This window comes from Myotis nattereri, assembly GCF_964212035.1.
Source record: "Myotis nattereri genome assembly, chromosome: 5".
NCBI lineage: Eukaryota > Metazoa > Chordata > Mammalia > Chiroptera > Vespertilionidae > Myotis > Myotis nattereri.
Window position 1 is genome coordinate 1554353 of NC_138080.1, and position 286891 is coordinate 1841243.

The 286891-nt window shown below is 53.6% G+C and overlaps 1 protein-coding gene across 1 annotated transcript; it reads right to left on the bottom strand.

The window, feature by feature from the left end:
* Positions 1 to 16520: 16520 nt before the first annotated feature.
* Positions 16521 to 180746, bottom strand: NDST4 (N-deacetylase and N-sulfotransferase 4; the record flags this gene model as incomplete). Its single annotated transcript, XM_081090719.1, has 13 exons — positions 16521 to 18134; positions 20982 to 21084; positions 26965 to 27074; positions 29122 to 29292; positions 30184 to 30358; positions 32682 to 32805; positions 34968 to 35064; positions 46016 to 46198; positions 79135 to 79263; positions 81984 to 82169; positions 109021 to 109175; positions 114956 to 115043; positions 179769 to 180746. 13 exons carry the CDS (start codon positions 180744 to 180746, stop codon positions 18015 to 18017), a joined length of 2619 nt encoding a protein of 872 aa, XP_080946845.1. The 3' UTR covers positions 16521 to 18014.
* Between the last annotated feature and the right edge of the window lie 106145 nt (positions 180747 to 286891).

Below are 286891 nucleotides of genomic sequence, written 5' to 3' on the forward strand. Positions count from 1 at the left end.
AGGGTTTGGGTCTGGAAGGGGAGCCGCACAACAAATGAAAAAGAAAAGACAAGAGATAATTTGGGAATATTGGGGGACCAGGTGGCAAGTCCAACTCAAGAGGAAGGACTTCCACTGTGCTCAGGCCTCACCAAGCTTTTTGTAGTGAGGGGTAAACAAGGCAGTGGTTACCAAAGTTACACTTTTCTTGTGAGTTTCACTTGTTTACACCATGGTTATACTTCCTGCACTTCCTCAGCCCCTTAGCTTCCCAGATAAGATCTAGGGAGCGTCATAAGGTCAAGCCTAATTATGCTAAGAGGACTGTGCCCTCTAAGCTGGACTTGTTTGTGACTTTGCCAGCAGGTTAGTCCGAGGCTTAAACTTTATATCAGTTTCCCACAGATAGATGATAGATAGAGAGAGAGAGAGAGAGAGAGAGAGAGATAGAAACATCAATGATGAGAGAGAATCATTGATCAGCTGCCTCCTGCACGCCCCACTCTTGGTATGGAGCCCACAACTTGGACCTGTGCCCTGACGGGAATCAAACTTTGACCTCCTGGTTCCTAGGTCAACGCCCAACCACTGAGCCACGCCGGCTGAGCATACCAACTGGTCTTCCCAGCCTTCACCCTAGATTCATTCCGTCTGAAGCCACGCTGTTGCTTTAATATTGATCTGCGGTGCTGACAAGGCATTTGACTTCCGCAATAAAATCAAGCTGACCTCTACTCAAGCCTGCGTTCATTTCTGAGTAAAATGACTTATTATTTTTGATCAACAAGATGCCCCGGACCTGATGTCCCCGCACTTCCTGGAGAGTCCTCGGGGCTCGGGCTGCGGCGGACGCCCTGCAGCTGTCGCTCAGGGAGACTCAGCGCAGATAGGCACCGCCATCGACCCAACACCTGCCCGGGCTTTCCACGCACAGACACCGAGGCGCTGACAGCCTCCACAGCGCATGCGATGATGACAAGCCGAGCAAAGACCCTGGGACTGGCGACACTCGCCCCGCCCACCCCCGTACCCCCAACCCCCGGCGCCCCTCCTGTGCTGCCTCTGACTCCACATCGGGGTGCCTGTCCCCAGATCAGCCTGCTCTGCAGTCCGGCTGGAGACGCCGACAGGAGGGCTGCCCCGCCGTTTGCAGTGGAACCTGCTTTCCCAAAGGGCTGCCGTCAACTCGCTTTTAAAGGACCCGTGATGTTTGAAAGGGAGGGACAGGCAGAAAGTTACAAACAGCATGATTGTGAAGTGGAAACGTTGAAAGCAGCGGTTCTCAACCTGTGGGTCGCGACCCCTGTGGCGGTCGAATGACCCTTTCCCAGGGGTCGCCTAAGACCATCCTGCATCTCAGATATTTATATGACGATTCATCACAGCAGCAACATGACAGTTATGAAGCAGCAACGAAAATAATGTCATGGTTGGGTCACAACATGAGGAACTGTATTTAAAGGGCCGGAAGGTTGAGGACCACTGGTTTAAAGTCACTTGAAACATCATCTGATCACACTTGGCCAATTAGCCTGAAACACGCTGGAAACCCAGACCCATAAATGCCAAATCCAAGCACCTGGCAACAGGGGTTCGGCTGCAATCCATGCACACGCCTCTGATTGGATGCACAGGTCGGAGGCGCCTGGAGGCGCCGGTGCCCACGGGGCCTGGTTATAGCTGATCAATGTCGGGCCTCAGGCCCCTCATCTTCCCAGTTACCCCGGGTTCCGGCTGCAGATACAAGGGCGCAGGGACCCCCAGGGCAGGCCGACAGGAAACACGGCTTTGTTACCGCGCTGCCTTTCTGTTGGGAGAGAAGTCATTTGATAAATAACTATGTATTTAATTATTTTGATTAAAATATAGTTTTATTGATCTCAGAGAGGAAGGGAGAGGGAGAGAGAAACATCCATGATGAGAGAGAATCATGGATCGGCTGCCCCCTTGCAAGGAGAGTCTGGTTTCTCCTGTTCCCTCCGGTTCTAACCGCACACACAAGAGTTTCCTTCAGGCATTTCAGCTCCTTGAACCAGGTTCTGCCTTGTCTGTAAGCCCTTCGTCTCCACATTAACACTAAGTCTGTGTGTCTCACCGTCCAGGGCTCAGAAGAAATATGTCACGGGCATGTGTCTCGGGCCTTTACGTGTCTGCAGATGAGGTTCTGAGCACCCTGTTACCCCAGAGTTGCTCTACCCTCAGGCCATGACAGGTCCTCTCGTGGCGTTTGGTGCGTGGAAGACACTTTACTTTCCGCCAACCCCTCCCAGCGCCAGTCACTGCCTCCGAGACGGTGTCTCCTGCGTGTCCGCCTCCATCGCTGTCCTTTCTGAGAGTCTGATCAGCAACCTCCGCGGATCTGCTCACGCAGAGGGTCCCTATGGCTGTGGATTCCGTGCATCTCCACAGCCACAGGAGGGGAGGGACTTGGGGGGATGGTGTAGTCTGCGCTCCCAGCTGAGTGTGAAGGCCACGCCCACAGCCCTGGGTCCCGCCAGGAGGGCTCCGGGCAGGTGGCTGTGGGGCATGTGCTGCCCGTGGGCAGACGTGAGCGGCAGGCGGTGACTGGAAGGCTGGCACTGGGACAGGGACCAGCGGCTCCCCTCTCTCTCCTGCACCCGCTGGGCCACACGCAGACAGCATGGGAGGCGGAGAGCGAGTGGGACACTTCCAGGCGGAACCACAAAACACCTTTACGCACTTGCTCTGAGCACCCAGAGGAGGTTGAGTGGCAAGATGCAAGTTGCTCACATCCGTGTTTACGTCCGTAAACTGTCAGATGCAAGCCCCTCCGGGCAGCCGGCAGCCAAACCTCCCCGTGAGGCTGCTGTGAGGACAGGGATGCACCTGGGCACGTGGAGCCACGGGTGGCCTGGGAGTCCTGGTTCAGGAGCCTGCAGAGGAAAGTTCTGGAAGACATGCTCCATCATCCGGTCTGGGAAGAGCAGGATCCAGGCTGGAGGTGGCAGGCCCAGCAGGCAGGCCCCTCAGCTGCACCCAGCTCCGCTGCTTTAGCTGAGCTCCTGTGGCTCCCGTGGCTCCCGTGGCTCTGCATGGCTTTCCTCTGAACATCTGTTTCCTGCCAATTCTGACTTGAATGACTGAAAAATGCTCACCTGTCCGAATTCACATGATGAACCTGGAGACAGAAGCAGGCGGAAAGGTGACTTTTCATAACACGCCCTGGAGAACAGGTGTCCGTTGGTGCAGGTGCACCTGGGGCAGTGAGCACAGCCCACTTATCAGTCCATCCTCTGGCTCCTCATTGCCTGAGCGCCATGGAGTCCCCTGTGTCCACATACAGGTGTTGCGAGGTCTTGCTGTCTCCCACGGGCCATTTAAAAAACGGGGCTGAGGCCTTCCAGCTACCTCCACCTCCCCGTCTAGCTGAGGCGGGCGCCTGGGGGTTTGCACCATGACTCTGGCCCCACGCAGTTCCTTGTTCCTACATCCTCTCCCTCCTCCCCACGTTCTGCTTGCCCTGCGGACACTCAGCAAATCCCATCAGAAGCCAACCTGGGGAGAGGGAGCCCAGAGGCCACTTCCTACGAAGGCCCACTTAGCTGTGGGCAGGGGCAGGGTCCAGCAGGCAGAGGACACAGGAAGTCTCGGCAGCCAGGGCCCCACCCCTACCTCGTTCCATGGTTTCCCCCCTAAATTTTAATCATTCCTGTTCTTATTCCAAAGCGCTTCTGTCCAAGTCCCCCAAAGCCTATATGAAGTCAGTAGGACCCCAAACATCCTGTATCATAAAGAGCTAATATGATAATTAGACTGGACGCAGAGCAACCTTCCAGAATGACCAGTGGGTGGGGGGCAGGTCTGCAGCCAAGGCGGTCAGGGCTGCGAGGCGGCCGGGCCTGCGAGGGCCTACCCTTGCATGCATTTCGTGCATCCGGCCTCTAGTCAATGTGTAAGTCACAAGTAGATGAAGGATTCTATTTCCACCTCTTTCTAAATCAGCAGTGGCATTTACTTCTCCACGGGCCTTTGGCATCATTCATGTGCTTCAAACGCTTTGAAGTTTCCAGCCAGAGTCTGAGCTCATCTGCAGGCTCCCCCTCACCCCGAGATGTCATCACTCGCCCACCGTGAGCCTGGGACTCACTCACAGCAGCTGAGACTCTCCTGCGGGTCCCTCTTTATACGGGCTCTGTTTCCTCCTCCCTGAGCTGACATCACCCCCGACGAGGAGGAGAGAGACAGGGCGACAGAGAGAAGACCAGGCTCCTGCAGACAAGCCTGTGCGGATCCTCATCCTCCTTGATCCAGATTTAACCTGGAGAGAGGGCACTGCTGCTCGAAGCAATATTTCATAAGGCTCCATCTGTGAGGCGCTGTGGATGCAAGGACATTGGTCTTTTTAAAAAACTGCATATTTTTCTTGATTTCAGAGAGGGAGGGAGAGGGAGAGAGAGATAGAAACATCAATGTTGAGAGAGGATCATGGATCGGCTGCCTCCTGCACACCCCACACTGGGGATGGAGCCCACACCCCGGGCCTGTGCCCTGACGGGGCATCAAACTGTGACCTCCTGGTTCATAGGTCGACACTTAACCACTGAGCCACACTGGCCGGGCAGGACATGGATCTTATTGGTACATTATCTTCTGGCTGATTTCTAAAAAATCCTCACTTAAGGGTATAAGTATTGATTTTAGAGAGAGGAAGGGAGAGAGAGAGAGAGAAAACTTTGATATGAGAGAGAAACATTGATCGGTTGTCTCCTGTGTGCCCCTGACCAGGGCTCAAACCTGCTGCCTTTTGTGCAGGGGACTATGCTCCAACCACCTGCGCCCCGGCCAGGGCAGTGCGTCGCCTTCTCGTGATCTTTAAGTGCGTGTGTGAGCGCCCCGAGCCTATGGCACGCCTGCTGCCTGGCACCTTCAGGTCCTTCCCCGCGCTCCCAGGTGGGCCCTTTACGATCAAGGACATAAAACTTACTGCGAACCCTAAGCCCCTTGTGACAGAATCTCATGTCAGGAGATCGAGACCCCCTTTTCCCTCAGGACCTGGACTTCCAGGCTGCAGGTCTCCCTCCCCTCACTCCTAGCCGCCGTGGCCTCAGGGTGCCCGCCCAGGAAGGCTCTCCGGCCGCGGGGGTGACTGCTGACCCGCTGTCTGGGAGGTGTGGTTGCTACTGTGTGCAGCTCAGAGGCTAGGGCCACCGAAACGCCGTGCAAAGAGCAGGGTGACCGAGGGGTTCGCAGTCACGGACCAGCGGCTGGTGGGTCCCGGGGGCCCCCTCCTGCCCTGTGGAGTGGCATGAGAGGACCCTGCCTGGCGGGCGAGGCCCGGGCAGCACACAGCCCGAGGAGTTAGATCGGCCGCCTCCTGCACGCCCTGCACTGGGGATCGAGCCCGCAACCCGGGCCTGTGCCCCGACCGGGAATCAAACCCTGACCTCCTGGTTCACAGGTCGACGCTCAACCACTGAGCCACGCCGGCCGGGTGCGATGGTGATATTTTGAGCCATTCAATAAAGTAGATTCTTGAGATCACTGCCATCCAAATGGCGGTTCCTTACAAGAAAATAGCTAAAAATGAAGAATGGGCCAAATGGGACACATAGCAGACTTCCGATAATGTTGGGCAAGCCTTTCATTCTAAAGCAGTGGTTCTCAACCTTCCTCACGCCGCGACCCTTTAATGCAGCTCCTCATGTTGTGGTGACCCCCAATTTCATTGTTACAAATTGAACATCATGAAAGCAGAGTGATTCATCACAAAAACAATACGTAATTATAGATGTGTTTTCCGACGGTCTTAGGCGGCCCCTGTGAAAGGGTCGTTCGACCCCCAAAGGGGTTGCGACCCACAGGCTGAGAACCGCTGTAAAGGGTCCCCAGGGTTAGTGCTGCTTTAGCCTCCCGCGATGCTGGAGGTGGGCGTGCGACCACGTGCTTGTTTTGCTGGAGAAGGGGCTTGAGGTTCGTCAGCTGTTTCTGCCGATCTCCCCCTCAGGAGGCCGGATCGCAGGAGCTGTTCGCACCCGCACGTTTATCACTTGAACTGTGGGCCACTAGGACCTGAGGCTCAGGAGAGGGTGACGTCTGCCCCAGAAGCTGAGCGAGGCAGCATTGCCTCCTTCCTCCGTCTCCGCAGAAGCTGCACGTCCCAGCCCTGTGGCTGACGGCCTGGCCCCGCTCCCGTGCGGAGGGACCAGGGAGCAGGGCTGCTGAGCGAGTGGAGACCGTCACGGCCACGGAGAGGTCATGTGAGCATACGGCGTGGCGCTGCGGCCGGTGGGAACCTGGGGACCGACTGGCTGAGGCATTTTCACGCAAAAAGGCAGAGCTTTGCAGAAGCACGGGGACCGAGTGGCCTTGTTGTCAGGGAGACACAGACCACCATCCGGTGATGCTCGGTGTGTGTGTGTGGGGGAGGGCGGATAAGAGAGTTAACACCTGCGGAGTCCTCCTCTGAGGGGATGTATTGTCCATTGATTTTTTTAAAAGAGAGAATGGAAGGGAGGGAGGGAGAGAGAGAGAAACATTGATGCAAGAGAAACACCTCAATTGGTTGCATCCCACACGTGCCTTGCCCAGGGCCAGGAGCTCGAACCTACAACCCAGGTACGTGCCCTTGATCAGGATTCAAGCCCCCGACCCTTCAGTGTTTGGGCCGATGCTCTAACCACTGAGCATGCTGGCCGGGGCTGGAGCACTTATTCTTTTATTGAGATGTGCTGTCCTTTCACGTGGTTCACTGTTTCACCCCCAGAAAAATCTTCGAGTCGCTATTATTATTCCCATTTCACTGATGCAAAGACCGAGGGTCAGAACGTGTGAGTTACTTCAAAATAAGCATAAAAAACAATATGCGAGTTCTATAAAAATACATAATGTTTGGTAGTGAGGAAAGGGTTGAAAATTGAAATCTTAAGCCCTTGGCAAATATCATATACTAGAGGCCCGGTGCACAAAATTCATGCACGGGGGCGGGGGTGGGGGGCGGGCGGGGGGCGGGCGGGGACGTCCCTCAGCCCTGCTTGCACCCTCTCCAATCCGGGACATCCCTCTCACAATCCGGGACCACTGGCTCCTAACTACTCACCTGCCTGCCTGCCTGATCGCCCCTAATCACTCTGCCAGCCTGATCCCCCAACTGCCCTCCCCTGCCAGCTGATCCCCCCAACTGCCCTCCCCTGCCAGCTGACCCCCCTAACTACTCTCCCCTGCCGGCCTGATCACCCCTAACTGCCTCTGCTTTGGCCCCACCACTGTGGCTTTGTCTGGAAGGACATCCAGAAGGTTGTCTGGAAGATGTCCGGTCTAGTTAGCATATTACCCTTTTATTAGTATGGATGTTTGGGGTATTTATTTAAATCTAGTTTTGTACCACAAAAGAGACTTTTATTCATATTTAGGAAATATTTTAAAGGTTCAGTAGTAGTAATGCTTTGAATTTTCAAAACACAACATTTAGTATTCTTAACCCCAGTTTCATTTCTTTTTCCATCAAATCAGCTCCCTAGGGAACGCATTGCTCTCGCTGATTCATCCAGCCCAGCGTTTAGACGCAGGAACGGAAATCGCAGTCCACGCACCAGCGCCTACACTGCCTGTGCAGGAGCGAGGCTTTACCCTGGAGCCGTCTCCGCTGATGAGTCGTCTGCCACTGACTTTTATTTTTTTAGCGTTTTTCATGAGGAAGCCCACGTTTCCGCCGTCTGGGCACATTCCTTCGAAGCGTTCGCCTGGGGCTCAGTGAGCACCCCACATGGTGACCACCCCTCTCCTTACAACCTTCCCCCTCACCCCCCACCAGGAGCGGCTCATTCTTTTTGTTGTTGTTGTTGTTGTTCTTAATCCCCCCCTGAGGATATTTTCCCATTGATTTTAGAGAGAGTGGAAGAGAGAGGGAAAGACAGAGAGAAACATACATCCATGGGAGAGAAACACATCGATGGTTGCCTCCTGCAGGAGTCCTGACCAGGGCCAGGGCCGGGGAGGAGCCTGCAACCCAGGTATGTACCCTTGACCAGAATCAAACCTGGAACCCTTTGATCTGATCTGCAGGCTGACGCTCTATCCACTGAGCCAAACTGGCCAGGGCCTCATATACATTTTTAAAACTCTGCACTTTTGAGAAGATTTGGAGGTAAATATTTTAATAACTTATTATTCCTTAAAAGCACAGAGTCAAGGCCCAGCATTGTAACCAACTTCTAGGAGCCTCTTCCTCTCTAGTGTTGTATTACTATCATTGTTCTTTAAGAACGTTTATTTTTCATGCTCACTGGTGTTTGGGGTCTGTTGCTATGATATGATTAAATGAATGCTATATCAGCTTACGTTTGATTTCTTAAAATATCAAACATTGTGGTTTCCGAGTCTAAAACCCTTGATGTTCACGTGGGTAAGACGTATAGAATGTCTGGTTTCTGAAAGGAAGCTGTGCACACCCAGGTGGTTTCCTATGGCAGTGTATGGGGACCTTGTCCAGAGCATGCCAGGTGGTAAAGGCCCATGTACACATGCATGTGCAAGGACAATGACACAGCTGTCTTACTGCTCGTGCTGTGCGGTGGTGCCTTTATCTCACATGACACTGATGCCCCTGTTTGACAAGAAGCCTCTTTGGTCTGAGTTAGTATGAAACACGCTGCTGACCAGCCAGTGACTGGCTACTGTGTGTGCAATGGCTGCTGTGTGTGCAATGGCTGCTGTGTGTGCAATGGCTGTTGTGTGTGCAATGACTGCTGTGTGTGCAATGGCTGCTGTGTGTACAATGACTGGTGTGTGTGCAATGGCTGGTATGTGTGCAATGGCTGCTGTGTGTGCAATGACTGGTGTGTGTGCAATGGCTGCTGTGTGTGCAGTGATTGCTGTGTGTGCAATGACTGCTGTGTGTGCAATGGCTGCTGTGTGTGCAATGGCTGCTGTGTGTGCAATGGCTGGTATGTGTGCAATGGCTGTCGTGTGTGCAATGACTGGTGTGTGTGCAATGGCTGCTGTGTGTGCAATGGCTGCTGTGTGTGCAATGACTGGTGTGTGTGCAATGGCTGCTGTGTGTGCAGTGATTGCTGTGTGTGCAATGACTGCTGTGTGTGCAATGGCTGCTGTGTGTACAATAGTTGTCCCGTGTGCAATGGCTGCTTTGTTTGCAGTAAAGCAGGAGCCAGCTCCCTACGGCTGCTCGCATCCTTTTCCAATTCCAGAGGAACTGGGACCCGGCACAGCTGCACCTGGCGGTCGGCTCGGGGGCTTGTGGTTCTGGATGTGAGACGTGAGCGAGGCGGGCTCACAGATGCAGTGACGCTGACACACGCTCTCTGCCTCACTCTGGCCTGAAAATCAATGTTTTTGGACTGACACCTGCTCCATCAGGTCAGAGAAATTTGGGGACCTGAGGGGTATTCACAGTCAGTCTCCTCCCAGCGTGAGCTGTGGGGCGCATGCTCCTGTTGGAAAGGAAGCCTGAACGGCCTTCAGCACCGTGTCATCACAGTGAGTTTCCTGTGGGAACCCCCCTCCTCCTCTAATTCGCGGGCTCTTCCCCCTCCTCTGTCCACAGCTCAGAACCCCATCCCCACGGACCTTCCTCTGGGACGTGCTCTGAATGGACCCTCTGACCCGTCTCTCCTTTCTTCTCCCACGGAACCAGCGCGCTGTTTGTCAGATGCTCCAGCTCAGAACTGACTGGCCCCTGCCTCATGCCCTGCCTGACTCAAAATGTCCTTTTCTTTTAAAAAATATTTTTATTGATTCCAGAGAGGAAGGAAGAGAGAGAGAGAAACATCAGTGATGATCATGGATCAGCTGCCTCCTGCACGCCCTGCACTGGGGATCGAGCCGGCACCCTGGGCACCAGGCTCCTGCCTTTCTAAGCTCTCTCCCCATCACTGGGAGATCTGCAGGCAATACCCTGGCAACACTTTAATTTCTGTAGTTAAGATAAACGCTTGTGTGCAGACAGAGGACGCTAACGCTTGCAGTGGGACTGTGAACACGTGTCCCAGGGCCTGGTGGGCTGGGGAAGGCTGTGTGCTCAGCCCGGCCGGTGTGGCTCAGTGGTTGAGCATCAACCTATGAACCAGGAGGTCACGGTTCAATTCCCGGTCAGGGCACATGCCCGGGTTGGGTGCTCAATCTCCAGTGTAGAGCGTGCAGGAGGCAGCTGATCCATGATTCTCTCTCATCTTTGATGTTTCTATCACTTTCCCTCTCTCTCCCTCCTTTCCTCTCTGAAGTCAATAAAAATATATTAAAAAACAAACACTTTACCAATTGCCAAACTAACGTTGCTCTGTTCGAAAAAAGAGGTGAGCATATTAAAAAGGCAAACAGTGAATTTTTAGCAACTTTTCCTTTGTATTTTTCACTTGTTTCATTTACATTCAAACTCCCTTTACATTATCGGTTGCTAAGTTATGACTTGGTAAGTTATGTGTGGGAATAAATATCACCTACCCCAACCACAAGGAATGCCACTCCCTTAATCAGGCAAGTGCGAGGTTTAATTCTTGTTCTATTTTTTACTTTATTTTACCGATGAGCTCGGTGGTGTGAGTTCATTTTCCTTCCTTATCTGAATGGATACGAAGGCAGGTGTGGCAGAGCCGCACGGCTGCTGGGACAGGTAATCTGCGTCAGCCGCCCGATGGCAAGTGCAGGTCCCCTCTCACCTCTTCCCGCTCCTCAGCGAAAGCAGCCAAAGCAGCCAACCCCTTCTAGAGTCTCACACCACAGACGTGGCACCGCCTCTGCACCCCCCTTTCTTCTGAGGGTCTGCCTTGGGCTCCGAGGGGGGCGCTGCAGCCTGAGCCCCTGGGCGCACCTCTCCTGGGCCTCCTGAGCCAGGAACCTGCCCGGCCAGGGTGGCCACAGCCCTGCTGTGCTGTGGTCCAGGGAGTGGCTTATTCCTGTGGCCACGGGCCTTGCTGTGCCGTGGTCCAGGGAGTGGCTTATTCCTGTGGCCACGGGCCCTGCTGTGCTGTGGTCCAGGCAGTGGCTTATTCCTGTGGCCATCCTGTTTCCTGTGGTTTAGTCCCACACAGGCTTCCGGAGCCCAGCCCTGAGGCTGTCTCTGACCCACCTTGACTGCCGCTTCCCCAGGTGCTCACCTGGGATCCCGCGTGGCTTCCTTGCGTGGCCGCCCTGTGGGTCCCTGGTCTTTTGTGATGCTGGGGGTGGAGCTCTGCTGCCTGCCTCTGCCTTTATTTATTTACTTTTTAAGTGTATACTTTTTTATTGTGTCTCTGCCTTTAAAAGCAGTTGTAACCTGGCCTGTGTGGCTCAGTGGTTGAGCGTCGACCTATGAGCATCATGGTTCAATTCCGGGTCAGGGCACAGGCCCGGGTTGCGGGCTCGATCCCCAGTGTGGGGCGTGCAGGAGGCAGCCGATCCATGATTCTCTCTCATCATTGATGTTTCTCTCTCTCTCCCTTCCTCTCTGAAATCAATACAAATATATTAAAAATAAATAAAAATAAAAACAGTTGTAAACACCAGGAGGCGATGCGCTGAGCAGGGCTGGCTCGGCGAGGAACCCGGGAAACCGCGGCGGGGACTGCGCTTTGACACGGGCGCTTGGCTTTCCTCCCGGGAGGCCCGCGTCCCCGACTCCGGCCACGGAGTCTATTGCAGATGGCGAATCACAGTGGCGACCCGAAAGGAGGCATTTGGTGACGAGTGGTGTCATGGTGACGAGTAAAATGCTGCCGACAAATAAAGGCCTTGAGTCGCTGCTTCGAGGAGGGAACCAGCTGTGAAGAGCCACAGGCCTGTGTCCCCAGGGCCGCTGGGTTCCAGGTTTGCAGACTCTACAGGGCTCAGCAGTCCCCGGCTGGCTGTGCCTGTGCTGCTGTGTCACACATGCATGCACGTGTATATGGGGGTGTTTTCTACACGCAGAATACCGTGTGTGAGACATAACATACACCACACGTGTCCTGCTGAGGGCAGAGGGCCTGACCCAGAAAGGAACATAGGTGGCGGCTGTGCCTCCTGCTCACACGCGTCTCCTTGAATCCAGAGGCTAGACTGACGTGTTTGGCCGCGTCATTAAATAAAAGGACAAAATAAATACGGGAACAAATAGAAAACTTTCTACACAGCCAACCAGCCAACCAACCAACCTTCGCTGTCACCCCCATCACAGGGCGCAGCTCTCTCTGTTACTATCAACATCTCCTCTGATTTCTGCAGAATCAGAAGGAAGGCACGTGGGGTTCAGACTTAATTCATGACTTCCTTTGAAGTTTCAATTCAGTCTATTCTTCATACATATATTGATCGATCTCAGAGAGGAAGGGAATAGGAGAGAGAGAGAGAGAGAAACACCGATGATGAGAGAGAGTCATGGATCGGCTGCCTCCTGCACGCCCCGCACTGGGAATGGAGCCCGCAACCCGGGCCTGTGCCCTGACTGGGAATCGAACCCTGACCTCCTGACTCATAGGTTGACACTCAGCCCCTGAGCAACACAAGCCAGGCTTTAAACCAATCTGTTCTTCACCACTTACGCACGTGACAGCTCCTATTCTTCCAACAGCTCATGCCCATCACCCTGTTTATTAGAGAACATTTCCGAATGTTTCTCCTACCTAATGACTGAACATGTTGTTTATCTATTTAGTAATAGGAACTGTTCAAAGGAAGTCTCCTTTCGGTAGCTTCTGCCTTCTTTTGCGACAGGCGCCTGAGACAGCTAGGTTCCCGGGTCCTATTCTTGCTCCGGGCCCTCATCTTCCTGGTCTCTAACTGACCCCCCGTGAAAACACACTCAGTGTCCACACCCGCCCTTCCTGCTTAGGGTCTTACCTTTAATCACCGTCTTGGTTCCTCTGCGACCCATTCTGCACTAACGTTAGTGGAAGCGCTGCAGGCACAGAGGGGAGCACAGGAACCTTCTGTGGGGCTCACGCTGCCGTCAGGGGAGGCACCTGCTGGGGCTCAGGTGGGGCCCTGGGAGGCAGCGGGAGTGGAGGTGCTGGTGGGAGCCCAATGGCCCGGCAGAGGGCAGGAGGGGCCGGTGGGGACCCAGGGGGGTGAGCACATGTCCTATTGGGTTTGGGACATCCCAGCCATCAGTCAGACATCCCCCAAGGGCTCCCAGACTGTGAGAAGGTGCACCGGGCCTCTAGTAAAAACTATTTTTTAAAAAAGAAGGTTTGTGGGGAGAGAGCCAGGGTCATGGCTCCTGCAGGTTGCAGCCTGAGCACAGGCCTCACCCTGTGTGCAAACGGGGCCTTCCTTCCTCAGAAAGGGACGCATTCCCTGTGGCTATAAAGTGGCCCCGCGCTGCCTTCCATGTGGTGCTCATTGGAGACAGTCAGTCCTGGGCATGGTCTGCCCAGCACAGAACTGTGCAAAGCCACCCACTCTCCAACCCAGACCGCCATTCCCTAACAGTCAGCACGAGCTGCTCGTGATGGCACTAATCCTGCCCCGGCACCTGGGGGGGGGGGGGCGGCTTCATAGATACGTCACCAGGTGAGCACGTCTGTCACCTGTTGGGTCTGGGATGTGCAGAGGGTGAGTACATCCATCACCTATTGGGCCTGGGATGTGCAGAGGGTGAGCATGTCTGTCTCCTGTTGGGTCTGGGATGTCCAGAGGGTGAGCATGTCCGTCTCCTGTTGGGTCTGGGATGTCCAGAGGGTGAGCATGTCCGTCTCCTGTTGGGTCTGGGATGTCCAGAGGGTGAGCATGTCCATCTCCTTTTTGGTCTGGGATGTCCAGAGGGTGAGCATGTCCGTCTCCTGTTTGGTCTGGGATGTTCAGAGGGTGAGCACGTCTCCTATTGGGCCTGGGACGTCCAGAGGGTGGTGAGGTCCTGTTTGCAACGTGTACAGGCTGCTGGTCAGGCCAGGAGTGTGAAGTATGACTCAGCGAGACGTTGCCCCCCGGTTCAGAGCTGAGACAGAGTCCACGGAGACTGCGAGGCCGTGGGGGCAGGTGCGCTGCAAGGCTGGGAAGTGAGGTCTGATGTCTGTGCTGCTGTGACCTGTAGGATGGGGAGGCTGGGACCACCTCTCCCTCCACTCTGCTCTCCAGGAGAAGGGCCCCTATCCAGTGGACAGACAGTCCCCGCTGCTCTCCGGGCAGTGGCCCCGGGTCCTCCCACAAGCCCGTCACATGCTGAGGCGGACCTTGATCTCCAGCCCTGCACTCACCCTTCCTCGTGGCCTGTGTGGCCTGGCCGCTGTGCGGGGTCCAATGTGTCTGGGGGTGAGTGTCTAGCTGCCCCAGACCGTGGGCAGGACTCTCTCAGTTCGCGCGTGGGAGGCGGTGATGATGGGGTGTGCCAGGCTTGGGGGAGGGGCATTCTACGAGTGGTTAGAGTGAGACACACCCGCCTGAGCACGCATGTGAAGTCCCATCCGTGATCTTTATTGATAGCACAGGGAAATCATTTTGGAAGAGAGTGTATCCAATAGACATTAGATTTTCTGGTGCTTTCGTTATTTTAGAAGGAGTGTCCGTTTGACTCGCCAGCACGCTTCCTTCCTGCCAACTTAATTCTTTCTGGGCTGTTGTTTGAATACAAACAAAATGTGGTTCTGGGTGCGATTTGTAACATCATTTTTTGTTCTTGTTAATCCTCACCTGGGATATTTTTCCCATTGAATTTTTTAGAGAGAGTGGTAGGGAGAGAAAAAGAGAGAGAGAGGAGGAGGAGGAGGAGAGAGAGAGAGAGAGAGAGAGAGAGAGAGAGAGAGGAACATCAATGTCAAAAACATCAGAACACATTGATTGGTTGGTTGCCTTCCACACACACCCCAACTGGGGCCGGGGATCGAACCTGCAACCCAGGTATGTGCCCTTGACCAGGAATCAAACCCAAGTCCTTTCAGTGTGTGGGCTGACATTTCAACCACTGAGCAACACTGGCCAGTGCTGTAAGATCATTTTTAGAGACTGTGTTGGACAAACATCTACATATATATATAGTCAGGGGCCATCACATCCGAAACAACTGGACAGACAATCGAACAAGCTGAGTAGGGCGACCAGGCTGGCAGGGGGTTTAGTGAGGGACGACCAAACGACTGAGCAGCAGGCTGTGTGGGGTGACCAGGCTGGCAGGGGGGCCAGTTAGGGGTGATCAGACAGGCAGGAAGGTGAGCAGTTAGGAGCCAGCGGTCCTGGATTGTGAGAAGGATGTCTGACTGCCGGTTTAGGCCTGATCTTGGGGATCGGGCCTAAACTGGCAGTCAGACATCCCCTGAGGGGTCCTGGATTGGAGAGGATGCAGGCTGGACTGAGGATCCCCTCCCGTGCATGAATTTCGTGCACCAGGCCTCTAGTATATGTATTATAATGCAGGCTATTCATGAAACGCTGTCCCTGCCTTTATCAGTGTGAAGAAACCAGTGACTGTATCTGTGAATCAGACAAGTAGAACAAAGGAGGGAAAAGGAGAAGGCACCCGTTTGCTTAAAGGTTTTAGAAAGTTCTTCACAAGTTTAAAAAGCATGTCATTGCAGACCGAGAGATATAATTTATTTATTTATTTATATTTTTTAAATATATTTTTATTGATGTTAGAGAGGGAGAGGGAGAGAGAAATTGAAACATCAATGATGAGAGAGAAGCATGTGCCCTTGACCAGAATCGAACCCGGGACCCCTCAGTCTGCAGGCCGACGTTCTTTCCACCAAGCCAAACCAGCTAGGGCTAGAATTTATTTAAAATTTCAAAGAATTGCATATATTAAACATTGTGTCTGTAATTCTGAAGTAGCCAGTGAATAAAAATTAAAAAATCAAAACATTCCGAAAAATTTCCTGATTTATCAACATTTTCTCTGGCCCAGGGCTCCCCTAAGCAGTTTATTGAGATGAAGAGAATTACTCAGTTAGACTTTACTTTGTGGTTTCCGTCATCAACCTTAGTAAGAGGAATGTGCGTGCTGATTGACATGAACCGTGGAAATGGACCGGTTTGATTTGGGGGACTTTCGCTCTCAGATACCTGTATGTTGGTGAATGATACTGTTTACATCATTTAGAAAAAAAATGTGCAGAATGAGTTTTATTCTTAAGCAATCTGGTGATGAACTGTGCTTTGAGTTAGGTGAATGTTGCTTAATATGAAAAATATCTCCAGTCTTCTATAAATATATCTGATATCCCATTTGGAAAAACAAAAAACGAAAAAACAACCTTTAATTTCTAGCTCAGGAAAGAAAGGAATCTATATATATAAAAGCCTAAGCGACAGAATGACCTAACGACCCGTCGACCAGTGGCTCTGACGCGCACTGACCACCAGGGGGCAGACACTCAATGCAGGAGCTGCCCCCTGGTGGTCAGTGCGCTCCTACAGCCAACCTCCTGGGCTGGCCAACCTCCAGCGGTCCCTCCCCACAAGGGACCCCCAACCTGTGCACAAATTCGTGCACTGGGCCTCTAGTTAGAATATAAACTGGAGGAGCCAGTGAACCAACCAACACAGTATCGGCTCTCAGCCCACAATCCCCCTGGTCTGTGGGCACCCGGGCGCTGCTGGCACCCGCTCCCCCAGTGGCCAGGCTGAGAACTGGGGTCTCTTGGCAGACAAAGGAAAGTTGATGATTTCTGTTCATCGTGCCCAAGCGAAACCTTACATTTCTTTCCCTTTTTTTGCGGGGGTGGGAGTGGGGGAGAAAGATCAAGAGCCTCTGGCTGCTTTGGGAAGATCAGGAAGGAGCATCTGGGTGAATTCTGAAATAAAACAGGTAGGAATCCTTGATTCTCCCTTAGATCTGACTTGAATCGCCCGCTTAAAAAAAAGCACAAATAATCATAAACAAAGGACTTCCGTGCCCTCTGCAGACACTGAATCCTGTGGAGCAGTTTCTCAGGTTACAGGGGACGATCTACTATTTCAGCCCCCGGACAGCCCCGGGGGGCGGGGGGCAGGAGGACGGGCGGGCGGCCCCAGCGGAGCCGTGTGACGCGCGTCCTGCTGAAACGTCACCTTCATGTGTCACTGAGAGATGACGGGCTGCCACGTACCTTCAGCCACAAAACAGGACCAAGTCCCACGGCCCGAGCCCGCCCTCCGCACGGAGAGGCACCTGCCACGGCCTCAGGAAGGGCCCCTCCCCGGACACCCCGTGTGGGTGAGGCGGGAGAGCAGAGCGCTGGGGTTAGAGACGCCGATGGGAAAGAGGTCAGTCTCAGCTCACGGGTATATTTAAACAGGCGGGAAGGACGTGACCTCGTGCACAGCGCCTGCACGGCACACAGCTCGCCGCGCTTCCACGGCCAACGTGCGTGGCTGCGAAGGCGCGAGGGCCCCCTGGGCCCGTAAACATCCCTCCCCTTATCTGCGTGTCCTGTTCCCCGTGGTAGCGGGCCAGTCCATAGACCCACCACCCCTGTCCGGGCAGCCTGCCAGGCTGACAGCATGGACGGCTTGCATCGCGTGGAGACGCTCCCACAAAGCCGCTGAGAGCTCAGAGTCTGCAGTCTCGTCGTGTTTCCTGAATCTCGGATGGGCGCTGGGGACCCACGACGCCCGGGGATGCTATGCGCCGGGTCAGGGTCAGCTCGTCCTGCCAGTGAGGGCGCTGCAGCCCGTCCCTCCTCAGAGGACAGATGGACACGGAGGCTCCAGCTTCACGCGGTCAGCGAGCTGCGGGCGCTGATGGAGGAGGGACAGGGACAGGCCTGGGGGCTCACCCACCCAGTGACGGCCGCTCAGAGCGGGGCAGGGGCCGCCCGGCCTCCCTCACAACAAAGCACAGAGGGAAGCGGAGCCCTCCACTCGGCCCTTCACTCAGCCCCGCTCACACCAGCCTCGGCCCTGTCTCCCGCCCAGGACTCTAACCTGTCCCTCGCCCACGGTCAGGGCTCCGGGTCACCGAGTCCCTGAAGCCAGAGGCACGGGCTGTGCTGGGATCCCGCCCGGAAGCTCCCCGCAGCTCCCACAGGCTGGCGCCGGTGACTCCGCTGCCCGCAGATGCAGGTTTCACGCGTGGAAAGGACAGGAGGGGCTTGGCCACAGTCCCTCCCCGGGGCACGCGTGCGCCGAGGGCCGCGGCGGGGCTGGCGTCTGGCTCCGGGTGGCGGGCGGTGGCGCGGTCCTGCCCGCAGGGGCTACCTGGCCTTCTGCAGCTCTTGGCGCAGCCAGGCCGGCAGGGGCTGCCCGAGCCGGTGCAGCAGCCGGGACAGCTCCACGTTGTGGTCCCGGTAGTAGCCGGACAGGAAGGCTCTGGCCTGCGAGGCAAGCGGAGAGAGGGGGCTGAGTGTGTCCCGTGTCACGAGAAGAGACCGCACGCCTGCTCCTCGAGGGGCTTGTGACAACACAGGTGGCGGCAAAGATGCGTCTCTGTGCGTCCGCTCAGATGTCACTCATTTTTACCTTTTGAAACTGTTCGGGGCAGAACAGAATATGGGGGACCCGCTGCAGCGATCAGACTGTGGGTCCTGCTCCGTCACCGTGACGGCTCTGCTCTGGGTACAAGCACCGCCTCGCCCGGCTGGGAGCCGCCGCCTGGGCCCGGGGAGCCCCCCTGGGAACGCGGCCCATCCTCCTTCCGGAACCGCCCATCATGATGGAGGGACTCATCACCTCGTGGCCGAGACGACCTCGTCCCAGGGGCACCTGCTCTTTCCACCTCAGCCCCTCCTGCCTGTGATCTGGTCCCGGGCACCCGGAGGTCCCCCCCTCTGTGACCTCCCCCTCCCCTCAGGCCGCATGACCTGTAACCTGTACGATTATCCCTGTCTGCTTCCCATGCCGGTGACTCCTTCCCCCCATAGAAGCAGCTGGCGTGTGGGGGTGCAGAGCAGATGTCTGTGGGCGGCCTGCTGCTCCCTCTGCTGCCAGCAGGACTGGGTTAAACGCTCACAGAGGATCCAGCCCTCTCTCTGCTGAGTTGGCTCAGGTGGTGACAGGCGCCCGGACCCTTTGGTCGTCCAGTTACAAAAACATCTGGCGGACGTGTAGCTAAAAATGAGACCCGGTCCGGTGTGTCGGCTGTGGCTCGTTCATCACGCGCCCCGTTGAGGGTGGATGGTGACGTCCACGGAGAGAGACGGAGGGGGGGTCCTCTGATGCTACAGAGGAGCCAGGGAAGGGGCAGATCTGGTACCAACTCTACAGACCTCGCTGGACAAACTCAGATTCTTCCGCTGAATGTGGCCACCTTCTGCCACTTTGGGCCATGGCATGAAAACAAAACATCCCACAAACGGAAATTCACGTTTAAAGAAATCACTTATAATGTTACAGAAACATTTCCTATCTTTTTTGGGACCGAAATAGGTTTTCAAAAAATCATCAAGAACTTTCTGCTTCAAAACGGTCTCGTTGGAGACCATCCTGGGCCACGTCTCCGGTCCCTGTTCCTCGCCGGCTGCAGGGCTCGGGCCTTCGCAGACGGAGGGCTACACGCCAGGGTTACCCGACGGGCCATGACCCTCGCTTACGCTTTCTTTTCTTTCTGGAAAACAGCGAGTTCACCCTGGGGTTCCTGTCCGGGTGGCACCTGCCTCACCCTATCGCCCAGGGAGCTCTGCGCCCCTGATGGAAGGCGGGGAGGACAGGTCTCCGCCTAAGCTCAGCCGTGTTTTCCATCTGGTCAAAGCCACACCCTGCCTCGTCAGCCCGTCCAGTAATTTACCACGAATGGACCCCTTTCTTCCTACAAACTCCCCGCGCGCCTCCTGCGTCTGCTGGGTGAGGGGACTGGAACGGCCACACCCTTCGCGCACACCCACCTGGTGTTCCGTTATGTATCCTCTCGGGACCCCGACGCACACCCTCACGTCCCGATCAGCCGCTTGTAGAAGCGATGGGAACGTTACGCCCACGGACGTCTTGCAGGTTAAAGTGATTTTGGAAGCCCACTGACATTCTCAAGTCCAAGGTTCTAGTTTGAGGACCTCCCGGTCCCTCTGTTTCCATAGTAACGCCCACATCACTCCATCCCTCCCCTGCTCGCCTTGCCTGGGAGGGATGCTCGTGGTCTCTGCTCCGGAGGCTCGCTGCTTCCCAATCCCGAGCCTCCTCCGAGCAGCCCTCCGGCCACAGACCCCCCTGCCTCGTAGAGGGTCCCGCTCCCCGGATCTTATCAGACCAGGGGCCATAGCTAGCTCTCCCTCCCTCCCGTCAATCCAGGCCCATGACTGTCTTATCCTCGCTGACGTCCTGGCAGAAGAAGAGATAGACACTTGGTCTGTGTCGCGTCTCTGGCACAGCGCGCCTAAAACGGAACATGCCAGTGAGAGCGACCATGTCGTCTCTGTCAGGTGACGAGGTGGCCTTTGAACCTCACCCAGATGGGGCTGGCTGCTGGGAGAACCCAGCGGGCATAGAAGGTAGGAGCTCGAGCCCCACCCCTGACCCCTGGGAGGAGAGAGGGGTGGGGGTGGCATGATCCCCAAGGCCAGGGAGTGCCTCAGTCCTGCTGTAAGGGAGCAGCCACCCCGACACCTGATCGGAGGGACCACGATCTCCAGGTGGTGAAGCGGGGATATTGGGGAGAGGGGGTCCCCGAGGCATGGACGCCCTGCCCCTCCCCACCCGGCCCTGTGCTCCTCTCCCATTTGGCTGTTCCTGGGTGAGTCCCGTGTTTATCTGAGTTCTGGGAGCCACTCCCTCGAGTTAATGAAACCCAGGGAGGGGCGTGGGGCCCTGTGACTTCCAGCCGGTGGGTCACGGGGCACAGATGAGCCCGGGGGCTGGGAGGCCTCTGAGGGCGCGGGGAGGGCAGCCTTGCAGGCCTGAGCCCCGACCTGTGGCTTTGACGCTGATACGGTGGCATGAGCCGGACGGTAGAACCCCCGGCTGGGGCCCAGCACTGCCTGTCGGCGGGAGAAGCCCCTGGTCACGGTGCAGGGGCCTCCACGGCTTACTCAGCCTGTGCACAGAGCAGGCGCTGGGCGTGCACTTACAATGTAAACACGCTGCTCACACGTGATCCAGCCACGTGTCTGCTAACCCGTGTGGGCACCTCACACGCCTGGAGCGGGTTGCTGTCCAGTGAGCGTTTCCGCCCTCACTCCGGTGACGGTGTGCGCGTGGCTGCACCCCACGATCCTGAAACCAGGGAAACCCACCTGGGGGTCCATGGGCGGGTACTTCCGGCCTTTGCTTTTCCCCAGGCATTTGGTCTTCCCTCCTTCCAGCAGTTGGCACCAAAAGCCCTTCTGGGGGTCAAACCTGGAAGAGACCACACGTGGATGCGGTCAGAGAGATGATTACAAATGACGCGGAATCCGGTGGGGAGGCCTCCCCGGGGGACGGAGGGCCCTCAGGCATGTAATTCACCCCTACACGTAGTTGTTCAATTGGCCTGAGAGTTTAACCGAAATCAAATAAACACGATCTTATTACAGGGGAACCTCGTTCCGCTTCTGGAACCTCGTGCGTTTGAAAGGCTGATCGAGAAGCGATTGGTTCCAACACGGAATCATTTCCCCCTAGAAAGACTGTAAATGGAACGAATCCGTCCCAGACCCCCACCTGATCCCGTGTTAACCGTCCTCACACACAGCGCTTGTCTGATGGTCTGTTTACTGTATAAATTAACACTTCTTTTCTTTTCTTTTTAAAAAAATGTATTTTATTGATTTTTTACAGAGAGGAAGGAAGAGGGATAGAGAGTTAGAAACATCGATCAGCTGCCTCCTGGGCACCCCCTACTGGGGATGTGCCCGCAACCAAGGTACATGCCCTTGACCGGAATCGAACCCGGGACCCTTCAGTCTGCAGGCCGACGCTCCATCCACTGAGCCACACTGGTCAGGGCAACACTTCTTTTCTTAAACTTCTCGAACCACCCCTTCTGGCCTTACAGGGATTTTTCCTGAATCACTGCCCCGAAATGCAGTCACTGCCTAACTGCTCCCCCTTGATCCAAACCAACACCAGCTCTGCCACCTCGTCAAGCGCCTGGGACGGCTGTTGTGTGAGCACGTTCACACTTTACAACATCAGCACTCCCCAGGGCCTCTTCATGTTTTAAAACTGCTGATCGCCAGCAACAGAAGCCTTCTCTCCTGTGCTAGCCGGGGCCGGACGCGTCCTGTCTGCTGAGGTATCAGCCTGGAAGGGTTATCAGGTCAAACACGGATGATGTGGCTGACAACCGAGACATTTTTTTCTGTGAACAACTTGGTCGAGAACCGAATCGTTCGAGATGGGAGACGTCCGAGAAGCGAGGTTGGACTGTATCTTGGACTGTATCTGTTTTAGCATCTTCGTTCTGTCGTGGAAAGACACACCTTTAGTCCGAGCTTACGTTGAAGTGACTAAGTTCCATGTTTTCCTTGTTCACCCATAAGGATCAAGGCCTCGTCGTCAAGACGACAGCCCATGATGAAGGACCTTCAGCATATGAATCCACACCCTGATTCTCTGCCCGAGTGAGTCAGTGTCTCTGAAATCCTTCCATGGTCTACAGGGCAGGCAAACGTAGGGTGACAGCTGTGAGTACTGCAAACAGAGTTTATTCCTGTATTCTTACGTATTCATCACTGTATTCTTTCCCTTACAAGCAACTGTAAACCGACTTTTGCCCCACCCTGTACATACAATGACTTACTGTAATAAAAATAAAATTCCGTGGATACAATCATGAATGGAACACTCTAATTTGGAAAAATACTGTATGTTTTTACAGTTCAAAGGTTCATACCTTTCAAGGAGAGAATTAAAAGTGTAAAACACACCCAGCCCGTGTGGCTCAGTGGTTGAGCATCGACCTATGAACCAGGAGGTCATGGTTCGATTCCCGGTCAAGGGCACATGCCCGGGTTGGGGGCTCCATCCTCAGTGCAGGGCGTGCAGGAGGCAGCCAATCCATGATTCTCTCTCATCATCGATGTTTCTCTCTCTCTCTCCCCCTCTCCCTTCCCCTCTGAAATCAATAAAAATATATTTAAAAGGGTAAAATACAATGTGTTATGTTTGGGGACCGTGAGCCGGGCGAGGGCGGTTGGAGAACCTCACTTCTGTCGGAGCCGGTGACCCCAGCAGGCGGCTCAGGACCCTGGGACCCAGGTTTCTAACTCGCTTGGCTCCCAGGGCTGCGGGAAGTTACAGGAGAAACGAGGTGTGCCCTCATTCGCCTGTTTGAGCTCCACATGGGAGCAACTGAAAAGCAGAATTTCTGCTTAGGACTCACAAGGCAGGAACAGTGAAAGCCTGGGCCTGACGAGGAGAGGGGTGCTCGCAGCACCGCCTGGGACCCGTGGTGCATGGAACATGGGAGGTGCGCGGTCCTGCTGCTCAGCAGAGGTTCCGAGGGCGGAGCGTAATGGCCGGGGACGCAAAGTTCATTAGCGGCGGCACCTGTCGCCGCCCTGGGCCTTTGCCAGACACCGCGCCCTGGGGCTCACCGCTGCACACGGGAGCTTCAGAGTCCCCTGGCCGCCTGCGGTCAGAGCCGCGGCCCTGCGGCCCAGGCTGCCCGCGGCGCCCATGCTGTCCATGAGAATGAAACACATGGCGGGCGAACGGGCGCAGGGGCGGCGGGCCGTTTCCACCTGGGCTTCCTACCCGCTGCTCCCATCCCCGTCCTGCCTCCTGCTGAGCTTTCCTTCAGTCCCAATCGGAGCGGCGATGACAATTCAGCGGCTGCGCAGACGCGGCGGGACGTGGCCTCGTGGTGCCCGGTGGCCTTGCTGCCGGGAGGGTGGGTGACTGTCCCGGTGACACGCAGCGCTGGCCACGGAGCCCAGGTGTCTGCAGGCGCTGCTCTCAGGTGTGCGGGCCCCTTGCTCCCAGCCACCTGAGGGGGGAGAACCTTCCAGAAGCCCGCAGGGCCCCGCAGGTGGGCTGTCATCACCCGGAATCCACGCTGCTCTGCCGTCCTGGCTTCACTGATGGCCTTGCTGACGGCCGAGAGGGCGTTTCTCCTCCCTGGGGTACAGGGTGCATCTTCCTCCGTGCTCCCTGCGCACGGAACTGTGAGATGGAGACGCGCGGCCTCCTCGGACGAGGGCTGGACAGCTTTGAGGACGTGAGGCAGCTGCCATCCGCGTCCCTCCATGGCCCAGAGCGTCGCGCAGTTGTTAGTGTTCAGATGGCTGAGACGCATTAGAAACCAGCTGTTCAGTGTCGGCCATCTCCCTTCCCTGGGAGGCGTGGCAGCTATCGGACCGTCAGCAGCTGTTTGCAGTGAACAGGACGGACGCATTTCCTCAAGTGCCGCCGGGAGGCCGAGGTCGGCCTCCTCCAGAGCGAGGATGCACCGCGGGTCAGGGGTGCGGGGCCCTGGGGGTGCGCTGCCCGTGCTGGTGGCTCTGCGTGCAGGTAACACCTCCTCAGGGCTGCTCCCGAGACAGGGAGCCACCCAACCTCATACCTGCTTCTCCGTCCGCCCATGACCCTCTCGCTGTCTGATTGATAGCCACCTGCCAGGAGCCGGGGAAGGATGTGATCAGGCTCCTTAGGTGTCGGTCTGACATTGACTAGGCCTCCCCTCGGCCTGGGGAGGGAGGCCAGCGCACCCATTACTCTAGTAACGGCTCTGGCTTCAGCGGGTTTCGTTTGTGTTTGCCTTGTTTTCATTTTCCCACTTTAACTTACATGAAGACAGGGTTTTGTTTCCCAAGCTGCCTACAGTGATGCCTCTCCAACCACATCCCCATGGGCAGGAGACTCCCCTTCCCCCCGTGGACTTGAGTCCGCCTTCCCCCCATGGATTTGAGCTCCCCTCCCCCATGGACTTGAGCTCCCCTCCCCCATGGGTTTGAGCTCCCCCTCCCCCCATGGATTTGAGTCTCCCCTCCCCCATGGGTTTGAGCTCCCCCTCCCCCCGTGGACTTGGGCTGGCTGTGGTGACTTGGGTGTAATCAACAGAGCATGGCATCAATGGTGCTGTGTGACCTGTGGGCGAGGCCCAAGGAGGCCCTGGCTGTCTTGGACCACTGCCCCAACGTGCTGTCCACCCTCCGAGCCCAGCCAGCACGGAGAGCAAGCCCCATGAGGAGTGTCCTCCTGTTGAACCCAGCCTCTGATCCACCCCCATCCACCAGGCAGAGATGTGAGTGAGGACAGAAGGAAGAGTCAGGTTCAAGGTGGCGAAGGTCCTGAGTCATCTCCTCCTGGGGTCGCGGGATAACTCCGGCTGTGGTGGATCTGGGTGCGGGGTGAGCCTCCACCAGTGGGAGGACAGGCAGACACTCTGGCTGGGGACAGACAACACACCTGGACCACAGACCTGAAACCCACTGGAGGGCAGCCGCAGGCGGGGCAAGTAGAGGAATGTGTTGATGAGCTGGGAGACAAAGCCATGGAACTCCCAGAGCAGCAAATGAAAATAAACTTCAAGAGCATGAAGAGACCTGAAGGGACCTTGGGGACAGCAATTGCGATAACATTCACAATGTCAAGGTCCCGGAACCAGACAGCTTCCCTGGCGAATTCTACCGAAGAAGATCCCAATCCCTCAGACTCTGCCGCAACATCGAAGAGGAGAGAGAGCTTGCACATTTCCTAAGGCCCACGTTATCCCGACCGCAAACCAGGCAAGGACACAGAGAAGCAGAATTACAGGCTCATGTCCCTGGAGAATGTAGATGCAGAAATCCCCAACGAATCCAACAAGACGTGAACAGGCTCAGTCCCACACCGGCATCAAGTGGGACTCAGTCCTGGGAGACAAGAATGGTTCGACCCTTATAGTCCATGCAACTTTACCAAAACACTGAGAACCAACCGATGAACATAGGGGCACTGCAGGATTCAATGTTAATATTTGGAAATCTGTGGCATTTCTACACACAAATCATGAACCATTGGAAAGAGATCAAGAAAACAAACCCATGTACGATTGCATCTGAAAGAATAAAATACTTAGGACTACATTTAACCGAGGAGGTGAGTGACCCGCACACTGAAAAAGTAGCTTCCAGAAGATTCCAGGGCCCAGACATTCAAGTCACATCCAGACATCCACGTCTTCCCAGCGGTGGCCCCAGGTATGATGAGTAGAGACAAGCTGTCTCCATTCCCAGCCCACGGAATCCACGAGCCAATAACGTGGCAGTGGCTCCATGTTGGTGGGCTTGGAAATGGCCCCTCATGCAGCAACAGATCGTTGGACATGAGACATGATTCTCTCTGAGCAGGTTACCTCAAAATTCGCCTGGCAGGTGTGGCTCAGTGGTTGAGTGTCAACCTAAGAACCAGGAGGTCAGGTTCAATTCCCGGTCAGGGCACATGCCCAGGTTGTGGGCTCAATCCCCAGTGTGGGGCATGCAGGAGGCAGCCGATCAATGATTCTCTCTCATCACTGATGTTACTCTCTCTCTCTCCCTCTCCCCTCCTCTCTGAAATCAATCCTATATAATAAAAGGCTAATATGCAAATTGACCAAACAGCCAAATGACTGTTTGTTATGATGTGCACTGACCATCAGGGGGCAGATGCTCAATGCAGGAGCTGCCCCCTGGTGGTCAGTGCGCTCCCACAGGGGGAGTGCCGCTCAGCCAGAAGCCCTGAGCTGGGCTCATGGTTGGCGAGTACAGCGGTGGTTGCGGGAGCCTCTCACACAGGATGTCTGACTGCTGGCTTAGGCCCACTCCCTCTTGGGAGTGGGCCTAAGCCGTCAGTCGGACAACCCCCGAGGGCTCCCAGACTGTGAGATGGTGCAGGCAGGCCTGAGGAACCCCCCTGAGTGCACGAATTTCATGCACTGGGCCTCTAATAAAAATATAAAAAAAAGAAAAAAGAAATCTTCCCACTGTCATGGACCTCGTGATGCCATCGGGGCTTTGTTCCTGACCCATAGACTCCGCAGGAGAATGACTAACCTTTCACCTTTAAGCCTCCATTCCTGGAGATGGAAAAAGTGGACTTAACCAAACTTTTCCTGGGAAGAACTCACAAAAAAGGCAGACACTCCGTGGATAACTAGGATGTCCTGTCCCCCCCCACCCCCCCGCCCGCCGCCGAGGGCTCTTGAGTCACACAATGAGGTGTAAAAACGTGGCTCGTGCTAATGGTGCAGGCCCATCTGCACCCCCACCCCAACCCCGGGATCACTTATGACAGCAACTGAGGGGCGCTCGGGCGAGCATGAGGCAGACTCACGTCAGTGCTTCCGAGTAGTTGTAACGCGGCGTCACCCCCAGAAACTTCTGGACACCGTCCATCACAGTGGCCGGGTCGGACCTCAGCTGCTGCCCGTCAATAATCAGCAACTGCCAAGGCAGAAATAGTCACTGAGTGAGGAACAAAGCGAGATTAACTAGACTCAGCTGCCTCCCTGGACCTCAGATGACCTGAACCAGCGGGTTAACCTGCTCCACATGGAGTGCGTGTGCCATCGGTGTCTCCAGCGGGTTAACCTGCTCCACACGGAGTGCGTGTGCCATCGTGTCTCCAGCGGTTTAACCTGCACCACACGGAGTGCATGTACCATCGTGTCTCCAGTGAGTTAATCTGCACCACACGGAGTGCATGTACCACCGTGTCTCCAGTGGGTTAACCTGCACCACACGGAGTGCATGTACATCCGTGTCTCCAGTGGGTTAACCTGCACCACACGGAGTGCATGTACATCCGTGTCTCCAGTGGGTTAACCTGCACCACACGGAGTGCATGTACATCCGTGTCTCCAGTGGGTTAACCTGCACCACACGGAGTGCATGTACATCCGTGTCTCCAGCGGGTTAACCTGCACCGCACGGAGTGCATGTACATCCGTGTCTCCAGCGGGTTAACCTGCACCGCACGGAATGCATGTACATCCGTGTCTCCAGATGGAACGCATGGCAATGTCTACTACGCGGTGTCTTCACATGAACGATTAGTTTGCCGGAGGCACGATTTAGAGCCCTGAGGAGCCTGACTTTACGTCAGAAGTAACCGCAGACCCTCTCTTGGTTCAGTGGCTCCGTGGGAACAGGGTCCTCCATGGCCCGTGTGCTCAGGTAACCCCCAGCCCATGAAGCCCCCTGAGCACCCTGGAGCCCAGGGCAGAGAGCCTGGGGGTACCGAGGGGATCACCCCATTTCCTCGCAGACCCTGGTGAGGACGCAGCTTTCTGCCGCACCCAAGCGGGTTTGAGGGGGTAAGTGGGGCGGACGCTGTCCTGCCATCCTCACTCCTGGCTCCGCCCACCTTCCCGAGCACTTCCCACACGGGCGACAGTCTACTCCCCAGCGATGTCTTCCCTGTGAGCCCACGGGGACAGATGGCACGCGGGTAAGTGCATGCGTGGCGTTCCGTGGGCGTGTGGTCCCGGAGTCTCCAGTGTGAGGACCGACCACTTTGGGACCGGCCACTGTCCGCAGGGAGACCCGAGAACGGGGTCCATGCTGCTGACCCCATGTGACCACATTGACTGACATTAAACATGTCTGTGACTGTCAATCCTGCCTGTGGCCATGTTACCGCCTTCTCCCGTGTGTAAGACGCCCCCATTAGAAGACGCCCCCCACTTTTCCAACCCAAAATTAAGAAATCGATATTTTAAACATGTTGCTGGTTCTCCTCTCAAGGCTTCTTCTTTTTTGGCATCTTAAGAGCTGTTCTTCCTGTTTTCCCCACTGTCTGATCAGACACTCAGTGGGAGGGGGTCCACATGGTCTCTCTGCAGCTCTATTTCCATTCTCTTTTCAGAGCGGATGACATTCAGTTTGAGTTTTGCAGAGTAAGACAATCGCTTACCGGTATTTATCTTTTTATTTCTGACATCTGTATGGGCTCAGAAGGCTCTGGTCCCTGTTGCAACTGAGCACTCTCCACCTCCACCTCCAATTACAGCATCAGCTGACGTCAGTAACAATAAGGCTCGTGATTGGAGGTGGCCTGTTTGACCAGGTGGGGGCAGCAAGGCACCCACGCGGCTCCCTCCTCAGCTGACTTCCGTGTATAAGACGCCCTTCAATTTTCAGTCTCACGATTTTAGAAAAAAAATAGCGTCTTATACACGGAAAAATATGGTAATTCCCGTTTCCTTTTAAATATATGTTTATTGATTTCAGAGAGGAAGGTAGAGGGAGAGACAGATGGAAACATCAATGATGAGAGAGAATCATGGGTCAGCTGCCTCCTGCATGCCCCCACTGGGGATCGAGCCCATAACCCGGGCCTGTGCCCTGACCGGGAATCGAACCCTGGACCCTTCCGTCTGCAGGCCGGCGGTCTATCCACTGAGCCACACCAGCTGGGGCTCCCATGGTGTCTGTGAGATCGGCACCATCCTGGCCCAGTGCACAGAGGCGATCGGGGCCGGGACGCTACCTGCGAGGCCGCGAAGTGGGCCAGCCAGCGCTCGATGTGCACCGCGTACCAGCCGGGCACCAGGCAGCGCCGCTGCAGCGCCTTCCGGTCGGACGGGGCGCCCGGGCCGGTGGTGACCACCTCGTAGAAGCTAAACCGCAGGGCGGCTGGGTCTTCGTGCGACCGCTGGTGCTGCAACAGAGAAGCCGCTGTCAGGGGACGGCCTCCGTGCGCACCGGCGTCCACGCGCGTGAATGTGAGGTGAGTGCCTCCCCATGTCACGGAAGTCAGACGGACGATGGGTCGGTTCTAGAACGGCGGTTCTCAACCTGTGGGGTGCGACCCCTTTGGGGGTCGGACGACCCTTTCACAGGGGTCGCCTAAGACCACCGGAAAACACATACATAATTACATATTGTTTTTGTGATGAATCACTGTGCTTTAATGATGTTCAATGTGTAACCATGAAATTGGGGGTCACCACAACAGGAGGAACTGTATTAAAGGGTCGCGGCATTAGGAAGGTTGAGAACCACTGTTCTAGAATAAAAATGATGGTGAAACGTCTGGAAACGGACACCCAGCTCCCACCCCCTCCCAGCTTTTTGCCTCTGATTCCAGAATCTGCTCCGGGCAGACCTGTCCCAGCAGGGCCAGCGCCCTCTGCTGGTTCCACGGCCACAGGACAGCCTCCCTCACCCACACCCGGCTCTTCAGGGGACACAGAAGGTCCTCACTTATGTTCTCGGTAGGTTCCCGGGACTGTGGCCACACACGGGAGCATGAAGCCTGCTTTACCGGGGCTGACCCTCACACCTTAGGTCCCGGGCGTCGCACCCAGAGCCAACGAGAGGGTGATGGCAGAACGTTACCCCGGGAACTGCTACCTTTGGTCACCACCTGGGGGTCCGGGGGGAGTCTCGTTCCCCTTGACCCTGTTTCCACGAGTTCTGGTGACTTCAACCCTGGGCCCCTCCTGATCCTGCCCCCCCCCCCCGATCCTGTCCCACCCCCTTCCACCTGCTGTCCTCGCACCACGGCCCCGCTCCGTTCCCACGGCGACCGCTCCGGCGCCGCCCGCACCTGGTACCAGGAGTAGGCCCTGTCCGAGGGGTCGATGAGGATGGTGATGAGCTTGGCCTTGGGCACCAGGGAGGCTGCCCGCTTGGGAGCTTCTTCCGAGTGGAAGTAGTTGGCGCTCTTTTCAAACAGGAAGTCGCTGGTGACATTGGCCGGCGTTGGGAAGAAGTCCATGTACCTGCAGCGGGGAGATGCCGCGTGACGCTCCTGCCAGGGGGTGGCTGTCACTCACCGCGCGTCTTCACGTCCCCCCACAGGTTCCTAAGAGGCCGTGTGCTCACTGCCGGGCACTGGCTGTGCCGTGTGGCTGTGGGATGGCCGGTCGGGGAGGGAGCAGGGAGGCAGGGGGGCTGCGTGCGTGGAGGACCCGTCTCCCTGACGTGGCTGCGCTGCTTCCCCCCCTGAAGGCTGCAGGGGCCGAAGCTTCCTGCCCGGCCCTGCGGACACCGGTCCGCCCCTCACAAAGGCCCTCCCACGCTGCTGTGGCCGCTGCCTGTGATGCCAAACCCCACGCAGGGCCTGCAGGGGCCCCACAGCCCGATCCCAGGGCGAGGGGCGCGTCTCTACCGAGGGGAGGGGACCGGCTCCGGTGAGGCCCACTCAGCCGGGGGCTCCGACCGGCTGGGGGGGGGCTTGGTGGCAATTCCTCCTGGTTCCCCCTGCGGGACGGCCCTCAGGGACCGGTGCCTCTGCCTGGACCTGGACCGGGACCCAATCTCTAGACAACGGGGCGGAGCTGGGAGAGCCGGGAGCAGGTCACCGATGCCGGGTTCCTTCCATGTCAGTCCAGGAAGAAGACTGAGCGAACGTTTCTCAAATGCGTCTAAGGAACAACATGCACGGGTGGAGGAGGGGACCCAGAGCCATGGAGGCAGGGGCCCGAGGGCGGAGCCTGAGGGGAGGCGGAGGGGGAGGCGGGGGGGAGGGGGACGCGGTGGGGAGGGTGGGAGAGTAGGTGGGTGGGAGGTGGTCAACCAAAGCCCTTGTGTGCATCTGTGCACGGCCCCTGGACACGGACAAGGTGAGGGCCTGGGCCAGGGATGGGGGTGGGCTGGAGGGGGTCGATGGGGGAAAGAGGGGAAAATTGTAATACTTTCAACAATAAAGCTTAAAAAAAGGTAAAAAATGTTTTCAAATTCAAGGCAATATTCCTCTTATGCCCTGTGTGACTATCAGGGATGCGGTTTGTGTGACCGTCAGGGATACGGTTTGTGTGACCAGCAGGGATGCGGTTTGTGTGACCGTCAGGGATACGGTTTGTGTGACCAGCAGGGATGCGGTTTGTGTGACCGTCAGGGACGCGGTTTGTGTGACCATCAGGGATGCGGTTTGTGTGACCGTCAGGGACGCGGTTTGTGTGACCATCAGGGATGCGGTTTTGTGTGACCGTCAGGGATGCGGTTTGTGTGACCGTCAGGGACGCGGTTTGTGTGACCGTCAGGGACGCGGTTTTGTGTGACCGTCAGGGATGCGGTTTGTGTGACCGTCAGGGATGCGGTTTGTGTGACCGTCAGGGATGCGGTTTGTGTGACCGTCAGGGACGCGGTTTTGTGTGACCGTCAGGGATGCGGTTTGTGTGACCGTCAGGGATGCGGTTTGTGTGACCGTCAGGGACGCAGTTTTGTGTGACCGTCAGGGATGCGGTTTGTGTGACCGTCAGGGACGCGGTTTTGTGTGACCGTCAGGGATGTGGTTTGTGTGACCGTCAGGGATGCGGTTTGTGTGACCGTCAGGGACGCGGTTTTGTGTGACCGTCAGGGACGCGGTTTGTGTGACCGTCAGGGATGCAGTTTGTGTGACCGTCAGGGACGCGGTTTTGTGTGACCGTCAGGGATGCGGTTTGTGTGACCGTCAGGGATGCGGTTTGTGTGACCGTCAGGGACGCGGTTTTGTGTGACCGTCAGGGACGCGGTTTTGTGTGACCATCAGGGATGTGGTTTTGTGTGACCGGCAGGGACGCAGTTTGTGTGACCGTCAGGGACGCGGTTTTGGGAACCTGTGTTATTGCCACGACAAATCTCAGCTCACATCATCGCAACAGCCCTGTCTCTGCGGCTGATGAAGGCACACGTCGAGGGGTCTAGAATGAAACCCCCTCCCGATGCATCTGTCCCCGGGAAGACACCTTATACACCCGGTTCACACGCTCTAGGCCAAGCATGTCAGACTTCGTTTATCTGGCCCGTGTTAGCCTTTGAGCTTGACATGCATGCTCTGGGTGCAGTGACGGTGAAATAATAAAGGATCTTAAAGCTCCTTACGCATAATCCTTATGGAAAGTATCCCACAGTCCTCTACTCCCTCATCTTCACTGACCAGAAAAGCGTTACCATCACGGCACCGTCCACATCACATGACGGGCCACACCGACTGAGCGGGTTCATTTCTAATTCACGTGGTGGGTGACGCGGGTTCTGCGGTTCTGCGGGCGCCGTGGGCACCGCACCGCTGGGCTGCCCGTGGGCAGGTGGGGTGCATGCGCGTGACGGCGCTGTCCTCACCAGTCAATCCCCTTGTGGTAGTTGTTCCCGTTGAAGAACTGCACCTCCTCGAAGGTGCGGGGGCTGGGCAGGCTGCCGACGATGGACGGGTGCATCAGCAGGAACAGGTACAGGGCTGTGGTGCCTGGCGGGGGGCGGCGAGAGGAGAGGAGAGGAGAGGAGAGGAGAGGAGAGGAGAGGGGAGGGGAGGAGAGGAGAGGGGAGGGGAGGAGAGGGGAGGGGAGGAAAGGAGCGTTACTGCAGCAGCATCTTGGCTCAAAGAGCGCATCCAATGCTTTAAAATCTTATGATTTTTCAATATATTGTTACTGATGTCAGAGAGGCAGGGAGAGGGAAACATCAGTGAAGAGAGAGAACCATGGATCGGCTGCCTCCTGCACCCCCACTGGGGATTGAGCCTGGGTGTGTGCCCTTGACTGGAACTGAACTCGGGACCCTTCAGTCTGCAGGCGGACGCGCTAGCCACTGAGCAACACCAGCCAGGGCGCGCCATTCAATCCTTTAAAGAGTCACAGCGATCTCCCTAACGTCAGTGAGGGCGCTTCATGCGGCAGCCACCCAGGTGTGTTTTCATTCGTGTCCAGGGCTCTGTGGCCCTCAACACGCGATCGAAGGTCAGCGCCGAGTACGGGCCAAAGCCAGCAGGCTGGCGAACAGCCGGGGAGAACCTCAGAAATCGGGGTTCAGTTCCCTCCTGGCCGGGCGCGTGGCCGCAGCATCAGGGGCGTCCGGCCCAGCACCGGGCCCTGCTGGGTCCCCGATCAATGCCGTATCCAGGTCGGTTTAATAGAATCAAACTGTCCAGCAGATGCTGACTGGGCGAGTCTGTGCACATCCCCGCAGGGAAGGCCGGAAACACACCTCTGTGCCCCGCGCTGAAGGCGTGCATGGGGACGTGGGTCACGTGACAGGCCCTACCTCATGGGGAGACGGACGGGCCCCACCATGAGAGCAGAGCAGGGAGATTTCCCGCCCACAAGGAAGTGGGCGGTCAGGGAGGGCTCCCCGGAGGAGGCATGCTCTCAGGTTGGACCTTAGAAACACAGGTGTTCTCCGAAAGGTTAAAGCAAGGGGCAGACTTCTGGAAAGACGGCCTTGGTGAATTCAGACGGCGCTGGAGCCCCCGAGCCCCCGCCCCTGCACCCCACACTCCGAGCCCCCGCCAGGGCCGTCATGCACATTTAAGCAACGGCGACAAAGGTGCAGGTCTGAGGCCTGAGCTGCCCTGCCGCTTCCTGCTGTGGGACAGCCTACGTTCCTGGAGGAACAGCCTTCAGCGCCAACACCCAACAGGCTGGACTTTGCCGCGGCCTCAGTGCCTCTGCTCGTGCGGGTCGGCGCCTCCGCGCGGGCCTGCGTGTCCCCGTCTGTGCCGTGCGTGGTGCGCTCACCCATGAAAACGCTCTCCCCGAAGCAGTGGGTCCCCGATACAGCGACTCAATAAAAACTGTAATAACCAGGACATGAGAGCCGCGCATAAAGCTGCACCCTCCGGCCGCAGTGTAACATACTCTAACTGAAAGTGTCATCTGGCCGCTGAGTTACTCCCTGCGACGCCCCTGTCCTTCGGCACAGAGAGCGCGGAGGAGCCCAGGTGCCCGTGGGAGTCAGCCCAGGCCGCCTCACACCTGATGATGGACCCCCCCACCCCCACACACGTGCAACATTTTAAGGCAATAAAGACAGTGGCTCTAAAAAAAGCCATTCAAGGCAGACATCGGCGCCACGTGGTTTGCCCGGAGCTCTTTGTACAATAACTGAGGCAGGGTTACTCAGGCAAAGCCGCGGAAAGCAGAAATTAAACACCAGGTAGCAGGACAGACCTTCAACGTTGTCCAAAATGTGGTCTAGTTCTGGCCGGTCTGGCTCAGTGGGTAGAGTGTCGGCCTGCGGACTGAAGGGTCCCAGGTTCGATTCCAGCCAAGGACACATGCCCGGGTTGCGGGCTCGATCCCCAGTGGGGGGCGTGCAGGAGGCAGCCGATCCATGATTCTCTCTCATCATGGATGTTTCTATCTCTCTCTCCCTCTCCCTTCCTCTCTGACATCAATAAAAATCTACTTTAAAAAACGTGACATCTGTGCAACGATTTTAAAAGCTAAAACTTTAGTCCCTGAGCCCGGTTCCCGGGCAGCACCCGGACCGCGGCGTGAAGCCGGGCCCCAGCAGCGGGCCCTGTGCCTGGGTGTCTCCTCGTCCCATGTGCACCAGCCCAGCGACGCCACGGACGCCACTGACGCCACGTCCCAGGACACGGACGCGCGCCCGCCCGGCGGCGGCCCTCACCTGTCTTCTGCGGCCCGATGACGAGGAAGCGAGGTAAGTGCTCGCAGGTCTTCTCTCGGGACCAGATGTCCTTGTGCCGCTTGTCATCACAGGGGTTCTGCAAAGACGACACACCGTGAGCTCCGGGGCCATGCGCCCGGCCCGGCCGCAGCGCAGCACTGGGAGAGGACGGGGTCAGACGCGTGCCCGACCCCCGACCCCGGATCAGACCCTGTTCCGCTCTGGCCCTGTGATGTCCAGGGTCACCTGCTGCGGACGGCGTGGTCCCGCCCTCCATTCCTGTGTTCCGTCTGCGTACCTGCGTCACCGCCTGAACTTGGTTTGTAAAATAACTGGACCCAGGAGTTACTCAGGCAAAGCCACACAGCAGAAGTCAAGCACCGGGCAGCAGGACATAAACTCGACGTCGTCAAGAAGTTGACGTCTGTGCGTCTGTGTGGCGGTTTTCAAATCTCTCACTAAACCTCAGTCCCTGACTCCATTTCCCAGGTGGACCCGGACCATGGCGCTCAGCCCTGCTCTCCCCGGTCCCCCTGGAGGCTGGGAGGCCGGCCTTGAATGCCAGCCGAGGCCATGGCCTCCTTTCCTCTCCTCCCACTCTGTGTACCGGCCGTCGACCCTGCCAAACCCCAGTGTGGCCCTGCCGATGACTCGGTGGCAGGTAGGGTCATACCTGTGGCCACCTCCTGTCCCTCCTCTTCCCCCTGGGTCACTGCTGGACGGCAGAGGCGAGGGAACCCAGACCCAACCCATCGCCCAACTTTGCCTGATCCCAACCTTCCCCTCCTGTCCTGCCCATCCCACCCCTTTCCGCGGCCAGGACCAGGGTTCTCACCCAAACCAGGACGCTTCTGAGAATTCCGGGCCCTGAAATGGGAAGGATGCACCTCTGAAACATTCACTGGCTGGCAATTGGCTTTGTGATGCCACCAATTCAAAAGCAAAGACAGTCAAACATCGCGCTCATGATGTTCTTTCTGAACAGCACGTGGGGCAGCAAAACAATGATGTTTCTATCCGAGTATGGAAAGTGACACAGGCGACCAGTCACGGACGTCCACACTGACGCCCCCTCGGTCCTTGGCCACACGGCCCCCTTCCCAAGGCCCTTCCTGGTTCAGGACCCGTCATGCTCACTGCCAGCCCCTTCTCTACTGGCCACTGCGTCTTTGTCGTTTTCTGTTTCGATCCTCACCCGGGACATGCTGTTTTTGTGTTTCCTTTTTCTTTTCTTCCTTAAAAAATATGTTTTTATTTATTTCAGAGAGGAAGGGAGAGGAAGAGGGAGATGGACACATCAATGATGAGAGAGAATCATGGATCGGCTGCCTCCTGCACACCCCACATGGGGATCGAGCCTGCAACCTGGGCATGTGCCCTGACCGGGAATTGAACTGTGACCTCCTGGTTCAGAGGTCAACACTCAGCCACTTGAGCCACGCTGGCCAGACCAAGGATATGTTTTTATTGATTATATAGAGAGGGAGGGAGAGAGAGAAACATTAATCAGCTGCCTCCTGTACACACAGGAGTTGTGGGTTTGACAGTAATTGAGCCCACAACTTAGGCATAGGCACTGACTGGGATTTGAACAAGCCACTAATGATATATATAGGGCGACTCTCCAGCCAACGGAGCCACCGGCCAGGGCTCGGCCGCTATGCTTTTGATTGCGGAAGTGTTTTCTCTATCGGGTTGAGGTAAGCTCAGAGTAAATTCTGTTAAAGGGAAATCTTTTTGGTTCAATTTCTTTTATACTGAAATGTCTAAATATTAGAGACCAAATATTTTCACAGTGATTTTCATTTAGAGTTTCCTTTATGACAGATACTTTTTCAAGGTAAAACTTGTCAGATAAGTTGTCTGTAATTATGATTCTTTTGACCATGTTGTCCAACACAGCTTCTGCAAAACCAGACTTCTCAACCCCACTCCATTCCAGCTCCGAGTACAATTTCATTAATTAAAGTTAGGAGAGCCCGGCTGAGTGGTTGAGCATCGACCTCTGAACCAGGAGGTCACGGTTCGATTCCTGTTCAGGGCACAGGCCCGGGTTGCGGGCTCGATCCCCAGTGTAGGACGTGCAGGAGGCAGCCGATCAATGATTTTCTCTCATCACTAATGTTTCTCTCTCCCTCCCCCTTCCTCTCTGAAATCAATAAAAATATCTATAATAATAAAAGCATAATATGCTAATTAGACCAGATGTCCTTCTAGACCAGCGGTTCTCAACCTGTGGGTCGCGACCCCTTTGGCGGTCGAACGACCCTTTCACAGGGGTTGCCTAAGACCATCCTGAATATCAGATATTTACATTACGATCCATAACAGTAGCAACATGACAGTTATGAAGTAGCAACGACAATAATGTTATGGTTGGGTCACAACATGAGGAGCTGTATTTAAAGGTCCAGAAGGTTGAGAACCACTGTTCTAGACGAAGCTGGGGCTGCGAGGGAAGCCCAGGTCCCAGGTGCCAGAAGGAAGCCGGTGCCGGCAGCCGGGGTTAGGAAGACCTACTCTTGCACGAATTTCATGCATCGGGCCTCTAGTATTTTAATAAAAAGTAGGAGATATGTCAAGAAATGCTAACCACAGTTGAACTTCCAGAGTTTAATGAAAGAATGCCCTGTTAAACCCTCAACTTCACTCCAATTCTCATTATGTAATTTACCCAGTCCCTCTCCTTCTTGTTTTAAAGCTTTGTTTTGTTTTTAAAGAAGGTGAATAGCACCGAAGGCAAAAACGTTCAATATAGCTTTTCCTCAAAAGAATGGTTTTCTCAGAAATAAGTTCCAAAGCTCATTCTTGTCGGTGTCATTACAGAGCCTGGAGGCCCCGGATCACCGTTACATCCCTGGGGTCTTGCCAGCCTGCTGAGCTGGTGGCCGATGCTAGTCAGACCCGGCAGGTCCAGGTGGTCACTCTACCTGCGGAGGTGGATGCGCGCTCAGAGGGGAGGCCCCAGCAGGTTCCAGGGCCGGGGCCTCAGGGCTCAGAGGGGAGGCCCCCAGTAGGTTCCAGGGCCTGGATCTCAGGGCCCAGAGGGGAGACCCCCTGCAGGTTCCAGGGCCCGGACGTCAGGGTCTCTGAGGTCCAGTGTCCGGCGAGGCCAGGACACCCTCTCACAGCGAGGGGAGCGTCCTTGTGCTTTGCAGCTGAGAAAGTGCATTGGGCTGCTTGGCCTCTGGGTTTGGAGTGGCACCTCCTTGCTCCAGGGGATGCTGTTGTGTCGCTAGCCGGGCGTGCAGAGGGCCACTGGTTCTGAGTGGCCCCAGAACAAGGACCGGCCCACAGGAGGCAGGCAGAGGGGCCAGGCGGACCATGGACACCGGCCTCTGGTGCAAGAAGGTGTCTAGCAGAATTCTGGTCAATCCCCAGGCAGACACAGCAGGCGCCCGGGGTGCTGAGCCGGGTGCCCTCAGGCCACCTGGTGCGCTCCTGGCCCCGGAAGAGAGGTCGCCTGTGCGCTGGGCACCGGCCACCTGGGGCCCTGAGTGACCACGTGGAGCGGAGCTGACCTCCTGCCGGTCTGTACACAGTTGTGAGGAGGCAGACATTGTTTACTCGCCTCTGTATTTGCAGAGCGTCCTTGTCACGGCGACCGGGCCTGTGCTCTGACTCACTGCGCTTCACGGCGCTTCTCTGGAGAAGGCGAGGGTTGGGGTCAGGCTGAGAATCGCCACACCGCTCGCTGGGACATCCTGCCATGAGGGAAACGGAACTCCAGCCGGAGCAGGCAGCCTGCGCAGGGCGTGGCTGCTGGGCGTGTCCGGGCAGCTCAAGGTCACGGCTGGTCAGCGAGGAGCCCGTTCTGCCCCGTTAGCTGTGCCTATGGTCACACTGTGGCCACAATCACGCTGTGGCCACCATCACGCTGTGGTCACCACCACGCTGTGGCCACCATCACGCTGTGGCCACCATCACGCTGTGGCCACCATCACGCTGTGGCCACCATCACGCTGTGGCCACCATCACGCTGTGGCCACGATCACGCTGTGGCCACCATCACGCTGTGGCCACGATCACGCTGTGGCCACCATCACGCTGTGGCCACCATCACGCTGTGGCCACCATCACGCTGTGGCCACCATCACGCTGTGGCCACGATCACGCTGTGGCCACGATCACGCTGTGGCCACCATCACGCTGTGGCCACCATCACGCTGTGGCCACGATCACGCTGTGGCCACCATCACGCTGTGGCCACGATCACGCTGTGGCCACCATCACGCTGTGGCCACGATCACGCTGTGGCCACCATCACGCTGTGGCCACCATCACGCTGTGGCCACCACCATGCTGTGCCCACCGCTGCAGACACACGCACACCTGCTCTAAAGTCTGGAAATAACCTATTTTTCTGGGCAATGGCCTATGTTTTTACAATTTGATCAACATGTTGCCAATTCTTCTAGCATTAGCTAATAACTACCCTAAACCTGCCTTTTTAAATCAGTTGTTAAAGAGTCCAAGCTCAGGGGAGACTGCCCGAGTGTTCAGCAATTTTCCTAAATTCTCTGGGATCCAGTTTCCTTGTTCACAAAGGAAGGTTGGTGTATCTACCTCACGTGGGTATTGAGGGCATTCGATGCGTCTCTGTGTTTAAAATGAGGACACTGAGCTCTCGGAGAGCGAGTGCTCATTGTGAGACCCCACAAAGCCCAGCCCTTTCTCTATCCAGATGAGTTAGGCCATTGGTGGAGCAGAGACCTCATCTTCGCTGAGGATGGGTTTGTGGCCAATGTCTGTCCTGAGGGAGATATCCTGGTCCCGTCAGAAAGCATGCACGTTGGGTGGCTGCCCCACCACAAGGAATTTTTTGTCACCATCTGATGACTAGACGTGTGTGATGTGAGTTCCTGGAGGACTAGATGGTTGGGATTTGGGTTCCTGGACAGGGAGAGAGCTGGGCTTCTCCAGATGCCTCGAGGGTAAAGGATGCCCTAGGCCAGTGGTCGGCAAACTCATTAGTCAACAGAGCCAAATATCAACAGTACTTCTTCAAAATAGACTCGCCCAGGCCGAAAACCGACTTCTGCGCATGGGCCACGAAGTTTCAATCGCACTGTACGTGCGCCTGCACGTGATATTTTGTGGAAGAGCCACACTCTAGGGGCCAAGGAGTCGCATGTGGTTCGTGAGCTGTAGTTTGCCGACCAGGACCCTACGCTGACCCAAGACCCTATATGGACCCTGCTGGTCCATTCATTTATGGATGCACTTGCTGTCTGGCTCCTGCCACTCGCTCACTAACGGATGTAGCACTTATCCTCAGGTGTCAACTCCAATGTTCCCCGTGAGGGCCGTCCCGGCTCCTGTCTCTACAGCAGTTCCTGTCCCAGCCTCCTCCCTGCATTTCTGTGCTGGCACAATCTTACTCAGGACTGGTTGGTAGTGTTTTACATAATAGTGCCGGGATATTGGTCATACTTCTGTGTCCACTGGAGTGAGCTCTCAGACCAGCAGATCCTCGTTGCTGCAATGAAATCGGAAAAACACAGGACAGGGCCTGAGAGCGAGGGCGTGGATGGGTGTGGCTGCCAGGATGGGCGAGAGTAGTGCTGACGGGCAGGGGCGCTGCCACCTGCTCCAAAGCTGACCTCCCGGGGACTGTGTGGGCCTGTCCCCGTGTCTCCCGCAGGAAACAGGCTCCAGCGCGGCTCTCCAGTGGCCCCAGCGCTGGCTCCTGCAGCTCACTTTGGACTCACACCTGCTCCTCACACCTGCTCCTCACACTGCTCCTCACACTGCTCCTCACACCTGCTCCTCACACTGCTGCTCACACCTGCTCCTCACACTGCTCCTCACACTGCTGCTCACACTGCTCCTCACACCTGCTCCTCACACTGCTCCTCACACCTGCTCCTCACACTGCTCCTCACACTGCTGCTCACACTGCTCCTCACACCTGCTCCTCACACCTGCTCCTCACACTGCTCCTCACACTGCTGCTCACACTGCTCCTCACACTGCTCCTCACACCTGCTCCTCACACTGCTCCTCACACTGCTCCTCACACCTGCTCCTCACACTGCTCCTCACACTGCTGCTCACACTGCTCCTCACACTGCTGCTCACACCTGCTCCTCACACTGCTCCTCACACTGCTGCTCACACCTGCTCCTCACACTGCTGCTCACACTGCTCCTCACACTGCTCCTCACACCTGCTCCTCACACTGCTCCTCACACTGCTCCTCACACTGCTGCTCACACCTGCTCCTCACACTGCTCCTCACACTGCTGCTCACACTGCTGCTCACACTGCTCCTCACACCTGCTCCTCACACTGCTCCTCACACTGCTGCTCACACCTGCTGCTCACACTGCTCCTCACACTGCTGCTCACACCTGCTCCTCACACCTGCTCCTCACACCTTCTCCTCACACTGCTGCTCACACCTGCTGCTCACACTGCTCCTCACACTGCTGCTCACACTGCTCCTCACACTGCTGCTCACACCTGCTGCTCACACTGCTCCTCACACTGCTGCTCACACTGCTGCTCACACCTGCTCCTCACACTGCTCCTCACACTGCTCCTCACACTGCTGCTCACACCTGCTGCTCACACTGCTCCTTGTGAAGAGCTTTCTTCCTCGGTGGATGTTATTATTATTTTGTGACGGTGGGTCTATTTTTTCATCAATAATTCTGTATTGTTGAAAGCACTACATGTGATTCCTCGCTGTGTTTTGATGTCAGGCAATAGAAATGTAGCTGCCACGGCCTCCACTTGCTGAGTTTCTTCGCAGAGAACACGACGAAGATGGCGTCTTGGTGGCGGTGGTGCCAGGCGCTTGCTCAGGTAGCTCATTGCCCTTTGCCAAGGCAGGAGGGCAAAGCGTGGGGGTCGGGACCTGGGAAAGCCAGGCTTCTGTGGGCTCGCTCTTGGCTGCACACACACAGCAGGCCACACCCTCCTTTCCCACGGCCCACGTCTTCGCCACTCAAACCCATGCTTTTGGCTCTGGCTTGTTGGCTCAGCCTGCAGACTGAAGGGTCCCAGGTTTGATTCCCGGTCAGAGCACATGTCCGGGTTGCAGGCTCCATCCCCAGTATGGGGTGTGCAGAAGGCAGCCGATCAATGATTCTCTCTCATCATTGATGTTTTTTTCTCTCTCCCTCTCCCTTCCTCTCTGAAATCAATGAAAGTATATTTTTTAAAAAGAGGAACCCTCCTTCATGCTTCCTCAGGGTTATTCTATCAAAACAAAGAGCCGTGAATTTCCACGAACCCGGGAATGTAATTTTTAGGACCCCCCACCCCAGGGGTACGCGGGGAGGGCACACTTGGGGGCAGATTTCCGCGTGCCGTGGGCACACATCTCCATGCGACAGCTTTGAGAGACTCAGCCTCCCTCGAAGGAGCTCAGTGCACTGGTGGCCCTGCTGCTGTCCGTGGGCGGACACTCACGTGGCACTTTTTAATGAGGTGACAGTGCAGTTTCACAGACACGGCTGTCAGGCCACAGGCCCAGGTGCTAATGAAAATGGACATAAGGAGCCAGAGGAGATGAACTACATGCAAAGGCTGTCAAGGATAAGAATAAAGTTTAAAAAAAAATGCAAAGATTATCGCTGTGAACGTTTTCTTTTTATTTGTGGAAATAAAAAAAGTGTGAATTAAAAATCTAATGGAAAATGACGTTGACTGAGTTTTTAAGAGCGAACCATGCTACGTAGTAATGCACGCTTAGCAATACGAACACGTCCCCACACATGGAATCTGAGACTGACAGACACTGTAGCCCGATCTACCTGACTCTGTCGGGCTGTGGTGAATGGGCTAGAAAATGTTTAATTGATGTCAGTTATGCTTTTTAAAATATGATTTTATTGACTTTAGAGAGAGAGGAAGGGAGAGGGAGAGAAAGATAGAAACATCAATGAGAGAGACACATCTGTCAGCTGTCTCCTGCACACTCCCTACTGGGGATCGAGCCTGCACCCCGGGCACGTGCCCTGACCGGGAATTGAACCCCCAAACCTCTTGGTCCCTGGGATGACGCTCAACCCCTGAGCCACACCAGCTGGGCTGTGTTTATGTTTTTGACGAAACGGAACCCTGTATACAGGCCCGGCTGCTGAGGCCTGCAGCTGGGCGTGTTGCTACCGTAACTACGAGTAGGCGAGGAGAGACTCGCCGGGAGGGAGCTGGGCAGCGTTTGTGCTTTATCTTTCCGGAGCCTCCAGCAGCCTCGGACGCAGCTCGTGGCCCACAGAGTCTGTCAGGTTTTCTTCAACGCGGCAGCCGCTGCCAACGCCGTGGGCCAGAGTGATCCCCTGACCCTCACCGCCGTCCGCTCCCCTCCCTGTCCTTCTTCTGAGATCCATCCGAGAAGGCGTGGCTCTGGTTCATGCGACATGTTTGCAACGTCACCTCCCGTCTGAAGAAGCCACATTAACGATGCACCTCCCAGAATGCAATGGGAGTCTCTTACTCTCCTTTACTGAGATGCTCTGACAGTGAGCTCTGCTTCGATGACACATCTGAAGATTTCTAAACGGATATGAATGGCCCCAGCGGTCACAGAACCGCGCGAACTCTCTAGCCTTTTCTGGCGAATTCTGTCATTTCGGAAGAGTGTCCCAGAAACGGATCTCTGTGCTGCTTTTCAAACGAGAACCGTCAGGCCCTGCCGGCGTTCCCTGTGTCTGTAGATGTTCTGCCTCCTCCACAGCGACGTGGTCCCTGAAACACAGTTCTGCGTCCCGTTTCTAATGTTCATCGATCCCCCCAAACCAGCACCGTGTTTCACGCTGAACAAACACTCAATATTTAGAATCCTCATGGTGCCCCAATCACATGCCATTCACTCCTCAGCAAATAAATAGTGTCCCTGATGTAAAAACAAAACAAAACACAATTAGCTAGCCCAAAGAAAACCTCACAGCGTTAATGATACACATTCGTCATGAAAACAACACTTTTGTCTAAAGCAGAAGAAGGAGTAGCGCTTGGGAGCATTGCCTCGTTTTTCATGTCAGCTGTCGGCACCCTTCTTTACGTTGCTGCTTTTTCTGGTTATTGTGCCATGAATTATAGATATCGCATAAGCAAACGTGTGTGAGAACAGGAGCGGTTTACTCCCGATGATTTATCAACGTCGCAAGTGTGTGGGACACGCTGCTTTGCCTTTGTTCAGCACGGACGGGGTGTGACTGTAGGCACCTTATTAAGGACTAGAGGCCTGGTGCATGAAATTCCTGCACGGGTAGGGCCCCTAAGCCTGCCCGGGGATCAGTGCCAATCAGGGCCTTTGGGCTGCAGCTGGGACCTTCCTTTATTCTGTGCTGTCCCCTGGTGGTCGGCGCACATCATAGCGAGTGATTGAACTCCCGGTCTCCAGTTGAACTCCAAGGGGACAATTTGCATATTAGGCTTTTATATATATAGATGTCTGTACCTATTCATCGGCCTCTCGGGTTATCACCTCACACAGGTGGCCAAGCCGCTTACTGGGAGTGTGAGACTCCCACCTTATTAACCCGCTGAGAGCGGCTTCAGAACAGGCTGGGCGCACGGTCACGGTTGTCTCCAGGAGCCTGTGAAACACGTCCCCGCGAGCCAGACCCACAGGGACCCTCCATGGCTCTGGGAGGAAACCTTGTCCTCTGCTCCCTGCTTTCTCTCGAGCAGCAGCCTGGCCTCACCTCTGGGGATGCTCAGTGGACATGTGTTGGGTGGATCCCGCCACCCAGACTGCGACACGCAGCAGGGATCCTGGGGGAGAGCGCAGCACAGGCCGGAGGAGAGGGGAGAGGACGCTGAGTCTGTCCCGCAGGGATTTCTCCTGAGTGACGCTGTTGCTTCCTCCTGCTCGGCGGGCCCTCCCACCTGCTCTGCAGCCGGCTCACCAGCCCCGCGGTTGGTGCATCGGGAAGAGCCAGCGGGGGAGGCGACTTTCCCAGCTGAGGCTACAGAGCAGAGGGTCTGTATCCCAGGCATTGAGGGTACGAGGCTCCCACTGTCTGTGAAAGCAATCCTCGCGCTGGTGATTCCTTTATTATTATTATATTTTATTTTAAATATCTTTTTATTTATTTCAAAGAGGAAGGGAGAGGGAGAGAGAGAAACATCAATGATGAGAGAGAATCATGAATCGGCTGCCTCCTGCACGCCCCCCACTGGGGATCGAGCCCAAAACCCAACCGGGGCCTGTGCCCTGACCGGGAATTGAACTGGGCAGCAATTCTTTTATTAATAGATCAGATCCTAGCAAAGGGTTGGTTAGATCTAAAGCAGTGGTTCTCAACCTGTGGGTAGCCAACCTGTGGGTCAGGACCCCTTTGGGGGGCGAACGACCCTTTCATAGGGGTCGCCTAAGACCATCAGAAAACACATGTATAATTACATATTGTTTTTGTGATTAATCACTATGCTTTAAGTATGTTGGATTTGTAACAATGAAAATACATCCTGCATATCAGATACTTACATGACGATTCATAACAGTAGCAAAATTAAAGTTATGAAGTAGCAATGAAAATAATTTTATGGTTGGGGGTCACCTCAACATGAGGTACTGTATTAAAGGGTCGCGGCATTAGGAAGGTTGAGAACCACTGATCTAAAGGAACGTAGCGACATGTTAAAGACGGACAGTGTTAAGCACGTGGTGAAGAAAGGCTCTTCGCTTTTTATGTTCACCCCCGTCCCTGCCCTGGGTTGTACACACCCATGTCAGAGTCTAGTCGCGGGGCCTTAGATGATGGCGCTTGGCTGTCTATTCCCTCCCATTCCCAGGGCGAGACACCCTCACCCCGAGAAGACATGAACCCTCAAACCACATCCTCGATGCAGAAGTCCCCAACCAACTGGACCAACAACCGAAACCTCAGGAAAACAACACAACAGAAACATGCAAACACTTAGCCCATCAGACAAACAAAACGCATCACTGAAGAGGAGAAAACCATTATTTAAGGAAGTGTGTGCCAAACACCGGCTGTACTCTCTGCAGCTGAGCTCTTACCCCTGATGGGCACTCATAGTCTCCCTGCCCGCCCCCTGATTCCCCCCACCCCCCACGCCCGTGTTACCTGCCAGAGCGGGTCCCTCTGCTCCGGGAAGAGCTCGAAGTACTTGCGGGCCAGCTGCAGGGGCGGCAGTGTCTGCAGGCGCAGGTTGGTCCAGCTCTGCACGAAGTTGGCCAGGTTCACGAAGGTGTAGGACCCCAGGCGGTCGTTGCCGTAGTTGGACAGGTGGGTCATGAAGATGCTGATCTGGAAGAGGAAAGAGAATGAGCGGACAGAGCATGTACAAAAGCTCAAGTGGCAAAGGAGCCCCAGGCAGTGCCTCCCTCAAGGGGATTTCCTGAGAAGCAGAGCCATCATTTTAGCTGGTGCGATGGACTGAGCCCTATCCCCCCCAATTTGAATGTTGAAACTGTGAGCCCAATGTGACTGCATTGAGAGATAAGGCCGTGAGGGAGGGAACAAAGGTTAAAGGAGGTCATCAGGGCAGGGCCCTAACTGACAGGTGTGGTGGGCTCGCTCTCTGTCTCTCCGTCTGTCTCTCCTCCACTCAGAGCAGAGGGAGGAGCCTGTGAGGACACAGCCGGACGACAGCTGTCTGCGGCCAGGAGGAGAGGCCTCATGGGGCGGGGGGAGGGGAGAGGGCAAAGGGGGCGCAGGGACATATGTAATACTTTCAACAATAAAGATTTATTTTTAAAAAAAGGAAAGAGAAAGTGTACTGGGTGGGCAGGGCCTCCATCAGGGACTCCAGCCTCCAGAGCCGGGAGCTGGAAGACAACAGAGCCAGTGGTACCTGGTTGGGGCGGCTCCTGCAGACACATGCGGGTGGAAGGCCATACGGGGGATTTCTACTTCAAAGTCATGCTCACAGTCACTCTGAAAACTAAGATGGGCCCGGCTGGCGTGGCTCAGTGGTTGAGCGCCAACCTATGAACCAGGAGGTCACTGTTCGATTCCTGGTCAGGGCACAGGCCCGGGTTGCGGGCTCGATCCCCAGTGTGGGGTGTGCAAGAGGCAGCCGGTCCATGATTCTCTCTCATCATTGATGTTTCTCTCTCTCTCCCTCTCGCTTCCTCTCTGAAGTCAATACAAATGTATTAAAAAAATGAAGACTGCAGTTGGGCCAGCACCCTTACCGGTCACGGGATGTGTGGCACCACTTTCTACATCAGTGTTCCCTGTCGTGGAACCAGGGCCCAAACCCAAGGGTCTGAGACCCACCAGACGAGTGAGCAGGAAGCAGAGGCCCTGGGCCCTGAGATGGACGCTCGCCCAGCCCTCTCCTGCGGGAGGCACCACAAGGCCCAGGGAAACCGCTTCCTCTGGGCTAATGAGGGATTGTTATCGCCATAAAGACACTGAGTGTTTGCACAAAGCCGACTGCATTTAGCCCCAAACCCTTCCACACCCATTAGCCCTCTCCCATGGGTCCGACCTCACACCAACTCTAAAGGCACCGTCTTTGGTCCTGGGCTTCTGTGGGCCCAAGACGAGGGAGGAGAGGAGTCAAGGTCAGTACAGCCAAGAGGACATCAGACACTGGTGTGGACCCGGACATAATCCGGTCTACAACCCGCCGGGGCACAGAACGCTGACAAAGGCGTTTTCTGTGAGGCCAAAAAATAACAACAACCACACAAACACCAAAAACTCAAGCACGGAGGGACCTGGAGAGTATCGTGCTAAGTGACATAAGCCCTCCCGAGAAAGACAAGTATGACGGGATCTCACTCCTACGTGGAATCTAAGTAACAAAATAGACGGATGCATGAAGTGGATCCAGAGACATGGAGGCAGGGAACAGAGTGCGGAATCTCGGAGGGAAGGCGGGGGAGGGAGGGTGGGTGGGAGGTAGTCAACCAAGGACCTTGTGTGCATCTATGCATGGCCCATGGACACAGACAATAGGGTGGTTGAAGGCCTGGGACGGGAGGCGGGGGTGGGTTGGAGGGGGTCAATGGGGGGAAGGGGGACATCTGTAATACTCTCAACAATAAAGACAAAACAACAAAAAGAAAACAAAATAAAACCCCACAGAACCTGAATCCAGAGAACTGCGCAGTCCTGACCTACGTGGCCAGGTGACTGAGGCAACTCACAAACGGCAGCTCTTCTTCTACCGTCAGCAGCGCGGGCCCTCGCTCCGCTCCTCAGCCCGCGTTGCCTTTACCGCGTGCTGTGGAGACCCATCTGTTACTTATTATCTAGATCCACAAGTATTGCAGAGCAGCTCCCATTATAACTAGGTACTTTATCAACTTCATTAGAAAAGCAAAAGTAAGGTAATGTCACCAATAATAACCTTAGAGCAAATATAACCTGTGACTTTAACCGGGAAATAGCACCGCAGGCCGGTGCGGAGGTGGAGGTCGGGGTTGGGGGCCGGTTTCCGCAGGGACCCATCCTGCCTCTGGGTAAGGGCCCGTGTTCTTGGTGTGCGCATGTGGGTCACCATGGATGTGGGCTTTTTGGAAATACACATGGGTTTTTGGTCACCACTGCGATGGGCTGTCATTGCAGCCTGGCAGGCACGGCCAGCTGTCAGTCATGGTCATGCACGCGGGAGCATGGTCCCCAGGCCCAGCATGCCATGGGGCAATGCCGATGCCCAAAGGGGACTCCCTTTGCCTTACAAACATAAAGCACTGGCTCCTCCCACATGCCCCGGCGGGTTCTGCGAGGTACACGTTAAAGGCATCGGGTCCCCTAATGCCCTTTTATTTTATTTTATTTTTTTAAATATATTTTATTGATTTTTTTACAGAGAGGAAGGGAGAGGGATAGAGAATTAGAAACATCGATGGGAGAGAAACATCGATCAGCTGCCTCCTGCACACCTCCCACCGGGGATGTGCTCGCAACCCAGGTACATGCCCTTGACCGGAATCGAACCCGGGACCTTTCAGTCCGTAGGCTGACGCTCTATCCACTGAGCCAAACCGGTCAGGGCCGAATGCCCTTTTAACTGGGGAAACCCCCCACCCCATTACACAGGATGATGAAGGTCTTGGGGTGGGGGAGGCTGTTAAAATGGCTGCACATACTCCTCCCGGCGGGAGGTGGGGAGCAGAGGTTTAAAACAATAACTAGAATAGTAACTAAAAGGTACACTGCGCTGAGCACGTGGGGGCGTGAATCTAAGGGGTGAAATGATGAAACCCTCACAGCATCCAATAGGTAGCTATGTCCCCGGCCGCTCTCACGGGTGGGAAACTGAGGCACAGCTAGGTGACCTGTCCAGTCCCCCGTCTGGTCACGACAGGGCAGGACTTAAAACCGGGCAGCTGGAGTCCCAAATCCGACACGTGACATGCCTGACACCTCCCCCCAACCAGCTCAGAGTTTACAGCCGTCATTGTATTCCTTTCTCCTTTTTGAAAGTAAAAATCAAATAAAAATGAACGTATTTGTAGATCTCTGTCTACAGAAGAAAATGCACAATCCCTGTAAGGGTCATCTCGGGGACTAGAGGAGGGTTCACACCTTCCTCCTGAGTTGGGAGGACAGAGGAGACGTGACTGTCGGAGTCTCACGCGAGAGCTTCCGGGACAACGAGCCAGTGTTTGGGAGGAACATTGCGGAGAGACTGCAAATGCATCTCGGAGGCAGACTCACGCCATCGCCCCTTCAGCCCCTCTGTCCCCGGGGGCTGCACGCAAAGCTTTTTATCCTAAAGGTCAACAGAGAAAGGCCCTTTGAGAACACAGCCTTCCCATAGCGCCGTAGATGGAAATTTAAATTAAATGTCCCGATGCCGGTCGCCACGCTGTCCTTCCGTGAGATTCACGTGGAGCCTCTGAGCAGACTCGGGGCGCCTCTGTCTCCAAGCTGTGCATGGACCAATGTCTATCTGTCTGTCTGTCTGTCTGTCCGACTCTCTCAGGAAGAGCTCGCTCGGCAGGACTAAATTCCGCGTTTTCCAGAACATACCGTGGTGTCAGGAGTTGATGACCATGTAGTTGCTGTTGTCCTCATGAGAACTTTATGAATCAGCACAGAGAATACCCTCTTGATCCCAGCGCCTCTGCATGCACCTCACGTCACGGCTGTGATGAAGAAGTAAGGCCGTGCGAGCGGGGGCTCGGGTGATAGCTCCTCATGACTGGATGATCCTGAGAACCGGCTGCAGCGGACGCCCGAGTCACAGAGTGAAGTCCCAGGACGCCACCACCTGCCTCTGGGGCTGTGATTTCAAGGTGGAGATTTAAGGCACCGAGAATCTCCAAAATCTGACAAAAGTATGTATAAAACTACCACCTGGAGAGAATGTAAAATGTGTATCCCACGGGCAGATGTGCATTACGTTTCATCGGGGTCAACACAAGGCTTTTAAAGGCTTCCCGGCCACTCCTTCCAAGTCATTCACCCAGAGTCTCCTCAGGCAGGAGCCAGGCTCTGAGGGCCATGTAGGCCGAGGGTAGGCCCGGGAGCCCACCACGGCTGCCCCGTGGGTCTCAGCGGACCTGTGCGTCCCATTCTAATCTCCCTTGGCTGAGAATACACTCAAGCACTGTGGTTGTGACGGGGGCCATCCCTGCTGCACGGGCACCGTGACATGTATCTTTGTCTCTGCAATTTGCCTGCTTCCCTGTGTTTGTTTCCATGTCTTAGGTAGAGCTGTATGTCTCCTAGAATTGGTAGAGTGGCCTTGTGTAGTAAGTGTCCTGTAGGGCCCAGTGGCTCAGCCTCCCCAGTCACCTGAGCTGGGTACTCTAGGTGTGGCCCTGTGTGGGCTGTGTGCACAGTGTTGTTGTAGTTGAACCTTGATTGCTGTTGGTGTCACTGGGAGGAATTGACTTCCAGGCCAATTGGCTGTGAGGACCAGCTGTGACTACAATGAAAGAGCAGCTGTGCAGGAGACACCCCTATGGAGCAGGACTTGCTTCAGTAGGGCTTTGGTGCTCCCTGAGTCTTCCCCTTGAGTGTGCCACTGGTGGATGTGGTAGGGTTGTAATCTGGAGTGAGCTAAAGCTGTCCTCCAGGTGCACTGGCTCTGGGGCCTCCTGGGAGGCGCAAAGTCAGCCACTGCCCTGCCTGGGGACACCTGTCAGGAGCTACAGAGAGATCTGCAGATGGTTGCTATTTGTGTTGGGCTTGGAAGTCCCCAGGAAGGCCAAGCTGTGAAGGCAGGCTGCTGCTGGTGCTGGACCTGGGACCTCTTATTAAGAGGCATGAAGGGCAGTTTCTTCTTGTTTGAGAGATTTTAGCAAAGTCTGAAGCCTGAGCCAGGCCATTCATATGGAAAAGCTGCTGCAAACAGCTTGGGTGGGGCTGCAAATTGGGTTGGATGGGGCTGCAAATTGGATGGGGTGGGGTCTCAGAGAATCACCAAGGTGGAATGAACCAAGGTGTGAGCTAGGTTGATGGAGACTCAAATATGGCTGCCAGTCAGCTCTGTAGTGGGGGAGGTCTCAGCAGAGGAACAGTGACCTCTGCTAGCACTTTAGTCAGGGAGAAAGTGCCCTCAAGTTCTTGCCCCAATGCCAGACAACCCAGTTCCTCCTGGTATGTCCTTGGGTCTCTCCAAGCTTCTGTCCCAGAGCTGGAGTTCTGAGGGCATGAGTCTGAGTAAGTCCATGTGCTGGCCCTTTAAGAGGAACTGCCCGGGACTCCAGCAGCCTCTGTGTCACTCAGCCACAATCCCCACTGGGTTTTATAGCCTGAAGTTACAGGGGCTTTTCTTCTCAGCACTGGAACCCTGATCTGGGGGTCTGGTCTGAGGCTGGGACCTCTTGCTCCTCAGGGTTGGCCTCTGCAGCCGAGATATCTTTCCCGACTGAAAAAAAAAATGCCACATGTGGGTGTATGACCAACTTGTTCTGTGCCTCCACGCCTCCTACCAGTCTCCCTGTGTTTTCTTCTTTATTTCTCTGGTTGTCGGGCCTCCATCCATCCAGATTTCAGGCAGTTCTGATTGATGGCTGTTCTGCATTTTGCTTGTAATTTTGACGTGGTGGTGGGAGGTGGTGAGTACTGCCATCTTGGTTCTCTCTCCTATTTACTTTGAATCTTATCCTCCCAGAGCACCATCTAGAACAGGTGTCCCTGTGCGACATGGGTGCCACTGTTCACAGGTGCAGCTCACAGGGCCCGGAATTACTGCAGCCCAGAGAGACGGTTGTTCAGACATGAGCTTGTATCGCTCCTGCGACCAAAACTGGCAGGGGCATCGTGTCCAGTGGAGGAGTTCCGGAATGAGACGTCAGGGCTAATACCAGCAGGCCACTGCGGCGGCCACCCGAGGGTCCCCAAGCTCTCTGCCATCACACAGGCTGGGCTGCCCCATGTCCAAGCCTCTACCTCCGTCCCTCCCTCGACCCTTGGCCCTCAGCTCTATTATCACCAAACAGGAAACAAGTCTGAATCCTTCCTCCTTCTGTTGTAGAAACAGAAAACCAAACGCAAAGGCTCCAGAGTTCATTCTTCATGAGACACTCAGGGCGTTCTTTCTGAATGCCAGGTGCAAGACGCATGCCCCGGATGTGGGAAGATGGTTACCTGTGGAATAAGCTCATGTAATGCTGAGTCTACAGTCCCAGGAGAAAGAGGTTTTGAACACAGTAATGTGTAAATTGTGACAATAGGGAATTAAGCAAACATGACTGAACTCTATGGAGAATCCTGAAATGTGGGTAGAAGTAGTGTCATGGTGGGAAATGGGGCAGGGTTATATAAACACTGTTGGCCCGGTGCATGAAATTTGTGCAAGGAGGGGGGTTCCCTCAGCCCAGCCTGCACCCTCTCCAATCTGGGACCCTTCAGGGGATGTCTGACTGCCTGTTTAGGCCTAATCCCACAGGAATCGGGCCTAAACCGGCAGTTGGACATCCCTCTCATAATCTGGGACCACTGGCTCCCAACCACTCGCCTGCCTGCCTGCCTGATTGCTCCTAACCACTTCTGCCTGCCAGCTTGATCACCCCCTAACCACTCACCAGCCAGCCCGATCACCCCCAACTGCCCTCCCCTGCCAGCCTGATCTCACCCCAACTGCCCTCTCTGCCTCGGTCCCCCACCACCACGGCTTTGTCCAGAAGGAGGTCAGACATCCAGAAGATGGCCAGTTGACCTGGTCTAATTAGCATATTACCCTTTTAATAGTATAGATGGGTGGGCAGGCATCTTCCCCCATCTTGAGGTGCAAGCTGTACATTAACTGTTTTATACAGATGTTTCTTTGCCTCTCTGGTGACATTGCTAACATACAAAACAAGAGAAAAGAAAGAGGGGGAAATAAAGGTCTCATTTCGTGTGAAATGCAGCATCCGATGGGGTTAACGTAGCTCCAACTGCAGGTGCAGGGCAGCTTCCTCCTCCTGTGCCCTCAAGGTCATGGTCAAGGGCATGGTGTTAACAGCCAGAACCAGAAAGCCCAATGCAAGGCCTTACACTGCACTTTGAAATCACATTTTAGAGCCGACCTTTTTACTTAAAGTACACGGCAGTATTTGCACGTAATGCCTTTAAAAATCAAATCATTTACGGAGTAGTCAGATGCGTGGTTCATAGGAAACAGGCATCATTTTCACAAATTCCGACAGAAACACTAGCTCCGCAGAGCGAGCAGGGAGGTGCCCGTGGTCAGGCCGCTGGGCTGCCCCGGCCCCAGCATGTGTCATGATGAGCATGAAGTATGAGCAGCTGGTTTCCATTCTATCCTCTGTGGCCCTGCCCGCCTGCCCCCGTTCCAATGGAGGCTGCTGTGTTTAAAAACATGTCCATGAGCTTGTTAAATTATTGATTGGGCTTTTAGTTCTCATAAAATGTGGGGATAAATGGAATACAGTGAGGGCGCCCATGATGGCCCCCCGTGGCAACCATCCAGACGACCTTCCGGACAAAGGCAGGGCTGCCAGGGCTGGCCAAGGCTGCGAGGGCCAGCCGATGCTGCAAGGGGCTGTGAGAGCTGGCCAAGGCAGCTGGGCTGTGAGGGCTGGCTGGGGCTGCTAGGGCCGGCTGGAACTGTGAGGGCTGAGCCCCTTGCACAAATTTCGTGCATTGGGCCTCTAGTCAACAATACAAAATATATTAAAACATGAAAAAAATAGCCTTGGACTCACTGATGCCTGGAGATGCCACAGGCCTTTCCCACGTCCCCCACCACATTCTCCAAATTCCTTCACTTCCCCCAGGCACTGACTCATTCCTTCCTTTCTATCTGGCATTGGCTTTGACCTTTAAACCAAAACTCTCTTTCGAAAGCCACTAAGAACTTCTAGTTAGAAAATCTGAGGTCCTCACCCCGTGGTGGCCAGTCCTGTGTGACTAGGTTGACTTTTTTCTGACCTTGAAAGCCCAGTCCACCTGTTCCTTCTCTCTCGCCAACTCCTTCCCGCCTCCTCCCTAAGTCTTGGGCCTTTGCATGTCTCTATCTGCTCCATTGTGTGTGACTCTCTGGGCCATTGCGTGTCTCTTTCTGGGCCATTGTGTGTCTCTCTCTGGGCCATTGCGTGTATCTCTCTGGGCTGTTGCATGTGTCTCTCTGGGCCTTTGCATGTCTCTATCTGCTCCATTGCATGTGTTTCTCTGGGCTGTTGCGTGTCTCTCTCTGGGCCATTGCATGTCTCTCTGGGATGTTGTGTGTGTCTCTCTGGGCTGTTGCGTGTCTCTCTCTGGGCCATTGCATGTCTCTCTGGGATGTTGTGTGTGTCTCTCTAGGCTGTTGTGCGTTTCTATCTGCTCCATTGCATGTGTCTCTCTGGGCTGTTGGGTGTGTCTCTCTGGGCCGTTGCGTGTCTCTCTCTGGGCTATTGCATGTTTCTATCTGCTCCATTGCATGTGTCTCTCTGGGCTGTTGCATGTGTCTCTCTGGGCCTTTGCATGTTTCTACCTGCTCCATTGCATGTGTCTCTCTGGGCTGTTGGGTGTGTCTCTCTGGGCCTTTGCATGTCTCTACCTGCTCCATTACATGTGTCTCTCTGGGCTGTTGGGTGTGTCTCTCTGGGCCTTTGCATGTCTCTACCTGCTCCATTGCATGTGTCTCTCTGGGCTGTTGGGTGTGTCTCTCTGGGCTGTTGCGTGTGTTTCTCTGGGCCTTTGCATGTCTCTATCTGCTCCATTGCATGTGTCTCTCTGGGCTGTTGCATGTGTGTCTCTCTGGGCCGTTGCGTGTCTCTCTCTGGGCCGTTGCGTGTCTCTCTCTGGGCCGTTGCGTGTCTCTCTCTGGGCTGTTGCGTGTCTCTCTCTGGACTGTTGTGTGTCTCTCTCTGGGCCATTGCATGTCTCTCTGGGATGTTGTGTGTGTCTCTCTGGGCTGTTGTATGTTTCTATCTGCTCCATTGTGTGTGTTTCTCTGGGCCGTTGCGTGTCTCTCTCTGAGCCGTGTGCCCTCCCCTTTCTACCTCTGCCACGTTTGCCATCGGAGGTGCTGAGCTCCCCCCATGACTGTCTCTAGATCACTTCACAGGCTTCTCAACTCAGTTTTCTCTCCAAACCAGCGCCCCCTTACCATCCGCCTGGACACTATGTCTTGGACTCCCTGTCTCCCTGGTTCCCCCTGCCTGTCAGTCACAGGCCTGCTGTTCAGCCGTAGCACTTTTCCCACTACAATCCTGTCCTTCGTTCGCATGTCCATCGTTCTAATGTAGCCTTTCTATGTCTCCTTAGCTTTATGGTAGGAAGCTCCTGGCTGGTCTCACTTCCACGTTTTCTCCTGTGAAAAATAATGTACATGCAACTACTTCAAAATGGCGCTGACTGCCCGGCTGGTGTGGCTCAGTGGTTGGGTGTTGTCCTATGAACTAAGAGGTTGCTGGTTTGCTTCTGGTCAGAGCACATGCCAAGGTTGCGGGCTCGATCCCCAGTAGGGGGCATGCAAGAGGCAGCTGGTCGATGTCTTGCGAATGTTTCTCTCTCCTCTCTTTCTCTCTCTTTACAATCAATAAAAACATATTAAAAAATGGTGCTGGAGCTGCCAACACAGAGGAACTACCTTCTCCTCAAACTTCTGGAGGTTAAAACTGGGCAGGATAACCCGTGGACGGGGCCGAGGGCGGCCCTGCACCCCAACACGGGTTTGTTCGGACTCCCACTGCCTTCACAGCTTCAGCTTCATAGGCGTCCTTTCCTAGCGGGATTAACACCAACACAGCGCTGCCTCCCGGTGGGGCCATCGGTCCGTCCCTCTCTCCCAAACCCCCGCACCCCCTCCTACTGATCGGAGCCCTGGGCTTCTGCCCAAACCCGGGGTCCCCAGGGGCTAGTCTTCTGCATCAAAAAGAAACGCTTGCCGCCTCTCGCTTTGGGCTTTCGTTTTAGATGAAAAACAGCCCATCATTCACTCAGCACCAAGCACCACGTGATTCTCACACTGAGCATCCCTGCCTTCCTCCCTCGGAAATGCCGCTGCCGCCGGGACCTGCAGAGCAAGCGGACGCCCACCCTGCAGGCCAGGCGGGCGTTGACATCACCGCAGTCCTCAGCAGGCACCCCTCTCCGCTCCGTCCCACGCACCCCGCCTGTGCTCACCGGCTCGGTGCCACCACCCTTCCTCCAGCTCGCCTCCCAGCAGTCCCGCACTTTACCATCTCCACCTGCCGACACCACACAGACTGTCTGCAGTTTTCATCATTTTAAGAAGCCGCATGACATTGCCATGTTGCAGGCCCCACGTGGTTGGGTCCAGGCACCTCTACCCGGTGCCACCTAACAGGTCCCCTCTTAGATTAGAGCAGTGGTTCTCAACCTTCCTAATGCCGCGACCCTATAATACAGTTCCTCATGTTGTGGTGACCCCCAATTTCATTGTTACAAATTGAACATAATTAAAGCATAGTGATTAATCACAAAAACAATATGTAATTATATAGGTGTTTTCCGATGGTCTTAGGCAACCCCTGTGAAAGGGTCATTCGACCCCCAAAGGGGGCGCGACCCACAGGTTGAGAACCGCTGGACTAGAGGCTTCTTCAAGGTAGAATTGGATTTTATCTGTTCCTGCAAATTCTCCAGCATATTTATATTTATCACAAAATTACCATTAATTCACTACACTTAAGAGTTGGTAATTAACACACTGAGGACCAGTAGTTTTATTGCTAGCGTTACCCAGTGGCCAGATAAGTTTCTATTGAACGAGTGCAAAAAATGTTTTACATAAGTGTTAAAGGCACAACTTAAAATGAAATACCCCTTGCATTTTGAAGTTATTTATTACATGTTCTTACAAGCTAATATCTTTTTAAAGTATGAGACTCTGTCAAACACTGTGTCATCTGAAGCGAGAATTCTCGTGATCCGTCCGCAATGTGTTAAGTCACGCACGTCACCGATAGCTGGATGTACTGTGCATGATGGCAACTTGGCTCTGCCAGCCAGCTCATGACATTCTACCGTTTATTCCGGCATCCTGTGCTTTGAAATACAACACTGAGACAGCCAGGGGCATAGGGCCTGTTTATGCTGCGCCCTGGCATCTGGCTGGGGGGTTGCCCACTTGCTTCTTCTTCGAGAGCCGTGGAGTGCCGTCTGTCTTTGTATAAGAACTGTGCCCTCGTGACCGGTGCGTTCAATGGCCAGGCAAGCTCTACTTCATACCCACATCACATAAGACTTTGCCATGACACAGGCACATGCATTTCACATACATTATGCGTCTCACAACGAATTCTGTTATGATTAGAAGAGTGTGTGCATGTGTGTGTGAGTGTGTGTGTGCGCGCCCGTGTGCTGTGAATGGGAAAGGGATGCTAACAGATCTGCAAGTTCAGTGACGGAAGGTGACCTCACAGGGGGATCTGATAGGAAATTCCTACCTGGGCAGGTCATGGTGGGTGGTCACACCCCGAGCCTATAACTTCTTTGGTAAAAGTTTTTGTTGTTGTTGTTGTTGTTAATCCTCACCTGAGGATATTTTTCCATTGAAGTTTAGGGAGAGTGGGAGAGAGAGGGAAAGACAGAGAGAAACACATTGATTGGTTGCCTCCTGCACAAGCCTTGACCAGGGTCCAGGCTGGGGAGAAGCCTGCAACCGAGGTCCGTGCCCTTGATTGGAATCGAAACCGAACCAGGACCCTCTGGTCCACAGGCCGATGCGCTATCCACTGTGCAACACCGGCCGGGCGGTACAAGTTTTACCTTTGCCTTGAGCCAGCCCTGCCCACTGTTCTTGGCCTCTAGGTTACCCCACCTCTGAAAGCCTCTTTTCCAGACCCCCAGAGGCGTGACCACCCTCATGGGAGCGGGTGATCCATCGCCTTACCTACCTGCCCTCTGTCACGGACGTTCCTGCCTTGCGCTCTCCACCTCTGACTCTCCTTGGGTTCCCTCCTGAACCCAAAGGCACAGAAGGAGCTGCCAGCTGCCAGGCTCCAGCGCATCTGAGCTCTCGCTCCAGGCATGTTGTTGGTTTGGCTCCAATAAACTCTTCGGGAAATTCCGTTCCGGTTTGGATGTTCTTTCTCGGTCAGCAGTAGAGAGAGCGAGGGGTGCCCAGGAGAGACCCGAGCAGGCCGAGCCAGGAGTGCGGAGCTGGGTCAGGTGCAAACCTCCTCCCTCGTTTTTAAAGGGTCAAACCTCCTAACAGACATTCACGGAGAAGCCAGCCTCTGGCGTTTCATCCAACAAAGCCGTGAATGCAGGTCAGGCTGGTGCCCAAGAATGACTGAACGATATCGACACATTTCATTGCCATAGGAACGGCGTCTGAGCAACAGGACTCGTGACTATGAAGGGGGGTGGGGGCCTTTTCTCTGCCCAGGGCCATTGGATGTTTATGACCTCATTCGCGGGCCACACAAAATCATCCGCTTAAAAACGAGCCTGCTGTGTGTGGTCAGACGTTCAATTAACTCTTCCCCAACGCCTGGGCAGGGCCAGACCTGGTGGTTTTGTGGGCCGGACGTTCCCCACCCTGCAGCGTAAAGCAACCTCCATTTCCCCTCAAGTAACACGCTTTTACCCTAAAGCGTACCACCCATTTCTCGTCTATTTTTTCTCTCACAACTAACACATCATTAATTATCTACTAAAATATAAAGGAACCTGAAACACCAGGCTGGTAACCAAGGGGTAAGAACAGGAAACTTTGTAGAATTTTCTTGTTGATGTATCCTGCAACCACACAGGTTATTGCACGTAGTAATTATTGCTATTCCTTTCATCTAGCAAGATAATGTTGGTATCCACGATCCAAGTTTACTTTATGTGCTTATGATACCAAACTGCTAAAAAAATCATAAAAATATAAAGAAAATAGAAATGTATCTAAATATTGGCACTATTTATTCATCTGCTTTCTTGCATAGATGTTAGAAATGGATGAATGTTAAAATAAAAAGTTTTAGAATAACGATGTCAATAATTAGGAGATTTGTGACAAAGAGGATGCGTGTCATTTTGGTAATTTGTGGTGATTTTTTTTTAAGGAACCAAATATAAAAAAGGAATAGCAAAAATATGAACTATTATCCCAGGTAGCCTGGTGGGTCTTACTCAACATCCCCTTTACTCTGGCTGCAGGCCACACGTGTAGCTAGACATTTGCAGACACTCACGCAAGTTGGAGACTTTGCCACCCTTGCCCATCTGTATAATTAACAGCTAATTAAAGGCTAACTGAAGACAGGTCTGAAAAGGAGCATTTTCCCTCTTTGGTCATCAACTGTAGAGCTGGAAACGTCCACGTGCTGCCCTGGCTGGTGTGGCTCAGTGGATGGGGCGCCATCCGTGCACTGAAAGGCTGCTGGTTCCATTCCCGGTCGGGGGCACATGCCGGTAGAGGGTGGTGGGCTTGATCCCAGGTAGGAGGCGTGTGGTGAAGCGGAGTAACCTCCATCTTGTATACATTCTCTGCTATTGTGAGATAGTCCCTTGTTCTGTAAACTCTGTCACTTTTAGACCGTCTCTTATTCTGCAAAATGACTTTGTTTTTGTTTGAATAATAGAAAAAGATAAACTTAACTGTCTGACCTTGCAAGCTCGCCATCTAACGTAATGGACTAATACTGATAATAATTCCCATATTCTTATGCCAAATGTTTGTTCTTTATGTTTCCAAGATTACAAACTGTCTGTAACAATAACTCACACAGAGCTCTTTGTAATATCTGCAAAGAAGCTCGAAAGGTATAAATAAGGGAAACTTCCTGTGTGTCTTCGCTCAGAGATTTGGAAGAGACACCTCCCTCTGGGCCGCGTGCAATGAACGGCTCCTAATTAACGGGCTCACGAAGGCGTCTTGTGTCTCACGCGCTGATTTACGACACAACAGCGGGAGGCAGCCGATCAATGTTTGGTTCTCCAGTGGATGTTTCTCTCTCTCTCCTCCCTCTCCCTCTAAAAAGCAATTTAATTTCTTTAAAAAAATCCCCACCTACTCTCCACGCTGCTCTACCTGCACCATCACAGCTGGGACGCCGAGGGACCAGCCAGACAAACGTACGGGCGGCCAGGTTTCGCCGGAGGCCCCGAGCTTTCTCCGCGGCGCTGCCCAGCTGCAGGGCACGGTGCCCGTGGCGACGGCTCGTGTTCTCCTCTCTGCCATGTGCCTGTGGTTCACGCACAGCCTCCGCTGCCCCTGTGCCGCACCGGATGCTGACTCGCGGGAAAGAAGCCCGTTCAGGGGGCCTGCACATCCCGGAAAAACGACAGGAACAGCCCTGCCCTTCGCAAAGCTGCCGCCGCGTGGTCACACAAGCAGAATCTATTGTGTGTTAGGATGGATTTCCGATCAGCTTCTCAGAGGCGCCCGGAGGACATGAGAGCTGACTTTTTAATCAGAAATGTCCGTATAAATGGAGATAAAGGGTCCCGCTGGGCTCTGCCTTCCACGAGGGCGGCTTTCAGAGCAATCACGAAGCCCTGCGAAGGACGAGTGAAACTGAGGCATAAAGATGAGTTGTTTGTCCGCAGGGCTTCCTCTTGGTTTTATTGCCTCGCTGATTTCATGCAGTTTTTGTTTGTTTGTTTGTTTTTAAAGATAACATGACTCACTTTGCTTGGAAATGACCATCACCCCTCATTTCTGGAGCCCCACTATGTGCAACAAACCATGGAACGACTCCTGTTCCCTCTCCGGTCAGTTCGTTAGAGGATATCGGATTTTCAAACCGACCGTTTCCCAATTAACTGGAACGGTGAGCAGCCTGCTCCCCCGTCTGTGCTTCCTCGCTGACGGACATGAAAGGTTCATTCGGGCGATCATGGAAGTCCCTGTCAGCTCTTTTTCACCTGAAAGGGTTGCTCCTGACACGCTCATGCGTTTCCCTGTCGTCTGCGCTCGCAGGGACTGAGTTGGGCTCAGCAGCCCCCTCCCCACACGCGCTCATTCATTACGGAGTCCCCAGCGGCCCTGCTCGCTCGGGCGGATGCTGACGGAGTGCTTGCCAGCACGGAGCCCATCCGTTCACATGAAGGAGGAAATGGGGGAAGGCGGCTCGCGGACAGAGAAATTAGAAAGAGAAAAATGGTGAAGTCTGGGGTCAATCTTTCTGGGAGTCATAACATAATAAACTATAAAACATGGAGCTGAAGAGCACCCTGATGTGTTGCCTCATTTAGAAACTCGGGATTAAGAAGGAAGAGGAGGGAGGACTGAGCGGGAAGATGGCAGATCACACCCGGGAAGAGAGATTGTGCAGGAGGCTCGGGTTGGGGAGAAGCACAGAATTGTGGGTCTGCATTTGGGTGAGGAACGTCGCTTCCATGTCCCTGTCTGGACTGTAATATTTCTATCCTATTATCGCCTCCAGCAGCAGTTCCTGTTGTAAAGGAGATATTTGGCCTCAGCTGGCGTGTCTCAGTGGCTGAGCATCGACCTATGAACTAGGAGGTCAGGGTTCGATTCCTGGTCAGGGCACATGCCTGGGTTGTGGGCTTGATCCCCAGTAGGGGGCGTGCAGAAGGCAGCCAGTCCATGATTCTCTCTTATCAGTGATGTTTCTCTCCCTCCTTTCTTCTCTGAAATCAATAAAAATATGTATGTTTTACAAAGGAGATATTTGGGGGAGCATTCTTTAGTAACACAGGTGTCATGGAAAACGTGCTCCTTGAGCCTCCCACCGCAAACACGCCTGTGAATAACCCACTCCACGCGCCCACACGGACGTGAGACATGGAAAATGGCTTCATTGGTAGGCCGTCCCATCCGTACTGAAGCCCAGAGAAGTCCCCTTGTCCATCTTGCTTGAGGCCTTGTGACTGAAGCGTGGAGGAGACAGACACATCCCTCCAGCGCCTGCGCAGCGACCGCCGTGCATTCATTCTTCACAATTAGGCCTGTGTGTCAGGACTGGAGCCTCTGCATATTTTATGAAAACTGGGCTTTCGATAAATGAAAGGAATGACTCCTTATGCTCCTGGGAGAGTCATGGTTCCATTTTCTTTGCTATCGTGTCTTAATTTCACAGGAAGAAGCACTTGGGGCCACTTAGTCGAAGGGAGAGCGTTAGGATGAGGAGCAGGGAAGCCAGTGCCCCCCACCGCAGAGCTCGACTCGGAAAGATTGTGCTTAACGTACGATCTCTCTTGGCAGGTGCATAGTGGGTGAAAGAAGGGAGAAGCGCTGGTAAGAGACATACAGCGATGGGACAATGGTCATGGGAAGAGCGAATGCCCAAGTCATACTCGGGGCACAATACAAACACTCACAGTGCTCCCAACATGTCTGGCACTAGCGGGAGAGCCTCATGCTGAAATACGAAGTAAAAAGACATGTGGACGAAAGGGGCCACACGCTGACCTGACAAGCTCAGGGAAGGCCTCCGTGGCAGCCTGGCAGACTCAGAGACCTAAAATAACCACAAAGGATGGTCTGAAATTAAACTTTGACTAAAAGCAGTTATGGTGGGCAGTTATGTCCTAGGCTGGTATCTTCACTGACAAGATCAACTTTGATCCTTACTGAGCCATTTGCCTTTTTGCCTCTAAGATAACATTGCCTTGAAGTGTCTGGGTAGCTTGTAACTTCCCTTTTTCTGGAACCCCTGGGGCATAACCAAATGTTCTGGGCGCCAGGACAGATGCTACAAATTCCTTCATTATCATGTTGATTGATCCTGCACCCACCTAAGTATGTGTCCATCATTTTACTTTTTATCCTATCACAGAGGTTTCCCCGCTTCGCTTACTCCCACCTCCTTAAATCTGTCACCAATGAATTTCATGTATAAATACGGATGTAACCCTGCCATTCTCCGGAGCACTATCTCAATTCATTGAGGTTCTGCTTCCCAGCATATGTCGACAGTTTGGCTCAAATAAACTCACAAAAATTCTTTACAGGTTTCAATGGTTTTTTACGTTAACAGACAGGATTGAAACTCTGTTCTATGGTGATACATATTTTTCAAACTTCTAAAAAAATAATAAAATTTTATACCGTGTTCATGGATTGGTAGAATCAACATCAGTAAAATGGCCATATTACCCAAAGCAATCTATAGATTCAATGCAATCCCTATTAAAATACCAACAGCATATTTCACGGATCTAGAACAAACACTCCAAAAATTTATATAGAACCAAAAAGACCCCAAATAGCCACAGCAATCTTGAGAAAAAAGAACAATGTTGTAGGAATCACAATACCAGATTTCAAGCTATGCTACAAAGCCATTGTTCTCAAAACAGCCTGGTACTGGCACAAGACCAGACGTATAAACCAATGGAACAGAACAGAGAACCCAGAAATCAACCCAAATCACGATGCTCAATTAATAGTTGACAAAGGAGGCAAGCACATGCAATGGAGTAAGGACAGTCTCTTCAATAAATGGTGTTGGGAAAATTGGACAGATATATGCAAAAAAAAAAAAAATAGTCCACCAACTTACCACACACAAGCATAAACTCAAAATGGATAAAAGACGTAAATGTAAGTCGTGAAACCATAAAAATCCTAGAAGAAACCATAGGCAGCAAAATCTCAGACATCTCTCATAGCAATATGTTTACCGATACAGCCCCTAGGGCAAAGGAAACTAAGGAGAAAATAAACAAATGGGACCATATCAAAATAAAAAGCTTCTGCCTGCAAAAGAAACCATCAACAAAACAACAAGGGAGCCCACTGTAGGGGAGAACATATTCGCCAATGATACATCCAATAAGGGTTTAATTTCCAACATTTACAGGGAACTCATACAACTTAACCAAAGGAACAATCCAATTAAAAAATGGGCAAAGGCCGAAACCGGTTTGGCTCAGTGGATGGAGCGTCGGCCTGCGGACTGAGGGGTCCCGGGTTTGATTCCGGTCGGGGGCATGTGTCTGGGTTGCGGGCACATCCCCAGTGGGGGATGTGCAGGAGGCAGCTGATCGATGTTTCTCTCTCATCGATGTTTCTAGCTCTCTATCTCTCTCCCTTCCTCTCTGTGAAAAATCAATAAAATATATTTAAAAAAAAATGGGCAAAGGACCTAAATAGACACTTTTCAAAAGAGGACATTCAGAAAGCCAAGAGACATATGAAAACATGTGCAAAGTCACTAATCACCAGAGAGATGCAAATAAAAACAACAATAAGGTACCATCTCACACCTGTCAGAACGGCTATCATCAACAAATCAACAAATGACAAGTGCTGGCGAGGATGCAGAGAAAAGGGAGCCCTTGTGCACTGCTGGTGGGAATGCAGACTGGTGCAGCCACTGTGGAGAACAGTATGGGGTTTTCTAAAAATATTAAATATGGAACTCGCATTTGACCCTGTGATCCCACTTCTAGGAATATATCCCAGGAAACCAGAAACACCAATCAGAAAGGATATATGCACCCCTATGTTCATAGCAGCACAATTACAATAGCTAAGATTTGGAAACAGCCTAAGTGTCCATCAGCAGATGAGAGGATTAGAAAACTGTGGTACATCTACACCATGGAATACTATGCTGCTGTAAAAAGAAGGAACTCTTACCATTTGCAACAGCATGGAGAGACCTGGAGAGTGTTATGCTAAGAGAAATAAGCCAGTCAGAGAAAGACAAGTGTCACATGATCTCACTCATATGTGGAATCTAATGAACAAAATAAACTGATGAACAAAATAGATCCAGAGACGTAGAAGCCTGGAACAGACTGTGGAATCTCAGAGGGAAGGCGGGGGTGAGAGGGGAGGAGGAGAGTGACTAACCAGGGAGCTCATATGCGTATATGCATAACCCATGGACACAGACAACAGAGTGGCGAAGCCCTGGGAGGGGCGGGTGCAGGGTGGATGGGGTCGTGGGGGGGGGGGGGAACCCCAAGCAAACATTGGGGACAACTGTAATACTTTCAACAATAAAGGTAAATAAATAAGTAAGTAAATCCTATATAATAAAGAGCTAATATGCAAATGGTTGTCACTCCCTCGCACCCTCGCACCCTTGCACTCTCGCACCCTCATGCCAGGGCCGGGGAACCTGAGGCCGGGCTGTGGGACCTGAGGCCGCGCCCCTGCCCTGCGGGGCTTGACAGGGGTGGGGTTAGCCGGGTCTGGGTCTCGTGCAATTTTGAGGCGTGTGCAGGTGGGCGGGGACTTGACTCTGGGCCCTGCGGCACACCCCAAACTCTGACAGGAGGGAGATTTTCATATACTTTTACTAATTTTCTTTCATCTCTGACACTTCTATTATAGAGGAAGGGCAAATAGCAATATTAAAATATTTCCTCTAATTAATTCCCTTTTAATGTGCACGGATTTTGTGCACCAGGCCACTAGTAAATAAATAAAAAGCAATATTAGAAACCAGAAGAGAAAATGCGAGGATGTTCCTGGCAACCACTAACGAGGAAGGCAGCGTCTGGGTAATGTCTGCACATTTTGTGGAAATGGAATGTGTCTCTGTACTGCGTCTCTTCTGTTCTGTTGGCAGGTCTGTCAGACCCATGACTTTGTTTGCCATCTCGATGCCACCACGTCCCTGCTTGGGGCTGATCCGTGGAATCACACAGCCCACGATGAATGCTGTGGGTGTCGGAAATGCACCTAAAATCAAGTCACCGGTAAGTGCACTCGGGGTGGCGCCTTCCCCAGCCTGCTTCTCCCAGCACTCTGCATCTTTTTTTTTTTTAATTTAAAATATTTTATTTTTTGTTAATCCTCACTTGAGGATATATTCTCTTTTCTTCATTGATTTTTAAAGAGAGTGGATGTGAGGGAGGGAGGGAGGGAAGGGGAAAGAGACAGCGAAACATTGATGTGAGAGAGACATATCGATTGGTTGCCTCCTGCATGCTACCCAACTGGTGCCAGGGATCGAGCCTGCACCCCTTGGCCAGGATTTGAACCTGCGACCCTTTGGTGCTAAGGCAAAATGCTCTAACCACTGAGCCACCAACCATGGCCACACTCCACATCTTAGTCAATGCTGCCATCCATCCGCCTCTTCAAGCTAAACCTCTGGGGACATCACCGGCCCCTCCTCCTCCCACACGTCACATGCGAATCCCTCACTAAATAAATGCGTACACAGCGCGGGGTCTCGCCATGGCTGCCACTGCCGGTCCTGCTCACCCAGAGCCCTAGCTCCGCCTCCGCGGCTCCTGACGCGTCTCCATCCTGCAGTCAGACTGGTTCCTCAAAAACCGAACCTTCCTGCCCCGGCTCCCAGTCAAACCTCCCAGGGCTCCCATCTAGGTGTATAAATACAGAGTCTTTATAAAAACGTAAACACACACTCATGAAAATACACATGGCCTGGCCGGCGTGGCTCAGTGGTTGAGCATCGACCTAGGAACCAGGAGGTCAGGGTTCGATTCCCGGTCAGGGCACAGGCCCGGGTGCGGGCTCAATCCCCAGTGGGGGGCGTGCAGGAGGCAGCCGAGCCATGATTCCCTCTCATCACTAATGTATCTATCTCCCTCTCCCTTCCTCTCTGAAATCAATAAAAACAGAATTTTAAAAATATGCAGAACACAATGCAAAGTCCGCCCGTGGCCTCCGAGGCATGGCCCGCTCTGGTCCGGCGACTCCGCCGGTGGCCCCTCACCCCCTCCTCTGCTCGCGGCGCCTCAGGGACCCAGGACTCCGAACCGTCCTGACAGCTGCCCAGCCAGCTCTGCCCGGGCCTCTCCGCCGGCGCCCTCTTCCCTGGGGGTCCACGTCACTGACCATCAGGCCCCCCTGGCCAGCCCCCCCCTCCCACTCTATCTCTGAGTGCCACGTGCCGTGCTGTCTCCCCGTCTCCCCAGGGGACATCCCCGCATCCAGCGGGACGCGGCCAGAACGGTGCCACCGCACAGGAAGCGTGTGGGGTGAGCGGACAGCGTGCGGGAGGGAAGGATCGAGCGCCCCGTTCCTCTTGCACAGGAAATGGGGACATTTATAAAATACGGTCCGTATTGGACTCTTTCCCCTTTGCAGCCTCAGCACTGCTTCCCCTCAGAGGCCGGTTAGTGAAGATTTTAAATAATGTGACTATTATTTCACCGCCCCGTGGTCTCCTGGCCTCTTTTCATCATCAAAGTCATTACAATCGGGAGGGAATTGCTCTCGTACTTAAGAACCTGCACTGAAGTCATGGCGGGCCCCCCGGCCCCTTTCATCATCGTAACCAACTCCTCCCGGGAGGGACGGGGAGGGGCGAGGCGCACTGGAGCAGGCACTGGGGGGGGGGGGCAGGTCCTGTCCAGTGGCCGCGTGGGCAGGGAGTGACGCCCGGTGGTGAGCCAGCTGCGGTCAACGGCGTGGACCGGTTCTGAGCTGATGACGGGGAGCCGGTCAGCGGTGCGGGTCCCATGGGTGAGGGTCACGGAGCCTCTGCTCAGGGCGGCAGACTTATTTCTGATACTGAACTTTTTCCAGGAATTTCTTCCAAGATCTTCAAAGACATGGCTCTCCCCTCTGATGGGCCTGACACGGGATGAGACCCATGGAGCCGCGTCTGAGCAAGTCCACGGTGACACGCAAACAGCTGTGGAGAGGATGGGCCGGGGGAGGTGTCCCTGGGACCAGTGGCTGCAGGGGGAGGTCTCACTGGGGACCAGCGGCCGCAGGGGGAGGTGTCCCTGGGACCAGCGGCCGCAGGGGGAGGTGTCACTGGGGACCAGCGGCCGCAGGGGGAGGTGTCCCTGGGACCAGCGGCCGCAGGGGGAGGTGTCACTGGGGACCAGTGGCCGCAGGGGGAGGTGTCCCTGGGACCAGTGGCCGCAGGGGGAGGTGTCGCCGGGACCAGTGGCTGGCACAGGGCTCTCATCGCACCTCCTGGACCCCGGGCAGATGTTACTGCACCTGGGGACACAGGGAGACGTCCCAGGACGGAGCCCCAGAAGCCGGTGGCCGCCCTGGGGGCCAGTGAGCCGCGTGCGTGTGGATTTGGTTTTATTTCTCATGGTTCTGTCTTCTCCCCACGGACAGCAGGTCGGATGCTCTGAGGTGACTGCCTCTCATTAGAAGCGCAGATAAACACACGGGGCAGTAAATTAATTCCTCCTCCGTAACTTCTCTCTGTTTCCAGGGAGAATGGGCAGAGCATCGGCGCCCCGTGTCGCGGCTGGGAGATCAGGTGAACAGCGGCTTTCCTCGGGTGGGAGAGCCCCTGGGGAAGGGGTTTCTGTTTTTCTCTGATGCAGAAAACACTTCATTAAACACACGACACGGAGTGGGACAAAGCCGCTGTGTTTCCCCAAAAGTTCATTTAAAAAGCTTCATCGGTTGTCATTAAAAGTCTGTGATTACTATTTTTAACAATATTTTTATTGACTTCAGAGAGGAAGGGAGAGTGAGAGAGAGATAGAAGCATCTATGATGGGAGGGAATCATGGATCGACTGCCTCCTCCACGCCCCGCACTGGGGATCGAGCCCGAAACCCAGGCCTGTGCCAGCAACGCCTGGGCACTTCGTGTGGCAGCACGAGCACGTTGACAAGGCGGCCCACGTCCATGGCTCCATTTGCCCCCAGAGGAAACGATTTTAAATGATGGAGATGCCGTCAGTTAACAACAGCTCAGACAGCAGAGCACGGGCCCGGCCGAGAACGTTCCCAGAAGCAAACAGGATGCGTGGAAACCTGTGAGGGACCGTGTGTCCCCCGAGAGGCTCCTGTTGGGAGGCAGGAACCGTCCCGCAAACCCAAGCTCACCCCGCGGGGCAGGGGCAGGGGCTGCGAACTCGCCCCAAATCCTAAAAACGGCGCGTGATTCTTCTCTTTGCAAACGAGAGTTACGTGCAAGTTACCTCGTCTCATCTCTCGCTCTTCCCCCATCACAGGCGGGTCCTGAGCGGGGAAATGGCCTGATTGCTGGTCCAGCCCCTGCTCGGGCAGGAGCCCTGCGGGGAAGGGTGATTCTGAGTCTGGTTCCCCGATAATCATCCCCTCCTCCTGCCCGCCTGGCTGCGGAGGGGGGACCGACCGGCTCCCCTGCCCTCCTCCTGCCTCCCCTCTGGCCCCTGTCCCTTCCTCTTCCCTTTCCCGCCTTCCTTTCCCCACAGTTTGATGACTCGCATGGCACAGCGTGTGAGGCACCGGCCGCCCTGAAGCCAGAGTTTTCGTGAACCCGCTGAGCCACCCGGGCAGCCGAGGTGCGCGTGGCTGGGCGAGCTAGACCTGCTCCCCCAAATCAAAGATGCCCCCGGGACAGTGCCGGGGGGAGCGGAGCAACCTGTGGGCCCAGGCGTGGGAGGAGGTGGAGAGGTGGAGGTGACACGTAGGGACCGCGGGGAGGAGGAGGGGCGTTAGGAAAGGAGGGGCCTGGTGAGCCGGGGGCACAGAGGGGCCCCGAGGTGTCAGTGGGGAGGACAGTAAAGGGGAGGTGGATGTGCGCACCTGCTGGGACTCCTCCCTGCGAAGGCAGGTAACAGCTGTCAGCCCGCCCTGCGGACTCGCCCTGAGCCTCCCCACCTGCTCCCACAGCTTCCTTCTCACCGGACTCTGCCAAAGCCAGGCCTCCCAGCGCCCAGGCCTGCGGGGCCACCTGCCCTGGGTGCCCGGACACCTCTCCTCAGGCCAGGCCTCCCCCTCCACCAGCTCCCACCCCCCCACCTGGCCTGCCCCCCCCATCGGCTGCCCCATTTGCCTGTGACCCCCACTGTGGCTCAGGCCCCCTGGGCAGTGTCCCCTGCAACCGGCCCAGCCAGGCCCACATCACGAAGAGCTCCCTGATGACAAACAAAACCCGCGAAGAAATAAAAGGACTGAGATGCAAGCAGGAGTGAGCGCTGCACTCCAAGCAGCAGGCGGCATTGCAACAATTCATCACACATTAAGCACCAGATTCCAATTCTTTTTTAAATTTTTTAAAATACATTTTTATTGATATCAGAGAGGAAGGGAGAGGGAGAAAGAGATAGAAACGTCAATGATGAGAGGGAATCAATGATTGGCTGTCTCCTGCATGCTCCCTACTGGGGCTGAGCCAGCAATCTGGGCCTGTGCCCTGACCAGGAATTGAACCTGGGACCCTTGAGTTCGCATGCCAACGCTCTATGCACTGAGCCAAACAGGCTAGGGCACAATTCTTTTTATCAATTATTTTTACACTTAAGATTAGAGAGTCTGGCTGGTATGCTCAATGGTAAGAGCGCTGGCCAGTGCACTGAAAGGTCAGGGGGTCCATTCAAGGTCAAGGGCACTTACCTGGATTGCAGGCTCGATCCCCAGTCCAGTCAGAGAGTGTGCAGAAGACAACCAATCAATGTGTCTCTCTCACATCAATGTCTCTCTTTCTTATCTCTCTCTCCTCTTCCTCCCTCCCTTTTACTCTACCTCTAAAAAATATCAATGGGAAAATATATCCTTAGGTGAGGATTAACAACAACAACAACAACAAAAAAACAGATTAGATAAATCTCAGAAAAAAATCTATAATAATAAAAGTGTAATATGCTAATTAGACCAGACAGCCAAATGACCTTCTGGATGACATTCCAGATGAAGCCACGGTGGTGGGGGCCAAGGAAGAGGTGGTTAGGGGCGATCAGGCAGGCAGGTGAGTGGTTAGGGGCGATCAGGCAGGCAGGTGAGTGGTTAGGGGCGGCCAGGCAGGCAGGTGAGTGGTTAGGGTCGATCACGCAGGCAGGCCAGCAGTTAGGAGCCAGTGGTCCCAGATTGTGAGAGGATGCAGGCTGGACTGAGGGAATCCCCCACCCCCCCTCCCTGTGCATGAATTTCATGCACCAGGCCTCTAGTGTAATATATAAACATCAACGCAAGCTAACTTCAGGGACAGGACCCTGTGACAGCTCCTGATGAGACTGTGTGGGTGGAAATGGTAAGACTTAAAAACAAGCAAACTCCTCAGTGTGCCCTGAGCCGTGTGGCTCGGGGTTGGAGCGTCGTCCAGACCCCCTAAAAGTTATGAATTCGAGTCCTGATCAGGGCACATGCCTGGGGAGTGGGTTCGATCCCTGGCCTGGGTGAGTACGGGAGGCAACCAATCGATGTTTCTCTCTCACATTGATGTTTCTCTCTCTTTCCCCCCCTCTCCCTTCCTCTCTCTAAAACCAATAAAAACATATCCCCAGGTTAGGATTAATAGCAATTCCTCAATGAATGCCAGCAATTTAGCAGTTAGATGAATACACCTGATCCTATCAGTACACAAGCCACTCAGGGAAAAACAGACAAGTAATTCGATTTCCTGAAATGCAAAAATACAAATCTGTCGACGTGTTTTAGAAAAACGTTCAGCCCGGCCGGCGTGGCTCAGTGGTTGAGCGTTGACCTGTGAACCAGGAGGTCACGGTTCGATTCCTGGTCAGGGCACATGCCCGGGCTGCGGGCTCGATCCCCAGTGGGGCGTGCAGGAGGCAGCGGACCCATGATTCTCTTCCTCATTGATGTTCCTATATCTCTCTCCCTCTCCCTTCCTCTCTGAAATCAATAAAAATACATTAAAATAGAAGAGCGTTCATATTTTTATCTTTGAAATATCTGACTCCGAGGAGAGGCAGGGAAAGAGAAGCAGTAAAAACCCAAGTGGGACCCACAGAAGTGGCTCAAACAGCCTCGCCCGGGACCGCACCTCAGAATGGAAACGAGACGCGGGCCCTCGGGCAGGAAGCCGGGCGCAGGGGACGCTCCGATGCTGCATGGTCAGCAGAAGGGAGAATACAGTCGGGAATTTTACTCTGTGGGGGGCCGGGGGCGGGGCACTCACAGACAAAGCACACACCTTCCACTGCCACCTCCTGACCTCAGCCCCTGCCTCGCTGCTGCCCCACCCACCGTCCAGGTCACGCTGACAGAGGGATTATTCCCATTGCCACGAATTCACTGTTTCACTTCCAAACGACCCCCGAGGCCCAGAGCACTGTGCCCCTAACATCTGTACATCCCATCCCATCCCATCCCCATCCCATCCCATCACATCCCATCCCCATCCCATCCCCATCCCATCCCATCCCATCCCCATCCCCATCACATCCCATCCCATCCCATCCCATCCCATCCCATCCCATCCCATCACATCCCATCCCATCACGTCACTCAAAGCAGCGAAAAGCCTTATCTAGCGACGAACATGAACACAAGCAGGAGGCCGCGTCCTGCTGTTGAAAGTGCACTCGCGCTGGGCACCGCGCCCGCCCGCCCCTCACGCGCTCCGGGAAGAGAAATGACGCGGCCACGCTCCATGAAACAGACTCCCCCGTGCAGTGCTGCTGCTCTCACTTATTTTCCCAGGGAAATGAAGTGGAAAAAACAATGCAATTTCACGACTTGCTCTGGGTTTGGGCGTGTAGGGTGCAGGTGCCGCCTGCAGCACCTGGGAGAGCGGGCGCGAGGAGGGCGTCCACGCGTCTGTGGGACAGGGCGTCTCCTTCCTCCCGCGGGACAGGGGGACAGGGCGGGTTTGCAGACAAGCATGTCCTGCTCTGAGGCGTTGGCGCCCTTTCCCCTCCGAAGTCCTCATTGCCAGGATCCGTGGTGGGAATCCCACGGAACCCACGCTGGTCCCACTGGGAGGCAGCATGGCTTCCCCACCCCCCCACCCCGGAGCTGCTAGTCCTGCCTTTCAAGGTCCTGGGATCCCAGAGGGTGCAGGCCCAGTTGGGACTGTGAGTCAGGAGACTGGTGACAGTGTGCTTTTGTAGAGGCGAGGCCAGCAAATCTCAAAGAGAAGTTTAAAAAGCAGGTCAAGAAAAAGAAGGGGTGTGTACGCTCTTCCTGCAAACGGAAATAGGATTTCCCTCAGTCTCCACCCTCAGCAGGGCCGTGCTGGCCCCGCGGGAGGCGGTTCTCCAGTGCTGAGCCTCCGGCTCCCAGAAGGCTCACTGCCTCCATGACCCTGACCAGGCCCAGAGCTTGGCTGGGAGAGCAGCTGGACCTGAATTTATCCTATATAATAAAAGGGTAATATGCAAATAGACCAAATGGCAGAACAACCAAACAAACAAACAAACAAGGAATCAAAGCATAATGTGCTAATGATATGCTAAGACTGCTCAACTGCTCGCTATGACGTGCACTGGCCACCAGGGGGCAGATGCTCCCACCAGCAGGTTAGCTTGCCGCTGGGGTCTGGCCGATTGGGACTGAGCAAGATGAGCCAGACATGCCCTGGAGCCCTCCCACAGTCCCTCCCCAGCCCCATTGTGCAAAGGTGGGGTCCCTTGGCCTGGCCTGCGCCCTCTCACAATCCGGGACCCCTCGGGGGATGTCGGAGAGCCGATTTCAGCCCGATCCCGCAGGCTACTCCCCTTGGGAGCTCCCAGATGGACAGACATGGAACAGGGAGCTCGTTGTGCCACCCAGGTGTGTGTATCCAGGTGTGTGCATCTTAGGTGTATACGTCCCAGGTGTGTGCAGCCTGGTGTGTGCAGTCAGGTGTGTGCAGTCAGGTGTGTGCAGCCTGGTGTGTGCAGTCAGGTGTGTGCAGTCAGGTGTGTGTAGTCAGGTGTGTGCAGTCAGGTGTGTGCAGCCTGTTGTGTGCAGTCAGGTGTGTGCATCCCTGGTGTGTGCAGTCAGGCGTGTGCAGTCAGGTGTGTGCAGCCTGGTGTGTGCAGTCAGGTGTGTGCAGCCTGGTATGTGCAGTCAGGTGTGTGCAGTCAGGTGTGTGCAGCCTGGTGTGTGCAGTCAGGAGTGTGCGGCCCAGGAGTGTGCGGCCCAGCAGCAGCACGTGGAGAAGCATGTCACTGCTGCCCACTGTGCTCCAGGGTCAGATTCAAGTTCACCAGAATCTGCAGTTGGCCCCCACACAGGCCAGCGACGGGGAGTGTAGGGACCGCTTTGCTCTTGGGAACACATAGTCGCAGGTTTTCTGCTCCAGCGTCGCCACTGGAGAGAATTCTACAGTCTGAGCCTCTTTAAACATATTCATTCAGAAAACTTGGAAAGTTCCATGTTCACATTGTTCTTGTGCAGCAGGAAAATAAAATGAGGCGGGAGGGAAGCTGCACCCGGGAGGGCACATTCACCTCCCGCCCGCCAGCCGCGGGGACACCTCGGCTGAGCTGCCCCCTCCTTCGCGCTGTCCGCCTGCGCATTTCACGGGGACGTGTCTGGGCCTGAGCGATGCGGCTCACCTGGCATAAGCCGCTTCAGCTCACCCCTGATTAAAGTATATTTCTTCCTGTCGGAACAAAGATTGCATTGAAAATCCAGGGAGGATTTGGCACCAGGGAAATACAGGCGAGCATTTGACAGTGCGGAGTGGGCAGGGAAATGCCAATATGTGAGGAGGCCGTGCGGGCACCTGAGAAGAGGAGGGAGCCGTCTGAATGTGAAGGGACGGCTGCCCGGCTGCTCTTGGAAATCCAGTCAGAGGGGCCTCCTCGCAGTTAATTTTCAATCGCCCGATGCGTTTGGGCAGAGCGAGTTGGCACCGAGGAACGCAGGCAGCCCCGCGAGCCAGGATGCGGGCCGAGCCCCAGTGTGCGTCGCCCGTCTCAGGGTCTATTAGGAACGGAGGGCATCTCAGCACGCGTGAGGAAACAGGATGCAGCAAGAGGCAACATTAAAAATGTGGAAGATCACACGCACAAAAAACGTATCCCATACTTTCGGGCACAGAAAGGGTGCGGGTCTGGTTTAGGGGCGACGCCCAGAAACGTGGACCCAGCGTTGGGAGCGGGAGGGACGCGCTGGTGTTGGCACCGCCCGCGTGGGCCCCAGACGGCAGGGCGGCCGCTGGACATCGCAGGTTACAGAGTCCAGCCCCTTCTCAGGCGGCGAGCTCCCGCCACGGGAAAGAAGTGCGCGGCTGCTGATTCTACTGTCACGCACCCTGGAGAGAGACAGGGGACATCCCCGCACAGACTGTCCCAGCTGTAATTGGCCTCCGAGGGTGTGTCCCTACGAATGACTCCGGAAAGTACCCGGACTCACATGGCCCGTGCAGTCTGGCGGCCACAGCGCGGCCAGCATCCCCAGACGGGCTTGCGTCCCCCTCCCCTGGGGGCCTCACCCCTGCCTCTCTCCCTCTCACTCATCCCATCCTCTCACTGTCTGCATGCTAACTGCACCCTCTCCTACCACCTTACACTGACAGAGCAAAACCAAATGTATGCTGTTGGCCTGTGGTATTTAAAATCGAACCCACTTTGGCCCTAGCCGGTTCGGCTCAGTGGATAGAGCGCCAGCCTGCAGACCCAAGGGGATCAGATTCGATTCCGGTTAAGGGCACGTATTTTAGTCACAGGCTCCTCCCCGGCCCTGGCCCTGGTCGGGCCTCGTGCAGGAGGCAACCAATCGATGTGTCTCTCTCTCACGGATGTTTCTCTCTGTCTTTCCCTCTCTCTTCCACTCTCTCTGAAAAGCAATGGGAAGCCCTAACCGGTGTGGCTCAGTGGATAGAGCATCGGCCTGCGGACTCAAGGGTCCCAGGTTCGATTCTGGTCAAGGGTATGTACCTTGGTTGCGGGCACATCCCCAGTGGGGGGTGTGCAGGAGGCAGCTGATCGATGTTTCTCTTTCATCGATGTTTCTAACTCTCTATCCCTCTCCCTTCCTCTCTGTAAAAAATCAATAAAATATATTTTTTTAAAAAAGCAATGGGAAAATATCCTCGGGTGAGGATTAAAAAAATAAAAAAGGAAAGAAAAATAAAACTGAATCCCCTTTGCATTTTGTAAGTTTTACAATGAAAGGATGTATGTACCAGGTCTCACTGGATCGGAATAGAATCACAGACTCTTCGCGTCTGAGGAGACGCTAAAAGCGACAGGTTCCACATCACCGCAAAATAGACACTCTTAAAAAAAACAAAACAAAACAAACCAAACAAAACAAACAAAACAACAACAAAAACCCCAGACGCTCTTCAGTTGTCTCGACCAGCGGTCGCCAACCTTTCAGACCTCAAGGACCACCAGTGGTTGGCGACCGCTGGTCCGGACAACTTCAGTTCAACAGGACACACGCATTGCGACACAGCCTGTACGATTCCCTGGCCGATGTCATCTGTCCTTACATGATGTTCATCCCTATTTAAAGCTGAAATGATACCACTGTTTTTTATTTATTTATTTTTTTATATTTTATTGATTTATTACAGAGAGGAGGGGACAGGGATAGAGAGTTAGAAACATCGATGAGAGAGAAACATCGATCAGCTGCCTCCTGCACACTCCCTACTGGGGATGTGCCCGCAACCAAGGTACATGCCCTTGACCAGAATCGAACCTGGGACCTTCCAGTCTGCAGGCCGACACTCTATCCACTGAGCCAAACCGGTTACGGCGATACCACTGTTTTTTAAGAAAGCCACTTGCGGGCCTTCCCATCACTCCCGGTCACCTCCTATCTCGCTGGCTTCCGCCTGTCATCGCAAGGTGCCCGGCGAAGCTGCATGTTAACATTACCGTCTGTGCAGGTGCTATCGCCGCCCCCTTCATCCTTTCACCCACATCGCAAAGCCAGCCTTAGGGACAGACATGTGTAGACGAGAGGAGCCCACAGAGAAAACCGCCGTACAGAGAGGCGCCAGCTTTCCGAGGGCCTACAGTATTGCCAGGGCATGGGGATGCCGACCACCAACGAAAGGAAGAAGGGAAGTTCGAACAGTCGCTCGTCCTCGGAATTCGCACCAACACGAGTATCACGCATCCTACGCGCAAGGCCCAGACCTCACTGACCCACGCGCGGTCGGTCCGGACAGTGGGTGGAGAACATGCTCATCTGTCTGGGACCTCGAGTGCTTCCCGCTACAAACACACGTCCCCCCGAAAAGCCGACGGGCGCCTCCCCTAATGCACCCAGGCCTCTCCTCTGGGAGTGGGCTCAGTTAGAACACAAATGCTCTCTTTTGAAAAATCTTTCTTCTTGAAAGTATTACATATGTCCCCTTTCCCCCTATTGCAGCGGTTTTCAACCTGTGGGTCACCAACCTGTGGGTCGCGACCCCTTTGGGGGTCGAACGACCCTTTCACAGGGATTGGTTGCCTACGACCATCAGAAAACACATCTATAATTACATATTGTTTTTGTGATTAATCACTGTGCTTTAATTATGTTCAATTTGTAACAATGAAAATACATCCTGCATATCAGATATTTACATGACGATTCATAACAGTAGCAACATGACAGTTATGACGTAGCAATGAAAATAATGTTATGGTTGGGGGTCACCACAACATGAGGAACTGTATTAAAGGGTCGCGGCGTTAGGAGGGTTGAGAACCGCTGCCCTATTGACTTCTTATTACAACCCCCCCACCCCCCGGCCCCAGCCCAGGCCTTCACCACCCTATTGTCCGTGTCCAGTGGAGTCAGTCTCTTCAGGAAATGGTGCTGGAAAATGGGGCAGGTGCAGGCAGAACGATGAAACCAGGCCACCAACGTGCACCACGCGCAAGAATAAACTCGCGAAATGGATGAAGGGCTTAAGCGTAAGACAGGAAGCCATGAAAACGCTAGGAGAAGCCACAGGCAGAACAGAAACGCTCCTCAGGGCTTGCACATGACCTCACGGAGGCGGATGCCACACCTTCACACCCGCGGGCTCCCAGGTGGTTCCCTGTGTCGTTGGGAGAGACACTAAGGAGATGCCGTTCACTCTGACAAAGCTGTAAGCGACGCTGGGCCGAACGACTAGGCCCAGGTGAAGGCTGGGTCCTGTGATTATTCCTCCTCCCCTCCCCTCCCCCGTCCCCTCCCCTCTATTCCCCCCTCCCCTTCCTCTCCTCCTCTCCCTCCCCTTCCTCCCCTCCGCTCCTCCCCTGCAGCCCATTCCCTGCAGACTTGCTGGAACCATCCAGCAGCCTCAACGCTCACTTCTCCCCGTCCGTCTGTCCGTGGGCTGAGTTCCCTCCCAGCCATCACCTCGGGGGCTCAAGTCCTGCCTGGCCCACAGACCAAAGCGCCAGGTTCCCGTGGTCATTCCTGCCTTCAAACTTGACCTGGAACACCAACTCCCCTGGGTCTCCGCCCGCTGGCCCTCAGACCACACCTCCCGCATCACCCGCGAGTGCCCCGCGGGCGGCCTGCAGGTCCCGGGACTGTCCGCCTCCGTCACTCCTGACCCCTCTGCCCATCCGGGCCCCTGCGTCCCTGCGGAGCGCTGACCTGGGCTGGCGTGACCTCCCACGCGGCTGGACGGGCCGTGCTGACGTCACACCAGCAGGTGCTGTCCGCACCCCTCACCTGGAGACCGAGTCCCCAAATAAAATGGGCGGAGCTTTTTAAAGAGGCCTCAGCAGACCTTCATTCACAGGACCACACGCGGCCACATGTGTGCAGCCGGTTTGCACTGAGAGCACTTCCCGGGCAGGAAGGAAGGTAGGGTGTCTCCTGGGCCACCGGCCAGGAGCAAACTCAGCTTACTAGCGCCTGGCGACAGGGTGAGGATGGGTCCTGGCTGCAGAGCGCGCTAATGTGTCTCCACTGCAGCTGGACCAGGAGCCACCCGAGGGGCTGCGGGACACCGGGGTGCTCTGCTCAGCGCTGCCTTTTATTTACTGTATTATTATTTTTTTAATTATTTGTATTGATTTCAGAGAGGGAGATAGAAACATCAATGATGAGAGAGAATCATGGATCGGCCGCCTCCTGCACACTCCCTACTGGGGACCGAGCCCACAACCCAGGCATGTGCCCTGATGGGGAATCGAACCCGGGACCCTTCAGTCTGCAGGCCGACGCTCTATCCACTGAGGCACACCAGCTTGGGCCAACACTGTCTTTGGAACAAATCTGAGCTTGCCTGGATCTAAGACAACCAGAGAGGTGCCAACTCGGAGGTGTGGTCTGATTTCTCTCTGGCCAGGCTGGCCTCATCCAGTGATGGCTGAGGAAGGGCTGAGGACAGACACAAAATGAGGAGCACGTTCGCGAATCCCGATGTTACGGGGGGTGGGGGTGGGGGGGCGTCAGGGGGTACGTACTGGGTTCAGCAGGACCGTGAGGAAGAGCTCGCCTCCCTGGATGCTCTTGTCCAGCTCCTGGGGTCCTCCGGGGTACTCCTTGTAGAAGATGGTGTGGGTGAACAGCCCGCAGGTCTGCCGGGGGAGGACCTGAGGAGGGAACGGGGACAGGGAGTTACCCAGCGCCACTGACAGGCCCCGTCCCCACACCACGTGCCCATGGCGCTGCCCTGGTGCTGACGCCCAGGTCTACAGGAATCGAGAGCTGACGATGGCGTGATCGCGTAAATATGGAGGGAGTTGTCACTTCAAAGCTAACGGTGTGTGTTACGTGCCATCGAGTCGGCTCCGACTCTGGGGGACCCGTGAATGGTGCAGCCCAGTGACCATCCTCACCGCCCTGCGCAGCCTGCGGCTCTTCCGTGAGCCCCTCCACCTCCTGTTTGGGCTCCTCTTCTCCTGCTGCCTCTGTTCCCAGCATCGTTGTCTTTTCCAAAGCCCCCGCCTCCTCATGAGGTGTCTGGAGTAGGACAGCGTCCGTGTGTCCGCGTGTCACCTGCCCCAGCCGTGTTTCGGCCTGAATTTGCTGAGACTCACGTGTCCGTCTTTCTGGCGTCCATGTGCAGGCGTCCTTTGCACTCAGGCCTACGAATCGCCCCCACCGCCCTCCTGAGCTCACTAGGTGAGAGGGTTGGCCAAATTCAGGCCCTCTTAGGGTTAAGTTAACTCAAAGGAGGGGTTCCCCCAGGTTCCACTTCCGGGGCATTGGGCATCCTCTCCTTGCCTCTGAGTTGCGGCCGGACACGGCTCTGGGCTCCGGGACTCGGTGGGTTCTCATCACGCCCCCACCTCACCTGGTGCTGTTCTCACTGTCCTCGGAATGGAAATGTCAACCACAGAAGTGGCCACGTGACCTGATGACGGCCCCGGGCATATTCTGTGGTGAATTCTGTTGTAAATCTGAACATGCCACAGAGAAGGCAAGGAAATGATTTTATTCTGAGAACTTATTTGGAATAATAAGCTACTCCTAATCTAACGGGAAAATGCATCCAGTTGTACGGAGTAGCTGTGATTTTATTTATTCTTTGCTTAATTTCCATAATAGCTTGTAAGAAAAGTCAAGGTCAACAGATGCCTGTAATATTGGTTAAAAGGAATGTTTTTATTTCAGAACTAGAGGCCCGGTGCATGAGATTTGTGCACTGTTGTTGGGGGTGGGGGGGTGGGGGTGTCCCTCAGCCCGGCCTGGGCCCTCCTGCTGTCCAGGACCCCTCAGGGCTATCTGCCTAAGCTGGCAGCCAGACATCCCTCTTGCAGTCCAGGGCTTTCACAGTGTGGGACCCTCACGCCTTACCGCCTGCCTGCAGTGGAGGTGGAAGAGGCTCCCTCCTCCGCTTCTGCGCTCGCCACCTGTGAGCCCGGCTTCTGGCTGAGCGGTGCACCCCCTGCAGGGACTCGCCGCCATGGGAAACCCTTTCCAAGATGTGGAGCTTGTCTTGCACTTGCCAAGCCCCCACCCCCCCACCCCCCACCCCCAGCTTCAGGGGCCAGCGTGCGGCCAGCGCATCCTGTGTGGCCTGTCACCACCATGTACGGCAGGAGCTGGGCTGCTGTGTGAGGGAGCTGGGGTGCTGTGAGGGAGTTGGGGTGCTGTGAGGGAGCTGGGGTGCTGTGAGGGAGCTGGGTGCTGTGAGGGAGTTGGGGTGCTGTGAGGGAGATGGGGTGCTGTGAGGAAGTGGGGTGCTGTGAGGGAGCTGGGGTGCTGTGAGGGAGTTGGGGTGCTGTGAGGGAGCTGGGGTGCTGTGAGGGAGCTGGGTGCTGTGAGGGAGCTGGGGTGCTGTGAGGGAGCTGGGTGCTGTGAGGGAGTTGGGGTGCTGTGAGGGAGATGGGGTGCTGTGAGGGAGATGGGGTGCTGTGAGGGAGCTGGGGTGCTGTGAGGGAGTTGGGGTGCTGTGAGGGAGCTGGGGTGCTGTGAGGGAGTTGGGGTGCTGTGAGGGAGCTGGGTGCTGTGAGGGAGCGGGGTGCTGTGAGAGAGCTGGGTGCTGTGAGGGAGTTGGGGTGCTGTGAGGGAGCTGGGGTGCTGTGAGGGAGCGGGGTGCTGTGAGGGACCGGGGTGCTGTGAGGGAGTTGGGGTGCTGTGAGGGACCGGGGTACTGTGAGGGAGCGGGGTGCTGTGAGGGAGCTGGGTGCTGTGAGGGAGTTGGGGTACTGTGAGGGAGTTGGGGTGCTGTGAGGGAGCTGGGGTGCTGTGAGGGAGCGGGGTGCTGTGAGGGACCGGGGTGCTGTGAGGGAGTTGGGGTGCTGTGAGGGACCGGGGTACTGTGAGGGAGCGGGGTGCTGTGAGGGAGCTGGGTGCTGTGAGGGAGTTGGGGTGCTGTGAGGGAGCTGGGTGCTGTGAGGGAGCTGGGTGCTGTGAGGGAGCTGGGTGCTGTGAGGGACCGGGGTGCTGTGAGGGAGCTGGGTGCTGTGAGGGAGCTGGGGTGCTGTGAGGGAGTTGGGTGCTGTGAGGGAGTTGGGGTGCTGTGAGGGAGCTGGGGTGCTGTGAGGGAGCTGGGTGCTGTGAGGGAGTTGGGTGCTGTGAGGGAGCTGGGGTGCTGTGAGGGAGCTGGGGTGCTGTGAGGGACTGGGGTGCTGTGAGGGAGTTGGGGTGCTGTGAGGGACCGGGGTGCTGTGAGGGAGCTGGGTGCTGTGAGGGAGCTGGGTGCTGTGAGGGACCGGGGTGCTGTGAGGGAGATGGGGTGCTGTGAGGGAGCTGGGTGCTGTGAGGGAGCTGGGTGCTGTGAGGGAGCTGGGTGCTGAGAGGGACCGGGGTGCTGTGAGGGAGCTGGGTGCTGTGAGGGACCGGGGTGCCCGCTCACGGAGCTCACCATGATGCCGTCGTGGACAAAGCCCCTGCGGTGGCGCGCGGGCTTCAGGTGCGGGTACTCCTCCGTGCTGGTCACCTGGACGCCCCACACCTGCTTCCAGGCCGCGTACAGCTGCCCGTGCACCGGGTAGACGCCCGAGTGGTGCGGGGCCACGGCGTAGCCCATGTCGACGGGGATGCCGTGCTCCTGAAAGAGATGGACGTCAGTGTGGGGCCACTCAGTGCGTGTGTGAGTGTGTGTGAGTGTATGAGAGTGTGAGTGTGAGTGTGAGTGAGTGTGTTTGAGTGAGAGTGTGAGGTTGAGTGTATGAGAGTGTGTGTGAGTGTGTGAGAGTGTGTGAGTGTGTGTGAGTGAGAGTGTGAGGTTGAGTGTATGAGAGTGTGTGAGAGTGTGTGAGAGTGTGTGAGTGTGTGTGAGTGTGTGTGTGTGTGAGTGTGTGTGTTTGAGTGTGTATGTGTATGAGTGAGTGTGTGAGTGCGTGAGTGTGTGTGTGTGTGTGAGTGTGTGTGAGTGTGTATGTGTATGACTGAGTGTGTGAGTGCATGAGTGTGTGTGAGTGTGAGTGTGTGTATGTGCAGTGTGTGAGTGTGTATGCTGAGTGTGCATCAGTGTGTGTGTGCCTGAGCCAGCACAGCCCAGTGCTGCCTCCACAGTCACGCCCCTGGTTCCTGGCGCCTGGCGGATCCGGCACAATGAGCGGTGGCGTGTGGATCCAAGGCTGTGGTGCCCCAGTCACGTCCCCACTCAGCCCCTAGGATGATGGGCCTCCCCTCCTGCCGCCTGGTCCTTCCTGCCACGACCTCACTGCCCCGCTCCCGCCTCTCCTCGCCGAGCTGCGTTTCCTGACACCTGTGACGATCAGTGATGATCAGTGGCCCCGGAGAGACTGGGTATGAAATCAATGCTATGAAATGAGCCAGTCTCCCTCCAGGCACCTGGGACAATTCTGTTCCTGGCAGGAGCCAAGGAATCACGGGTTTCCCAGGAGCTGAGTTTTCAGGCCGAGGAAGGTTGGGAAGTCCAGTCACACAGCTGTGGTCGCTGTGGGGTGAGGGGTGGGGGCGGCCCTGCCCGTCCTGACACCTCCCTGGGGCAGAGATGCCCAGTGAATGGTCACAAAGGGGATGCGTGGCAGGGGGAGCTGCCAGGTGCTGCCCTGGGTGAGGCAGGTGCGCTTCCCCGGGAGGGAGTGGAGGTGAGGGGCTGCGCCCGCTGCCTGGGGGTGGCCCCAAGCATGGGCTGCTCAGAGGCCATGATCGGCAGGAAAGGGCAAAGCAGGGTATTCCAGGCTCGGGCCCTTCCAAGTGGCTCACGCGGAGGTTTGAGCAGCCGTGTCCCAGAAGGAGAAACAGCAGCGGCAGCACGTGGCCCTGACCGCCTTCGCTCACTGCCGTGGCCCTCCTTTCTGCCCCAGGAGGGACTGAGGCCACATCTGGGGCCGGGGACACTCCGTGAGCAGGTGACGAACCAGACACAAAGGGATGAGAACCAACACCAGGGAGAGAATTGAAATACCAAGCAGCCCGGATGGCGGGAAGCGCTAGGTGGGCGAGGAGGAGGCAGGGCAGCCAGGGGACTTTATTGTTCGTATTGATTTCGGGCTCAGAGTTATTTGGCTCACAGGGTCGCCTTCCCCCTCTGACCACCTGAGCGAGCCGGGTATCAATCACCCCAGGTAATTAGGAGTTCATGCTTTTCCCACCTAAACAGTAACCCACAATGAAAAGTAACTCCCCAGTCACCCCTTTCCTGCGACCGGCTGACGGGCCTGCTGGCCGGGAGCCTTCATTCCTTACTGTCCAGAGCTGAAGGCCGGCTCTACACAGACCCGTAACCAAGAGCGAACTGGACATCAGACTCACACAAGATCCCCAAATGACAAAGTGTGAGAGGCTCTCCAATGCAAATATAGGAGGCATTTGAGACTGTAGCAACGGAGCCTAAATGACAGCATAAACATTCAGGTGTGGTGTGAGTAGTTGTTAACACAACCTCTCTTACAAGATCGAGGAAACTCTATGACAAGCCGGCGTGGCCCCACAAATGTTTGCTGGGAGTTTAACCGTGACCTCAAGTTTCCAGGCGATTGGAAAATGAGGTAATGTGCTAACTCACAGGCTACATAAAAATAGGGTCACCATTTTTCAAAAACTAGAACAGCGTAAACTGTAATTAGCACCCAATCCCTAATGTAACTGACATGGTCCCATACAATTTTCCTTCTATCGCATCAGCTTACAGGTGTTTCGTACCCGATCCGCGGGAAGTGTTTCACATTCATGTGGAATGTGGTCCTCAAGGTGGCCTGTGGGGTGGCCTGGATGTCACTGTCTATGTGGAAACTGAGGCTCAGAGAGGGGGCATGAGTGGCCACGCTCACAGATGTCAGAGCGAGAATCCTACTCCAAGTCTCTGCTGGACTCACACACTCAGCTTCTGTAACAACTCACTACTACTGTGTCCAAGTCAACGACCAAATCATGACCAAGTCTGTGTCCAAGTCAACGACCAAATCATGACCAAGTTCATGTCCAAGCCAATGACCAAGTCCATGACCAAATCCATGACCAAGTCCATGACCAAATCCATGACCAAGTCCGTGACCAAGCCCGTGACTAAGCCATGACCAAGCCCGTGACCAAGTCCGTGACCAAGTCCTTGACCCAAGGGACTTGATTTCAGTATGTATTTCTGACGAAAAACAGAGCATACTCCTGCCCTCTCTGATTGTACTGGAGAGGTTATAAAGCAGAATTCTGCATTTCCCACACTGCTCTGCTCTATCATTTTTGGTGCAAACAAGGGCTGGCCAATGAGAGGATGGGGACCGATTTCAGAGGCAAGAGAAGGGTTTCCGATTACATTTCGTTTTGTCTTCCTGACAAAGCCACAGTTGCCATGGGAGCGTCCGAAGCTCTTTCCTAATTGATGGCAGTTTTCTCAGAAGACCAACCCTGGGCTGTGAGGAGGGGGCAGGTGTGTGGGGATGGAGCAGGTGTGTGGGGAGGGGGCAGGTGTGTGGGGAGGGTCAGGTGTGTGAGGAGGGGCAGGTGTGTGAGGAGGGAGCAGGTGTGTGGGGAGGGGGCAGGTGTGTGGGGAGGGGCAGGTGTGTGAGGAGGAGGCAGGTGTGTGGGGAGGGGGCAGGTGTGTGGGGAGGGGCAGGTGTGTGGGGAGGGGCAGGTGTGTGAGGAGGGGGCAGGTGTGTGAGGAGGGGCAGGTGTGTGAGGAGGGGCAGGTGTGTGAGGAGGGGGCAGGTGTGTGGGGAGGGGGCAGGTGTGTGGGGAGGGGGCAGGTATGTGGGGAGGGGCAGGTGTGTGGGGAGGGGGCAGGTGTGTGAGGAGGGGGCAGGTGTGTGGGGAGGGGCAGGTGTGTGGGGAGGGGCAGGTGTGTGGGGAGGGGCAGGTGTGTGAGGAGGGGCAGGTGTGTGGGGAGGGGCAGGTGTGTGAGGAGGGGCAGGTGTGTGAGGAGGGGCAGGTGTGTGAGGAGGGGGCAGGTGTGTGGGGAGGGGGCAGGTGTGTGGGGAGGGGGCAGGTATGTGGGGAGGGGCAGGTGTGTGGGGAGGGGGCAGGTGTGTGAGGAGGGGGCAGGTGTGTGGGGAGGGGCAGGTGTGTGGGGAGGGGGCAGGTGTGTGGGGAGGGGCAGGTGTGTGGGGAGGGGCAGGTGTGTGAGGAGGGGGCAGGTGTGTGGGGAGGGGCAGGTGTGTGAGGAGGGGCAGGTGTGTGGGGAGGGGCAGGTGTGTGAGGAGGGGCAGGTGTGTGAGGAGGGGCAGGTGTGTGGGGAGGGGGCAGGTGTGTGGGGAGGGGCAGGTGTGTGAGGAGGGGCAGGTGTGTGAGGAGGGGCAGGTGTGTGAGGAGGGGCAGGTGTGTGAGGAGGGGCAGGTGTGTGAGGAGGGGGCAGGTGTGTGGGGAGGGGCAGGTGTGTGAGGAGGGGCAGGTGTGTGGGGAGGGGCAGGTGTGTGAGGAGGGGCAGGTGTGTGAGGAGGGGCAGGTGTGTGGGGAGGGGGCAGGTGTGTGGGGAGGGGGCAGGTGTGTGGGGAGGGGGCAGGTGTGTGAGGAGGGGGCAGGTGTGTGGGGAGGGGCAGATGTGTGAGGAGGGGCAGGTGTGTGAGGAGGGGGCAGGTGTGTGAGGAGGGGCAGATGTGTGAGGAGGGGCAGGTGTGTGAGGAGGGGGCAGGTGTGTGGGGAGGGGCAGGTGTGTGAGGAGGGGGCAGGTGTGTGAGGAGGGGGCAGGTGTGTGGGGAGGGGCAGGTGTGTGAGGAGGGGCAGGTATGTGGGGAGGGGCAGGTGTGTGAGGAGGGGGCAGGTGTGTGGGGAGGGGCAGGTGTGTGAGGAGGGGCAGGTGTGTGAGGAGGGGGCAGGTGTGTGAGGAGGAGCAGGTGTGTGAGGAGGGGCAGGTGTGTGAGGAGGGGCAGGTGTGTGGGGAGGGGCAGGTGTGTGAGGAGGGGCAGGTATGTGGGGAGGGGCAGGTGTGTGAGGAGGGGCAGGTGTGTGAGGAGGGGCAGGTGTGTGGGGAGGGGCAGGTGTGTGAGGAGGGGCAGGTATGTGGGGAGGGGCAGGTGTGTGAGGAGGGGCAGGTGTGTGAGGAGGGGCAGGTATGTGGGGAGGGGCAGATGTGTGAGGAGGGGCAGGTGTGTGAGGAGGGGCAGGTGTGTGGGGAGGGGCAGGTGTGTGAGGAGGGGCAGGTATGTGGGGAGGGGCAGATGTGTGAGGAGGGGCAGGTGTGTGAGGAGGGGCAGGTGTGTGGGGAGGGGCAGGTGTGTGAGGAGGGGCAGGTATGTGGGGAGGGGCAGATGTGTGAGGAGGGGCAGGTGTGTGAGGAGGGGCAGGTGTGTGGGGAGGGGCAGATGTGTGAGGAGGGGGCAGGTATGTGGGGAGGGGGCAGGTGTGTGGGGAGGGGCAGGTGTGTGAGGAGGGGCAGGTATGTGGGGAGGGGCAGATGTGTGAGGAGGGGCAGGTGTGTGAGGAGGGGCAGGTATGTGGGGAGGGGCAGGTGTGTGAGGAGGGGGCAGGTATGTGGGGAGGGGGCAGGTGTGTGAGGAGGGGGCAGGTATGTGGGGAGGGGGCAGGTGTGTGGGGAGGGGCAGATGTGTGAGGAGGGGCAGGTGTGTGAGGAGGGGGCAGGTATGTGGGGAGGGGGCAGGTGTGTGAGGAGGGGCAGGTGTGTGGGGAGGGGCAGATGTGTGAGGAGGGGCAGGTGTGTGAGGAGGGGCAGGTGTGTGGGGAGGGGCAGGTGTGTGAGGAGGGGCAGGTATGTGGGGAGGGGCAGATGTGTGAGGAGGGGCAGGTGTGTGAGGAGGGGCAGGTGTGTGGGGAGGGGCAGGTGTGTGAGGAGGGGCAGGTATGTGGGGAGGGGCAGATGTGTGAGGAGGGGCAGGTGTGTGAGGAGGGGCAGGTGTGTGGGGAGGGGCAGGTGTGTGAGGAGGGGCAGGTGTGTGAGGAGGGGGCAGATGTGTGAGGAGGGGCAGGTGTGTGAGGAGGGGCAGGTGTGTGGGGAGGGGCAGGTGTGTGAGGAGGGGCAGGTGTGTGGGGAGGGGGCAGGTGTGTGGGGAGGGGCAGGTGTGTGGGGAGGGGCAGGTGTGTGAGGAGGGGCAGATGTGTGAGGAGGGGACAGGTGTGTGAGGAGGGGGCAGGTGTGTGAGGAGGGGGCAGGTGTGTGAAAAGGGGGCAGGTGTGTGGGGAGGGGCAGATGTGTGAGGAGGGGCAGGTGTGTGAGGAGGGGCAGGTGTGTGAGGAGGGGGCAGGTGTGTGAGGAGGGGCAGGTGTGTGAGGAGGGGCAGGTGTGTGAGGAGGGGCAGGTGTGCGAGGAGGGGCAGGTGTGTGAGGAGGGGGCAGGTGTGTGAGGAGGGGCAGGTGTGTGGGGAGGGGCAGGTGTGTGGGGAGGGGCAGGTGTGTGGGGAGGGGGCAGGTGTGTGAGGAGGGGGCAGGTGTGTGGGGAGGGGCAGGTGTGTGGGGAGGGGCAGGTGTGTGAGGAGGGGCAGGTGTGTGAGGAGGGGCAGGTGTGTGAGGAGGGGGCAGGTGTGTGAGGAGGGGCAGGTGTGTGGGGAGGGGGCAGGTGTGTGGGGAGGGGCAGGTGTGTGAGGAGGGGGCAGGTGTGTGAGGAGGGGCAGGTGTGTGAGGAGGGGCAGGTGTGTGAGGAGGGGCAGGTGTGTGAGGAGGGGGCAGGTGTGTGAGGAGGGGCAGGTGTGTGAGGAGGGGCAGGTGTGTGAGGAGGGGGCAGATGTGTGGGGAGGGGCAGGTGTGTGAGGAGGGGCAGGTGTGTGAGGAGGGGGCAGGTGTGTGAGGAGGGGCAGGTGTGTGAGGAGGGGCAGGTGTGTGAGGAGGGGCAGGTGTGTGAGGAGGGGGCAGGTGTGTGAGGAGGGGCAGGTGTGTGAGGAGGGGCAGGTGTGTGAGGAGGGGCAGGTGTGTGAGGAGGGGGCAGGTGTGTGGGGAGGGGGCAGGTGTGTGAGGAGGGGCAGGTGTGTGAGGAGGGGCAGGTGTGTGAGGAGGGGCAGGTGTGTGGGGAGGGGGCAGGTGTGTGGGGAGGGGGCAGGTGTGTGGGGAGGGGGCAGGTGTGTGAGGAGGGGGCAGGTGTGTGGGGAGGGGCAGATGTGTGAGGAGGGGCAGGTGTGTGAGGAGGGGCAGGTGTGTGGGGAGGGGGCAGGTGTGTGGGGAGGGGGCAGGTGTGTGAGGAGGGGGCAGGTGTGTGGGGAGGGGCAGATGTGTGAGGAGGGGCACGTGTGTGAGGAGGGGGCAGGTGTGTGAGGAGGGGCAGATGTGTGAGGAGGGGCAGGTGTGTGAGGAGGGGGCAGGTGTGTGGGGAGGGGCAGGTGTGTGAGGAGGGGGCAGGTGTGTGAGGAGGGGGCAGGTGTGTGGGGAGGGGCAGGTGTGTGAGGAGGGGCAGGTATGTGGGGAGGGGCAGGTGTGTGAGGAGGGGGCAGGTGTGTGGGGAGGGGCAGGTGTGTGAGGAGGGGCAGGTGTGTGAGGAGGGGGCAGGTGTGTGAGGAGGAGCAGGTGTGTGAGGAGGGGCAGGTGTGTGAGGAGGGGCAGGTGTGTGGGGAGGGGCAGGTGTGTGAGGAGGGGCAGGTATGTGGGGAGGGGCAGGTGTGTGAGGAGGGGCAGGTGTGTGAGGAGGGGCAGGTGTGTGGGGAGGGGCAGGTGTGTGAGGAGGGGCAGGTATGTGGGGAGGGGCAGGTGTGTGAGGAGGGGCAGGTGTGTGAGGAGGGGCAGGTATGTGGGGAGGGGCAGATGTGTGAGGAGGGGCAGGTGTGTGGGGAGGGGCAGGTGTGTGAGGAGGGGCAGGTATGTGGGGAGGGGCAGATGTGTGAGGAGGGGCAGGTGTGTGAGGAGGGGCAGGTGTGTGGGGAGGGGCAGGTGTGTGAGGAGGGGCAGGTATGTGGGGAGGGGCAGATGTGTGAGGAGGGGCAGGTGTGTGAGGAGGGGCAGGTGTGTGGGGAGGGGCAGATGTGTGAGGAGGGGCAGGTGTGTGAGGAGGGGGCAGGTATGTGGGGAGGGGGCAGGTGTGTGAGGAGGGGGCAGGTATGTGGGGAGGGGGCAGGTGTGTGGGGAGGGGCAGATGTGTGAGGAGGGGCAGGTGTGTGAGGAGGGGGCAGGTATGTGGGGAGGGGGCAGGTGTGTGAGGAGGGGCAGGTGTGTGGGGAGGGGCAGATGTGTGAGGAGGGGCAGGTGTGTGAGGAGGGGCAGGTGTGTGGGGAGGGGCAGGTGTGTGAGGAGGGGCAGGTATGTGGGGAGGGGCAGATGTGTGAGGAGGGGCAGGTGTGTGAGGAGGGGCAGGTGTGTGGGGAGGGGCAGGTGTGTGAGGAGGGGCAGGTATGTGGGGAGGGGCAGATGTGTGAGGAGGGGCAGGTGTGTGAGGAGGGGCAGGTGTGTGGGGAGGGGCAGGTGTGTGAGGAGGGGCAGGTGTGTGAGGAGGGGGCAGATGTGTGAGGAGGGGCAGGTGTGTGAGGAGGGGCAGGTGTGTGAGGAGGGGGCAGATGTGTGAGGAGGGGCAGGTGTGTGAGGAGGGGCAGGTGTGTGGGGAGGGGCAGGTGTGTGAGGAGGGGCAGGTGTGTGGGGAGGGGGCAGGTGTGTGGGGAGGGGCAGGTGTGTGGGGAGGGGCAGGTGTGTGAGGAGGGGCAGATGTGTGAGGAGGGGACAGGTGTGTGAGGAGGGGGCAGGTGTGTGAGGAGGGGGCAGGTGTGTGAAAAGGGGGCAGGTGTGTGGGGAGGGGCAGATGTGTGAGGAGGGGCAGGTGTGTGAGGAGGGGCAGGTGTGTGAGGAGGGGGCAGGTGTGTGGGGAGGGGGCAGGTGTGTGGGGAGGGGCAGGTGTGTGGGGAGGGGCAGGTGTGTGGGGAGGGGCAGGTGTGTGAGGAGGGGGCAGGTGTGTGAGGAGGGGCAGGTGTGTGAGGAGGGGCAGGTGTGTGAGGAGGGGCAGGTGTGTGAGGAGGGGGCAGGTGTGTGAGGAGGGGCAGGTGTGTGAGGAGGGGCAGGTGTGTGAGGAGGGGCAGGTGTGTGAGGAGGGGGCAGGTGTGTGAGGAGGGGCAGGTGTGTGGGGAGGGGCAGGTGTGTGGGGAGGGGCAGGTGTGTGGGGAGGGGGCAGGTGTGTGAGGAGGGGGCAGGTGTGTGGGGAGGGGCAGGTGTGTGGGGAGGGGCAGGTGTGTGAGGAGGGGCAGGTGTGTGAGGAGGGGCAGGTGTGTGAGGAGGGGGCAGGTGTGTGAGGAGGGGCAGGTGTGTGGGGAGGGGGCAGGTGTGTGGGGAGGGGCAGGTGTGTGAGGAGGGGGCAGGTGTGTGAGGAGGGGCAGGTGTGTGAGGAGGGGCAGGTGTGTGAGGAGGGGCAGGTGTGTGAGGAGGGGGCAGGTGTGTGGGGAGGGGCAGGTGTGTGAGGAGGGGCAGGTGTGTGGGGAGGGGCAGGTATGTGAGGAGGGGCAGGTGTGTGAGGAGGGGGCAGGTGTGTGAGGAGGGGCAGGTGTGTGAGGAGGGGCAGGTGTGTGAGGAGGGGGCAGGTGTGTGAGGAGGGGCAGGTGTGTGAGGAGGGGCAGGTGTGTGAGGAGGGGGCAGGTGTGTGGGGAGGGGCAGGTGTGTGAGGAGGGGCAGGTGTGTGGGGAGGGGCAGGTATGTGAGGAGGGGCAGGTGTGTGAGGAGGGGGCAGGTGTGTGAGGAGGGGCAGGTGTGTGAGGAGGGGCAGGTGTGTGAGGAGGGGGCAGGTGTGTGGGGAGGGGCAGATGTGTGAGGAGGGGCAGGTGTGTGAGGAGGGGGCAGGTGTGTGGGGAGGGGCAGATGTGTGAGGAGGGGCAGGTGTGTGAAAAGGGGGCAGGTGTGTGGGGAGGGGCAGATGTGTGAGGAGGGGCAGGTGTGTGAGGAGGGGGCAGGTGTGTGGGGAGGGGGCAGGTGTGTGGGGAGGGGCAGGTGTGTGGGTAGGGGCAGGTGTGTGGGGAGGGGCAGGTGTGTGGGGAGGGGCAGGTGTGTGAGGAGGGGGCAGGTGTGTGGGGAGGGGCAGGTGTGTGAGGAGGGGCAGGTGTGTGAGGAGGGGGCAGGTGTGTGGGGAGGGGCAGATGTGTGAGGAGGGGCAGGTGTGTGAAAAGGGGGCAGGTGTGTGGGGAGGGGCAGATGTGTGAGGAGGGGCAGGTGTGTGAGGAGGGGGCAGGTGTGTGGGGAGGGGGCAGGTGTGTGGGGAGGGGCAGGTGTGTGGGTAGGGGCAGGTGTGTGGGGAGGGGCAGGTGTGTGGGGAGGGGCAGGTGTGTGAGGAGGGGGCAGGTGTGTGGGGAGGGGCAGGTGTGTGAGGAGGGGCAGGTGTGTGGGGAGGGGGCAGGTGTGTGAGGAGGGGGCAGATGTGTGAGGAGGGGCAGGTGTGTGAGGAGGGGCAGGTGTGTGAGGAGGGGGCAGGTGTGTGAGGAGGGACAGGTGTGTGAGGAGGGGGCAGATGTGTGAGGAGGGGGCAGGTATGTGGGGAGGGGCAGGTGTGTGAGGAGGGGCAGGTGTGTGAGGAGGGGCAGGTGTGTGAGGAGGGGCAGGTATGTGGGGAGGGGCAGGTGTGTGAGGAGGGGCAGGTGTGTGAGGAGGGGCAGGTGTGTGAGGAGGGACAGGTGTGTGAGGAGGGGCAGGTGTGTGAGGAGGGGCAGGTGTGTGAGGAGGGGCAGGTGTGTGAGGAGGGGCAGGTATGTGGGGAGGGGCAGGTGTGTGAGGAGGGGCAGGTGTGTGAGGAGGGGCAGGTGTGTGAGGAGGGGGCAGGTGTGTGAGGAGGGGCAGGTGTGTGAGGAGGGGCAGGTGTGTGAGGAGGGGGCAGGTGTGTGAGGAGGGGCAGGTGTGTGAGGAGGGGCAGGTGTGTGAGGAGGGGGCAGGTGTGTGGGGAGGGGCAGGTGTGTGAGGAGGGGCAGGTGTGTGGGGAGGGGCAGGTATGTGAGGAGGGGCAGGTGTGTGAGGAGGGGGCAGGTGTGTGAGGAGGGGCAGGTGTGTGAGGAGGGGCAGGTGTGTGAGGAGGGGGCAGGTGTGTGGGGAGGGGCAGATGTGTGAGGAGGGGCAGGTGTGTGAGGAGGGGGCAGGTGTGTGGGGAGGGGCAGATGTGTGAGGAGGGGCAGGTGTGTGAAAAGGGGGCAGGTGTGTGGGGAGGGGCAGATGTGTGAGGAGGGGCAGGTGTGTGAGGAGGGGGCAGGTGTGTGGGGAGGGGGCAGGTGTGTGGGGAGGGGCAGGTGTGTGGGTAGGGGCAGGTGTGTGGGGAGGGGCAGGTGTGTGGGGAGGGGCAGGTGTGTGAGGAGGGGGCAGGTGTGTGGGGAGGGGCAGATGTGTGAGGAGGGGCAGGTGTGTGGGGAGGGGGCAGGTGTGTGAGGAGGGGGCAGATGTGTGAGGAGGGGCAGGTGTGTGAGGAGGGGCAGGTGTGTGAGGAGGGGGCAGGTGTGTGAGGAGGGACAGGTGTGTGAGGAGGGGGCAGATGTGTGAGGAGGGGGCAGGTATGTGGGGAGGGGCAGGTGTGTGAGGAGGGGCAGGTGTGTGAGGAGGGGCAGGTGTGTGAGGAGGGGCAGGTATGTGGGGAGGGGCAGGTGTGTGAAAAGGGGGCAGGTGTGTGAAAAGGGGGCAGGTGTGTGGGGAGGGGCAGATGTGTGAGGAGGGGCAGATGTGTGAGGAGGGGACAGGTGTGTGAGGAGGGGGCAGGTGTGTGAGGAGGGGGCAGGTGTGTGAGGAGGGGCAGGTGTGTGAGGAGGGGCAGGTGTGTGGGGAGGGGGTACGTGTGTGAGGAGGGGCAGGTGTGTGAGGAGGGGCAGGTGTGTGAGGAGGGGCAGGTGTGTGAGGAGGGGCAGGTGTGTGGGGAGGGGGTACGTGTGTGAGGAGGGGCAGGTGTGTGAGGAGGGGCAGGTGTGTGAGGAGGGGGCAGGTGTGTGAGGAGGGGCAGGTGTGTGAGGAGGGGGTACGTGTGTGAGGAGGGGGCAGGTGTGTGAGGAGGGGCAGGTGTGTGAGGAGGGGGCAGGTGTGTGGGGAGGGGCAGGTGTGTGAGGAGGGGCAGGTGTGTGAGGAGGGGCAGGTGTGTGAGGAGGGGCAGGTGTGTGAGGAGGGGCAGGTGTGTGAGGAGGGGCAGGTGTGTGAGGAGGGGCAGGTGTGTGGGGAGGGGCAGGTGTGTGAGGAGGGGGCACGTGTGTGAGGAGGGGCAGGTGTGTGAGGAGGGGCAGGTGTGTGAGGAGGGGCAGGTGTGTGGGGAGGGGCAGGTGTGTGAGGAGGGGCAGGTGTGTGAGGAGGGGCAGGTGTGTGGGGAGGGGGCAGGTGTGTGAGGAGGGGCAGGTGTGTGGGGAGGGGGCAGGTGTGTGAGGAGGGGGCAGGTGTGTGAGGAGGGGCAGGTGTGTGGGGAGGGGCAGGTGTGTGAGGAGGGGGCAGGTGTGTGAGGAGGGGGCAGGTGTGTGGGGAGGGGGCACGTGTGTGAGGAGGGGCAGGTGTGTGAGGAGGGGCAGGTGTGTGAGGAGGGGCAGGTGTGTGAGGAGGGGCAGGTGTGTGGGGAGGGGCAGGTGTGTGGGGAGGGGCAGGTGTGTGGGGAGGGGCAGGTGTGTGAGGAGGGGCAGGTGTGTGAGGAGGGGCAGGTGTGTGAGGAGGGGCAGGTGTGTGAGGAGGGGCAGGTGTGTGGGGAGGGGCAGGTGTGTGGGGAGGGGCAGGTGTGTGGGGAGGGGCAGGTGTGTGAGGAGGGGCAGGTGTGTGAGGAGGGGCAGGTGTGTGAGGAGGGGCAGGTGTGTGGGGAGGGGCAGGTGTGTGGGGAGGGGCAGGTGTGTGAGGAGGGGCAGGTGTGTGAGGAGGGGCAGGTGTGTGAGGAGGGGCAGGTGTGTGGGGAGGGGCAGGTGTGTGAGGAGGGGCAGGTGTGTGAGGAGGGGCAGGTGTGTGAGGAGGGGGCAGGTGTGTGAGGAGGGGGCAGGTGTGTGAGGAGGGGCAGGTGTGTGAGGAGGGGCAGGTGTGTGAGGAGGGGCAGGTGTGTGAGGAGGGGGCAGGTGTGTGAGGAGGGGCAGGTGTGTGAGGAGGGGCAGGTGTGTGAGGAGGGGGCAGGTGTGTGGGGAGGGGGCAGGTGTGTGGGGAGGGGGCAGGTGTGTGGGGAGGGGCAGGTGTGTGAGGAGGGGCAGGTGTGTGAGGAGGGGGCAGGTGTGTGGGGAGGGGGCAGGTGTGTGGGGAGGGGGCAGGTGTGTGGGGAGGGGGCAGGTGTGTGGGGAGGGGCAGGTGTGTGAGGAGGGGCAGGTGTGTGAGGAGGGGCAGGTGTGTGGGGAGGGGGCAGGTGTGTGGGGAGGGGCAGGTGTGTGGGGAGGGGCAGGTGTGTGAGGAGGGGCAGATGTGTGAGGATGGGGCAGGTGTGTGGGCAGGGGCAGGTGTGTGAGGAGGGGCAGGTGTGTGAGGAGGGGCAGGTGTGTGGGGAGGGGCAGGTGTGTGAGGAGGGGCAGGTGTGTGAGGAGGGGCAGGTGTGTGGGGAGGGGCAGGTGTGTGAGGAGGGGCAGGTGTGTGAGGAGGGGCAGGTGTGTGAGGAGGGGCAGGTGTGTGGGGAGGGGCAGGTGTGTGAGGAGGGGGCAGGTGTGTGGGGAGGGGCAGGTGTGTGGGGAGGGGCAGTTGTGTGAGGAGGGGGCAGGTGTGTGGGGAGGGGCAGGTGTGTGGGGAGGGGCAGGTGTGTGAGGAGGGGCAGGTGTGTGAGGAGGGGGCAGGTGTGTGGGGAGGGGCAGGTGTGTGGGGAGGGGCAGTTGTGTGGGGAGGGGCAGGTGTGTGGGGAGGGGGCAGGTGTGTGAGGAGGGGGCAGGTGTGTGGGGAGGGGCAGGTGTGTGGGGAGGGGGCAGGTGTGTGGGGAGGGGCAGGTGTGTGGGGAGGGGGCAGGTGTGTGAGGAGGGGGCAGGTGTGTGGGGAGGGGCAGGTGTGTGGGGAGGGGGCAGGTGTGTGGGGAGGGGGCAGGTGTGTGGGGAGGGGGCAGGTGTGTGGGGAGGGGCAGGTGTGTGAGGAGGGGCAGGTGTGTGGGGAGGGGCAGGTGTGTGAGGAGGGGCAGGTGTGTGAGGAGGGGCAGGTGTGTGGGGAGGGGGCAGGTGTGTGGGGAGGGGCAGGTGTGTGGGGAGGGGCAGGTGTGTGAGGAGGGGCAGGTGTGTGAGGAGGGGCAGGTGTGTGAGGAGGGGGCAGGTGTGTGGGGAGGGGCAGGTGTGTGGGGAGGGGCAGGTGTGTGAGGAGGGGCAGGTATGTGGGGAGGGGCAGGTGTGTGAGGAGGGGCAGGTGTGTGAGGAGGGGGCAGATGTGTGAGGAGGGGCAGGTGTGTGAGGAGGGGGCAGGTGTGTGAGGAGGGGGCAGGTGTGTGAGGAGGGGGCAGGTGTGTGAGGAGGGGCAGGTGTGTGAGGAGGGGGCAGGTGTGTGAGGAGGGGGCAGGTGTGTGAGGAGGGGCAGGTGTGTGAGGAGGGGGCAGGTGTGTGGGGAGGGGCAGGTGTGTGAGGAGGGGCAGGTGTGTGAGGAGGGGCAGGTGTGTGAGGAGGGACAGGTGTGTGGGCAGGGGGCAGGTGTGTGAGGAGGGGTACGTGTGTGAGGAGGGGCAGGTGTGTGGGGAGGGGGCAGGTGTGTGAGGAGGGTGCAGGTGTGTGAGGAGGGGCAGGTGTGTGAGGAGGGGCAGGTGTGTGAGGAGGGGGCAGGTGTGTGGGGAGGGGCAGGTGTGTGAGGAGGGGTAGGTGTGTGGGGAGGGGCAGGTGTGTGAGGAGGGGCAGGTGTGTGAGGAGGGGCAGGTGTGTGGGGAGGGGCAGGTGTGTGGGGAGGGGCAGGTGTGTGAGGAGGGGTAGGTGTGTGGGGAGGGGCAGGTGTGTGAGGAGGGGCAGGTGTGTGAGGAGGGGCAGGTGTGTGGGGAGGGGTAGGTGTGTGGGGAGGGGCAGGTGTGTGAGGAGGGGCAGGTGTGTGGGGAGGGGCAGGTGTGTGGGGAGGGGCAGGTGTGTGAGGAGGGGCAGGTGTGTGAGGAGGGGGCAGGTGTGTGAGGAGGGGGCAGGTGTGTGAGGAGGGGCAGGTGTGTGAGGAGGGGCAGGTATGTGGGGAGGGGCAGGTGTGTGAGGAGGGGCAGGTGTGTGAGGAAGGGCAGGTGTGTGAGGAGGGGGCAGGTGTGTGGGGAGGGGCAGGTGTGTGAGGAGGGGCAGGTGTGTGGGGAGGGGCAGGTGTGTGGGGAGGGGAAGGTGTGTGAGGAGGGGCAGGTGTGTGGGGAGGGGCAGGTGTGTGGGGAGGGGCAGGTGTGTGAGGAGGGGCAGGTGTGTGAGGAGGGGCAGATGTGTGAGGAGGGGCAGGTGTGTGAGGAGGGGCAGGTGTGTGGGGAGGGGGCAGATGTGTGTGAGGAGGGGCAGGTGTTTGAGGAGGGGGCTGGTGTGTGGGGAGGGGCAGGTGTGTGAGGAGGGGCAGGTGTGTGGGGAGGGGCAGGTGTGTGGGGAGGGGCAGGTGTGTGGGGAGGGGCAGGTGTGTGAGGAGGGGGCAGGTGTGTGAGGAGGGGGCAGGTATTTAAAGAGGGGGCAGGTGTGTGGGGAGGGGCAGGTGTGTGAGGAGGGGGCAGGTATTTAAAGAGGGGGCAGGTGTGTGGGGAGGGGCAGGTGTGTGAGGAGGGGGCAGGTATTTAAAGAGGGGGCAGGTGTGTGGGGAGGGGGCAGGTGTGTGAGGAGGGGGCAGGTATTTAAAGAGGGGGCAGGTGTGTGGGGAGGGGCAGGTGTGTGAGGAGGGGGCAGGTATTTAAAGAGGGGGCAGGTGTGTGGGGAGGGGGCAGGTGTGTGAGGAGGGGGCAGGTATTTAAAAAGGGGGCAGGTGTGTGGGGAGGGGCAGGTGTGTGAGGAGGGGGCAGGTATTTAAAAAGGGGGCAGGTGTGTGGGGAGGGGGCAGGTGTGTGAGGAGGGCGCAGGTATTTAAAGAGGGGGCAGGTGTGTGGGGAGGGGGCAGGTATTTAAAGAGGGGGCAGGTGTGTGGGGAGGGGCAGGTGTGTGAGGAGGGGGCAGGTATTTAAAGAGGGGGCAGGTGTGTGGGGAGGGGCAGGTGTGTGAGCTCTGTGCATTTGAGGCCCTTGGAGGTCAGCATCACCACTTCAAAGTGAAGACGCTGAGAGCGGGTCTGGCCATGTTCAGATCAAGAGGTGATGGCTGGACAAGGAGAGACTTGGGTGCCAGTGGGGTTGCGGCTTCTCGGGGACCAGGATGAACCAGGAAGTGCCCAGACGGCAGGTGTATCCCAGGAAGGCTCTGGCGAGGGGCCCGTGCAGAGCTGACTAGCAGGGAAGCAGGACTGAGGAGGGGACACGTCCACACCTGCCCCCTCGTCGCCTCAGCTGCATGGAAAGGTCCACTTTAGCAACAAGGGGAACGGCACCAGGTAGTAAGTGTTCAGAGCTTCTCACAATGTCTGACCCGGGAGAGGTGATGACATTCAAGATTCTTAAGTGGCTGAAGAATTGAGTGGAAAGAGGAATAGCATCACCCACCCCACTGCGTCCTCGTTTCCATAGTTACTATCAGCACAAACAAGCAAGAAGAAGGTACTCAGAATAACTTCCCTTCACACACATCACACCATTTTCACAACAGATTCACGTGGAGTTTTGTTTCAGGCAAACACAACACCTGCTTTATCTTATCTCCATCCTCAGTGCCTGAGCATTTACACACAACACGCATCGAATGGTTTGTTTTTTAAAAATCTTCAATCTGATGGCCTAAGTTCATGGAGTAAAGCACTGACGTGGGTACAAGGCAAGGTGTGTGCATGTGTGCGCGCCTGTTGCTCCCAAAGTAGAGAGATGGAAGAGGGAGACTTGTCCTTTGTGATGCTGGCTGAAATGCTCTTCATTCTCTACTTTAGAGAAATCCCAAACGTTTGGGATGTTCCCATGATTACACAGACGATGGTTCAGAATCACTTATTTAAACACATCCCTCTGCAGACATAGATTTGCATGAACTATGACTCTCTCTGAGTGATGGAACCTCTTTCCAATATTATTTTTGCGCCAAGATGAGATTCCCCTTCAGAGTCAGTTTCCCCCTTTAATGTCAGCTCAATGCATTTATGGAAAAGTGCCTTAAGCATTTGGGGTGGGTAGGAGCCATCCTTCTGGTTGGCTGTCCCTCCCCATCTCCCATATTCAGCTACATTCAGGGTATTATTACATCTGACTCCCAGGATGGCCGAGGCCTCTCTAAGACCTAAATTAATTCAGGTCTGTGGTTGTTTTCAATTTTATGGAACCTTGACTACCATGTCAAATAGGTCACATTTCATCAAACGAAAGGTAATTTTATGTTAATAAATGGTACCTACATGTTTAAAAACCCAAATAAATGATGGTCACTTAACTAACTCCCTATAAATATGACTCAATTACTATACTTCTCTGTAGACATGTTGACATGTATCAAGCAAAAATCAGACCAAAATAGTACATTTCCATTTTATCACCATCATGTGAAAGTGACATCATATTTGGATATCAAAGTGTAGGTACTGTTCTCATCTCAAAATAACATCACGTCCAGCAACACCCCACCTCCCACATCATTAACCAGCTCTTCCCCCCTCCACTGGCACGTGCCTGAAAACAATTTCTCACACTTCATAGTGCTCAGGTTACCATGGGAACGGCTGTGGGGACTGAGGTGTCCACTGGAAAGAGGTACAGTGGAACGATGGAAATGTCCACCCAAGATAGACGAGCATAAGACAAACAGTCAGGCTGAAAGACTTTTCCAAACTGAAAAATGCAAAAGTGAAAAAAAAGGAAAATAAAAGTAGAACATGGTAGCTAATGTGTTTGATGGATTCTCTAATTTGAATGTGTATGCTCAGTACGGCAGGAGTTAGATAATGATAAAATCTCTTAAGAATCTTGGCTCTTGACTGTGTCACAGTCATTTAAGCATTGAAAGCAAGTTTGGGCATTGAAACAATAGCATTAAAACAAGTCAGTGAAAGCTCATTATGCTGTTATTGACTATTTTAAGAATCTGCTCACAAAACTGCTATGTAGTAATTGATTGATGAATAGGCATAAAATCTCACTATCAGCACTCCTTAAAGAGTGTTGGGTCATTACATTCAGGTATTCTATATAAATATGCCTTTTATGCATCTACAAATTTTAGAGAGCGGGGCAATTCGAAAAAAAAAATGCAAATGCTATCACACGGGGCTCCAACTGGGTGCCAGAAAAACAAAACTGAAAACAGAAACAGTAGATTACAAAAAAGAGCTTGTTTTTCTTGAGTTAGTCTGGAGCTAGGCGGTTGGTTCAGAAGTCTGCATGCCAGGCGTGGCATTTCTGAGTCCCTCGGCCTTTCCTCCATAGTCGTGCGATGAATCCCTTAGTTCCAGCCAGTCAGGCTGTAAACAAGGCAAGAGACAGAAACCAAGGCCAAGGGCAGAGAGCAGAGTCAGTGTGCCGAACCCCCTTTCCTGCAAGTCCCATCCCATGACTTACGCTTTCATCTCATTGGCCAGAACTATGTTAAATGCCCCGCCCTAAGACAAAAGCCGAGAAGTCAGTCCTTTAGCTAGACACTGTGGCTCCTCAAGAAAACTCTGGATTCATCCACAAGCAAGGATACGAAAATGGGTGCAGTAGTTCCCCCTTATTCTCAGGGACAGGATCTAAGACCCTCAGTGGATGCCTGAGACTGTGGGTAGCACCAAACCCCTTATCGCCTATTAGTAATCCCATTCCGTGTCGAATTAGGCACAGGGGGAGGATTGCAAGGCAAACGCGAATGTCTTGTATCTGTCCACAACTTGAATGTCAAATATGGGAAAAGTCACCTGGTGGCTACATCTTCCTCCTCTTCCTCCTATTTAAAAAGGAATGATCGTATACTTCTTGAAGAAATATGTTGAAAGTGATGGCAGCCGTGAAGATGATGACAGTAAAGATGATGACAGTGATGATGATGATGATGGTGATGATGCTGCTGATGTTGGTGGTGATGATGGTGATGATGTTGATTGTGATTATAATGATGGTGATGATTATCATGATGGTGATGATGGTGATGATTGTGATGCTGATGATGGTGATGATTATCATGATGGTGGTGATGGTGATGATTGTGATGGTGATGATGTTGATGATGATGGTGATGATTATAATGATTGTGGTGATGGTGATGATTGTGATGGTGATGATGGTGGTGATTATGATGATTGTGGTGATGGTGATGATTGTGATGGTGATGATGGTGATGATTATCATGATGGTGGTGATGGTGATGATTGTGATGGTGATGATGGTGATGATTATCATGATGGTGGTGATAGTGATGATTGTAATGGTGATGATGGTGATGATTATCATGATGGTGGTGATGGTGATGATTGTGATGGTGATGATGTTGATGATGATGGTGATGATTATAATGATTGTGGTGATGGTGATGATTGTGATGGTGATGATGGTGATTATCATGATTGTGGTGATGGTGATGATTGTGATGCTGATGATGGTGATGATTATAATGATGGTGGTGATGGTGATGATTGTGATGGTGATGATGTTGATGATGATGGTGATGATTATAATAATGGTGGTGATGGTGATGATTGTGATGGTGATGATGTTGATGATGATGGTGATGATTATAATGATTGTGGTGATGGTGATGATTGTGATGGTGATGATGGTGATTATAATGATTGTGGTGATGGTGATGATTGTGATGGTGATGATGGTGATGATTATCATGATGGTGGTGATGGTGATGATTGTGATGGTGATGATGGTGATGATTATCATGATGGTGGTGATGGTGATGATTGTGATGGTGATGATGGTGATGCTGATGATGGTGATGATTATAATGATGATGGTGATGACAGTGATGATGTTGATGATGATGGTGATGATGATGATGGTGGTGATGATGGTGATGATTATAATGATGGTGGTGATGGTGATGATTGTGATGGTGATGATGTTGATGATGATGGTGATGATTATAATGATTGTGGTGATGGTGATGATTGTGATGGTGATGATGGTGATTATCATGATTGTGGTGATGGTGATGATTGTGATGCTGATGATGGTGATGATTATCATGATGGTGGTGATGGTGATGATTGTGATGGTGATGATGGTGATGATTATCATGATGGTGGTGATGGTGATGATTGTGATGGTGATGATGGTGATGATTATCATGATGGTGGTGATGGTGATGATTGTGATGGTGATGATTGTGATGGTGATGATTATAATGATTGTGGTGATGGTGATGATTGTGATGGTGATGATGGTGATTATAATGATTGTGGTGATGGTGATGATTGTGATGGTGATGATGGTGATGATTATCATGATGGTGGTGATGGTGATGATTGTGATGGTGATGATGGTGATGATTATCATGATGGTGGTGATGGTGATGATTGTGATGGTGATGATGGTGATGATTATCATGATGGTGGTGATGGTGATGATTGTGATGGTGATGATGGTGATGATTATCATGATGGTGGTGATGGTGATGATTGTGATGGTGATGATGGTGATGATTATCATGATGGTGGTGATGGTGATGATTGTGATGGTGATGATGTTGATGATGATGGTGATGATTATAATGATTGTGGTGATGGTGATGATTGTGATGGTGATGATGGTGATTATCATGATTGTGGTGATGGTGATGATTGTGATGCTGATGATGGTGATGATTATAATGATGGTGGTGATGGTGATGATTGTGATGGTGATGATGTTGATGATGATGGTGATGATTATAATAATGGTGGTGATGGTGATGATTGTGATGGTGATGATGTTGATGATGATGGTGATGATTATAATGATTGTGGTGATGGTGATGATTGTGATGGTGATGATGGTGATTATAATGATTGTGGTGATGGTGATGATTGTGATGGTGATGATGGTGATGATTATCATGATGGTGGTGATGGTGATGATTGTGATGGTGATGATGGTGATGATTATCATGATGGTGGTGATGGTGATGATTGTGATGGTGATGATGGTGATGATTATCATGATGGTGGTGATGGTGATGATTGTGATGGTGATGATGTTGATGATGATGGTGATGATTATAATGATTGTGGTGATGGTGATGATTGTGATGGTGATGATGGTGATTATCATGATTGTGGTGATGGTGATGATTGTGATGCTGATGATGGTGATGATTATAATGATGGTGGTGATGGTGATGATTGTGATGGTGATGATGTTGATGATGATGGTGATGATTATAATAATGGTGGTGATGGTGATGATTGTGATGGTGATGATGTTGATGATGATGGTGATGATTATAATGATTGTGGTGATGGTGATGATTGTGATGGTGATGATGGTGATTATAATGATTGTGGTGATGGTGATGATTGTGATGGTGATGATGGTGATGATTATCATGATGGTGGTGATGGTGATGATTGTGATGGTGATGATGGTGATGATTATCATGATGGTGGTGATGGTGATGATTGTGATGGTGATGATGGTGATGATTATCATGATGGTGGTGATGGTGATGATTGTGATGGTGATGATGGTGATGGTGATGATTATAATGATTGTGGTGATGGTGATGATTGTGATGCTGATGATGGTGATGCTGATGATGGTGATGATTATAATGATGATGGTGATGACAGTGATGATGTTGATGATGATGGTGATGATGATGATGGTGGTGATGATGGTGATGATTATAATGATGGTGGTGATGGTGATGATTGTGATGGTGATGATGTTGATGATGATGGTGATGATTATAATGATTGTGGTGATGGTGATGATTGTGATGGTGATGATGGTGATTATCATGATTGTGGTGATGGTGATGATTGTGATGCTGATGATGGTGATGATTATCATGATGGTGGTGATGGTGATGATTGTGATGGTGATGATGGTGATGATTATCATGATGGTGGTGATGGTGATGATTGTGATGGTGATGATGGTGATGATTATCATGATGGTGGTGATGGTGATGATTGTGATGGTGATGATTGTGATGGTGATGATTATAATGATTGTGGTGATGGTGATGATTGTGATGCTGATGATGGTGATGCTGATGATGGTGATGATTATAATGATGATGGTGATGACAGTGATGATGTTGATGATGATGGTGATGATGATGATGGTGGTGATGATGGTGATGATTATAATGATGGTAGTGATGGTGGTGGTGGTGATGATGATGGTGGTGTTGATGGTGATGATGGTGATGATTGTGATGATGATGATGGTTATGATTATAATGATGGTGATGGTGATGATGATGATGGTGATTATAATGATGGTGATGGTGATGATGATGATGGTGATTATAATGGTGGTGATGGTGATGATTATGATGGTGATGATTATAATGATGGTGGTGATGGTGATGACTGTGATGGTGATGGTGATGGTGGTGATGATAATGATGGTGATGATTATGATGATAGTGATAATGACAAAAGCTTTTTGAAACACTATGTACCAGCAGTTTGCTAAAAGTCACACATACACAGACACATCGCATCCAACCCTCACAAAACTCTGCGTGGTAGGAACTCCTATCATCCCCATTTTACATATTTAAAAATCAAGCATAGGAATTGTAAGTCATTTGCTAAGGTCATCCACCTAGTAATTGGCAAGAATGAAACCTGAACCAAGAGTGGTCTGACGCCAAACACACGAGCTTACCTACCACCGACAATTAGCTAGTGGCCCTCATGGGGTAAGCGCGTGTCACATGAGACTTTTATGTGGAAAAATCGCTAAGGTTTTGTTTTATTCAGAGGAACATGACTTTTTCTTTTGCATTTTGAGTGCAGTTCATTGTTCTCGACAATATAAACAAATTTTAATGCTTAGAGGAAATATTTATTCATGCTTAACAATTCCATTAGACATGCACAACTGCTTTAAGCAGTCTTTAGCTTGTCTCTGGGGGAAATCTCTGCTACAACTGCCCCTGGCATCAGCCTCGAGAAGAACTGCAGCTCCTCTGGCTACTCCTAGGAGATGATGTAAACACATGAACACTGAGAAGACGGAAGGACGTCTTTCCAGGCTTTGCCCTGAACCAGAGGAATGACCACAGGTGCCCAGAACGGAGCTGTGGCCCCAATAGGCTCATAGTAATATGTTTTGAGGGATATAAATAGTTCACTTCCTCCCATTACTGCTGCCCAATATGAAAGTGCATTTTGTAGGTGGTGTTTATTCATTTGAGGTTAGACATGTTCAGAAATAAAACAGAACAAAGCCGCTGGATCTAAAATAGAAATTTGGGGGGTGGGGGTGTGATGCTGTCTCCACTAGGAAAATCAAATAGATAAATACGTATTGTAGAGATTTTCTGTCTAAGCGGAATTTTTTCATCTACCTGCCAATACAAGACCAGCAAGTCAAGGACTTTCCATGACATAACACATGATGAGAAAACACATTTTTTTTCTCTAAATCCAGTGCTAAGCAATATGAATGTTAATAGCTAGTGAAATACTAATTCTAATTTGCAGGCAAAAAGGGGTCCCTGATTGGAGAGGTTACAGGCTAGGCTAAGGGACACCACCCCCCAACAGTGCACAAATTTTGTGCACCAGGCCTCTAGTAATCTAATAAGAAAGAAAGCATTCCTGGCTCTTGGTGGACCCATGGGCTGCATCCTGGGAACAGTGAAATGGGAGGTTCAAAGTGTCCCTATGTCCTGCTCAGACAGTCCTGGCTTCCGAGTGTCCCCATATCCTGCTCAGATGATCCGGGCTCCAGAACCATGTCATGCCAGTGCCTGTGTGAATGGACTTCATTTCACTTGCAATCTTTTGACGATGCAACAGATAATCTGATATTTTTGTACAAAATCTGTTTCTAGGTTCCCATGTAGCTCTCGGCCACACTGACCTAACCGATGCAATTGTTCTGAATGGACTTTAAACGGCCATCAACGTTTAATTACAGAGCAGTTACACCGGGGCCTTCCCAATGCTCCACTTGGCTTCAAAAAGAAATGGCCCACACAGGTGGGAAGGGCCATTGTGAAAGGTAAGTTACCTGCCCAGGACCGAGGCCGCGGGGGGCAGAGGGTGGGCAGGGACCGGCGGAGGAGAAACAGTGCATCTCCAAGGCTTGGGCTGAAAATTCAGCATGCTTCCAGGCAAGTTTGTTTTTGGAAAAGGGAGTATTTCCTTAATTGCACAACGTTCGGGATCACTACCAAATGTCTTCCACACCCCCAAGAGGAGTTAGTCTAAGCATTCTTACAAATCCACATTTTGAAAAATATTGGGCTTTTAAAAATTGATTTCAGAGAGGAAGGGACAGGGAGAGAGAGAGAGAGAAACATCAAGGATGAGAGAGAATCATGGACCGGCTGCCTCCTGCACGCCCGACACTGGGGATCCAGGCCGAACCCAGGCATGTGCTCTGACCGGGACTCGAACTGTCACCTCCTGGTTCATAGCTGGACGCTCAACCACTGAGCCACGCTGGCCGGGCAAATATTGGGCTTTCTAAAGTGAGACACACCGCATTTTCCTCTGGGCTAAGACGGTCATCATTGGTCAATTAGCGCCTGCTGAATGCTTGGAGGCGGGCCCTGCTCTGAGCACAGTAGTCACATCCTCAGAACGACCCTCGTGGTAGTCACTATCATTCTCATTTTACACTCAGGGAAACTGAGGCACAGCCACACTTGTTGAGTCGTGTTTGTTTAAGATCAAGCATCTGAGGATGGGAGTCAGGACCCAAACCCTGGCATTACGGTGCCATATCCATGATGAAAACCGCTGGGTGAGCCCACACCAAAGTGAGGACCCCATGGGCGGTGTGACCCAGGCCGGGGACTCGGCGACGGGGATCATGAGTCTGCTCATGTCCTCGCAGGTGGAGCTTTATAACCCCGGGCTCCTGTGGCCGGAGGTCTGCACCTCCTGACACGCCGTCAGCACCCCCGTGGCGCATGAGCGACTTGTGTTCACTGAGCACCGCCGACAGGGTGTCCCAGAAGCCAGACCCGGCGGGCTCTCCCATCTCCCTCTTCCCGGCCACGTGGAAACCCAAGGACCTGCATCCGGGCCTCCTTCTGGGGAAGTGTTGATTCTCGAGTTGTGGTGGCCAAACCTTAGGGGTAAAGGTGTGGATGTTAACGACTTCAGATTTTGGGGCCAGATGGTCCCTTTGGGGACCCAGCTCTGCTGTTGCAGGAGCAGCTGCCGACCACAGAGGAGGGTCCCACAGAGGCGGGTGCCGAAGAGGAGGGTTCCACAGAGAAGGGTCCCACAGAGGTGGGTTCCACAGAGAAGGGTCCCACAGAGGTGGGTTCCACAGAGAAGGGTCCCACAGAGGTGGGTTCCACAGAGAAGGGTCCCACAGAGGTGGGTTCCACAGAGAAGGGTCCCACAGAGGCAGGAACCACAGAGGCAGGTGCCACAGAGGCGGGTGTGGCCGGGTCCACAGCACTTGGTCTGGACACTGACATTCGGATTGGACATGACTCTGTCACAAAGCCTTGCTGGGCCTGTGACTGTTTTTCAATCATTTAAAAAAGAAAACAAAGAACAGAACTATCTTACTGAGCACAACACAGAGAGCCCAGTGGCCCGCGGTCCCAGACTGCCACCGCCCGCGCCAGCAGCCCTTGCAGTCCCAGCTGTAGGCACATCTCAGCGGTGGCATAGAAGGAGCCACTTTAAAATGCTTGGAGCTGCTGTGCCCAAGGGACTGCTGTGCGCGGCTTATGCCTCAAACCCCTGGTGCTAAACCAGGGGGACATAACCTCTGCACGGGGCCCAAAGCAACCTGCGTCCCAGAGAACTTGCAAAGACAATCAGAAAGTAGACATGACGACCACAGGACGGATGACTGTGGACCCCGACAAAGAAGACGCCCTAAGAAAGAAGGGGCCCCGGTGGCTAACGGGCTCAAATACAGCAGCAGAGGCTGGCAGCCATTTTTACACACGGACCCCTTGTGTAACCTGCCCTTCGGGGAGCAGTGGGCCCTGGACCGCCTGCCTGCATTGCCCGCCTGCCTGCACTGCCTGCCTGCCTGTCTGGCCCTGCATCTGCCCAGCCCTTAGGAAGTTCTTCCTGGCGTCCATTTCAACCAATAGGACTGAGGCTCTCCCCATCCAATCAGAGCTGAGCAGCTCTGACCAACCAGTGTGGCTCTACTCTGACCCATCAGGACAGTGCCTTTGGACCAATCACACTTTGAGGACTTGGAGCCCTCATTTGCATAAGAACGAGCCAATCAGAGGCCAGGGGTGGGGGTTCTGTCCAGGAAGTCACTGTCCCTCTGGCTCTGGGAGCCCCTTTCCCTTTCCACCCAGCGCTCCCTGACCAGCAGCCCCGGCTGAGCCGAACCAGACGATGTCGCAGGGAGCAGAGCAGCTGCGCCCGAGGGCCTGGCCCAGGGCCGCCTCAGGGTCACTGTCCTCACAGCCGAGCGGTAGCCATTGAGCTGTTTTCCTCGAAGGAAGTCTCCTTCTCCCTCGCACCCCAAAGTGGGGATTCCTGTGGGCTCTGAATTGACACCAATGGCCACTGCTTGACATGACGACCGGACTGAGAATCGCACCCGGAATGCCCACCTAAGGGAGGCCTTAGACGGAGCCCCACGTGTCAGCTTCGCTGCACCGATGGTGATGTAACTGGGCCCCTTCCCTTTCTCAACCACCCCTCACCTTCGTCGCCACGGGAACCCTGTTTAGGTCTCTGCCCGAATCAGAGCTTACCCAAGAGCTGTTCCCTCTGGATCTCAAATAAACGCTCGCTGCCTCTCACTTTGGCCCTTTCTTTTCAGGGACACATATCGTCTCACAAGGCGTTGCAAACACACTCTCGCGTGCTGTCTGCCGATGGCTGAGCCGGAGCTGCAGGTGTGTTGTGGGAAGGCCGCCAGGTGGAAGGGGAGCTGGTAAGCTCTGGGCCCCATGGTTGGAGCCACCTCTCCAGTGACTCCTCCCACCAGCCATCGACCTGCAACAATGCTTCTAAAGATTTTCTAAAATGGATTTTTAGAGAGAGAGGAAGAGAGAGAAGCATCGATGTGAGAAGGAAACATTGATGTGATTGGCTGCCTCCTGCACGCCCCCTCACTGGGGATCAAGCCTGCAACCTGGGCATGTTCCCTGACTGGGAATCGAACCAGGGGCCTTTAGGTGCATGGGATGAAGCTCAACCCACTGAGCAACACCAGCCAGGGCTTAAGCATTGCTTTTAGAGGCTAATTATAATGCACAGCCGGGAATGCAATGGAGAAAGTGCCACTGTTCTTCACAGATGCCGGATGAACCCTTCCATGAAACAGGAGAGAGGAGCTTTCTGACAATGGCCTGCTCTCCCAAGTATACTTGATATCACATCACGGCCCAACACACACACACACACACACACACACACACACACACGCACACACGCATACACACACCACACACCACACACACAGGCCTGAAACAAAAGAACGCAAAGCAATGTGTACCCGTAACACATGAGACGCACTCTGATGTTTCCTGCTCTGGTTATGCTGGATTCAACCCAATACATTGATGCTGTGGTCCTCGGAGAGACAGCCACCCTGGCCCAGCAGCTGCGGCAGCAGGCGCACTCACCAGGGCAAACTCCTTGTTGAGGGCCATCTGCTCCACCAGCGAGGACTCGTTGTGGAAGAGGTGGGGCTGCATGTGGCTCCACATGTGGGGGAACCACCAGAACTCGTCCACGGACCTGAGCAGCAGGTCGTCGCCCGCGTCCTCCTCCTCGGTCCCTGGAAAACACCCGGTGAAAGAGGTGTCGGTGAAATTTCCCATCGGCTCAAAGGTCATGTTTGTCAGAGTTTTGCTGTTCTTCTCACTACAGACACATAAATCCAAGTGCATGTTGTTCTAATAAAAAAGAATAAAATTCATGGTCTACGTTACATCAGACGTCAAGGTTTGGGTTGGCGTGAGGTAGGGTAGGTTTGGTGGCCCCTGGGACAGTCCATGGTCCACAGTTCTCCTGTCTGTCACTGTCCTAAGTCTCTATCGTCCACAGTTCTGTTTGTCACTGTCCTGGGACTGCCCATCGCCCACAGTTCTCCTGTCTGTCACTGTCCCGGGATGTCCATCACCCACAGTTCTCCTGTCTGTCACCCTTCATTGGACTGTCCATCGCCCACAGTTCTCCTGTCTGTCACTGTCCCGGGATGTCCATCACCCACAGTTCTCCTGTCTGTCACTGTCCTGGGACTGCCCATCGCCCACAGTTCTCTTGTCTGTCACTGTCCCGGGATGTCCATCACCCACAGTTCTCCTGTCTGTCACTGTCCTAAGTCTCTATCGTCCACAGTTCTGTTTGTCACTGTCCTGGGACTGCCCATCGCCCACAGTTCTCTTGTCTGTCACTGTCCCGGGATGTCCATCACCCACAGTTCTCCTGTCTATCACTGTCCTAAGTCTCTATCGTCCACAGTTCTGTTTGTCACTGTCCTGGGACTGCCCATCGCCCACAGTTCTCCTGTCTGTCACCCTTCATTGGACTGTCCATCACCCACAGTTCTCCTGACTGTCACTGTCCTGGGATATCCATCACCCACAGTTCTCCTGTCTGTCACTGTCCCGGGATGTCCATCACCCATAGTTCTCCTGTCTGTCACTGTCCCGGGATGTCCATCACCCACAGTTCTCCTGTCTGTCACTGTCCCGGGATGCCCATCACCCACAGTTCTCCTGTCTGTCACCCTTCATTGGACTGTCCATCACCCACAGTTCTCCTGTCTGTCACTGTCCCGGGATGTCTATCACCCACAGTTCTCCTGTCTGTCACTGTCCCCGGATGTCCATCACCCACAGTTCTCCTGTCTGTCACTGTCCCGGGATGTTCATCACCCACAGTTTTTCTGTCTGTTGACCTATGCAGACACTTTGCCATATAAAACCCTGTAACTTTTATGTAGAGATTGTGTTAGTTTATAAACTGCCCAGGAGGCTGAGAGGCATGGGCGGAGCCTATTTCACCTGGTGGAGCAACTTCCCATCAGCCCTCTCTCACTTCATCTGCATCCACAATTCAGAGGCCCGTGAGGCGAGCTCCTGTCACAGAGACAGCTCAAGGCCACGTGGTGCTGCAGGACTTGCCGTGCGGAGTGGAATCTCAGACGTTATCAAGTCCAACTGACTGAAGCCACTGGATTTTCCTTCGCTGCCAGCAGGCCGCTGGGCACATCGTTGGTGCCTAGGAACACGGGGGAGCACACGAGTCCACACAGCTCGTACTTAACATGCATGTCTGACCAGTGGTGTCTGGTCCCACTGAGCCTTTCCCTTCTCACGGGGCCCGGATTCAAGCCTATGTCGTCATCAGTGAGAATTAGGTCGCTTTGACCTCAGGAAAAAGTCAGTTCCAGTTACTTGGTTGGTTTCCCAGAAAATAAAAGGTGCTTCAAGTCAGAAGTAAACTCTTGACACATTCACTTCTCTTTACCACTTTTGGAGGATCTGTGCTATAATAGTCCGTTCCTACAATTCTTCAAGTCTGCCAAAATAAGAGTTGTTTTAGACCAATCTGGGGTGTGGGTTAATTCCCAGAAGGCACCGCTGCAACGTTAAAAGAAGATGTAACTTCCCAGGGTCTGCATTGTCGCTTTGGTACAAATGTCCACCTCATATTTGCTCATTGCGCATGAATACTGTAACTCCCAGATATTCACAAGATGTTTCTAGCTTTCTTTTTTCATTGACCCTGGCAAGGTTTCATATAGTTGGGTACAGAAAACACTAACTTTAATGTTATACTAAATAGCCCTAGCCGATTTGGCTCAGTGGATAGATCATTGGCCTGCGGACTGAAGGGTCCTGGGTTCGATTCTGCTCAAGGGCACATACCTTGGTTGCAGGCTTCTCCCTGGCCCTGGCCCTGGTTGGGGCACAGGCAGGAGGCAACCAATCGATGTGTTTCTTCACAGTGATATTTCTCTCTGTCTCTCCCTCTCTCTTGCACTCTCTCTAAAAATCAATGGAAAAATATCCTCAGGTGAGGATTAAAAAATAAATTAAAAAATATTATACTACATAAAAACAACAACAACGGTTTTGTGATAAGACTAATGAACAGCATAGAGACATGAATTATTCACTGTTCCCTTTGGGTAATGTTTGACTGACATACAAAAATACTTTAAAAAGTCATGCTGACACACCCTCTCCTGGCACTCCCCACCTGCCATGCTCAGTGCCGGGTGGGCACGCTGTCACTCTCCCCTTCTGCACTGGAGGTGCAGACGCGGAGGCACAGGGAGGGTGAGTGACCTGCCCAGTTCACACAGCCCGTGAGCCTCAGAGTCCGGATGGGAGCAAAAAGTCTCTGCTCCCCATACCTGGCCCTGGAGCCAATACTTTACACAGAAAAGCAAACACAGAGGAGAAGGAATGTAACTAACTCTTGTTTTAACTTTCACGTTTGAAAGTTAATAGCTTTATATAAGGGGTATTTTTTTTTTTTTTTGTCAAATGAACTCTAATGGAAAAGACCCGTATCAACCCAATTTGCACAGATTCATGAAGTCATTAACCGATCCTCGCCGGTGGATTAAGGAGGAAGAGCAGCAACAATCACCCCAGAAGCGGTGCCATACAGAAACCCTGCAGCCCCCCCTTGCCACTGCAGATGGGGTCCCCCCGGCCCCTGGGGTGCGGAGAGCGGCGGACAGCAGGGGCTCCCCTGAGACAGGCTGGGACACACCACCGGGCTGCTTCTGTCCCTATGATGAGATAGTGGCTTTCCTGCACCCGCTTTCTTTATGCCAGTGGTTCTCAACCTTCCTAATGCCACCACCCTTTAATACAGTTCCTCATGTTGTGGTGACCCCCAATTTCATTGTTACAAATTGAACATAATTAAAGCATAGCGCCACCAGGCCCTTCCAATCCAGTGTTAAACATTCCCACACCCAGCATTTTCCTCCAAACCCCCTGCTTTTCACTTCCCCCTTTTAACTGGTGGCATGTCCTTCCTGCTTCTGCAGGGCTCCGTGAGGGGCTGGCGTCTAGGGGCGCCTGGCGACGTGCCCTGTCGCGGGAGATGGTTTTCAGCACTGGAAGGACGGGGACCAAACAGGAAAGGACGCGGGGGACAGATGATAAGACAAGCAGCCTGGGAGATGTGGGTTCTCTCCTCCTTGTGCTGGGGCTGGGCGGAGGCGATGAAATGTCTGCCAAGTAACGGGGTTCATCCCTCAGCACCCGGGGCCTCAGGGAGTCCCATCGGCCGGGGGAGGACGGAGACAGCCCTGTGACAAGGCCCCCTCCCCTGGGCACTCAGCATGGCCCGGCCACAGCTCCACGCGGGAAAGGGGCGGGAGGGGGTGCCCTCCGCTGGGACAGCGCCCACACCTCATGCCGCTCCGGTGAGTGGATATGAAGTCCGTGTGGTTTAAGGGCCCCTGGAAACACATTACGGTGCACTGTGTCATGCTGATGGGGCGGAACGTAACCTTCAAGGACGCACACACGTGTATCTGTCGCTTTCCCACAGCTTCGCGGAGCAGGGCGTCTTCCGTGTTGCCGGTAACACCAGCACGCAGAGGTGCTGCCGTCTGCTCCCGGGATAGAACGGAAATGTCTTCTCTGCCTCTTCCTCGAGGAACTGTCCCCGCGTGTGACGTGCCCCGTGTGCCGTGGGCTCCCCGGAGGGGACACGTCCCGGCTACAAAGGAGAAATGAGGAGCAGGAGCCGCTATGGGCGTTAACGCCTGGGCCATCGGGGCTCAACGGGCCTGAATAGGAAAAGTGAGTGAAAGCAGCAGCTCCGATCCAGACATTTCTCAGCCCAAAGAGCGGCCTCGCCTGCAGGCTCCGGCCCTGAAGACAGAAGAGCGTGGCTGTGTGCGCTGAAATCCTCCCCCGTTTCCCGCCTGCGAGTGGAGGCGGCCCGCAGACCCGCGGGCTTTCCGCCTGTGCAGCCAGGGCTCCGTGGGCGGACGCGGCTCCTGGGGGCTCTGGAGAAGGTTTGGGAAACCAGGTCTGTTTTCCAGCGGGGAGCTGGGGTCCTTTTCCTGCGTGGACATACGACACCCCAACTCTCTCTCTGCAAAATGCCCCTGAAGTTGAACCATCACCGGGTTCATCAGCTGCTCTAAGCACCCGCTTCCTCCATCCCTGGGCACAGATGGCATGTTCCAAAGCAGGGGGGAATGAGTGTTAAAGAAAAGCCAGTGAGGCGTCGCCACCTCCATACCCCGATAAATCATGGGGGCTCTCCGGGGACACAGGTAAGGCTGCTTTGGGTAGAGAAGCTGCAGTTGTGAAACTTAAAGGCGCCTTTGCCTGGGATATTTTAATGTGGCAGCGAGTGGCAGGCACCATGGGCAACCCCATGGAGGCACATGCTGCGGGGAGTCCGGGAAGATGGGGTCTCCCCGGCCCCTGGGGTGCGGAGAGCGGCGGACAGCAGGGGCTCCCCTGAGACAGGCTGGGACACACCACCGGGCTGCTTCTGTCCCTATGATGAGATAGTGGCTTTCCTGCACCCGCTTTCTTTATGCCAGTGGTTCTCAACCTTCCTAATGCCACCACCCTTTAATACAGTTCCTCATGTTGTGGTGACCCCCAATTTCATTGTTACAAATTGAACATAATTAAAGCATAGCGATTAATCACAAAACCAATATATAATTATATATGTGTTTTCCGATGGTCTTAGGCGACCCCTGTGAAAGGGTCGTTCGAGCCCCAAAGGGGTCGCGACCCACAGGTTGAGAACCGCTGCTCTCTGCGATGTTACAGGTGTCAACGCTGATGTTCAGACCATATGTGTCCATTTCCGGAGGTGAAGCAGGCAGAGGGGAGACGCATCATCACCTCCTGAGACCCTGGGGGGCAGCTGAGACGTGAGCGCCCAGGACCGCCGTGGCCGTGGCTGGATGGCGACTCGGTTGGGAGGCACGTGGGGCCGAATGAGCGATGGCATCGCCACGGACCTGTTTCCAGAGTCACTAGGCAGAGACAAGCCTTGTATTTGTTGCTAAGAAACAGGAGGATGACTTTTGCTTGAGCTGCAATTGAGTGTTTTATTGACCTGTGCTCCCCCCATCATTAAAAGGCATAACCATCACGTTTAAAGCTTTAGCTCTTACTTTACAAACTAAAGGAAGGGGGATGGAGTTAGAAAGGATGCCCCTTCAAATCGACCAAATAGCATTGAGGCTACACAATCACTCACTATTGAGCGTTTCCCAAAGGGAAATGATATTTACAAAACTGTGACCTCGACTACCTGACAGTTCAAGAACAGTGTCCCCTGCGATTACCCTTCCTGCGAATCCAGCGGAGAGTGCTCCTCCACTGGTTCGAGGAAGCCCCTTCTCTCTCTCTCTGGCCCTGGACACTAGACATCTTTGCCACAGCGAAGCAGCACAGTGATGCTGGGCTCGGCTGCCCGGCTCTCGCGCTCCCATCTCCCCCGGAATCAGTCGGGATTGTCCGTCCGTCCATCTGTCCGCCCACTTCTGACACGGACCATCGCTCTCCCCCGTGTGAGCGGCTGCCGGGCAGCCACGCCCCCTCTTACCTGTGTGGTAAAACTTCCCTGAAAATCCAAGGTTGAAGGTAAAATTGGCAACCTGAGTGCGCAGTAAGCTTTGAGTCTCTAGTAAGGCCTGAAATAAACAAGAAATTAACATGGTTTTAGAAAAATCAGTAGGAAGCTCGGGGATGCCTCTTTTTCAAAGGCGTCGGCACGAGGGAAACAAAACATGAACTTTGGGGTTTTCGAAGGGGACGGTCACGTGGGGTCCCTGTTTCAGGCATGAGAACCCTGCTGGCTGTGGCTGTGCTGACGGAAGGTCCCCAAACTCAGAAGCAGTTCAGGCAATTCTCACACACACAGCGCTGATGTCTGTGTTCCCTTCGGTGTGGGATTTCCCCAACTCCAGATTATTACTAGGGGCCCAGTGCATGAAATTTGTGCAAGGGGGGGGGGGTTCCCTCAGCCCGACCTGCACCGTCTCCAATCTGGGACCCCTCGGGGGATGTCCCACTGACAGCTTAGGCCTGCTCCCATGGTTCTCTGCTCTCTGCGGACCTGCCTGCTTGATGCCACTGCAGGCCCTGGTGTCTGCTCTCTGTGGGGGCCTTGCGAGGGACTGCTTGCCCCTCACTGCCATGGCCAGGGGCAAGCAGGGCCCTGCTGTCTGTTTGCATGCGTGGGGGACATTCCCACCCTGCCCCTGGCCACTCGGTGCCTGCAAGTGTAGGCCTGGAGTGGCCAAGGGTGTTCCAGGATCCCGGCCATTCTGGGCCTACGCACGGGCCTACAGGCTCAGAGCAGCCTGGGTCCCCAGGACGCCCGTCCCTGGGATCCAGACCACTTAGCACTGGCATGCACGCAAGCAGCCACTCCGCCCCCTCCACTAGATGCCTGTGTATGCAAATTAGCCCCCCATCTTTGTCAGGTTAGTTTGCATACTCACTCCTAATTGGCTGGTGGGCATTGTGAAGTGATGGTCAATTTGCATCTTTCTCTTTTATTAGCATAGATATTTTCTTGGGGAAATTTTTACAGAATTAATCAATAGAGACAAGTCCTGTATTAGTTTCTAAAGGAATCGGAAGAGAACTTTTGTTTGAGTTGCGATTGAGCGTTTTATTTCAGTGTCCTACCTTCCTCGTCATTTTAAAGGCGAAATTAGTGAATTTAAAGCTTTAGATGTTACTTTACAAACTAAAGAGCAACATCAATGACTCAGGATGTTGACGGCAAATCTTGAGAGAGGACCAGAAGGGGACTTCCAGGAAACAGGTGGCCAATTTCAGAAACAAAAATCTGTAAACATGGCAAAAACTTCTCTAATTTCTCGGTGTGTCGTTAATCCATGTTAACCTCTTGAGGCGACAGGATAAGAACACACGGATGCGAGTCTTACAGTCTGACTGAGTGCTGTCAGTGGCCGCCACCCTCCCAGGGCCGCGGGGCTCAGAATCCCCCCTCCCCGCCCCCCCATAGGCTGTGAGTGTGCGTGTGGATCCAGATGCTGTTGCTGCGCTGTTATAGGTCTTTAACGAGGACCGCTTTGGTTCCGATGGCAATGAGACACTCATTTCAAACCCGGGATACAGACAGATCCCTGGTAGCTGCTCTTGGGGCACAGGGGTGTGGGGGGAAGAAGGGGGCGTAGAGGGTAGAGGGTGAAGTGAGCTGAGTGAGCGCCTGAGGCATGGTATTTTCTGTGCAGCATCATCGAGGCGGCTGAGGACTTGCTTCACAATTTGTGAATCGAGCTTGGCCAGCGTGGCTCAGTGAGTGTCCAGTCATGAACCAGGAGGTCACCATTGGATTCCTGGTCAGGGCACAAGCCCAGGTTGTGGGCTCCACCCCCAGTAGGGGGCCTGCAGGAGGCAGCCGATCCATGATTCTCTCTCATCATTGATGTTTCTCTCGCTCCCTCTCTCTTCCTCTCTGAAATCAATGAGAAATGAAAAATAAAATAACAAACTTTTAATAAATGTTACTTCTTGGAGCATTTTTTTCCTGTTGAGAAATTACTTAAAACAACTATTAAGTTATTTTCATTTAAAAGAATATGACTCTTTACTTAAAGGAATAACATGTCCTGACATCTGGTTCTCATTTTGTCTTTTAAGCCCTAAATAGCGGAACCTCAGAGGCAGTCACGGCTCAATGAAGACACAGACCCCATTCTTCCCAGGGCGCCGCTCCTGTTCTGTGCCAGCTGAACCCCGAGTCCTGGCTCACAGCACTGGGCACAGCCCGTGACTCACAGGGGTACCCAGGACCCAGGGGTACTCAGGCCACAGCGGTACTAAGGCCACAGGGGTACCCAGGCCACAGGGGTACTCAGGCCTGAGTACCTGGGTACCTGGGTGCCCAGAGGTACCTGGGTGCCCAGCCAGGCTCCCCTCACTCCATCTTGGACACCCTGGTCACAGGCTGGTTAGCTCTTGAGGGCACAGGTGTCCACTATTAGCTGTACGGACCACAATCACCTTAAATAGCGTGTTGTGGTCCCTGCCAAACGTTTCTTGAGCACACGTTGCAGCTCCGGCTCTTCAGTGGGCCTGGGAGCATCTATCTGATTGGTCAGATTTCAGGGGCCTGGAGGCGGCAGAGGCGCCTGGCGCGGTATGGGCAGCCGGGCTGGCCCTCCGGAAATTCTCTCTCAGGGAGGGACCGCGGAAGCCGCGCTGTCGAGGGCAGGAACTCGGGGCTTCCAGGTCAGATTTCCCCTCCGCAGCCATTTCGTTCAAGATGAGAAAGAAAGAGTCTGTTCCATGCCTCCCTGCTCTGGGTCTTATTTTGTTGGTCTGTTCATTCTGTTCATTAGATTCCACAAGGGAGTGAGGTCAAGTGATACTTGTCTTTCTCACATTGGCTTGTTTCACTCGGCACAATGCTCTCTAGGTCCCTCCATGCTGTCCCAAAGGGTAGGAGAACACCATGCATTAGTTAAATTGTTCATGATCACCTTTATAAACCGTTGGGAATGTTTCGTACGATGTGTAGTTGACCATTTTGCAAGCACACATTCAGATACACAAATAAAATTTATTTTATTTTTTAATATATGTATTTTATTGCTGATAGCATTACAGATGTCTCCCATTCCCCCCCGTTCTCTCAGCCCCTAGGCCCCCCCTCCCAGGTCTTCCCTACTCTATTGCCCATGTCCATGGGCTATGCACATCTATATATATAAAAGCCTAAGAGACCGAACAACCAAACGACTGGTTGACGGGTTGCTATGACATGCACTGACCACCAGGGGACAGACGCTCAACACACAGGATCAGGCTCCCTCCTGTCTGGATCGGGGCTGCAGGGATGGGGCCGAAACTGGCTCTCTGACACCCCCCAACGGGTCCTGGATTGCGAGAGGGTGCTGGCCAGGCTAAGGGACCCACCCATGCACAAATCCATGCACCGGGCCTGTAGTAAGTATATAAGGTCTTTGGTTTATCTCTCCTCGTCCCCCCAACACCACATCGAGGTATGCCAGTCTGTCCTGTATATATATATATATATATATATATATATATATATATATATATACTTTAAAACGCCTCCCACAAAGACCAGTCTGAAGGCTAAATGCCCAGTCACATCAGTTTGTATGCACCGGAGGCATTAACGCCTACTTATGCTTAAGCTCAAATGTCACAGAATTTTCTCCTCACACCACCAGCAGGACTAAGATGCATTTGTGTTCAGGTTTTGCTGTAAACATGGGATGCACACGTGACTATCCGTGCAGAGCCGTGACCCGGCTGCAGAAACCACAAGGGACATGTATCGCGATCTGCAGGGCGCTCAGCTTTGCAGGTGGAAGTCGTCCGGGGGCCCCTCCCTCTGACAAGAACGGGAAGTTTCAGAAATGAGCTCCCCTGAGGTCTCTGCCACCTCCCCACGCTCCGCACTATTTACAGCCTAATTATCACCCCACTTCTAGCCACACCGCCCCCCTCGTCTGATAAACACCCCCTCGTCTGCCAGCTCTGCTTCCCCCCAGGAGGGGCCCCCGAAAACCTCCTGACAGACGGGGACAGAAGTTTTTCAAGGCGGCACTTTCCCACTTCCCACGAGGGCAGGAGCGTCCGGCGGTTTCCCACAGGAACGCACCCGTCGGAGTCCGTCTGCTTCCTCCGAAAGACATTGTCCTGTCACCCTCAGGAAGGTTCCCGAATGAGTGAAACACGTTACTGCGCTTGTTAAAGAAATATTCGAAAACCTAATGTATTTCAGATGTTCTAGGTCCTAGAGATCCCGCTCTGAATAAGGGAGTTTAGATTCAAGGGGATAAGACAGACAATAAATAAACGATGACCGTGGTGCAGAGATGAGTGTGGGGAGCCGGGGGGGTGGGGGTGGGAGGGTGTGTGTGGGGAAGGTGTGACGTTCCTCAGACGCCCAATCCTTAGTCACTGTGTGAACTGACCAGGTGGGGGGGGGGGCGGGGGGCTGCATGGAGGAGGGAACAGCCCTACAGAGAAGTGAGGGCCTGGGGGGCGGTGCAGGAGGAGGAAGGGCTGAGGTTGGGAGGTGGTTTGGGGAGGAAGGTTCTGGACTCTGAACATCAAATGCTACACTGAGTGCAGGTGGGAGAGGACTGGACATGCTGGGATGGCACCCGGGTCTGCTCACAGGCAGGGGTGTCGGGGGGCCACTGACTCCAGGTCTGCTCACAGGTGTGGGTGTTGGGGGCCACTGAGTCCCGGGTCTGCTCACAGGCAGGGGTGTCGGGGCCACTGTTGGAAACCCCAGCACCTTTGTTCTGCAGGAGGGGCACCCCTGGTTAGTGAGTCCCCATCACCTACATAAAGGAGGTGTTCCCAGTCCATGGACATTTTGGTTTAAACAACATATATATTTACAGTAGGTCCTCGGGTGACGTTGGAGATCCGTTCCTACAGCGACGTAATGCGATTTTCGCCGTCAGTCGGAAACCCACCTACATAAGCACCCATGTCACTCACATGGACCACATACACAGCAGTAATGAAGTGAAACAGTAAAAAAATTATAAAAGAAAGATAACAATTCCATCAACCTAGGAACCAGGAGGTCACAGTTCGATTCCCAGTCGGGGCACATGCCCAGGTTGCAAGCTCGATCCACAGTGTGGGGCGTGCAGGAGGCAGCCAGTCCATGATTCTCTCTCATCATTGATGTTTCTCTCTCTCTCTCCCTCCCTCTCCCTTCCTCTCTGAAATCAATAAAAATATTTTAAAAAAATATCTGGGGGCCCTAACCCGTTTGGCTCAGTGGATAGAGCATTGACCTGTGGACTGAAGGGTCCCAGGTTCGATTCCGGTTAAGGGGATGTACCTTGGTTGCAGGCACATCCCCAGTGGGGAGTGTGTAGGAGGCAGCTGATCGATGTTTCTCTCTCATCGATGTTTCTAACTCTCTATCCCTCTCCCCTCTCCTCTGTAAAAAAATCAATAACAAATATTTTAAAAAGTATCTGGGGCTGTGGGTAGTGATGGGAAGGGCGCGTGGACGAGCGGGGAGAGGAGGGAGCTAGCGGCTGACTGACCTGGGGAGCCTCGGCCGTGTCAGCTGCTTTTGCACCTGCGGTACCTCTACCCCCAGGGCAGGTGGGGTTAATCACACACAGTTCCCATAGGAGGGGAGGGACCACTGGCTGCTGAGCACATGTGAATACAAACAAGATGAGCAGATTTCGGCCTAACAATGCAATGGATCACCTGGCCTTAAACGAAGTTTTATTTCACTCTGACGACGCACACACCCCATCGGGATCCCTTTAACCTTGGGCTCTACCTCCTCATGCAGATCTGAGTCTTTAAGACGATATCAGTGCACATGTACTTAGGTATCTGCCTTCAGGGGCTGTATCTGCACGTGCGAAACCTGCTACGTACCTTCCTAATGTGTCTAGCCCTGTTCCTGCCTAGGAGACTAGATCTTTTTCTTCAACACGCTTTTCACTTTGAAAATGTTCAGATTTGCAGGAAAATGGCAAAGGTGATAGAGAGAGTTCCCATAGACTGACACCACTCCATCTTATGTTCGTGAGTCTATCTGTCACCACTCATGATCCGGCAGACACATTATTGTTGACAAAAGTCTACACTCTATTCTCATTGTTCTTCCTTTGCCCTTAATTTCCTTTGTGTGATTTTTCTCCCACTCTCAGCCCTCCACCCCCATTTCCCCACCCCCATCCCCCACCCCCAGCCCCACTGCCCCACCCTCACTGCCCCACCCCCACTTCCCCACCCCCAGTCCCCCACCCCCACTTCCCCACCCCCAGTTTATCATCCAGGGAGCAGTCAGGATCCCATATCATGTTTAACCAGGTGTCTCCTAGGCCCCTCCCTGATGCAAGACTCACACCTTTTTAAAAAAATATATATATTTTTTTCATTGATTTCAGAGAGGAAGGGAGAAGGAGAGAGAGATAGAAACATCAGTGATGAGAGAGAATCATTGATCGGCTGCCTCCTTCCCGCCCACACTGGGGATCAAGCCCACAACCCAGTCTGCAGGCTGACGCTCTATCCACTGAGCCACACTGGCTAGGGCCTCACACCTTTTTTTTTTTTAAGCATAAGCACAGCCCCCATTCACGCCCTCCTCCCCATATTTGCACAGACTCCCCATTTGTAACCCTGAATGCCTGTCAGTGAGGTAACCTGTCCCCAACCCCAACCTCACTAACTCTCCTTCCCCTCCTGGCGACCACTCGCCACTTCACCGTCTCCACAGTTCTGCCCTTTTTGGGACACCTGTTATTTATATTTTTACGAGGGGCCCAGTGCACAAATTCGTGCACCTTGAGAGGAACTGTGGGCCATGAGGCTGCGGTGGGCACAGGGGCGGGTCTTGGCCCATCCTCTGCACCCCCACCTGAACCCTCCCACCATGGCCCTGGTCCCGTTTGCCTCAGCCCCACTCCTGCCACCGCTGCTCCCACGTGCTGACAGCGCTGGCCCTGCTCACACCTGCGGACAGCGAGGAGCGATTGGGGCCAGCGCGAGCAGTGTGTGCGATCGGGCCTGGCTCTGGTGCTGGCACTGGGTGCCAGTGGCGTCTCCAGCACTGGCTGTGGGTGCAAGCGTGGCCGTCACCGGCAGTGGGTGCGAGCGGCAGCTGCCAGCCCCAATCACCCCTCAGGGGCAGGGGGAGGTGGAGAAGCCCTCAGGGGTGACTGGAGCCAGCGGTTGCCGGTCACACCCATTGACAGTGCTGAGCGATCAGGGCTGGTACCAGGCGCTGGCTGTGGGTGCGAGCACCGGGCTGGACCGCAGCCTGTGGGAGCAAAGAATTTTCAGTAACCACCAGAGTCTTGCCCTCATGACAGCGACTGGTGCTCTGCCTTGGTCTGGCACCCGCGCTCACCTGCTTCACCATCCCGCCATGGCCGAAGCCCCCATGTTCCACGCTCCTACATGCTCCCCACTGGGGATCGAGCCCAAAACCAGGGCATGTGTCCTGACGGGGAATTGAACCTTGACCTCCTGGTTCATAGGTCAACACTCAACCACTGAGCCACACCTGCCAGGCCAAAAAACTTTAATCTTTTTAAAAAAATATGTTTTATTAGAGGCCCAATGCATGAAATTCATGCATGGGTAAGGTCCTTAGGCCTAGCTGGTGATCAGGGCCGATCTGTGGGGTGACGAAAGGGGTGATCAGGGCGGGGGCCCCAGTGGCACCCACCTTGGCTGGCTTGGGGCCTGCAGGCTGGGGGCAGCTCCTGCATCGAACATCTGCCCCCTGGTGGTCAGTGTGTGTCATAGCAACCAATCATTCCACCTTTCAGTTGATTTGCATATTAGGCTTTTATTATATAGGATTGATTTTTTACAGAGAGGAAGGGGGAGGGATAGAGAGTTAGAAACATCGATGAGAGAGAAACATCGATCAGCTGCCTCCTGCACACCCCATACTGGCGATGTGCCCGCAACTAAGGTACATGCCCTTGACTGGAATCGAATGCAGGACCCTTTGGTCTGCATGCCGACCCTCTATTCACTGAGCCAAACCGGTCAGGGCCTTTTTTTTTTTAAAAAAAATATATTTTGTTGATTTTTTTTTTACAGAGGAAGGGAGAGGGATAGAGAGCCAGAAACATCGATGAGAGCGAAACATCGATCAGCTGCCTCCTGCACACCTGCCACTGAGGATATGCCCACAACCAAAGCACATGCCCTTGACCGGAATCGAACCCAGGACCCTTCAGTTCACAGGCTGACGCTCTATCCACTGAGCCAAACTGGTCAGGGCAAAAAACTTTAATCTTTAAAATTAATATAATCTGGCCAATGTGGACAGAGCAGCCAGGGTGATGAGGCAAAAAGAGTTTATTAAACTAATATCTACTTGGACTTTAAGAGCTTAGATGGCGATAGCAGTGAGTGGGAAGGAGAGACAGGCAAAGTGCCTTTCAGAGGACGAGAACACAGGACTGGTCTACTCACTTACCTAAGCCTAGAGGCCCGGTGCCCGGATTCATGCACATTGGAAGAAAATGAGTTAGAAGAGATATTTTAATATCGCTATTCGCATCTCACTAATGAGAAGAAAATAGGGTTCTACCGAGTCTCCTATCTACCTACTCCAGGACTTCTGTGAGGATCAAATGAGATGAGGCACGGGAAAATTCTTCACAGACATTTGGTTACAGTGTAAAATGTTTGCACCTGGCTATAAAGCAAGTCGGGTTCCTGGGCTGAAGAAACTCCAAGGAGGCTAGTCGCCAGGGAGAGGAAGCCAGGCATTGCTATGTGACGTCATTACCTGGCACCCACAGCCACCGTTTCTGGGCTGGGCTGGGCTGTGGGCCGCATTTTGCACCATGGGGTCTTGGCAGCATTGGCTGAGATTTGGTGGGATGTTGCTCTGGGGTGGTGGTGGGGCCTGTGTCCCACTTGGGGGAAGCCGAGTGTTGGTTTGTCGGTGTCAGGTCCGTGGTGCCGTTTATTTTTAAATGGCCAGTGTGCATCATGGCAACTCCTGCATTGAACATCTGCCCCCCGGTGGTCAGTCAGTGTCATAGCTACCGGTCAGATAGTTGGACAGTCGCTTAGCCTTTTATATACAGAGATAAGAAGGAGACAGGAACTAGAGAGCTTGGAGCCCACATGGGAAGACCAAGACCTGCTCACACACAGACCCTGAAGTTAATTAAAGACAAGAAGTGGCTGGCTGGGGACATGGATGAAGAGCTAATAGTAAATATTGTAATTGAGTTTAAATGACCTGAAAATGGATTAAGCACATAATGTTCCTGCATAAATGCATGGACATATTCCAAATATAAACACTGAAATGAGAATTATAGCTCAGCTGGGAAAAAGAGATTTATTCGGACATTTAGAAACATTTAAAAGTTATAAGTATTGATGATTAATTCCTATGGATTTGTAAATACAGAAGTAAGTTAACGTTCATTTTATAATAAAAATCGATCCTCATTTATAATGTAAGTTATTTTGATGATGTAGACCTGTGGTCCCACAACAATCAGTAAATATTTTGAGAATGTACCCGTTATGCACAGATATTTATTTTTATAGATGATATACTGGTCCATCTATATGCATTTATGTCCTTTATCAAATATGAAAAATGGAAATGAGCAAATGAACAAACACCATTTGAAATTTTCTTCTATTTTATTAACATCTTTATACCTTTTTGGTGCTAATGAAGATTATAATGTCTTTTTAAAAAATATGTATTTTTATTGATTTCAGAGAGGATGGGAGAGGGAGAGCATGTGCTCTGACCGGGAATGGAACCGTGACCTCGCCAGCAGTGCAAGAGTCCCATGTCTTGCTTGTGAGGCCTGTGACTGGGCGGGTGGGAGCTGAGCAGGCTGCAGAGTGACTGATGGACAAGACATGGGGACGCCGCTGGGCACCTCCCGTGTCCACTGGGCCCGAGGTATCGGTGGCACGTTCCACTGGCAGCCTCTCTGAGGGAGAGTTTTCAGACCGCCCACTGCCTCTGTGAGGGCTAATCTAGTCAAACAGATACAATCTGCAGGTCCCTTCAGCAAGTCCCACATGGAGCTCCAGCCTGGAACTGAAGATGCTGGGAGGGTGCCACTGTCCCCCAGGACACCCCGCCCCCCGCAGGGAGGCTGTGCACGTGGTTGCAGGTGCAAGGCTGCCCGAGAGCCCCCAAGTGGGGCACCAAGGCTGTCTCTTCTACGTGATACTTCAGGTCAATCTCTTTCTTACTCGCAGATGAGTATCACCCAACGTCCTAACACTTTTCCCGCATCCCAACGCACCGCCCTCATCCGGCCAACACTGGAGCAGCGGCCGGAGCTTCCTGTGGCTGGACGTCACCCCGAGGCTGAGCTCAGGCCGGGGGTCCCAGGTGTGGGTTGGAAGGCGAGGTCTACAACTCACCCCCTTACGCCTTGACTCTCAGCTCCCACGTGTGGAGACGAGGATGCCCCATACTGCGTGGACTCCCCACCTCCGAGGTGCACGCCCGGATGAAGGCGGGGAGCAGTTCCTCTTTGCACCCCGATGTGTCCATGAGGCGAGAACAGTACCTGGAGACAGAGCTCAATACAACACGCTGGGTGGTGGCCGTGCTCAGGGCTGAGGGGATCAATTTCCAGGAGCTGGGCGCTGCACCCCAGCCTCGGGGTGGGGCAGTCTTCACCCTCCGCTGACGGAGAGGACGGGCATCAAGTTCAAACACACAGCAGCCTCCCTTATCCCTGAGACAGGCCTGGAGCCGGCCGGTTAGACAACCAGAGGACACAATGTGATCGCACACCCGGGAACACATTGCTCTTATAAAAAACAAACCCTCTGAGTTAAAAATGTCAATGGGGTTCGGTTTCCCTGTAAATTACTCACCTGGCTGGAGCGAACCAGGTATTCATGATTCACCAGCACAGTGGTTCTCAACCTGTGGGTCGCGACCCCTTTGGGGGTGGAACGACCCTTTCACAGGGGTTGCCTAAGACCATCCTGCATATCAGATATTTACATGACGATTTATCACAGCAGCAACATGACAGTGATGAAGCAGCAACAAAAATAATGTTATGGTTGGGCCACACCATGAGGAGCTGTATTTAAAGGGCCAGAAGGTTGAGAACCACTGCTAGCGGAACATGCCAAGGGGAATGGAGGAAGCCATAAAGTCTCCACAGCTCTGGCCGGTTTGGCTCAGTGGATAAAGCATCAGCCTGTGGACTGAAGGATCCCAGGTTCGATTCTGTTCAGGGAACATGCCCTGGGTTGAGAGCTCGATACCCAGTGGGGGGCATGCAGGAGGCAGCCAATCCATGATTCTCTCTCATCATTGATCTTTCTCTCTCTCTCTCTTCCTCTTCCTTCCTCTCTGAAGTCAATAAAAATCCTCCTATATAATAAAAGCCTAATATGCTAAGTGTCTGGTCGTCCCATCGTCCGTTCAACCAATCAAAGCTTACTATGCAAATGATATGCTAAGGCAGCTCAATCACTCGCTATGATGTGCACTGACCATCAGGGGGCAGACACTTGCTGCTGGGGTCCAGCCGATCAGGACTGAGCAAGAGGGCTGGACAGACCCTGAAGCCCTCCTGCAGTCCCTCCCCAGCTGGCCAACCTCCTGCATCTCTACCCGGCCCTGATTGTGCACTGGTGGGGTCCCTCGGCCTAGCCTGCACCTTCTTGCAATCCAGGACCCCTCAGGGAATGTCGGAGAGCCAGTTTTGGCCCGACAGTGGAAAGACTGGTTGCTATGATATGCACCGACCACCAGGGGGCAGCCGTTCAACACAGGAGCTTCCACCTGGTCGTCAGTGTGCTCCCACAGAGGGAGAGCCACTCAGCCAGAAGCTGGGCTCATGGCTGGCGAGCACAGCAGTGGTGGTGGGAGCCCCTCCCACCTCAATGGCAGCACTAAGAATGTCCAACTGACAGCTTAGACCTGCATCGCGGGCCTAAGCCATCAGTTGGACATCCCCCGAGGGCTCCCGGACTGCGAGAGGGCACAGGCCGGGCTGAAGGACTCCCCTTCCGCCCCCCAGTGCACAAATTTCATGCACTGGGCCTCTAGTCCTATATAATAAAAGCCAAATATGCTAAGTGTCCAACCACTCGTTCGACTGTTCAACTAGTCATTATGATGTGCACTGACCACCACGGGGTGGATGCTCCAACTGGTAGGTTAGCTTCCTGCTGGGGTCCAGCACATCAGGACTGGGTGAGACAGGCCAGACACGCCCTGGATGAATCCATGCACCTGGCCAGTTTCAGCCTGATCCCTGCAGGCCAGGCTGAGGGAACCCACTGGAGCATGAATCCGTGCACCGGGCCTCTAGTATATTTATAAGAAGTCTCCACAGATTGCTTGAGCTGCCTCGCCTGGAAGAGGTCACGTTGGAGCTGTCTGAGACGCTATGATTTGCCACCATTCCAGACTCTCCCCTGGAGTGGCACGGCGGGTATAAATCCAGTGGCTAGACATGCACTGGCTGGCCACTCTCACCCAGCCCTCTCTCCACAGGAAACATACATAAGAGCTGTCTGTTTAATGGCATCATCCGACGAGACCAGAGCCCCCTCAGCACGGGTAGGGGCCCGGTGGAGACGGATCACACAGGAAACAATTGCACCTCTTGACACATAGTTTAATGTCAATTATAAAGAGACTAGAGGCCCGGTGCACAAAAATTTGTGCACTCAGGGGGGAGGGGGGTCCCTCAGCCCGGCCTGTGCCCTCTCGCAGTCTGGGACCCCTCGGGAGATAACGACCTGCTGGCTTAGGCCTGCTCCCGGGTGGCAGAGGGCAGGCCCAATCCCTAGGTGCAGCCCCTGGTCGGGCTTAGAGCAGGGCCGATTGGGGAGCTGGGGCGCCGCCCCCTGTCATGCACAGAGCAGAGCGGATCGGGAGATTGCGATGCCACCCCCAGTCACGCTCAGGGTAGGGCCGATTGGGGGGTTGGGGCACCACCCCCGTCACACTCAAGGCAGGGTCAATGGGGAGGTTGCGGCGCCACCCCCTGACACTCACAGAGCAGGGTCAATCAGGGGGTTGGTGAGCTCCCCCCATCAGGCACAGAGCAGGGCTGATCAGGGGGTTGGGGTGCCTTCCCCTGTCATGAACAGAGCAGGGTGGATAGGGAGGTTGTGGCCCCGCCCCCTGTCACACACAGAGCCACAGGGCGATCAGGGGGTTTGGGCGCTGCCCCCGTCATGCTGATCCCGGTGCGGGGAGGCCTCGTGGCTCCGCTGATCCCGGTGCTGGGAGGCATATTACCCTTTTACTATATAAGATAGAGGCCTGGTGCATGGGTGGGGGCCGGCTGGTTTGCCCTGAAGGGTGTCCTGGATCAGGGTGGGAGTCCCCACTGGGGTGCCTGGTCAGCCTGGGTGAGGGGCTGATGGCTGTTTGCAGCTGGTCACATACCCTTCAGGGTGGGGGTCTCCACTGGGGTGCCTGGCCAGCCTGGATGAGGGGCTGATGGCTGTTTGCAGCTGGTCACACACCCTTCAGGGTGGGGGTCTCCACTGGGGTGCCTGGCCAGCCTGGATGAGGGGATGATGGCTGTTTGCAGCTGGTCACACACCCTTCAGGGTGGGAGTACCCACTGGGGTGCCTGGCCAGTCTGGGTGAGGGGCTGAGGGCTGTTTTCAAGCTGGCGGGTGACTGAAGGTCCCAACCGCTCCTTTTTTTCTTTTTTCTTTTTTTAATTCTGGGCCAGCTTTAGCTCTGAGGCTTGGCTCCAGCTCTTAGGCCTCGGCTGCTGAAAGCAGGTATCTGGTTTGTTTGGGTTCTATAATCAAAACTCTGTTTCAACTCCAGCTCTGAGATCCCGGCCAGCTGAAAGCAGGTTTCTGGGGTTTTGTTTAGCTTCTATATTTGTAACAATGTTTCAGACTGCAAGCTCAGAGGCCGGCAGTGGCAGGTGGGGAACGTTGGATTCCTCCGTCACTGAAGCAAGCAAGCCTCATATTAGCTTCAAGCTGCCTGGCTGCCGGCCGCCATCTTGGCTGGCAGTTAATTTAAATATTGCCCTGATTAGCCAATGGGAAGGGTAGCGGATGTATGGCTAATTACCATGTTTCTCTTTTATTAGATAGGATTAGCATAATAATAGTCTATACCAGTGGTCGGCAAACCGTGGCTCTCGAGCCACATGCGGCTCTTTGGCCCCTTGAGTGTGGCTCTTCCACAAAATACCACGTGCAGGCACACACTTACAGTGCGAAGTTGACTTAAAACTTTAGGTAAAGTTTATTAAGTTAATTTTAGGGAACATTATGGAGTGAAAGAAGATGTAGTGTTGAGGATTGAGAAAGGTATGTTGAGACGGTTTGGACATATAGAGAGGATGAAGGAAAGGAGATAGACAAAACAAGTGTACAAGACGAGTGTGGATGGGAGAGTTGGAAGGGGTCGACCTCAGCGAATGTACCTCAATGAGATGGAGGACGTTTTTAGCAAAGGCCAGCTTAGGAGGACCCTAACTAAGTTAATAACAATGTACCTACCTATAGAGTTTAAGTTTAAAAAATTTGGCTCTCAAAAGAAATTTCAATCGTTGTACTGTTGATATTTGGCTCTGTTGACTAATGAGTTTGCCGACCACTGGTCTAAACTATTGATTTGTTTTCAGTCAACTGGTAGCCCGGCCATTTTCTCTCAGGAGCAGGAAAGGTGAAAGTGCGCTGACCTCTTTTTTGTTTGAAATAACTGCTACCACTGGGACTCTGACACTGGGACTCCGCGTCAGCGCAAATGAGCATCTAAATTAGACACATGTATGACCCCTGGGTTGCAGGCTCGATCCCCAGTGGAGGGGGCGTGCAACCCTTCAAGCCCCGGGTCCCACCAGGGACTGAATGATACGGCAGGACCCTGACGTCTCCGTGCGAATTTTCCGGGCTTCCTCCAGCACCGTCTTCCCGTGACCCATTTCAATCTGAACGCCTTCGTTCTTACTTATTTCCCGGATTGTGCGTTTGATTTTTACAAATACCTTTCACATTTTCTCTATAATAATAATGTCTTTTATAATCTCTTTCTTATGGCTTGCAAAAAAACCCCCCTTGTTTTTTGATGCATTGAAAGGACAATGTGGTGGAGATTTAAAGCAGAAGCTGGGGTTGTCCCCTCAGAATGCATTTCCTGAAGCTTGGTTTTCTTACCCTTAAAGTGGGGCAGGAAGACCTGCGGTGAGGAATTATGGGAGACACAGTTGAGGCGGATCCGGAAGAGCTGCCTGGGGCTTATCACTTTTATGGGTCAAGAAGCTGAAAACTGGGGCGATCCTCAGATTGCAGATTTCCCATTGGAAGCTCACCCTGACAGACACTGGGCTCGGGTTCGGGGACCCTCGTCTCCTGCTGTGCTTCTCCGTCCTTTTGTGTCTGACCCCTCATTTGCGGGTCAGAGGGCACCTCTTAGCGTAGGGGCACATTTGAATAACAGCAACAGGCAAGGGGCATTCTAAGGGCTGAGTCTTCTCCTCTTTTTTCTTTTTAAATATATTTTATTGATTTTATAGGGGAAGGGAGAGAGAGAGAGAGAGAGAGAGAGAGAAACATCAGTGAGGAGAGAGAATCATGCCTCCTGCACGCCCCCTCCACTGGGGATTGAGCCTGCAACCCGGCCATGTGCCCTGACGGGGAATCGAACTGGAACCTCCTGGTTCCTAGATTGATGCTCAACCACTGGGCCAACACCGGCCGGGCTGAGCCTTCCCTTCTTGGCTCTGTCTCCAAAGTGCCCCCTCAGATCTAGGGGCACCTGTGTCATACAGGTGGCCTGGTCTCCTCCGTGCACCTGTTGGAGAGGTGGTCAGCCCAGACTGAGAGGGAACCTTCCATTTTTGGGACCATAAGCCCCTTGGGTTATGTAAACAAGGCCAATAACAAACACCCACTTCTCATCCAGAGCACCCCGTCCTCTACAGACCAGAATTCACACGACTGGCCCGTGTGCGTCTCTTGCTCAGGCGAATTGAGAAGACGTCCCTGGAGAATTCCTTCCTGGGCTCATGGGGGGTCCTCATGGACCGAAGAGAAAAAAGGAAGTCATTTAGAAGAAATAACGACTTCAACGCAGCTTTTAAAAGTTTAGGCAGCTTTCCATGATGGTAATGGAAATAGCTACTGTTCTTTTTTAAAAAATATTTTATTGATTTTTTTACAGAGAGGAGAGGAATAGAGAGTTAGAAACATCGATCAGCTGCCTCCTGCACACCTCCTACTGGGGATGTGCCCGCAACCAAGGTACATGCCCTTGACCAGAATCGAACCTGGGACCATTCAGTCCACAGACCAATGCTCTATCCACTGAGCCAAACCGGTCAGGGCTCAATGCAGCTTTGTAAAAGCTGAATGTTATCAACCCAATTCACTTCCAAATATCACGGCAGCCAGGTCATCTGGCTTTAAACGGGAGAAGATTTGACTGTTACCCGAAGTCAGAAAACGGATAACATGAGGGTAAGGTTAACTGACGGTTAATTGATGTAAGGGGCAGACAGTGTGGAGAAATCACATTTGAACATTTTACCTGATTTCCAAGTAACTTAATCTTTTACTTCCCTCACGCATTGTCTCATGGGGACGTCTGCTTCTGAGAAGGCTGCGAAGAAATCAGGTATCTGCAGTAATCAGCGCCTGATAAGGGTTTCCGGGTGTTTTGGCTCCTTCTCCAGCGTGCAGGGAGCAGGCTGATTAGGGGCGACTCCGAGGGGCCCGCCAATCACTAGAGAAGGCCGAGAAGGAAGGTGGACCAAGCCCGAACGCCTAGGGCAGAGCTTGGCAGCTCTGTCTTCCTCGTCCCAGTCTTGGCGCGACCCTCATTTCCATGCAAAAGTTATTTCCCTTTTCCAAGTTCTCTGCACCCATTTTAAAAAAATATATATTTTATTGATTTCAGAGAGGAAGGGAGAGGGAGAGAGATTTAAACATCAGTGATGAGAGAGAATCATGGATCGGCTGCCTCCTGCACGCCCCCACATTGGGGATCGAGCCCGAAACCCAGGCATGTGCCCTTGGCCAGGAATCGAACCATAACCTTCTGGTTCCCAGGTCGATGTTCAACCACTGAGCCACACCAGCTGGGCTCCCTCCTGCTTTTTATTAAAAAATTTTTAAAAATATATTTTATTGATTTTTTATAGAGAGTTAGAAACATCGATGAGAGAGAAACATTGATCAGCTGCCTCTTGCACGCCCCCCACTGGGGATGTGCCTGTAACCAAGGTACATGCCCTTGACCGGAATCGAACCTGGGACCCTTGAGTCCGCAAGCTGATGCTCTATCCACTGAGTCACACCAGCCAGGGCTCCCTCCCGCCTTTTAACAGAAATATGTGAGCCGTCACACACCTTCCAACCCACCAATCTGGCTAAAAAGAACCAGAGTCTGACCCCGTCTGTCCGCCGAGGAAAACCTCCCCGTGTCCGAGGGAACTCTGTCGAGGCCCATACTTGGAATCTGGTTATGGACCCACCAGTGTGCCCACTGGTTGTGTTTCCTTACGTGCTGGACTTCTGTGCACAGCAGGGTGGCCCACGCCTGCGGGGCTGCAACAGAAAGGATATTTCCCCACGCGGCTCAGCAGCCGCTTAACAAATGCTTGTTAAATCGGCGCTCAGCTTTCAACCACGATTTACAGTCTTGCATTTCCTTCATGAAGTGGAAACTACCTACTGTGCGCACATATCCAGGGCGGGCGTCAGAGCGGTGCCTGCAGGCCCAGGGCCAGCGGGCAGGAGCAGGTGAGCGGTCTGGGCCACGCCTCCTGGTGTCAGAGAGCAGGTATCAAGGTCTGTGTCCAGGCACGAGGCTGCTACCTGACGATGTGAAGGCTCTAGGGCTCCTGAGCCATCGTTTTACGAATCATGACAATGAGGCACAAGATGTTGAAGTGGACGTCACGTGCTCGCGTGGTCAGCAGGTGGCTGGGCAGGGAGGAGACTAGACCCTGGGTCCCTGGACGGGGACAGCCCAGGATGGCAGGCTCCCTCCTGCTCGCCAACCGCGGCACCTGGAGTTCTAGAAATTAAGTCAACATCCTCTCCTATCCCTACGTCAATGGATCTCTTCACCTGAGCCTTTATGGATTTTGAGTGGCTAAAAGGAAATAATTAAAAAATGTGTCATTGAAACTAATTTGTACTAACACAATGCCATCGCTCATCAAAGCAGAAACAGATTCACCAGAGGTTTGTTTCTTTTTATCATGATCACACGTCAACAGTAATATGTACCCCGGCTTCAACACGTGTACTAACTACTGAGGATAAAAACAGTAGGTAGGCGCCTTCACGGGGATCTAGGAAAGGAACGGTTTTCAGATAGAACCATCACTCTGGTGGCTCAGCGAGTCGCTCTTGCCCCTGGTGGGATTGGTCACTGTCCACCCAAAAGTGGAGCTTGGCTATCCCTGTGACACGGCTGCAGGGGGTGGCTTTCTGGGCTGTGCCAGATGGAACCCAGGGCCGTCTGTCCTTCTGTCCATACAGCTGGCCTGGTCTTGGGGCTGGCACCTCGTATTTTCATCTTCCTGCTGCCACTCCAGCCGCACCCCAGGGGCCCCCGAGTCATGGCACCACCAGAAGTGCACTCACAGACATGTTAGTGCCGTGAATTGCACGTGCATGAATGGTGTTGCCTCAGGACTTAGTATTTCATCCCTTTCAAGCTAATTGGAAAAACATGACTAGGATTATTTCTGAATTGATGATCAGAGGAAAAGTGGAAAATAGTTTAACCTCTTTCACAGGAAAACTAAGCTCTAACCAATTTAATTATCAGACGCTGAGTCTGAAATATAGTTGATTTCCAAGGCTGACTATTTTTTTCAATCTTACCACCATGGGAGACCTGTTCTTCTAATTTTAACCAGGACTTGATTCTTTCATTTCAAATTGCTGGTGTTTAATTTGATGAAGTTGAACACGTTACAGGTCTTACTTTATCATTAACCCTATGAATATTCACTGAATGCCTATATTTGTTCGGTGCTGGGCTGCCTATAAAAAGAAGAATTACTTTATCATTCCTCCTACTCATTTGTTTGCTGAATTTCTGTCGAATGTGTACTTTGTTCTAGACACCAGTGCTACAAAGGAGAACAACAGAAACCAATGACCTTTCATGACTGTGGAGGAGGCAGTACGCAAACCTCTAATTACACAATCCTATATAATAAAAGCCTAATATGCTAAGTGTCTGGTTGTCCGTCCAACCAATCAAAGCATAATATGCTAATGACATGCTAAGGCTGCTCAACCGCTTGCTATGACGTGCACTGACCACCAGGGTGCAGAGAGTCGACCGGCTGAACAGTCACTATGACATGCACTGACCATCGGGGGCAGGTGCTCTGACTGGTAGGTTAGCTTGCTGCTGGGGTCTGGCTGATCCGGACTGAGCAAGATGGGCCAGACACGGCCTGGAGCCCTCCCATGGTCCCTCCCCTGCTGGCTCAACCTCCTGTGTCCCTCCCTGGCCCCGATCATGCACCAGTGGGGTCCCTCGGCCTGGGCTGTGCCCTCTAGAAATCTGGGACCTCTCAGGGAATGTGGGAGAGCCGGTTTTGGCCCTATCCCGCAGGCCAGGACGAGGGACCCCACTGGTGCATTGAATTCGTGCACCGGGCCTCTAGTATCACATAATATCACAGAGGCTTTATCCTGCTGGGAGAGATGGTGGTCATGGCAGGTCTCTCTATGCAAATAAAACCTGAGCCACTCTTTGGATGAGGGAAGAGAGCAAGCCCTGCGTACATCTGGCAGAAGAAACACGAAGTGCGAACATCCTTGTAGAAGAGAATGTTGGAGGTGATGTCTGAGATGGGCAAGGACCAGGCAGGACAGCAGGAGGAGGACAGCAGGGTCCATCCTTGGTCCTGACTGAGTTCACAGGAAAAAGACAGGATATTGGGATCTAAAGCACAGCACAGGACTTGCTATATTCAAAGTCCTCTTTGCTGTGAATGGGCTTCTGTGGGAGGCAGAAGCTTCCCAAGGGGTTCTCTTGGCTCAGAACATATTAGCTAGATGAGAGGGTAGGAACCTGGAAGGAGAGAGAGATGAGAACTCAGATGTTTGAAGAGAGAACAAAAAAAACAAAACACAAAAACATTCAGGAAGGTTCCAGAAGTTCTGTAGGACTGAAGAATAGTTGATTAGAAAACGATAATAGATTTTATGTTACACACTCAAGGATTTGAAATTTTACCCTCAACATCAGAGTGCCATCAAAGTTCTTCAATGACAGGAGTGATGGAGAAAATTCAGGTAACATTTCTTCAGCCAGCATGGGCAGGTAGAAGCCTGCGGCTGTAGCACAGGGGAAACATGAACTTGGGGAGAAGAGCAGGGAGAAATGAAAGCGCTACTGAGGCAGGATAATACACAGACTGGATGTGTGGGGGAAGTGAGAAGGAGATTGCAAAGTTGACGCTCACATTTTTGGTTTAAACACGTGAACAAGAAGGAATGATGTTCATGAGCAGAGGAAGAAGAAGTTGTGGGAAAATGATGGTTTCATTGTGACATGCAGATCTGAACTGAAGAAAGTCTGGAGTGGTCACGGGTCTGGTGAACTTGGAACCATGGGTTTAAATAAAGTGTACGGAAGGAAGAGCAGATGAGTAGTGCAGAAGGTCAAGAGAGTACACTTGGAATATGCAACACGAGTGGAGAAAGAGGCAGCCAAGGAGACTGCTAGGAAATAGCCAGAAAAGACAAGAGATGGTGGTGACGATGGTGTGATAGCGATAGTGGTGATGGTGATGATGGTGGTGGTGATGGTGATGATGACGTAATGGTGATAATGGTGATGATGATGGTGATGATGGTGGTGGTGGTGTTGATGATGTTGATGATAATGTGATGGTGATGATTGTGATGGTGATGGTGATGATGATGGTGGTGGTGGTGGTGTTGATGTTGTTGATGATGTGATGATGGTGATGATGGTGGTGGTGGTGGTGATGATGGTGATCGTGGTGTTGATGTTGATGATGTGATGATGGTGATGATGGTGGTGGTGGTGGTGTTGATGTTGTTGATGATGGTGATGGTGGTGATAGTGATGATGATGGTGGTGGTGGTGTTGATGTTGATGATGATGTGATGATGGTGATGATGATGGTGGTGATGTGATGGTGGTGATAGTGATGATGGTGATAATAGTGATGATGGTGATGATGGTGGTGGTGTGATAGAGATGATGATGTGATGATGGTGATGATGATGTTGGTGATAATGGTGGTGATAATGTGATGGTGGTGATAGTGATGATGGTGGTGGTGGTGATGGTTAAAATTATGGTGATGTGACGGTCATGAAGGTGATGATGATATGATGGTGATGATTGTGATGATGATGGCAATGATGATCTTGGTAGTCAGTGGCATGTGAAAATGTCAGTGAAAATGATGGGTGTGATCAAGACTTACAATTTTGAGAATTTTAAAATAGTTAGGTTTATCGAAAGCTTACTAAAGCGCTTTACCCTGGTTAAGGCATTTATCCTCACGACACTCTTTTTGGAATGAACTGTTATACATTCTACATCCCAGGAAATGGTGGTACCAAGAGCTGAACTTGTTGAGCTGCTAGCCCCCTGTATGGACCAAATAATGTAATTCTTACAACCACCCATCTCCCCAGGGAGTTCCTGGAAATGCTATCATTATCGCCCCGTTTTACTTGTGTGGCAATTGGAGCTAGTGAATGTGCAGGCAGGCTGGGGCCACACCCCACATGCTCAGCCCTTATCGCTGTTTTTGTGAAACGGTGACATGAACACATGCTTTTGCTTGCACAGTTCAGGTATGAGAGAGCGGTTTCCATGGAGCGATCGTGGCCAGAGCACAGGCTCCTGGTACTGAAGACATCAGTGTGAAGGGATGTGGCGGGCAGGCCTTTGTGGGCTTCGGCAGTGAAGGGACCGGCTTGATGAGCCCGGAGCTGGGGTTCTGTGTGGATTGAGGAAGATGATTTATTTGTGGTTGTTTGTTTAAGAGGACAGCCAGGTGAGCGGGGAATTCCAGCGGAAAAGAGAGATGATGACGCGAAAGAGAAGGGCTGACGGAGCCAGGCACCAGGGAAGGGGGAGAGATGGGGATACAGCAGAGGCCAGAATTCGTCACTCAGGCACAAACAAACAAACAACACCACCTCGTCAATGACACCTCATCCTCTCAGATGCTGATGGCAACAGGAGGGCCCAGCACATCTACGCACGGCCTCCTGCTTCTCTGGAGACGGATGTGGTCGGAGAGTCCCCTGAGCTCCCATCTGGCCTGTTTCTCACACTTTTGTAAGGATTTGGGCCTGAGGGAGAGCTGGTTCTCTTCTTGAATAACTTGGGATTCCAGGGGTCCAGGAAACTAGGATAAAACCACCATTTATTTATTTGTTTATTTACTTATATTTTATTTATATATTTTTTAAAAAATATTTTTATTGATTTCAGAGAGGAAAGGAGAGCGGGAGAGAGAGAGAGAGAGAGAGAGAGAGAGAGAGAGAGAGAGAGAGAGAGAACATCAATGATGAGAGAGAATCACTGATCAGCTGCCTCCTGCACACACCCTACTGGAGATCAAGCCCACAACCTGGGCATGTGCCCTTGAGTAGAATCGGACCTGGGACCCTTCAGTCCACAGGCTGATGCTCTATCCACTGAGCCAAACCAGCCAGGGCTAAAACCATCTTTTAAATCCACCACATGATGGGCCTTAAATGCCTTCATTTTCTTGCCAATTGAATTAGCAACCTGGGAAGTGACCTAGAGTTTAGGGGTCTTTCTAAGGTTTCTGAACAAAAGGGGATCTGAAGCTCTGATAGACCTTCCTGGATGGCCACATGGGGCAGTTAGAACTGTCTTCTCAGGCATTTCCTAACCCTGCAGAATGCTCACCGGGCACACATCCTCTGTACGATATTTCAACCCGACCTGACAACAACTCCCCAATCATAACTACACCGTCTCTCTTTCCCTCATTTCTGTGTAGTTATCAGAGACTTTTATTCACAGCCTGTTATGATGCGATGATTTTATAGTTCTCCAGGGAGTACATTTGTTGACTAAGGCCATCTATATATATATAAAAGCCTAAGTGACCAAATGACCGAATGACTGGTCGCTATGATGTGCACTGACCACCAGGGGCAGACGCTCAATGCAGGAGCTGCCCCCTGGTGGTCAGTGCACTCCCACAGCCAACCTCCAGTGGCCCCGATCGACCCTGATCACCAGCCAGGCTGAGGGACCCCACCTGTGCACGAATTGTGCACTGAGCCTCTAGTGTGTTTTATATTTTACATTTTCCTTTTACCTGGACTCATGCTTTCCTCAAGAATTCCTCCTGATGGTAATCTTGACCAGAAGCTGTGCTTTCACTTCTACTTCATTTACCTTCTCTCTTCTAACTTCCTTGACAACTGTGAGTGACAGTTATGGTATTTGATTCTCTGTATAGTGTGGGACCAGCAAACACATCACTGCTCCCAGCGCAGGGCATGCCCTGCTCTGGCCTCAACCACGTGCATGTCAGACACCACTATTGCCTGAGGCCGACAGGATCTGCCTATTCTCCTCCTACTGGCTCCAGGGCTCCCAGCGTTTAGCAATGTGGTCACAGCAATCACCTTGGTCTTTCAGGGCTTTGCTAAATAATTTACTTTGCGGGAAAGATGCCAGGGAAAATGCATTGCCCACTCGCTCGCTCCTAGAGAATCTGTTCTGGACAAAAGAGCCACTGATACGTGGAGCAGTGTGGTCCAGCAGCTGTGAGGATCATTTCATTGAAACAGACAAGGAAACGAGGGAGAGGACTGGGCTGGGAGGACTTGCACTGGGCTTCCCTCTCCAGAATCTTTGTTAAAATCCTTGTATGGAGATCAAACGGTGCCACCTCCTCCAGAGTCATGTTCCCTCCTCCAGGTGCCAGCTCCCTCCTCCAGGTGCCAGCTCCCTCCCCCAGGTGGGTGCTCCCTCCTCCAAGTGGGTGCTCCCTCCTCCAGGTGGGCACCACCTCCTCCAGGTGTCAGCTCCCTCCTCCAGGTGGGTGCTCCCTCCCCCAGGTGGGTGCTCCCTCCTCCAGGTGGGTGCTCCCTCCCCCAGGTGGGTGCTCCCTCCTCCAGGTGTCAGCTCCCTCCTCCAGGTGTCAGCTCCCTCTCCCAGGTGGGTGCTCCCTCCTCCAAGTGGGTGCTCCCTCCTCCAGGTGGGTGCTCCCTCCTCCAGGTGGGCACCACCTCCTCCAGGTGTCAGCTCCCTCCTCCAGGTGTCAGCTCCCTCCTCCAGGTGGGTGCTCCCTCCTCCAGGTGGGTGCTCCCTCCTCCAGGTGGGTGCTCCCTCCTCCAGGTGGGCACCACCTCCTCCAGGTGGGTGCTCCCTCCTCCAGGTGTCAGCTCCCTCCTCCAGGTGGGTGCTCCCTCCTCCAGGTGTCAGCTCCCTCCTCCAGGTGGGTGCTCCCTCCTCCAGGTGGGTGCTCCCTCCTCCAGGTGGGCACCACCTCCTCCAGGTGTCAGCTCCCTCCTCCAGGTGGGTGCTCCCTCCTCCAGGTGTCAGCTCCCTCCTCCAGGTGGGTGCTCCCTCCTCCAGGTGGGCACCACCTCCTCCAGGTGTCAGCTCCCTCCTCCAGGTGGGTGCTCCCTCCTCCAGGTGGGCACCACCTCCTCCAGGTGTCAGCTCCCTCCTCCAGGTGTCAGCTCCCTCCTCCAGGTGTCTGCTTCCTCCTCCAGGTGGGCACCACCTCCTCCAGGTGTCAGCTCCCTCCTCCAGGTGGGTGCTCCCTCCTCCAGGTGGGTGCTCCCTCCTCCAGGTGTCTGCTTCCTCCTCTAGGTGCTCTCCCCCAGCGCCCTCCTGCCCCTCCTCTCACCCACCTCACTCTGCTGGGACACAGTGCACTTTAAATATAAGTAATACTATCCAGTTGCTTTTTTAATTTAATGAATTGGATCCTGCAGCGAATAGGAGACTTTTTTTCCCCATTTTTAAAGAGAATGTAATTTATGAAGCCCCAGCTTCTTAAGATGTATAGACATCAATTAGTACATACATATTAAGAATCTGTCAAGAAATGAACATACAGCCCGGCCAGCGTGGATCAGTGATGAAGCATCGACCTATGAACCCGGAGGTCCAGGATCAATTCCCGGTGGGGCACATGCCTGGGTTGCTGGCTCTATCCCCAGTAGGAGGCATGCAGGAGGCGTCTCATCATGGATATTTCTATCTCTCCCTCTCCTTCCTCTCTGAAATCAATAAAAACAAATTTTAAAAAAGAAACAAACATGCAAAAGGAAAAATAACTTTTAAAAGTAATACACTATGTAAAACAAAAGAGGTGCATGACTCACTGACGAAGAAAGAGAAAAATATGTGAGAGATTTAGACTGCAAGAAGCTAAAGTGTAAATTTAAAATCCCACGCACTTTAAGATACATTGGTGACTCATGACATATTCATGCATAATCTTCAGTTCTGGCTCTGCAAGTCCACTTCTATGTAGGGAGCAAAGTTAATTCTGCAACTGAAAACACACATGCGTCAACCTTTACACCAAGAGCCACACGGGGCAAGCATATATGCCAAGAGGAAAGACTTACTTTACTTAATCTGAGTGAAGAGATTCTAATCAGAAAAGAGGCAGTGAGGTCGCAGACTGTGGTGTTGGGGTGGTAGTTCTGTTTTGTAACATCTATACTGATAAAATGGTAATATGATAATTAGACCGGACATCTTCTGGACATCCATCTGGACCTCCTTCTGGACAAAGCCATGGTGGCCAGGGCGAGGCAGAGGTGGTTAGGAGAGACCAGGCCGGTAGGGGAGGACAGTTCGGGGTGACCAAGTCAGCAGGGGAGGGCAGTCGGACATCCCCCAATTGGTCCTGGATTAGAGAGGGTGCAGGCCAGGCTGAGGGACCCACCCTGTGCACGAATTTCGTGCATCGGTCCTCTAGTCTATAATAATAAAAGCGTAATATGCTAATTAGACCGGACAGCCGAATGAGCTTCTGGCTGTCCTTCCAGATGACCTTCCGAATGAAGCTGGGGCTGCGAGGGCTGAGGCAAGCCACCGCAGCTGTGAGGGCTGAACCTCTTGCACGAATTTCATGCATCGGGCCTCTGGTGAAGTAATAACACCGTTGATTGAGGGTGACGCTGAGCCATAGCATCAGGTAGAGAAGTTTTTATGACGCCGGTTCAATTTCCCGTCAGATAACTCAGCCCTTTATAAGTGGAAGGGGCCATACGTCAGTGATGAATGTAAAAATAAATGTTGCTGGTTGTAAAAGATGGCCTCAGGAATATCGGCTTCAATAGCCACGGCGTCTAAACTCTCACACTGAGACATTATCACGTTTCATGATGAATATCACTGACGGTTTTAACCAGTGGCTGCTGGTTTATTGGCTTACAGTTTTTGCTTTGTTTTCTGATGTAACTGATTAGCTCTAGTGGACATTCTAGGTCAGTGATGGCGAACCTATGGCACACGTGTCAGAAGTGACATGTGAACTCATTTTTTTGGTTGATTTTTCTTTGTTAAATGGCATTTAAATATATAAAATAAATATCAAAAATATAAATCTTTGTTTTGCTATGGTTGCAAATATCAAAAAATTTCTATATGTGACACGGCGCCAGAGTTAAGTTAGGGTTTTTCAAAATGCTGACATGCCGAGCTCAAAAGGTTCGCCATCACTGTTCTAGGTGGTAATTAAATGTCTTTCCACTCTACCCATCTCCTCCAACTTTTCCTCTCTTTCATTTTGCTATTTCTGTATCCTATTTGTAAATTCTTTGAAGAACTATTTCAATTCTTTTCCTAAAATTAACAAAGTCCATGTTTTTTATTGTAGACATGAAATATAAACTCTGCTCTACTTGTCTGCCACACAAGCTACATAGGACTGCCCTAACTGTTATAGGCTAAGAACATTATTTCTGATTTCTTTTCTTAGTGAAATAGAGTTCTTTTGCCTTACAAGATACATTGGAATATAAACAGAAGTCATTCTGCGGTTCTTCAGGAAGATAAAAGTTTTCATATGTTAATAGACACCGTATTACTTATGATTCTGAGATGAGTGGAACTTAAAGAACTAGATATTTATTGTTTACTAGTGGCCCAGTGCATGAAATTCATTTATGGGTAGAGTTCCTAGGCCTGGCTGGCAATCAGGGCCAATCTGTGGGGTGACCAGTGGGGCGATTGGGGGGGCCCCCGTTGGCACCGCCTTGGCTGGCCTGGAACCTGCAGGCTGGGGGCAGCTCCTGTGTTGAGCATCTGCCCCTTGATGGTCATGCCCCTTGCATGTCATAACAACCAGTCGTTATGCTATTTGGTTGATTTGCATATTAGGCTTTTATTATTTATTGTTTGTGATTACCAGACATTGTTACATCTCCAACACATTAAACTCTCACTTGAAAGAGAGGGTGTCTGCATTGACGGTGGTAGCACATATGAGAGGCATCAGTTCCTGAAGCTGGCAGTTATTTTAAAAAAGCATGTGCATGTGGAGATTGCAGGAGGACTAAAATAGTGATGCCCTGCCTGGGCAGTGTGGCTCAGTGTCTGAGCCTCCACCTATGAACCAGGAGGTCAGGGTTTCATTCTTGGTCAAGGCTCATGCCTGATTGTGGGCTCGATGCCCAGCGTGGGGCATGCAGGAGGCAGCTGAATAGTGATTCTCTCTCATCATTGATATTTCTGTCTCTCTCTTCCTTCCTCTCTGAAATCAATCCTATATATTAAAAGCCTAATATGCTAAGTGTCCAGGTGTTCAGTCATCCGTTCAACCAATCAAAGCGTAATATGCTAATGATATGCTAAGGATGAGCATGATGTGCACTGATCACCAGGGAGCAGACGCTCTGACTGGTAGGTTAGCTTGTTGCTGGGTTCTGGCCAATCAGGACTGAGTGAGACAGGCTGGACATGCTCTGGTGCCCTCCCGCATCCCTCCCCAGCCTCGATTTTGCACCTGTGGGGTCCCTCGACCTGGCCTGTGCCCTCTCACAATCTGGAACCCCTCAGGGGATGTTGGAGAGCCGGTTTTGGCCCGATCCCACAGGCCACGCCGAGGGACACCACTGGTGCACAAATTCGTGCACCGGGCCTCTAGCAAAAATATTTAAAAGAAGAAGAAAGTGATGCCTTGATGTAGCTGCTGTAAAAACAGAAATTCTGACGGAGCGTGAACCATGAGGAAGGGTTGAGACGTGGACATGCCAGGAGCACCTGAGAGACAGGTGATGGGCGTCTCAGGCTGCAGGTGCAGCTCAGCACCTGGATGGCAGTGAGGCTGCGAAACCCTCAGTGCACCTGCAGACGGGCAACTGCGAGTAGAAAACACTCCACAGACCAGGAGGGCCTGGCATGGGATGAGACAAGACATCATGTCTCACTAGGAACTCCTGCGGGCAGACTGCATGGAAACTTGAGGGAATTCTACCATTTTCCCTTTTGCTGTCAGTGGCCAGAGTGCAGGCTGAGGCAACTGTGGGAGGGAAAGGCCTGGAAGCTGCATAAGCAGGTTAACCATCTCAGAGTGGAAACGCACAGCACACGCCTCCTCGGTGACCTGCTCAGCACCCGTGGCTCTGAATGGGTTCGAGCCGCCCCTGGTGCCACTCCATGGTGCCCACGGCCATGGAGCGCTGGACATGTTCCTAAGCCATGATCTGTTCCTTGTCTGTAAGTAAGCAAAGTGCAGCGGCCTCACTTTTAGAAGAAGTCCAGGTCTCAGTTGAGAGAAGGGAGAGTTTGCACTGCGACCGTCTTTTGCATCATCTGAGAGTCCAGTCTATGCAGCCAGCCGCCGGAGACGCCAGGGAGTCCCCTAACTAGGGAGGCCCCACACCATATGTCTGTCTCAGTGGGAGCGACAGAGGAGGAGTAGGAAGGGGGAAGGCAAATGCTTTAAGACGTAAAGTCTGAGAATACGCCCATGTTGCAGACAGATAATAACGTCCTATTCAAGAAATCAGGAAGAGCACAGAAACAAAAACACTCCCCCTAAGAAGCCTCACAGTGAATGAACACCAACACGCAGAAGCAAAACCCAACATCTCCCAAGGCACACTGAGCGGAGCCCGGAAAGCCAGGATGGAAGGAGAACCCAGGAGACGCACATGCGGAGCTTCTCCCTGTGAGGGCGCTGCCGCTCTACGGAATCGCATCGCTTCCCCAGGGACACTCGGCCTCCTCCCTGCAGCTGTCCCCACATCCCTCCCTTTCCCGTGCCTGCCTCACACACACTGACCAGCCAATGTGTGCACTTGTCCCTCCTGGGCACTGCGTGGCCAGTGTGCGTGTCCAGCCCCAGTCACGTGACGCCTTGTCCTCAGTCCCCTGTGCAGAAATCTGCTTTCAGACATTCTACGCCAAGTATTGAATCGCGGGTTCACGCCTAACCTTGTCCAAAGGGCTTATGAATTTTCCCCTCAAGACAAAACACACCCTAAGAGAAAACATTAAAAAAACCTTCAACAACATGTAAGTTGCTGACACAAGGGCGACAAGCCGTGGTGAAGACAACTTATTGCTGGAAAGAAGGTTCAAGCAGGTGACCTGTGACCTGTCCCAGGAAAGAGGAAAGGCGGGGGCCCTGCCCCACCTTCCTGTCCTCGGAATGTTGGGGGGCACGTGCTGATTCGGTCACAGGAAGGAAGCGGGTTCCTGAGAGCCCTGCCCTGGCCCAGGTGACTTTGAGGGAGCAGAGCCGCACCTGCCAGACTGGCCCGGGAGAGCATCCATGATTAAGGCACCTCAGGCTAGAAGCAGGCACGTTCCATCACGTCAGTCCTCCCCCTGCGTGAGGGACCCCAACACCTCCCTGAGGGAGCTCACTCTTTTGGGCCAGAGTGGCATGTCCAAGGTGGCAACAACCTTGATGTTCTAGAACATTCTCTGAGCTTCATGAGTGTCAGCATCCTTGAAATACCTAAGCAGTGGGATGCTGAGTAAGGTCTCTAACTCACGCTGTCTGATTTGATGTCTGACCTCTCCCTTAGCTCAGTCTCCTGCTTGGATACTGACTGAGCGGCTTTGATGAGGCAAAGAGGTCACTTCCTGACAGTACCTTGTAAAGGGACAATGTGCCCTCAGATACAAATTTATTTTGGCATGGCTCAGGGGTTGAGCATCGACCTATGAACCAAGAGGTCACAGTTCAATTCCAGTCAGGGCACATGCCTGGCTGTAGGCTCGATCCCCAGTGTAGGGCGTGCAGGAGGCAGCAAATCAATGATTCTCTCTCATCATTGATGTTTCTCCCTCTCTGCCTCTCCCTTCCTCTCTGAAATCAATAAAAATATTCTTTATAAAAAATATAAATAAAATAATATGGGAGAGTACTACTGAGAGTTCCTGACAGAATCTAGTCTTCTGGGAGAATTTCAACCTACTAGTGACTGTCCGTCCCTGTGATTTGCTCCTCCTATGGCCACGGTCAGCGAAGAACTGCTCCGTAGCAGCGTGTGCCACAGTCTAGGGTTCCCGTGTCCTGCGGCATGTTCAGCACCACAAGAAAAATGGGGTTTTGATACTGAGATGTAATTGAAAGTGATGCCCGAATATAAGTGTACTTACTCTCAGACTTACTAGTCACAGATGTATTTCTAAAGACATGCTTACCCAAGGCATGCACTTACACGATATGACTTGTTGATGAGAACTGTGTAAATTCTGTAAAAATGAGAACTATTTTCTTAGATCTATGTCAGGCGTGGTCCTTCCTATTAAAGTGTCACTGAGGTTGGTAAATTAAGGCTCCTATGGCCACTGAGCTGGGTTTGCCATCTTAGACATGAATCTTTCTGATTTTCCATCCGTGTCTCTGAAGGTTACAGAGCGCTTTCCTTCCAATAGTCCACACTCTAGTTATAAAATGACACAGCTCCACTTCCTGGGGTGGCCGATTTGCCACTTGGTTGCATGTGGGTACACCTGAAGTTAAGTTTCTACAATATAGCAAACTAGAGGCCCGGTGCATGGATTCATGCACCAGTGCGGTCCCTCGGCGTGGCCTGCAGGGATCAGGCCGAAACCAGCAGTCCAACACCACCTGCCGCTCCCATGCATTCCGGCCCCACTGTGCCTGCCACGGGTTCGTGCTCAGTCAGTCCCGATTGGGAGAGGCTTGTGCCACTACAGTGGTGCTTGCCAGCCATGAGTCCTGCGTCTGGTGCCCATCCATCAGCTGAGTGGTGCTCTCGCTGTGGGAGCACACTGACCACCAGGGGAAGCTCCTGCATTGAGTGTCTGCCCCCTGGTGGTCAGTGTGCATCATAGCAACCAGTCGACCAGTCGTTAGGTCTTTGGTCGCTTAGGCTTTTATATACATAGACTAGTAGCCCATCATGCGATATTGCGAGCAGTAGGCCACCCGCCACTTCTGTGGGAGATGGCAGGAACCACAGCATGCCACCAGGAGCCACGCTGCTTCTATGGAAGCTGTGTGGCTTCCTCGGGAGGCAGAAGCGAGCTGCTGGCACCCACGGGAGCTGGGAGGGACCCATGCCAATTCAGTGGGAGGTGGGAGGGACCCGCGTTGCTTCTGCGGGAGATGGGCCTGCTGTCTCCTCTCTGGGCCTGCACTGCGGGCTGGCCCCCCTGTCCTTGTCCGTGTCCACTCAGGCTCCAGGGGGCTGGCCTGAACTGGGGCACGGCGACTTGCCGGCCCCCTGTCTCTGTCTCTGCTCCGGGCCTCACCTGCGCGTGCAACCTCCTCCTGTCTGGTCGTGACCTGTTAGGGCGTCCTGGCCTAATTTGCATATTTCCTCTTTTTATGTATGTATTTAGATCTGTTGTATCTTTGACTGAAGGCTTCTGTGTTTACTGAAACACACTGGTTTGGGTCAGTCAGAACGTGTATAAGAAGGTCTGTGATCATTACTGTCAAGAGTAGAGAAGGTGATGGACCTCACCTCGACTTTTCAGTAAGATGCTCTTAAACTATCATTTCCGCATGTTTGCGCCCCCAAACACTGACACACATGCATAAACACGCACACATATGCATATCCCCACACATCGGACACACATTATCTCATTTCTTGAAAAAATTTATCTTATGCTCGCGCACACACACACACACACACACACACAGAATTTGGTTTTCCCATAAGTCACAGGGTGGGGAAGGAGCCCTGATAGCGACTTCTCGCCCCCTCGGGCTCACCCCCTCTTATGCACATTGAGTCTAGACGTGTGAGACGTGTTTTCTCTCATGAGAGCTGTCCCCGGGGCCTGTATGTTTGTGGCTGTGACTCGGATTTCTATCCCAGCCCCTCTGAGCCACCAGGGAGCCGGCAGGCACAGCATGTGGGGGCACTGGAGGCACAGGAGCTTGTAAGAAAAGGAGCCACGAGGGGTTTTATTTGGGACTTCATACAGGACGCCACTGATTCATGTTCTGGATGGATTCTTCCTGTAATTCTGTGGTCACTTAGGCTTTTACATATATAGACTAGTAGCCCATCGTGCGATACAGCGAGCAGTAGGCCACCCGCCGCTTCTGTGGGAGATGGGGTCCCTCGGCGTGGCCTGCAGGGATCGGGCCGAAACCAGCAGTCCAACGCCACCTGCAGCTCCCGCGCATCCCGGCCCCGCTGTGCCTGCCACGGGTTCATGTCCAGTCTGTCCCGATCAGGAGAAGATCATGCCGCCAAAGTGGCGCTTGCCAGCCACTAAACTTACCGAAACCAAAGTGGAGTCAGTACAAATGTTAGGCCGTTCCAGGTTTACAAGAGCGGACGGGACCCTGAAGTGAACGTCGCCATCATCATGGTAACGACAGGAGCAATCACAGAGCAATCACAGGTCAGCAGACGGCGGAGCACCCAGTGTGGGACATGGCCCACATGACGTGTGCGTCTTCCACTCCCCGGGGGATGCGCACACTAGGCTTAGGCTTGAATCACAGGGGCCGTGACCTCACAGTTGGAAGTGTCCTGACAAAAGTATGAATCACATTCATCTCAACAAAGCCTCTCTTCAAGGCGAGACTTCTCTGCCTTCCTTCCCCTCCTCAATCTACAACCACCTTCAAAATGGAGGCGTGATGGCCCCGCTTTCCCTGCGGACTCCCACCTTCCCCAGAGTCCAGACGCGAAGGCAGGGTGGTAGGGACAGGAGGGGGCCTGGCAGGCCCTTGCGCAGGAGTGGGGTGTCTTCACAGGCTCTCTGGATGTCCCTGGGGCGTCATCCCACGACACTCTCAGGTTGCGTGTCAGCGTGTGGTGCCAGCGAGGCCTCTCAGCTGTGTGAGCTCACGGTGGGCAGCTCCGGGCACGTGCGCTGGCCCACACATGTCCTGTCCCCAGGAGTGCCTCTTGGACAGGACTTGAAACCGACTGACTCTATGTCTGTGCCTGCGTCCTACGTCTGCTCCCTCTCAAGGTCTGCGTCTCCATTGCCATTGGGGAGGGGAAGGGAAACACCCTCAGCTCGCTGGCCCTCTGGAGCAGGGGGCAGCTTGTGGGTGAAATTTCTGGGCTGGAGTGACGTGTCTCAGGCTCCACGAGGGGCAGTCCCTGGGCTTGAGAAGAAAAAGGGAGCAACCCTTTCCTTTTTTTAAAAAAATATATTTTTATTGATTTCAGAGAGGAAGGGAGAAGTAGAGATAGAAACATCAATGATGAGAGAGAATCATGGATCGGCTGCCTCCTGCATGCCCCACACTAGGGATGGAGCCCACAACCCGGGCCTGTGCCCTGACCGGGAATCGAACCCTGACCTCCTGGTTTCGAGGTCGATGCTCAACCCCTGAGCAGCCCTCTCCTTCCTCTTTCCGAAGAATTTCTCTCCAATTGCGCTTTGATTTCAGAGTGACTGAGAAGTTCCAAGTGTCCTGGAGACTCCTCGGACGTGTCCTGTGTACGTCCCTCATACCCTGACCTGATTTTGTGATTTTCTCTCTACCATATCTTGGCATCGTGTTGGAAACTCGAATTCTAACACCAAGTGAAAGCACCACTTTTGAGCACTTCATCTCCCCGGCAGGCACTGTGCTAAGAGCTCCCGTAAATCAGTCCACGGACTCCTCACCATCACCCTGAGTGGGAGAACATCATCGCACGACACGCATGAGGCCCTGCGGCAGGCAGGGGAGGGAGGGCATCCCGGGGGAATCAGAAATAGAATCAGCAGTGAGTCGTGATTAGACGTGAGAGGCGATGAGGAGGGCAGGTCCTTAGCATGGGTGTCTGGCCGCAGGAACTCGCTATCAAAGCAGAGTCTTCGTACCAGCAGCATGGAACCCTCCTAGAGGGGGGCTGGGAGGCTCTGCTTCAGACGGGGGCTGGCAGGGGGGACGCCTGGAAGGTGGGTTGGTATAAATCCGACCTCAGGGGAGAGGTGGACACAGGTGTGGATCTGGGACACACCAGCCTGCGCGTGGCTGCTGACACTGCACCCCTCAGCCTCCCAGCTCTGAGGGGCAGAATAGGTAAAGGTGGCTGAGCTGGAGCCACAGAGATTGAGACACACAGAAGGAAGAGGAGTCAGAGTGGGGGAGGGAGGAGCTGCGGGGGAACAGGGACTCTGTGCCTGGACGTGAGGGGAGCACACTGCAGGGGCCGTGGCATGTGGGGCCATGGCATGTGGAGCTGTGGCATGTGGGGCCGTGGCATGTGGGGCCGTGGCATGTGGGGCCGTGGCATGTGAGGCTGTGGCATGTGGGGCCGTGGCGGTGACACAGGACTGAGACGGCTTATGGACCAGGAAGGAGGGGGGGTCTCAGAATTCTGAGCAAGAGCAGCTCACAGCAACGCGGCAGAACCCAGAGCACATGAGGACTGGCATGGCGTTTATTAGCGAGGATCCCTGCAGAAAGCATGTGCCTGCCCAGCGTGGCTCAGTGGTTGAGCATCGACCTATGAACCAGGAGGTCAGGGTTTGGTTCCCGGTCAGGGCACATGCCTGGGTTGTGGGCTCCATCCCCGGGCAGGGGGGTGGGGGGGGCGGTGCAGGAGGCAGCTGATCCATGATTCTCTCTCATCATGGATGTTTCTCTCTCTCTCCCTCTACCTTCCTCTCTGAAATCAACACACATATATTTTTAAAAATCCGACGATGAGAGGAGAATTTTACAAAGGCAATTTATCAAAATGAGGCTGAGAGCAGACAAAATGCAAAGGCGCATGCAGTAGCCTAGGATGTAAGACCAGGGCTCCGTCACCACGCCTCAGCCTCCAGGCCCCCGGGACGGGTCACAGGACTGAGGGAGAAGGGGTCTGTGCCAGGGGCTCGCACCTTCTCAGGACACCCAGCCAGAGCAGCCCCAGAAGACGTGTGTCTTCCTCTCTCCCCCTCCTGCCGAGTCCGTGGGTCACGTGAACAGAACCCACTGGACGCTGAAGTGGGGGGAGGCTCGCTCAGAAACCATCGAGGAAAGTCATGTGGATCCAGATGTGACAGAAGGTATCATCTTCTCTTTGTTGTCCGTCTGCCTCAGGAATTGGAGAACGATATTAGACGGCCTGATGAAATGACACAGTGATATAGGGTTTTTGGTTGGGATGTTTAACGACATCATCTTGGATATTTCTCTCTATCTATCTATCTATCTATCTATCTATCTATCTATGAAAGGAAGTAATATGCAAATTAGGCTGGGATGCCATAACGGTCACAACCAGCGGAGGAGGGGGGCCGGGCATGGCCCGGAGCCTGGGGGAACAACACACAGGAGTGTGGCCTGGCCTCCAGCAACCCCGGAGCAGAGGCAGGGGAAGTGCTCAAGCTGCAGCCGCAGAGGGAGGCCAGACTGCAGCCGTCAGTAGGACATCCCCTGAGGGCTCCCAGACTGTGAGAGGGGGCAGGCTGGGCTGAGGGACACCCCCGCCCCAGTGCACGAATTTCATGCACAGGGCCTCTAGTGTCACATATTCTCACAGGCACAAGTGTTTGTAAGTCTCTGACCAAACCGCATGTCAGACAAGGGTTCTCACTGTTGTCCTTATAGGAGTTTGACCTTTGGCCCAAAGCAATCAAATTCACTAGTTGGAAGATGGATCTTTCCGTCCATTTAGTCTCTAAAGAGACGCTTTCCTCAGCTGCCGGGGCCCAGGCCCTGCAATGCTGCTCATTCGTAAGCGACATGCATCCTTTGACCTTATGTTGCTTTGATTACTAGTAAGTGATTACATGTCATTTTCAAATGTCTACCATTTGTCTTTTACTTTCGTCTCAGGAGTATATCTTTCAGTTTTTCTGTGGGGATTTTAAGGGCTCTAATTTTGCTCACCAGTTTCTATTTTTTTTTTTAAAATATATTTTATTGATTTTTTTACAGAGAGGAAGGGAGAGAGATAGAGAGTCAGAAACATCAATGAGAGAGAAACATCGATCAGCCGCCTCCTGCACACCTCCTACTGGGGATGTGCCCGCAACCCAGGTACATGCCCCTGACCGGAATCGAACCTGGGACCCTTCAGTCCGCAGGCTGACGCTCTATCCACTGAGCCAAACCGGTTTCGGCCAGTTTCTATTTTTAATGTAAAAATATTATGCATTCTAAGTTGTTAAATGCATCTTTAATTTTTAATACATGTATTTCTTCTTCACATTGATGACTACCTGGTATGTTTTATTCTACATTCTTTTAAAAAAGATTCAACTTTTGCCCTGGCCGGTTTGGCTCAGTGGATAGAGCATTGGCCTGCGGACTGAAGGGTCCTGGGTTTGATTCCAGTCAAGGGCATGCACCTCGTTTGCAGACACCATCCCTGGCCCTTGTCGGGGCGTGTGTGGGAAGCAACCAATCAATGTGTCTCTCTCACATCGATGTCTCCTTCTCTGGGTCTCTCCCTCTCCCTCCCACTCTCTGTAATAATCAATGGAAAAATATCCTCGAGTGAGGATTAACAAAAAACATATCATAATAAAAGTATAAAAAATATTCAACTTTTCAATCTACTGATGAGCGATTTGGTAGCTTGTGGAAGGTGGGGGTGCCATTCTCCCCACAAATCAATTGCATTTATTTACTGACAGGATTTGCCCTGCGGTGAGGATGTCACTTGGTGAGTATTTCATCATCAGTGATGACGGTACAGAAAGGCCGCTTGGCAGAAGCACGCGGGGCGTGGCGGGCCGTCTGCCCAGTCTTAGGGTGGCATCTGGCCAACAGCAGGTGGTCACCAGAGGTAGGGGGTGGGGGGCTAGAGAGGGTAAAGGGTCAGATATATGGTGACAGCAGGGTATCTGCTGGGCACACAATGCAGTATCCAGATGATGTATCACAGAATCGTGCACATGAAACCTGTATGGCAGGGGTTCTCAACCTGTGGGTCACGAACACTTTGGGGGTCGAACGACCCTTCCACAGGGGTCGCCTAAGACCATCGGAAAACACATCTATAATGACATATTGTTTTTGTGATTAATCCCTATGCTTTAATTATGTTCAATTTGTAACAATGAAACTGGGGGTCACCACAACATGAGGAACTGTATTAAAGGGTCGCGGCATTAGGAAGGTTGAGAACCACTGCTGTACAGTCTTATTAACCTACTAGAGGCCCGATGCACAAAATTTGTGCAAGGGGCTTGGCCCCAGCCGCCACGGCTGCCTCAGCCCCCACCTGCCACGGCGGCCAGGGGGGCCTCTGCCATCGCTGCCTTGGGCCCTGTTGCCACGGCATCATCCGAAAGGATGTCTGGAAGGACGTCTGGTTTAATTAGCATATTATGCTTTTATTATTATAGATGTCACCTCAATACACTTAATTTAAAGGAAGGAAAAAGGGGAAATCACAGCCAGCTGCTGGAAGGCGCCCCTCCCTGGGCTGTGGACGGACTGCAGGGCAGAGGTAAAGGCCAGACTCCTTTCATGACGCCTGGCTGGTGAAGTTTACTTTGGAAGCAGCTAACAATCTTACGTCATTTTTTATAAACTCATTTTATAAAAAGCCGACCGTAAACAGTGAAAATAAATGAAAGAGAGGAAGAGACTTGGGTATCAGTGAGAGGGGTCGCCACCCAGCACCGTCCAGTGGCCTGTGGGCAGAGCAGTTGTGAGCATTTGAGAACAGGGAACCAGGAGGGGGGTGGCTGTCAGTCATCCCAGCTGTAGGATGGCTCTGAGCATGTGGGCTGGACACGGGGCGTGCAGACCGTTGGCCCTCCTGCTGTGCTCAGGGTCACTGGGCCCCTCTGGGCCCTGGAGACAGGCAGCAGCGAAGCCTGCGGGCCATCTGAGCCGGAAGCGAGCGCCTGATGCTTAGACACATCCCATGCGTCCCGTGAGAGGAAGGAGCGTCCTGAGGTGCTTTGTGGCCGTGGCCAGATGGGGCCTTTCACAGGACAGGGTTCTGCTGCCACGGAACCAAGTTCCGTTCCAGGCCGGGCAACGGACAAGATGCTCCATGATCAATGAGCAGGTCCCCAGCAGTCACGTGGGCATCATTGGAGCATGAAACACAGATAATGACTTCTTGGATGGACTCACATCTGCACATGCATCTGTGTGTGTTAGAATCCATTAGCTGATAAGGACACTGAGAAGGAGTGAAAAACTGTCCCCAGTGGGAGAATCCCAATTAACCAGCAGGCTCCGCTGACAGCTGTGCTGCCATAAGCACACAGTAGGGGGTCGTCTTATGGAGGCGCCCCAACAACGAACAAGTAGGAGTTACAGCTGCCCCGTCTCACAGCCCCGAGAATTAATGGCTGAATAATGGACCCAGGCAATGACCACTGAGAGCTGCTAAAGCCACACACACAGACAGCAGCTTCAACTGCCTCCTGGTAAGTGAGACAGCTCATTTTTTTTGAAAAAATTGATTTTTAGAGCGAGAAGAAGGGAGAGGGGGAGAGAGAGAGAAACATTGATGTGAGAGCGAAATATGAATTGGCTGTCCCTGCACGCCCTACTAGGGACCTAGCCTGCAACCTGGGCATGTGTCCTGACCAGGAATCAAACCTGCAACCTTTTGGTGCATAGGGTGGAGCTCAACAAATTGCACCACACCGTACAAGACAAGAAGCCCTCCTTTAAAAGGACTCTTAGCCCAGCCTTTGTGTCTCAAAGGCTGAGCATCGACCCATGTACCAGAAGGCCGCAGCTCGATTCTGGGTCAGGGCACATGCCATGTGTTGGGTTTGATCCCCAGCAGGAGGTGTGCGGGAGGCAGCCGGTCAATGTTGATGTTTCTCATCAGTGTTTCCACCTATCTCTCCCTCTCCCCTTTTCTCTCTAAAATCAATAGAAACATATTAAAAAAATAAAAGGACTCTTGCTTAAATACTGAACCCAACTCTCATCTAGGCTCTGGATCCAACCCTGAATTTGCAGAAAAGGCAGAGTATGTCGAAGATAACTCCTAGACAGATCACTTGGCAAATGGTTGTTTTTCTCGGATTTCATATCATTTACTAACTGTACCTCCTAAAACATGGAATTATTTACCGAGTGGAGTGCCTGAGCCTGCCAGGAGAACTGTCCCAGTCGCTTGGGGAGCTCCGAGCAGGTCTCATGCTCGGAGTGAAGCAGCTGGGACGCAGCTCGCTGGACGGATGGCCAGCTCGCCAGGCTGACAGCTGGCTAATGACATCCGGGAAGGACCGCCTCCCGCGGAGAAGAAAGATGGCGTGTCTTGTTTCGGAGTTAATTTAATCACAGCTCTGGTATCAATCCCCTTGCCTCTCCCGGAAGGCTGCTGCTCATTTTACCGGAATCCGCCGTTCCATTTATTTCTCCCTGACACAGCCCGTCACCGCCGGGTGAGACAGCTGAGCTCCTGGCATCGCTCTGAATTCCCCACCTCACGCAGGGAGGTTGTGTCCCTCGGATGGTTGTGAGGGCGACGTGAGACATAAAACCCAGTGGCACCTTCTCCAAGGGGGGCAATCGCTTCCGTGAGCGGCCTGGCCATTAGCCATTGATCACTCATACTTTCCACGTGTATCGGGTGTCCATGATGTGTCCACTTCTAAGGGGGGTGCTGGCGAAGAATGGCCACAGACTACATTCATTTAACAAACACTGTATAGTCCTCCTGACAGGTGGGCTGGCAGAGCTGAGATTGACAGCAGAGGGGCTGTGGGATCTGTGATTGACAGCAGAGGGCTGGCAGAGCTGTGATTGACAGCAGAGGGGCTGTGGGATCTGTGATTGACAGCAGAGGGGCAGTCAGAGCTGAGACTGACAGCAGAGGGGCTGTGGGATCTGTGATTGACAGCAGAGGGGCAGTCAGAGCTGAGACTGACAGCAGAGGGGCTGTGGGATCTGTGATTGACAGCAGAGGGGCAGTCAGAGCTGAGATTGACAGCAGAGGGGCTGTGGGATCTGTGATTGGCAGCAGAGGGGCAGTCAGAGCTGAGATTGACAGCAGAGGGGCTGGGTCCAGAGGCTGTGGAGGTTCCCAAGGGGTGGCAGCACAGCGTGTGCAGTGCCCGTGGTTGGTCTCATGGTTCGCCCAGGCCGGAGTCCGTCTCCCGGAGTTGCATCCGCGTGTGCGCAGGTTCTAGGAGGGAACAGTGGGGGTGTACGTGGCAGCGGACAGAGGTCTGCGTTTCTCTCAGACACTGGAGACCTGGCAGCACCCAGAATTCCCCGCTGCCCAGGGTGCCTCGGGAACAGGTTTGGGAAGCACACACCCGTTCTGTGACTGCTGCACAAGCCGCCAGGCATGGAAAGTGGTCCCTGCTCTTAGACTGGGCTCTGACCACCAGGAAACCAGAAATGCCCTATCGGTTTTAAAACTTATTTTTTTAAAGCAAGGCAATACATAAAGGGAACTATAACTTTAAAAATCGAAATTCCAATAAAGCTACAGGACTTGGGAGCATTGCTCTCTGCCAGGGTTTCCTACGACGCACCGGCATGACTAACGGCTGGAGCACAGCTCCGACAGCAGGCGGAGCACGAGGCTGGAGGAGGACGAACTCAGACCACAGTGTGAAGTCGATTCCAAGTTGCAGTATCACAGGCCCCAGGCCACGCACCGTGTGGAGCGGAGATGAGCCGTCATATCGCATCTGCTTGTCAGCCACTGTCCGCGCCTCTGTCCACGAGACACACCCCGAGAGCAGGCGACGTGTGTGCCCACCCAGGTCATGTGTTTGCAGGAAAAACGAGGTTAGAACGACTGTTTCCAGGAACATAAAAGCAGCGTCAGGAAGGAGATTAACTGGGAAACGAGTTAACGCCCGGCGAGGGCAGAGGGAAAGACATTTGTCGGAGTTGGGGTACGAGAGAGAGAGAGTACTGGAGGTTTTCTTCCATGGACAGCGTTTAAAATGTCGGTTGTGGACACGTGCTCGCCTCCCACAGGACCATCCCTAGAGGCCCGAGGAGGGGGCTCCCCCGGCTGCCCAGGTGCGACCCCCACCAGATCACAGGTGAGGCGCTCGGACCCGCGACTTCCTGTGAGAGGGCTGCCAGCCAGGACCACAACCCGGGCTGAGTTTTCTGGTTACCAAGGCCATCATTTGCTTGGTTTTTGCCATTTTTCCCGAAGTGACTTTTCCCCCCCAATATCTCGCTTTCCTGTCTTATATTCTTACCAACTCCCCTGGATTTCTACGTTTTCCTATGAGGATGCAAGTGAAGTTATTTCTTACATTTTCACAGGAAAGACCCTGATGATACCATTTCGCATCTCTTCCATGTCAGTGCCGGGGATCACAGGCCCCCGACATGTCAGTCTACCTCACCACTTTGAAGACTTCGCTAAGAGCATCCATTACAAACACTGCCAACTGACCTCCCAGAGCCTGTGAGCAGCTAAGAGCCTACGTAATCCATCATAAGCGATGCCTGCTACTTGGCATGCATTGCTTTGCAAGTGAAGACACACACACACACACACACACACACACACACACTGTTCGGAACACAGGCCTGTTGGTTTTTAATGGAACGGGCTACTCTGGAGGCTGCCGAGATATTTATGGGGCTCAGGGTCGCGGCCGGGCTTCTCGCCCTCACATAATCATGATGCCATTTTACGGAAAATGTTGCCTTCACCTTTAGCAAATCTTGCAGAATTATTGTTTGTGAAAGCCCAATCATGCCGTTATTGTGCCCATGAATCCCGGCAGGTGCTCCTGGTGGGAGACACGCCCGTTCTGTGGGTTCGTAAAGGCTCAGCCGGTGTTGGCATCTCTCCCCAAAAGGGCTGTTACCAGTCACGATCCTGAAATGGGAGACGGGAGGTGTCACACTACATTCGATCCTCACGGCTTCAGAAACAAGGAGGTGACGCACGCCTTGACGATAGCGTCTCCAGGAAACGGGAAAAAAGTTTGGGTTTATACGGCACAGGAGCAAATTCCAGAAGCAAGTCCCAAGTTAATCAGTGGGAAATGGTTTCCGAGAGTGGCCTACGTACTGCCTTTTATTTGGATTGTATGCATTTAGTACGACGGTTCTACGGACCTCTAAGCTGATTGAAATAAAAAGGTGATTCCAAGTGAAAACGTTTTTACAGATAGAATTTGTTTTAAAATTGCAAGATTTCACCGGACGAGGTGCTCACTGGCTTCCTATGTCCACTGCCTTCCCCACGACAATGGGGTGTTATTTATGTTTCCTGGTTTTATTGGATTCTTACTTGCTGTGTGATTTTGTTTAGTTGTAAATGCATTCCCAGCAGTAGGTCCACTTTCAGCGCTCCCACACGCTGGGGCCTGAGCTCGCATAAGGCCCGCGTTCCTGCCGGCGGTCTGTGACGGCCTCTGGCTTCCCAGAGGCTTAGGATCAGCTTGAAATTTACATGAACCTGCACCTGGACATCCTGGGTCTCCAGGCTTCCTTCAAAATTACCAGGAGCCGGCCTGCTCCACAAGCCGGCACTGTCATGAGGCTGTCAGATCCACACAGCAGTCACCCCTTCAAGTCTGAGGTTTCCTCAAGGCACACAGCAAAAGGCAGAGACAGGCATGTCCACCCTGGCATTTTACCAGAACACAATGTTTCACTCACCTATTCATTCATTCATTCAAATATCCAGTGAATCCCACACCTGACCAGACAAAGGTATTCAAGGAGGAATGATAACCACCTAGAAAACTTTGCTGTGATTCTTTTTGTTGTTGTGTGAATCCTCCCCCGAGGATATTTTTCCATTGATTTTTAGGGAGAGTGGAAGAGAGAGGGAAAGATAGAGAGAAACATTGATGTGAGAGAAACACACCGATAGGTTGCCTCCTGGACGCGCCCGGACCAGGGCCTAGGCCGGGGAGGAGCCTGCAACCAAGGTATATGCCCTTGGCCGGAATTGAACCCGGGACCCTTTGGCTGACACTCTAACCACTGAGCAAGACTGGCTAGGGTTGATTCTTTATGTAGAAAACTCAGGCAATAAATGCCAATGTTACATATAGTAAACCACGTTAAAAGTCAAAGCAGGAATATTTTACTTCAAAATGTCACTGTATCACTTAAATAAAAGACAATTGTCTGTGAAAAAATGAGGCCATCTCTCCAATATGAGAGCCCTGTGGGAAAGGCAGGGAGATGAATGTATCGAGTGAAATAAAAGTGAGTGAGAAACATGGTTCTCTCAGAGGCAGTGAGCAGAAGAGGTAGCTGAAACAGGCAATTAAAGCAAAAACAAAATGCAGTTGCCTGAATTACAAAGAAATCTGCACAGCAAATATTAAAGAACCTTCTAGCCGCCAGGGAGGCATTCGTAGTGGAGCTTGAGGAAAACATGCTCCATGTACTGAAATGGAATGAACTTATTCTTTAAAAATTATGAGAATGATGGCAATCACTTTGCAACATACGTGGATCAAAGCAATACGTTGTACAACTTAAACTTGCACAACGTGGCTGCCCTTTATGTCTCTAACCCTGGGAAAATGATGAGCTAAAGTCTCGGTTGCCTGCGTTTTATTATTCAACCAGAGGCCTGGTGCATGAATTCTTACACAGGCGGGGTCTGGCTGGCCTCCCCGATCAGGGCTGGGGCCAGGTTGGGGGTAAGGGGGACCCGCGGGAGGTTGGCTGGCTGGCCCCGCCCCTGATCGAGGTGGGGGGGGGCAATTGGGGGCAGTGCTGGCTGGGGGAAGAGGCTGCAGGAGGTTGGCTAGCCAGCCCCGCCCCCGATTGGGCCAGTTGGCCAGCTGCAGTGCACGTCATAGCGAATGGTCATTCCAGTTGTTCTGGTCATCCTGGTTGATCTGGTCACTTGGCTTTTATATATGTAGATAGGACCTACGCTGTCTCCTCTCCCTGCCACACCCTTCTCTGGGCCAGTGTCTCTGACTATTAAATGCTGGCCCCCTGACCGCCTGGCAGACATTCCCATGTGCTTGCAAAGCTCTGACACTTGAGTGACGGACACAGTCACATGCAAAACAATGCTCAAGGATATAAATATTGTCCTGGGAATGCAAAATTCAGTGACTGTTGCCTTCACTGTACTGACCCTGTGAGGGAGAGTGGAGTCTGAGATGAGAGTGAGGGGGGGGCAGACATGGGGAGTGTGGTGCCTGTCTGCCTCTGGCCTTCCCAGCTCCTTCATCACCCCGTGGGCCTCCCGCTCCTCACTCCATGTCAGGACAACCACACTGCCCTTCTTACACGGAGGGGTGTCTATCTAAGCATCTAAATTCTTACCTGCCTACGTGATTTTGTTGAGTTTCCTCAGATCTAGAAACCTAATGGGTCCTAATCATATTGGTTCTTAGTAAAGAATCTTGTGTCGACTGAATCTCTCTACCTGTTACTCAGTGAATTTCTCCAAAGGCTAATAAGTCACTCTGAGTTCCTTAAAAGCAAAAAAATAACAAAGATTATTAAGTTCAAAAATTTTGTGTTTAAAAATGAATAATCTTCTACATCCTTAAAGCTTGACTTACTGGTAAGGTAAGACCTGACAGGTTTATGTTCAATGTAAGAATCACAGGAGAACCACACAAAGACACAACATCCTACATACATGTGAGGCGGGACACCCCTGGGCCACCAGCCTGCACATGAGGGCACCGAGCACACAGGGCAGCAGCAGCAGCAGTTGGACTGAATCTCTGTTTTAGTGATTTGATGTACTCATCTAGGGAAGTATTTTTTTAAACTGGAATCAGACTTATTCTAGCAAGCATACAAGTTCCCTGCTGTGCTATTTCAAGTATAATCTTTAAAAAGCATATGCATATTTCAGATCCAATAGAAACATGAGGCCCAGCTGGTGTGGCTCAGTGGTTGAGTGTCAACCTATGAACCAGGAGGTCACGGTTCAATTTCTGGTTAGGGCACAGGCCCGGGGTTTGCGGGCTTGATCCCCAGTAGGTGGCATGCAGGAGGCAGCCAATCAGTGATTCTCTCTCATCACTGATATTTCTATTTCTCTCTCCCTCTCTCTTCCTCTCTGAAATCAATAAAAAAAAAATCTGAGGACAAAATATATCATAAATATGCCCCCATCAAGCACTAGTTTCGACTTAGACCTGGATTCAGACATGGCCGCTGTCATTCTTGCAGGTGCTGGGAGGAGAATGGGGGGCAGGTCAAGTCCCACGGTCATGGCAGTGGCGTCGGGGACCGAGCACCCAGGGGCTTCGGGTCATCCAGGCCTGAGGAGCACACAGTGGGAAGGGCAAGGCGACCTGCTCCCGATGGGAAAGGCCGTGGTCCGTGGAGTGCGTGTGAATGTGGGTTGCCAGGTGGGGAGGCCGTGGTTCCGGGGGGGACTCGGTGTGAACGCACTGGCAGATGCGTCAGAGCGAAGGGAACACACGGCAGGACAGCGCGGTCTCAGCCGATTTCATCCGTGACTCGGACGCCTCTTGTAGGGATGTCGCACTCAGCACCCCTCCTCCCCTGCCCACGCCTCCCTCACCCCCTGCTCCCCGCACTGTCCCCGGCCCTTCCTCTCCTCTCTCCTCTCACTTTTCCTGAACAGCCAGCTCAGCCCTGGGAATCTTCCTGACACTGACCTTTTCCCAACATCATTTCCCTGCCTTTCCACTCATTTCACAGGAATGCAGTCCTCATTCTGTACTTGGCTTATTCCTCCAACTCTACGCCCAACGGCGACGCCCCCCCCCCCCCCCGCAAATGTAGGCGGATGTTTCTCTCTCTCCTGCCGGCATGCCCAGCATTTAAATGGCCCAGTTCAGACATGAGGGTGATTTAAGGTGTGTCTTGTCCTCTCTTCCCCTGGATGTCACCATTGTCCCCGTCATCAAGACAGGAAGCAGGCCTTGGGGAGCGTCTGCTGTGGGTGCCCCTGTCCTCCTGTCCGGCCAGTGCGGGCGACACGGCCAAAGCAGCTCGTTCCCGCCGCAAGGGGATGGCCACAGTTCCCCAAGCCACGTCTCCTGCCTTCCATCGCCCCAACCTGTGTTTCTTGAAGACAGAACTCTGGTTGGCCCACCGACGTCATAAAGAAGAAAGACACCCGGTGATTCTCCGTTTACTGCAGAATGAAACCTAAACTCCAGAATACGCCCTTGGAGAAGCTTCATAAAATAATGCGACGGTAACGTTTCTGCCCCCCATCCTGTTTCCTATACAGTGTGGCCCCCAGCCACACCCGGGGCTGCGGAGCCACCGTCTCAGGCCTGGGCTGAGCGTGTCTTCCCGCCTGGAGTGTCTGAGGGGCCCCCTGGAGTCTGGATCCTGGCCCAACACCCCCCTCCCCATCGCATTTTCTTGTTCCTCTCGCCACAGTGGGTTCTCGGCCCAGCCTTCCAGCTGCCACACTTCATCGTTGCTGACATCTGGCTCCGGTCCTATTTCATCACCCACTGAAGCTGTCTGCCTCCTGTGTTACTTCCTGGGGAGCAGAGGTCTCATCAGAACTTACCACAGTTTTTTGGGGTCCCACCCTCACCCCAGAAACTGTGCCGCCACGCAGAGGGGAGCTCCTGGTGACATCTGAGTGGTTAGTGCTGCTCCTCCTACAGCTCCAGCCCAGCCAGTGCCGCCCGGGGAATCACTCTTACAGACTGTCCACCGCTACGGCCATCAATAAAAGAGAAACATCAATCGGCTGCCTCTTGCATGCCCCCTGATGGGGATCAAGCCCACAACCTGGGCATGTGCCCCGACCAGGAATCGAACTGGCGACCTCCTTGTTCATGGGTAGACGCTCAACCACTGAGCCACGGCAGCTGGGCACAGATTGGATTTTTTAAATGGTGTTGGGAGGTGAGGACTTTGCAGCAAACAGCTGCCTGTGCCACGCTTCCTCCGGCTCAGGAGTCGCGGTTTCATTGAACAGTGGGCGTCAGATCCTTTTGGTGTATTCCTGTGTTTTCCCTCACATTTATAGCCGACATGAGTGTATAGCCATTTATATTTTGACATTTACTGGAAATAAGTCAAAATGTAAAGGTAAGCATAAAAAGGTATAACTTACTGATTATTTAAAAGAAACTATCAGAAACTCGCTTTACAATACTAAACTTTCCTATGCCCCAGGTATATAATTAAAGGAGAGGACACACATGCAAACACACACACACACACACACACCTCTCACGCATTCTTAATTAGGTAAATAGTTTTAAACTTCTTTTTTAATGAAAATTAAAACTTCTATATGAAAATTATAAACCCACATGTAAGAGGAAAGCAGTCTTGGTTGAAGCTAGAAAAATATACTTCAGTTTCCATTAAAAAAAATTTAAACTTTGTGGGGTTCTTTTTTCAACCAAATAAAAAACAAGAGTAAGTTGATATTTTAGAATAATCCATCTTCCCTACCATCTTTGACTTCTGTGCATACAGATCATTTGCTGCAAATGCGCACGTACACACTTTCAGTCCTGCTCGCTGTCACGGCCTGGTTTATGTTGGGATAATCGTGTTCAATGAAACCGCGACTCCTGAGCCGGAGGAAGCGTGGCACAGGCAGCTGTTTGCTGCAAAGTCCTCACCTCCCAACACCATTTACAAAACCCAATCTGTGCCCAGCTGCCATGGCTCAGTGGTTGAGCGTCGACCCATGAACAAGGAGGTCGCCAGTTCGATTCCTGGTCGGGGCACATGCCCAGGTTGTGGGCTTGATCCCCATCAAGGGGCATGCAAGAGGCAGCCGGTTGATGTTTCTCGTTTATTGATGTTTCTGTCTCTCCCTCTCCCTTCCTCTCTCTCTAAAATAAATTTTAAAAATCCAATTTATAATTATAGATGGAGTGGACAAAGATGTAAAATTCGAAAAATTAAAAGAATTAAAACCACTCCTAGAACTTCAAAGAACATAATTCATTAAAATGCGTTTTTGAGACTCATGTCATAGATTCTCTATTTATATGCAGAGCTGGTAAGAAGACTTGTATTCATCTCCTAGAGGCCAGATGCACGATATTCATGCAAAGGGGCTTGGCCCTCGCGGCCCCGCCCCCGCCCACTGTTTGTTCTGGAAGGTTGTTCTAGAAGGTGGTTCCACCATCTGGTCTAATTAGCATATTAGCTCTTTATTAGATAGGATTACTTGATCATTAGAGTAAAAACGTTTGCCCACAATAGCACACCATGAATAGTTATACCTAAGCAGCATCCAATAACAGACTTGAGGGAAAAAAAGATTTCCTTCCAGCATCGCATGGCAGACTGGCTGTATGGAGACACATTCTCAGGCCTTTGGGAAAAAAATCACTTTTATGACTGCGATTAAATATACAAACACGTATGCATATATAGTGTGCATGTTGGTATGGTTTACCAAAAGTCTTTGCTTGTCATGGATGAGTTGGATAGATTAAACAATATCTACTTTTGCATGTAAGCTTCACTGTATTATGTTAAAAACTAAAAAGGCGCCCCCGCTGGTTTGGCTCAGTGGATAGAGCATCAGCCTGTGGACTGAAGGGTCCTGGGTTTGACTCCGATCAAGGACACATGCCCAGGTTGTGGGCTTGACCCCCAGTAGGGGGCGTGCAGAAGGCAGCCGATCCATGATTCTCATCATTGATGTTTCTCTCTCTCCCTCTCCCTTCCTCCCTGAAATCAATAAAAACATATTAAAAAAAAATAAAAAAGGCATTAGATGAGTTTGGCCAAACAACAAATTATGAATTATGCTTTCCATCTTACATTTCCATTTACTAGGAACATTTGTAAAAAGGACAGTTAAATGACAGGAATTTGTTCAAGTTACAAGATAAAGAGAGAAAAAATAACAACCTGCAAACTCAGTGGTTAATGGAAAAGTTCAAGATGGAAAGATCACCCTGAGAGGCAGGGGGAGTCCGAGGAGGAGTTACAGCTCCGAAGCCAGACTTCGGGGTTCAGGTGGCAGCTCGCTCCCTGCTGGCCCCAAGGCCTGGGGCAGGTCCTCCACCCTCAGGGCCTTTCTGGTGCTGTTGGTGAAATCAAATGCTGGCTACACTTATGATTCAATTGTTCCGAGGATTTGAGTTAAAATCTGTAGGACGCCGAGCATCATGCTTGGCACAGAGAAGTCGTAAAATAACTATCTTTTATTATCGCTGCTTTCGTACCTGTTGTTCTGCTATTAAAAACGCTCTTTCAATGCCTCGATGACACCCATTGCTATGGCATCCTTCCCATTTCACTTCTCTTTCAGTGTCCAACCAAGGTCAAAGGTCAATACACTAAAGCTATGTTTAAATTTTAAAATGTCTGCCCTAGCGAGTTTGCTCAGTGGATAGAGCATTGGCCTGCAGACTAAAGGATCCCTGGTTAGATTCCTGCCAAGGGCACAAGCCCGGGTTGCGGGCTCCATCCCCAGCAGGAGGCAGCTGACCAATGATTCTTTCTCATCATTGATGTTTCCATCTCTCTCTCCCTTTCTCTCTGAAATCAATAAAAAAAATATAAAAAAATAAATAAAACATCTGGCAAAAATTTAAAATCCAATCACCTTTGTTTCTGCAAACAGTTGCCTGCAGGTCTGCAGTTGACATTTAGCAGATGCTGTTTCCATATTTCAGTCCCGGGGGGCTGTGTTTTTGGCTGACTGAATAAACATGAATTCAGCCACCGAGCTGAACGAATGACTTGGATGCACAGACACGGCTCTGTCAGTTGTGGCCAGAGGATTCTGCGTGTTACACGCATCACACGCAGCAGAGACGGGCGCTGTCTAGCTGCGCAGCGGCTACTGATCCAGCTGCTGGTGACTCTCCCAGTGATGCTGACACCAGTGTATCACACTGCAAGGCTCGGAAGGAAGTCCCGACTGTTAGTGACTAGTGAAACCAGCAAGCACATGAATGTGTGTGTCCACATGTATGTGCCCACATATACACATGCATGGATTTACATACACACATACAGGGCCCCTTCTCATCTCTGTTTTTTTCCTCCTTGCTGGGCACAGGAAATCACGCTTTCATCTTTTGCAGCCATCCGTTCACCGGAGCCACATGGCCACTTTTGATAACTGCTTGGTCAATGTCAATGATATTAAATTGTTTTATTGCCCTACGTGCTTGTTCGTGGACTTGGTTTGAATGGCAAAGCAACTCCAATAATACCACTGCAGAGGAAATGCAAAGTATTTGGCAAATTCTTGTATGAGCCTGATATCCGAGTAAAGCATTCGGTTTTCCTGTAACAGTGGGGAATTGTAACCCACCCCAGCATCCTTTTGGCCTTGTTTCTGCAAACGCTGACTCTAACATGTATAGAGAAGCAGCATTTTGTATGAGAACCCTAGGAACTAACTCCAAAAGGTACAGACGCTGACCTTCAGCCACCCCAGTTCTGGGAGACTTGCTGGCCTTCAACGAAGATGACACACGCCAGGATGACACACACTGAACCATCGCGTGACCTGTTTCAAGGTCTTGACCAGAATGGACTGTGCTGATCTGCTCCAGGACTTTCCAACCTCCTCCCCTTGGTGTCTTTGTTCTGCTCTGCCTCCCCCTCCTTATCAAAACGCCTGCCTGCACAGAGATATTGATGTGGTTTTGGCTAAGAGTCCCCCATCTCCACGGGTGACTGGCACTTGAATAAACCTCTTTCCTTTTCACCAGCATTTGTCTCCTGAGTTCGGCTTGCATGGTGCCAGGCAGCTGGACCTTGATTTCGGTTACATTCCCATGTCCCGTTTTCCCATATGGGAATCGACTCTTTTTGTTTTCTGTATTAAATTTTACTGCTTTGCCCTGAGATTTTAAAGCAGTTTAACTTTACCTCCTTCCACCTATTTATTATTCTTTCCTTCTCTTTCTCGCTCCCTTTGTTTCTGTACATTGAAATCCCGATGTGGTCGTATTCTGTAGCAGAATACACAGCTCTGACTTGGTTTCTCCTGCCTTGAGGTAGAGGCAGCAACGTTTGAGGGAGCATTTTCAGAGCCTATTTAGATTTCAAGATTTCTCTCAGTTCCCTTGTTTTCAGTAGGAATGGTGCAAAGAGGAACTGTACTCCACAGGAGCCCTTTTTTTAAAAGAAAGCCTTAGAATTAAATTATACAAACCTAGCAGGGAGCAAAAATTAATTGTGCCTTTTTACATTTAAAAATGGTTTCTTAGAGTCAGAACAGATGAGTAGCTGACATGGAGGAGAAGTTCTGAAGTTGCTCACACACACACACACTCACACTCACACTCAGAATTAGATTTTTTGAGACAAAGAACCAAGAACGTTGTTGGCCATTTGCACACAGCACCGAATAGGAAATTACTAAAACTTTCCTGACTGTGAATGGGAGGGACTGTCCAAAATATAACAACTCCCTCCCAAATAACAAAATGAGACAAACCAATCAACGGCCTGCCCTGATGATAGCAGTGAGAACTGATCTTAGCAGAGGTGACGGAATCAGAAACGGACTGGAAGGGACGTTGGGGTGGGTATGGAATGAGTGATGCAATCTTAGGGAATAAACAGAAGTTGCATTTGCCCCATTGCTCACAGAACCCAGCCTCATACCCACAGACATCACAGCGTCTCGTTCCCACCGCGCTCCTCCCTTCGCTAGCGAAGGGGTTTCACAGGACACATGTGATCATAGCCGCAGGTAGTGTTTCACAGTGAGAACTGCAGAGACACCGCCGTCCCATGAGCTGAGATGCTCACGGACCCAGGGCAGCCACAGGAAACCATCCACACTCCAGCCACCAAGAAGAGTCAGCGCCTGCTCCGTATGAAACGCTTCAAAGAAATCTCTCTTATTACTGGAGGAAAGTGATAGTCCTTATCACTTTCGCCATTTTTCTCTGGTCTATCACCACCTTGTTTCCTGTTATTATTGGGGTGACATTGATCAACGTGAACACATAGGTTTCGGGTGTGGGTTTCCGTGTTACAAGATCTGCATACTGCGCCCCGTGCCCACCCCCCAAAGTCACATCCCCTCCTGTCACTGTGTGTTTCCTCCAAGTGTCTGTCCCAAACAGGGAATCAGTGGCCGGTCCACTCCGCCAGCCCACAGCCACTTCCGCTCTCTCCGATTCGGACTCCCAGTAACTAACGAGAACAGTTCCACGCGGACACTTGGGGCGCACCAAGAGAAATGCTCGCCCTGTTGCAACGGCTCCCGGGACCCCGTGTCCCCAGGGCGCCTCTGCGTAGCGGCAGCCGCGAGGGCTCGGGGTCTGAACTTGAGTTCCTCCCACTAACCCTCCCGCAGCCTCTTTCAGTGGCGCTTCCTCCAATGGGCCCCCCCCACACCCCCAGCTTCCCCTGTCACCGCTTCCTCATGTTGCTGTCTTCTTGGGAGAAGTGACACATGCCACCTGGGAACCAACAGCGCCCACCTGGGCAGCGAGTCATTCAGACGGAATTCACTTCCCGCCGGAGCCCCGCCTGGGGGTGCCGCTGCCCGCCCCCCGCAGGACAGCTGGGCCTTGGGGCCTCAGGCCGACCACGCTCAGCAGGACTTGTCCGCGTCTATTTGGGAAAACTGTCTGAGAGAGCAAGTTGCTGTGAATGAGCAGAACTCCCCTCCCTGGAAACACACAACATGCATCTTCATGTTGAGAGGTCACCGTGGAAGCACTGACTGCGATCAAATACACGCTTCTTGGCGGTCCCAGAGATTCAAAAGCAAAGTTAACTCTGAACAGTGTGCACAGAGGAGCTGAAATGCCATTTTAAGTATGCGGATAGGATAGGAATTTAATATGTGAGACACAGGGTATAGCTTAAAATATCTGTTTCGAATGTGGGGAGTAGCAGGGAGGAAATGGTGATCCCCTCTTAGGCATGTATTCATATTGTCTGGGGAGGGGGTGCCACATATTTGTGAATTTATATAATAAGAAATAATACTTTTTTCTAGCAGAGATATTTCATATGATCATTTCTACACACACACACACACACACACACACACACACACATGCTGTTACTTTTTCTTCCATTGTAGGTCCAATGTAGCATTTACTAATATAAGAGTGAGAATTCCTTAAAATAATTAAACAAATTAGGCAAACTGTAATACATAAAGTAAGCAAATTTTATCAATTAACATTTTAAAGTGATTTCTAATTGAATATGTTGAAATAAGATTTTGAAATATCGCTCTCATAGCAAAAATATGTGAAATAATCCAAAAGTTTTAACTATTCTACGTATATGTGAAGTGAAGCTAGCAGGAGTATAACGGTGAGTGTGAAAATGCCTATGAAGCTTTTCACATGTTTCACCTCATACATGTTTATCATGTGTCCTTACCTTTTCTGGAATATTCAATTCAATACGCAATGATAGCTTAAAATGAGCTCGAGCAAACCATTTACTTCCTGCGTTCTATTCTCTTTATAAAATTAATTGAGAAGTAAACATTGTGCATTAGTGCTATAATAGAGATGAATAGACAGATAAATAAAAAAGATTTTTAAAAAGGTGAGTTAGATTACTCAAGGATAGAAGGGTAGAAAGAGATATTGGCTCAGATGGATAAGCTTAACGTGTCCAGACATTCTGAAGAAGTCAGTTTTGCTTCTCTTTAGCTTACATGTGCTGAGCATTGCAACCTCCCTTCAAAACGAAAAATTGATGTTGCAGATACTGGTGTGACCCTCAGGAAGCACATGGAGCATCCGATATCTTTTACAAAATACCGTCTGTAAGAGTTACTTGCAAGCAAACAGAAACACTGGTTTTACATTTCACTTGCAATACATCCGGGTTTCAGATCAAAAGAAAGGATGTTTGACAAACTGGGACTGGTCTTTTCAATGAGATCGTCAACCTCTGAAGGGAGTGTGGCTTTACAACTCCAAAACTGTTTTTTACCTAAATCCAGTATTTTTACATGTATTTTCCACAAATTATATTGTTTTATATTAGAATTTCTTTTAAAAAAATGTTTTTATTGATTTTAAAGAGAGAGGAAGGGAGACGGAGAGAGAAACATCGATTGGCTGCCTCCTGCTCGCCCCCTACTGGGGATCCGGCTGCAACCTGGGCATGTGCCCTGATGGGCAATTGAGCCAGCGACCTCTGGGTGCCTGGGACGATGCTCAACCAAATTACTGCCACAATATTTAACTGCCTTAATGCATATTTTAAGTTCAACAAATGACTAATGAAAGTGTGTAAGTTGTAGCCATTGTGGAAACCAGGATGGAGGTTCTTGAAAACCTCTACAATAGAACTCTGGTCCAACCCAGCAGCCCCACGTCTGAGCATACAGCCAAAGGAACTGTCACGAGGGTCTCTGAGAGACACCTGCACTCCCATGTTATTGCAACATCGATGACGGGAATGACCCACATGTCCTTGGATGGATGCAAGGGTGTAGACGTCTGGTGCGTGCACACAATGAAATATTGCTCAGACTTAAAGAAGAAGGAAATCCTGCCATTTGCAACAACACGGTGGCCTGGAGGGTATTGTGTTACGGGAAATGGACACAGAAACACAAGCACTGTAGCTCTCTCTCACCTGTGGAATCCAAAATAGTCAAACTCACAGAAAGTGAGTAGAATGGTGGTGGCCGGCGCTGGGGGAGGGGGTGGGGGTGGAGAGGTGATGGCCAAAGAGTGCAGCATTTTAGTAACGCAGGATAAGTCCGCTCTGAAGACCCATGACACAGCAGAGCGCTTATAGCAACAACACGGTGTTGTCTGTTTAAACTTTGCTACGAAGGTGTATCTATGTAACGTGTTCTTACTGACACAACAATAACACGGGACTAACACTAACTCTAATACTCACACTTGTGGTAAAGGAGGAGGGAGGAAACTTTGGCAAGTGATGGGCATGTTTAGGTCCTTTTTGGTGAGATGGTTTCACAGATATGTACTCATTCCCGAACTCCTTGAGTTGGAGACATTAAATATGTACAGCCTTTTACATGCCAATCACACCTTCATAAAGTGGTGAAAAACTTAAATGTCATTGACGCCTTACATGGTACCAGGCAGGGACTGGAATTATTGGGTGATCACGTCATAGATTATGTAATTGTATAACCACCACGCTGCTCACCTGAAACTAACCTCTCTATATAAAACCCTAATATGCAAACAGACTGAATGGTGGAAAAACCGAACAACTGAACAACTGAACAACGGGTCGCTATGACGTGCGCTGACAACCAGGTGATGTGCGCAGAGCATGGCGGGCGTTGGCCATGGTGGATGGTGGAGCAGGTGAGCAGGGGCGCCAGACCAAGGCAGGGCGCTGATCACTGTCATTGGGGTGAGCCTCTGGTGGTTACTGAAAATTCTTTGCACCACGTCTACCTGGCGCTCGCACCTGCTGCTGGCACCGGAGCTGCTGCCTGCACCTGCTGCCGGTGCCTGGTGCCAGCCCCGATGGCTCCATCAGTGGGTGCAAGCGGCAGCTGCTGGCCCAGATCACCCCTGAGGGTTTCTCCACCTCCCCCTGCTCCTGAGGGGTGATTGGGGCAGCAGCCGCCACTTGCACCCACTGCTGGCGCCAGCCCCATTCACTCCAGCTGTCAGCATGTGGGAACAGCGGTGGCGAAAGCAGGGCTGCTGGCAGATAGGGGGTTGAGGGCTGTGGTGGGAGGGCCCGGGTGGGGGCACGGAGGATGGGCCGAGACCGTCCCCTGTGCCCACTGCAGCCTCAGGGCCCACAGTTCCTTTTAAGGTGCACAGATTTGTGCACTGGGCCCCTAGTATACAATAAAACTGAGTGTCATACAAAAACAAAATAAATAAATACCATTGGTGCCTTGATATTTTCAAATATTAAATAAATAACTGACAGTTTTAACAATGGAATACAGACTCCAGAAACCGTTTTTATTTTTGTGCTGTAACATTTAAAGAGGCAGAGGATTTTCCCCTTGAAGTGTGCGATGACTTGATGCCCTGTACCCTCATATTATGCATTTGCAACCGCAGTGGATCGCACAGTTACACTGAATGCACGCCCCTCCACTGAATAGCAAGCGACCAGAAGAAACGGCTGTTTTCCATCGCACGTAGTCGCTCTCTGATGAGCAAAGGTTTATTTCTCAATACAAGGGGGCAAGACAGGGAATAACGACAACTTTCAGATTTCGCCGTGGGAACCTGTATCAGGCAAAAAGGCAGGCACATTAGGACCCGCGGCCTCCGTTTAAACAAAATCGATTTAAATTACGGCACCTCATTAAACGGAGACGAGATCAGTTAAAGACGCGCCCGCACGCCTGAGATGCTGAAACGCGAAACGGAGTCCTGGCTGAGCATCAGGGGGATGTGGCCATCGCACTATTGACAAAGTCACGGGAATCTTTCCCCTTCGGCTCCCTGTGAGCGAGTGAGGCCGCTGATTTTCACACAGTGCCAGGCTTTTCTCCGTGTCACTCACGGCGCGCTCACTTAACCGCCCGGAGCTGGTGAAGGCGGGCGCTTACCGGCTCCCAGGCCACGCGCCAGGAAAGTGAGATGCTGCTGACGAACCTGCACGAGATGATAGCTCATGACTAGTCAGCCAGGGCTCAGGCCTCACCTCAGAGCTAATGTTTTCCAGTATTATTTCCCCGCAAAGATAATGGCCTCACCACCCACCCACCCCCAATGCAGTTTCCTCTGGTGAAACATATGCTCGTGCTCCAAAACAAATAACTTGTGCCCTGGCCGGTTTGGCTCAGTGGATAGAGAGTCAGCCTGTGGACTGAGAGGTCCCAGGTTGGATTCCGGTCCAGGGCACAGGCCCGGGTTGCAGGCTCGATCCCCAGTCGGGGGGCGTGCAGGAGGCAGCCGATCCATGATTCTCTCTCATCACTGATGTTTCTATGTCTCTCTCCCTCTCTCTCCCTCCCTGAAATCAATAAAAATAGATTTAAAACAAAACAAAACAAAAAGACAAGCAACTTGTATTCAACAGGCCAGATCCGTGTGGAGTGGAGTTTTGAGGCTGGGATAAGTGCCTCCTCATCATTCAGCTTCTATGCCCAGAAGAGGACTGTGTCTCCGTTTTGCAAAGAAAAAGACAAACGAGGCCCTGAGAAGAGGACTTCCGCTCCCACTGGGCTTTGGAAAAACCAGCGGCTGGTTCCCCCTGCATTCCTCCCGCAGGATCGTGGGCCTTGCGTTGCCCTGATTCCTTCCCGTGCACCCGGGGCGGGATTTATTTGGGGTTTATTCTGCTGCAGACTCTGTGAGGAGGCGTTCTGAACCGGAGAACTGCCGTCAGTCATCAATTCTCTCAATATGACATCTCTGTCACCTTCTGCAGACTTTTATTTGTATTGACTTCAGAGAGGAAGGGAGAGGGGGAGAGAGAGAGAAACGTCAATGACGAGAGAGAATCGTGGATCAGCTGCTTCCTGCACGGCCCACAACTGGGGACGGAGCCCGCAACCTGTGCATGTGCGCTGACCGGGAATCGAACCGTGACCTCCTGGTTCATAGGTCCACGCTCAACCCCTGAGCCACGCTGGCCGGGCTGCCTTCTGCAGACTGGATGGGATTCACTAGTAACGACAAGATGGTCAGGCTATGTGAACAACCAATGTCAACCACATGGACCTACTTCTGTCACCAGAGACACAGACAGGCTGCGGATAAGAGCACGCGACATGCTTTAGCGCGCGGCGCTGCTGGAGTGGAACCGTAGTAAAAAGAAGCATTGCGGGGTGACCTGAGTCACTCGAAATGCGATAATAAACGTGTAATTTACCAGGAAGATACAGTTGCTCTAAATGTCCCCGTGAGCATAGAATTGACTTCAGAACACACGTATTTCTTTCTACAGGGAACAGGGAAGGGGCAGGGGCTGTTTAGACGTGAAGCCCTATGGGGTCTCTTTTGCTGAGTGTCATAAACACGCGGTGGCCCTGCCTGGCCAGCACTGCTCAGTGGTTGAGCCTCGACCTATGAACCAGGAGGTTAGGGTCTGATGCCGGGTCAGGGGACATGCCCTCACCTCCTGGTTGTGGGCTCCATCCTTAGTGTGGGGCGTGCAGGAGGCAGTCAATCAATGGTTCTCTCTCATCATTGATGTTTCTCTCTCTCTCTTGCTCTCCCTTCCTCTCTGACGTCAATAAACATATATTTAAAAAAATAAAACAAGTAAATAATTCGTGGATGCCCAGAAAACAGGTGTCCATGACAGCGGGCCTCCAATACCCTTCTTTCCAACAAGGAGTCCTCTCCCCCATGAATAGGCATCAGGAAAATGAGCAGAAAACCGAAGTGGCGTCCCCTCAGCAGGCCACAATTTGTGGGCACAATCACTAAAAATCGAGGCTTTCGCTTCCTTGTTCCCTGGAGACTGTGAGCTCTGCACATCCCTCCACATCAGGAGTTTATGCCTTGGTCACTGGGCGCTGCGGTCACCTCAGTGCAGGCCGGGCTGCGGGCCTCCTGGGTCAGGGTCGTAAGTGAGGAGAGAAGCAGCTGACAGGCCACATCCCCGACGGATGGCTGGCCTCTTGGTTGCAGACACCTGCGGGCTCAGGGGGCGACCAGGGCCTCGGTGTGGCCGAGACACAGCGCTCGCTGCGGGCGCCCCCTCCTCGGGCCCAGGGGAGGCCGTCAGGTCCCCGCTGTGTCTTGGGACCTGAGAGTTTTCTCCGTGGGACTCACTTGTCGCGACCCTGGGATTAGTGCCGGAAATCCAAAATGGTGCTCCCAGCTGCCTTCCTGCTTGCCTGACGCCCTCCCTTCAGGGACCGGCGCTGACAGGCAAGCGGGAGCCCGGTGACACCTCACCCAGCGGCCCCCTCGGCGGCGGTGTCTGCACACCAGGATTGCTCTGGCGGATGCCTGCGCCTGGATGCCCCCCTAACGCAGGAGGACCCTGAACCACACTCCTGTCTCCCCGCACCTCCTGCTGCCCATTCTGCGTCTTACGGGGCACCTCCAGGCTAAACCGCGGGGCCTCAATGCACCTCTGCCAGTTCCGCGTCCACCCGGCTCTGCCAACCGCCTCTTCTATCCGCTGCCCCCCCAGTGAGCTGCACCCATGTCACAAGCCCCTCTGTCCCTCCATCTGCCCAGCCCCTCTCGGCCGGGGCTCCCGCAATGCTCGGAACGCGGCTGATTTCTGCTGCTGTTACAGACCCACAGTCCGAGGGCTGGGAAGGTCAGTCAATAAGCTCGTCCGCGGTTAACTAGTAAGGGCGGGCGCTGAGGCTCCAGCCCACACCCAAGCCGCTGTTCCCAAGACAGACCTGGGCTCCTTCTGCCCTCCGTCACTGCTTGGCTCACGGCCAATGGGAGTGAAGTGAATATGTAAGCCGTGTTTTATTCATTCAGAAAATGCACACATATTTCCTCTGAGTGTTGTCCTTAATGATTAGCACTGTGCTTAGCATACAGTCATGTGCTAAACAAATACTATTTTTAAAAAACATATACAGCCCAGTCGGCGTGGCTCAGTGGTCGAGCATCGACCTATGAACCAGGAGGTCACGGTTCAATTCCCCGTCAGGGCACAGGCCGGGGTCGCAGGCTCCATCCCCAGTGTGGGGCGTGCAGGAGGCAGCCGGTCAATGACTCCATCTCATCGATGTTTCTATCTCTCTCTCTCCCTCTCCCTTCCTCTCTGAAATCAATAAAAACAAACAACAAAATGCATGTAATGACTATTGTGCCAATCTTGTTGTAACAGGCTCTTGAACCGTCTTCTCATTAACACCTCCCTGCTTCACACCGTGGTCTTCTCCGAGCCCGGCTCCGACCCAGTCACTCTCTGGCCTAAACCGCCAGCATGAGGCTGGTACCGTCTGTCCCCAGCGCTCGCTGTTACGGCCACAGCCACGTTCCAGCATCTCGCACCACGACTGTTTCAGATTTTCATCAGCATCCAACCGACACGGGCAACCCAGCCTTCCCAGGCGGCCTCGATTTCCAGCCACACCTGGCCTGGCTGAGCCCCTCCTGGCCGGGGACTCTACCTGGACTGTGCACACACACAGCCCCCTCCCCCCATCCCCCACTCACACAGGCCCACACACACACACACAGGCCCCTCCCCCCAAACTCACACAGGCCCGCACACACACACAGGACCACATACACACAGGACCGCACACACACACAGGCCCCCCTGCAAACTCACACAGGCCCGCACACACACACAGGCCCGCACACACACACACAGGACTGCATACACACACAGGCCCCCCCCCCCCGCAAACTCACACAGGCCCCTACACACACACAGGACCGCACACACACAGGCCCCCCCCCACACACACTCACACAGGACCACACACACACACAGGACCGCACACACACAGCCCCCCCCCCCCACTCACAGAGGCCCGCACACTCACACAGGCCCCCCCCCCCCCCACACACACACAGGACCGCACACACACACACTCACACAGGACCGCACACACACACACACACACAGGACCGCACACACACACACACAGGACCGCACACACGCACACTCACACAGGACCGCACACACACACACACACAGGACCGCACACACACACACACACACTCACACAGGACTGCACACACACACACACGACCGCATGCACACACAGGCCCGCACACACACACAGCCCCCCCACCCCCCCACGCTCACACAGGCCTGCACGCTCACATGCCAGTGCTGCCCCTCCTGCGGTCTCCCCGCTCTCTGCCCCCGTTGTCCACAGTGGCTGCTGCCCTGTAATACGGGAACCGGTGAGTGTGCCCAGCCCGGCTCCTGGGAACCACCCGGTCCTGAGCTCTGTGCCGGAGCCGTGCTGAGAGCGAGGACTCGGGCCCTGGATGGATCATATTAACATGGAAGAGCCGCCCCTGGCCCCTCCCCTCTCCTGGGGGTGAGGACACGTCACACGCCCAGGAAAGAAACGTGAGCAAGAACACGGAGTATCCAGAACTTTCCACACACACTTTCAGACCCTTTCCCACGAAACCACATTCACCCAAAAATACAGTTAAAACAGAAATCGGATGCCAGGCCTGAGGGTAGAAGTTTTACGCTTGAAACAGTGCTTCCTATTGGCCGTACGTGGCCGAGGGTCACAGCCCGCGGGGCCGATCTCGGAGCTACTCTGCTTTGATTACTCATCAGAAACAACACCAAAGGGACAAAAGTGGATGTTTTTTTAAAGCGTGTGTGTGTGTGTGTAGAGTATATAATTAATATCCATATGCACAGACACAGACATACTCAGACACAGATTCACACACTCACATGTGCACACCTGCACGTGCACACACATGCACACTCACGTATGTGCACGCACTCACACAGGCACACTCGCACATATGCACACACACCGATACTCACGTGCACGCGCATACACAAGCCCACACACTCACACGTGAGCGCACACACAGCACCTCCGATTCCCTGCCCGTGCGTGGACGTCCGCCATCCTGCGTGGGGCATGTCACAGGCGTCAGCGCTGACCTCTGCCCACGTGTGAGCAGAGGCGAGGAGGGACAGGGACGTGCTGCCTGCAGAGGGAGGGGATCGCTGCCTCTGAGTGGCGGGTGGCCCAGTGATTGATGGAGAGCCTGCGTCCCCGGGGGCCGGCTGGGGGACAGGCCCTCCTCAGGGCTTTAGGGTCGCTCAGAGGAGCCAGGGAGGCACTCGGCCTCTTTTAAAGTTTATGATTTAAAAATGGAACTGAAACTAGAGTTTGAATGAATTAAAATGAAGAGAAAATACAAAACATCCAGGAGAAAACAGAACGTCCAGGTGGGCCTGGGGGTCACTGACCCCTCACAGCACTGCCCTCGGGGCAAGGCCCCCTCCAACTGCCTGGGCTTGTGTGTGTGCCACACACTGGTATGTGTGTGTGCCAGGAGCCCGGCCGCCGCTCACAGGCCGCGGGAAGGCTGGACACCGTGAACTTGCTTCTCCGTCATGATCACGGTCTGTCACGGTGGAGACAGCGGGTCTTGGGGTGCGGGGGGAAGACAGCTTGTGCTAGAATCAGTACAGAGGAGTGGTCTTTGGAGGACAGAGCCTCGTAGCGGGAAAGGGGGCCTGACCCTAACACTCCCCATTCCTGTGCGATTCCAGGCCGCGTCCTCTTTCTGTGGTTTATGTCTTTGCTGAAGTTATGCGCTCACAGGAGGGGTGTAGCTGCACACAGGAGGGGTGTCTGTGCCCACAGGAGGGGTGTAGCTGCACACAGGAGGGGTGTAGGTGCCCACAGGAGGGGTGTAGCTGCCCACAGGAGGGGTGTCTGTGCCCACAGGAGGGGTGTACACAGGAGGGGTGTCGGTGCACACAGGAGGGGTGTCTGTGCACACAGGAGGGGTGTAGGTGCCCACAGGAGGGGTGTCTGTGCCCACAGGAGGGGTGTAGGTGCACACAGGAGGGGTGTCGGTGCACACAGGAGGGGTGTCTGTGCACACAGGAGGGGTGTAGCTGCACACAGGAGGGGTGTGGGTGCACACAGGAGGGGTGTGGGTGCACACAGGAGGGGTGTCTGTGCCCACAGGAGGGGTGTAGCTGCACACAGGAGGGGTGTAGCTGCACACAGGAGGGGTGTCAGTGCACACAGGAGGGGTGTCTGTGCACACAGGAGGGGTGTAGGTGCCCACAGGAGGAGTGTAGCTGCACACAGGAGGGGTGTCGGTGCACACAGGAGGGGTGTTTGTGCACACAGGAGGGGTGTAGGTGCCCACAGGAGGGGTGCAGCTGCACACAGGAGGGGTGTCGGTGCACACAGGAGGGGTGTAGCTGCACACAGGAGGGGTGTCGGTGCACACAGGAGGGGAGTAGGTGCACACAGGAGGGGTGTCGGTGCACACAGGAGGGGAGTAGGTGCACACAGGAGGGGTGCGGGTGCACACAGGAGGGGTGTAGGTGCACACAGGAGGGGTGTAGCTGCACACAGGAGGGGTGTGGGTGCACACAGGAGGGGTGTAGGTGCACACAGGAGGGGAGTAGGTGCACACAGGAGGGGTGTAGGTGCACACAGGAGGGGTGTCAGTGCACACAGGAGGGTATAGCTGCACACAGGAGGGGTGTAGATGCCCACAGGAGGGGTGTAGGTGCACACAGGAGGGGTGTAGCTGCACACAGGAGGGGTGTAGCTGCACACAGGAGGGGTGTCGGTGCCCACAGGAGGGGTGCAGCTGCACACAGGAGGGGTGTAGGTGCACACAGGAGGGGTGTGGGTGCACACAGGAGCGGTGTGGGTGCACACAGGAGGGGTGTCGGTGCACACAGGAGGGATGTAGGTGCACACAGGAGGGGTGTAGCTGCACACAGGAGGGGTGTCGGTGCACACAGGAGGGGTGTAGCTGCACACAGGAGGGGTGTCGGTGCACACAGGAGGGGTGTAGCTGCACACAGGAGGGGTATAGGTGCACACAGGACAGGGGAGGCACACGGGAGGACGCTGAATCCAGACGCAAAGGGAGGGGACTGCCCTCAGAACTGCCTGCCCTCCCGGAGTAACAGCAGTTCCGGCTCTAACAGGTCACCAGTGAGTGTGTCACAGTCTGCCCCGGCCGGGATGTGTCCCTGCCCCCTACTGTGCGACCTCCACGCAGGGTGCCCCACCCCCCCAGCGGGAACTAGGGGGCCCGCCCAGCACACGCCTGTCAGACTCAGACTCTGCTCCGCTCGTCTCTGCAGCCACAGGGCACGGCGGTTCATGCACGAACGCCGGGCTTCCCTGGGGTCCGGCCAGGTCCAGGCTGTTGCTCCGTCTTGTGCTTCAACCACCATCGTCAGGCCCGACGGGGCATGGGAGCCGCCCGGGGTAGCTCTGGGGCGCACTGGTGCCGGGGCACACGTCAGGGGGCCCAGAGAAGGGGGCCGGCGGGTGCCGCAGCGGCGAAGTGAGAGGCCAGGCAGGGATCAGCTCAGACAGATATTTCAGCTCGAGCCCCGCAGAAGCACCCGGTGTGGGGGGTGCGGACGGAAAGAGGGGCCACACGCTACCCTGACAAGCGCAGGGGAGGCCCACGTGGCGGCCTTGCAAACTCAGAGACCTACCGTGGCCACAAAGGACGGCCTGAAATTAAACTTGAACTAAAAGCAGTGATGGGGCGTAGTCCCCTCCCAGGCCGGTATCTTCCCTGACACGGTCAACCTTGTCCTTAACTGAGCCTGTCTGTGGTCTTTTTGCATCTAAGACAACCGCCCTGTGAAATGTCAGGGTCCCTTGTAACTTCCCTCACTGTGGCCATCATGGTAATTGCTGACTGATAACCACCCTGCACCCCCCTAAGTTAAAGAAGCAGGTGTCCATCAACTTACCTTTGACCCAATCCCAGAGGTTCCCCGCTTTGCTTCCTCCCGCCTCCCTGGTCTATCACCAATGGATTTCATGTGACCCACCTACATCTCCTCCTTGGATTGTCATGTATAAAACAAGGCGAAAGCCGCCGTTCTCCGGAAAACTATCCCAATCCATTGAGACTCTGCTTCCCGTCAACTGCCGACCGTTTGGCTCAAATCAACTCACAAACATTCTTGACGGGTTTGACTGTTTCTACGTGAACCTTAGGTCAAGATTTTGCTAAATGACTCGTTTCCTTCAAACCTGCTTGCTGCGCCTTCACCTTTCCGGGTAACGAGGAGCCTAAAGAATCCACATCACACTCTGCCTGGACCGAGTGAGAGAAACGGAAACGGCGAGCTGACGACCCGCGTCCTTACCTTCACGTCTCTGACGTTCATCCGCGTGCCCTCCTTGCCCACGAAGATGTCGTCGATGTCCACCAGCAGGTACCTGTCCAGCGACAGGCTCAGCCGCCGCCCCGTCAGGAAGGACACGGCGTCCACGAAGATGAGCTTGTGCAGCCAGAAGCTCAGGCTGTTGCCGAAGAGCACCCGCCGGATGCCGTCGTGCAGCCCCAGGTCCTGCACCACCGTGGCGAGGAGCGGGGCGCCGGGCGCGGCTGGGGGGCCCTCCCCGTCCTGCGGCGCGGCCAGCAGCACGGGCTGGTAGGTGGAGTTGTTGGAGCGGAAGGCCGTCCAGTCCCGGCCGGGCAGCGGGCCCTGCTGCACGCGGGGCGCCCGGGTGAGGCGCAGCAGCGGGGCGCGGGGGTCCACCAGGCAGTCCCGCAGCGCCAGGTTGTTCAGGAGGCTGAGCGGCAGGCCCCGCAGCGGCGCGCCCGGCGGGCTGTTCTCCGTGGCCTTGTGGAAGCCGATGATGCCCACGCCGTACTCCACGCAGTACTTCTCCAGCAGCTCGCGGTTCCACGCGTCCATGCCCACGTACTTGAGGACGTTCTCGTAGATGACCAGGACGTACTTGCCCCGGCCGCCCTCGGTCAGCGGCGGGACGTCCCCCTTCCCGGGCGCGATGACCATGTGGTAGGCGAAGCGGCCGGACTCCAGGATGGCGGCGATGTCCTGGCCCAGCTGGGAGTACTGGCTCTCCACCAGCAGCAGCACCGTGGGGTCCGTGCGCGACGTGTCCATGGGCCTGGCTGTCCGGGGCTCCGCGGCCCGCAAGGGCAGGAGCCTGAGGTCGGCGCACTCGGCCTTGGCGGTGGCTTCCAGGAGCACCACCTCCTGCCGGGAGCCCGCGTAGAGGAAGTAGGCGGAGAAGGCGATGCTGGCCAGGCAGAAGGCGGCCAGGAGCGCGATGAGGGCGCGGAAGCTCCTCCGCAGCCTCAGGAGGAGGTTCATGGTCTGTGGTCCCCCCGGGAAGCTTTTCCCAGCGTCTCCCCTAACGGGCCATCGTGGGCGCAGCCGGAGAGGGTGCGCGTGCCGCTGCCCGCGAGTTCATGTAACCATCGCAGAGCATGTGAGGGCTGGAGGGGTCCCGCGGGGCAAGCTGGGAGGCCGGGGAGAGAGTCCAACCGAAGATGGTGGCCCGGTCCGTCAAGCACGACCTGGAAAAGGGAGCAACGCAGTGACCGGGACAATCAGAAGAAACATGTATGTGCTACGCAGGGCGACAGCTATGTAGCACGCAGGCCCCGGATCATGTCAGGGCAGCTGCGGCGCTAAAACACGAGGAGCCTGCTGTGTGCAGTCGAGATTTTACTACTTAGAATACAGTGGATTTCTTTCATGTTCTCAGGAAGACAGAACCCTATTTGTTTTATGTATATATTTTGTCTTGTATTATAGCCATTGCTACACTTCTCCTAGCTCACGAATTGGGTTTAAAATTCCATTTAAACAAACATGAGACCATCCCCCGCCCTGGCCCCGCCCTGCACTGTGCCCACCTGGCCCCCCCCCCCCACTGTGCCCACCTGGCCCCCCCCCACTGTGCCCACCTGGCCCCATCCTGCACATGTCCACCTGGCCCTGCCCTGCACCATACCCACCAGGCCTCATCCTGCACTGTGCCCACCTGCCCCCCCCACTGTGCCTACCTGGCCCCCCCACTGTGCCCACCTGGCCCCATCCTGCACCATGTCCACCTGGCCCTACCCTGCACCATACCCACCAGGCCTCATCCTGCACTGTGCCCACCTGGCCCCCCACACTGTGCCCACCTGCCCCCCCCACTGTGCCCACCTGGCCCCCCTGCATGGCCCCACCCTACAGGGACCCACAGGAGCAGCCGTCTGTCCAGTCCACCTGCTGTGGGTTTGTTGGTATTTCAAAAATAAATTCAATCAGGAGCTTGAAAAGAAACAGTGCATGACAAGCTAATACTTTGCTAGGTCCTTATCTAATCTGACATCAAAAATGTGACTTTTATGTTTGAATATACAAAGGATTAGATGTCAGTTTTGCATATGAGAACAGCACAGGGTAATAAAAAAGCATATGGGATTAGAATCTGTCAACCAAAAGAATAAGTAAAATTTAAATGTGACATTTATTTAACATTAATATGTTCAGAGTTAGAATGATGCATACATATTATTACTGTTGTAGATAGCTGGTTTGAATGTGTGTGTGTGTGTTAATCTAAGGAGTTATCATTTCTTCCATTCAATCCTCCAATTTCTGCTTCCCTAACAAAACTTAGCCAGTGGAGGGGAGGCGTCTGGAAAAGCATAAAATGGGCACAAGGAGATTTACTTCTGTTCTGTGCCTGAGGTAAGAGATGGGTCGGCACTGTCTGCGCCAGCGAGATGCAATCTCTGACGTGCCTGAGCCACTTACTGTAGAATCCACAGAACAATAATCCTATAGAATAAAAGGCTAATATGCAAGACGACCAAACAGCAGGACGACCGGTCGCTATGACGCACACTGACCACCAGGGGGCAGACACTCAATGCAGGAGCTGCCCCTTGATGGTCAGTGTGCTCCCACAGGGGGAGCATTGCTCAGCCAGAAGCTGGGCTCACGGCTGGTGAATGTAGTGGCAGTTGGACATCCCCGAGGGCTCCCGGACTGTAAGAGGGCACAGGCTGGGCTGAGGGCACCCCCACCCCCGCCGCCGAGTGCACGATTTTCATGCACCGGGCCTCTAGCTTATATATATCTGCCCCCAGTTCCTGTCACAGACTCCCAATCCTTTGTAATTTCCGGGTGAGAGTCATGTCCTCTGTTCCCAGGAGCCAGGCCTGGTGGGGACTGGGTGGGGCTGGTCCCCAGGAAGCTTGAACTCTCAGCCCCACCCCCATCCTATGGGAAGGGAAGGGCGGAGATGCAGGGGAGGGTGGAGGTGCCCCCATGGGAAGGGGGAGGGGCTGAGATGGAGGGGAGGGTGGAGATGGAGGGGAGGGTGGAGGTGCCCCCATGGGAAGGGGGAAGGGCTGAGATGGAGGGGAGGGTGGAGGTGCCCCCATGGGAGGGGCTGAGATGGAGGGAAGGGTGCCCTAACAGGCCTACTGTTAAATGTGGACGGGGGGCCTCCTCATTATTTTGGGGGACACGCTGTCTCCAAATGTGGGCCGTGTGACCCTCGGCGGCCCCCCTTGTCCTCACCGTCGGTTTCCGTTTTCTTTCTTACTTCCAGTCTCCAGGCGAGGCTGCCCTTAGCGGCACCGGGTAAGTGTGGCTCGGATCCCGCACTCGGATCCCGCACTCGGATCCCGCACTCCCTCCGGACGAGCTCACGGGGAGTCCTGACGGCCCGGCCGCTCCGTTGCAATGGTTCTGGGACTCATTTCCGAGATGTTTGTAGAGTCTCTGGAACACGGGCTGGAGTCCCTCCCCCGAGGGTCCAGGCCGCAGAGGACTCAGCAGGCCGTGCCCGTCTTTGGAACCAGAGGCGCCCGCGGAGATCGAGGGTGGAGTCCCCGTGGACGCACCGCAGCCGGTTCTGTCCCCGGGGTCTGAGGGGACACGGGCCGCCGCTGGAGTTCAGCTGCAACGGAAAAGAAAGGGACCTTCACCCGCGTGGCCCCGGGGCGGCTGCTTCCCCACACGGAGCGGCCTCCTGCCCCCCGTCCTGCGGCGTCAGCCCCGGTGCCCTTAGCGGACACGGGGACGGAGGGGCCAGGAGGGGGGCGGACAGTTGGCTAGTGTCTGTGAGCTGGGCCCAGGGTCCCGCCCCCCGGGGAGAAACGGGGGTGAAGTCAGATGAGCAAGTCCCAGCAACTGGGCGGATTAAGTAATTTCACTCCCACATCAGCAAGTCTCATTTCCGTTTTAAAAATTCAGATATTCAAAGTTAGAGGGGTCACCATACCATGGACACCTCCGGAGGTGACCTGGAGCTGCTCTGGGAGTTGCAATATTTCAGCACGCGCTGCCTGTCAGGGGCGGCCCACCCGTGTGTCCCGGGAAAGGGGGCCGCCCAGCCAGTGCCTGGAACCTCTGTCATCTTGTGAGTCAGCGGCCCCAGTCACGGAGCCCTGGTCCTCTCTCTTGCTTACGCGTCGGAAGATGTGGTCAGACCTATTTTTGTGCCTCGCTTACATTTTTATTTCGCTGATTTATGCGTCCACAGTCCAGTCTGTGTATTGTTTCTCTTTCCGCGCTAAGCAATTTCCCCTTCGCCCAAGCGCAACCCGACTAAGTGAGACAGACACACGGAGGAACCGTCGTGACCCCCCCCCCCCCCCCCCGAGCCAGGTGAACGGACGGCGCCATCACCGCGTTCGTAGTAGCTTTATTGGAACAGGGACCTCAGAGTGCCAGGCCGAGGGTTTAAGAATCTGAAAATCGGTTGCACGAGAGCATCTCCGTTTCCTTAGCACGTGGGTGTCATCTGGCCTCCACCGTTCCTGACGAGTCTAAACCTGTCGGGAGGTAGGACACACGTGCACATCACTCTTTAAAACACCACAGGCATGTTTATCTGCCACTGAAAATATAATCGGAGTAAAAAGTGTCTGGATCCCCCAGAGCGGAAGTTCCGTCTGCCTGTGAGAGAGGTCCTGGCACCCCGCTCACCTGGGCCTCCCCTCACCTGCCTGTGAGACAGGCCTGGCACCCCGCTCACCTGGGCCTCCCCTCACCTGCCTGTGAGACAGGCCTGGCATCTCTGCTCACCTGGGCCTCCCCCCACCTGCCTGTGAGAGAGGTCCTGGCACCCCGCTCACCTGGGCCTCCCCTCACCTGCCTGTGAGACAGGCCTGGCACCCCGCTCACCTGGGCCTCCCCTCACCTGCCTGTGAGACAGGCCTGGCATCTCCGCTCACCTGGGCCTCCCGGGAGAGGCAGGCACACCTCCCCCCACCTCCCTGCGCCGGTTTCAACAACTGCTCCAGATCCCGGTGCACCTGCCCCTCGGATGCAGCAGGTGCTGCTGGATGCACATGACCACGCCTGCAGCAGGGCCACCAGGCACCGTCACTGCTTGCTGGGCAGGGAGCCGGGGGCAGGGGGCAGCCAGCCCGACCTACCCACGGGCACCCGCAGACGGGACCCCGGAGGGGACGGAGGGCACAGTGCGCATGAGAGAAAGAGCCAGTGTCACCCGCTGTTCCACCCAGACCGGGGTCACCTGGAGAAACGTGGATGTGTCAGTGCCGCTACCTGTGGCCCAGAACTGACTCATCTCGGACTGTAATGTTACGACGACAGTGGTCCACAGGTTGCTCTTTCTAACTCGGTCACTCACTTTCTACTCATGTTATTTTGTAGATTTTTTTCTAAGGAAGCTTTACTCCGGCCTGGGGCTTGCATGTCAGAGGAGGGCATGTTTCTCACCAGCCACGGAAGCTGGCTCCCCGGGACCCACACAGTCAGCCCAGCCCGGGGAGTGGCCTCGTTACCGAATTGTGCTCTCTCCTTCTGCAACAATTAAAACAATATTTGGAGCTAATTCTTATAATGAAAGCAAAGCCATAAGAATATTGGAAGATAAAGTGTTGTAACTAATTCAGCTTCCCTCAAGTTTTAAAATACCCAAAACGATCATAAAAATAATCTAACTGAAATGACAAGAAGTAAACTCTTTTTAAAAATTTCTTTTCAATCCAGTTAACCTTTTATTATTATTATTATTACCCGGGTCACAAAAACAAGTTAATCATGCCTGACACGTGTTTCCCTGGGAGCCTGGCTTTTTATCAAGTGAATTATTTCTGTTGTTTCTGAACACTCTCCCGATTTCCCAGCCTTTTCAACACTAGGGGGCGATATGTTCCCGCTTTTACTGCAAAAATAGGCCTAGGGCACCTGATCTCCACTGCTGGCTCCCCGACGAAGAGGGGTGCTCGCTCAGTGGGAGAGTGCACAGCTCAGGGGTCACTTATGCTGAGGAAACGAGGTCCCCCGTGATGTCGGAGACACAGCAGGGTTCACACCGTCCAAACCCCACTGACGCCTCAACCCACACCAGTGTGTTCAGTCACTACGCTTCCTCGGGTTGGTAACAAACAGTCAGTGTTGCTTGTATCTGTTTTTTTTATCCTTATATCTGTTTTATTTTTTTAATTTAAATCTTCTTTTGGGGTGCTGTGCCCCAGAAAGGGATAAATGAAGTACCACCTCTGCTTAATACTTTGCTAATTTTTGGTGATTTGTTCACATCGAAATCTTTAAGGGAACAGAAGTAAATGTATTATAATTCAAGGAGGATACGTTTATTTTATTTCTGAAGTAAATGCAATAATATGCTTTTCCCGAGAGTCACCGTTCACTTGGACATATCTCTCCTCTGCAGACATGTTTGTGCAGTAATTTCATTTGCTCAAAAAACACCGCCATGATGTCTAAGGATTTGAATCTGCTGAAATGATTAACTCTGTTTTTAGTATCTTAAGAGTCAAGAACATAAAATAAATAAGCAAAATACATACGACGAAGAAAAAAGCGTACATACATCATGATTTAGGTCACCTGCCCATTTATCTCCCAGTCCTGATGTGGAAATGCAGAACATAACACCTATATTTGAAATAATTTAAAACTAGGGGCATGGCTTCGATTTAGGGTGTCAATATGATTTATTTGCGAAGGAAGATTTCCGGGACTAAGTACTGCTGTTCAGCTGTATCTCAGACTTGTAACATGTTGTGCTTCCTCTATCGTTCATCATTTACCTGGGAACAGTGAAAACACCTGCTCATTGTAGCTGCTTCGCAGGTGACTTGAAAGATAATGGGTCATTAGGAGGTTGTACGCGCAATGAAATAGACTCAAATTAATCATCCTGGGTAAAATCCAAAAATAAATGTACAACAGGATTTATTTCTATTCATGTGCTGAGTTTTTGTCCAAAGTCAGTTTTCGAAAATCAGTCATTTGCCATTTGTTAAAGTTACATAGTTTTCAGGGACTAAGCCACATACTCAGTATCTCAGGATCCACCATACAGAGTCCGGAAGAAGACGGTAAGTTACAGACGACACTTGGAATGCGAGCATCAAGGCAAGTGAAAAGAAATCAATATAAATACAGTTCTTATCTGGCCCATCACTCTGCTCAAACCATGGGTAAGGCCACACTCAGGTGCACACACTCACTCACACCTCAAATCATGAAATGTGGTTTTGAAAAAAGTGGCAATTGATCAAACCAGGCACCATCATCACTGCCAACACCGAGGGCTGGGCAGTTCCTCACGCCCCTGGGACGTGGATGTAGGTGGAGATATCCCACCTACAGGGACCCATTTACTTCAGCAGCTTTGGCCTGAAAGCCTGGGGCAGGGGCGGGAGCCAGCCAATCAGACCCTTTTCCTTGGCACATCCAGGACTTGGAGATCAGAGAGGCAGGGAAATCAGCAGCTGATGTGGAAAGTTAAGAGGTGGAAACTCCTAAGATTGCACATTTCTCCAACAGAGGAAGAGTGTTGAAATTGCTGAACAGACTGAAGATAAACCAACTGACAAAAATGTGAATTAATCTAAATGACCTTAAGTATATAGCAAGTTAATAATAAAGCCTCAACTGAGTAAAAATAAAAACAAAAACTAATTGAAATCCATAGGAACAATACAATAGAAGTCAGCGGTAGGATATGAAATAAAAATGTACTAAGGCCCTAACCGGTTTGGCTCAGTGGATAGAGCGTCGGCCTGCGGACTGAAAGGTCCCAGGTTCGATTCCGGTCAAGGGCATGTACTGTGGTTGTGGGCACATCTCCAGTAGGAGGTGTGTAGGAGGCAGCTGATTGATGTTTCTCTCTCATCGATGTTTCTGACTCTCTGTCCCTCTCCCTTCCTCTCAGTAAAAAACCAATAAAATATATTTTTAAAAAATGTACTAAGAACCCTGTATTAGGGCCATGATATTGATGGACTTCCATCTTTGGTAACATATTTTGATTTTTAATGAAAAAATAAAGAATATGTACTTTCAAAACTAATAGAGGAGAAAAAATGAAGTGCAAGAAAATACTCAATTAAAAAAATAAAGGAGAGGAAAAGAAACCTAGAGAAGGCAGGACTAATGGAAAAGAAAATAAATAGGTCTCTTTTTGTCAGTAATTCCATTAACTTTAAATGAACTACATTATCTTTAAAAAACAAAGACTGGCAGATGGACCCAAAACTCCCATGAATCCAAGTATGTGCCGTTTACAAGTGATATATTAAAACATGGGAAAGTAAACATCTGGAAAAGGTAGAGCAGACATATTTTAAGTAGAACAAACTGATGTAAAGTATTAGGAAATTAGAGTTAAAGCACAAAGAATTCCTGGAGATACAGAGATCATCTATAATAATAAAAGTGTAATATGCTGATTAGACTGGACGTCCTTCCAGATGAAGCCAGGGCTGCGAGGGCCAAGCCCCTTGCATGAATTTCATGCATTGGGCTTCTATAATAATAAAAGCATAATATGCTAATTAGACCAAACAGCCGAATGACCTTCTGGACGTCATTCCGGACGTCCTTCCGGACAAAGCTGCCACAGAGGGGGCTGAGGCGGAGGCAGTTAGGGGTGATCAGGCAGGCAGGCGAGTGGTTAGGAGCCAGCAGTCCTGGATTGTGAGAGGAATATCCCCTGAGGGGTCCCAGATTTCGAGAGGGTGCAGGCCAGGCTGAGGGACCCTCCCGTGCATGAATTTCAGGCACCAGGCCTCCAGTTTTATAATAATAGAACATTCCATTTATTGGGAAGTCATGGGGGCCCTTTGGTCTTAGTTAGAAGATCTTCTATACAGATGTCTGGTAGTTTTCAAAGTTAATGAATTAACCACAAACGAAGATTTTTCAGGGTGGGGTTGAAGCAGCTCACCATGAATTAGTTGATGCCTGCTGTAAGGAGAAGTGGTGGATGGAATGGGTGAGAAGATGGAATGGAATAAGAATGGGCAGTAGTCTAGACATGACCATGAGGAGCAAAAGGGCATCTAACCAACCTCCTGACCCACCGGGAGAACTGGGAGAAAAGCTATAACTCAGACCAGAGGCCCCAGGGCCTGGAGAAGGGTGGGTGTCCATCAGAGCGAGAAGATGGAGACAGCCTCAGAGTGAGTTTCACCCCAGGGGGAAAGAACGTTGCTAATCACTGACCACGTGTTCTGCTGAGCACAGTGAAAGGTTTCAACAGGCGGAGACCTCATCATTGTGACCGCATCCTAGCTAATCTATAATAGTATAAGCGTAATATGCTGATTAGACCAGACAGTCAAACAACCTTCTGGATGTCCTTCTGGATGACCTTCCGGACAGAGCTGGAGATGTGAGGGCCGAGGCAAGCCACCGCTGCTGCGAGGGCCGAGCCCCTTGCATGAATTTCATGCATCGGGCCTCTAGTTACATCTACAATAATCTTATTTTTTAAAGTTCACATTCTGAGGTACTAGGACTAGGACCACTACAGACAAATTCTGGGAGGGAGAAGGTACTAGTCAACCTACAGCAGCTACTCTCCACTTTTTCATGCTATTTTATTCTGTTTCTGTAGATAGCTGGCGCTTGGTTTCTAACTATTCTGTTTAGAATGTTTGCACCTTATGCTCTTGAATTATATCGCACATCACTTCCTTTTCCAGGTTGTCCCTTTCTCATTATTACTATCCGGTTATTACTCTCAGTTATTCAATCAATTCTTGGGGAACGCCATTGCCAGTTACGACGGGAGCCTAAAGCAACCAGGCCGGCAGGTCTCACTCTGTCTCCCGTTCTCTGGAGAAGTCTGTGTCAGGTTGGAATATTTATGGTTTGAAGCTCTGATAGGACCTTCGGGTGAAGGAATTCGTGACAAGTTTCCTTTGTGGGGTATTTTGACTATTTATTTGAATTCTAAAATTTTGCTTTATTCATTTTGAGGCTATTCTAAGTTCATTTTATAAAGCTACATTTTCTTGGATGCTTAATTTTTTGCATAGTCTGCTACCCAATCTCAACCGCTCATCTTTTTCCCTCATGTCACCTATCACCCCAACATCAACGGGGCTTCACACTCCCGACATCGTTAGCCAAGCTCCTTTAAGTTCTCACGCTCCATCTCATGGCCTGGCACCCCTTTGCTCCCAGGTTAAAGTCCTAATCAATCAGATCCATCCCATTTTCTATATTCTCCAACCTGTTTATCATTTATTAAAATTATTTTCTATTGATTTCAGAGAGGAGGGGAGATGAGAGAGACAAACATCTATGATGAGAGAGAATCATGGATGGGCTGCCTCTTGCACGTCCCACACTGGGAATGGAGCCTGCAACCCAGGTCTGTGCCCTGAATGGGAATCGAACCATGATCTCCTGGTTCCTAGGTCGATGCTCAACCACTGAGCCAAACCGGCCAGGCTAAGATCTATTACATGGATCAATTAACCCTTCAATCTAAGAGCAAGAGTCCCTTTCCTTGAGGGAGAAGTGAGGATGGCAAGTGTTTTATGCTGTTTGCTGAGGTGTGTGGTCATAGAGGTATGTTATCATGGAGGTGTGTGGTCATGGAGGTGTGTGGTCATGGAGGTGTGTGATTATGGAGGTGTGTGGTCGTGGAGGTGTGTGATTATGGAGGTGTGTGATTATGGAGGTGTGTGGTCGTGGAGGTGTGTGGTCGTGGAGGTGTGTGGTCGTGGAGGTGTGTGGTCATGGAGGTGTGTGATTATGGAGGTGTGTGGTCATGGAGGTGTGTGGTCGTGGAGGTGTGTGGTCATGGAGGTGTGTGGTCATGGAGGTGTGTGATTATGGAGGTGTGTGGTCATGGAGGTGTGTGGTCGTGGAGGTGTGTGGTCATGGAGGTGTGTGGTCATGGAGGTGTGTGATTATGGAGGTGTGTGATTATGGAGGTGTGTGATTATGGAGGTGTGTGGTCGTGGAGGTGTGTGGTCGTGGAGGTGTGTGATTATGGAGGTGTGTGGTCATGGAGAGGTGTGATTATGGAGGTGTGTGGCCGTGGAGGTGTGTGATTATGGAGGTGTGTGGTCATGGAGGTGTGTGATTATGGAGGTGTGTGGCCGTGGAGGTGTGTGGTCGTGGAGGTGTGTGGTCGTGGAGGTGTGTGATTATGGAGGTGGTGATTATGGAGGTGTGTGGCCGTGGAGGTGTGTGATTATGGAGGTGTGTGGCCGTGGAGGTGTGTGGTCGTGGAGGTGTGTGGCCGTGGAGGTGTGTGGTCGTGGAGGTGTGTGATTATGGAGGTGTGTGATCATGGAGGTGTGTGGTCGTGGAGGTGTGTGATTATGGAGGTGTGTGATTATGGAGGTGTGTGGTCGTGGAGGTGTGTGATTATGGAGGTGTGTGATTGTGGAGGTGTGTGATTATGGAGGTGTGTGGTCATGGAGGTGTGTGGTCGTGGAGGTGTGTGATTATGGAGGTGTGTGATTATGGAGGTGTGTGGTCGTGGAGGTGTGTGATTATGGAGGTGTGTGATTGTGGAGGTGTGTGATTATGGAGGTGTGTGGTCGTGGAGGTGTGTGATTATGGAGGTGTGTGATTGTGGAGGTGTGTGATTATGGAGGTGTGTGATTATGGAGGTGTGTGATAATGGAGGTGTGTGGTCATGGAGAGGTGTGATTATGGAGGTGTGTGATTATGGAGGTGTGTGGCCGTGGAGGTGTGTGATTATGGAGGTGTGTGGTCATGGAGGTGTGTGATTATGGAGGTGTGTGGTCATGGAGGTGTGTGATTATGGAGGTGTGTGGTCATGGAGGTGTGTGGTCGTGGAGGTGTGTGGTCGTGGAGGTGTGTGATTATGGAGGTGTGTGGTCATGGAGGTGTGTGATTATGGAGGTGTGTGGCCGTGGAGGTGTGTGGTCGTGGAGGTGTGTGGTCGTGGAGGTGTGTGGCCGTGGAGGTGTGTGATTATGGAGGTGTGTGGTCATGGAGGTGTGTGATTATGGAGGTGTGTGGTCATGGAGAGGTGTGATTATGGAGGTGTGTGGTCATGGAGGTGTGTGATTATGGAGGTGTGTGGTCATGGAGAGGTGTGATTATGGAGGTGTGTGGCCGTGGAGGTGTGTGATTATGGAGGTGTGTGGTCATGGAGGTGTGTGATTATGGAGGTGTGTGGCCGTGGAGGTGTGTGGTCGTGGAGGTGTGTGGTCGTGGAGGTGTGTGGCCGTGGAGGTGTGTGATTATGGAGGTGTGTGGTCATGGAGGTGTGTGATTATGGAGGTGTGTGGCCGTGGAGGTGTGTGGTCGTGGAGGTGTGTGATTATGGAGGTGTGTGGCCGTGGAGGTGTGTGATTATGGAGGTGTGTGGCCGTGGAGGTGTGTGGTCGTGGAGGTGTGTGGCCGTGGAGGTGTGTGGTCGTGGAGGTGTGTGATTATGGAGGTGTGTGATTATGGAGGTGTGTGGTCGTGGAGGTGTGTGATTATGGAGGTGTGTGATTATGGAGGTGTGTGATTATGGAGGTGTGTGGTCATGGAGAGGTGTGATTATGGAGGTGTGTGATTATGGAGGTGTGTGATTATGGAGGTGTGTGATTATGGAGGTGTGTGGTCATGGAGGTGTGTGATTATGGAGGTGTGTGGCCGTGGAGGTGTGTGATTATGGAGGTGTGTGATTATGGAGGTGTGTGGTCATGGAGAGGTGTGATTATGGAGGTGTGTGATTATGGAGGTGTGTGATTATGGAGGTGTGTGGCCGTGGAGGTGTGTGATTATGGAGGTGTGTGGCCGTGGAGGTGTGTGGTCGTGGAGGTGTGTGGTCGTGGAGGTGTGTGGTCGTGGAGGTGTGTGGTCGTGGAGGTGTGTGGTCGTGGAGGTGTGTGGTCGTGGAGGTGTGTGGTCGTGGAGGTGTGTGGTCGTGGAGGTGTGTGATTATGGAGGTGTGTGGTCATGGAGGTGTGTGATTATGGAGGTGTGTGGCCGTGGAGGTGTGTGGTCATGGAGGTGTGTGGCCGTGGAGGTGTGTGATTATGGAGGTGTGTGATCATGGAGGTGTGTGGCCGTGGAGGTGTGTGATTATGGAGGTGTGTGGTCATGGAGGTGTGTGGCCGTGGAGGTGTGTGATTATGGAGGTGTGTGGTCATGGAGGTGTGTGATTATGGAGGTGTGTGATTATGGAGGTGTGTGGCCGTGGAGGTGTGTGGTCATGGAGGTGTGTGGTCGTGGAGGTGTGTGGCCGTGGAGGTGTGTGGTCGTGGAGGTGTGTGGTCGTGGAGGTGTGTGGTCATGGAGGTGTGTGATTATGGAGGTGTGTGATTATGGAGGTGTGTGGTCGTGGAGGTGTGTGGTCTTGGAGGTGTGTGGTCATGGAGGTGTGTGGTCGTGGAGGTGTGTGGCCGTGGAGGTGTGTGATTATGGAGGTGTGTGATTATGGAGGTGTGTGGTCATGGAGGTGTGTGATTATGGAGGTGTGTGGCCGTGGAGGTGTGTGATTATGGAGGTGTGTGGCCGTGGAGGTGTGTGATTATGGAGGTGTGTGGTCGTGGAAGTGTGTGGCCGTGGAGGTGTGTGGCCGTGGAGGTGTGTGGTCGTGGAGGTGTGTGGCCGTGGAGGTGTGTGGTCGTGGAGGTGTGTGGCCGTGGAGGTGTGTGATTATGGAGGTGTGTGATTATGGAGGTGTGTGATTATGGAGGTGTGTGGCCGTGGAGGTGTGTGATTATGGAGGTGTGTGGCCGTGGAGGTGTGTGATTATGGAGGTGTGTGGCCGTGGAGGTGTGTGGTCGTGGAGGTGTGTGGCCATGGAGGTGTGTGATTATGGAGGTGTGTGGTCGTGGAGGTGTGTGATTATGAAGGTGTGTGATTATGGAGGTGTGTGGCCGTGAAGGTGTGTGATTATGGAGGTGTGTGGTCGTGGAGGTGTGTGGCCGTGGAGGTGTGTGGTCGTGGAGGTGTGTGGTCGTGGAGGTGTGTGATTATGGAGGTGTGTGATTATGGAGGTGTGTGGCCGTGGAGTTGTGTGGCCGTGGAGGTGTGTGGTCATGGAGGTGTGTGGTCGTGGAGGTGTGTGGCCGTGGAGGTGTGTGATTATGGAGGTGTGTGGCTGTGGAGGTGTGTGGTCGTGGAGGTGTGTGATTATGGAGGTGTGTGGCCGTGGAGGTGTGTGGCCGTGGAGGTGTGTGATTATGGAGGTGTGTGGTCGTGGAGGTGTGTGGTCGTGGAGGTGTGTGATTATGGAGGTGTGTGGCCGTGGAGGTGTGTGGTCGTGGAGGTGTGTGGCCGTGGAGGTGTGTGGTCGTGGAGGTGTGTGATTATGGAGGTGTGTGGTCGTGGAGGTGTGTGGTCGTGGAGGTGTGTGGTCGTGGAGGTGTGTGATTATGGAGGTGTGTGGCCGTGGAGGTGTGTGGTCGTGGAGGTGTGTGGCCGTGGAGGTGTGTGATTATGGAGGTGTGTGGTCGTGGAGGTGTGTGATTATGGAGGTGTGTGGCCGTGGAGGTGTGTGGTCGTGGAGGTGTGTGATTATGGAGGTGTGTGATTATGGAGGTGTGTGATTATGGAGGTGTGTGGTCATGGAGAGGTGTGATTATGGAGGTGTGTGATTATGGAGGTGTGTGGTCGTGGAGGTGTGTGGCCGTGGAGGTGTGTGATTATGGAGGTGTGTGGTCATGGAGAGGTGTGATTATGGAGGTGTGTGATTATGGAGGTGTGTGATTATGGAGGTGTGTGGTCATGGAGAGGTGTGATTATGGAGGTGTGTGATTATGGAGGTGTGTGGCCGTGGAGGTGTGTGATTATGGAGGTGTGTGGTCATGGAGGTGTGTGATTATGGAGGTGTGTGATTATGGAGGTGTGTGGCCGTGGAGGTGTGTGATTATGGAGGTGTGTGATTATGGAGGTGTGTGGTCATGGAGGTGTGTGATTATGGAGGTGTGTGATTATGGAGGTGTGTGATTATGGAGGTGTGTGGTCGTGGAGGTGTGTGATTATGGAGGTGTGTGATTATGGAGGTGTGTGGCCGTGGAGGTGTGTGATTATGGAGGTGTGTGGTCATGGAAGTGTGTGGCCGTGGAGGTGTGTGATTATGGAGGTGTGTGGCCGTGGAGGTGTGTGATTATGGAGGTGTGTGGTCATGGAGGTGTGTGATTATGGAGGTGTGTGGCCGTGGAGGTGTGTGATTATGGAGGTGTGTGGTCGTGGAGGTGTGTGATTATGGAGGTGTGTGGCCGTGGAGGTGTGTGATTATGGAGGTGTGTGATTATGGAGGTGTGTGGTCGTGGAGGTGTGTGGCCGTGGAGGTGTGTGGTCATGGAGGTGTGTGGTCATGGAGGTGTGTGGTCATGGAGGTGTGTGATTATGGAGGTGTGTGATTATGGAGGTGTGTGATTATGGAGGTGTGTGGCCGTGGAGGTGTGTGATTATGGAGGGTTGTGGTCATGGAGGTGTGTGATTATGGAGGTGTGTGATTATGGAGGTGTGTGGTCGTGGAGGTGTGTGATTATGGAGGTGTGTGGTCGTGGAGGTGTGTGATTATGGAGGTGTGTGATTATGGAGGTGTGTGGCCGTGGAGGTGTGTGGTCGTGGAGGTGTGTGGCCGTGGAGGTGTGTGGTCATGGAGGTGTGTGATTATGGAGGTGTGTGATTATGGAGGTGTGTGATCATGGAGGTGTGTGGCCGTGGAGGTGTGTGATTATGGAGGTGTGTGGTCATGGAGGTGTGTGGCCGTGGAGGTGTGTGGTCGTGGAGGTGTGTGATCATGGAGGTGTGTGATTATGGAGGTGTGTGATTATGGAGGGTTGTGGTCATGGAGGTGTGTGATTATGGAGGTGTGTGATTATGGAGGTGTGTGGTCGTGGAGGTGTGTGATTATGGAGGTGTGTGGTCGTGGAGGTGTGTGATTATGGAGGTGTGTGGTCGTGGAGGTGTGTGGTCGTGGAGGTGTGTGGCCGTGGAGGTGTGTGATTATGGAGGTGTGTGGTCATGGAGGTGTGTGATTATGGAGGTGTGTGATTATGGAGGTGTGTGGCCGTGGAGGTGTGTGGTCATGGAGGTGTGTGGTCGTGGAGGTGTGTGGCCGTGGAGGTGTGTGGTCGTGGAGGTGTGTGGTCGTGGAGGTGTGTGGTCGTGGAGGTGTGTGATCATGGAGGTGTGTGATTATGGAGGTGTGTGGTCGTGGAGGTGTGTGGTCGTGGAGGTGTGTGGTCATGGAGGTGTGTGGTCGTGGAGGTGTGTGGCCGTGGAGGTGTGTGATTATGGAGGTGTGTGATTATGGAGGTGTGTGGTCATGGAGGTGTGTGATTATGGAGGTGTGTGGCCGTGGAGGTGTGTGATTATGGAGGTGTGTGGCCGTGGAGGTGTGTGATTATGGAGGTGTGTGGTCGTGGAAGTGTGTGGCCGTGGAGGTGTGTGGCCGTGGAGGTGTGTGGTCGTGGAGGTGTGTGGCCGTGGAGGTGTGTGGTCGTGGAGGTGTGTGGCCGTGGAGGTGTGTGATTATGGAGGTGTGTGATTATGGAGGTGTGTGATTATGGAGGTGTGTGGCCGTGGAGGTGTGTGATTATGGAGGTGTGTGGCCGTGGAGGTGTGTGGTCGTGGAGGTGTGTGGCCATGGAGGTGTGTGATTATGGAGGTGTGTGATTATGGAGGTGTGTGGTCGTGGAGGTGTGTGGTCGTGGAGGTGTGTGGTCGTGGAGGTGTGTGGTCATGGAGGTGTGTGGTCGTGGAGGTGTGTGGCCGTGGAGGTGTGTGATTATGGAGGTGTGTGATTATGGAGGTGTGTGGTCATGGAGGTGTGTGATTATGGAGGTGTGTGGCCGTGGAGGTGTGTGATTATGGAGGTGTGTGGCCGTGGAGGTGTGTGATTATGGAGGTGTGTGGTCGTGGAAGTGTGTGGCCGTGGAGGTGTGTGGCCGTGGAGGTGTGTGGTCGTGGAGGTGTGTGGCCGTGGAGGTGTGTGGTCGTGGAGGTGTGTGGCCGTGGAGGTGTGTGATTATGGAGGTGTGTGATTATGGAGGTGTGTGATTATGGAGGTGTGTGGCCGTGGAGGTGTGTGATTATGGAGGTGTGTGGCCGTGGAGGTGTGTGATTATGGAGGTGTGTGGCCGTGGAGGTGTGTGGTCGTGGAGGTGTGTGGCCATGGAGGTGTGTGATTATGGAGGTGTGTGGTCGTGGAGGTGTGTGATTATGAAGGTGTGTGATTATGGAGGTGTGTGGCCGTGAAGGTGTGTGATTATGGAGGTGTGTGGTCGTGGAGGTGTGTGGCCGTGGAGGTGTGTGGTCGTGGAGGTGTGTGGTCGTGGAGGTGTGTGATTATGGAGGTGTGTGATTATGGAGGTGTGTGGCCGTGGAGGTGTGTGGCCGTGGAGGTGTGTGGTCATGGAGGTGTGTGGTCGTGGAGGTGTGTGGCCGTGGAGGTGTGTGATTATGGAGGTGTGTGGCTGTGGAGGTGTGTGGTCGTGGAGGTGTGTGATTATGGAGGTGTGTGGCCGTGGAGGTGTGTGGTCGTGGAGGTGTGTGGTCATGGAGGTGTGTGGCCGTGGAGGTGTGTGATTATGGAGGTGTGTGGTCGTGGAGGTGTGTGGTCGTGGAGGTGTGTGATTATGGAGGTGTGTGGCCGTGGAGGTGTGTGGTCGTGGAGGTGTGTGGCCGTGGAGGTGTGTGGTCGTGGAGGTGTGTGATTATGGAGGTGTGTGGTCGTGGAGGTGTGTGGTCGTGGAGGTGTGTGGTCGTGGAGGTGTGTGATTATGGAGGTGTGTGGCCGTGGAGGTGTGTGGTCGTGGAGGTGTGTGATTATGGAGGTGTGTGATTATGGAGGTGTGTGATTATGGAGGTGTGTGGCCGTGGAGGTGTGTGGTCGTGGAGGTGTGTGGCCGTGGAGGTGTGTGATTATGGAGGTGTGTGGTCGTGGAGGTGTGTGATTATGGAGGTGTGTGGCCGTGGAGGTGTGTGGTCGTGGAGGTGTGTGATTATGGAGGTGTGTGATTATGGAGGTGTGTGATTATGGAGGTGTGTGGTCATGGAGAGGTGTGATTATGGAGGTGTGTGATTATGGAGGTGTGTGGTCGTGGAGGTGTGTGGCCGTGGACGTGTGTGATTATGGAGGTGTGTGATTATGGAGGTGTGTGATTATGGAGGTGTGTGGCCGTGGAGGTGTGTGATTATGGAGGTGTGTGGTCATGGAGAGGTGTGATTATGGAGGTGTGTGATTATGGAGGTGTGTGATTATGGAGGTGTGTGGTCATGGAGAGGTGTGATTATGGAGGTGTGTGATTATGGAGGTGTGTGGCCGTGGAGGTGTGTGATTATGGAGGTGTGTGGTCATGGAGGTGTGTGATTATGGAGGTGTGTGATTATGGAGGTGTGTGGCCGTGGAGGTGTGTGATTATGGAGGTGTGTGATTATGGAGGTGTGTGGTCATGGAGGTGTGTGATTATGGAGGTGTGTGATTATGGAGGTGTGTGATTATGGAGGTGTGTGGTCGTGGAGGTGTGTGATTATGGAGGTGTGTGATTATGGAGGTGTGTGGCCGTGGAGGTGTGTGATTATGAAGGTGTGTGGTCATGGAGGTGTGTGATTATGGAGGTGTGTGGCCGTGGAGGTGTGTGATTATGGAGGTGTGTGGCCGTGGAAGTGTGTGGCCGTGGAGGTGTGTGGCCGTGGAGGTGTGTGGTCGTGGAGGTGTGTGGCCGTGGAGGTGTGTGGTCGTGGAGGTGTGTGGCCGTGGAGGTGTGTGATTATGGAGGTGTGTGATTATGGAGGTGTGTGATTATGGAGGTGTGTGGCCGTGGAGGTGTGTGATTATGGAGGTGTGTGGCCGTGGAGGTGTGTGATTATGGAGGTGTGTGGCCGTGGAGGTGTGTGGTCGTGGAGGTGTGTGGCCATGGAGGTGTGTGATTATGGAGGTGTGTGGTCGTGGAGGTGTGTGATTATGAAGGTGTGTGATTATGGAGGTGTGTGGCCGTGAAGGTGTGTGATTATGGAGGTGTGTGGTCGTGTAGGTGTGTGGCCGTGGAGGTGTGTGGTCGTGGAGGTGTGTGGTCGTGGAGGTGTGTGATTATGGAGGTGTGTGATTATGGAGGTGTGTGGCCGTGGAGGTGTGTGGCCGTGGAGGTGTGTGGTCGTGGAGGTGTGTGGTCGTGGAGGTGTGTGGCCGTGGAGGTGTGTGATTATGGAGGTGTGTGGCTGTGGAGGTGTGTGGTCGTGGAGGTGTGTGATTATGGAGGTGTGTGGCCGTGGAGGTGTGTGGTCATGGAGGTGTGTGGTCATGGAGGTGTGTGGCCGTGGAGGTGTGTGATTATGGAGGTGTGTGGTCGTGGAGGTGTGTGGTCGTGGAGGTGTGTGATTATGGAGGTGTGTGGCCGTGGAGGTGTGTGGTCGTGGAGGTGTGTGGCCGTGGAGGTGTGTGGTCGTGGAGGTGTGTGATTATGGAGGTGTGTGGTCGTGGAGGTGTGTGGTCGTGGAGGTGTGTGGTCGTGGAGGTGTGTGATTATGGAGGTGTGTGGCCGTGGAGGTATGTGGTCGTGGAGGTGTGTGGCCGTGGAGGTGTGTGATTATGGAGGTGTGTGGTCGTGGAGGTGTGTGATTATGGAGGTGTGTGGCCGTGGAGGTGTGTGGTCGTGGAGGTGTGTGGCCGTGGAGGTGTGTGATTATGGAGGTGTGTGGTCGTGGAGGTGTGTGATTATGGAGGTGTGTGGCCGTGGAGGTGTGTGGTCGTGGAGGTGTGTGATTATGGAGGTGTGTGATTATGGAGGTGTGTGATTATGGAGGTGTGTGGTCATGGAGAGGTGTGATTATGGAGGTGTGTGATTATGGAGGTGTGTGGTCGTGGAGGTGTGTGGCCGTGGAGGTGTGTGATTATGGAGGTGTGTGGTCATGGAGAGGTGTGATTATGGAGGTGTGTGATTATGGAGGTGTGTGGCCGTGGAGGTGTGTGATTATGGAGGTGTGTGGCCATGGAGGTGTGTGATTATGGAGGTGTGTGATTATGGAGGTGTGTGGCCGTGGAGGTGTGTGATTATGGAGGTGTGTGATTATGGAGGTGTGTGGCCGTGGAGGTGTGTGATTATGGAGGTGTGTGGTCATGGAGGTGTGTGATTATGGAGGTGTGTGGCCGTGGAGGTGTGTGGTGGTGGAGGTGTGTGGTCGTGGAGGTGTGTGATTATGGAGGTGTGTGATTATGGAGGTGTGTGGTCGTGGAGGTGTGTGATTATGGAGGTGTGTGATTATGGAGGTGTGTGGCCGTGGAGGTGTGTGATTATGGAGGTGTGTGGTCATGGAAGTGTGTGGCCGTGGAGGTGTGTGATTATGGAGGTGTGTGGCCGTGGAGGTGTGTGATTATGGAGGTGTGTGGTCATGGAGGTGTGTGATTATGGAGGTGTGTGGCCGTGGAGGTGTGTGATTATGGAGGTGTGTGGTCGTGGAGGTGTGTGATTATGGAGGTGTGTGGCCGTGGAGGTGTGTGATTATGGAGGTGTGTGATTATGGAGGTGTGTGGTCGTGGAGGTGTGTGGCCGTGGAGGTGTGTGGTCATGGAGGTGTGTGTTCATGGAGGTGTGTGGTCATGGAGGTGTGTGATTATGGAGGTGTGTGATTATGGAGGTGTGTGATTATGGAGGTGTGTGGCCGTGGAGGTGTGTGATTATGGAGGGTTGTGGTCATGGAGGTGTGTGATTATGGAGGTGTGTGATTATGGAGGTGTGTGGTCGTGGAGGTGTGTGGCCGTGGAGGTGTGTGGTCATGGAGGTGTGTGGTCATGGAGGTGTGTGGTCATGGAGGTGTGTGGTCATGGAGGTGTGTGATTATGGAGGTGTGTGGTCATGGAGGTGTGTGGCCATGGAGGTGTGTGATTATGGAGGTGTGTGGCCGTGGAGGTGTGTGATTATGGAGGTGTGTGGTCGTGGAGGTGTGTGATTATGGAGGTGTGTGGTCATGGAGGTGTGTGATTATGGAGGTGTGTGGTCATGGAGGTGTGTGATTATGGAGGTGTGTGATTATGGAGGTGTGTGATTATGGAGGTGTGTGGTCATGGAGGTGTGTGATTATGGAGGTGTGTGATTATGGAGGTGTGTTGTCATGGAGGTGTGTGATTATGGAGGTGTGTGGCCGTGGAGGTGTGTGATTATGGAGGTGTGTGATTATGGAGGTGTGTGGCCGTGGAGGTGTGTGGTCATGGAGGTGTGTGGTCATGGAGGTGTGTGGCCGTGGAGGTGTGTGATTATGGAGGTGTGTGGTCATGGAGAGGTGTGATTATGGAGGTGTGTGATTATGGAGGTGTGTGGTCATGGAGGTGTGTGATTATGGAGGTGTGTGGTCATGGAGGTGTGTGATTATGGAGGTGTGTGGTCGTGGAGGTGTGTGGTCATGGAGGTGTGTGGCCGTGGAGGTGTGTGGTCGTGGAGGTGTGTGGTCATGGAGGTGTGTGGCCGTGGAGGTGTGTGATTATGGAGGTGTGTGGTCATGGAGGTGTGTGATTATGGAGGTGTGTGATTATGGAGGTGTGTGGTCATGGAGAGGTGTGATTATGGAGGTGTGTGATTATGGAGGTGTGTGATTATGGAGGTGTGTGGCCGTGGAGGTGTGTGATTATGGAGGTGTGTGATTATGGAGGTGTGTGGCCGTGGAGGTGTGTGGTCATGGAGGTGTGTGGTCATGGAGGTGTGTGGCCGTGGAGGTGTGTGATTATGGAGGTGTGTGGTCATGGAGAGGTGTGATTATGGAGGTGTGTGATTATGGAGGTGTGTGGTCATGGAGGTGTGTGATTATGGAGGTGTGTGGTCATGGAGGTGTGTGATTATGGAGGTGTGTGGCCGTGGAGGTGTGTGATTATGGAGGTGTGTGATTTTGGAGGTGTGTGGTCATGGAGAGGTGTGATTATGGAGGTGTGTGATTATGGAGGTGTGTGATTATGGAGGTGTGTGGCCGTGGAGGTGTGTGATTATGGAGGTGTGTGGTCATGGAGAGGTGTGATTATGGAGGTGTGTGATTATGGAGGTGTGTGGCCGTGGAGGTGTGTGATTATGGAGGTGTGTGGCCGTGGAGGTGTGTGGTCGTGGAGGTGTGTGGTCGTGGAGGTGTGTGGTCGTGGAGGTGTGTGGTTGTGGAGGTGTGTGGTCGTGGAGGTGTGTGGTCGTGGAGGTGTGTGGTCGTGGAGGTGTGTGGTCGTGGAGGTGTGTGATTATGGAGGTGTGTGGTCATGGAGGTGTGTGATTATGGAGGTGTGTGATTATGGAGGTGTGTGGTCATGGAGGTGTGTGATTATGGAGGTGTGTGGCCGTGGAGGTGTGTGGTCGTGGAGGTGTGTGATTATGGAGGTGTGTGATTATGGAGGTGTGTGGCCGTGGAGGTGTGTGGTCGTGGAGGTGTGTGGCCGTGGAGGTGTGTGGTCATGGAGGTGTGTGATTATGGAGGTGTGTGATTATGGAGGTGTGTGATCATGGAGGTGTGTGTTTGGAGGTGTGTGATTATGGAGGTGTGTGGTCATGGAGGTGTGTGGCCGTGGAGGTGTGTGATTATGGAGGTGTGTGGTCATGGAGGTGTGTGGCCGTGGAGGTGTGTGATTATGGAGGTGTGTGGTCATGGAGGTGTGTGATTATGGAGGTGTGTGATTATGGAGGTGTGTGGCCGTGGAGGTGTGTGGTCATGGAGGTGTGTGGTCGTGGAGGTGTGTGGCCGTGGAGGTGTGTGGTCGTGGAGGTGTGTGGTCGTGGAGGTGTGTGGTCATGGAGGTGTGTGATTATGGAGGTGTGTGATTATGGAGGTGTGTGGTCGTGGAGGTGTGTGGTCGTGGAGGTGTGTGGTCATGGAGGTGTGTGGTCGTGGAGGTGTGTGGCCGTGGAGGTGTGTGATTATGGAGGTGTGTGATTATGGAGGTGTGTGGTCATGGAGGTGTGTGATTATGGAGGTGTGTGGCCGTGGAGGTGTGTGATTATGGAGGTGTGTGGCCGTGGAGGTGTGTGATTATGGAGGTGTGTGGTCGTGGAGGTGTGTGGCCGTGGAGGTGTGTGGCCGTGGAGGTGTGTGGTCGTGGAGGTGTGTGGCCGTGGAGGTGTGTGGTCGTGGAGGTGTGTGACCGTGGAGGTGTGTGATTATGGAGGTGTGTGATTATGGAGGTGTGTGATTATGGAGGTGTGTGGCCGTGGAGGTGTGTGATTATGGAGGTGTGTGGCCGTGGAGGTGTGTGATTATGGAGGTGTGTGGCCGTGGAGGTGTGTGGTCGTGGAGGTGTGTGGCCATGGAGGTGTGTGATTATGGAGGTGTGTGGCCGTGGAGGTGTGTGATTATGGAGGTGTGTGGCCGTGGAGGTGTGTGATTATGGAGGTGTGTGGCCGTGGAGGTGTGTGGTCATGGAGGTGTGTGGCCGTGGAGGTGTGTGATTATGGAGGTGTGTGGCCGTGGAGGTGTGTGATTATGGAGGTGTGTGGTCATGGAGGTGTGTGATTATGGAGGTGTGTGGCCGTGGAGGTGTGTGATTATGGAGGTGTGTGGTCGTGGACGTGTGTGATTATGGAGGTGTGTGATTATGGAGGTGTGTGGTCGTGGAGGTGTGTGGCCGTGGAGGTGTGTGGTCATGGAGGTGTGTGGTCATGGAGGTGTGTGGTCATGGAGGTGTGTGATTATGGAGGTGTGTGATTATGGAGGTGTGTGATTATGGAGGTGTGTGGCCGTGGAGGTGTGTGATTATGGAGGGTTGTGGTCATGGAGGTGTGTGATTATGGAGGTGTGTGATTATGGAGGTGTGTGGTCGTGGAGGTGTGTGGCCGTGGAGGTGTGTGGTCATGGAGGTGTGTGGTCATGGAGGTGTGTGGTCATGGAGGTGTGTGGTCATGGAGGTGTGTGATTATGGAGGTGTGTGGTCATGGAGGTGTGTGGCCATGGATGTGTGTGATTATGGAGGTGTGTGGCCGTGGAGGTGTGTGATTATGGAGGTGTGTGGTCGTGGAGGTGTGTGATTATGGAGGTGTGTGGTCATGGAGGTGTGTGATTATGGAGGTGTGTGGTCATGGAGGTGTGTGATTATGGAGGTGTGTGATTATGGAGGTGTGTGATTATGGAGGTGTGTGGTCATGGAGGTGTGTGATTATGGAGGTGTGTGATTATGGAGGTGTGTGATTATGGAGGTGTGTGATTATGGAGGTGTGTGGTCATGGAGGTGTGTGATTATGGAGGTGTGTGGCCGTGGAGGTGTGTGATTATGGAGGTGTGTGATTATGGAGGTGTGTGGTCGTGGAGGTGTGTGATTATGGAGGTGTGTGATTATGGAGGTGTGTGGCCGTGGAGGTGTGTGGTCATGGAGAGGTGTGTGGTCATGGAGGTGTGTGGCCGTGGAGGTGTGTGGTCGTGGAGGTGTGTGGCCGTGGAGGTGTGTGGTCGTGGAGGTGTGTGGTCGTGGAGGTGTGTGATTATGGAGGTGTGTGGCCATGGAGGTGTGTGATTATGGAGGTGTGTGGTCGTGGAGGTGTGTGATTATGGAGGTGTGTGATTATGGAGGTGTGTGGCCGTGGAGGTGTGTGATTATGGAGGTGTGTGGTCGTGGAGGTGTGTGATTATGGAGGTGTGTGATTATGGAGGTGTGTGATTATGGAGGTGTGTGATTATGGAGGTGTGTGGTCGTGGAGGTGTGTGGCCGTGGAGGTGTGTGGTCATGGAGGTGTGTGATTATGGAGGTGTGTGATTATGGAGGTGTGTGATTATGGAGGTGTGTGATTATGGAGGTGTGTGGTCGTGGAGGTGTGTGGCCGTGGAGGTGTGTGGTCATGGAGGTGTGTGATTATGGAGGTGTGTGATTATGGAGGTGTGTGGCCGTGGAGGTGTGTGGTCATGGAGGTGTGTGGTCATGGAGGTGTGTGGCCGTGGAGGTGTGTGATTATGGAGGTGTGTGGTCATGGAGAGGTGTGATTATGGAGGTGTGTGATTATGGAGGTGTGTGGTCATTGAGGTGTGTGATTATGGAGGTGTGTGGTCATGGAGGTGTGTGATTATGGAGGTGTGTGGCCGTGGAGGTGTGTGATTATGGAAGTGTGTGGCCGTGGAGGTGTGTGATTATGGAGAGGTGTGATTATGGAGGTGTGTGATTATGGAGGTGTGTGATTATGGAGGTGTGTGGCCGTGGAGGTGTGTGATTATGGAGGTGTGTGATTATGGAAGTGTGTGGCCGTGGAGGTGTGTGGTCATGGAGAGGTGTGATTATGGAGGTGTGTGATTATGGAGGTGTGTGATTATGGAAGTGTGTGGCCGTGGAGGTGTGTGATTATGGAGGTGTGTGATTATGGAAGTGTGTGGCCGTGGAGGTGTGTGGTCATGGAGAGGTGTGATTATGGAGGTGTGTGATTATGGAGGTGTGTGATTATGGAGGTGTGTGGCCGTGGAGGTGTGTGATTATGGAGGTGTGTGATTATGGAGGTGTGTGGCCGTGGAGGTGTGTGATTATGGAGGTGTGTGATTATGGAAGTGTGTGGCCGTGGAGGTGTGTGGTCATGGAGAGGTGTGATTATGGAGGTGTGTGATTATGGAAGTGTGTGGCCGTGGAGGTGTGTGGTCATGGAGAGGTGTGATTATGGAGGTGTGTGATTATGGAGGTGTGTGATTATGGAGGTGTGTGGCCGTGGAGGTGTGTGATTATGGAGGTGTGTGGTCATGGAGAGGTGTGATTATGGAGGTGTGTGATTATGGAGGTGTGTGGCCGTGGAGGTGTGTGATTATGGAGGTGTGTGGCCGTGGAGGTGTGTGGTCGTGGAGGTGTGTGGTCGTGGAGGTGTGTGGTCGTGGAGGTGTGTGGTCGTGGAGGTGTGTGGTCGTGGAGGTGGGTGGTCGTGGAGGTGTGTGGTCGTGGAGGTGTGTGATTATGGAGGTGTGTGGTCATGGAGGTGTGTGATTATGGAGGTGTGTGATTATGGAGGTGTGTGGTCATGGAGAGGTGTGATTATGGAGGTGTGTGGTCATGGAGGTGTGTGATTATGGAGGTGTGTGGCCGTGGAGGTGTGTGGTCGTGGAGGTGTGTGATTATGGAGGTGTGTGATTATGGAGGTGTGTGGCCGTGGAGGTGTGTGGTCGTGGAGGTGTGTGGCCGTGGAGGTGTGTGGTCATGGAGGTGTGTGATTATGGAGGTGTGTGATTATGGAGGTGTGTGATCATGGAGGTGTGTGGCCGTGGAGGTGTGTGATTATGGAGGTGTGTGGTCATGGAGGTGTGTGGCCGTGGAGGTGTGTGATTATGGAGGTGTGTGGTCATGGAGGTGTGTGGCCGTGGAGGTGTGTGATTATGGAGGTGTGTGGTCATGGAGGTGTGTGATTATGGAGGTGTGTGATTATGGAGGTGTGTGGCCGTGGAGGTGTGTGGTCATGGAGGTGTGTGGTCGTGGAGGTGTGTGGCCGTGGAGGTGTGTGGTCGTGGAGGTGTGTGGTCGTGGAGGTGTGTGGTCATGGAGGTGTGTGATTATGGAGGTGTGTGATTATGGAGGTGTGTGGTCGTGGAGGTGTGTGGTCGTGGAGGTGTGTGGTCATGGAGTTGTGTGGTCGTGGAGGTGTGTGGCCGTGGAGGTGTGTGATTATGGAGGTGTGTGATTATGGAGGTGTGTGGTCATGGAGGTGTGTGATTATGGAGGTGTGTGGCCGTGGAGGTGTGTGATTATGGAGGTGTGTGGCCGTGGAGGTGTGTGATTATGGAGGTGTGTGGTCGTGGAAGTGTGTGGCCGTGGAGGTGTGTGGCCGTGGAGGTGTGTGGTCGTGGAGGTGTGTGATTATGGAGGTGTGTGGTCGTGGAGGTGTGTGATTATGGAGGTGTGTGGTCGTGGAGGTGTGTGGTCATGGAGGTGTGTGATTATGGAGGTGTGTGATTATGGAGGTGTGTGATCATGGAGGTGTGTGGCCGTGGAGGTGTGTGATTATGGAGGTGTGTGGTCATGGAGGTGTGTGGCCGTGGAGGTGTGTGATTATGGAGGTGTGTGGTCATGGAGGTGTGTGGCCGTGGAGGTGTGTGATTATGGAGGTGTGTGGTCATGGAGGTGTGTGATTATGGAGGTGTGTGATTATGGAGGTGTGTGGCCGTGGAGGTGTGTGGTCATGGAGGTGTGTGGTCGTGGAGGTGTGTGGCCGTGGAGGTGTGTGGTCGTGGAGGTGTGTGGTCGTGGAGGTGTGTGGTCATGGAGGTGTGTGATTATGGAGGTGTGTGATTATGGAGGTGTGTGGTCGTGGAGGTGTGTGGTCGTGGAGGTGTGTGGTCATGGAGGTGTGTGGTCGTGGAGGTGTGTGGCCGTGGAGGTGTGTGATTATGGAGGTGTGTGATTATGGAGGTGTGTGGTCATGGAGGTGTGTGATTATGGAGGTGTGTGGCCGTGGAGGTGTGTGATTATGGAGGTGTGTGGCCGTGGAGGTGTGTGATTATGGAGGTGTGTGGTCGTGGAGGTGTGTGGCCGTGGAGGTGTGTGGCCGTGGAGGTGTGTGGTCGTGGAGGTGTGTGGCCGTGGAGGTGTGTGGTCGTGGAGGTGTGTGGCCGTGGAGGTGTGTGATTATGGAGGTGTGTGATTATGGAGGTGTGTGGCCGTGGAGGTGTGTGATTATGGAGGTGTGTGGCCGTGGAGGTGTGTGGTCGTGGAGGTGTGTGGCCATGGAGGTGTGTGATTATGGAGGTGTGTGGCCGTGGAGGTGTGTGATTATGGAGGTGTGTGGCCGTGGAGGTGTGTGATTATGGAGGTGTGTGGCCGTGGAGGTGTGTGGTCGTGGAGGTGTGTGGTGGTGGAGGTGTGTGGTCGTGGAGGTGTGTGATTATGAAGGTGTGTGATTATGGAGGTGTGTGGCCGTGAAGGTGTGTGATTATGGAGGTGTGTGGTCGTGGAGGTGCGTGGCCGTGGAGGTGTGTGGTCGTGGAGGTGTGAGGTCGTGGAGGTGTGTGATTATGGAGGTGTGTGATTATGGAGGTGTGTGGCCGTGGAGGTGTGTGGTCGTGGAGGTGTGTGATTATGGAGGTGTGTGGCCGTGGAGGTGTGTGGCCGTGGAGGTGTGTGGTCATGGAGGTGTGTGGTCGTGGAGGTGTGTGGCCGTGGAGGTGTGTGATTATGGAGGTGTGTGGCTGTGGAGGTGTGTGGTCGTGGAGGTGTGTGATTATGGAGGTGTGTGGCCGTGGAGGTGTGTGGTCATGGAGGTGTGTGGTCATGGAGGTGTGTGGCCGTGGAGGTGTGTGATTATGGAGGTGTGTGGTCGTGGAGGTGTGTGGTCGTGGAGGTGTGTGATTATGGAGGTGTGTGGCCGTGGAGGTGTGTGGCCGTGGAGGTGTGTGGTCATGGAGGTGTGTGGTCGTGGAGGTGTGTGGCCGTGGAGGTGTGTGATTATGGAGGTGTGTGGCCGTGGAGGTGTGTGGTCGTGGAGGTGTGTGATTATGGAGGTGTGTGGTCGTGGAGGTGTGTGGTCGTGGAGGTGTGTGATTATGGAGGTGTGTGGCCGTGGAGGTGTGTGGTCGTGGAGGTGTTTGGCCGTGGAGGTGTGTGGTCATGGAGAGGTGTGTGGTCATGGAGGTGTGTGGCCGTGGAGGTGTGTGGTCGTGGAGGTGTGTGGCCGTGGAGGTGTGTGGTCGTGGAGGTGTGTGGTCGTGGAGGTGTGTGATTATGGAGGTGTGTGGCCATGGAGGTGTGTGATTATGGAGGTGTGTGGTCGTGGAGGTGTGTGATTATGGAGGTGTGTGATTATGGAGGTGTGTGGCCGTGGAGGTGTGTGATTATGGAGGTGTGTGGTCGTGGAGGTGTGTGATTATGGAGGTGTGTGATTATGGAGGTGTGTGATTATGGAGGTGTGTGATTATGGAGGTGTGTGGCCGTGGAGGTGTGTGATTATGGAGGTGTGTGGTCATGGAGGTGTGTGGTCATGGAGGTGTGTGATTATGGAGGTGTGTGGTCATGGAGGTGTGTGATTATGGAGGTGTGTGGCCGTGGAGGTGTGTGATTATGGAGGTGTGTGGCCGTGGAGGTGTGTGATTATGGAGGTGTGTGGTCATGGAGGTGTGTGATTATGGAGGTGTGTGGCCGTGGAGGTGTGTGGTCGTGGAGGTGTGTGGTCGTGGAGGTGTGTGATTATGGAGGTGTGTGGTCGTGGAGGTGTGTGATTATGGAGGTGTGTGATTATGGAGGTGTGTGGCCGTGGAGGTGTGTGATTATGGAGGTGTGTGGTCATGGAGGTGTGTGGCCGTGGAGGTGTGTGATTATGGAGGTGTGTGGCCGTGGAGGTGTGTGATTATGGAGGTGTGTGGTCATGGAGGTGTGTGATTATGGAGGTGTGTGGCCGTGGAGGTGTGATTATGGAGGTGTGTGGTCGTGGACGTGTGTGATTATGGAGGTGTGTGATTATGGAGGTGTGTGGTCGTGGAGGTGTGTGGCCGTGGAGGTGTGTGGTCATGGAGGTGTGTGGTCATGGAGGTGTGTGGTCATGGAGGTGTGTGATTATGGAGGTGTGTGATTATGGAGGTGTGTGATTATGGAGGTGTGTGGCCGTGGAGGTGTGTGATTATGGAGGGTTGTGGTCATGGAGGTGTGTGATTATGGAGGTGTGTGATTATGGAGGTGTGTGGTCGTGGAGGTGTGTGGCCGTGGAGGTGTGTGGTCATGGAGGTGTGTGGTCATGGAGGTGTGTGGTCATGGAGGTGTGTGGTCATGGAGGTGTGTGATTATGGAGGTGTGTGGTCATGGAGGTGTGTGGCCATGGAGGTGTGTGATTATGGAGGTGTGTGGCCGTGGAGGTGTGTGATTATGGAGGTGTGTGGTCGTGGAGGTGTGTGATTATGGAGGTGTGTGATCATGGAGGTGTGTGATTATGGAGGTGTGTGGTCATGGAGGTGTGTGATTATGGAGGTGTGTGGTCATGGAGGTGTGTGATTATGGAGGTGTGTGATCATGGAGGTGTGTGATTATGGAGGTGTGTGGTCATGGAGGTGTGTGATTATGGAGGTGTGTGATTATGGAGGTGTGTGATTATGGAGGTGTGTGATTATGGAGGTGTGTGGTCATGGAGGTGTGTGATTATGGAGGTGTGTGGCCGTGGAGGTGTGTGATTATGGAGGTGTGTGATTATGGAGGTGTGTGGTCGTGGAAATGTGTGATTATGGAGGTGTGTGATTATGGAGGTGTGTGGCCGTGGAGGTGTGTGGTCATGGAGAGGTGTGTGGTCATGGAGGTGTGTGGCCGTGGAGGTGTGTGGTCGTGGAGGTGTGTGGCCGTGGAGGTGTGTGGTCGTGGAGGTGTGTGGTCGTGGAGGTGTGTGATTATGGAGGTGTGTGGCCATGGAGGTGTGTGATTATGGAGGTGTGTGGTCGTGGAGGTGTGTGATTATGGAGGTGTGTGATTATGGAGGTGTGTGGCCGTGGAGGTGTGTGATTATGGAGGTGTGTGGTCGTGGAGGTGTGTGATTATGGAGGTGTGTGATTATGGAGGTGTGTGATTATGGAGGTGTGTGATTATGGAGGTGTGTGGTCGTGGAGGTGTGTGGCCGTGGAGGTGTGTGGTCATGGAGGTGTGTGATTATGGAGGTGTGTGATTATGGAGGTGTGTGATTATGGAGGTGTGTGATTATGGAGGTGTGTGGTCGTGGAGGTGTGTGGCCGTGGAGGTGTGTGGTCATGGAGGTGTGTGATTATGGAGGTGTGTGGCCGTGGAGGTGTGTGATTATGGAGGTGTGTGATTATGGAGGTGTGTGGCCGTGGAGGTGTGTGATTATGGAGGTGTGTGATTATGGAGGTGTGTGGTCGTGGAGGTGTGTGGCCGTGGAGGTGTGTGGTCATGGAGGTGTGTGGCCGTGGAGGTGTGTGGTCGTGGAGGTGTGTGGCCGTGGAGGTGTGTGATTATGGAGGTGTGTGATTATGGAGGTGTGTGGTCGTGGAGGTGTGTGGTCGTGGAGGTGTGTGGTCGTGGAGGTGTGTGGCCGTGGAGGTGTGTGGTCGTGGAGGTGTGTGGCCGTGGAGGTGTGTGGTTATGGAGGTGTGTGGTCATGGAGGTGTGTGATTATGGAGGTGTGTGATTATGGAGGTTTGTGATTATGGAGGTGTGTGGCCGTGGAGGTGTGTGATTATGGAGGTGTGTGGTCATGGAGGTGTGTGATTATGGAGGTGTGTGATTATGGAGGTGTGTGGTCATGGAGGTGTGTGATTATGGAGGTGTGTGATTATGGAGGTGTGTGATTATGGAGGTGTGTGGTCGTGGAGGTGTGTGATTATGGAGGTGTGTGATTATGGAGGTGTGTGATTATGGAGGTGTGTGGTCGTGGAGGTGTGTGATTATGGAGGTGTGTGATTATGGAGGTGTGTGATTATGGAGGTGTGTGGTCGTGGAGGTGTGTGATTATGGAGGTGTGTGGCCGTGGAGGTGTGTGGTCATGGAGGTGTGTGATTATGGAGGTGTGTGATTATGGAGGTGTGTGATTATGGAGGTGTGTGGCCGTGGAGGTGTGTGATTATGGAGGTGTGTGATTATGGAAGTGTGTGATTATGGAGGTGTGTGGTCATGGAGGTGTGTGATTATGGAGGTGTGTGGTCATGGAGGTGTGTGATTATGGAGGTGTGTGATCATGGAGGTGTGTGGCCGTGGAGGTGTGTGATTATGGAGGTGTGTGATTATGGAGGTGTGTGATTATGGAGGTGTGTGATTATGGAGGTGTGTGGTCGTGGAGGTGTGTGATTATGGAGGTGTGTGATTATGGAGGTGTGTGATTATGGAGGTGTGTGGTCGTGGAGGTGTGTGATTATGGAGGTGTGTGGCCGTGGAGGTGTGTGGTCATGGAGGTGTGTGATCATGGAGGTGTGTGATTATGGAGGTGTGTGATTATGGAGGTGTGTGGTCATGGAGGTGTGTGATCATGGAGGTGTGTGATTATGGAGGTGTGTGATTATGGAGGTGTGTGGTCGTGGAGGTGTGTGGTCATGGAGGTGTGTGGCCGTGGAGGTGTGTGATTATGGAGGTGTGTGGTCATGGAGGTGTGTGATTATGGAGGTGTGTGGCCGTGGAGGTGTGATTATGGAGGTGTGTGGTCGTGGACGTGTGTGATTATGGAGGTGTGTGATTATGGAGGTGTGTGGTCGTGGAGGTGTGTGGCCGTGGAGGTGTGTGGTCATGGAGGTGTGTGGTCATGGAGGTGTGTGGTCATGGAGGTGTGTGATTATGGAGGTGTGTGATTATGGAGGTGTGTGATTATGGAGGTGTGTGGCCGTGGAGGTGTGTGATTATGGAGGGTTGTGGTCATGGAGGTGTGTGATTATGGAGGTGTGTGATTATGGAGGTGTGTGGCCGTGGAGGTGTGTGGCCGTGGAGGTGTGTGGTCATGGAGGTGTGTGGTCATGGAGGTGTGTGGTCATGGAGGTGTGTGGTCATGGAGGTGTGTGATTATGGAGGTGTGTGGTCATGGAGGTGTGTGGCCATGGAGGTGTGTGATTATGGAGGTGTGTGGCCGTGGAGGTGTGTGATTATGGAGGTGTGTGGCCGTGGAGGTGTGTGGTCATGGAGGTGTGTGGTCATGGAGGTGTGTGATTATGGAGGTGTGTGGTCATGGAGGTGTGTGGCCGTGGAGGTGTGTGATTATGGAGGTGTGTGGTCGTGTAGGTGTGTGATTATGGATGTGTGTGATTATGGAGGTGTGTGGCCATGGAGGTGTGTGATTATGGAGGTGTGTGGCCGTGGAGGTGTGTGATTATGGAGGTGTGTGGTCGTGGAGGTGTGTGATTATGGAGGTGTGTGGTCATGGAGGTGTGTGATTATGGAGGTGTGTGGTCATGGAGGTGTGTGATTATGGAGGTGTGTGATCATGGAGGTGTGTGATTATGGAGGTGTGTGGTCATGGAGGTGTGTGATTATGGAGGTGTGTGATTATGGAGGTGTGTGATTATGGAGGTGTGTGATTATGGAGGTGTGTGGTCATGGAGGTGTGTGATTATGGAGGTGTGTGGCCGTGGAGGTGTGTGATTATGGAGGTGTGTGATTATGGAGGTGTGTGGTCGTGGAAATGTGTGATTATGGAGGTGTGTGATTATGGAGGTGTGTGGCCGTGGAGGTGTGTGGTCATGGAGAGGTGTGTGGTCATGGAGGTGTGTGGCCGTGGAGGTGTGTGGTCGTGGAGGTGTGTGGCCGTGGAGGTGTGTGGTCGTGGAGGTGTGTGGTCGTGGAGGTGTGTGATTATGGAGGTGTGTGGCCATGGAGGTGTGTGATTATGGAGGTGTGTGGTCGTGGAGGTGTGTGATTATGGAGGTGTGTGATTATGGAGGTGTGTTGCCGTGGAGGTGTGTGATTATGGAGGTGTGTGGTCGTGGAGGTGTGTGATTATGGAGGTGTGTGATTATGGAGGTGTGTGATTATGGAGGTGTGTGATTATGGAGGTGTGTGGTCGTGGAGGTGTGTGGCCGTGGAGGTGTGTGGTCATGGAGGTGTGTGATTATGGAGGTGTGTGATTATGGAGGTGTGTGATTATGGAGGTGTGTGATTATGGAGGTGTGTGGTCGTGGAGGTGTGTGGCCGTGGAGGTGTGTGGTCATGGAGGTGTGTGATTATGGAGGTGTGTGGCCGTGGAGGTGTGTGATTATGGAGGTGTGTGATTATGGAGGTGTGTGGCCGTGGAGGTGTGTGATTATGGAGGTGTGTGATTATGGAGGTGTGTGGTCGTGGAGGTGTGTGGCCGTGGAGGTGTGTGGTCATGGAGGTGTGTGGCCGTGGAGGTGTGTGGTCGTGGAGGTGTGTGGCCGTGGAGGTGTGTGATTATGGAGGTGTGTGATTATGGAGGTGTGTGGTCGTGGAGGTGTGTGGTCGTGGAGGTGTGTGGTCGTGGAGGTGTGTGGCCGTGGAGGTGTGTGGTCGTGGAGGTGTGTGGCCGTGGAGGTGTGTGGTTATGGAGGTGTGTGGTCATGGAGGTGTGTGATTATGGAGGTGTGTGATTATGGAGGTTTGTGATTATGGAGGTGTGTGGCCGTGGAGGTGTGTGATTATGGAGGTGTGTGGTCATGGAGGTGTGTGATTATGGAGGTGTGTGATTATGGAGGTGTGTGGTCATGGAGGTGTGTGATTATGGAGGTGTGTGATTATGGAGGTGTGTGATTATGGAGGTGTGTGGTCGTGGAGGTGTGTGATTATGGAGGTGTGTGATTATGGAGGTGTGTGATTATGGAGGTGTGTGGTCGTGGAGGTGTGTGATTATGGAGGTGTGTGATTATGGAGGTGTGTGATTATGGAGGTGTGTGGTCGTGGAGGTGTGTGATTATGGAGGTGTGTGATTATGGAGGTGTGTGATTATGGAGGTGTGTGGTCGTGGAGGTGTGTGATTATGGAGGTGTGTGATTATGGAGGTGTGTGATTATGGAGGTGTGTGGTCGTGGAGGTGTGTGATTATGGAGGTGTGTGATTATGGAGGTGTGTGATTATGGAGGTGTGTGATTATGGAGGTGTGTGATTATGGAGGTGTGTGATTATGGAGGTGTGTGGTCGTGGAGGTGTGTGATTATGGAGGTGTGTGATTATGGAGGTGTGTGATTATGGAGGTGTGTGGTCGTGGAGGTGTGTGATTATGGAGGTGTGTGATTATGGAGGTGTGTGATTATGGAGGTGTGTGGTCGTGGAGGTGTGTGATTATGGAGGTGTGTGATTATGGAGGTGTGTGATTATGGAGGTGTGTGGTCGTGGAGGTGTGTGATTATGGAGGTGTGTGGCCGTGGAGGTGTGTGGTCATGGAGGTGTGTGATTATGGAGGTGTGTGATTATGGAGGTGTGTGATTATGGAGGTGTGTGGCCGTGGAGGTGTGTGATTATGGAGGTGTGTGATTATGGAAGTGTGTGATTATGGAGGTGTGTGGTCATGGAGGTGTGTGATTATGGAGGTGTGTGGTCATGGAGGTGTGTGATTATGGAGGTGTGTGATCATGGAGGTGTGTGGCCGTGGAGGTGTGTGATTATGGAGGTGTGTGATTATGGAGGTGTGTGATTATGGAGGTGTGTGATTATGGAGGTGTGTGGTCGTGGAGGTGTGTGATTATGGAGGTGTGTGATTATGGAGGTGTGTGATTATGGAGGTGTGTGGTCGTGGAGGTGTGTGATTATGGAGGTGTGTGGCCGTGGAGGTGTGTGGTCATGGAGGTGTGTGATCATGGAGGTGTGTGATTATGGAGGTGTGTGATTATGGAGGTGTGTGGTCATGGAGGTGTGTGATCATGGAGGTGTGTGATTATGGAGGTGTGTGATTATGGAGGTGTGTGGTCGTGGAGGTGTGTGGTCATGGAGGTGTGTGGTCGTGGAGGTGTGTGATTATGGAGGTGTGTGGTCATGGAGGTGTGTGGTCATGGAGGTGTGTGGCCGTGGAGGTGTGTGGTCATGGAGGTGTGTGGTCATGGAGGTGTGTGATTATGGAGGTGTGTGATCATGGAGGTGTGTGGCCGTGGAGGTGTGTGGTCATGGAGGTGTGTGGTCATGGAGGTGTGTGGTCATGGAGGTGTGTGGTCATGGAGGTGTGTGGCCGTGGAGGTGTGTGGTCATGGAGGTGTGTGGTCATGGAGGTGTGTGATTATGGAGGTGTGTGGTCATGGAGGTGTGTGGTCATGGAGGTGTGTGGCCGTGGAGGTGTGTGGTCGTGGAGGTGTGTGATTATGGAGGTGTGTGATTATGGAGGTGTGTGGTCATGGAGGTGTGTGGTCATGGAGGTGTGTGGCCGTGGAGGTGTGTGGTCATGGAGGTGTGTGGTCATGGAGGTGTGTGATTATGGAGGTGTGTGATCATGGAGGTGTGTGGTCGTGGTGGTGTGTGGCCGTGGAGGTGTGTGATCATGGAGGTGTGTGGTCATGGAGGTGTGTGGTCATGGAGGTGTGTGGTCATGGAGGTGTGTGGTCATGGAGGTGTGTGATTATGGAGGTGTGTGATTATGGAGGTGTGTGGTCATGGAGGTGTGTGGTCATGGAGGTGTGTGATTATGGAGGTGTGTGATTATGGAGGTGTGTGATTATGGAGGTGTGTGATTATGGAGGTGTGTGATTATGGAGGTGTGTGGTCGTGGAGGTGTTTGGCCGTGGAGGTGTGTGATTATGGAGGTGTGTGGTTGTGGAGGTGTGTGATTATGGAGGTGTGTGGTCATGGAGGTGTGTGATCATGGAGGTGTGTGATTATGGAGGTGTGTGATTATGGAGGTGTGTGGTCATGGAGGTGTGTGATTATGGAGGTGTGTGATTATGGAGGTGTGTGATCATGGAGGTGTGTGATTATGGAGGTGTGTGATTATGGAGGTGTGTGATTATGGAGGTGTGTGATCATGGAGGTGTGTGATCATGGAGGTGTGTGATTATGGAGGTGTGTGGCCGTGGAGGTGTGTGATTATGGAGGTGTGTGGTCGTGGAGGTGTGTGGTCGTGGAGGTGTGTGATTATGGAGGTGTGTGGCCGTGGAGGTGTGTGGTCGTGGAGGTGTGTGGCCGTGGAGGTGTGTGATTATGGAGGTGTGTGATTATGGAGGTGTGTGATCATGGAGGTGTGTGATTATGGAGGTGTGTGATTATGGAGGTGTGTGGTCGTGGAGGTGTGTGATTATGGAGGTGTGTGATTATGGAGGTGTGTGGTCATGGAGGTGTGTGATTATGGAGGTGTGTGATCATGGAGGTGTGTGATTATGGAGGTGTGTGATCATGGAGGTGTGTGGTCATGGAGGTGTGTGATTATGGAGGTGTGTGATCATGGAGGTGTGTGATCATGGAGGTGTGTGATTATGGAGGTGTGTGATCATGGAGGTGTGTGATTATGGAGGTGTGTGGCCGTGGAGGTGTGTGATTATGGAGGTATGTGGTCGTGGAGGTGTGTGGTCGTGGAGGTGTGTGATTATGGAGGTGTGTGGCCGTGGAGGTGTGTGGTCGTGGAGGTGTGTGGCCGTGGAGGTGTGTGATCATGGAGGTGTGTGATTATGGAGGTGTGTGATTATGGAGGTGTGTGGTCATGGAGGTGTGTGATTATGGAGGTGTGTGATTATGGAGGTGTGTGGTCATGGAGGTGTGTGATTATGGAGGTGTGTGATTATGGAGGTGTGTGGTCATGGAGGTGTGTGATTATGGAGGTGTGTGGTCATGGAGGTGTGTGATCATGGAGGTGTGTGGTCATGGAGGTGTGTGGTCATGGAGGTGTGTGATTATGGAGGTGTGTGGTCATGGAGGTGTGTGGTCGTGGAGGTGTGTGATTATGGAGGTGTGTGGTCATGGAGGTGTGTGATTATGGAGGTGTGTGATTATGGAGGTGTGTGGTCATGGAGGTGTGTGATTATGGAGGTGTGTGATTGTGGAGGTGTGTGGTCGTGGAGGTGTGTGATTATGGAGGTGTGTGGTCATGGAGGTGTGTGATTATGGAGGTGTGTGGCCATGGAGGTGTGTGATTATGGAGGTGTGTGGTCATGGAGGTGTGTGGTCATGGAGGTGTGTGGTCATGGAGGTGTGTGATTATGGAGGTGTGTGGTCATGGAGGTGTGTGGTCATGGAGGTGTGTGGTCATGGAGGTGTGTGATTATGGAGGTGTGTGGCCCTGGAGGTGTGTGATTATGGAGGTGTGTGATTATGGAGGTGTGTGGTCATGGAGGTGTTTGATTATGGAGGTGTGTGATTATGGAGGTGTGTGGTCATGGAGGTGTGTGATTATGGAGGTGTGTGATTATGGAGGTGTGTGATTATGGAGGTGTGTGGTCGTGGAGGTGTGTGGTCGTGGAGGTGTGTGGTCATGGAGGTGTGTGATTATGGAGGTGTGTGGCCGTGGAGGTGTGTGATTATGGAGGTGTGTGATTATGGAGGTGTGTGGTCATGGAGGTGTGTGGTCATGGAGGTGTGTGGTCATGGAGGTGTGTGATTATGGAGGTGTGTGGCCATGGAGGTGTGTGATTATGGAGGTGTGTGATTATGGAGGTGTGTGGTCATGGAGGTGTGTGATTATGGAGGTGTGTGATTATGGAGGTGTGTGATTATGGAGGTGTGTGGTCATGGAGGTGTGTGATTATGGAGGTGTGTGGTCATGGAGGTGTGTGATTATGGAGGTGTGTGATTATGGAGGTGTGTGGTCATGGAGGTGTGTGATTATGGAGGTGTGTGATTATGGAGGTGTGTGGTCGTGGAGGTGTGTGATTATGGAGGTGTGTGGTCATGGAGGTGTGTGATTATGGAGGTGTGTGGTCATGGAGGTGTGTGATTATGGAGGTGTGTGGTCATGGAGGTGTGTGATTATGGAGGTGTGTGGTCATGGAGGTGTGTGGTCATGGAGGTGTGTGATTATGGAGGTGTGTGGTCATGGAGGTGTGTGGTCATGGAGGTGTGTGGTCATGGAGGTGTGTGATTATGGAGGTGTGTGATTATGGAGGTGTGTGGCCGTGGAGGTGTGTGGCCGTGGAGCTGTGTGATCGCACAGGTGTACATCCTGCTCCCTAACACCCCGTCCTCGCCGGCAGTTAGAAAACTTCAATAAATATCAAGTGAACAATTGGGAAAAGTTTGGTAGCGGCCGTGTGTCCACATGCTCTCACGATTCCCACATGTAAAGCAAGACCATGTTTCCATTTCCCCATTTCCCCCCCAAAGGTATTTTGAAGAACAACAACATATTTTATCTTTCATAATCTCCCAGGGTTTTCCACAAATAGGCCTGCTAAGTGAATTATTGATTATAGTAACTAGCGTCCTTTTAAAACATCCATACAAAATGCTGTACTAATTCTAGGAGATGTCCAATGCAGACGCCACATGCGCTGCCTTGTCGAGTTTTACTAGAGAAAGTTGCAAACTGAGTCATGTTCCTGCTTTTGTTTGATCCGGTCTCATTTTCTGAAATTCGCCTCATTGCCTTCTCCTCCCATGTATCCCCCACTCCAGGGGCCAGAAAAATCCAGCTCCCCTCCCCCCACTTCTTCACTCTTCTCAGGACGGTTTAGGGTCTGTTTTCTTAAATGTGAGTTAACTTTGGAAACTGTGATGAGTCCGATTAAAATGTTGATCGGTGAAGTTTGATGGTTTAATTAGATTTACAGTGATTAATATTCATATGTTCTTTTTGTTTCAGAGAGGAAGGGAGAGGGAGAGAGATCGAAACATCAATGATGAGAGAGAATCATGGATCGGCTGCTTCTTGCATGCCCCACACTGGGGACGGAGCCCGAAACCCGGGCCTGTACCCTGAGTGGGAATCGAACCCTGACCTCCTGGTTCCTAGGCCGACACTCAGCCACTGAGCCAGGCGGCTGGGCTACAGTTATTAATATTCAAAGATGTGATCCAAGGACAGGAGACAGCGCGGTGGCGGTGTAGGTGATTGCCACCGGTCAATACCTGTCACTCGGTGGCTCTCAGCCGTGCAGAGGGTGACACCACAGGCCACCCGGTGCCAGCGGCTCACACTTCATGCCACTAATTCAGCACGGCTCCGCCTCCGACTCTGCACCGGGAACTTGACCGCCGCATCGAGCCTTCCCGCTGTTCCGTGAAGCAGGTATCGCTACCTCCACTGGCCATGGCGGGTCCTGAGCTTGGTCCAGGGCCACCCCAGCGAGGGCCACCCGTGACTTAGGGTCCAGCTCGGAGAAACCAGCTTCCCCTCCAGCCTCCGCCGCCTCAGTCTCACCTGGACAGCAATTCACGTCTGCAAGGAGACTGAACACCCCATCCCCCCGGCCCAGGGCTCACACCTCACCAACTCTAGGCTCCTGTCAGCGGAACTTCCCGGAAGCCGGGGTGTCTTTCTGATGCACCCACGTCTCCCCTGCATGTGTTCCTTCCTGGACAGGCTCAAGTGAGGGGCGACACCAATATGTGTAAATTTAAAAAAATCGATCTGCTTAAGGTATTTATCGCTGCATGATCTTTGAGAGAGTAGACCTTGCGCAATGACCCCTGGACGAAAAGTCGCTTCCCCATCAGACGGACACACTCCTGCTGGGTGCTCTCGCCCGGTCGTCATCGACCTGAATTTGTAGGGAGGGCTGGGCCTGGTGGGCTGGGCCTGGTGGGCAGCGCCACTCTCACGCCTGCCAGTGAAAGACGCGGGAAACCCCAGTGACCCCCATGGTCTCCTCCCCGAGGCAGGAACTTCTGGAAGAGCAGCTCCCGCCCACGGCAGCTGCTGCAATGGACTGGAATCTCATTCATCCTTAGAGTGCTCTACTTTCCCTGGTGTTGCATGAAACATCCGCTATCAATCCAGTCTCTTTCAGATGATCGTCCACTGGCAGCCCAACACATGAACAAATGCACTTTTCATGGAAACTCCTGCCACATGGAAAGGTGACTATCCTGGTCCCACAGTCTCTTTAAAACACCATCGCTCCTTCCACGGCTGCTCGTAGGACGTGCCTCCCCATGTCCCCTTGCACCTCACCTTGATCAGCCCGCTGCCCTTGGCCTGTAGGTCAGCCTCCTGCCGTCGCACCCCTGGCTGCACCGGGGCTCTAAGGTGTGGTCACATACCAGGAACCACCCCGGAGGGTAGGAGGGACTCGCCTCAACTGTGAGAGCAGAGCGGGACCTGGGCCACAGGGCGGTCAGGGAAGCTGGGCTGGAGGGGCCCAGGAGTGTGAGGCAGGCGCTCGTGCCGGACCTGTGTTGAGGGGTTACCTGGAGGCTGAGAACCTACCCACCACTCGGAACGCTTAGCCCTGCCTTATCCGCACAACATTTTAAATAAAACCTCATCCAAGGACATTTTCTCATGGATTTTAGAGAGTGGGAGGGCGAGGGAAGGGCAGAGAGAAACATCGACATGAGAGAAACTCATTGATGGGTTGCATCCTGGGGAGGAGTCTGCCACCGAGGTCCGTGCCCTGGACTGGAATCGAACCCGGGACCCTTCGGTCCATAGACCGACGCTCTATCCACTGAGCCACACCGGCCAGGACAATCCTTACCACATTTTATTCTTGCGGAGTTTGAAGTGAGTGTTTTTGTGACTGTGAACGTGTTTTAGCAAACGGAATCGCGACATGGACCCTCGGCAGCTCCCTTATCTTACCTCCGTTGCTCCAGCCACCTGGGGGGCCTTCTTTAGGATCTGGGTCTGACACCCCCTCAGTTTGGGAGAGGGAGACGGGGGGGCCAGGTCTCTCACTGTGTGCATTTCAATCACAGCATGAGTCCTCGGGGTGCAGGGGAAAATGTGACAATTCGAGATAATTCGCCCACAGGCTGCATTTTAATTACCGCAGCGCGACGAAGAGTAGCAGGAAAGTGGAAAATCACACTTTCTGAAATGGACTGAACTTCCTGCTCCCCAGAGAAAGTAGGGAAGCAGGGGGTCCTACCCACACCCCACCGCTCCCCCGATGAGGGCAACAGTGGGGGGGGGGGCACGTGCAGCTCGCAGTTTACAAGCGGCCGCTGCTCCTTGTCCCATCTCCTGTGCGATGCAGGGATGTTCTCATCACGGAAAACAACTTCAAAATACATGCATTTTTTATTGATCTCAGAGAGGAAGGGAGAGCGAAGAGAGAGAGGGAAACATCAATGATGAGCCCGCACCCTGAGCCTGTGCCCTGACCGGGAATCGAACCGTGCCCTCCTGGTTCAAAGGTCAGGCATGGAATCCGACTTGTAAATGGGTTTTCCGAGTGTCAGTTTCTCCGGACGGTTCCCTGGCCCTCTCCCTGGCTGTCACTCGCCCCCCGGAGCCCGGGATGGTGCCATCCTCACGGGGGCACTGTCCGAGCACGTCAGGGCCTCCCGAGAGCGGCGGGCTCACCTCGCTCCCTCGTGGGGCCGGCAGGTCCTATGACGTGGACAGGATATTCATCATCAGCATCACCAGGAACATGATCGCACCCACGTGAAAGCCCTTTTCTGGGGTTAACGGGGGCAATCTCTCCGACAGGAGGGAGGGTGACGCAGGTCCTGACCTGGGCTCGACCCCGTGACCATCCGGGGCTTTGTTTTTTTGTGAAAACGCCCGGTTCCGAGGAAAAGGTCTCACGGACGGGGCGTCAGGAGCCCTCGCCCTTGAACGGAACTCACAGGTGTGGTTTCCATCCTGCTAGATGCTGCCGTAAGTGTGCCTTTCAAGTGGTCGCCTGTGTATCTCCGCGAGTCCCGTGCGTGGGGCCTCGGTGGCACTGACAGAGCTCGCGGCGGGAGGCCGGACGGCGCAGGTGACGCCGGATCCGATTACTCACGGGTCCCCCCCCCCCGGGAAATGGCACAGCGGGTCCTTGGACGTGTCCTCAGGCGCATGGACAGGCCGCATCTGCGTCCCCTCGTGGATGCGCGCTGGTGTGGCTGCATTTACCTCCGATGCTGGACGGAGCTCAGTGCCCGGGATGCCTGATGCAACGTGACAAGCGGTGGGCACAGCATGGAGGGCACAGTCCTGACTCGGACACGGCCCCGCGAGGCGTCCTCATGTGCAGAAGGCACCGTCCGCTAGCACGGGGGCCGCTGGGCTGCATACAGCGCCCTGAGCTCAGCCACTGAGCAGGGGGTGATGTGCGGGCTCAGGGCTCACGCCGAAGGCCTGCTGGTGTCTATCACCGTTTCCCTGTTCCCGTCGGCCGCCTCTGCTGCATGAAGCCTCCCCGGCCGGGAAGGAGACAGGCTCGGCCGGGAGCGGGATTCCCCCAGCGCGGGGAGTTCCCAGGAGCCCCGGGGGGAGCCCACACGTTGAGGTGGACCTCGCTGCTTCTCCCTCCTGAAGGCCCGTCGTCCGGACTGCGCTGAGGCTGAGTGCGAGCACCACGCGCCCCGCGTTTCCCCCCACGTCCCCGCTCCCCAAGCCCCTGCGTGAGTCACACAGAGGACAGGGTGGCCTCCGGGGGGAAGGGAGGGGAAGAATAAATACGCAAAGAAGAAAAGAAGGGAGGAAGGGAGGGAGGAGCGTGATGAGGAAGGAGAAAGGACGGGAAGGGAAGGGGAGAGGAGGGAAAGGAGGAGGAGAGGAGAGAGCAGTCGGAAGTGTTGCCCCCCGTGCTTCTGGCTGGAACCGCGGAGCCTGGTGACTCTCCGCTCCCAAGGGCTCTCCTTAAACCCCGGCCGCAGCGCAGCTTCCGTGGGGAGCCCACTGTGGACACAAGGCCGCCAGGCTCCTCTGCGGCTGCGTGTCCACACGGGGATTTTCTCTTTTAATTTTGGGAAAAGAAGAATGTGTGTGTGTCAGTGTGTGTGTGCCTGTGCATTGAGTGTCTGTGTGTGTCTCTGTGTGTGTGTGTCTCTGTTTGTGTGTGCATGTGTCTTGTGTGTCTGTGTGTCTATGTGTATCCGCATGTGTACCCGTGTGTGTATCCATGTATGTGTGTCTGTGTGTCTGTGTGTATCTGTGTGTGTATCCATGAGTGTGTGTGCATGTGTCTTGTGTGTCTATGTGCCTGTGTATTGTGTGTGTGTATGTGTGTGTATCCATGTATGTGTGTGTCTGTGTGTATCCATGTATGTGTGTGTGTACCCGTGAGTGTGTGTGTGTACCAGCTTGCTGAAAGTCGCCTTCTCCATCGAACTCTTCAACTGTTGAAAACCATCGTTTCTAGAAAGTGCGGCGCTGAGCCTGGTGCGGAGCCGCGAGCCTCCAGGTCAGGAGTGATCGTTTGTTTTCGCAGATGCCCTGGGCACGTCATGAAATGAAGCTTCAAGCACTTAAACGTCGTCTTCTTCACCCTTCACTTTCTCCTCCTACATTTCCATAATTCTAATTAATTAACCATGATTCCATTTAGTATTCGCGAAGGGCCTGAAGTGTGCCTCTTACGGAAACCTTTCTAACAGCCTTTCTGTGCAGACGCCCCCGGCGTCCCGGGAGGCCGTGTGGGCTGTGGGCTGTCATCTGCGGGGGCTGTGCTATGACCTTCTTCATGGCCTGGTTGTGTGGACACCGGGACACAGACACATGCAGGAAGGCGAGGGGCAAACCCCCCTGTGGGGACGGGAGGCGGCTGCTGTGCACATTTTAAAACCTATTGGCTCTGAGACACCCGGAGCCGCTGCTGCTCCGATTCCATCATCAGACTGGGGTTTGGGAAAATCCGCTGTCAGTTCAATCTATTCTTCAGGAACCTTCCTGAGGAGGCTGAGACGAAGCTTGGAGACAGGGCGCCTGGGAGGAAAGGCGACACCCCAGACCTCGGGGCGCTGCCCACACTGCCCGGGTGCAGGTAACACTCCGTGGGGGCCGCTGAGCCCACCCCGGGGGCTGAGGGAGGAGGGGAGAGCCACCCATGGCTGCGAGGAGGGGACAGACACCCATGGCTGGCAGCTGGAGCGCCGTCTGACACCTGCCCAGCCTCTCACCGCCTAGACTTCACTGAGTAGCAGAAGGAGGGGGGGCTCCCCCTGGTCTGGAGCCCAGAGCAGGAGCCAGACTCTCTCCTCAGCTGCCCTGCAGCCCAGGTGGGTGCTGGTGTCTCTCCTGGGAACCCATTCACCAGGGGCCGCTGCCCAGCCTCGCACGGGGCCCTGGGCGTGGTGGCCGCGTGGTGGTTCTGCCCCCGCTGCTCTCATCCCGGGTCTGCTCTCGGGGACACCCTCCCCCCAGGAGGCTCCCCGGGGCTTGCAGGCGGTTTCCTTAGAGCAACGCTTCCCAGGAGAGGACTCTGTCACCTGAGCACTGAGCCCTCGGAGAGCAGGCTGGCTCTGGAAGGGCCCACACGTGTGCCAGGGCAACCGCCCCACTGCAGGTTAGATGGAGAGCATCGGGCACTGTCCGTGTTCCAGCCCGGAGAGGAGCAGCCTTTGCGCACAGATCTCCCCCTGGTCCTTCCACGGCCCCGCCACGGTCCCCATCATGGCCTTTACCACGGCCACCCCACGGCCACCCCATGGCCCCACCACGGCCCCACCACGGCCCTGCCACAGTCCCCATCATGGCCTCTACCACGGCCACCCCACGAGGGTGGGGCCCATCAGGGCCTCGCCACGGCCACCCCACGGCCCCGCCATGGCTGAGGTCCACCGGCATCATATGTCTCCCGGCTGCTTCCCAGACCCGGGAGGCCGCTCCGCTCGCATCCTTTGCTTGGCAGGAGGCAGGCTAACGCCTCACTATTCTTCCCCCAAATCACGGCTCCTCCATGAGCACAGAAAGTCCCATCTTTGGGTTTTACCCTCAGTGACACCTTTTCTGCTCAAACAGATGCTCACAGGGCCCATGCCCACAGCAGAGCTGCTGGGGTGACCGGCTTCCTGGGTGAGCAACACCGACGGGGCCTCTTTAAGATGCCAGCGCAGCACCGAGATTTGAACTAAGAGTCTAAGTTCCTTTCAAATCCAATTACAGAATTTTTCCGGGGGCGAGAAAGGCTGAGCATAACAGTCTGAATACTCAGATACAATAGAAAGGATCGTGAGGTGACTATATACACGTACATGCACATACACATATACATACATGTATAAGCATGTTTGTCAAATATGGAATCTTCAAATTACGATTTTATGTATTTATATAGGAAATCATCTCCGTTTACTTCCTGTTGGTATTGAGGGAAACCATCACTTGCATGGACACACCTCTTAGATAATAAGTCCAGCTGGCAGAAAACAAATGCAGTTCATATACGTTTGCTGGCTTCCGGAGAGGAAGCTGAATAGTAAAATCCTTATGAAATGCCCCTTTTTCGAGAATGCTCTGAGTTTCCAAGTCTCATTACCTCCCCTGCGAGCCTGGCTTCCCATCACTGGGGATAAACCACTCACACGCCAAATTATCCCCACTATCTTCTCAGCATCAATCTCACTGCCCACCAAGAGCCATTAAGAGAGAGTTAAAAAAAAAAAAAGACTATTCCGTTTACCATTTAATTCCCCCAAACCTCCCCGGTGAGCTTCCCAGGGGGTCTGTCAGGGCAGGTGCCTGCGACAGGGGCCACACAGGTGAAGTTGCAGAGGGTCCTCCCTGTGAAAGGTCCCCACTGTCAGCAGCAGGTGCTCAGCTTGTTAGGGTCCTGCCTGCACTGAGGAGGAGGGAGTGCCGCCCCCCACCCGTGCCCCCCTTCACCCTCCCCCACTCTCTGGGACTTCTGCTGACCTGCTCTGTCCTCACTGTGCTTCCGACTCTCCACATTTATTCACGAAAATACCAGCCCACACACAGTGCCTCCTGGGCACCTGGATGTGCCCGGCTGGCATCATTTTAATAGAATAAATGAAAATTATTCTTTTGGTATTTTTTTTTTTTTTAAAAAAAAAACAACACATTTTAAATCTCTCTGTGTGTGTGTGTGGTGGGGGGATCATTACATCCTAGTTTTAAAGAAATTCAACCATCGACAGTAACTTTTTTTTCTTCATCCATTTCCTTTTGTGGCAAGAAACCCAACTCCCAGGACTTGAACCATAAAGTTGACGATAAAGCAAAACAAAAACACCTAAAATCACCAGGGGAGCACGCCAGCATGTTTGCCTGCCATTTGCTTTGCACCCCGTTTAGATTCCTGAGTAGATGAGACATGTTCTGATAGAAGATCCCAGGAGAGTAGGACCAAGCGGGTTTGAGAAAGACGGGGTGAAGCATAAACCCCTGAAAGTTCTTCTGAGCTGCGTGAGGGCTCACACACAGCACAGACCATCCCTGACAACACTCTGACAATCATCCCAAAAGCAGCCCCATTTAGCCGGACAGAGGAACAGAAAAACCGGGGTTAGGGGTCCCCTTTCCCGGAGCTTCCTCTAACAGACATTCATTCCAGGGGCCCCCAAAGCCATATTTACATAAGGCCCTGGTTCCCTGCTCAGTCTGCGCCTGAGGGGTTGGGAGGCGTGTTCACAGGCTCAGCATTTGTCTGTCCTCCTGGGAGCCCAGGCCTGCGAGAAGACATGCATGGTGGCGGGAATCTATCTATTTTTCCTTGCACGACCCAGGAGGAAGGCATCTCTTTCTGCAAAAGCGATCGGTGGCAGCACCTCCTCGTGTCACACGCGTGTGACAGGCTCCCCTAAGACAGACCCTGGGAGCACAGCATGCCCGTGCGTCTCGGGCCTGGAGCCCACCCGGGATCAGGACCAGAACCCCCCACCCCGGTCCAGGGACACCTTTCAGGCCACCTGCACAGCCCGGGCTGGGGGGGCTCAGCTGACAACACGGGCCATTTGCACAGGAAGAGGCCCACATCCTACCCAAAGAGGCGATTATTATGCAAATGTCTGGCAACAGTTTAACACATTACAAGTCCTCCTTTTTGGGGGGCAGGGCTGCAGGTTCCTTTTCTCGTGCAAATAGAACTTCTGCAAAGCGGGGTGCGCGCACCGGGGAGAGGGGGCGGGAAGGGCTGACCCCCGCGACTGCTTCTGCATCAATCTCCCCAAATCAAACTTTATCCCGCTCGCCTGGAGCTCAGCGGCGCTCCAGTCTGCACCGCCCGGGCTCGGACCCGCAGCCGGGACTCACCTGGGAGGCAGCCGGCGCCGCGGCCCGAGCGCAGAGGATGCCCAGCCAGGAGCGAGCGGTCCGGTGCGGAGGCCGCGGGGCTCGAGCTGTGGCGGCGCCCCGACTCCTGCCGCCTCCTCGCCGTCTCTGGGGCTCCGGGCTCGGGGCTCGCGGCTCGGGGCTCTGGGATCCGGAGGCTCCAGCGCTGACGCCTGAACTCTCGCCGCCGCCGCTCCTCCCGATGCGCCCGCGTCCCTTCCGAGCGCGCAGCCGCTGGAGGACGCAGACCCGGCTCCGCGCTCCACGCTCCGGGCCAACGCAGCTCCCTCCCCGGACGGACGGCGCAGAGCTGCAGCCGAAAGCGGGGAGCCGGGAGCGGGGATCAGGGAGCCGGGATCGGGGTGCGGGGAGCGGGGAGCGGGAGGACGCGCAGGCGGGGAGCGGGGAGCCGGGATCGGGGTGCGGGGAGCGGGAGGACGCGCAGGCGGGGACCCGGGGCCTCGGCGCCGCCTCCAGCTGTGCGCGCAGGCGGCTGAGGTCCCTCCTCCCTCCGCCCCGACCCTCAGGCGGCTCCGCGGTGATTGGCAGCCGCGCTGAGTCCTCCAGCTAATGGAGCCCCGGCCGGGACCTGGCTGCCGTGATGTCACCGGGCAGGGCTGTTTGCAGGGATCCGCTCCACAGAGCTCCGCCCACCGCACCCCAGGCTGCACCCGCTCCCCCCGCGGCACCCAAACCCCAGGCTGCACCGCACCCCTGGCTGCACCCGCTCCCCCCGCGGCACCCAAACCCCAGGCTGCACCCAAACCCCAGGCTGCACCCGCTCCCCCCGCTGCACCCAAACCCCAGGCTGCACCCAAACCCCAGGCTGCACCCGCTCCCCCGGCTACGCCTGCACCCCTAGCTGCACCCGCTCCCACAGAGCCCCCGCTCCCCCCTCCTCCCGCACCCCCGGGGATGCGCGAGGTGCTCCCGACTCCTCTTCCCGCAGTTGTCTCCGGGGTGGAGAATAAAATGCCACTTTGCAGCGGTGACACCCAAGGATTCCATTGGGCGAAGAAAGAAAAGTTCAAGATGCGAGCGGAGGTCAAACCCATAAGTAGGGACCCAACAAAAAAACAAAAGCCGGGGTGACCTGGAGCACCTGGAGAGGCAGCGGGGAGCTGCACACTGAGATTAATGTGGCATCTTAGGCCGTGATGAAGGACGGGCAGCCCGCACTGCGTGGGCGCCTACTGTATACACTGCTTGTTGCCCTCGCCGGCTTGGCTCAGTGGATAGAGCATCGGCCTGCACACCAGTGATCCTCTCTCATCATTGATGCTTCTCTCTCTCCCTCTCCCTTCCTCTCTGAAATCAATAAAAATCTATGAAAACACACACACTGCATCCTTACGAGGTGGATCACAGGGTTATGAGGGAGAAATTCGCTTCTGCTCCCCATGCAGCTCCTCTCACAATGATACAATGACTCGCACCTCCTTCAGGGACAGGTGTTCGACTTTCTCCATGGAAAGGCACAGGCGACCAAGGGTAGGGGCCCTCAGGCACAGGTCTCCCGCCAGTCCCTGCGGGCCCCTGGCTTCTTCTCCTGGCGCTTCCTCCTTGCGTGCCCACCCCTGAACTCAGTGGGATAAGCTATGCTGGTGATGATTGGGCCCTGGATCCCCTCATAGGCCGGGGGCCACTGCTGCCCCCCGTTTCTCCAAGGCAAGGTGCCCTGTGGGGTGCGCGTCTCCGGTTATAGTTCTGCTTGGACTCCGGCGGGTATCAGTGACTGTCATATGCTACGGGGAGCGGGTCCCTCAGACACAGCGTTTCCTGGTGATGTGGTTTCTCTGTCATACGCTGAGTGGGCGGGTCCCTCTCACAGGGCATGTGCTGGGGATGTGGTCTTTGGATGAGTGACGCTGAAGCACGCAGCGTTGCTAGTTGTTAGACTGTACAAAGCCGAGGGTCAGCAAGCTGTGGACACGAGCTGGGAAGAGGATGGCCGACACCTGGGCACTTACAAAGATCATCTGCAGTTGCCTGGTGACCACGGGCACCGTCACTGGTGGGTGACAGGGAGCCCGCCAGCTCCTCACTCGGGTGCACGCGCTGACCGTGCAGGCTGCGGGGAGCACTCGCATTTGAAAGGCCCCCGGGAGGAGTCCCGGGCCGCTCCCTGCTGGGAGCCTCACAGAGGGAAGAAGCTGTGGAGGTCCAGTTGCAGGTCCCACAGGGCACACCTCAGCGCTCACTTGGAGACATGGAGGCTACCAGGCCCAACACTAATACTGGGAGTCAAAACAGGACGAGAAAGCTGGCTCAAGGGCCTCCGTTTCTGCCGTCTCTCAGGCGAATAGTGCCTTTTGAATGGTTCACGTGGACTAGCCCTTCTCGTCTTAGCCACACGAAGGGTAAGAGGAACATTTGAGAAAATACTCGAGTTCCTCACCCTGTCGGCATGGTCCTGCCTCAGCAGCAGAGAGATGGCAGAGACGGGACCAGGGAGCAGGCAGGGGCTTGGCCCCTGACCCGGCTGCAGAGCAGGGCTGTCCATGGGTGTCTCATTCCCCGCGCCGGCCATAGCCTGGGTGGGGCCCCCTGACCCCCGTGAGCAGTACTTTCCCCGGCATCAGTCTATGCACACGCTTTGCAGCTAAATAACTAACGTATTACTCAGAGCATGTGGATAATAAAGCGAAGGTGCTTTAAAGGTGTAAACGCTCTCCACACAACAACAGGGAAGATCCTCATAACATCAACTCTAACATAAAATACGTTCAAATATCTGCTAAATGCTAATTCTAGAAACAACCCATGCCAAGGCTCTGAGTTCAACTTCCCGGTCAGAAAGGAAAAAAGAATCGCGTTACTGTTCTTTCATCGCTCGGAAATAACCCACATCTTGGGGAGAGACCCCCCATGTGCACAGGTGTAAGGGATGGAACCCCCAAAGTGCTTCCTCCTCTCCTCCCGGGGGCTGGGAGATGCACCGTCCATTCGAAACCCTAAACATAAAACCACCCCCAGATACCTGGAATGGTTTTCTTAGGATTTCCTTTGAGCATTGCATTTTCCAATGATTAGAAAACGTATTTGTGAAACCACTAACGTTGATGATGTCTTCACCTGCTATGCGAGGGAAATGAACCCAATGACCTTGAGTGAGTGTGTGTGTGTGTGTGTGTGTGTGTGCAGGTTGGGGGGCGGGGGGAGGGCGTGCTAGGCAGCAGACCAGGGAGAACTACCTTCTCCACGTGTTTGTAACCGGCCCACGCTGTGTCCCCGGTGTAGCCTTGCCCTTGACTCAGACGTGGGGCCTCTCCCGTCAGCCCGTAGTGGCGCCCGCGATGCCACCCCCTGCCCACGCTGAGATGAACTGCGCCACGGCTCCTCAGACCTGCCCCGGAAGGTCCTTTCCTGTGTCACTTCCTTTGCCTGTGGTCACAGAGGTCCCGTCTGCAATGGGTCTTTACTAAATGGAACGGAATTTATTGATCAAATACATTTTTTGGAGATCCACCTATTTTTATTCAACTGCTATCAAAACCTCTTTTATTCAACTGAGTTACCCTGAAAGTTCAAAATGAAAGGTGTCATAGGCTTGGCTTTGAAATGGAAGAAATGAAAAAACTTGGAAAAAATTCCATAATACCCACTTAAAATGCATCTGGAGCACATAGAGCGTGTATCAGTGACGAGCTGATAAAAGAAGCCCAAACAACACCACAGGTTTATTAAACAGGGAAACGTGCACAGGCCGGCTCAGTTATTTTACGGTGAAAGCGTGTAATTACACCCACTGACAGGAAAAGTGAAGACGCCAGAAAGATCCAGCACATTTCACAATTTCTAACATTTCTATTTGTTAGTTTCCTTCTTATCAGCTTCTGTTTTCACTGTTACTAAAGGCTGATTTTGAGACCATCATTCTAAGACAAACAGAAATTTGCAAAGAAAACGCCAAAGTACCTTGCACTTTCTATTAAAAACAACCCATCTTCTGCATGGACAGATTAAAAATAGATACCATAGCTTAAAACAGACATTTTTACTTTTCCACGTTTCATTTCTCTTCCTTAATTCTGCTGCAAAGAAAAAAAATGACTACTTCGAATGCAGACAAGTAATTTAATTTACAGTTTAAACCATTCACGCTGAAGCATGCGGGGTTCTGTCATCACGGTACCACTTTCTGTCTCCTTGTCTTGCAAAGATTTATTTATTTTTTTCATGAGCAACTTCCCAGCTGTCCCAACGAACCCAGAGGCTCTCACTATCTCCTCTTTAAAGGAAACGGCTCTGTTCAGAGTTCCTGCCTCTGGAGAAAGGCCTCTAACTGGGCTGTGGTGGCGAAGCCCGCACTCCCGTCTGCTGGGAACCACTCAGAGGAGAGCCAGGGAGGGGGAAGGAAGCCCAGCTTTCCCCAGGCAGCACTGCTGATGACACAGCGCCCCTCCTCCTGCAGCGATGCCCCTTCCCCACCTGGTCCCTGCGGGCAGGTGTCTGGAGGGAACGGGGAGCCCCTGGCTGGAGGGAAGAGCCTTGTTGCCAGGACGGCTTAGTGGTTGCTGCACAGCCAGCGTGTTCCTGCGTCAGCTCACCCCGTGGACCGCGGGGCTGGTGCGGCCTGTGAGGGAACACGGCCCAAGCGAGCATGGTTTTTCTTTTCTTTTTAAAAATCTATTTGTATTGATTTCAGAGAGGAAGGGAGAGGGAGAGAGAGAGGGAAACATCAATGATGAGAGAGAATCATGCATCAGCTGCCGCCTGCACGCCCCCCGCAGGGCATGGAGCCCACAACCCGGGCCTGTGCCCTGACCGGGAATCCAAAGGTGCCCTCCTGGCTCCTAGGTGGATGCTCAACCCCTGAGCCGTGCCCGCTGGACGGAGCAGGGTTGTCAATTCATAGCAGATGTTGACCAGGGCATCATCGTGGAACCACATCTTCGGGCTGCAGTGAGCGGGCACAGTGTGCGGCTGTGGGGGCGGGCGGTGCAGATTAAATCGTCAAGATTCCATGGTCTGACGGCTGCGGGGAGCCCTGGCAGCACATTGCATTTCTCTTCCTGCGGCTGTGGAGGGCGTCAGGGTCCATGTGGTGCATGGCCCAGCCCGGCCCAGCCAGGGGCTTCCTGTGAGGGGCTGCAGACGGGCGCTGCACTTGGCTGCTTCTTCCTTTCCTGTGTGATGTGTTTGCCACCATTTCATTAGGGCTTCCTGGCAACGTCCTTCTGAGGGAGGCCGTACAATCCACGTCAGTCTCTAGCCTCTAGGGCAGTGGTTCTCAACCTTCTGGCCCTTTAAATACAGTTCCTCATGTTGTGACCCAACCATAAAATTATTTTCGTTGTTACTTCATACCTGTAATGTCGCTACTGTTATGAATCATAATGTAAACATCTGATATGCAGGATGGTCTTAGGCGACCCCTGTGAAAGGGTCGTTCGACCGCCAAAGGGGTCGTGACCCACAGGTTGAGAACCGCTGCTCTAAGGTCACGTCCCAGCCGCCTGGAGGGAGAGAGCTGCCCGCAGCCCAGAGGCTCGCGTCGCCAGGGTGACTGTGAAAGCCCTTCCTGTCCTTCGGTCATGCTGTGCCCTCTGGGCCACTGCCTCTCATCCAGGTCCCCCAGGTCACTGTTGTCGGTCCGTCCCAGCCTTTGGGGGAAAGGCAGCGTGTAGAGCCTGCCCAGCTAGTATCTGGCCGGCACGGGAGACCTGGGTTGCTCAGGCCTCGACAATCACTTTCTGTCACTCTGCGTGCCCACCACTGTGGGGTCCCCGTGCCCCTCTCCTTCCATCTCAGCATAGTGACGTGTGGGGGTGCGGGGAGGGTGAGCAACGTACAGGAACCGCGTTGGGAAGCCAGCCTGCTGTGGTCGGGGTCTCCTTGCTTGAGGGGCGACACAGCTAAATGGATGAATCACACGGCCAGGGCCAGGCTGTGCCTGGCCGCAGGCCCAGCGGTGCGTCCCTGGCCAGCAGGGAGGTATGAAGCGGGCTCTGCCTGCCACCGCCTGCCTCACACACGCGGGGTCATTCTGAGTACCAACCGGAATCCCCGCCACGAAACGTTTGTTTTTTGAGGATGGAGACCATTTTCCCAGAGTTTTATCAATAGATGCAGTGCCATGGCCTAGAGCAGATATTTGGGCTCTAAAAAGTTACACTTTCCCTGACAGGTTTGGCTCAGTTGATAGAGCATCGGCCTGCAAACTGAAGGGTCCCAGGTTCGATTCCGGTCAAGGGCAGGTAACTTGGTTTCAACACATCCCCAGTAGGGAGTGTGCAGGAGGCAGCTGATCGATGTTTCTCTCTCATCGATGTTTCTAACTCTCTATCCCTCTCCCTTACTCTCTGTAAAATAAATCAATAAAATATATATTAAAAAAATGAAAATAAATAAAAAATCACACTTATGAATGAATGAATGAATGAATGAACGAATGAATGAATGGTGGCCACTCGGAGGTAGGGCATGGAGAAGGCGCGCTGACGTTCTGTAGGAAAATACGTTTTCCACGGGACCCTCGCTCCAGTTCCGAGTCCCACGAATACGAGCACAACTCCCTTCAAAGCGAAGCAAGGCTGCGCCACAAAGCGATACTCCCGTGGGCTGGAGGAAGTGGGCCAGCTCTGCTCCTAGATCCCGTTCACGGCCAGCGTCCTGACGGCAGCCACAGGTGGAAAGATCTTGGGGAGGCTAACGTCCCCTTTTCTCCTTTAATTATTTAAGTATTTACGTGCACTTAATTAGACGTGTATTTATAGAATCACAAGAACGGCATTGCGCTTTCTGAACGCTCCAGCACATGAGAGAACGTGCCTTCGCCTACGCTGCAGTGAGCACCGTTTGGTTTAGGGTTTTAGTTGAAGGCTCCCTGCTCTGAAGAGTAAGTACCCCCATGAAATGATCAGAGATTAACTGGAGGGTCTCTTACGCTCCGGGCCGTATGGAGGGACCTGGAGAGCATTAACGCCGAGGGAAATAAGCCAAACCGAGAGACACACACATCGCAGGATCGCACTCATTTGTGGAACCCAATGAGCAGAAGGAATGGACCCGAAGGAGGGAGGCTCGGGCCAGACTGACACACCTTGGTGTGGGGTTGGAGGGGACGAGAAGAGACAAAACAAAGAACTTATGTACTTATAGGCTCGGCCCACGGACACGGGCCAGAGGGTGGGGAAGACCTGGGGGTGTTGGGTAGGGACTGGGAGGAGCGGGTAAAGGGGAGGGAACGGGAGACGTCTGCAATACTATCAACAATATAAATAAGTGAAATTAACCTGAAATCAGTGCTGTGCTCCGAAGACACACGCAGTTTACCCAACAGGACAGACACGCCACTGAAGGGAATATAAAACCAGCCGATCGAATGAAAGGGGCTCTGCCTTGGACGAAGGGAGAGGAGGCAGCCAGCATTGTCTGTGGGACAGGAATGATGGATGCCTGCCTCTGCCCAGTCAGGTCGAGGTGGGGGGTGGGGGTGGGGGGAGGGGGGCGGGGCCTACACCCAGAGGGAGAGAACAGCCATGAGGACCAGAGAGGGTCTCCAAGGACACCCGTTTCCCGTCTGAAATCTCCACCGTCCCAGGCTCCCATAGAGGGCAACCTTGTCTAAAGGATGTGAGCCAGAATCTGCCAATTCATCCTGGCGATGAAGCCACAGCGACTGACCGTGAATCCCACGCTGCACTTGGCCTCCGCTCGGCCCCGCTGTGTCCTCAACGCAGGAAAACATGCAGAGGAGACCCATAGAGACCGGCACCGTGAGCCAGGGTCCTTACGGTGGCTGAGGAGTGTCCAGCACCTGTCCCCGTCCTTGGCCGCCATCCCTGCATCTCAGAGAGCAGGTTGCATCATCTCCTGCGACTGCGTAGACCTCTAGTCGTTGAATCCAGGGAAATGTCAGGGAAACGGTGCTTCTGCAAGCCCCGGGCAAGACAGGCAGACTACAGGGATGAGGGAGCGGCCTCTACATTTCCAGTCCAGCATCACCAGGTCCATGTGCTGGGCAGGGACAGCAGCCCAGGGGGAGACCCCAGGTTGGAGGGGGGGCAGGGGGTGACCCCAGTGTGCAGGGAGGGGCCTGGCGGGTGCAAGGCCATCCATAGCTACAGATCCCAGAGTCATTTCCATCACTGAATACACAGGGGCCCTGAGCAATGACTCCTCTTTCATTCCTGAGCTTTTTCAAGGTAGCAAAGAAGGGAGGTTGTGCATCGAGTCACCCCCTTCAGTCATATTACTTTATTTTTTATATTATTTTTTAAATATATTTGTATTGATTTCAGAGAGGAAGGGAGAGGGAGAGAGAGATAGAAGCATCAGTGATGAGAGAGAGTCATGGATCGGCTGCCTCCTGCACGCCCCACACTGGGATTCAAGCCCACAATCCGGGCATGTGCCCTTGACCGGAATTGAACTGTGACCTCCTAGTTCCTAAGTTGATGCTCAACCACTGAGCCACACCTGGCCAATCATTTTATTTTAAATGTCCGATTACCTGCTGCTCTCAGTCCACACGGTGCTGGGGCGGCCGGGGTGATGGGGGCTTACGGGGTCATCTCTTCTGAGACAGGCGACTTGTAGGGCCCCTTGAGATGGGCCGTCCTTCCCGAGATGAGGGTGATGATGTGTAGGAAGTGTTTCAGGATCAACATCAGTGAACTACTTTGAATGAAACTGTAAGTCAGAGTTTCAGTCCCTTTTCATAAGAAATAGAATAATGAGACTTTTGATTTAGGCTATTGCTTTGTCCATGAAGGTCAAACCCAAGTGAAGGAAATGGTTCAGATGAAATTAAGTCGTGCTCATCTGTAAGCTAAAGCTCACTACTTACCAAGTACAGCTTCCAAGTCTAGATAGCAGTTTCCTCTGCCAAAGGAGCCATGGTGTGTGCCTGTGTGTGTCTGTGTGCATGCATATGTGTCTCTGTGTTTCTGTGTATGCATATGTGTCTCTGTGTATGCACATGTATCTCTGTGTGTATGCATATGTGTCTATGTGTGCATGCATATGTGTTGGTGTGTTTGCATATATGCATACGTATCTCTGTGTGTTTCTGTGTATGTATGCACATGTATCTGTGTGTCTGTGTATGCATATGTTTCTGTGTGTGCATATGTGTATGTGTGTCTGCATATGTGTGTTTGTGCATGTTGCTGTGTATGTATATGTATCTCTGCATGTGTCTGTGTGTCTGCATATGTGTTGATGTGTGTTTCTCTGTGTGTGTGCATATGTGTCTGGGTGTCTGCATATGTGTAAGCATGTTTGTGTGTGTGTGTCTGTGTCTGTGGTTCATCAAGCATCACCGTTGGGACCCTTGGGCTTGTCTCCCACTCAGCACCCAGAGCGCCTGGGAAGAAGTTCCTTGCACAGCAGGAGCCATGGCCCGTCCTGTCCATGTCCCTGTCGGGTGAGGGCGGGAGCAAAGGGGCCTGTTGAGCTTCATATTCCCGGTCATGCTGTCGGAGTTTGTTCCAACATGCTTCTTGCGTACTACATTCTGCACCCACACGCTGCCACCTTTAGTCATTAAAATCTGCTTTGGGGCTCACAGATGACGCTCCCATGCACTGTCCGGAGCCTCACGGTGACCCCGCGCTCCGGGCAGCCCCGTCCATGTGGTACAGGTGGCTCCGTGGCCCGCTGTAGGGTTCAGCGACACCCCCCTCCCCCGCCACCTGTCCACCGCCCCACAGCGCTTCCCTCCGCATCTCCGTGGGGACCGAGCTCTATTGTGACTAATGGTTAATATCTCGTTTCCCTTCAGGGCCTTAAGCTGGGCCGTCAGCTGGTGGCCTCCCAGGTGGCCGCCTGAAACCCCGTGGTCTGCGGTGCATTTGGTGGGAGAGGGTCACACTTCCCACCTTCCCACCTGGCAGGTGAGCGCTCACGTGTCCATGTGGCTCCCCAAGTGCCTTGGGCCCCAGCGCTCATCCCTGCCGTCCTCCAGCCAGGAGGGTGTGGGTGAGTGAGGGCTGCACACTCAGCAGGACGGTGCCCCTCGCGGGAAGGCCTCACGGGGAGGGAGACAGATGAGGGCCATGTGGGAGGCTGTCGCTTCTGCACGATCTCTTTAAGTCCTGCAATTTATCTCCCTGGTTTGAATAAAGGGGGTGAATGGAGACTCTCTGAGATCCAATCACAATCTAGATTAGTGGGTGTCAACATGTTGAGACCCCAGCATGCACGTGCGTGTGTGCGTGTGCGCGCACACACACACACACATACACGCAGCCCAGAAAGAAGAGCAGCATAAAGCAACGCTCACCGGGGCTCCGTGCGGCACTGGGCGCGTTATTTCTGTACGAACCCAGGCCGGTCCTCTTCGTAAACACTGTGAAACGCCAACTTCACGTGCGAGTGGGAAGGCCCGCCGTGAGCCCCGGGCTCTGCTCTACAAAGTGCAAATCTGAATTCATTGCATCTCTGTGCGACGTCGAACATAGAAAGATCAAGCCATTCGCGTGCTTTTGTAACTGGAATGTTTGCCTGTTTTTATTCTACTCAGCTGACCTCTTCTATAGTAGTAACAGAACGCCGTTTTTATGTCACAAATAAACCAGTGCATGGCACCCACAGACGAGGCTGTCCTCCGGAGTCTGTGGCGCCGGAGGCCTCGGGTTAACCTCACTCACGGGCTCACCTGTGTCCCGCTCCGGCCACAGTGCAGGTCGGTCCAGGTCACGCTAATGAAAACAAACGCTCTTCTCTTGTGAAAATGTCTTCATGTGCACATTTCTTTTTCAAAAATTATTTTATATATGTTTTATTAAATTTATCATGACATTGGCTAATAGGGTCATTTAGGTTTCAAGTACACATTTCTTCCTTTTTAATCTTTATTGTTGAAAATATTACATATGCCCCCTCTGTCCCCCATTGACCTCTCCCAGCCCATCCCCATCCCCACCCCAGGTCCTGACCCCCTGTTGTCTGTGTCCATGGGTGATGCATATACACATATGAGTTCATTGGTTGACCTCTTCCCACCCTCCCTCCCCCGCCTCCCCTCTGAGATTTGACGGTCTGTTCAATGCTTCTCTGTCTCTGGGTCTATTTTTGTTCTTCAGTTTATGTTGTTCATTAGATTCCACATGAGCTCATGTGATCCTTGTCTGTCTCCGACTGGCTTAGTTCTCTCAGCACAATGCTCTCCAGGTCCCTCCATGCTGTTGCAAAGGGTAAGAGTTCGTTCTTTTTTACAGCTGCGTAGTATTCCATGGTATAGATGTACCACTTTTCTTAGTGCGCAGCTATAATTTGAAGGAAAAAACCAGGGCTTCAAAATAGGAAAAACAAAGAAAATGCAGGGGTGCCTCACTGCCACCCCTCTCCTGCCGGGACCCTGGCTCCATGCTGCCCCCATGGTGGTCCGTGCCCCCATTTCTCTCAGAGTCCACTGCATGGCAACCAGAGGAGGAGAGAGTGGCACGATGCCAGTTCCCACCTAAGGCCTCCGAGGCCTCCCGTGTTTCGCCCACGCTGCCCGCCAAGCTCCTGGCCAGGCCGGCCCCGGGCAGAGATCCCCACCCGTCCACGTACCAGCCAGCCTCGTCCACCAGGTGGAGGGCACCACGGAGACTGAGTCCTGAGTGACGCCGGGGAGCGAGCTTCGAGCCCGATGTTAACACAGCCCGCACCGTGTACGTGACAGCGGTGTAGCTAACACATCACCTCACTGCACGGCTACAGTTGTTCATAATTACCACGTCTCCGATGAGCACACCCAACTTTAACAGGTGTAAGGCGTGAGCTGAGTGTGTAGGAAAGCTGCTGCACTGGGGTTCTTTGTTACGCAGCACTACCTAACTGACACGGAAAGCTGCTCTCCCCTGTGTACCATCGGTTTTAGATGCTCTTACTCTACTTAACATAGAGATCTCATAAAATTAAGCAAGAAAAAATAACGATCGCATATAATCACTAGAAATTACTATATGATTGTGAAAATAATTTTTTATCTGTGGGGACATTTTTAAAAATGCACTTTGTAAATTGTGAGTAAATTTCAAGATTTGTGTCCACTCTGTTTAGTTCTGCCGATTTCCATGAAGCAAAACCATCCTATAACAGATTTCCATTTTGTTGCTAAGGTAGAGAGGGAGTTCAAGGCAGAAATGTCACTGATAAGCGTAATAAGAGCTTTTTCCCTAGTTAATGTGTGGAATAAAATATACTTGCATAAAAGGGTTGAAAAACCCAAACTTGTTTGCTTTGGCATTAGTGGTCCTAAATATATGAAGAAAGACCTTTTTTTTTTGTTTGACCGGTGCCATTGAGGCTGAGAGAACCGCCAATTTCCCTGCGAGAGCCGCATTGCGGGGAGTGAACGGTGCTCTAAAACACGCATTCATGACCAAACGCTCGGCATATGGCATACGTTTTCCGGCGGGTGACGTAGTCCACCGAGTGAGGACAAGGTAACATTTCATAGACTCATATTTATAGGAACAGTATCCTTCACCCGTCAAAAATATGAAACAAACAGTAAACAGACAATGGCCTCAGAGTGTGGATTCTAAAGGAGGTCGCTGTTAATCTGTCCTTTTCTCTTTCTGGTACAATTTCCAAAAGATATTTCGATGCTTCCATGTAAGAAATGTTTCGAGAAATGGCTGGTATGCCTCAAATTTCTCATCTTTTGAATCCCTAGAAATGGGAATAATAATAACTCCCAAATAATGTGAAGTAGTACCCGGCTGGTGTGGCTCAGTGGTTGAGCGTCTACTCAGTAGGTCATGGCTCTATTCCCGGTAGGGCACATGCCGGGGTTGTGGGCTCGATCCCCAGTGTGGGATGTGCAGGAGGCAGCCAACCAGTGATTCGCTCTCATCATTGATGTTTCTTTCTCTCTCTTCCTCTTTGGAATACATAAAAATATATTAAAAAAAATAATAAGGTGAAGTAGTTATTGTGACCTCCATGGTATAATGCCACCGCTGACCTCACTGAGTAGCAACGGCCGCTATCCTGAACCCGCGGGGCCAGGCAGGGTGCCACGTGGTCTGAGCTCCTATCCTGAGGGTACACTCACACTTGTAAACAAAGCCCAGCCCATTCTCCATTGGCCTTCGGCGACCCTTTCCAGACTCCATGGGTCATGTGCATGTCGGCATGGACAGCACACAGTGGGGTGACAATAAGAATAACAGTAAACAGCCCTGGCTGGTGTGGCTCAGTGGATTGAGCGTTGACCTGAGGAATGAAAGGTCTGTATGAGTTCGATTCTGGTCAAGGGCACAGGCCTGGGTTGTAGGCTTGATCCCTGGTGGGGGGCATGCAGGGACAGGCGATCGATGGTTCTCTCTCATCATTGATGTTTCTATCTCTCTCTCCCTTTCTCTCTGAAATCAATAAAATATATATATATCCTATCTAATAAGAAGGGAATATGCTAATTGACTGCTTGCCATGTATCTTCTATGCAGTTCATGGTTATACACACTGCATACATACATGTACATATGTATCGTAGCTGAATCTGCAGTACATACCTTCCCTCTGCCCCGTTCATCATTCAGATTTCAGGAAAGTTAGCTTCCACTTTTTTTTTTAATATATTTTATTGATTTTTTACAGAGAGGAAGGGAGAGAGATAGAGAGTTAGAAACATCGATGAGAGAGAAACATCGATCAGCTGCCTCCTGCACACTCCCTACTGGGGATGTGCCCGTAACCAAGGTACATGCCCTTGACCGGAATCGAACCTGGGACCTTTCAGTCCTCAGGCCGACGCTCTATCCACTGAGCCAAACCGGTTTCGGCAGCTTCAGCTTTTGAAGAACTATTTTGTAAACCAACCGAAATTCCCTGTCACGGTATCTAACTTTTTAATATGTTAGTTCTCTTTACTTTGTCTCAATACTTTTCTAATGCATTTAGAAAACTTGCACAAAGTATTTCAAGAATGAAGCACCAAAAATTTCTCATTTTTTCAAGGTTTACTGAGTTATAATTATTAACCACAAAATGTGCAAAACAGAAAAATGTTGAAATTAAGCTCTATAGAGGCAAGAGTGGTGCTGAATAAATCAAATTATGTGAGCGCATAGGGTGTATAAAATTGAATTTTTGAATTATATTATTGCACTTTGCAGTATCTTCACTTGTAGGAAGACCGTTATGGCTTTTCTGTTTCATTGGATACATTTATATTCCACATCGAGATGGCTTAAATGGCGACCCAGTATTCTGAAGCACAAAGGAATTGTTTTCAACTGGAATTAATCTGTCTCCATATTCAAGATGCATTCTCAGTCAATTGCACTTGAGATAATACATCACCCAGCCCTTGTGGGTGTGAACAATGAAATCAGGACGGCACTGTGGTGAGCAGAATCTCAGTCTAATAATTCAGAGCACGTGGGTCTCCAGGTCTGCTTCTGAACACATGCAACTGTGGGTCTTAGCATGTTAGGATGTGTTTCCTGAGCCCACGAAGCCTTCTACACCCGTGAGCTGTACGGTCTACAACAGGGCAATGCTACCACCACTCCCAGAAAACTTCCGCCCAGGAAGGTACACATTACAAATGACTTGCTTGGCCCTGGCCGGTTTGGCTCAGTGGGTAGAGTGTCGGCCTGTAGATCAAAGGGTTCCGGGTTTGATTCCGGTCAAGGACATGTACCTCGGTTGCAAGCTCCTCCCCAGCCTGGGCCCTAGTTGGGGTTCATGCAGGAGGCAACCAGTCAATGTGTTTCTCTCACATTGATGCTCTCTCCGTCTTTCCCTCTCTCTTCCACTCTCTAAAAATCAATGGAAAAGTATCCTTGGGTGAAAATTAACAAAAACAAAACAAAACAAAACCCCCCAAAAATCCACAAATGACTTGCTTGTGTCAGGAACTTCCCAAATATCCATTTAAATAGATGTCAAAGTGTTTAACTTTTGCTTTTTATATGATTTTATTGCTCACAGCGAGAGGGAGAGAGAAGCATCAGTGAGAGAGAAACGTCTATGGGCTGCCTCCTGCACACCCCCTACTTAGGACCCAGCCTGCAACCCCAGGAAGGAACCTTGACGTGGAATCTAACCGGCATCCTCCTGGTGCCTAGGACGACGCCCAACCCACTGAGCCACACGGGCCAGGCACAGCATTCAACTTTTCAATAGGTCACCTCAAAGGACTGTCTGTTCTCCAAGATTCTCTGAAATCCTTGTCTCAAGTCCCTGTCAGCATGATGTCTCCTAGACCAGTGGTCGGCAAACTCATCAGTCAACGGACCCAAATATCAACAGTACAACAATTGAAATTTGAGAGCCAAATTTTTTAAACTTAAACTGTATAGGTAGGTACATTGTTATTAACTTAATTAGGGCACTCCTAAGCTGGCCTTTGCTAAAAACGTCCTCAATCTGATTGAGGTACATTTGCTGAGGTTGACCCCTTCCAACTCTCCCATCCACACTCGTCTTGTATACTTGTTTCCTCTATCTTTGTCACCTGCGTGCGATTTGCAGATGCAACTAGCACTAACCACTGCACAATGAGACTGCTGACTTACTGGCCTACTCAACTGGTGCATGAATCGCTCCCCTCCCCCGCACTGCGTATCCCGCGGCCCACCTGCACCGACCGACCGACACCCCCCACTTCTTCAAACGCCACTTCTTCAGAATAGACTCACCCAGGCGGAAAACCGACTTCTGCACAAGGGCCACGAAGTTTCAATCGCACTGTAGGTGTGCGCCCGCATGTGCTATTTTGTGGAAGAGCCACACTCAAGGGGCCAAAGAGCCGCATGTGGCTCACAAGCCGTGGTTTGCCGACCACTGTTCTAGACTATCACGTCATGACCTTCACCCGCAGTAATCAGACCCCAAGTTCCACGTGACCCAGCAGGGACGCTCCACCAATGCCCTCACTCCCTCCTCCGGGACAGGACTGTGACGTCCAAGTCGCCTCCCCCTGTCACCAGCTCATACGTCTAAGGAGGTGGGAAGGTCCTCCGGCCACTGTCAGGGGGACCCTCATGGCACTGCCTCCTGCCATCCGGTCTCAATATGCCTCGTAGGCTCAGCGAACACCCTGGATTACAGAGGGAGGCTCAAGTCAGAAACGGCAGTTTAAAGGCGTTCCGAATGCGTCGGAGCAGCCCTGGCGGTTGGACTAGACCAGCCGTGGGCAAACTATGGCCCGCGGGCCGGATTCGGCCCGTTTGAAATGAATAAAACTATTGAAATGAAAGACCATACCCTTTTTTTAAAAAAATATATTTTATTGATTTTTTACAGAGAGGAAGGGAGAGGGTTAGAGAGTTAGAAACATCGATCAGCTGCCTCCTGCACACTCCCCAATGGGGATGTGCCCACAACCAAGGTACATGCCCTTGACCGGAATCGAACCTGGGACCCTTGAGTCCGCAGGCTGATGCTCTATCCACTGAGCCAAACCAGTTAGGGCAGACCGTACCCTTTTATGTAATGATGTTTACTTTGAATTTATATTAGTTCACACAAACACTCCATCCATGCTTTTGTTCCGGCCCTCCGGTCCAGTTTAAGAACCCATTGTGGCCCTCGAGTCAGAAAGTTTGCCCACCCCTGGACTAGATGCTGAATTTGATCTTAAAAGATTCAAGCTGGCCAAGAGGAGAGTTTCCTTATGAAAACCAAGACGGGACTCAACATTTCCACAGCGAGAAGCCATGCCCACTCCCTTGTGGGAAAATGCAGCCGACGTCTGGGAGAAAGGGTGCGAGTGAAATGAGACAACTGTGACTTAAAAAATCTGTCTTTGTAAACATTTCTTAAAAAACAAACAAACCTTTATTGTTGAAGATCACATATGTAATCTTCTGTATTATATAATACTAGAGGCCCGCTGCATAAATTTGTGCACCAGTGGGGTCCCTTGGCTTGGTCTGCGGGGTCAGGCCAAAACCAGCTCTCCGATATCTCCTGAGGGGTCCCAGATTGCGAGAGGGCGCATGCCAGGCCGAGGGACGCCACTGGTACATGATCGGGGCTGGGGAGGGACACAGGAGGTTGGCCAGCCAGGGAGGGACCATGGGAGGGCTCCAGGGCATGTCCGGCCAGTCTCGCTCAGTCCAGATTGGCCCTACCCCAGCAGCAAGCTAATTTACCAGTCAGAGCATCTGCCCCCTGGTGGTCAGTGCATGTCATAGCGAGCAGTTGAGTGGCCTTAGCATATCATTAGCATATTACACTTTGATTGGTTGAACGGACAACTGGATGACCAGACACTGAGCATATTAGGTTTTTATTATATAGGATTACATATGTAATATCTATATTACATATGCCCCTTTTTCCCCCATCAACCACTTCTAGCTCACCCTCCCTCCAACCCCTGCCTTCACCCCCCTATTGTCTGTGTCCAGGAGTCATGCTTAGATGCACACAGGCTCTTTGGTTGATCCCTTCCCACCCACCCACCCTCCCCCGCCTTCCCTCTGAGGTTCCACAGTCTGTTCCTATATTGGGAACATGTCTCCCCCTGCCCCCATGTCTCTGGATCTACTGTGTTCATCAGTTTATTTTGTTCATTAGATCCCACGTATGAGTGAGGTCATGTGATGCATGTGTAAACCATTTTTTAAAATTCTTTTTTTTTAAATAAAAATTTCTAAAGATCATTATGAGAATTCAGTTTCAGAGGAAACTAGGGAGAGGCAGCTTTTTCTCCATGGGACCTTGACGTTCGAGGGGCAGGGGGACTTTTGAGACTCCGTGTGAGCAAACATCAGAAAGGACAGGTGCCCCTCCTACTGCTCCTGCTACACCCTGTCCTACTAAAGCCTCGAGGGCCTTGCATCTCAGAGAAGCAGGAGCAAAACCCCAAACAAGACACCCAGTAAGTCTCCCAGGTCCCAGTCAGCGTTGAGGCCTGAATAGCAAGTGCCCCAAACTCAAGTCTTGCTGCTGCTGTTGGGAACCGTCGGGCCTGCACTGAGGTTCCCACATGCAGAGAAACTGCGCAGTGCGGGGGGCGCAACACCTGAGAGGAAGAGGTTTCCAGCAACACTTTGCATGCGCATGAATATTCAGGAAATCAGTGCTAAAATCCATGTCACAAAGGAGACCTGTGATTTGGATTAATGGAGATGGCAATCAATCAGGGAAAACCTCACATTAGCCATTTCCATAATGAACTGGAGTAAAGAAAACCCACAAGGTAATGACAAAAATGGTGTCTGAGGAACCCAGGACGGCTTGGAGGAACAGTGAGTATTAAAGGTCCCACTACATAACGCCTCTGTTCAGAATACGATGGCGACCTCTGTTCATGTTTGCTTTTTGTGAGAACCAGATGGGGAGTTTCCTGAGTGAGAGAAACAGCAGAAATCACCAGAAAAACACTTACAACCAGTGCTTCTTGGAAAGGTAAGAGGTGTCAGACAGTAGCCAGTTGTGCTCACGCAACGTAACAACGGATACGACCGTCAATATGAAGCCTGGCGCTCGCACACCCGTAGCGTCCGCACTGCCTAAAACATATGCATTCCTTCCTTCCTTCCTTCCTTCCTTCCTTCCTTCCTTCCTTCCTTCCTTCTCTCTCTCTCTCTCTCTCTCTCTCTCTCTCTCTCTCTCTCTCTTCTTTCTTTCTTTCTTTCTTTCTTCTTTTAATATATTTTCACTGATTTCAGAGAGGAAGAGGGAGAGAGAGAGAGAAACATCAATGATGAGAGAGAATCATGGATCGGCTGCCTCCTGCATGCCCCACATTGGGGACTGAGCCTGCAACCCAGGCATGTGCCCTGACCAGGATTCAAACCCATGACCTTCCGGTTCATGGGTCGACACTCAACCACTGAGTCACACCAGCTGGGCCATTTCTTTCTTTTTTTAAAAAAATATTTTTATTGATTACAGAGAGGAAGGGAAAGGGAGAGAGAGGTGGAAACATCAATGATGAGGGAGGATCATGGATCGGCTGCCTCCTGCATGCCCCACAATGGGCATCGAGCCCGCAATCCGGGCATGTACCCTGACCGGGAATCGAACTGTGACCTTCAGGTTCATAGGTCGATGCTCATCCACTGAGCCACACCAGCTGGGTGTGCAGGACATTCTGTACGGAAGATGATGACGTGGATGCTCTTGCTGAAACCCAGAACTAGAAGCAAAAATTCTAAATGCTGGAAGGATGGGGCATTGCACTCAGAGAAAAACACTGAGATTCCAAATATTCATAAGGTGAGCGTTCAGATCATGAGAATCCTGGAGCGTGGCTGTAGGGGTGTCGTAAATAAAGGGCAGGGAGGAGTGACTGGAGTTGGGACGTGGAGACACCGAACTACGATGAGCGGGTCCCACACAACACACAGCGTCTTCGAGGCCCAGAGACACAGGGGCGCCAGGTGCGGGTCCCGGGAGGAGACTCGTGTCTCGGTGCCCGCCCTGTCCTTGGGGTGTGAGCAGTGGTGGCTCCTGCACTGGAGGATGTGGCATGTGCCAGGTGCCTCGGGCTTTCTGGGCCAATGGAACTTACTGTTCAGCAGCAGGGGGGATGTGGGGGAGGAGAAGGAGGAGGAAGAAGAGGAGGAAGAGAAGGAGGGGGAGGGGGAGGAGGGCTGTGCTCCTGTTTCTCTGACCAGAAACAAGGAACCGAGCTGCTGTCCACTGGCTGCAGGTGATGCCGAGGGGAAGTGTCTGAGGATGAGGGTCCTGTGGGCTGGGTTTTAGCAGCAAGTCAGCCTCCCAGGCCCCAGAGAGGACACAGGAGAGGAGGCAGGAGGGGAGGCGGGAGGAGGGCAGCGTGATGGGACTGGACAGGAGCACCTGCCCCTCAGGGAGGGACCCGCCTGCACTCCAGGCCGCGGGCCATCGCTAAAGCCATTGGATGCTCTGGGATGACTGGACTCACCCGTCTGACCTCGGAGCTCCGGCACAGACATGTTGATGGCAACACAGAATAAAGCACCTCCCTCCCCCCAAGACACAGCTAAAGCCCGTTGAGCTCCTGTCAAGCACCAAGCAGATCTAAGTACGTTACATGGGTCGCCTCCTTCCAACGGGGCCACTGGTCACCAGCCTCATCGGGTCGTGGGCTCTTCCAACGTCAGAGCCGACCCTGTGGGTGCAAGATTAGACTTGGGTCAGCCGGACCAGAGCCAGGCGTTTGCCACTTCTCTGCTCAGGCGAGTGTGGGAGGAGGGCCAGCAGGGGTTCCGAGGACATGGGGTGCTAGGGTGGGATGGAGGAAGCATAGGGGGACCAGCTCCTGGGAGCAGCTCCTACCCCCAGACTCTCAGAGCCCTCTGTGCTCTGCGCTCACACTCGCCTCTGCTCTCACACTAATCTCTGGGCTCACACTCACCTCTGCATTCACACTTGTCTCTGTTCACACTCATCTCTGGGCTCACACTCACCTCTGTGCTCGTACTCACATCTGCGCTCGAAGGCAAAGAGCAAACCCAGAACACTGCCTCCTGGGAGACGAGCAGCCGGGACTGAGACAGACGCCCAGGCATTCACCTCTAAGCAGGGACACAGGAATGTTGGGGCGTGTCGTAGAGGCCATGCCAGGTGGCAGGCTGGGGGGCCGAGGGAGGGAGGGGCAGGCACAGGCGGGCAGGCTCCCAGGAGAGCCCTAACTGTGGACCACACCCGAGGTGGGAGCTGTCATTTCATTGCACATATAAGAACGCCCATGGCCCCCATGAGTATCTGCCCAACCCTCGCCGCTTAAGTGGTTAGAGATGGAGCCCGATTCTCACTCAGCAGTCGGTCCGCCCGCGGTGCCCAGACAGGTCCCGGCACCAGCTCTCGGGGAAGTTTGCGCTGAGTTAGACCTGACCTCGCAGACGCCTGCTGCCCCGACAGCCTCGGACAGGCCAGGGGAGATGGCGAAGCCCGGCTGGGCCAGACCGTGCGTAGGCTTGTAAGAACCTACCAACGGGTTCAAACACCTGGCTTCTCATTCAAATCCTCAGGACGTTGGGGGTGACCTCAGGGGGTGACCTCAGGGTGACCCTGGGGGCTATCAGTTCTGTACCCCTTGAAAGGCATCTTTTCTACAGCATTAGCTTGTTAATAATTTCCAGTTTCTCTTCTTTCATTTTTATCTCATGTGTGTTCCTTTCTCACCGCAGAGGCTTTGCCATTCCAGCACTTGGGTTCGACAGCTTCTTGGGCAGACAAGGGGCTGAGGTGCCTCTCTCTCCTCTCTCTCCCCCTCTCCCCTGTAAAAGGAGGCACCGTGTCCTCTGTTAGCCTCAGTCAGGCCTGTGGTTGGTCGGTTGTGATGTCCACGGCATGGAGCACGGTGTTTGCAGGCGGCTCCCAGCTCGGAGGTGAGGCCTCAGGCTGCCCTGGGCTGGTGCCCGGAGCCGCGTGCCGTCTCCCCCGCGGTGCCCGCAGTCCTGGCCGTGCTTTCGGGAGCCGGCTCGGTCCTTAGCCAGAGCGGCCTGTGGGTGGCTGGTGAAAGGGCCCTTCCAGCTCCTCTCACTCAGAGCAAACACCCCTTCCCTCCTGCGATGACGCCTTTCCTGCTCTCTGCCGAGGCCCCCGCAAGGCTGTACACAAACGTGTCGATGTTCCTGGACTGAGCACAAACGGGGAGCAGCAAGCGCACACGGGCTGATTCTGCGCCTTCGCAACTTAAGTGTCCTGTGAAGCGCGTTGTAGGGATTTGAAGACGGGGGCGGGGGGGCATTAGCAGAATTAGCAGATCCGGGATCTGCTCCCCGTGGTTTCTGCAGGAGTTCAGCCCTGTCTCGGCGGGTTCCCAGGAGGGTGCTCCACACAAAGGGGCTGCTCTCCCAAGACAGACGCCGCTCTGATCCGCACACGCCCAACGGAATCCACAGAACAGGTGACAAAACGTGCCCAACAGGCAGCTCACGCGTCTCCGTTGCTCAGCGAGTCACAGGGAAACGTGTCCATCACTTTAGCTGAAGGCGGTGGCAGGGCCTGAAGGTGCAGGCGCTGTAACCAGCCCCCCAGTTAGCTCAGCGTCGCCCATGAAACGGAACCTGGACACCAATGTGGCAGCCAGAACGCGGGGCGCCCAGCTGAGGCTGAACTGAGATCAACAGCGAGTAACTTTCAGTCCGTCCCCGATTGTTGCCCAGGACGTTCTTCTGCTGAAACACAACCTGTTCTTTCTCCGAAATAGAAACAGGCCGTCTTTCCATTTTCCAGCCCTGGGAACACCCCGCGAGCTTCAGCTCCCCACGGCCATCACGTGCTAGGGACCCCGTGCGTTCCACACGCCAGGTGGTTCTAACAGGAGGATTGCAAAAATCCATAGTGTCGTTTGTGTGTATCAATAATAATGCATCGTAACAGGAAACTGCGATGCAGAAGGGAGATGGGGCACACGGAACCCTAAAGAGTAGGGTGTGGTTTGCCAAGTGCCGATTACCTTGGGGAGAATGTACGAGACCTCGCTGGGAGAAGCGAGGGAACTCCACGGGGGAGGGGCATCTTACTCCCACCTGTGAGGACCGGACATCGTGAGCAGGTCAGGATTCGCAAGTGCTACTCCAGTGCGTTGTAATTCCAATCAGATTCTGAGGGTAGATTAGAGCCAATTCTGAACTCATTCTGAAATGTCTTCTTGGACAAACGGGGAGGAAGGGAGTCCTCGGGAAGCACGGGGAGAGTGGTGGGGGGAGGCGCCCTGTCAGGTGGTGAGATGAATCACGGACCACAGTGAAGACCTGGCATCCATGTGAGGACAAGAGGCAAGACCAGCGATACGAGATAAAGAGCGTGAAGATGGACACTGTGCATTTGGGAAAGTCACGTGTCATAAAAGTAGCAACACCCATTAGTGGAGAAAGGATGAATTGTATAGCCCATAGTGTGCTGAAATCTTGTTCATGTAAGCGGGGGAAATAAAACTCTATATTTGTAGGTTTCTGCTGAACTAAAGACCGAAATAGGACAGAAATAACTACCAAGGTAATAAAATGAAAAGGAGGAGGAAGTAGGGCCTTGGGGAGATGATGGATTGAATATTCAACTAGCTCCGGCCAGGAGGTAAGATGTGATATTCTAATCATTAGCACCATTACCAGAGGGAAGGCATAGTGCACAGAGATTTTTTGCAACATGGAAAACTCACATGAGACCAGTATCTAGAAGGTAAAAGAAATTCCTACAAATCCATGAGAAAAAAGTAAGAAAGAAAAGGGATAACGATTAGACAAAGGACTTCAAGAGGCGCATCAAAAATGGAGGACTGCAGATGGGTAATCTATAACAATAAAAGCGTAATATGCTAATTAGACAGGAAGTGCTTCAGGACAAAGCCAGGGCTGCGAGGGAAGCCCAGATCCTGGGTGCCAGAGGGAAGCCGGTGCCCGCAGCCAGGGGAAGGAAGGCCCACTCTTGCATGAACTTCCTGCATCGGGCCTCTAGTCAGTATATAAAAAGTGTGTTTGATTTATTAAAAACCACAGGGATCCCAATGGAAGTTCCCAAAGTTACCCATCGCGTTAGTTCTCAGACGAAATCACCGCAGGCAAGGGACCACAGCACCAGGCTGCTGACCTCGCACTGGCTACTCTTCACTTTGACTCAAACTCCTGCCAGGACAGAGACAGAACTAGCTTTCCAACTTCCTGAGATCATTTCACCCCTTTCCCACTGGAAGAACATGGAGACACTTTCATTCCTGCTATGGCCAAATCCTTATCAGGCCTTTCCTAATGTTTCCTTTGGTTACCATCTCCTAACGTTTGGAAAATTTTGTGTGAAATTTCTCATAAAAACTGTTTTGCTGGAAACACCCTTTGTAGGAGAATTCTTTCTCTAATTGGTTCACTGGTTTTGGATTTTATTTCATGCTGTGCTTAATTTTGTTGGTCTGCCCAGTCTTTGTTCCCTATGTCGGTCCTAAAGTTCTCCCACTAGAGGAGTACTACCATCACTCTGGGTAAGTAGGTTTTTACGTCACCTTTTATTAATTAACTAGAGGCCCGGTGCACGAATTCATGCATGAGTGGGGTCTGGCCAGCCTGGCCTGATTGGGCCAGGCCAGCTGTGGGGAGGGAACACGGGAGGTTGACTGGCCAGTCCAGCTCCCAATCAGCATGCAGGGGGGCCGATTGGAGGTGAGGCTGGCCAGGGGGAGGGGCAGTGGATGGTTGGCCAGCTTTCCCTGTCCCCTGGTCAAACTCCTGGTCAAACTCTGGGTCGAGGGGACAATTTGCATATTAGCCTTTTATTATATAGGATTAATTAATTAATTAATTATTTTTATTGATTTCAGAGAGGGAGAGAGATAGAAACATCAATGATGAGAGAGAATCATCGACCGGCTGCCTCCTGCACGGCCCCTACTGAGGATTGAGCCCGCAACTTGGGTATGTGCCCTGACCGGGAGTCGAATTATGGCCCCCTGGTTCACAGGTCAGCACTCAACCACTGAGCCACGCCGGCCGGGCTATGTCACCTGTTTTGTTCCCACTCACTTCCTTCTTCCTTCCCATCTCCTGGCCCCTTTCCACTTGGTTCCCCAGCTCCCCCTTCTCCAGCCCTGCCCCTGACAGGAGCGGGGTGTGGGCTGTGAGAGTGCGGGCTGAGGCTTGGGGCAGAATTTCCCATGAGACACAGCATCACCCGAGGCACCTGAGAGAACTCGGGGTGCGCAGGGGACCATGGCATTTCTACACCTGTGTCCTCAGCTGATGGGGTGCATCCAACAAAACACTTCTTTTACCTCCAATTTCTGCCTTTGGAAACATCTGAGCATTTACAGTAAGTACAAGTGTAGTCTAACTAAACACAACAGAATACGATTTTCACCAGAGGTTTCCGTTTAATGCCAAGATAGCGTCCCAGTCTAGAATACCATGAAAATACCCTGATAATGGCAGCCAAGAGCAGCATCCCGACAAAATGACTGACGGCACGTTTCTACCTGGCATTCTAACTCCCGCCGGCAGGTCCGTTTCCCTGGCACGTCTTTGGTTCTTGTGACAAAGCAAACTATTCCTTGAAGGAGGAGGTTATTGTAACCACTTATCATGAAGGAAATTGAGACTTTGCTAATCTAAGACAACCCAACAAGCAGAGTTGATCCTGCTTAATGAGACCCAGGAATAGAGGGAAATGAATATTAATGTCAGCCCCTTAGCTCCCACAGGGGACAGAAATGTCCAAGAAGGCTGCATTCATTAATTAGGCCCCTAATCACTAACGACACCTCTTCATTGTAATAGACTTCATTCTATTCTATTGAAAGACACTGCATTCTATACCCGTAGGAGCCTCTGAAGGAATAAAGACCACAGTAATGGTGGGTCCCAGCCCCTCTCTTCACCTCCAGCTGGCGGAAATGTTCGGGTCTTCGCGGGCAAAGGACAAGACCCTGGGATCATTTGACAGACATCTTCCACCTCTGCCTTCAGCGTCTTTTATCCTAATCTTGATATTAATGTTCGTTCCCTGCTTCTGCATTTCATTGGAATAACATATTATTTGCCGTTCAGGAACCAGAGCCCTAACGTTTTCCAAAACCTTGCACCCCGTGGCTTTGCCGCCATGGTGTCTGGGCCTCCCTCCCTCATTCCGAGTCACTGTGTCTGTTTAGCATCCTCGTCGCACGTCTGTGCACACGTGGTCACGCCCGGCGTTCGTCTGCGCACACACTGCAGCCAGGCCGGCCACCGTTCTCAACAAGGAACATGTGAAATGCCAGCGTCACACGGGAGCGAAGAAACGGAGGCCAGTTAGCGACATGATCCCGTGGCGCTTTTAAAAATAATTGTTCCTCTCGGTGGTGCTTTTCGCTCCTCCCGCGTCACCATTGTCTCCCATCTCACATCACAGTTACGGCAATTTATAGCAGGAGAGTGGCCGACCTGGGAGAAGTACTTACATCTGGGACGGCTGCTTTCGCTTCTGCCAGGGCTCACTAGTCCCTCTCCTGGCGCCGTCTGAGGACTCCCTTCTTCTAGGAGAGGTGTCCTCGGGGTTCTGATGCCACCAGAGTGACACTGTAATTAGTTTATGAAACATGTAGATGGCGTCACCGCGTACTTGCCAGAGAAAAAAAGGATTTTAATTTCCTAAACATCTTTTCTGTGTTTTCAAAGGGGAAAGGAAGTACATGTGTCGAGGTTAAGCTGGAGACGTTGGTTCCGCGCGGGAAGACAGCGGCTGTTCTCGTTTCCCACAGGCAGGAAGGTGCACAGAGAGCCAGTCGGCCGAGCGGTAGGCGGAGCGGCTGCTGAGAGCTGGTGGCAGCACAATAACAGAAGATGCCTTTGACTTGGCCAAGTCACATTTTCATAGAAACAAGTGGCATCTGGTGGGTTTCCACTTTAGGGGCTGACACAGGAAAGGGTGACGTTTGTAAGTGAAAGAAATGGCGTGTGGATGGTGGCAGTGCCAGGGGAAAATAAAGCCGGAGGAAGCAGGTCGCCAAGAGGAGTCGCACCCAGTCATGCAGACCTGCAGGCGCGGGTGCAGGCGCGGGTACGGGCGGCGCTGTGAGCTGCATGCTTCTTCAGTAACAAGAACCTCAGCCTCAGTAATGAAGATGTTGTCAGCATTGTCTAAGGATCTTTCAGTCACTGACCACCTCAAGGGACCGCAAGGACCACCGCACTTAGAGCTATATCATTTTTTCAGCATGTTTCCTTGAACCTCTGACTGCAAACTGGTCCAGCTGCCCAGCACCTGCCATGGCGGGGAAGAGGGGCAGGGGGCAGAGGGCAGAGGGGCAGGGGGCAGAGGGGCAGGGGGCAGAGGGGCAGGGGGCAGAGGGGTAGGGGGCAGAGGGCAGAGGAGCAGAGGGCAGAGGAGCAGAGGGCAGAGGGGCAGGGGGCAGAGGGCAGAGGGGCAGGGGGCAGAGGGCAGGGGGGCAGAGGAGCAGAGGGCAGAGGGGCAGAGGGGCAGGGGGCAGAGGGGCAGGGGGGAGAGTCTACGGTCCCAGGTCGTTCACAGGCGACGCCCGGGCAGGACGCACAGGTGCCCACACGGCATCTCCCTGGTTTGTCTCCAGAAAGGCCGTGCCTTCCCCCGCCTCCTCTTCCAAGCAAAGCCCTTCGAAGTGGGGACCTGCCTAAGCATAGGGACGGGAATCGGGGCCCCGCTCTCCAGGGGGCTGCTCTGACCAAGGCCGAGTTCTGGCCGAGGGAGCGTCCCAGGGACAGTGCGAGGCTTCGTGGTTCAGCCCCGGCGGGAGGCAGGCGGCCATGGCCATGGAGAAGGACAGCGTCTCCCCTGGGGCATCCCTGCTTGTGCCTGGGGACAAGGACTGTGACTTAACCTGTCAGCCACACACACCCATGGCCTTGGGTTCACCCTCCGATGGAGGGAGCGGGCGCCAGTCCTCCAGCCGCTGCTCTGGGGGAGCAGGAGACGTGGAGGGGCCGGAAAGGCGGTTCCTGGAGGCTGAGGGTCAGGAACTCTGCGTGGCTTCGCTGGGAGTCCCACGCGAGCTGAGCCTCGCTCAGGCGGCAGGGAAGGGAAGGGAAGGGAAGGGAAGGGAAGGGAAGGGAAGGACAGTTTGCTGGGGGATACGCCCCGAGGGCTGGGCACCGTGTCCACAGCTCACAGGGAGTAACCTGAGGCTCCGGGTCTGGCCTGTGTAGTCTATGTAACAGCACTGGGTACTTGAATGAAAGCCCGTGTCCAGGGTGTATTTTTAAAAATATATATTTTATTGATTTTTTACAGGGAGGCAGGGAGAGGGATAGAGAACATCGATGAGATGTTAGAAACATCGATGAGAGAGAAACATCGATCAGCTGCCTCCTGCACACCCCCCACTGGGGATGTGCCCGCAACCCAGGTACATGCCCTTGACAGGAATCGAACCTGGGACCCTTCAGTCCGCAGGCCGACGCTCTATCCACTGAGCCACACCGGTCAGGGCCCGGAAAGGGTGTGTTTTTAATCTTCCCTTTGCAGGACTCCCTTTAATATCTTCATCACTCCATCCTTATTCTCACGCTCAGGGGACAACTGTTAGTGACCGAGATGCTCGCTGTCATTTTCAGGCACAGCCATTTAGTACTTCATCTTCCTGGGAAAAAAAGTCTTTCCAATTTCTTACAGTGAAATGGCGCTAAAACAGCGCCCTTTTTTGGGCACTTGCCAACAGCTCGTTTCTATTTCGGTTGTTTTAGTATTAAAATATCTATTTCTGTGTGTTTTCTTACAAGTTCCATGAATATGAAGTCTTATCTGCTACTAAGTCTGGGTGAAACAGACTTCCTTCCGACAGCGTGTTTTGAAATGTTTTATGGAGTTGCTACTTCACCTCCCGATGTACATTTTTTAAGTCGGGAAAATAATTCGGCTGAAGTCTATTATAGCGCAGTTATCTTATTTGTTACACTAGCTTTGTAGCTACCCAAATTCCCTTGAATGATGGCCTCGAAATTTACCCAAGGTCCTCCACCCTCGCTGTCCACGGCTGAACTCATCCCTAATAATTTTCTCTGACTCGATACATAAACAGCAATATATTGACTTTATATTCCATCTGGATGTGGCTAATAAATTTGGGTTACTCAGCTTTAAAATTGTTTGGGGAACATAAAACTCATTTAACTCATCAATTATGGGGATAGAGTCAGTGTCGTTCGGCTTTTGGGCATATAAATAACTTGTACAGCGAAGCTACTGAGCTGTTGCTTTAGGGATTTCATCAGCCAGGGGCCAGTGCGGACCCGGGCAGGTGCGGGGAGGACAACCAGGGTCCATCTACCCTACAATGTACGCCCTCTAACCTTTTAAAAGGTTCCATATATACACATGCGACTGTGGCTGGAATGACTACGCGTGGTGCACTGTCGTGCCTTCCCTCCCAAAGATTTGACATCTTTTAAAACAGGTGCCAATCCTGTGCGTTCGGAGGGCAAAGAAGTTGCATATGACCATGTTCCCCTCACTGACATATGTGTGCTCAACGGAAAACACCAACGCGTCACTCACTGTTTTGTTACTCTTTGGAGACAATCTAATCCTATTTCCATTTACCATCGAGACCTGATTAGCTTCCGACAAATCGCTCTAAAGAAGCAATATTTAGGTGGTTAATTTTGAACCAGAAGTCAATACTTGTTTGATTTCTCAGTGTTTTTTACACTAGGATATGAAAAACACTTTCATAATGTGCACAATCTCTCTGACTTTGAAATGTTAATGGTATCCCTCCATACCATTTAAACCAAAAATTGGTATAAGCAGACAAAAATGTTTCCTTTGCCCTTAGGCACCTCAACAAAAGCAACATGTATTTCCTTTGGTTTCATCACAGAGCATATTTCATGGCAATATCTTGCAGCGCCTGAAGCTCTTTTTTTCCATGATGTGAAGTAACCCCCTTCCGGGGGGGAATGGAAGCCAGGCGCACCCGGCAGCGGCACACGTCTGAGTTCACAGGCTGAGCACAGTCCCGGTTCAGCTGGTTACGCCCCTGCAAGTTCGCACGACCGGCTACCGACTATCCGCTCAAACACTAGAACCAGGAAAGGGACGCGTGGACTCTTGCACTCACCCTGTTCTTACTGGACACGTGCAGACACACAGACACACACAGACACACACGTGCAGGCACTGCTGCTGCTCCTGCCCACGCCCTCGCTGAGAGCCTGTGGGCCACGCAGTCCTCGCGGATGAGCTGCTGTCCCTCCACCACGGAGGCGACAGGCCGAGAAGCGGGTGGAGGCTGAGCCCGGGGAAGGGGCAGCAGGGACGGGCCCAGACCACCCGCTCCAGAGCCAGGCGCCCACCCAGGGCTCCCCAACAAAATGTTCTCCAAGGTCCCCTGGTCAACCTTTGATTAAAACGCAGCTCCCCCCGGGGGCTGGTGGAGGGCCAGTGTCCTCCAGCGTCCTCTTCCACTTAAAGCGGTAACCACGGGCCGTGTATTTACAGCCGCGCGATGGTGCCGTGCATCGGAAGCATCGATCAAAGTGGCTTTTCAATACCGAAGTGGGACTTGTTTCTTAAATTCTTGCACGCTCACCCTCCCTTAGTCATAGAGCCCCTGGGCTCAAGGAGAAGAAGAAGGAGGAAGAGGAGGAGGAGGAGAAGGAGGAGGAGGAGGAGGAGGAGGAGGAGGAGGAGGAGGAGGAGGAGGAGGAGGAGGAGAAGAAGAAGAAGAAGAAGAAGAAGAAGAAGAAGAAGAAGAAGAAGAAGAAGAAGAAGAAGGGGGAGGGGGAGGGGGAGGGGGAGGGGAGGAGAGGGAGAGAAAGTCCTTAGAATTTCTTAGCAGAGGGAGCAAGTCCTGCTTTTCCTCGCTAACTCAATGGTGGGGGAGCCCCAGGCTCTTACATTTCTCACGTGCAGATCCCCACACATCCCTCTCCTCCCTGGAAGCCGTTCCTGGTACAGCCCACATTTTTTGCAGGTAAATCACTCATTTCCCGTGAATGTGTGTTCAGTGTACGTACCACGGGGCTGCCTGATAACACACTCTGGTAGGAACAAATGACGGAACACTCACCAAATAGCACACATCTTTGTGGAGCATCCAATGATCTGTTGGGTTAGATTTTGGTAACTCTTACATTAAAGTATGTGAAGCCATTCTGTGTGTTTTGTGTTTCTTTATATTCTCTGTGTATATCACTGTCCATTCTCTTCTAAGTCTAAATGGCCACTGTTTCTTCTTTTGTTTTTTAACGAAGAGCAGGGAAATGATTTGTTCCATGTATGTGAGCTTAAACGTCATCAGAGTGATTGCCTTAACGACACATATTCTCAGCTGAGAATAAGGATCTCACACAGATAAATATTTTAGATTCTAATAATACAATAATAAAACGGAAATCGGAAATTCACACTCAAGCTTGAACCATTGTGAACGCGGGAACTTTCTGCTTCCTTCTCTGTGCTCGGGTCGCTTGGGGTCATCACCTCTGCAAGGTGCTGCTTGGAAAAATAAAGCTCACAGCTCTGGGTCCCTGAGTAAAATTGACGTCTGAATATTGATTATTGGTTTTTTAAAATATACTTTTATTGATTTCAGAGAGGAAGGGAGAAGGAGAAAGAGCTAGAAACAACAATGATGAGAATCACTGCTTGGCTACTGCCTGCACACCCCCTATTGGTGATCGAGCTGACAGCCCGGGCATGTGCCTGACCTAGAGTTGAACCGGGACCTCCTCGTTCCATAGGTCGATGCTCAACCACGGAGCCATGCTGGCCGGGCTGAATATTGATTATTGGAATGCTGGCACCATTCTAATAGAGAACAACTGACATTTAAGCAAATATTATAACACGTAAATAAAAACATAGCCTAACCTTGAAATGCGTGATCTATTTTTGGGGTTAATTTGATCTGAGAGCAGCTTATATGAAATGAAGATCGAAATGCAACCAAGAGAAAGACAGCTGTCTCTGTTTTCTGGCTCCTTCCCCTAAAAATACCCCCCAAAGCTCAGCGCGTCGGCCCTGCAGGAGCCAGACTGAAGGTTGACCGTGCGCTGGGGGCGTGTCTGGCTGGAAGCCTGTGGAGGGGCGGGCAGGTGTGGGTTCAGTTAAACAGACTCAAGGCGGCGATAGGCAGGCGGCTCTGACAGCCCCTCAGTGCGACAGGGTGCCCAGCTGACATGCTGGTCACAGTCATTCTTACTTTCCCGAGACGTGTCGTCCAGGACAAGGGACATGAGGAGCCGAGGGGAGAGCGGGCTGTGCCGTTCAGTGGGTGCGTCTCCCTGGGGCGCTCGGAGGCCCGGCTGTTTAGGGGCCCCTGTGAGCCCCTTCTGGGGAGGACGCTGCCCCCCTGCCCGCTACCCGCCCGGGGTGAGCAGAGGTTGGCGTTAACGTGGGAACGTCCCGGCCGTGGAATCAGAAATGCGGACCCTTAGCGATGCCATAGAGTGCATGGGTGTAGTTCTTGTCTTGTTCAGATCTCAGCCGCGTTTATGTTTACGGCGGCCGAGGTCCCTTAAAGCCGTCGGAACAGGCAGCTTGCTTCACGCGGCCTCTGCCTTCCTCCCCTGGCCCTCCTTCTCCCTCCTCTCAGGCTCTTCTCTACCCACTTCCCCTCCCTCCTCCCCCGCCCCCCCATCCCCTCATCTGGGCCTTCCCTTTCCTTTCCTTTCCTTTCCTTTCCTTTCCTTTCCTTTCCTTTCCTTTCCTTTCCTTTCCTTCTTTTCTTTCCTTTCCTCCCCTCCCCTCCCCTCCCTTCCCCTTCCCTTTAAGGTGAACAAATGGTAGTTTGTGGGCATTCGGGGAACCTGTAACTCAATCAAATCCCTGTTGTTGTTGTTAATCACTGGTTCTAACAGGAGAAAAGAGAGGATCAGAATAACCTGCGGGCGATTTCCCCAAATAAGCCCCTGTCCTCCCAGCCCTGGGGTGACAGACAATGCTCTCACCCCTGCCGTCCAGAAGGGAGACAGCCTCCTGGTGCCACACTGTCGTCCCCGTGTGCCCCGGCTCCAGGGGTCCATCATGTCAGGGTGTCACAGAGACCTTGGCACAGCCTGTCGGGGTGACCGCCCACGGCCAGACACAACCGAGAGGCCCCAAACATTCCGGGGCCAACTTCCACGATGTGTTTTGCTTTAAAAAAAATCGATAGGAATGCAGAACAGCCTCTTCCTCGCGGACTATGAGTTCCGGAATATTCTCGCTGTTCCATAAACAGGAATTCCACTTGCTCACACCCTGTGAGTGTATATGCTCACAGGTTCCGAGCTGAGGGGAGGGTCATGTGATCATCTAAACCAGCGGTTCTCAACCTGTGGGTCGCGACCCCTTTGGCGGTCAAACGACCCTTTCACAGGGGTCGCCTAAGACCATCCTGCATGTCAGATATTTACATGACGATTTATCACAGCAGCAACATGACAGTGATGAAGCAGCAACAAAAATAATGTTATGGTTGGGCCACACCATGAGGAGCTGTATTTAAAGGGCCAGAAGGTTGAGAACCACTGATGAACAAAGCAGCCGATTTACAAAAGCGGCGCCAGGAAATGCAGACGTGACCGCAGGACAAGAACACGGCTCCTCACTGTAAAGGCCAGTTGGTTTCGATCTCATATCGCAGTCCAGCCTCAGGGGGGCCGACCCCCTTCGCAGCTAACAGGGCAGAGGCTGGAAATGCTCACCTTACACAGCTGCTGCTGCTGTTCTAGACAAAGCGGTCGTGCACCTGGGCCGGTAACACGTTCTATTCAATCATGTCTCCATGCAAATGGACTAGCCAGGTCCCCAACTTATTTAAGAAAAACAGTGATTCTGTGAGTTACAGAGTCGTACATGTAACAGCCCCAACAAATCACAGACATCGGGCTCTGCACGAGGAAAGAGATACACAGAGAAAGGGGCTCCTCATAGGAGAGGGGACTCAGGGTGAAGTGGGCTCCTCAGGGCTTTTGCTTTTCTCCTCCTTCCCCTTCACTGCTTTTCCTAAACAATTCGTCGTCCCTGGGAGGGGAGCGAAGGTCGGGCGAGGCGGCCGCAGGGGCCTGAGGGGCAGGGAGCTGTGCCCAGAGCCCAGGCCCAGCAGCGCTGTCAGGTTCGTTCAAGGCAACAAACGGGTAAGCCAAACAGATGCCAGTCGGGGTCACGACTGTTTCTCACTGTAACCTCCAGGGTGGCTGCGCGGTGCTTGAGGCGTGTCCAGCAGAAACTGACCCATGGACCTGGGCAGCCATCGTCCTACAGAGTCCCAGCCTAGACCCTCCCGCCCCCCAGACCCCAGCGTGTGGCTGAGTGATGGTGCGCTCACGAGGACAGGCGAGCCCTGCAAGCAACGGTGATGAGGGCGTGGGAAGATGCCTCGTTTCTGTGAAAACTCCTGAGAGGCGTGTCCATCGGTGCCTCTTCCTGCCAATGCCCAGTCCCGGGTGCACCCCGTGCCCACCCCTCCGTTGCAGGGTTTGCCGATGACCATTTGCTCAATGAACACTGTTCTTCCTGGACATGTGCAGACATGCAGACACACGCAGACACACACAGACACACACGTGCAGGCACTCGTGCTATTCCAGCGACCCGCCCTCCCTGAGCAGCTGTGGGCCACGCGGTCCTGGCAATGAACTGCTCACAGGTGTCACTCACAGTGACAGGGGCAGGGCCGGGCTGCGGGAGGGACCTGTGTGGGTCTGGTCGGTCAGAGGGGAAACTGACCCTGAAGCTCAGACGCCACCCTCGGGGGTGGGCACCGGGGGGAGCTGGAGGCTCAGGGAGGGATCGGAAAGAAAGAGATGATCCCCGATGTTAACCGAGTGCAATATAAGCGTTTTCCCCAATTTGTGGAATGAGCACGAGTCCGTAGAAGCCGGAGGGTGAGGCCTAGAGACCCAGGTCTGCTCACGTCCATGGGCAGCGTGGAGGCCCGAGGGGAGGAAGGACAGTCCTGGATGTGGGCAGTCACCACAGGGGACAGTGTCAGTGAATCCCAAACAGTTAGTGTGCCTGCAGGCCATGCCCCTCAGCCCCAGACTGGCTGAGTGGCAGTGGGAAGATGTGCCAGACTCAGCACCATGACTGACTTAGTGTTTTATAACCAGTCCTATAACTTGGGCGCAGAAGTCCCTGTTCCTTACCGTGGCAATTCCCAAGGGTGCCGGGGAAGGAGCCATGGTGGTACTTCTAATTCCCTGGTAACAATTACTGTTAACGGTTGTTCTGGGAACGAGCTGCCTTGATGTGAATCAGCCATGTGATTTGGCTGCTGGGAAGGTAACGTGCTCTGGGCTGCAGCCATTGGACCAGCACATCCACCACAGGAAATGGCCCCCCAACTGTACTTAGTGTATGAACATTATTTACAATGTGCCTCGCTCAGACTTACACCCTGAGTTTAAAAAAATCTGGACTGTGCCTGGCTGGTGTGGCTCCATGGTTGAGCATCAACCCATGAACCAGGAGGTCAGGGTTCGATTCCTGGTCAGGGTACATGCCGGGGTTGCAGGCTTGGTCCCCAGTTGGGGTGTTCAGGATGCAGCCAAACAATGATTCTCTCTCATCATTGATATTTCTCTCTCTCTGTCTTCTCTGAAATCAATGAAAATATCTATATATATAAAAGCCTAAGTGGCTATTACGACCGAATGACCGAATGACCCATCTACCAGTTGCTATGATGTGCACTGACCACCAGGGGGGCAGATGCTCAATGCAGGAGCTGCCCCCTGGTGGTCAGTGCACTCCCACAGCCAAACTCCTGCAGTCCCTCCCCCTGCTGGCCGGCTCTGATCGCCCTGATTGGCGGCCAGGTCGAGCCACCCCGCCCCCCCCCCCCCACACACACACACAAATTTTGTGCATCAGGCATCTAGTATACATATAAAACTCTCTAGAATAGGGGTGGGCAACCCCTGGCACGCGTGCCAAACATGGCATGCCAGTAATTTTGCTGGCACGCGAAACCCTCTCTTATAATCTTCCATTTACAATTTTTTTCTTAATATCGACTTCTTTATTTTTCAGATAAATTCAGTGTAGGTGCATCTTAGATAAATAAATTATTTTACATAACATGTATACATTAAAAAATAAATGTATTTTTCATCATCATATACTGTGTTTTTGTCGCTCAAATGAATTTTATTATTTCTTCAAGGTTCTTCACATACGTACACCTTAAGAGATATCAAGTAGGCGTAACATGTTCTCAAAAAATTAGGGTTGGCACGCAGAAGAATTTTGAGTCAGAGATTTTGCTGGTTTTGGCACGCATTCACAAAAAAGTTGCCCACCCCTGCTCTAGATTGTGTCAGGAAAGAGGAGACTGCAGACCACATACTAAGCAAAGCCATTTCTCCCGCGGAGAGGCAGCTGGAGGCACTTCCCCTGGCCCTGCCCGGCTGGCTTCCCCCAGATCAACTTCCGATGGCCCCTTCTTATTATTCAGGTCTCAGCTCAAATGTGACCCGGGGAACGGCAAAGGCTCTGGTCAGCCACCGTATCTAATATCTCTCCCCAACACCCTCTCATCTTGTTCATTTATGGTCACACACTAAGCAGTGCTCTGTAACTGTATATCGTACGTTCTCCGCCCGGAGACTATGAGGGATGGATGGGATGGGAGGGACGGGCTCTCCATCGCTCTTGAACGCCCGCCCAGCTCTGCTCTCAGCGCACAGGAAGCCCCTGATACAGAGAAAGGAAAGCTGCGTCCCTAGGTCGAGGGCATTCGGACTGGGGACGTTTAGAGGTGAACAGAGTAGCTCAATGGAGAGCGTCGGTGCTGATTCAGAATCCAGAGTGAGAGATGGCAGTTACGCTTGGAAAGGGACATACGTTACGTCAGCGCAAGAAACTGCTCCCACAAAACTAACGGGCCGTGGCGGCGAGAGGTGCCACTGTGAGGAGCCCGGGGGAGGCCACGTGGGGGCCAGCTGCTCGCTGCCGGGAGCTTGCGAATGGTCTGCCCAGCCTCTGAGCCCTCCAGTCTCAGAACGTGCTGTGATGCAGCCCATAGCCTGTGCGTCAGCCAGTGCACGAGGAGACTGTTGATATTTACCCGCTAGGACAACGCATTCGCTTCAAGGCTCCCGCCCAGGTCCACACAGGCTCCTGTAGGAACAGACGACTGATATCTCCCTCCTTCGCATTTTAAGAAAAAAAAAAAGTATTAATTTCCATCTAACAGAGGAATAAGCAATATGATCAAACCAACAGTGAGTCCAGAAACGACTGCATCACTGACAGCCCATTCCGGGGCCGTGTGGCTGCTCTTGAGGTCGTACTAAGTTTCTGGTTTTTCAAAATACAGAACTCTCGGTGGCTGCCTCAGTCCCAGTTCACCTGATTTTCCAATCAGCTCACCCTCCTGTCACCCCACGGGCAGTGTTTATCGAGGAGACACCTGCTGTTTCAAATGTAAAAAAAAATGTCGACTCTTCGATTCTCCTGCTTGGATTCGGAGTGGACAGTTATTAGTCAGGATTCCTTTGGCAGGAAGTAACAGTGCAGAACCTCTCACTATCTGAGGCGTCCTGAAGGGAGCTGGTTGCTCGTACACCTACCATTCCCTCGGACAGACCCGGCTCTCGGCGAGTCGGAGCCCACCTCCCTCTCCCCCCGCACCTCTCCCCACCTTTCCCGTGGCTTCTGTCTAACCTGACGACCTTCCGTGAAGATATAAATTCCCTTCCATGGGCTTCCCATTCCCAGCAGTAACTGAACATTCACCCCAGTCCCAGCAGCTCCTGGCCCCCGACTTTCCCGGTCCAGCCTGAGCCAACCCTGACCTTCCCCACACGCACCGTGTGGGGAGATAACAGGTGGTGGGGACACTGCTCTGAGGCGGGAAAAGGTGGTGTTACCCCCAGAGCTGATGGGTGTATGGCTATTAAAACAGCGTCTGTCTCCCCGGGTCCTTCTTCTGCCCTTGGGGACCAGCAGACCATCCTGGGGTTGCCCTGCTTGTGGCTTCAAACCACACGTTTGAAATTCTGTTCTCCATCTTCCTCATTTCAACTCTTCCATTTAAATTAGTTCCTCCTGCCTGGCTGGTGTGGCTCAGTGATTGAGCATCGACCTACGAACCAGGAGGTCAGGGTTCGATTCCCGGTCAGGCCACATGTCTGGGTTGCGGGATCAGTCCCCAGCGTGGGGCGTGCAGGAGGCAGCCGACCCGTGATTCTCTTCCATCATCAATGTTTCTATCTCTCTCCCTCTCCCTTCCTCTTTCAGAAATCAATAAAATATATTAAAAAAAGGAACGTCTGAGAGTCGGGTGCAGTGGTCAGTAGCACCCCCACTAAGGAACCACCTTCCGCAAACCGCCCACCTCTCTTCTCCAGGTGCACCATCTTCCCAGACAGACCGAGAGACAGGGGACATAGAAGGCCGCCTCTGAGCCAGCCTCTAGGAACCAGAAATGTTACCTCAGCAGCCTCAGCTGCCTCCTCTGAGCGTGAGAATGACATCGGTTCATGAAGCTCATGGGTCGTCGGGAGCAAACGATAAAAATCCATGGTCAGCCCTGGGCAGCCTGGTTGTCAGTGTTTCTTACCTGACGTCAACGAGCAATCGGACAATCACTCAGCTATCTCACAGCACCCTGGGGCCTGGGGATGCGTGGGAGCAGCAGCGCCTCTTCTGTTTCCCCTGGAACCACTCACATTCCTCCCAGCACAGTGCGGGTCCCTCTTTTCTCCTTTTTGTTTTTGTTTTGTTGCTAATCTTCACCGGAGGAGGATGTTTCTCCACTGATTTTAGAGAGAGTGGGAGAGAGAGGGGAAGGCAGAGAAGCATCGGTGTGAGAGAGACACAGCGATTGGTTGCCTCCTGCAGCTGCCCAGACCAGGGCCCGGGCCGGGAAGGAGTCTGCCACCCAGGTACCTGCCTTTGGCCGGAATTGAACCCGGGACCCTTTGGTCTGAGGGTTGATGCTCTATCCGCTGAGCCCACCGGCCAGGGCCCAATGCAGGGCTCTCTGCCACAGCTGGCTTGGCTCCGCGGTCCTCGCGAAGGCTCCCCTCCCGGTCTGAACTCAGGCGCCGTGTCAGTCTCTGGGCTTCACGGGCTCCCTCCTCGTGTGCGGAGGCCACAGCTGAGCCTGCAGGCGTCCCCACCCAGCTCCTCAGAGGGGCCGGCTCGGCAGCCGTGCCTCCCCAGGTCCCTGAGCGCATCCACGGCGCTCACACCGTGAGCTCGGCCCGAGGGTGTGTGCACTGACGCCCTGTTACACGGCTGGTTTCTCCTCGTTTCTCTCGGCTTGCCTTGAGAGTTTTATTTCCATCCTCTCATCTTTACACCATTCCTGTCTAACTTTTACTCACACACACACACACACACACACCACCAACACACACACATCACCAACACACAAACACACACACAGCACCAACACACACACACATACCAATACACATGCACACAAACACCAACACATACACATCAACACACAATCACACACCGCCAACACACACACATCACCAACACACAAACACACACACACACACGACCAACACATAAACACACACACACACCACCAACACACACCAACACACACCACAACACACAAACACACCCACACACACCACAATACACACACACCACAACACACACACACAAACACCAACATACACACACACCACCAACACACACAAACACCAACACACACATCACCAACACACACACACAAACACCAACAAAAAAACACCAACACACACAAACACCAACACACACATCACCAACACACACACACAAACACCAACACAAACACACCAACACACACACACCACCAACACACACACCAACACACACACACACACCACCAACACACACACCAACACACACACACACCACCAACACACACACACACACCACCAACACACACACCAACACACACACACCACCAACACACACCAACTCACACACACACCAACACACACACCAACACACACACACAAACCCCAACACACACACACCAACACACACACCAACACACACACACAAACACCAACACACACACACACCACCAACACATGCACACACACCAACACGCACACACGGTCCAGAACATACTGAGTTGGTAACTGCTTAGTGAAGGAGTTAAAAAAAGTGAGGTGGGGAGAAAGCAAACCAGCTCCAGTGACCACGGGGAAGAGGCTGGCTGGAGAGATGACGCACAGCGCCTGCCTCCACACCTCCCGTTTCTCAGTCCCGGGCCCCCCTGCCGCCGCCCCCCCCCCCCCCCCCGACACCAGGCTGCTGCTCTTAGCACCTCGGCGCCAAGCTTGTCCGAACCGGTGGATGCCAGTCCCAGCCACAACAGCAGCAGAAACAGCTGAACCCGTTTGTCAGCACAAATGCCACTTCCCAGCCGCCCACACCCGGCCATCTTCACTCTAAAGTCTCTGCTGCGGACACTTGTGTTCCAATCGCCGGCTCTTAATGGCAGAACATAAACGAACGGCACATCACAACCAGAGCGACTTTAAATGTGATCAAACGTGTGATTTAAAAGCAGTGGCCTGGTTTGTAGCAGAACTTCAGACAGCCTTTAACTTGTCGTTACAGCCGAGGGGGTTGGGGCATGGAAACTGGTGGCAGCCCAGCCGGTGTGGCTCAGTGGTTGAGCGTTGACCTATGAACCAGGAGGTCATGGTTCCATTCCTGGTCAGGGCACAGGCCTGGGTTGTGGGTTCCATCCCCAGTGGGGGGCGTGCAGGAGGCAGCCGATCCATGGTTCTCTCTCATCACTGATGTTTCTGTCTCTCTCCCTCTTCCTTCCTCTCTGACATCAATAAAAACATATTTTACAAAAAGAGAAAGGAACTGGTCACGGATCACACCTGGGAGGAGACGCTGAGCTGTTCCACCTGCAGAATGAGAGGAACAGCCTGAATGCAGAGTTTATTAGGACAAGGGGTGCTGGCGCTTTCTCCTGGGGAGCCGAGAGCCCCGGGGCGCCCAGTGGGGATTCGTCTCACAGTGGCTGTCACCGAGAAAGGCCGCGTGAACCGCCACCAGAGTCAGGCCCGCTTGAGGGCACGAGAAAGGACCAGAGAGACACAGAGCATGGGGAATGGGCTTCAACAAGACGTGGCTTTCAGGCCGGCAAAGCCCAGAGCACTCCATACCAAAGAGCACCCATGCGCGTCAAGTCAGAGTCCCGCCCTCTCCGCTCTCCTAACCCCCTCCCAGCCCCGTGAGCCAGGAGAGCTGGCTGGAGAGAGAGGACCCCCGCTCCTGTCCCGACACCTTCCATTTCTTAGTCCCAAGAACCCACTGTGCCCACCCTCCCCCTTCCCACTGTGCTACTGCTCTTAGCACCTCTGCACCACACTTGTCCTGCCCTGTGGATTCCACTCACAGCCACAACAGCAGCAGAAACAGCTGACTCTGTTGTCAGCATGAATTCCCACCAGAATGAATTTCCAGCCATTCTTACCTGGGCCGTGAGGCGGTGGAGGTCAGAATCTCAGCCTGCGGCCCTTCCCTTCCACAGGCTTCCCTCCGGCATCTCCCGCCATCGGCAGGGACAAGGCTGAACGTGGAATGGAGTTCTTGGCTTTTAATTATTATGCTGGATTGTTTTTGCTAATTGTGAAAATGCGGTCCTCCTTCTCACTGGAATGGAAACTGGTTGGGGGTGGGCAGGAGGCAGCTGATCATTGGTTCTCTCTCACTGATGGTTCTATCTCTCTCCCTCTCCCTTCCTCTCTGAAATCAATAAAAATATATAAAATATTAAAAAAAGGGAGAGAAAGAAATTTTGTTTTTTTTTACAGCCTCAAAGACCTGCCTGTTGAGTGAAATTTTCCCATAAAATAACTTTTTCTTACAAAGCATAATCAAACATATCCTTCAGTTGTTATTTGGATGGGAAATCTAAAATATTGAACATCTACCAGGAAATGTCTTAACTATTTTATCTGAAAAAAACCAACAACATTTGAGTCTACAGAATCCAGTATTTTAGGTTGAGGCATCTTTTTAGGAAGTATTTTGGAAATACTCATAATTCATTGAAATGTCTACTAGCTCTATAAGATTGAACTGGTCCATAAATATTGATTGGATTTACCAATACTTTTTAAATAAAATATACTAATTTCCAAGACTATTTTATTTTTGAAATTACACTTAAAAATCAATGCTTGTGGAAAAAACCATTAATAGGCTATTTCAATAAATAATTTACATCTTGATTATTCGAATCTCCTAGAACACAGTCAAGTTTTGAGCTGAGGAAGCACCGATGCAGATACCAAATCTTTAAAACATTTAAACCTCTTTGAATTTTCACACGGATCCTAATTCCCACTTTATCTTATACTCACAACCATCACTGTAAACTCCAGTCATTTCTGCTAATACATAACATCTGCTGGGAATCAAAACCAGACGTGCTCTTGGCCCTCAAAGACTTATCGTCACAACAACAGAGGAAACATAAAGGCATGCTTCACACCCTGTTGCACGTGACTCTGAAGTGGATGCAGATCCTTGCTAAAGCTCCTCACACTGAAACCTCAGATCATTGCACTGTAGTGCACGGAGCGTATAGCTCAATGAGAAAAACAGGCCAGAGGTAACTAGCAAAGACAGTCTCGAAGAGCGTGACCAAGCTTGAGGATTTCTGCTGTCACAGTCAAGACACAGGCACCTGCAGCCGGAAAACCGTGTCTGGCAGACGTCCAGGAAAATGAGATTCCGGAAAAGACATGGAAAACCAGAAAAACACTAAAAAATACCCAGCGATGGGAGAGAGCCAAGTTTACGCAGCAGTGAGTTAGGGAAGGGTGGCCTGTTCAGTGCCAGTCCTGGGTCCACTGGGCATGTAAGGAGAAGTAGGTCTCACCTTCCACATCACAATGTACTAATGACACAACGAATTCCAGCTAAGAAAGGGATGCAAGCGTAAAAGGCAGAAAAACAAAGCTTCCAGAAGAAATCATAGGGGAGTGTCTTTCTAATCTTGGGTAGACCATTTGTTTTAGCTACATTCCAAATGGACTAACCATAAAGGAAAAAAAAAAAGATAAACAGGGAAACAGAACTGCATTACCACTAAGACTGCTGTGTATCAAAAGACACTGTAGAGAAGATGAATAGTTCATGCACAGACGAGAGAAATGGATTTGCAATGTGTGCACCTGATAGAGGGGCTCATGGACTACACATAAGCACTGCAAGTGGACAGACAGGTGAACCCCATAGAGCACTAAGAAAGAGACTGGAGTGGACACTAGAATAGCGAAATGGCCAATCAACACTAAAAGTTCTCGCCTCATTAAGCACAGAGAAATGCGAGTTAAAACCCAATCCAATCCTCATAGAACCACCAGAAAATGAAGTAAAAAAGAGATAATCCTCTGCTTTTGTGAGAACGTGAAGAGATCAGACTTTGCTTCCTTCCGAGACGGGGGTGGAGGGTAGCGTCAAACAGTGAAGAGCGCCCTGGAAATGGTTTGGCAGCCGCGGTGGATGCAGAATATCCACTTATTGTGTGACCCAGCAATGTCCCTGGGCGCGTACCCAGCCGGCAAGCACACGCACAGCCAGCAAAACGTGCATGTGGCTTTTCCTAAGAGCATCAGTCATAGGTGCTAATAGCTGGGAACAGCCCAGTGAGCACTGACAAGAGAATGGATATAAAATATTGTGTGTTGCTTATAAAAGCAAACATTTCTTAGCAATGAGAATGCACCAAGTGCTGCTACACAGGACACCGAGGCTGTGTATAAACTCATAACATTGAGTCAGAGAAGCAACATTGAAGGGAACACACTCACTGATTCCAGTCCTACAGCATTCACAACAGAGAAGTGGAGATTATAGTAACTCTCAGAGGTTGGCTGTGAAGAGAAAACGAGAATTTCGACACTGGTTTGAGCAATCTGGACAGGAGGGTTTGTTAGGAATGACCCAGCAATGGTCCCGGGTGGAGCAGGAGGTTAGACAATGAATGACTTAAAGGTCTGTCTGTCTGGGGAAGTCTTAATCCTCTACAATCCTATATAATAGAAGCCTAATATGCTAGGTGTCCGGTTGACCAGTCGGCCGTTCAACCAATCAAAGTGTAATACGCTAATGATATTTTAAGGCCACTCAACCGCACGCTATGACATGCACTGACCACCAGGAGGCAGACAGTCAACGGGTTGACCAGTCGCTGCCCACCAGGGGGGCAGAAGCTCTGATTGGTAGGTTAGCTTGCTGCTGGGGTCCAGTGATCAGGACTGAATGAGATGGGCTGGACATGCCCCTGAGCTCTCCCATGGTCCCTTCGCAGCTGGCCAACCTCCCACATCTCTCCCTGGCCCAGATCGTGCATGGGTGGCCTGCATCCTCTTGCAATCTGGGACCCCTCGGGGAATGTCAGAGAGCTGGTTTCAGCCTGATCCTGCCGGCCAGGCTGAGGGACCCCACTGGTGCATGAATTCATGCACCGGGTCTCTAGTTTCATATAAGAAAACACGGTTAAGGAGCAGCCATTGTCGCCATGGGCTGGACAAATACTCAGTTCCCTGTGAAGGCTCCATGCCTAAGAAGCAAGGAGAACAAGAGACGCCATTGTATGTATTTCTCCCCTCCCAGTGGGACTGAGTTTGCATATTACCTACTTAGTTACCTGTAATTCATACCTGCAGACACTTTATCTCATTTTTTTTTCTATTTTTAAAGGATTTGTTGCACTGGGAGCAGGAGAGCGGTAGCCTAGGATTCTGAGCTGTAAAATGAGAAACATGGAATCTGACTAAAAGGAAGCTCCCCCCTGCACAGTGTGAGAGAAGGGACACTCGCACCATGTCATCCCTGCCCTGTGACAGGCCCACTGTGACGCGCACAGGGACGGAGGAGAGGCAGTGGAACATAGCGTGGCTGGTACTGACTCTCCTGGTTTAAGAAGATAGAACACATTGCTGGTCTTTTTGTAGGTGCTGCTGTGGTCATTTTATTTTAGGCACCTGCCTTTATTTTAGCAAAATGTTCTTTAAAAAAAAAAAAAAGCGTCTTAAGTCTGGCAGCTGAAAATTATTCTACTCAGCGGTTTCCGAAACCCAAGCTTCATGGTGGAGACATGCCCGCCCGCAGTGAGGAGAGAAGGCGTGTGTCCGCGGGTTGCAGGGCCGCGTTTTTGAGTCTCATTGCACTGCCCTTCCCTTTTCACTCCTTATTGACTTTTCATATTCAAACGAAGAGCGATTTTGTTTTTTTAAAAAAATATATTTTATTGACTTTTTACAGAGAGGAAGGGAGAGGGATAGAGAGTTAGAAACATTGATGAGCGAGAAACATCTATCAGCTGCCTCCTGCACCCCACCCCCCGCTGGGGATGTGCCCACAGCCAAGGTACATGCCCTTGACCAGTATCGAACCTGGGACTCCCCAGTCCGCAGGCCGATGCTCTATTCACTGAGCCAAACCGGTTAGGGCGCAATGTTGTTTTTCTTTCAAGGGTCTAGTTCCAGCAAACTCTCACCCAGCACTATCACCTACACTCAGCCAGCACTATCACCTACACTCAGCCAGCACTATCACCTACACTCACCTAGCACTATCACCTACACTCACCTAGCACTATCACCTACATTCACCCAGCACTATCACCTACACTCACCTAGCACTATCACCTACATTCACCCAGCACTATCACCTACACTCACCTAGCACTATCACCTACATTCACCCAGCACTATCACCCACACTCAGCCAGCACTGTCACCTACACTCAGCCAGCACTATCACCTACACTCACCTAGTACTATCACCTACACTCACCCAGCACTATCACCTACACTCAGCCAGCACTATCACCTACACTCAGCCAGCACTATCACCTACACTCACCTAGCACTATCACCTACACTCACCCAGCACTATCACCTACACTCAGCCAGTACTATCACCTACACTCAGCCAGCACTATCACCTACACTCACCTAGCACTATCACCTACACTCACCTAGCACTATCACTTACACTCAGCCAGCACTGTCACCTACATTCACTCAGCACTATCACCTACACTCAGCCAGCACTATCACCTACACTCAGCCAGCACTATCACCTACACTCACCCAGCACTATGACCTACACTCAGCCAGCACTATCACTTACACTCACCCAACACTATCACCTACACTCACCCAGCACTATCACTTACACTCACCCAACACTATCACCTACACTCACCCAGCACTATCACTTACACTCAGCCAGCACTGTCACCTACATTCACTCAGCAGTATCACCTACATTCACCCAGCACTATCACCTACACTCACCTAGCACTATCACCTACACTCAGCCAGCACTATCAAATACACTCAGACGAGAAAACATCTCTGTGGTGGAGATTGCTCAGTGTCCTTCCACTGCCTCACTTGTGGGAATTTAGTGGCCAGGCCTTTCAAACTCCATCACAAAGCCTCCGACCAGTTAATGGCTGGGGAGGGAGGCCTGGCTATGTTTAAACTCCATTAGAGCTTTGCGGGCTCCCACTTCCTAAGAGGTCCTTTTAACTTCCAAGCAAAGCCTTTGAGGTCTACACTCATTTGCTCTCAGCAAACGTACGGTTTCAGTGCGTTAGAATAAAAACTGTTCTCCAAGCATAGAGCAATTTTTAAAAACACGTCCTCCTGTGAAATATTCCCCTGCCGTAATAAGGGGCCTGGAATTCATTTTAAAATCAAAGTGTTAGTTGTCCTGAAGAAGTTTACATTTGAAGTTAAGTGGAAGGAGTAAACTGAGCATTAATCAATTTCAGTTTTTTCTTTATTCCACTTAGAGAGGAAGCATTAAGTAATAAGAAAACAAACAGCCCATAACGACAATGTGGTAAAAGGGAAAAAAAATACATTATAAGCCATTTCAAACCGCATGGTACAGTTCTCCTCCGAATTCTGCCGCTTGGTTTTAACAAAGAACAGATTAACTTCTAGAGCCTCCTGCAAGACGGAGTTTGCTTGGCCTTTGTAAGCTCACTGATAAATTCACACAAGGAAATGCATGATTATGAGATAAAATGCACAAAACTCATTCGGATCCGTTTATACCAATTGCATTGATCACATATATTCAAAATATGGCGACAGCAGCGCTTGTCTTAAGGGCACAGCCTTCAGTCACCAGCGGATGGATGGCAGTGTTTCTGATTGAGGCAGGTTTTCTTTAACTTGCCTATTTCCTCCACTTTTGTTTCTTGGAATTTCATGTTTTTTCAAATTCTTAACTTAAGATTCAATTTTTTTTTTAATGAAAGTATTTTACTTTTGGAAAACGGTTTTGGGCACATGCTAACACATTGCAAAGTATTCCCATTTCCAGAAACAATCCTTTTTTTTTCTTCTTTAATCCTCACCCGAGGATATTTTTCCATTGATTTTTAGGGAGAGTGGAAGAGAGAGGGAAAGACAGAGAGAAACATTGATGTCAGAGAATACACACCAATTGGTTGCCTCCTGCACAAAATTCGTGTATGGGGCGGGGTCCCTCAGCCTGGCCCGCATCCTCTCACAATATGGGACCCCACGCATGCCTGCCTGCCTGCCTGCTTGATTGCCCCAAATCACTCTGCCTGCCTGCCTGATCGCCCCTAACTTCCTCTTACTTGGCCCCCACTGCTGCGGCTTAGTCCAGAAGGACATCTGGAATGACGTCCGGAAGGTTGTTCAGCTGTCCGGTCTAATTAGCATATTATCCTTTTATTATTGTAGATGGTCTTACTTCAGGTCTCTGTAATCTCTGAACCTGATTTCAGTATTGCTTTGGAAGTGTTAATTCCTTCCAATGATTTTACCCTCGTCATCTTATGCATCTTGATCACTTTTCTTTGTGTTGCTTTATCTCATTTTTAATCATAATCTTTTTGGACACATCCTCGGAAATCTAAGCATTTGGTCATTTTGATGTGCATCCCATGCTGTGCTGAGCCCAGGTTCCCTTTTATTCCCTGTACTGACCTCCTCCTGTGCAGACCCGGCAGCGGTCCCACAGCCCTGTGAGCTTCAGGGCGAGTGTTGGGGGAGCTTCGTGGGGAGCTTTGCTGACAAGCACAGGTGACACAGGCAAGGGCAGGAGAGCTAACCTGAACCTCTCTGACTCCACCGACACCCAGGAGTTTAAATATGTGGGTGCAAACACTTTCCTATTGCTATTGGAGGACAGAGAAGAGGCCCGAGAGATCTGTGTGTTATATCGCAACAGGAAACAAGGACAGATTAGGAACTTGTGTCTGGGATGTCCCCTGAACCCAGTGCCTTTATTCTCATTCTTTCAGGAAAGGCACTGTGAATAACAGCTTGGCATCCGTGAAATTTTACACGTTTTATTCCACATACATTTTTTAAAATATATTTTATTGATTTTTTTACAGAAAGGAAAGGAAAGGGATAGAGAGTTAGAAACATCGATGAGAGAGAAACATCGATCAGCTGCCTCCTGCACACTCCCTACTGGGGATGTGCCCACAACCAAGATACATGCTCTTGACCGGAATCGAACCTGGGGCCCTTGAGTCCACAGGCCAACGCTCTATCCACTGAGCCAAACCAGCTAGGGATCCACATAAAATTTTATAATAAAAACGTTGGAAAGAACTCCTACCATTTGCAACAGCATGGATGGAACTGGAGAGCATTGTGCTAAGTGAAATAAGTCAGTCAGAGAAAGATAAATATCACATGATCTCACTCATTTGTGGACTATAATGAACAACATAAACAGATGAACAAAAACAGATCCAGGGACAGAGAAGCATCGATCAGATGCTCAAACCTCAGAGGGAAGGTAGGGGAGGGTGGGGGTAAGGGGGAGAGATCAACCAAAGGACTTGTATGCATGCATATAGGCCTAACCAATGGACACAGACAGCAGGGGGTGAGGGTGAGGGCAAGACTGGGGGGATGAGGGGACAATGGGGGGATAAAGACACATTTGTAATACCTTAATCAATAAAAAATTAAAATCAAACAAACAAACAAAAAATAAAACGTTGGTAGTGCATTAGCGGGGTCCGGTCTTATGCATCTAGGGACACTCCCGACCCCCAGGCTGAGAATATGGACAGATATTCGCTTTTCTTTCTGTGGTTTCATAGTCTGCATCTTAGTCTATATTTGTCTGGCATTTGATAGATGGTCTGGCTGAACCTTTTTCCTACTTAAGCAATTTACAGTGGCCACAGTCCTCATGCTGGTGCATTGCGCCTCCTGATTCACGCGCACTCTACGAATACCCTGACTGATGCTCAGTGGCTCCTTGACAAGAATGGGACTGAAGACAGTGCTCAGCACAGGGCACCGTGTACTCTTCTCTGCAGAGACCCCTCTGTGCAGGAGGCAGTTCTGGAGTCACTGCTGAGCCCGTGCCGGTTGCTCAGTGGATAGAGCATCGGCTGCGGATTGAAGGGTCCCTGGTTCGATTCTGGTCAAGGACATGTACCTTGGTTGCAGGCTTCTCCCTGGCCTGGGCCCTGGTTGCAGCGGGTGCAGGAGGCAACCAATTGATGTGTCTCTCTCACATCGATGTTTCTCTGTCTCTCCCTCTCTTTTCCATTCTCCCTAAAAATCAATGGAAAAATGTCCTTGGGTGAGGATTAAAAAAAAAAAAATAAATAAATAAAAATAATAATCCTATCTAATAAAAGAGAAAGATGGTAATTGGCGTACGACCGCTACCCTTCCCATTGGCTAATCAGGGAGATATGCAAATTAACTGCCAGCCAAGATGGCAGCTGGCAGCCAGGCAGCTGATGGGAACAGGGAGGCTTGCTTGCTTCAGTGATGGAGGACTCCAACGTTCCCCGCCTGACTTGCGGGCCTCTCAGCTGCAACTCTAAGCAACTATGTTGCAAATATAGAAGCTAAAAAAACCCCCAGAAACCTGCTTTATTCAGCTGGGCTTCAGCCAGCCGGACCGCAACATTGTATCAAATAAAGAAGGTAAACAAAGGCCAGAAACCTGTTTTCAGCAGCCGAGGCCTCAGAGCTAAAGCTGGCCCAGAATAAAAAAAAATAAAAATAAAAAAAGGAGCGGTTGGGAGCTTCAGTCACCCGTCAGCCTGAAAATGGCCCTCAGCCCCTCAGCCAGACTGGCCAGGCACCCCAGTGGGGACTCCCACCCTGAAGGGTGTGTGACCAGCTGCAAACAGCCATCATCCCCTCATCCAGGCTGGCCAGGCACCCCAGTGGGGACTCCCACCCTGATCCAGGACACCCTTCAGGGCAAACCAGCCGGCACCCACCCATGCACTAGGACTCTATCCTATATAGTAAAAGGGTAATATGCCTCCCGGCACCAGGATCAGCGTGACAGGGAGCAGCTCCCAAACCCCCTGATCGCCCTGCAGCTCTGTGTGTGACAGGGTGCAGCACCCCAACCCCCTGATCGGCCCAGCTCTGTGGGTGATAGAGGGAGGCGCCCCAACCCCCCCCCCCCCACGGGCCCTGCTCTGTGTGTGACAGGGTAGAGCCATAACCTCCCCATCGGCCCTGCCCTGAGTGTGACAGTGGCAGCGCCCCAACCCCCTGATTGGCCCTGCTCTGTGGGTGATAGAGGGTGGCACCCCAACCCCCTGATCCGCTCTGCTCTGTGCGTGACAGAGGGTGGCGCCGCAACCTCCCTATCGACCCTGCCTTGAGTGTGACAGGGGGCGGCGCCCCAACCCCCCAATCGGCCCTACCCTGAGCATGACTGAGGGTGGCATCGCAACCTCCTGATCCACCCTGCTCTGTGCATGACAGGGGGCGGCGCCCCAACTCCCCAATTGGCCCTGCTCTGAGCCTGACCAGGGGCTGCACCTAGGGATTGGGCCTGCCCTCTGCCACCTGGTAGCAGGCCTAAGCCAGCAGGTCGTTATCTCCCGAGGGGTCCCAGACTGCGAGAGGGCACAGGCCGGGCTGAGGGACCCCCTCTCCCCCCCGAGTGCACAAATTTTTGTGCACCGGGCCTCTAGTAAATAAATAAAATTTAAAAAGCCAAGGCTGAGATACACTCTTCCTGTCTGACCAAGTGCCCTTCTGTCTTAATGCCTGCACACCGTCTCCCAGTCAGAGCCGCTGCCAGGCCAGGACAAGGGTGTGACCGCCGACAGCGTTCCTCAGGGACTCAAGGGCTACGCCTCCCCCGCGTGCCAGGGCCGTGACTCCTCCCCGCTCCCATCCTGGCGCTTGGTTCCATGGGTGCGCTTCAGGCCGACAGAGGAATGGCCCTGCTTGCTCCTGAGGAAGAGGTGATTTGGACCGAATGTCAGGAAAAGGAGCGTGAGAAACGACAGAGGTGAGTGAAGCCAAACGCATCCTACATGAGGGTGACCTATAGTCACCCGCAGAAAACAACAAACCAACAACAACCCCACACAACCCACCAAGCCTCTCTCATCCTTCCAGGGCTTATGAGAAGCTAGCTAGACTGAAAGAAAGACCATTGTCCCATAGGCTTGCAAACAGCGTCTTTAAAGTCACAGAAAAGGGACGCAGTATGTTCATAATACGACATAATGGGGTGACTATGGACTATGCATCAGATAGCTAGCATGATTTATTTTATTTTACTTTTATTTTTTTAAATATAGTTTTATTGATTTCAAAGAGGAAGGGAGAGGGAGACAGAGAGAGAAACATCAATGATGAGAATCATGGATCGGCTGCCTCCTGCACGCCTCCTACTGGAGATCAAGCCCTCAGCCTGGGCATGTGCCCTGACCGGAATCGAACCTGGGACCCTTCCGTTCGCAGGCCGAAGCTCTATCCACTGAGCCATGCCGGCCAGGGCTGTTTATTTTATTGTTGATGGTAGAGAGGGATTTTAAAGATACTCGTGAGCACGCAGCCCAGCGGAAGCACGGCCTCCTTCTGTCCGAAGGTGTTCTCCCACAGCCCTTCCTCCCGGCTCCCGTTCATAGAGGAAGGTCTGAGGGGCTTCGTGAAGTTGAAAAATGTGATTGACGACAGGATGGAGGGACCTGGAGAGCATGATGCTGAGTGAAATAAGCCAATGTGAGACAGACAAATGTCACATGATCTCACTTATCAGTGGAATCTAATGAACAAAACGAATTGACCAACAAAATAAGACCCGAAGCAGAGAGGCACGGAACAGAGTGACATCCTCGGTGTGGGGGTGAGGGGACGAGAAGAGAGAGACCAAAGGCCTTATCTACCTACAGGCACAGCCCATGGACTCGGGCCATAGGGTGGGGGGTGGGTTGGGGCTGGGAGGAGGGGGGAGGGTAGGAAAACCAAAGACATCTGTAATACTATCAACAATAAAAACACATTTAAAAAAAGAAAAATGTGATTGACACTTTGATTGTTGGGACTGACAGGCACCGTCCTCCTCGTGCATTTGCGAGGCGGCGAGCTGCAGCTGTTTAAAGACACACGCTGTCTGGCAGGGCTGCTGCTCTCTGCTGTCCACTCCCGAGAGCAGGGAGGGGTGCTGCTCACTCCCTTTTGCTCTGTGCTGAGCTACAGGGCTCATCGGGCCTGATGAGCCTCAGGGGGGACCCCTCCCCCAGGGCCACGCTGCACACAGCAAGCACAGCGTGTGTGGCTTGCACTGTCCTGCTCACTCCTGCACAGTCCTCATCGGGGGAGACGTAGACCCCATGGGGGGTGACTGGGACATTTTAAAGCAGGGGCAGGCCCATCCTTAGCTGCCTCCTTTCCTTCGCTGCCTGGCTTTTCAGTCCTGGAGAAAGAAAGGTTAAAATCTCTACACACACCACCAGAAAGTCACAGAACCTCTCATGCCATTCCTATCCCGGGTGTTTTATTCCCATCCCTGGTGGTTTATTCCGGTGGCTCATTCCATTCCGGTGGTTGATTGGTGTTAGTCACCGTGGTGAAGGGCTCAGTGGAGGGCACCGGGGAATGAATGCCAGATGAAGAAGGTCGCCTCTGCCTTGAGCGGCCAGAGCCATGGCCTTGGCTGAACTGGCCACGGAACAGAGCGGCTTACACGGATCGGTCCTTTCCCTTCAGATGGCGGCGTGTTTAACAGACGGACATGTGACGCGCCCGGACCATCAGCCGCTCAGAGGAGGGACTTTGCCGTGGACTGCATGCTTGGAACCAGAACCAGGTCTGCTCATGACTGACTATTCACTCACTAACGCTGGACGCCGTCCCCTCTGCCCGTCAGCCTCCTCGTCCTGGCATGGGAACCCCAGCCACGCCGGCCTGGGAGTGGCTGAGAGAGGGGAGTGGGTAATGATATCAGTAAGCGGCCAGCACAGGACCCTCCCCACAGAGCAGCCCTCAGGGTTCCTCCCGCCCGCAGCGACGGGCGGGCTTGAATCGCAGCAGCTGTTTTCTGGCCCCCAGCGCTTCCGACAACTTTCCTGAATGTTGGATCTTTAACCAACAAAGCCCGGTACCACGGTGCTGTGATGCCCGCCCGCATGGCAGGATGATCCAGTGGCCATCGGTCCGGCCTCCTGTTTCAGCAGCTAAAACCCTACATGACAGAGACCACGCGCTTTGCCTGCACGTGAGCATCCGTGCTCGGTGCAGCTCCGAGGCTGGGACCAGGAGGCCCTGCCTGTCGGCACCTCCGCCCGCGCCTCCACCTGTGCGTCCTCCTGGGCTGGATTTGCAGATGTGGGTGGACGAGAGAGGCTCCCATGACAGAAGCTAGACTTGCAGGCGAGGTCTGGCTCCCAGGGCTGCACGTGAAGAGGGTCCTCACTGGGAAGGACACAGCGTCTGACCCCCTGGGGTGAGGGAGCAGCTGGCAGCATCGCCATCTGGTGGGTGAGTGACAGCCCCGATCAGAACAGCCGACTGGAAGCCTGGGGCCTGCCCCTCCCACCACACACGTGGTCAGAAGCGCTGACACGCCCAGCAGAGCTGCCCCTGCCGTCCGAGGCACCGAGGATGCTGACGCCGTGTCTCCACCACATCAGTGTACGACTCAGCAGCGTCGGTTTTGCAGAATCCAGATGGGCAGGAGCAGGTGACGGTGGGTCACATGTTAACCCGGTGTGAGCCCCAATCACCTGTGTCCTCGTGAATGAAGACTCTTTACCCAACACGTCAGGACAGCCTGGCTCTCAGTAGCTGGTGGTGAGGAGACCCAGGCGTTCTCCGCTCCCTCTGCCAGGGGAGAGGCTGTAGCCCTTCCTCTGTGAGGAGCGCACAGGGCCAGCCACCTGCCTGAGGGGAGGGCCTGCTCCTCTTCTCTGCTCAGAGCCATCTGCAGGCCTCGGTCACCTGCACGTCCTGCGGGATATCTCGCTGGTTCCCTATTTAACCACATCAGGAGAACTGTACCCGGTGAGCAGGAAGTGGTCTCATGTAGCATGTCTGCCCTGGGAGAGGAGCAGGAAGTGGTCTCATGTAGCATGTCTGCCCTGGGGGAGGAGCAGGAAGTGGTCTCATGTAGCATGTCTGCCCTGGGGGAGGAGCAGGAAGTGGTCTCATGTAGCATGTCTGCCCTGGGGGAGGAGCAGGAAGTGGCCTCCATGTAGCATGTCTGCCCTGGGGGAGGAGCAGGAAGTGGTCTCGTGTAGCATGTCTGCCCTGGGGGAGGAGCAGGAAGTGGCCTCCATGTAGCATGTCTGTCCTGGGAGAGGAGCAGGAAGTGGCCTCCATGTAGCATGTCTGCCCTGGGGGAGGAGCAGGAAGTGGCCTCCATGTAGCATGTCTTCCCTGGGAGAGGAGCAGGAAGTGGTCTCATGTAGCATGTCTGCCCTGGGAGAGGAGCAGGAAGTGGCCTCCATGTAGCATGTCTTCCCTGGGAGAGGAGCAGGAAGTGGTCTCATGTAGCATGTCTGCCCTGGGGGAGGAGCAGGAAGTGGCCTCCATGTAGCATGTCTTCCCTGGGAGAGGAGCAGGAAGTGGTCTCATGTAGCATGTCTTCCCTGGGAGAGGAGCAGGAAGTGGTCTCATGTAGCATGTCTGCCCTGGGAGAGGAGCAGGAAGTGGTCTCATGTAGCATATCTGCCCTGGGAGAGGACCTCTACACAGATTCTGAGACACACCATGTTAATGAAGGGTTTCAGATAGGTGTCAGGGTGGCTGGTGCACAGTGGGGCAGCCCCTTGTATCCAGGGCTCAGGTGTTGGGTGCACAGTGGGGCAGCCCCGTGTGCACTGTGTATTCAGGACTCAGGTGTCGGGTGCACAGTGGGGAAGCCCTGTGTATCCTGTGTGTCCAGGACTTCCACCCACGGATTAAAGTAGTTCTTTGGATGATGAGCTTCACGGTATCTCATATGGCTCTGTGTGTCTGCGTCGCCTTCTTCATATACACGTGAGAAGGTGAGGCGGGTTTGTAATATTTACTTCCTGTTTATTAGTCACCACCACATGTAAGCCCATAAGCTTCTCCTCCCCTTAAGCTGCTCCACCAAACCGCCATCTCTGGGAAGCTAGAGACCTGGCTCCATCCGAACTGACTCAGGAAGAACAGAGAGAGGCCGGGTGCTCACCAATGCAGGCCCAGCGTCACGGGGAATGAGGTGAGGGAGTCCAATGCCTCGCTCCCTGAGTAATAGATCTGTAATGAGATTAAGTTCGGGAGGGTTGGGCCCGCGAGGAACTGCTAGACGCACGCACGCCTGGCTGCGGTGGCCTCTCTCGGGGCCCTGCTGCCGGAGCCTCTCTTATTCTATTGAGGGTTTCGATGGCAGGCTTCATGAGAGGCTTTGATTACATCTTGGGAAGCCAGCAATGCAACTCACATCCATTTGCTTCCCGTCCTGCGTAGGGGATTTCGCTGAAAGTGGAGACCTTCTGAGTTCCTGAGCGATGCACTGGTGACTGGGACGGCTTGTCCCTTGCAGCTCGCTGTTACACAGTCTTTCAGATTCTTCACTGTAAAGTACACAAGGCTGCCAATTCCGCCGGTCTCATGGCCTGGGGGACCAGAGGGATTATTTCTGAGTGAACGCACACGCGCACGCACATGCACATGCAGATGCACACGCACACACACACATGCACACGCGCACGCACACCCTCTGATTTTCTCCACTCACTTTTGTGTTGGGAGTGAGAACAAGGTGTGGAGGAAACACTCACGTGATTCTATAAGAAGCCCCCCGCCTGGCCGTGCGCAGTGTAGACCAGGCCTTGGCCCCCAGGCCCTGTGCTGGAGCTTTTTGTACGTTTTGGCATTTTTAACGGTGGAGATGCGCTTGCCCGGGAGAGGGGAGGCATTCGCTCTCACAGCTGAGGAGCATTGGAGTCACCCTGGCTTTGCTTCCAAGGCTAATCCTCTCACGGCCGGCCTTCCTTCCTTTCTCTCTCTCTCTCTCTCTCTCTCTCTCTCTCTCTCTCTCTCCCTCCCTGCTTACTGGACTGCTTTATGCAATGGCTCCTGTGTTTGAGGCTGCTTGTATGTAGGGCTGGGCTGCTGTGTGTAAAGGGCTCCTGTGTCTGCTACTGTATTCGCGAGGGCTGCTTGGCGCGGCTGCTGTATGAAGCTGTTTTGAAGAACTGCTTTGTCTAATGGCTAGCTAGTAGCAATGGCTACTCGGCCTGCAATAAAGTCTCTCCTATGTGTCTGTGATTGCTGGTACTGTCTTCTCCGTCCAATACCCGGCGTCTATGGAGGTCCAGTTCCTGGCAGGGGAACGGAGGCCCCACAGTTGGTGTAATCTAGTGGGGTCAAGGAGGAAGTACTCCCACAATTGGCGCCACGAGCAGGGTCCGGGAGTGTGTGGAGGGCCCAGGAGTAAGCACTCCAACAGCACATCAGTGCTTCTCGTGCGAACGGGGTGTGATGGTCGTGCACAGTTCGTGTGAACAATGCCAGCATTTAATCGATGCTCAGTAAATGCTAGTGATGCGTATCATCACTAAATATATTAAGTGTGTGTGTGTATCCAATGTTCAAACTCCGGTGATTTCTCATATTTTCCTGTTCTCTTTTTTTTTTCAGTCACTACATTTATTAATGTGATGTTTGTATCCTAAAACCTGTCAAAGGTGCTGAATAATATTGAAGAATTATAACACGGAAGTTAACTGTAACAGAGGATGGTATACTAGTCCTTGGGGTAAACGCCCTGGGGGATACTGACTAAACTCTCTCTCCGCGGCATTTTTTATGTTGTTATTACGTGAATAACGTAGAAGATGCAGGAAATCGGAGCCCATCGTGTGAGAGAGAAAAGGACCCAGACCCTGACGGACACTGTGGCCTAAGAACCAGCTGGTAGGAAGCAGAGCGCCTGAGAGGGAAAGGCAGGCTATCGAAGTGTTGTTTTTAAAAAATAAATGCACATGTTCCTTTTCCTCCCTCTATGTGTTTCTTAGAAATGAGGAATGCTGTTATGACCGGAACACAAGTCTGTCAGGCTCATTCACATGCAGACAGCATCCCCCCAGCCTTCTGATTCTAAATACGCCTCGTGCTATTGAACAAATGATTAGGCATTTTCCACCTCTCAGGATGTAAGACCAATATTGTTAAATCTTTAATCAAGCCCAGAGGCAATACATCAAAGGAATCAACTGTTGTAATGATGATGACTCCAATTAACCAGTTTGTAATCCGATAATGCATCTCCTTCCAGGAGTCTAAGAAGTTTCCAGGCGCCATTCCCGGAATCGTCAGGCTCCTGTTGGATATTTATGTTGGGTCCTGAACATAATAAAGAGAAAAGCACAGTCCCAACCACCAGGCCACTTTCCTTTCTTAAAAGAATGCACCGCAGAATAGCGGGCGTGGACGAGGAAATGTTTGCAGCAACGTCTCTCTCCTGCGGATTCGAGACAGGTCCTGCGGGTTCTGCAGAGGTAACGGGGACAGCAGGTGAGGGTCACTTGCTTGGCCAACAGAGAGCCAGACAACTGGACAGGAAAGCTGCTCCCATCTATGCACGAAGGTGAGGGTCCTTGTGCCTCTCACAGCACGTGTGCGAAGATGACACCTGGTCATCACCACGTGTGACAAGGAAAGCTGAGGCGTTTGCTCACATGAGGAGCTGGACTTTGCGATCCTCCCCACCCAGGTGGATGCTCCTGACCCTACTCTCCTCTGTGCTCATCTGCACCCCTCGCTAAGGTGACCCCTCCCTTCACCGCTGTCTTTGTGAGCCCAAGTATACGTCAGCTCATCTAGTGTCCTGGTGCAGAGCGAATGCGTGAGCGTGGGCACACACCCACTATTCTACCCCTGGCTTCCTCCCTGTCTAACAGGTGCTCGACCCTGCGAGACTCCGTGAGGCGTCAGCTACTGGTCTCAGGCTAAAGGACCTGCTTAGCTTCCTGGGGTGGGAAGAGAAAGATGACATCCAGCTCACTCCCCACTTCCTGTGCTGCAGGGATACCTAGGAGGTCAGCTGGGCGGTGCAGGAGCTGATGGAGGCGATGCCGCCCACCTGGAGGCCAGGTGACCCCAGAGACCAGTGTGGTGTCCCTGGAGACCAGTGTGGTGTCCCAGAGGACCAGTGTGGTGTTCCTGGAGACCAGTGTGGTGTCCCAGAGGACCAGCGTGGTGTCCCTGGAGACCAGCGTGGTGTCCCTGGGGACCAGCGTGGTGTCCCTGGAGACCAGCGTGGTGTCCCTGAGGACCAGTGTGGTGTGCCAGGAGACCAGTGTGGTGTCCCTGGAGGCCAGTGTGGTGTCCCTGGAGACAAGGTGTGGCGTCCCTGGAGACAAGGTGTGGCGTCCCTGGGGACTAGGTGTGGCGTCCCTGGAGATCAGTGTGGTGTCCCTGGAGGCCAGTGTCGTGTCCCTGGAGGCCAGTGTTGTGTCCCTGGAGAGTAGGTGTCCCTGGAGACCAGGTGTCGTGTCCATGCACAAAAGGTGGTCTCCTGTGTGTGTGTAACACATGGTCCTTTCCATCCTCACAGCTTTGTCTAGAGGGTGTTTCATCAAAAGAATTACATAGCTCCTCCTGCTCAGACATATAAGGGGAGGTCAGAGTGACAGCGACTTATCCTGTCACTTTAACTAATTACTAATTTGTTACGGTTATTATTGCCCCACTTAACAGGCAGAGACAAACAGTAGGCAGAGTTTAAATAACATGCTTTATACAAAACTATGTATTAGAAAAATCTTGTTTTTAATTTCAACTGACAAACCTCATCTTTTCATCAGAGTCCTACAACAGTTCCTGTCTGAATAGATGTAAAACTAGATGACCAATGATCACAACCTTGATGTGTCATTTTAAACACATTCCTATCATGGTCTTTTTTTTTAAAAAAAAATGATTTTTAAAATTGATTTGTGGAGAGAGAGGGAGAGGGAGAGGGAGAGGGAGAGAAACATTGATGTGTGAGCAAATCACCGTATTTTCTATTGGCTGCCTCCTGCCAGCACCCTACAGGGAATCGAACCTGCAACCTTTCATGCCTGGGATGACACCCAGCCAACCAAGCGCACCAGCCAGGGCGCCTGTCTTTGCCTTAACGACACATTTCCAAGAAGGGACACCCTCTCCTTCGAACCTGCATGACCTCTTCCCGAGCCGCCCTCAGGCCCTGGCCTCCCAGATCACCTTCCTGTGAGCCTGGCTTCCTCAGGCAGCTCTCTCGTAGGTGCAGCCCCAGCTGCCATCGGTTAACACCTGTGTGTGTGCGTGTGCGTGTGCGTGTGTGTGTGTGTGTGTGTGTGTGTGTGTGTTGACCTTTTTGCTGCTGCTGTTCTCACCGTCTTTGAGCAACCAGCATTCAGGAAGCAGCCAGAGGAAGTGGGCGGGAAGGTATAGAACTCGGGTGCAGGGGAGGAGCGGTGGGTGGGGTCCCAGGCTGGTGAGCAGGGACCGGGTTAAAGACGAGCAGAACACACATCACCTTGACATGTAACATAAGCCTGATCTTAGGAGGACAAGAGAAGCCCATGTTGGAGCCGGACTCTGAGGACACATGTAGAAAACAGCCCGGCAATGGCCAGCTAACCAGTTGTGTCAAGTTACATCTTCGCAGGAATAGACCCATTTCGTGTGTCTTCAAATTGCTTTTCATAGGGTCGCCACCGGATTTTCTTATTATCCGTTTTGACAGTTGGTCATAATTGTCCAAAACATTTGCTCCATTTCCTACCATGTTGCTGCTGAGGTAACGAGTCGCTGTTTCTGAAGGCTCCCTCTCATGGGGTGAGCCCGCTGACCGCGACGTCCACCCTGTGAGCTCCCTAGCCTTCAGGATCATTGTAGGCGAGTTTTGTACATTTGTTCCTTTTATGCTATTCCTTTCTGTTCCTTTGGAAGCTGAGCGTTGTATTTCTTTCTTTCCACAGAAAGGTTTGAATGTAGTTGCTCTAAGTTAATTAACCAGATGAAATCCCATTCCCTTGTGATTCAGAGGTTTTTTCCCTCTCCTTTAACAACACAACAAAACAGTCACTACGATGATTATTGTTCAGTCAGACAAGGTTTGGTGAGCTTCGCGTGCGCTGGTTAACTTCTTTCCTCACCACGAGGATCGTTTTCTTCCCAAAGTGTAGTTTTTAGAACTCCCTTTCCTTCATGTCTGTTTTTGGTAAACTAATATTTTCTTTATCTGAAAATGTTTGTTTTTATCCACATTCTTGAAAGTGTTTTCCCTAAAATTCCTAGAAATTCTAGACCTACAATAGTTTAACCTCTCTGTATTTTAAACATCACAGCTCAATGGCTTTTTATACTTCACTAGAGGCCCAGTGCGTGAAATTCATGCACAGGTAGGGTCCCTAGCGGCTGCTGGCCACTGGCAGGGGCCTTC